General features: G+C 48.1%; 2 protein-coding genes across 2 annotated transcripts; one reads left to right on the forward strand and one right to left on the reverse strand.

Moving 5' to 3' along the window:
- Positions 1 to 24,652: 24,652 nt before the first annotated feature.
- Positions 24,653 to 72,621, reverse strand: LOC138487584 (zinc finger protein 883-like). Its single transcript, XM_069614055.1, has 3 exons — positions 72,439 to 72,621; positions 25,502 to 26,096; positions 24,653 to 25,164 (listed from the first exon to the last, which is right to left on the reverse strand). Exons 1-3 carry the CDS (start codon positions 72,619 to 72,621, stop codon positions 24,653 to 24,655), a joined length of 1,290 nt encoding a protein of 429 aa, XP_069470156.1.
- Positions 72,622 to 118,288: 45,667 nt separating this feature from the next.
- LOC138489502 (zinc finger protein 345-like) lies at positions 118,289 to 243,069 on the forward strand. The gene is made up of 3 exons (XM_069617244.1): positions 118,289 to 119,141; positions 186,308 to 186,728; positions 234,966 to 243,069. The coding sequence occupies exons 1-3, from the start codon at positions 119,118 to 119,120 to the stop codon at positions 236,573 to 236,575; spliced, it is 2,055 nt and encodes a 684-aa protein (XP_069473345.1). The 5' UTR covers positions 118,289 to 119,117; the 3' UTR covers positions 236,576 to 243,069.
- The last annotated feature ends 11,778 nt before the right edge of the window (positions 243,070 to 254,847 follow it).

Raw genomic sequence — 254,847 nt, forward strand, 5'->3', positions numbered from 1 at the left:
CACGTTTCTCAAAACTATTCAAATTGGTGCCATCAAAGTTCCCTGAGACGCTATCATTCCATCGGCCAAAGAACAGTACTCTAAGAGAAGCATAACAGGCAGTTGTCAACGGTAAAGGATGAATATACCAACCTAGCCCCTTAAATGCGGTAAATGTGTGCAGACCCAACAGTTGGACCTATTAAAGATAGCATGCGTAGCGTTCATAATTAGTAACAGAGTATTATTATAATATTGTTGTCTATGCTGGAGATCTCTAGGAGACAAAGTATGCAAATGTACAAAAGGTGTAGAAACAGTGGGTGCATTTTCGGTCGGCAGCAAAGACTCTAAAGGATGAGTTTCTTCAAAGTACCAAAGGCCTAAGACAGTGACTATTATAAAACCAAATATTATCATAAAAACACAGCAATGCATTTTCGGGGCCCAGGCATTCCGTCCATTGTCCCGGCTGGTCACCCGATCATTTACAAGTCCAATACGAGCGGTGGCGGTAGCAGGCATTGTAGTCTTCAGATGGAAACCCCAATGTTCGTTGCTGGCGACCCCCAGTCACGTGACTTCTTAGTCCATCCACAACCACAGCCAACAGAATCCCCTTCCTCAAAATTGGGCAAAAGCAAGCCCTTGATGATCCTTTCCTTCCTTCAATGCACAGCCGAACCGGGCCCTATGTCTATCAGATGCACAGCAGAACCGTGCCGTATGTCTAACAGATGCACAGCAGAACCTTGCCGTATGTCTATTTTCTCGAACGCAGATGGTATCTAGCTGTTCCTGGTACTGATTGATCCGGAAACAATGTGTCGTCACTTCCCGTTGGAAGCAACGTATCAGAGGTAAGTGAAGTTGGAACAGCAATTTCCGGGAACAAAATTTTTGGAGAGTGCGGAGACAAAATGGCAGCTTCCCCAAGCCTCACTGGCTCAGAGAGATTCTCCGACACACTCGCAGTGCTACTCACTGCTTTGGGATCGTTAGTTGCAGTGTTAGCGAGGGGTTCTGTTTCTTCTGTAACGTGTGGCACTGGGTGAGGAAGTTTCTTGACATGCGTTGCGTGGATCCAATGCTTCCGGCCTGCGACGCGCACCGCTGTCTGGGTGACCAGCAGGACCTGGAATGGGCCCATCCACTGAGGTTCAAGGCAGGTGGAGTGCTCGAATGACTTCATGAGCACCCACTCCCCAGGTCGTATGCTGTGACCCGGGCCCTCGTATCGTACAGGTAAAGCCTCTCGTACCTGGTGATAAATTAAATACAGGTTTTTAGTCAACTGACTACAATAATCTGAAAGTAACACATTTTCAACATTCTTTAAAGTTCGACATTTTGGAAGGTTCCAGATATTAGCAGGTCTCCCCATTACCACCTCAAATGGAGAGAGCCCAGTCTTAGTTTGAGGGGTTGTACGCATGGCTAGTAACACAATCAGTAAGGCGTCTGGCCATTTTAGTTCGGTGCCGGCACACGTCTTAGCAAGCTTTTTCTTGATGATACCATTGTGTCTTTCCACTAGTCCGGCGCTCTGAGCATGTCTGGCCGAATGGAATCGTTTGTCAATTTGCAATGCCGCACATATCTGTAGGATTACAGCAGCAATAAAATGTGGACCATTATCGGACCAGATAACTCTCGGCAAACCGAACCGCGGGAAGAATTCCTTTAACATGGTCTTTGCAGTGGTCATGGCTGTAGCATCTTTGACAGGGAAAGCCTCGACCCACTTGCTAAAAGCACAAATGGCCACAAGGCCATATTTCAGATTGTTGCATCGCTCCATTTCAATAAAATCAAAGTGGATTACTTCGAAAGGGACAGAGGGTGGTCCAAAACTTCTCCTTGGAGTCGCTGTCCCTTTCCCCACATTATGTTGTAGGTAAATCATGCAGTTCTGGACGTAATGCTGATCAATTTTCAAAATGTTGTCATTTACCCAAACTTTCTCTAACATTTTCTTTATCTAATGGGCACACACATGCGTAGGACCGTGTGCCATGATGACCATCATCATCACATAGGCGTCAGGAAGTAACCATTTTCCATCAACCATGTCCACACAACACCCGTCATCATCGAGTTTCCCCAAGCCCTCAGCCCACCTCTTGGATTCTTCTAATGTGGCATCGGCTTGGATATCCCGTACAGACCCAATACCCTCATCCATTACATAGGCAACTACAATCTCCCTTGAAACATATATCTCTGTAAAGAGATCAGTGGCAGTTTGTCTAGCTATTTGATCAGCGAAAGCATTCCCTTTCCCAATATTATATACAATCTTTAGATGTGCTGCACATTTTACAATCGCTAACTGAGTAGGTAGCGCAAGCGCTGTGAGTAGGTGTACTATCAGGGAGCCATGTTGAATCTTGGTGCCATGCGAAGTTAAAAACCCTCTTTCTGACCAAAGTCTCCCAAAGTTGTGAGCCACCTCAAAGGCATACTGACTATCAGTATATATATTTACTGTAAGCCCTTTGGAAAGTTCACAAGCTCGGGTCAATGCTATAATCTCTGCAGCCTGCGCAGAGTTATGTGTGATTCTCTTGGTTTCCACAACCGTGCTCAATGTAGTGATTGCATACGCAGCTGTGGATGTACCATCCGGAAGTTTGAAACATGAGCCATCACAAAACAGCTCCCCTTGTGCATTAACCAAAGGAGTATCCTTTAGATCAATTCTACCTTTTGTTTCTTGTTCGGTAGCATACAGACAGTGATGTGACTCTTCGTCACTGCAAACAGTATTTTGCGGGAAAGGTAGGAGTTCAGCCAGATTAAGAACACAACACCTCTTAATTTGAATGTGAGGGGCAAACAAGATCAATTCATATCTCGTCAACAGTGCGGAAGTGAGGTGTTGCGTTTGAGTTTGGTTCAATAGAACATCTACAGAGTGAGGCACCATCAGGGTTAGATCATGGCCTAAAACCATTCCCTCACTCTGTTTAACAGACGCAGCAGCAGCAGCGACAGTGCCCAAACATCTTGGCAAAGCGCATGCTACAGGATCGAGGGCGGAAGAATAGTAACTGCACGGCCTATTCTTCCTCCATGCTCCTGCGTTAATACAGCCAAAGCACATCCATCACATTCATGCACAAACAACACAAAGGCCTTTTCATAGTTTGGTGTGCCCAAAACTGGTGCAGAGCATAATGCAGTCTTAAGCAAGTCAAACGACTGCTGGTGTTCCGAGGTCCATGGCAATGGCAAAGAAATGCCCTTCTTCGTCAAGGCCAACATCGGTTTTATCACTAGTGAGAAGTTTAGGATCCAAAACCTACAGTAAGAAGCCATACCTATCAAGGCTCTAACTTCCTTCTGCGTATTTGGGACAGACATGCCAGAAATGTGTTTTATTCTTTCAGGTGTCAATCTTCTTCCCTCCTTTGACAGGAGGTAGCCTAAATAGGCGACCTCCTGACAACAATATTGAAACTTTTTAAGCGAAGCTTTGTGACCATGCTTAGCTAGATGAATAAGCAACAATACAGTGCCCTCTTTACAAGAGCTCTCAGAATCTACAGCTAAAAGCAAGTCATCAACGTACTGGAGTAGCGTACAAGTAGAGAGTAATACAAAAGTATCAAGCTGTTCTTTCAAAGCCCTACTATAAATGCTAGGACTCTCGGTGTAACCTTGAGGTGCACGGGTGAATGTGAACGAGCGTCCCCCTAAGGTGAACACGAACAAATATCTACTATCCTTGTGTATAGCAATACTGAAGAATGCATTCTTCAGGTCCACAACACTAAAGTAAGTAGCTGTAGCTGGAATCATGGTTAGGATTGTCGTTACATCAGGCACGATTGGAAATTGCGGTGCCACAACTTTACTAATGGCACGTAAATCAATTATGAAACGAAATGGAATTGCATTATCGCCTTTCTTATACACAGGTAAAAATCGGACTATTGCACAAACTACCTGCAATTTCCTCAATCACTCCGCGATGCACAAAATCGGAAACAATGCATTTCAAAGCTCGCCCGCCCTCAACTGAGATCTTATACTGTGGAATGCGTGGCAGCTGAATTCCATGTTTCAAGACTATTTTAACAGGTTCAATCTGTAGAATACCGACATCATTGTCGTCAGTTGCCCATAAACACTCTGGTACATCAATGAATTCTGGCGGCAAAGGTCCAGTCAAGAATTGAGAGACAGAAAATTGCTGTGGTGAAATCGTCAAACGTACTCCATCAGAAGAGCAATGAATTGCCGCATTTAATTCCTTCAACAGATTCAACCCCAACAAATTCTCTCCACAATTTGAAGTCAAAAGAAATGGACAGTGGTCCGTAAAGGGACCCAAAGAGATAGGTACCGGTGAAGAAACCGGACAAACAACTTGTGTGCCAGAAATCCCTACAGAAACATTGGTTTGCCCTGACAGTGGAATGTTTGGAACCCGAGAGTGATCAATGGAACACTTCTGTGCTCCAGTGTCTATCAAAAACTGATGTTTCCTATTTCCCACTACCATTTCAATGTAGGGACCTTTCTGATTAACGGGAATAGGTGTAGGTTCCAAACCCTGCTTCAGGCAATCCTAACGAAACAAAATATCATCAAAAGGAAGCTCCTCAGATAAATATGCAGTGGAAGGATGATCAAATATGTTCCTGGTGTCCACACTCGGAGTCTGATTGTCCTGCGAAAAAGGTTGCTGAGAGTTCTGTGTAAACTGATCTCTACCAGGGCCACCTACGCCCGGGGGACCTGTGGATCGCCTACCCATATTACCAAATGTATTATTTGACCTCTGTCGAAGGGCGGGGCATTGTGCATGCCAATGACCCTCCTGGCAACAATAAGCGCACTGGTTAATGTTCACAGGACCCAAGGGCACATTCCCTGTGGGACATACTGACCTCTAACCTGAGAACTACCCTCTCTGGGGCCTCTAACAATTTGTTGTAACAATACTTTAGTCTTTAAATCACCTTTTCTCTTCTCGACTCTATCTTTTTCATTATTGACACGGTTCTCGTAGTACTGAGCCATATGCAGTACTTCTGATTGCAATTTCGCCTGCCAAGCGCTCTCGGAAGACATAATTTGTGACTGGATGTCAGGCAGCAATCCACGCACAAATTTGTCCACAAATAATCTTTTCCCAGACTCTGTGCCTAAGTCCTGTCCACTGAAATCCGAGAATACCTGGTCGAACCGATTAAAGAACTTGGTAGCACCCTCAGACTTTCCTTGGACACAGGCCGTAAGCTTGTCCCAAATATTCTCTTTTCGGGAATTATGGTTTTTAATTTAGCAACGATTCTATCAGGCAGAGTTAATATCACCTGAGGCGGTCTTTCACCAGCTGGCCTTTCCCCATCAAGTCTAGTTATATTCGTCCATGTATCTCCCAACCCGGGTACATCGTCAATACTTCTAACTTGTTTCCACAAATCTATGGGCAGGAGTACAGGAAATAACAAATCAATATCGCCTAGGGTGAATACTGAGGACTGCAAAACGGACTCTTTCTTTATAGAACCCTGTCGGATTTTTCCTAATATCAGGAATAGATTGTCTAATAGTGTTCACTTCCTGTCGTGAAAACGGGACGTGAACAAACTGCGATACATAATGTGCAGGAATGTTCACAGCGACTATATTATGTGCAGGATCAGCCGCAATCTCAACCTTTGGGACGAATGTCGGAGGAACCTCTCTCATAGGCAACTGAGAAGTAGGCAACTCCGAACGCTTACTAAGCAACAGAGCTATATCGAGCGCTAAAGCAGTCGAAGAAGTGTCAAGTGAAAAAGCCCTCTTATAAATACCCAGTAACTCTGTGGGACAACTGTTTCTCTTTACACATTCATCCTGCAGGTACTCTACCATTACCTGTATCACTTTCCTCTGCATTTCTAACGTATATTGACTATATGTGTCATATATCTCAACTGGAGTTATCGATCTGTCTGAAATCCATCTAATCGCGTCTTTCTTACAAATCCCCATTTCCTCCGATATCGGTTTGTGACACGGAAGGAACCGTTTCTGTACATACATATTTTCCTCTTCATCATCTTCATTCTGTAATTTTTCTAACTCCTTTCTATACCCAAATAACCTCTCGACATGCTCATTTACCTTCTCCACAGTGTCTCTAGAAAGCGCTAGAGTATTTAGATCTCTTAACCCTTGCAGAACATCCGCATTATTTAATCTACCCCACATTATACATAACTGAATCCCTAAACCTTCAATAAAAACATTTTTCTCAGGAAAATTATCCGTATTAAAAAGTGTGGCAAAAACGCTAGCTTGATCATCCTTCTCCATACAATGCTTAGCCCATGCAATCAACTCACGTTTCTTCTCCAAGGTACAGTATTGCGAGTGACAACTTTTGTTCCTGTACCTCGATCCATTACAAGCGGCTCAGGACCACTTGGAAGAGAGAGAGCAGGCAAATTCGATGGAGCTACTATAACCGGTGCGATAAAAAGAGGCAGAGGAGCAGGTGGAGGGACAAATGCTGGAGGAATAGGAACAGCAGGTTGAGCAGGGAGAGCAGGAATAACAGCAGGAAGAGGTACAGCAGCAGGAAGAGGAACATACGGAGGTGGTGCAGAGGCACCAGGCCTTCGTTCATTCAGCAATGTATCAATAAACTCATCAGAAACATGAAGATCTTTAGAAGGATAGATTTTCTGAATACCGAGTGAGAAAGTCCTATCCATATTTCTAACCGACTCAGACTGTTTATCCTGGACATATAACAATGCTTTTTTGGCATTCGTTTTATGACGGCGCGCATGTTTCTCTATACTCTTAAGCTGTAGTAACGCTTCTTTTTTCCAATTCTGCAAAACATCAAATGCTGCAGGTCTAGCCTTTTTCTTTAACAAGACTGACTCCAAATATTTAATACGAGGGATCTCAAAACTACCATTGACTGGCCAGTGAAGTTCGGAGGCATGTCTGGTTTGTCTGTGCCAAATATCATTAAATACTATACTTCCAATGCCATGCTTACAGTACATAGTACACGCCGGCGACCCCTCCTGTGGTGCCAGATGGCCAAATGCCAAAGATTGTCTGTCACTGCGGAATAATGCCCTAAAGCAGGTAGACAATTTCCCAGGCATATCTCAAATTCTTGGTGTTACCTGGTCAATAATTGTGTCTGCAGATACAATGCGCCAAATTCAAATTGTCAGGGTTAAATTAAGAATCGGGTCACGACTCACCTGACCAAACCTAAGGAGGACCGATCGGTACTTCTAAGAATCTTACCTAACTAATCTTACCTCGTGTATGGTGATTTCGGCAAATCTGCCCGCCTCGATAAGTGAACCCTCGTCAAGATGCCGTCTCGGACCGCAAGCTAATCGTCCAGGGATCGGGTCGTGCAGCGGTGCTGAGGTGTCGCGTCTCATTCAGTGGGGCCCCTTATGTCACACCGTCCGATCCCGGTCCGATAGCGTGCGTCAACCTTCAACAAACCGGCATCAATCTTGAGGGTCCCTATTCGGGCGCCAACTGTGAAAACAGAAATAAAATATCGAGGCTGAGTACCCCAAAAGGAAATACACCGAACACGGGTTACAAAGGAACATGCAAAGTACTTTATTTTATACTGAATCCAGTTACAAAAGCAGAGAAAAATCAGATAGCTATCGGCCCTCAGCACTCCAGCGTGGTTCAGTGTGTTCAGTGAGAGACGCTGTACATTAGAATGCATTCGCTTTTTATACACATTGTGGGCACTATGTCCAGCCCCACTTCGGGTTAATATTCTACTTTATACATCACCAATTTAGGGTTCGTGCTGAGTCTCAAATAACCGCATATAACTGGTTTGTCTTTAATACATGTAACAACAAGCGTATGCATTTAGCTGTGTATTCTAAAGTTTTCCATGCAGGCCTTCTTAATCATTAATACAATGTAGTAAAACAGATGTTCTTCGTTCAGTATTTGAATACATTGTCCCAACTTATGCTCGTGGATTGGTTTGATTGCACAAGTAATCCTTCTACACATAGGTCAATGAAGGACAAGGTCTCAGTTCATGACCTCAACAAGTGGCCTGCAGGCAAATTACACATTAGCTATGTACAGAGGTCAAGACGGCCATGTTGTATTCTGCAATGACATTGTCCACCATTTTAGCTCACAGGGTGACTTTTACACGACGAATCCTAAAGTGGCAGCTTGACTAAAAATGGCGGCTTACATAGATTTAAGGTCAGGACCTTGCAACACAGATTTCTTTCGCAAGCGATTTTCGAGCAGCTTGGCGTAGGCCAATATTAATACATTTATTACAATAGGAGACACGATATACTTTTCCATTCCGACAAAGGAACCTCCCCTCCATTGCTGTCCCCTAGGACGAAAAGGCAGAGGTTGTCGCACTGCAGCGCCCAACGACTTCGCTGCAGCTTTGGAGGTCTGCAACCTCTCAAGGCTCTCGTCAGCCTTGCTGCCAAAAAGATATTCCCCGTCAAAGGGCATGTTGAGGAGCTGGGCCTGCACATCAGGAGCAAACCCCGACTTCCGCAACCACGCAAACCTGCGTATCACGGTGCTCGCTGCCATGGACCGGCTGACGCAATCTGCTATGTCCAAACCCGACTGAACGGCCTCACACATGGCATCCTTGCCATCCTGAACCATGGCAAGAAACCCATCCTGTTCGTCCCCTTCGGGAATATGTTCAGCCGCTAAGGAAACACAGTTCCACAGAGTGTGCATGAAACGAGACAAGGCACATACGGAGTTGGCCGCCTGAAGCGCCATACCCCCTGAAGAAAACACTTTCTTCGCCCAGCCGTCAAAACGCTTGTCGTCCCTATCAGGAGGGATAGTAGGATACGACACCTGCTTTGCCGGGGCCGTAGCCGCCTGCACCACCAAACTCTCCGGAGTGGGGTGCCTGGTCAAGTAGCAGGGGTCGCTACTGGCTGGGCGGTATTTTCATGGCAAAGACTTGCCCACTGCCGGGAGACTCTCCAGAGCAGTCCAAGCCACCACCCTCCTCCTCTGTAAAGCCATATGGAATGGCAGTACCGGGTCAGTTGGTGGATCTAGGTCGAGGATATCGGTAAGGTCATCCTGAAGAAACTCCCCTGGGGGAGCAGACCATCCCAAGTACTCAGTGACCCTAGACATAAGGCGCTGGTACGAGGAGTCGGCATGAGTGCCAGGCTCAGGCCTACAAAACTCCACCTCCGGAGAGGTGTCCAGCCCACTGGCATCGTGCAGGGACTGTCGTGGGTCCTCAAATTGGCTATGGCCCGAGAGAATCTCGTCTGGCACCGTATCAGGAACCATGCCATAATCAGAGCCCTCATCCACCTCTGAAATAAACTCAAGATGGTGGTAAGAAGGCACAGAATGTGAAACAAAGCCATGCTTGACCTTGGCCAGAGCCTTTCTAGGGGGTACCACCGAGCCCCGGGGAACCCCCGTCGACACAGCCTCGAAAGGCGTCGAGGGCGGCGAGTGAATCAGCGTCGACGCGGAACGCGGCACCGACAGCATCGATGGCATCGACACAGGCCTCGAGGCCGGAGCCCCGAGCCTGTCCCTCGACAGCCTGGGCGCCAATGGCGTCGACGACTTCTTCGGAGGCAGGGCCTCAAAAGAGTCTGTCGACGACCTCGGCGCCACCGAGCGCGTCGAGGACCGGGACCTGGACCGGGCATGACGAGAACGATTCCCCTTGTCCGAGCGGGACCTCTCCCGCGAATCGTGCCGACTACCCGAGCCCGAAGGCGTGTGAGCGGTGTCTCTCGACCGATCACGACCGACCCCACTCGGAGGCGCGGACGGACCTGTGCCCTGCGATTCGAGAATCACTAACATTTTCTTCCCGAAGGAAGCCCATTCCTCCGGTGTCGCCTGCTTGGTGGGATAAGCGACCCGCCTTCGGGCAGAGTCCTCGGATGAGGACGGGGAAGGCGACCGATGACGGCGCTTCCGGGAGTGCCTCGAAGAGGCAGAGGAGTGGCGGGACCGACTCCGGGATCGAGACCCACTGGACTTCCGACGACGACGCAGAGATTCGCCCCTCGAATCATCCATCGAAAGCCCTGCAGACCTCGACTTCCGTGGCTTGGACACCTTACCTACCGACAACTTCTTCTTGCGCTCCCGCAAGGCTTTGGATGTGAGCGACTGGCAGTCGATACAGTCATCCGTGTCATAGGCCTCCCCGAGGCACCAGAGGCAGGCATTGTGCGAGTCCATCACCGACATCTTGGACCCACAGTCCCCGCACTTCTTAAAGCCTGGACGCGGGGTGGAAGATGAGGTAGACATCCTCACGAAGAATAAACTTCACAAAACGAACAGGTTCGAAGAACTGAGAAAAAACAGAAACTCCAAAGAGTCGAGGCGTGCCGAGATCTCTGAAGCGAACATGTTCGCGGAAAAAACTGAACTGAGGCATCAGGCGTTGTGCGTCCTACTTATAACATCCGGTGACGTCAGCCGTCGGAGGAGGGCCTCGAGGGCGGCGTATCGAGGTCATTGATGCAGGTCACAGACGCCAAAGATTTTCCAAAGCAGCACAGCTGTGGTAATTACATGTCATAGATATGGAATACACCGGAGGACCCAATCGCCTCGAATTCTCGTGTACCAGACCTTGTTTATTCCTAGTGGACTCCTTATCTTACTCCCTGACTTGGTATTGCATTCCTGTATACCGAACCCTCTGCCTGTTAACGGATTGCATTCGTCTAACATTGGACACTGTTACCGTCAGCCCGTGTACCAAACCTTCTGCTTGTTAATGGACTACAATTCCTCTACATCAGACTGGATCCTTACCTCCATACGGACCATTTGTTTTCCGCTCATCATCAATGCAAGCACCCGCTTCCACGTCAATTGCATGTTAGCACGGTGAGTCTCCTAATTCTTCTCTCGTGCTAGCCTGTGTTTGCAAATACCTCCTCTCTTCCTGTATTGAACTCCGCTGCCACTTCCTTTTTCCTCCTGTCTTGGACACGCCTTCTCTTCTTGGACTACTGAAATCTCATCTTCCCAACTGCACAGAGATATGCTCTGCTGATAGTGCACCTACCTGGACTTAGGGCGCTCCTCGTGGCACCTGGGTTTAGAAACCTTACTAACCTTCCTCTTATTTATTTTATCCTATCGTTGTTTTCTCCTCTGGATGTTACCCAACAAGCTACTCTCAATCCAGTAGTGGCAAAACACACTCTTTTCTTCTAGAATACTTTTTCGGTTATCATTTACAGCTAAGAATCTCCTTCTGCATTTGCAGGATAGTCCATGTGCTTGGGTCCATATAGAAGAAGGGGGAGTGTTATTTAGGTACTTTCCCTTGTATTTGTGTTTCATGAATGTCCAGCTTATTACCAGTTATTGACCGGTTGTCCTTTCTTTCAGCTGGGTCCGTGGCAGTGTGTTCTCCCCGCTCTTTTAGGTGATCAGTCTCTTTGTCTGGTACATTACACAGCAAAGAGGCATATCATAGAAAAGAGTTTTATCCCTCATAGAGAGGAGGCTCGGTGGAGGCTCCAACCCAAGCTCTTCAATCAACAAACCAGAGATAATCAGAAGTGGTCTCCTGCCACGGTCATTCACCCGTCCGGTGAGTAACACTAATGGAGGGATAATCTCTTCCATGCAGAAACCCTGCGGTTATTCTACTGCCTCAAATGGAGAGGTGATCTCTTCCATGCAGAAACCCTGCTGTTATTGTATGGGAGGAAGGGTCGAATAGGCCCCCCTCCCTTCCCTTCCAACGCTCGTGCACTCGATGACTGCATCACGATTGCCCTAAACTTGTGGACACGGGTGCCGGTCACCCTTGAGGCGGCACATATGAGGCCAACTACCTACTTCATTTTGTGTGACCACTGACTCCATTTTGTATTTGCTCAAGGCAGGCCTCGCATCATAGCCAGCAGGCCGCAGCTCTTCCCTTGAGCCACGCACAGTGAGCAAGCAACTCCCCCCACCCACTCACCTCTGTGGCCTCTGTGGCCGTCCGGTTCTCATGGGAGACTGGGTGCGTAAATGAAACAAACTTTATACTGTATCTTCTACTTTCCGTCTTGCCTCACTGACCTGCGAATGACCGGGCTCAAAGCCTGGTACTGGGAAAAGCAATTAGTCTCTACAAATCTGCCTCCCAACCTGCAGACCCTGACCATAAAACATATGACCCTCACAGCCCTTAATCTTGCACGGTTGTTGATAGAGACCCACTGGTATGAGCTATCCTGTCTCGCCCCCAGCGCTCATCCTCACTGTGAAGTTGTGAATTCCTTTTCTAAAATGAAGCACACAGGGACTGTGCCATGAAGTACAACAACGTGTTTATTAAATAACACATCTGAATAGATTGTAACATGCACAACATCACTGCCTACATATCAATGGTGTAAGAGCTAAGCCTTATGACTTCCTGTATTAAGGATGCCTTCGTATAATGTAATCGATGCATATGTTATGACGCCAACACTTAAGCCCACTCACTCAATTACTACTTAGCATATTGTGTATTGTGTTCAATGAAAGTACATGATGGTGGATTGTAAACATGATGGAGATGGTATAAACTGTGAAACTGATACGGATCTTGTAGCATGACGGTAACAGTGTATTCAAAAAGATATTGTTTACAGTATAATCATCTGTCATAGAGGTTATAAATGCAATGAAGGCAAACATGTTTCGAAACCCTAGTTTACATGCTTAAGGTATAAGCATATTATTCAAACAGGGCCCAATGGAGCAATCTGCAGGGCCGCCCCTCTCTTCCCTCCACAGAGCCGCGCACCGCCACCATCCCTTCATCTATCAGGATGGTAGTAAAGCTTGAGGCCCACACAAATATTGGTGCCGTAATGAAATGAATGTGACCCCTTGCCCTGTTGTTGAGCCCACACCAGGCACCCTCCACCCATCTTGTCATGGGTAAACCAGACCCATAACCCCCATTTAGAAGAGGTGTAGCTTCGAAGGCCCTTCAGCCTCTCACCCCACTGTCTTTTGAAGTGCCAGGTGTTTGCACCCACTTTCTGTGTGCCACCCTAGCTTACCTTAGATTAATCCCCTTTGTTGGCGATAAACCTCATTTGTGCTAACAAACAATAAACCACTCCATGTAGAGATCTAAAGAAACGTATGATGAACGCATGCATGATATATTGTAACCCATAGAGCTATGAAGTGTCAAGTAATATAACTTTCATGTGTTATAAAGTATGTGTATTGATTAAGTATGTGTGGCCACAAGGGCAAAAAATGTAGGTAGTTTATAGCCACACCGTCTGGACGGCAGTTGACCCTGCACCCTACCCAGATGAGCCAAGCTCACCCACGTGCTCCATGAAGTAACCAGTTCCACTTCAGCCAATCCGGAGGAACCACCCCTACAGAATGGATACTGTATTATACCCCTTGCCCAATCACACTATTTCTGCACCCCCTATAATGTTGATGTCATTACTGATGTAAATCTGTCATATAATGTGAAGTTTTCTGTTGTCGGGCAGAGCGCTCTCGGAGTTTGCAGAGTTCTTTGCTTGCCCCATTTTTTAACTTAGATAAAATCGATTTAACTTCACCCGCACTTGGTCTTGGTCTCATTCCCTCCTGGGGTGTGTCCATCCTTGACTCTCATTGGGGAGTTTATATGCATTTTTGGGGACTGCTCACTTTCATGATATGAGAGAGGATCACTTCCATGCAGAACCTGTCACACTGCGGCCGTGGAAACTCTGGGCAAGATGGAGGCGATATTGAGCCTCTCTACCGGTCCGTTTGACGCTCTAGTCGTCTTGGACCGGCAGGTATAAGAGGAGACCACGCCCCCTGCAACTCGCGTTGCAACTCGCATTCGTCGGTCTTTTGACTTTCGCTTTGATGCAGTGCCTCACTTACGAGTTTTTCCCTTGAATTTGCCTGTGCCTTCCCTGGTTATCCCCTCTCGTTCAGACCCCTTTTTCTCCTGTCCAGCCTCTTTCACGAGTTTCTCTTACCTTCGGTCTGCCTTTCCGCGGCTGTTTGTTCCCGACTAAGGCTCACTTTTCGAGTGCGCCTTCCGGTTTCTGTTCCTTTAATTTCTACCTCGGGGTCTAGTGGGCTCTGTTTACCATCCGCTGTGTTTCTCGGGTCAGTCACATTCTTTTCTGTGTTTCACCCACCTTCTATTCTCTCTCGCTATCTCTCTCTCTCTCTCGCTCTCTCTCTCTCTCGCTCTCTCTCTCTCTCTCTCTCTCGCTCTCTCTCTCTCTCTCTCTCTCGCGCTCTCTCTCTCTCTCTCTTTCTCGCTCTCTCTTTCTCTCGCGCTCTTTCTCCCTGGATTTCTCGGGTACTCTCACCTGCTTGTTATCTTCATCTCTTCTTGTTTTCTCCAGATTCCTATTGTGGCTATCCTTACCTCTTTAGTCTCCTGTATCCTTTTCCATTTGCCTCCTGTTTGGAATAGTTCCTTGCTTCCAGCGAGCTGCCGACCCCCATTCTCTCACAGAGCATCGCTTGGAGCGAACCCTTATCCAGGAGGATCAGGCCTTCGTTTAACTTGCCGTTTCACCTGATACGGGACTACACCAGCCTCTCCAGTCTTCCCATCGGATCGGCCAATCCCATCAACTAACACACAGGGTTTTTTCTGCCATCAGGCTTTTTCCCTGTTTGAGGAACGGACTCCCCTGGGTTCACCTGACTGCCAGATCCATAGGCGGGCAAGGTGGCCTCGGGGGGAGAACGTCCATATCTCTTCGAACGCAAGAAGGGAAGAAGGACTATCAAGTCAAGTGACGAAAGAGAGAGTCCCCAGACGGAAAGAAGAAGGAGACCGAGGCCATCAAACCCCACTGAAGACCCAGGTGAGGAGTCTCAGGGGGAAGGAACTTCAGCATATTCTGACAGATTGCAACGCCCCACAACCGGCATGGCCTCCGTGGAACAATACCAGGAGATGGTGACTGCTATTCAGGGCCTTCAAGCTGAGGTTCAGAATCTCCGAACCGAGAACGCTAACCTACGCCAACAAGTAGCGGCACGAGAAGAAACCCGAGGCGATCTACCTCCCCTGACTTTTTCTTTTGGGAAGTATGATGGCAATCCGAAACTCCTAAAGGAATTCCTGAACGCTTGTATGATTTATTTCACGTTTCGACCAAGGGCATATGAACTGGATAGAGCTAAGGTAGGGTTTCTTGTTTCCAACCTTGCTGGCAACGCATTGGCTTGGGCAACTCCACTGATAGCACTCGCAGATCCTGCCATAGCGGATTACTCTCAGTTCACTCAACTGCTGCGTTCCAGATTTGAGAGACCAGAGGTCCAGTATTCTTCCTATGAAGCCCTTCTAGATCTCCGTCAAGGCAATCAAGATGTACAGACTTATGCCTCTACTTTTACCAAATTGGCCACGGACTCAGGATGGCCAGATTCGGCCCAGCAGACCCTTTTTCGTCGAGGCTTACATGATGAGCTCAAGGATGAGCTAGCCAGGATGGCGCGTCCTACCTCCTTTCAAGAATTGGTTACGTTATCCCTGCAATTAGAGTACAGACTGCAGGAACGGAGATTAGAATGAAGGAGATTCAGACCTCATCCCTCAGGAGGGATTCCCACTGCTAGTTCTTCTAACCGACCCCAACAGGAAGAGCCTATGCAGATAGGGACAACCCGAGGCCCTTTGACCCCCGAGGAACGCAAGAGACGCAGAGACCTGGGTCTCTGCATGTACTGCGGATCTCCGAAACATTTGCTCCGGAATTGTCCAGAGGTACCCCCGAGACGCCCGGGAAACGCGCCTCCCCGGTCTTGAGCAGGGAAAGGAACCGAGCAGAATCGAAGAATCCCTGCAATTCCACCCACCAGGATCCTTCTGCAGATAATAACAGCCTTATGGTGTTTTCTGTGCGCCTTACCTTTGATTCCACTCCATCTGTAGAAGTCTTAGCCATGCTGGATTGTGGTGCGGCCGGGAACTTTATTGATATCCAGTGGGCTCAAGAACAAGGCATACCCCTGCGTCGGAAGGCCTGTAGAAGGGGTAGATGGAGCTCCCCTTTCCTCCGGTCCCATCATTAAGGAGACAGTTCCGGCTAACATGTCCTTGTCTCAGCACCAAGAACAGATCGTCTTTGATGTTATAAGAGCAGCTCATTTTCCAATCATCCTGGGCATACCCTGGCTACGTAAACATAATCCCAGGATTGATTGGTCTGCGAATACCGTCTGTTTTTTGTCACAGTACTGCTCGAAGGAATGTCTACCACAACCCCCTCCTTTGATGAGGAAGGGGATAGCACTCTCGACTTTCACGACAGTGGTCCAAACGATTCCACCGCGTTATCAGGAGTATGCTGAAATCTTCGAAGACAGACTACCTCGTACTCTACCCCCACATCGAGCCGAGGACTGCGGTATCGATCTAAAGCCTGAGGCATCTGTTCCTTTTGGTCGTATGTACCCTATGTCACTTCCGGAAAGAAGAGCATTGAAGGAGTATTTGGATGCCAATCTGCAAAACGGTTTAATACAAGAATCCCATTCTCCGGCAGGGGCCTCAATGTTCTTCATTCCTAAGAAGGGTACTACGGAATTAAGACCGTGTATAGACTACCGTGGGCTGAACAGCCTGACTATCAGGAACAGGTACCCTATGCCCCTCATAAAGGAGGTACTTGAAGCAGTGGAAGGAGCCTCAATCTTTACAAAGCTAGACCTTCGAGGAGCCTATCATTTGTTGAGAATAAGGGAGGGAGATGAGTGGAAAACGGCTTTTAGAACTCCCTTGGGACACTTTGAGTATAGGGTAATGCCCTTCGGACTAGTGAATGCTCCTGCCGTGTTCCAACGTTTTGTAGATAAGATCTTCTCAGATATGCTATATATCTCGGTGGTGGTCTATTTAGACGATATTTTGATCTTCTCTTCCTCCCTCTCTGAACATCGAAGGCACGTCACGCAAGTTCTTCAAAGGTTGAGAGAACATCAACTACTGGTTAAACCCGAGAAATGTGTTTTTGAAGCCTCCTCAGTATCCTATTTAGGGTTCATTCTTTCTAAAGAGGGGGTACAGATGGATTCGGAGAAGGTTAAGGCAGTTCTTCAATGGCCCACTCCAAGGAATCCCAAGGATATACAGAGATTTCTGGGACTATCTAACTTTTACAGAAGATTTATTCCTAGCTTCTCGGATATTGTTCTACCAATCACCCGTTTGCTTAAGAAGGGTCAGAAGTTCGAATGGGATAAGGAGGCGGATCAGGCCTTTCTATTACTTAAGAGGACATTCACCACCGCTCCTATCCTAGTGCAACCAAATCAGTATCTTCCTTTTGTGGTGGAGACGGATGCTTCCGGAGGTGCCATTGGAGCTGCTCTCCTACAATCAGGCAAAGACGGAGCAGAACATCCGGTAGCATATTATTCCAGAACTCTTACACCTAGTGAGAGGAACTACTCTGTGTTGGAACGAGAATTACTGGCGATTCGTCAGGCATGCATTGAATGGAGGCATTTACTTCAGGGGGCTGCCCATCCATTTCTGGTTCGCACTGACCACCGGAATCTTAAGGTTTTGCAACAGATGGAATGCCGCAATTCTCGTCACGCCCGATGGGCGTATTTTTTTTCCCAGTTCGACTTTGAGATAACCTACCTTCCAGGAAAGGAGAATGCCCTAGCGGACGCTCTGTCCCGCAGTCTGGAGCCCAAAGAAGATCAGGGCCTGGGTGAGATGCTCTCTGGTAAGAGAATCCTAGGAATGGTCAACTCCTTCATACAAGAAGTAGAGCGCTCGACCAGTCTCTCTGAAGTCTCTCCCGACCATATGACCCTCATGGAAAGAAGAGGGAAGCTATACTTTCATCGAGGATCACTGTATTTACCATCAGAGAAACTCCAGACGCAAGCCTTATTCTGGTGCCATGACCTTCCTTCGGCAGGACATAAGGGCCATGGGGCAACACTACATCTGATATCCAGATATTTCTGGTGGCCGACTATGGACCAGGACGTCAGAACATATGTGATGGCTTGTCCGGTATGTGCGGCTAATAAACCCATTACTCATCGGCCCATGGGGTTGCTCCAACAAGAACCTCTACCATCACAACCCTGGGAACACATTTCCACTGATTTCATCGTGGATCTCCCTCTCTCTATGGGATCCACAGCAATCATGGTTACGGTGGATACATTGAGCAAGATGGCTCACTTCTCTCCCTTGCCTGGCTTGCCTTCTGCATCCGAAACCGCCAAAGTGTTCCTGAGAGAAATAGTAAGATTGCATGGTCTACCTCGGACCATAGTTTCCGATAGGGGGTCCCAATTTACATCCCGATTCTGGTCAGCTTTATGTAGTGCTTTGGGTATAAAGAGAGCCTTATCCTCTGGTTATCATCCCCAAAGCAACGGACAAACAGAACGCCTAAATTCCACTCTCGAACAATATCTCCGTTGCTTTTGTCATCAGGAACGAGATAAGTGGAAGTCCTTTCTAACTTTAGCAGAATTTACTTACAACAACACCAAACATTCGGCAACTGGCTTCAGCCCCTTCTACTTCACCTACGGATATCATCCGAGGCATATACCTCTCTTTGGGGTTCCTCCAACTTCTGTCCCTTCGGTAGACCAGCGCCTGTTTGATCTTCGATCCATCCAGAAGGAAGCGGCTCAGAAGCTGGAGGCAAGTAGGATTCGATACAAGAAGTATGCTGATAAGAAGAGATCTCCTAACCCCAAATGGGAAGTGGGGACTAAGGTCTGGTTGTCAACCAAATATCTCCCACGTTGGGTTCATCCTGGTAAATTCTCAGCCCGCTTTATAGGCCCATTTCCCATTTTATCTCAAGTAAACCCAGTGGCCTTTCGATCACATCTGCCTACCAGTCTAAAAAGGATACACCCTGTTTTTCATACCTCCCTCCTGAAGGCTTATCATCCAGATCCCATGGGCCGTCGTATACCCTCCTCTATACACCAAGATCCCGAACCGGAAGAATATGAAGTGGAGAGGCTGGTTGATTCACGTTACAAGCATGGAACTATACAATATCTGGTCCAGTGGAAGGGATATTCTGTAGCAGAACGGTCTTGGGAGCCCAGATGTCATATCCACGCCCCACGGCTTCTAAGACAGTTCCATCGCCTACATCCGGGAAAACCCGGGGGAGAGTCGATGAAGAGAGGGCATACTGTCACACCGGGGCCGTGGAAACTCTGGGCAAGATGGAGGCGATATTGAGCCTCTCTACCGGTCCGTTTGACGCTCTAGTCGTCTTGGACCGGCAGGTATAAGAGGAGACCACGCCCCCTGCAACTCGCGTTGCAACTCGCATTCGTCGGTCTTTTGACTTTCGCTTTGCTGCAGTGCCTCACTTACGAGTTTTTCCCTTGAATTTGCCTGTGCCTTCCCTGGTTATCCCCTCTCGTTCAGACCCCTTTTTCTCCTGTCCAGCCTCTTTCACGAGTTTCTCTTACCTTCGGTCTGCCTTTCCGCGGCTGTTTGTTCCCGACTAAGGCTCACTTTTCGAGTGCGCCTTCCGGTTTCTGTTCCTTTAATTTCTACCTCGGGGTCTAGTGGGCTCTGTTTACCATCCGCTGTGTTTCTCGGGTCAGTCACATTCTTTTCTGTGTTTCACCCACCTTCTATTCTCTCTCGCTATGTCTCTCTCTCGCTCTCTCTCTCTCTCGCTCTCTCTCTCTCTCTTGCTCTCTCTCTCTCTCTCGTGCTCTCTCTCTCTCTCTCTTTCTCGCTCTCTCTTTCTCTCGCTTTCTTTCTCCCTGGATTTCTCGGGTACTCTCACCTGCTTGTTATCTTCATCTCTTCTTGTTTTCTCCAGATTCCTATTGTGGCTATCCTTACCTCTTTAGTCTCCTGTATCCTTTTCCATTTGCCTCCTGTTTGGAATAGTTCTTTGCTTCCAGCGAGCTGCCGACCCCCATTCTCTCACAGAGCATCGCTTGGAGCGAACCCTTATCCAGGAGGATCAGGCCTTCGTTTAACTTGCTGTTTCACCTGATACGGGACTACACCAGCCTCTCCAGTCTTCCCATCGGATCGGCCAATCCCATCGACTAACACACAGGGTTTTTTCTGCCATCAGGCTTTTTCCCTGTTTGAGGAACGGACTCCCCTGGGTTCACCTGACTGCCAGATCCATAGGCGGGCAAGGTGGCCTCGGGGGGAGAACGTCTCTATCTCTTCGAACACAAGAAGGGAAGAAGGACTATCAAGTCAAGTGACGAAAGAGAGAGTCCCCAGACGGAAAGAAGAAGGAGACCGAGGCCATCAAACCCCACTGAAGACCCAGGTGAGGAGTCTCAGGGGGAAGGAACTTCAGCATATTCTGACAGAACCCTGCTGTTATTCTACTGCCTCTAATGGAGAGATGGTCTCTTCCATGCAGAAAGCTGCTGTTATTCTACTGCCTCTAATGGAGAGATGGTCTCTTCCATGCAGAACCCTGCTGTTATTCTACTGCCTCTAATGGAGCGATGGTCTCTTCCATGCAGAAAGCTGCTGTTAGTCTACTGCCTCTAATGGAGAGATGGTCTCTTCCATTCAGAACCCTGCTGTTAGTCTACTGCCTCTAATTGAGAGATGGTCTCTCATGCAGACACCTGCTGTTAGTCTACTGCCTCTAATGGAGAGATGGTCTCTTCCATGCAGAACCCTGCTGTTATTCTACTGCCTCTAATGGAGAGATGGTCTCTTCCATGCAGAACCCTGCTGTTATTCTACTGCCTCTAATGGAGCAATGGACTCTTCCATGCAGAACCCTGCTGTTAGTCTATTGCCTCTAATGGAGAGATGGTCTCTTCCATGCAGAACCCTGCTGTTATTCTACTGCCTCTAATGGAGCGATGGTCTCTTCCATGCAGAACCCTGCTGTTAGTCTCCTGCCTCTAATGGAGAGATGGTCTCTTCCATGCAGAAAGCTGCTGTTATTCTACTGCCTCTAATGGAGAGATGGTCTCTTCCATGCAGAACCCTGCTGTTAGTCTACTGCCTCTAATGGAGAGATGGTCTCTTCCATGCAGAACCCTGCTGTTATTCTACTGCCTCTAATGGAGCGATGGTCTCTTCCATGCAGAAAGCTGCTGTTATTCTACTGCCTCTAATGGAGAGATGGTCTCTTCCATGCAGAACCCTGCTGTTATTCTACTGCCTCTAATGGAGCGATGGTCTCTTCCATGCAGATCCCTGCTGTTAGTCTACTGCCTCTAATGGAGAGATGGTCTCTTCCATGCAGAAAGCTGCTGTTATTCTACTGCCTCTAATGGAGCGATGGTCTCTTCTAATGGGGAGATGGTCTCTTCCATGCCGAAACCCTGCTGTTATTCTACTGCCTCTAATGGAGAGATGGTCTCTTCCATGCAGAAACCTGCTGTTATTCTACTGCCTCTAATGGAGAGATGGTCTCTTCCATGCAGAAAGCTGCTGTTATTCTACTGCCTCTAATGGAGAGATGGTCTCTTCCATGCAGAAAGCTGCTGTTATTCTACTGCCTCTAATGGAGCGATGGTCTCTTCCATGCAGAACCCTGCTGTTAGTCTACTGCCTCTAATGGAGAGATGGTCTCTTCCATGCAGAAAGCTGCTGTTATTCTACTGCCTCTAATGGGGAGATGGTCTCTTCCATGCAGAAACCCTGCTGTTATTCTACTGCCTCTAATGGAGAGATGATCTCTTCCATGCAGAAACCTGCTGTTACTCTACTGCCTCTAATGGAGAGATGGTCTCTTCCATGCAGAAACCCTGCTGTTATTTTACTGCCTCTAATGGAAAGATGGTCTCTTCCATGCAGAAACCCTGCTGTTATTTTACTGCCTCTAATGGAGAGATGATCTCTTCCATGCAGAAACCTGCTGTTACTCTACTGCCTCTAATGGAGAGATGGTCTCTTCCATGTAGAAACCTGCTGTTACTCTACTGCCTCTAATGGAGAGATGATCTCTTCCATAAACCATTAATTTGGTTCAATCACATCTGAATTAATTTCACATACAATCTTTTTGAATTCACAGAATAACATTTCAACATTCAACAAACATTTATGAGATCTTTTTTTTAAAAAAAAGTCAGCGTCAGTTTCTTAATTATCAAAATATATTTTTTTGGCCAGATCATTTTATGAATTCAACACTTGGAAAAAAGCCCAAAAGAAAATTGTTCTGCAAATCTATGTTTTCCGGCAATCCAGACCAGTATTGGGCCTCATGACGAGGTTGGAGTTAACCTGCTGGTGCTACCGTCGGGTTGCCACTAACCTCGTAACACTGTTTCTGCCGCCTAATATCCTGGTACCACCAGGATATTACAAGTCCCGGTGGCCCATGATGTCAGGTGATGGGAACTGTAAGTTCTCATTCCTGTGGAGTCCAGTAGGACTCCACGGCAATGGGGACACGGAAGCACCAGCACTGTTGCTAATGGTGCCAGTTCTTCCTTGGAAACCATGCCTGCAGGGGCCGGTGCTCCTGGCAGGTTTCGGCCACTGCAGGCATTCTCGTTTTCTGGCGGTTACGGAAAGGGTGCCAGCATGTTGCTACCGGCACCCTTCTTTCCAGACCGCCAGACTTGTAATGATGCATGACTCCCAACAAGTTTTGAATAACCAAAATATATTTCTTCAAGGCGAAAGTCGTTAATGCTTTCCTATAAAAGCAACACATATGGGGCTCATTACAGTTTCCCCGGTCTGGTAAAATTGCTGGTAATTCCAGCACGTTTACCGGACCGGAGAAACACAAGTTTGCAGGTGAGGGCCACGGATCTACCTCCAGGCCTAACATGCCGGGAGATCAGGACCCTACCAGCAAAGAAATGCTGCAATTATCTCAATGGAGTGCTATGGGCCTCCATTTAATGGGCAGTTCCGGCATTCCTACCGCCCGTAATATCCCGGTAATACTGGGATATCAGGCAGCGGGAATGCTACCATCAAACTCAGAATGAAGGTAGTCTTTACAAATAGTCATATACCCAATACCCCGAACCCGAATCCATGTCACCATGTAACTAACACTGCAGTTCCATTGCAAGACTCCTTCACATCTGTCAACAAATCACATAATTTTTAAATTGTACTGTTTAAAAATTCCAAAGGAAAGTATTTTCTTATTAAAAATCTTCTAATAAAAGGCCACAATCCTACCTAAATTGTCTCCCAATACAAAGTTTTCACTTTCTGAAAAATACGCTTTTGTTGTTTTTATAATGGATCTCTATACTGTCAGGAAGCGAAAGGGGATCAGATATCCTGTTAGATCCAGAGCTCGGTGTCCAGGAACGTCGCCTATTCCTCCACCTAGTCCCACACAAAGTCTTCATTTACCTCATGGAATACGGAAACATTCCCACAGCAATCGTACCCATAATCATTTGGTACGCTGCTATTCTTTCCGACAGCGCTGGCGGTTGCCCTGGAAACGCGGATGCTCTGCGTTTCTAATGTCACATGTTTTCTCACACTGAGCTCAGTTTTCCGGATCACGTGATCAGCGTTCTTTGTATTTATGCCCCGCTTGAATTTGGCACTTCGCTTCTGAATTTGTAACTTCTCTTGACCCTTAGATATTTTGACCCGCCCTGTTTCTTGGAACTCCTGATGTACCCTTCTTGTCTACTTGTTTTCCGGATTCTTAAGACCTCTGATAGTTACTCGACCTGTCCCTGTTTTGCGATTTGGCTCCTGTTTGCTCATGCTGTTGTGACCCTTGGAATCGTCCCCGACTTGCTACTGCTCAAGTGACTTGTCTCTGTCTTACCTTCATCGCTGCTGACCCGGACCTCTTCTTCAATTCGCCTTGGATGTGTGATCACTGCTGATGGAGCTCGGAATATTCTTCCTTCCGCGGACTCACGTACAGCCGTTCTATCCGGCGCCTGGAACTAGAGACGCTTCGTGTTGCTTCTTAGGTGTCATCGGGCCGGCGGTTGGTAGGTGGATCCCGGAACTCTTTTCATCAATGGGATTCCTTTGCAGGCTGACGGTTCTTGTGGCGTCCATCCATCTTTTGGTTAATAGATCTGTCAGGGGGTATTTCTTGACTCCTCTGACAGGTATAATGCCAGAAAGAACTTGTCTACTACACAACGGGTTCAACTGCCAAGACAGAGCTTCACATTTTGGCAAAGAATATTGAGCTCTGTGCTAACATATACAATTTACCATCTGAAACATATACATGAAGTAAGTTCTAAATACTCCCTTATATTCCAAACAAATGTTTGACAAATCAATGCGATCACTGAGAGAAAAGCTGGATCCTTGTGAATCTGCAAATAAATAGCAGAAAAAGACCAATGAACTCATGACAACCGAACGTGACATCAGGAGCACTAGAGTGCTCACAACGTTATTCCTGTTCAATAGGGGTAGCAGCCATCTTGAAAAGGTACAAGAAGGTGTACATGTAAATAATTCATTGCATATAAGCCAGGCTCTCCACAACACTTTATGAAAATAGAATAGAGAACATTCCAGTTCATTCGTATTTGGGGTTAAGGAATCAACATTTTAATCCAGAAACAAAAATGTTTCAGATTACTCCTTCTAAACAAACCCGTCATTTTGATTTGTGAGATTTTATGACGATTTTCTAAAGTGTACCCAGTTATTTAATATTCTTTTTGTGCATATTTCATTTGTGTTCATTTGTGCTTCTTCTCGTTATGAAGTTTCTGATGACTGCGCAGAGCTGAAGAGTGCCTGAAGCTTTTTGTTACACTCTGTACACTGGTATGGTTCTTCTCCAGTGTGGGATCTCTGATGTACCCTCAAATTTGAGACCATACTAAAGTGACTACCACATTCTGTGCACCCATAGGGCTTCTCCCTGGTATGGACCCTTTGATGCTTCTTCAGAGTGGAGATGTCACTGAAGCTTTTTTTGCACTCTGTGCATTCATAGGGCTTCGCTCCAGTATGGATTCTCTGATCACCACGCAGAGCTGAGTGCTTGAAGCTTTTCGTACATTCTGTGCATTGATAGGGTGCCTCCTCTGTATGAATATTCTGATGGCTTCTCAGGCCTGAGGAACGACTGAAAACTTTCTTGCACACTGTGCATTCATAGGGCTTCACCCCAGTATGGATCCTCTGATGGCTGTGCAGGCTGAAGGCGTGGCTGAATTTTCTAGTGCACTCTGTGCATTCGTAAAGCTTCCCCCAGTATGGGTCTTCTGATGGATGCTCAGATGTGACTTCACAGTGAAGCGCTTCTCACACTCTGTGCACTGGTACAAGCCGTCTCCAGTGTGGGACCTCTGGTGCTGCCTCAGAAGGGACACTGAATTAAAGTGATTATCACATTCAGTGCACGTGTAGGGCTTTTTGCCAGTATGGCGCTTGTGATGCTGGGTCAGATGTGACCTCCAAGTGAAGCTCATATCACACTCAGTACACTTGAATGGCCTCTCACCTGTGTGAATCCTTTGATGGATGTAAAGATGAGACTTTAGAGTGAAACATTACCACACTCGGTACACTTGTATGGTCGCTCCCTCGAATGGAACTTACGATGATACAACAGTGTTGAGGTATGCGCAAAGCTTTTGTCACACTCCGTACAATGGTACAGACGCTCCCCAGTATGGATTCTCTGATGGCTGTTCAGATGTGCCTTCAGAGTGAAGCTTATCTCGCACTCCGTACACTGGTGAAATCTCTTGCCATTATGGATCGTCTGATGCTGGCACAGTGATGAGCTCTGAGTGAAGCTTTTCTCACATTGCACACATTGGTAAAGTCGCTCCCCACTATGGATCTTCATGTGGCTGTAAAGATTTGACTTCAGTGTGAAACTTTTATCACACGCTGTACATTGGTATGGTCGTTCCCCAGTATGGATTCTCAGGTGGCTGTTTAGATTTGACTTCACAGTGAAGCTTTTCTCAAATTCCGTACACTGGTAAAGTCGCTCCTCACTATGGCTCTTCTGATGGTGGTACAGTGATGAGCTCCGAGAGAAGCTTTTGTAACACTCCATACACTGATATGGTCTCTCCCGAGTATGGGTCTTCTGATGCTGGGACAGTGATGATCTATGAGTGAAGGTTTTCTCACACGCTTTACACTGGTACGATCGCTCCCCAGTATGGATCTTCTGATGCTGCTATAAACGTGACCTCCAAGTCAAGTATTTGTCACACTCAGTACATGTATAGGGTCTCTCAACTGTGTGGGATCTCTTGTGCATGATGAGATCGGGCCTGTTATTGAAGATCTCCCTACAGGTGCTGCAGGCAAATGCTTTCTCCTTCTTGTGAATTCTCATATGTGCCTGTTAGGCAGAATCCTGTGCAGTTCCCTCAGTTAGTGAGTCCCCACAGTCTAGCCCTTCTGACCGCATCCCCAACATGGAGCACACCCTCAGCTTTTCAGAGGAACAAATAAATGACATTATCCATGGCCCCACCTTATTCAACATGGAGGGGGCCCAAGCTCACCTAGATTCCACAGCCACAGGCGAAGACCTTCTTAATCTAAAATAGAAATGCTTCAGGACAGAGGTCCATGGCCACTTCCTCCGGGAGTATTTGAGAGTTAATATGGTGCCAGTAGGACTATTAATTAGAAACAAACCGGCATTATTCCTGGAGGACAAACTATACATGACAGACTTCAGCAAAATCGCTACCAAGTTGTCACGCCCCGATGTATTTTGAACACACCTCACAAAACACACTCTCCCCTGAAGACTTGCCAGCAAGGATTGGGACAAGGTCAACGACGCAGAGTTTTGCCATCTCAACACTGGTTTCCATTCAATCGATGGCAGTTGCCATGGAGACGCGCTACGAGCATTCTACAGCGTCTCCGTTGCCGGCAACTAAAAGCTCCTCCTCAACGTGCTCGATCACGTGACGGTTGACGGAGTCATGTGATCACCAGTCAGCGTTTAAAAGGGACGCGCTGACTACTTTCGACGCTTCACAGCTGATCCTGTTGGGCGTACTACGGATTTCGAACTAGTTGTGCTACTGGACCTCGGATTGAACTTTGGACTTCGATTTGGCTTTTTCCCTCTCGGTATAGTTGTTTTGGAACTTTGCCTCTACTGGATTTGACCATTGTTCTGTCCCTGGATTGCTATCGGATTATCCCTTGTCATGAACTATGTTCTTGGACCACTCTGATTGATCTACATTCCTGTCTTCCACGTCAGGTGGTGATTTAATCCATCCCGTCATCCTTGCTGGCTGCTTCTGACACATTTCCTTTATTAAGTCCTGACCAACTTCACAGGGTAAGCCTTGTTCCAGAATTATTATAGTCACCTGCAAACTTGGGGTTCTTTGTTTTGACCTAATCACGTGTTTTCCTTACAGCGGTCATCAGGGGCACCTTCCGGCATCTACAGGCATTCCTTGTTGCGACTGACGAAGATCACCACCTGTGGCCTCAAAGATCGCTTGGTGCAGTAACTTTCCTATCTGCCCGAGTGGTACTTGGGGACAGAGGTTCCATCGGCTACACGACCAGCAAGTCTTGACAGACTGTGAAGCCTATTTATTTTTTTTTGGTCGTTCAGACGATGGAACTTACTGCCGGGGACCCTGTGGCTGCTTTAATGCAAGCTGTTGCATCCCTTAGAACCGAAGTAGCGGCTGCTACTACCGCGATACATCATCGTTTAGACAATATCCAAAGTACCCGCAACCCTCTACCGGCAGATGCTGAATTCGGGGATTTGGCAACACCCCCACCAGTTCCCACTATACCTGCTACCCCACCTACTCCTGTGGTGTTACCTACACAGTTTCCATTGGCACCTCCAGAGAAATTTCAGGGTGATCCTAGAAAATATCGCACTTTCATTAATCAGTGCAAACTTCATTTTCTTTGCCGACCACTAGTGTTCCATGATTCCACTACAAAGGCAGCCTTTTTGTTATCCCATTTGACCGGGGTTGCAGCTACCTGGGCTAATCCTTTTCTTGAGAATAACCATCCAGCCCTTTATGATTTTGATCTTTTGGTAAGCGAATTGGCCAAAGTTTTTGACACCAGGTACAAAGCCCAGTCTCGGGATCTGGAGCTCTTGGAATTATCTCAGGGCAGACAAACCTTAATAGAATACATCACACGCTTTAATCAATTATCAGCTGAGACTTCATGGCCCGAAAATAAGAAAGCTGTAGTATTTTACAAAGGTTTGTGTAACACTATGAAGGACGCCCTTTCTGTAATACCTTCCCTTCCTGATGCTTATCCTGAACTAGTAGATTTAGTTCTTCAAGTAGACGCTCGAAAGACTGAACGTCGGGCGGAATCTGGCTTCTCAGGCAAATCCTTACCTTCTCCACCGGATAGTACAAGTGAACCCATGCAAATAGGTGGTCTACGAAGTCCCATCACTCAGACCGAAAGGGAGCGTCGGAGAACCGACAATGCATGCTTCTACTGTGGACTCAGTGGTCATTTTGTCAAAGAATGCCCAAGACGCCCAAAAAACAAATCCTCGGGTTTTCAGAAAGCTCGTCCTTGAATATGGGGGTCAAGACGAGCTTGATTCATAACCCCAGAGTTCCTACTTTTGGCCCAATAAGACCAGTGGTTGTTCAGGCAGTTCTTCAGCCTGATAGGGACTGTTCACACACAGTACATATAGTAATTGATTCAGGGGCCACTGGTTGTTTTATTGATATACCTTTGGCCAAAACATTGAACCTTCCTTTAATAACCAAGGCACATCCCGAACCAGTTCAAACAGTGGACGGTTCCTCTCTCGCTTCTGGTCCAATTAAACAACAAACTGCCCAGATGGACGTAGTAATTCAGGGAAACCATAAAGAACAATTGTCTTTTGATTTGATATCCACACCACAGTTTGGAATAATCCTAGGTCTTCCCTGGTTGAAAAAACATAATCCCCTCATAGACTGGGGTACAGGACAAGTTTCGTTTGAATCGGATATTTGCCAACATTTTTGTCTATCGGAAGGTGAAGCAAACAATCCTGCAAGAGCACTTGGGGCCCTACATTTAGCTCCTGATGAGGAGAACGGTACATTTGAAACAGCTCATACAGTGGGCGCCACATTGTCAGGGGTACCCCCAGAATATCATGACTTTCATTCAGTATTTGATAAAACATCAGCGGAGATACTGCCTCCTCACAGACCGTATGATTGTTCTATTGAACTAATCGATGGGGCATCGCTCCCCAAGGGACGCATATATTCATTATCACCATCTGAAGAAACGTCCCTTAAAGAATATATACATCATGCACTACAGTTAGGACATATCAGGCCTTCCTCATCACCCGTTGCCAGTCCCATTTTCTTTGTTCCTAAAAAAGAAGGCGATCTCCGTCCCTGTATAGACTATAGACGCCTGAATGCAATCACCATTAAGAATCGTTATCCTATTCCACTCATCTCTACCTTGTTGGACAAATTAACCAAGGCCTCCATCTATACCAAGTTGGACCTCAGGGGAGCATATAATTTGGTTCGTATGCGACCAGGAGATGAGTGGAAGACTGCATTCTGTTCTCGCCAAGGACTATATGAATACTTGGTGATGCCTTTTGGCCTTTGTAATGCCCCAGCCATTTTCCAACGACTGGTAAATGATATATTCAGTGATATTCTGGATGTTTATGTCGTAGCGTATTTGGACGACATATTGATATTCTCTCAAACATTAGCTGAACATGTCATTCATGTTAGAGAAGTACTCACAAGACTTAAGAGGAATTCCCTTTACGCTAAACCCGAGAAATGTCTGTTTCATACAGCCGAAGTCGAGTTTCTGGGTTTTCATATTTCACCGGGGGGATTAACAATGAATCAATCCAAAGTTCGAGCCATCACAAATTGGCCAGTACCTGTTAATCTGAAACAACTGCAATCTTTCCTAGGGTTCGCAAACTTTTATCGAAGATTCATTGCGAATTTTTCCTCCATGGTCGCACCATTAACTGCACTGACCAGTCCGTCAGTACCGTTTCTCTGGACTGATGCACATCAAACAGCTTTTGACTCCCTTAAAACCTCGTTCACCACGGCCCCAGTTCTGCAGCACCCAGACCCAGAGCTTCCGTATATAGTAGAAGCAGATGCTTCTTCCTTTGGTTTAGGGGCCGTTCTATCCCAGCCTTGTCCTACTACCGGAGCATTACACCCGGTGGCCTATCATTCCAGGAAGTTCACACCTACTGAGATTCATTATACGGTCACTGAAAAGGAACTATTGGCCATTAGAGACGCATTGTTGGTATGGAGACACCATCTTTTGGGCGCAAGACATCAGACTGTCGTTTACACAGACCATAAAAATTTACAAGATCTAGCATCCCTGAAATGCGTCAATAGTAGGCAAGTTCGTTGGCACCTCTTTTTTTCTGCATACGATTTCATCGTCAAACACAGACCTGGTTTGTCTCATGGTAAAGCTGATGCCTTGTCCCGTTCACCTGGGGGAATACCTCTCCCTTCATATCCTGATACTCTGCTAGGGAAAGGCCATATTGTTTGTACCTGTACTCCATCTCCTCCTATGTTAAAGGTCATACGCCAATGGGTTAGACAACATCCTCAAGTATTGGATGATTGGGATACCGTTATGCAGGATGGATTGCCTTTCGTTCAAGGAAAATTGTTTCTCCCTACCAGTGACTCTCGTAACCAAGCCTTAGAATGGTCACATAATGCTCCAATCAATGGTCATCCAGGTCAGCGACGTACTCTAGACTTGTTGAAACGCTGGTGTTGGTGGCCATCGATGCGACGAGATGTGGAGACATACGTCAACACCTGTTCTATATGTGGACAATGCAAGACCCGGAAAGGTCGTCCATTAGGGTTGTTACATCCTTTGCCCATACCCCCGAAACCATGGCATACTGTATCCATGGACCTAATAACCGATCTACCGCGAGTACGAGGCTATGACACAATTTGGGTGGTTGTTGATTCATATACTAAAATGGCCCGTTTCCTACCATGTAAAGGCATTCCTACTGCTCCCTCATTAGCCCGTATGTTTTTTGAATCAGTTTTTTGTCTGTTCGGGTTACCGAATGTCATTGTATCAGACAGGGGATCCCAATTCACCTCACGCTTCTGGTTGGCCCTTACCAAACTGCTAGGTATAGATGCTCGTTTTTCATCGGCATATCATCCCGAAAGCGATGGGCAAACTGAGAGAGTTAACCAGGTCCTGGAGCAGTTTTTGAGGTGTCTAACTTTGCAATTCCAGAACACCTGGTTAGACTCTCTTCACTTTGCAGAATTTGCCTACAACAACGCCCTGCATTCGGCCACTGGTTTTTCTCCGTTTTTTTCACTCTATGGCCAACATCCTCGTACTTTGCCCTTTCCTGACTTGAATCCTGTCAATGTCCCTGTATCAAGTATCAGTACCCCTGCGGCAAATGATTGTGTCAGAGATATCGCATCCGTTCATGCACAAACCCTTGTCCATCTCCAAGAGGCCCAGGCGTCTATGAGTGCTGCCGCTAACAAAAAAAGAAAAGAGGCCCCGTCATATAAACCAGGCGAACGGGTTTGGTTGTCTACACGGCATCTCCACATACCGGGGTGTCGTAAACTGCTGCCCCGTTTCGTCGGCCCGTATAAAGTTTCTAAAGTTCTGAACCCGGTGGTCTATAGACTAGCCGTCCCCACTTCTTGGAAGTTACACCCCGTTTTTCACACTTCTCTCCTTAAACCTTGTACTGTTGATACACGCATTTCTTCTGCCCCTGGCCCTGTTACTGTGGTTTCTAGGGAGGATTATGAAGTGAGCTCTATTCTGGGATCCCGGATAGTCAGGGGAAAGTTACAGTATTTGGTAGACTGGTTGGGTTACGGTCCTGAGGAGAGGTCCTGGGTCCCGTCCTCTGATGTCCATGCCCCGTTATTGGTGTCTAGGTTCCATCGGGAAAACCCTTCCAGCCCACGGGGTCGTGGGCCTTTGAGGGGGGGCTCTGTCACGCCCCGATGTATTTTGAACACACCTCACAAAACACACTCTCCCCTGAAGACTTGCCAGCAAGGATTGGGACAAGGTCAACGACGCAGAGTTTTGCCATCTCAACACTGGTTTCCATTCAATCGATGGCAGTTGCCATGGAGACGCGCTACGAGCATTCTACAGCGTCTCCGTTGCCGGCAACTAAAAGCTCCTCCTCAACGTGCTCGATCACGTGACGGTTGACGGAGTCATGTGATCACCAGTCAGCGTTTAAAAGGGACGCGCTGACTACTTTCGACGCTTCACAGCTGATCCTGTTGGGCGTACTACGGATTTCGAACTAGTTGTGCTACTGGACCTCGGATTGAACTTTGGACTTCGATTTGGCTTTTTCCCTCTCGGTATAGTTGTTTTGGAACTTTGCCTCTACTGGATTTGACCATTGTTCTGTCCCTGGATTGCTATCGGATTATCCCTTGTCATGAACTATGTTCTTGGACCACTCTGATTGATCTACGTTCCTGTCTTCCACGTCAGGTGGTGATTTAATCCATCCCGTCATCCTTGCTGGCTGCTTCTGACACATTTCCTTTATTAAGTCCTGACCAACTTCACAGGGTAAGCCTTGTTCCAGAATTATTATAGTCACCTGCAAACTTGGGGTTCTTTGTTTTGACCTAATCACGTGTTTTCCTTACAGCGGTCATCAGGGGCACCTTCCGGCATCTACAGGCATTCCTTGTTGCGACTGACGAAGATCACCACCTGTGGCCTCAAAGATCGCTCGGTGCAGTAACTTTCCTATCTGCCCGAGTGGTACTTGGGGACAGAGGTTCCATCGGCTACACGACCAGCAAGTCTTGACACAAGTGCAGCAGAGATCTCATGGCATTGACAATCACCACAGCCAAAAGAATTCACACACAAATTCTCATAGACCTTAAAACAGAAGAAACTAAATTCATTTTGGATGACACCATATCGAATGCCAGAGAAAAACTGAAAGAAATTGAGAAAACATTCAACACCTTTATGGCTTCCACCTTAGAGAAAAAACACAAAAAACTAGCTAAAGACATAAAAAACTTCAAACTGGAAGCAGTATATCCATATCTTGCTGACGATTACAAGGACAAAAAAGAAAAGGAAAGAACAGCAAGACAAGGAGGCCTCAATAGGAGTCGAGGAAAGGGAGTTTCATTTTCAGGAGCTTCCAGCTCTGACTCATCATCAGATGATCAATCCCAGTCTAGAGAAAGGAACCCACACATGGGCCAATTCCAACAACCACCGCAAATGTTGCCTTTTTTAGGGCAAGGGGGCCCCAGAGGAGGCTACCGGGGACCCCCACCACCACAAATGCAAATGCCATTCTTCAGCTACCCTCAGTGGAACCGCCCCAGCAGGGGCAGGAGAGGCAACAGGAGACGTTGAATACCATTCCGATCTTTAATCTGTCAGGCTGCCCCCTCACACAAGATGAAACTGCATTACTAGCCAAAGGCTTATCATTTGTACCTACAAACAACACGGATTGGTTTAAAATTGACGGGGAATTTCAAAACTTCTTCCGTTCCATTCGGAGAAAGATTTACTTCATGGACCAAGACGTCACCCAGACCACAGAAGACACTGGTCTCAGACTTAAATCCAACTTTAATCCCAGAGACAACCAATTACCCTCCTCAATTCTTACCTTTGAAAAGTGCATCACATCAGAAATCAAGAAACTCCAAAAAACACAACACAAGAGAAAAAACCTCACTAAGGGAGAACGCCAAGCCCTTAAAGCACTTGCCAATAATGATAATTTGATTATAAAAGCGGCAGATAAAGGGGGCGGCATAGTGATTCAGAACATGGAGCAATAGCAATATGACAACATAGTGAAGGCACTTCTAGATGATGAAAACAATTACAAAAAACTGCAAAAAGACCCGACCAGCATCATCAAAGTCAAGATACAAGAAATAACCAAATTCGCATTGGAAAGAGAGTGGATCTCGGAGAAAGAAGAGGCCTTCCTCAACACGACAGAGGGAAGAACCCCTGCTTTTTATGCGCTACCGAAGATTCATAAAAACAGCACTACGCCACCAGGGAGACCTATAGTGTCCGGCTGCGGCTCCATTTTGAAGCCCATCTGTCAATTTATAGACTACTTTCTTAAACCACTCTGCCAACAAACAGCCTCCTACCTTAAATATACCATGATGACCATTACAGTCTTTGAAAAACAACCTTTCCATAACATCAGGAACCAACTAGTCACGATGGACATCAAAAGTCTTTATACAGGCATTCTGCAAAACCAAGCAATTGAATGCATTAGGCGTCACCTAACTCTACATATGACACAAAGGAGAGTGCCCATAAACTTCATTGTAGAACTGTTAGAACTAGCACTCACAAACAATTTCTTCAGTTTGAACGAGTCATTCTACCTATAAGTCTGCGGCACCGCCATGGGCGCGGCGTTTGCCCCCAGTATGGCAATAATATACATGGCCGAGTATGAACAAAGCTTCATCCTCAATGACAACAACCCATTTAAGGCAAACATTTTTTCATGGCGTAGATATATAGATGATATCATCTTTATCTAGGAAGGAGAGAACAGCGAACTACAGAACTTCTTCACATGGATTAACGGAAGATCAGAAGACATACAATTCACCATGGAACATAACAACATGAGTATTCATTTCTTGGATCTTAAAATCAGTGCTGACAACAACCAGCTGAAATGTTCTATTTTCAAAAAAGAAACAGACAGAAATACTATCCTCCATTACAATAGCCACCATCCCAAAAACCTACGCAATAATCTGCCCTACGGACAATTCCTCAGAATACGTAGGAACTTTACCAGCACAGAAGAATTTAAGTTTCACGCTAATCTTCTTCAACAGAAACTGGTTACAAGGGGCTACCCGAAAGAAATTGCTCAAAAACACCATGAAGAGGGCCCGCTACACTCCCCGAGAAATGCTGGTAACTCCCAAAACGCATGACCCAGGGACAGAGAATATACTGGCCTGCATCTCGACGTTTGGAGCCAACACCTCGCAATTCAGACACATGATCAAAAAGTACTGGCCCATTGTTCAACTCAGTCTACCCGATGAACCGTTGCCCAGGATGGCCCTGAAAAGGAACAAGAACCTCAAAGATCTATTGACTCACGCCAGGTCCCGACGTAAGCCCACAAGATCCACACTATGGAATATGCGGGAAATCAGAGGGCACCATCCATGTGGTACGTGTCAGGCATGCAACCAGACGAAAAAAATGAAATCCTTTCAAATAGGAGACAAAGAATGGGAGCTCCGCCAATTCACCAATTGTAAAACTACCAACGTGATCTACCTTATTGAATGTACCTGCAAACTCAGATATGTAGGTCAAACATCCAGACCGGTACATAAAAGAATTAGTGAGCACAAATCGAGGATCAGGTGTAAAATAAACACTGCACCCTTGGTATCTCACTTCATGGAACTACAACATCCCCATGACTCATTCAAATGGTGGGTGATTGACCAAGTCAAAGGTACCACCAATATTGCTAATTCGCTGAATTACAAGGAATCCTGGTGGATTTTTAAACTTGACACCTTGACCTCTGGTCTTAAAGAGGCAGCCCCCATGGACTACCAAACCACCACCTGAGGACACCTAGCCGCGCCTCTCTGTCCTTCTATGCTTACCTTGATGCAGCAACTTGTCCACTGCCAGCCGAGGCAGACCACACACATCACCATTCAGCAGGACCTGACCCTCCGTGTCATTTCCCCAGCACACAGTGTGTGTGCCATCTGCCGAAGTCCCATTTAGCAGGCCCCCATAAACAATAGTGGTCATAGGTCTCTCTGCCACCACATTCTCCTCATCCTTGGGCCACAGGCCTTTCTATGTGTCCAATTACAGCCCGGAGCGTACGCGCCGCTGGCTTCCTAAGCCCCTCGGTTGCCACGGATGCCATCCCCCGGCGACCGCATACGCAGGCGCGAGGGAGCAACACCCACTCGCGAAGCTCTGCGCATGCACGAAGCACAATACGCTGATAGCGCACGCATGCGCACATATAGATGCCTCTACAGCAAAATTCCAGTACCTCACAGACTTTTGCCTGATACACAGCGCACGGCGATCTCGGACGAGCCGGCAACAAGCCTTTCCCCACTCAGGTGAGGATTTCTAGGCCCCCACGTAGGGCTGGTAGCTTGACTCTGTTACCATTATTTCCTGCATTTCTTTGATGCCAATTTTTGCTACCCCAGTACCCTGACTGTTGCCCCCCATTTTGCTATACCCTTTTACCACAGGGACTGGCATTCTGATTGAAACAAGGCACCCAGACACTCGAGTGGATGCCAGAGAAAAAATTTTGCACTGACTACATCTACAGAACTCACCCTGAACACTGCACCCCTACCAACCTCTGGAAGCACAGGAGTTCCCACACAGCTTCCGGGGACAGGTCAGTTGCTAGACTGCTAGGGCCCCCAGCCCCTCGCTATTTATTTTTATCAGCACTTCTCTAGTGCCATTTTAAACCTTCCCCCCAAACACTGTGACCCTTACAGAAACACTTGGTACCCTACTCCAAGTGGATCTCTCTTTTTCTCCTTTCCCCTCAGGGAGACCTGCACATATAAGGCCCCAGAAGAAGATTGAGAATCACTATCAATCGAAACGTCAGTGTTCCCCGTGGCACTTTGCATTAAGACCACAGCCAAGGAACACATTGAACTTTCTTTATTTCTTAAACAGACGTCGGACCAGTCTCTCTCGGTCTTGGACCAGCCCTGGCTGGCCATTATTATTTGAACCACTTAAACACAGAAGTGAAAATCATTTATCTATATTACTATATGCAAAGAATCCGATTTCAAATACAATATTCTACAGTATTGTAACCAAGAGTATGTGTTTGATATGAAGTAATATTGTACACACCTCTTACCCATTCTTTATAAACATAAGGAGTTTCTGCACATTATATTTGCAGTTATGTGAAAAGTTGAATCTGAAAAATGTTAACCTCTTCTTTTGTTTATACAACACAGTTCCAGACCAGTTTTTGACTGAATCATGTATTGTTAAAATCTTGGTGTTTTACTATGCTTTCCATGCTTTCCTCTTCACCTAAACATTTGATTCTAATTGAATGCTTGTTTTTACAAAATCTATAAGAAAAAGCCACTTGAGAAATAAAAAAGGCTACTATAAAAACCAAACGCGTTGATGGCCAGTTACTTCACTGGCTTGAAGATATTGGAAGAGTTCTAAAGAGTTCACAATGTCTGAGTAATCACTCTGTCCAATTCCTTTGTTTTCTGTTGCAGCTTAGATCCAAAAGAAGATCGTCTTGTGGCAGCTGAAAGCGATCAGGTAAGAATCTGTGTTATCCAACACTGTCTGGTAAAAGTTGCCAAGGTTAAACTTGCTGCTTTCTCTTTTCATGCAGGTGCGGCGAAAGGGGATTTGGCGTTCTGGTGATTAATACCTCCGGCGGTAAAATCAGGTAAATATATGATGGAAAGAAATTGTCCTTGTTTGCTCCCTTGGCTCACCTTGTCGTTTTTTCCTTGTTCCCCCTTAGGTGCTGGAATGCAGTACCAAGTGATGGAGACAGCGCCGGACCGTGGTGGTGCTGCAAGGAACGGTAGGTATGGAGCGGCGCTGCTGCTGGCGAAGCGACGCGTTTAAAATGAAGTCTTTTTCTGGTTCAAAGATGAGATGAATCTGAAATCAGGTAAGAAATCCAGTAATGTTCTTGTTCTAACCTTTCTTCTTCTTTCTCCTCCTTTCTAGGCGCTCTGGTCTCGAAGCGGGCGTGGCAGGATGCTGGATGCTAACTGCAGGCACGGTGAGCGTCACGCTGCAGGATGCAGAATAACGCAAAGCATGTGCTGCTCTTCGGGTGTGGTTTAAATAGCCTGCAAAGTAGTCCCAGGTAAGTACTCCTCCACAACCACGTATTCCTCCACGACCACGCCTAAGTAACAAAATAGTTCCCTAGGTAAAATAGTCCTTTCCAAGCCTCACAAGGGCTTGGATTCCTTGCAGCATGGTCTGCATCAAGTAAGTTTAAACATATGAACCTGGCACCTATGGCGCCAGGACTGATGTTCCATATGAGGCTGGTGCCGCAGGCGCCAGGACTGTACCCAGATGGCCCCTAACAGGGGTTGCTGGGCTTGCTCCAGATGACATGATGCCTGCTTCCTGGGTTGATGGACTCGGTCTGGATGCCCGGGGGCAGGCATCATGACAGCACTCCCCCCCAAGGCCCCTCCTAGAGTCGTTCCTCCCCTTGGCCCTTGTTTGTCTGGGAAATTCCGGTGGAATCTTCTCACCAACCTAGGTGCATGAACGTGGTCACTAGGTTCCCATGACCTTTCTTGTGGTCCGTAACCTTTCCAGTCGATTAAATAAAAAAGTCTTGACTTAACCATTTTGGAGTCCAGGATACTTTTTACTTCGAATTCGGGTTCCCCGTCTATCAGGACGGGCTCAGGTGGCTTGACTAGTCTTGTCCCAGGTTGTACTGGCTTCAGAAGTGACACATGGCAGACAGGGTGAATTCGCATACTAGCAGGTAATTCCAATTTGACGGCCACTGGGTTGATAATGGCCTTAACAGGGTAAGGTCCCAAATATCTAGGGTTAAAGGTCTGCTTTCCCTTTAGAGGTATGTGTCTTGTGGCCAACCAAACTTGATCCCCAATTTGGTATTGTGGAGCATCACTTCGATGCTGATCAGCATTTTTCTTGTACTTTTCTTTTGTACTTTTCTTTTGCCTGTTTCAAATGTTCAGTTGCTTCCTTGAAGGCTTGTGTAATAGTAGCGTGCAGATGGTTCACTGCGGGCATTTCTAAGTATTGAGGCGAGTCAAGTTCTGAGGTTCGGGGATGTTGCCCGTATATGGTATAAAAGGGGCTTTGTCCAGTTCCAGAATGTACAGAGTTATTGTATGCATATTCGGCAATCCATAGAATGTCCTTCCAATTACTTTCAGTCTGGTGTAACATACAACGCAGGTATTGTTCAAGAGTCTGGTTGGTCCTCTCCGTTTGACCATCGGTCTGGGGGTGGTGACTGGTTGACAACCTCACGTCGATTTGCGCTAATGGACAACATTTCTTCCAAAAATGTGAAATGAATTGACTACCTCGGTCAGAGACCAACACGGAGGGAAATCCATGTATTCGAACGATGTTCTTGAGAAACTCCTTGGCCAGAATTGAAGCAGAAGGTAATCCTTTTAAAGGAATAAAGTGGGCCATCTTGGAAAAAAGATCCACAATAACCAGAATGGTGTTAAATCCATTACATGGAGGTAGGTCTGTAATAAAGTCTAACGATAAGGTGTGCCATGGTGTAGGTGGAATATCCAAAGGTTGTAAAAGGCCAGCTGGCTTTTTCTTCTGACTTTTGTTTTGAGCGCAAATGCCACACGACATTACAAATGCCTTTACGTCTTTTCGCTAGGTAGGCCACCAGAATTGTCTCTTAATTTTAGCTTCAGTTTTCGCGATACCTGGGTGCCCTTCCATCAGGGTGTCATGATAATTGGAGACTAGTTCTTGTAGTTCCTGGAGTGGTAGAAATAGTCGTCCTTGATAATAAGGTAGGTCATTGATGACTGAGTAGTCTGAGCCTTTCTTTACCATCTCCTGCAGGGCTGTTGGATCGAAGAGTTGTTGGATCTTTACCTGAATATCCTCTAGTGTTTGTGAAGTAGTTATGCCAAGTATTCTTTGTTCTGAAATTATAGGCACCGGTTCCGGGTTCGAATATGCTTCTCCCATTCCTATTCGGGATAAGGCATCTGCCTTGCCATTTCTACAGCCTGGTCGATAAGTGATCACAAAATCAAACTCGGCAAAGAACAATGCCCATCGAAGTTGGCGAGACGATTGTGCCTTGGCTGTCTTTAAATACTGCAAGTTCCGGTGATCAGTGATTACAGTAATGGTATGCCTGGCGCCGAGAAGATAGTGCCGCCAAGCCTTGAAGGCAGATTTGATGGCTAATAACTCCTTATCGGTAACCGTATAGTTTAACTCGGGTGCCGAGAACTTTCTGGACCAAAATGCTACTGGGTGAAGTTGACCGGTTTCAGGATCCTTCTGGGACAGAACTGCTCCCATGGCTAGACTGGATGCGTCGGTTTCAACTATATATGGAAGGTCAGGGCGAGGATGCTTTAATACCGGTGCAGACGTGAATTTAGTTTTCAGTTCTTGGAAGGCATTCTCAGCTTCTTCAGTCCACAAGAAGCGTTTGTTTTTTTGCAAAAGTGCTGTGATAGGATGTACAACGTGCGAGAAATCTGGAATTAATCTGCGGTAGAAATTAGCAAACCCGAGCATGCTTTATACTCCTTTAACTGAACTGGGTGATGGCCACTTGAGAATGGCGTCCACCTTTCGAGAGTCCATTCAAACTCCTTTTGGAGTCAAGATAAATCCAAGAAATTCAACTTCTGTAGTATGAAAAACGCATTTTTCCAATTTTGCATATAACTTGTGCTGGCGTAGTTTCTCGAGGACTGCACGAACGTGCTCCACATGGTCTGATTCTGAAGAGGAGTACACTAGGATATCGTCTATGTATACAACAACACAGACATCAATGAGTTCACGAAGGACATCATTCATAAAGTACTGGAAGGCTGCTGGTGCATTGCACAACCCGAAGGGCATCACCTGGTATTCGAAAAATCCGTACTTCGTGCGAAAAGCAGTCTTCCATTCGTCGCCTTTCTTTACACGTACCAGATGATATGCCCCTCGAAGATCTAATTTTGTGTAGATGCAAGCGTCCTTTACTTGGTCCAGTAACTCGGGGATCGGAGGCAATGGGTATCGGTTTTTAACCGTGATCTGATTTAATGCGCGGTAGTCTATGCACGCTCTAAGGTCACCATCCTTTTTTGGCACAAAGAACAAAGCTGAAGATACAGGGGACTTGGATGGACGAATGAAGCCATTGGCAAGGTATTGGTCCAAGTATTGTCGTAGGTGAAGGTTCTCGGGTTCCGTAAGGGCGTAGCTCCTACTGCATGGAGGTTGTGCACCAGGGATGAGATCAATTTGACAGTCGTATGACCGGTGAGGTGGTAAGGTGCTTGCCTGCTCCTTTTGGAAAACATCCTGGAATTCCTGATATTCTTGAGGTAACTGCATGGCTGGAGTAGTGACGGTCGCCAGGTCCTTGTTCAAGGTTTGTTTTAGATAACAGGTATGTGCACAATCCGGGAAGGTTATTCTCTTTTCTCGCCAATCGATGCAAGGATTAAGTGTTTCCAACCGAGGTATCCCCAGTATTATTTGAAACTGCAGGGCTTTGATTAAATCAAACACAATCGTCTCTCGATGCCCCTCCTGACCCAATAGTGTCATCTCAGCGGTGGAATGGGTTACCGGCCCAGAGGCAATTTCAGTTCCATCGACTGTGGTGATGACATCTGAAGTGATCTTTTTGCAGAGAGGTAGATTCATCCTAGAAGCCAATTTGTGGTCCAAATAGTTTCCTATGGCCCCGCTACCAATGTATGCCCTCGCTGCGTGCATACGTGATGGCTGCCTTGGATCCATAATGACCATTGGTATGATGAAATGCGAGGTCTGAGTATCCTTCTTCAAGCTCGGCAAGCGGACCTCTACGCTTGTCGGGCGTGGTCGTTTCCTGAGTCAGGCTCCTTGTGGCTTTTATCAGCCGCTCCTACCATTTTCTTAGGTGGTTTTACAGGGCAATCCCATAGAAAATGTCCCGAAGTTCCACAGTATAGACATAATTGCATTTGCCGCCTCTTTTCCCTTTCCTTTTGCATCAAGGGTCCTTTAACTCCACCGATTTGCATGGGTTCAGAGGCCTCTGTTCCTTTGGGGTTAGCATTGGGTTTAACCAACACCCGGTTCTCGAACTTGGCTCGATCAGCCTTTCGATTTTGATCTAACTGGACCACTAAGTCTATGTATTCAGCACAGTCTTGCGGTGGGTTCACGACTTGAGCCAAAACATCTTTAAGTTCTCCTCGAAGGCCACAATGAAATAATGTAACCCTTTTTTCCTCGGGCCATACAGTTTCCACCACCAGCCTATTAAAGGTTGCGATGTAGGTTAGCAGATCCTGGTTACCCTGTCGTAGGGACAAAAGTTCGTTATCCAGGGCCTGTCCTTGGTAGTGTCGGGCAAATAGTCTTTCCATGCTCATTTGAAAACCCTGAAAATCCCGAAGAATAGGGTCATCCTGATTGACTAATGGGATTGACCAAGTGATGGAGGCAGCGCCGGACCGTGGTGGTGCTGCGAGGAACGGTAAGTATGGAGCGGCGCTGCTGCTGTCGAAGTGACGCGTTTAAAATGAAGTCTTTTTCTGGTTCAAAGATGAGTTGAATCCGAAATCAGGTAAGAAATCCAGTAATGTTCTTGTTCTAACCTTTCTTCTTCTTTCGCCTCCTTTCTAGGCGCTCTGGACTCGAAGTGGGCGTGGCAGGATGCTGGATGCTAACTGCAGGCACGGTGAGCATCACGCTGCAGGATGCAGAATAACGCAAAGCATGTGCTGCTCTTCGGGTGTGGTTTAAATAGCCTCCAAAGTAGTCCCAGGTAAGTATTCCTCCACAACCACGTATTCCTCCACGACCACGCCCAAGTAACAAAATAGTTCCCTAGGTAAAGTAGTCCCTTCCAAGCCTCACTAGGGCTTGGATTCCTTGCAGCATGGTCTGCATCAGGTAAGTTTAAACATATGAGCCTGGCGCCTATGGCGCCAGGACTGATATCCCAGATAGCCCCTAACTGGGGTTGCTGGGCTTGCTCCAGATGACATGATGCCTGCTTCCTGGGTTGATGGACTCGGTCTGGATGCCCGGGGGCAGGCATCATGACAGTGAGGCTTTACACGACACCCCACGCAGACCATTGTAAGGGAGGCCAGGCGGACAGAGTACCTTCAAAGTGGAGAGGATCCTCCAGCGGGGGCAGTTGTTCCTGGCAGTGGGTGCAAGTCTCTGCGTCATCCAGAAGAAGAGGTGATCTCGACATGGAGCAAAGCAGAAGGTCATTGCAATGCCAGGGAAGAAACCAGCCGCGGAGTTCTCCGATTAAAAGGTGCTACCCTTTTATTTGCGGTAGTGGTAAAGCGTGGTTATCCGGTTGCCGGGGTGCTTGGCACGGGCAATTTGACCACAGGACGGTCCAGGAAGGCGAAAAAGGGGCGAACTTGTTAACCCCACCAGATTAAGGGAAGAAGACTCGCCGGGATGGAGATCTCCTCTGTCGTCGGGAAGTGGTGAGTTCGGTTCAGCAGGGCTCCACCGGTGGTGTCGTCGTAGCAGTTCGGCTCAGCTTCTCCCTCATCGGATTCTTAGGTCCTATGGCGACTTTTAAAGTTCCAGTCCCAAAGGCCCTGCTTTTATGCAGAAATCCCCCATTCACTCAGCCTAGCTGTCAGTCACACATGCTAAGTGGTGAGTGGGGCAGCTCACCACTCGGCCAATCAGAGTGTAGTGCGACTTGGGTTGCCGAGGCAACGCAGTCCAGGGTGCCTAAACCCCCTCTACCCCTCCTAAGAAACCCAGACAGAGTGGCATTACTTGGAGGGCTTCTGTGGAGAAGCCTGCCAAAATAGTGGAACAAAGGGCTCACTCTTGGTTAGAGTCACAGAAGCGAACACACACACCATTTTGGAACCGAGTTCTGGCAAAAAATACCAACCGGTAAATTCATATTAAATAAACCGGCGGTATGTTCGAGGCTATGTTAAATATTGGTAGCCTCGAACAATGGGAAAATCCCATAGGAATATATTCGCGGCCGAATATAAAAAGTAGTATCCACTGCCACCAGCCAAAACTCGATCAGGGGGGAGAGACGTGCCCCCTCGAACAACAGACCCCGGGGCAATCGAATTGCCCCTACCAGTACGTCCACAATATGATGGTTTGTACTGGTTCTGTTCACAATTTAGGACTAGTAAAGCCAATGGTGACTTTACATGCCCTGGGAGACAGTAGTCAGTCCCAGGGTATGGAGCCTATGTTTGGGGGTCACTATGACACCCCTGTGTTACTGCACTCAGGGTGCTGTGTAACACACATACCAAAGACACATGAAACCCTATGGAGTAAAAGACCCCATAGCCCATAAACACATACAAAGTCAAAGGTACCTCTCAAATCATGCCTGAGAGTGGGAGTTAAAGAGTCTCACTCTCAGCAGGAGAAAAAATAAACCCCAAAAAATCCAGCAAAGCTGCTGGGGGACTCGCTAGGTTTGGGAAATTAGCCTTTACAGAGAATTCTCTCTAACAGTGCCAAGAGTCGGGAGTGTTTGATAAAGCACTGGTCGCAGTCTGTGCACCTTCCAGGGCTGATTCGCAGGCTCTCAGTTTTGGTAATGACTCCATTTTCTGGGTAAAGAAGCAGAGGTTCTAAATATTATTTTCTTTAATCGCACAGACTCGTACTCAATAGACCTAGCTTAGAGCTGTGACTTCTTGGCCCCGTTACCCAGTAATACACTGGGGAGATCATTTTTTTCTGTCAACCAAATTACTTTTAGCAATAGAAAATACAATCTTGAAAACTGAATAGAGTTCAGGTTTATAATCGAAAATAAGTTCTAATAAAAGAAACCATTTGAGCCTTCCCATATCCACAAATTAAAAATAGACAAACCATACTTGATGGGTGAATTCTGTAACCAAGTGTAGTGTGTCCATCACCTGCTCGGCAGTGCATTGCATTGTGGGATGAACAGAGAAGATTTTAGTACGAGTCCTACTGTCACCACTTGATGCAGAGTTTATCATGGACATTTTACAAGAATAAATATTGTTAAAGAAATGCGGAGCGAGCATTGTTTGGCTGTGGACTCCCAGCTGTCTTTGTCTGCTGGCCTTCTCCATGGGTAGGCCACGTCTCAGGATTACAAGCAGATACTCAGCGGCGTGCCAGCCCCTGCGTCACGCTAAACCAGCTAAAGAAGGCATTCTCATGTAGCAATGGGGAAGACTAGTTGCACTCCTCCCCATATCAGCAAGGTTTGCATCCAACGCTTCAGCTGTAGGTAGCAGTTCTACTTCCTGTACTCTGTTATGAACCTGCGACAGGCCACGTTATCCTGTTTCCATCATTGCTAACATGGCACCACTACCGCCCACTATGAGAGGCCGCGTGATCCTGTTACCATCATTGCTAACACGGCACCACTACCGCCCACTATGAGAGGCCGCGTGATCCTGTTACCATCATTGCTAACACGGCACCACTGCCGCCCACTATGAGAGGCCGCGTGATCCTGTTACCATCATTGCTAACACGGCACCACTACCGCCCACTATGAGAGGCCGCGTGATCCTGTTACCATCATTGCTAACACGGCACCACTACCGCCCACTATGAGAGGCCGCGTGATCCTGTTACCATCATTGCTAACACGGCACCACTGCCGCCCACTATGAGAGGCCGCGTGATCCTGTTACCATCATTGCTAACACGGCACCACTACCGCCCACTATGAGAGGCCGCGTGATCCTGTTACCATCATTGCTAACACGGCACCACTACCGCCCACTATGAGAGGCCGCGTGATCCTGTTACCATCATTGCTAACACGGCACCACTGCCGCCCACTATGAGAGGCCGCGTGATCCTGTTACCTTCATTGCTAACACGGCACCACTGCCGCCCACTATGAGAGGCCGCGTGATCCTGTTACCATCATTGCTAACACGGCACCACTGCCGCCCACTATGAGAGGCCGCGTGATCCTGTTACCATCATTGCTAACACGGCACCACTGCCGCCCACTATGAGAGGCTGCGTGATCCTGTTACCATCATTGCTAACACGGCACCACTGCCGCCCACTATGAGAGGCCGCGTGATCCTGTTACCATCATTGCTAACACGGCACCACTGCCGCCCACTATGAGAGGCCGCGTGATCCTGTTACCATCATTGCTAACACGGCACCACTGCCGCCCACTATGAGAGGCTGCGTGATCCTGTTACCATCATTGCTAACACGGCACCACTACCGCCCACTATTAGAGGCCGCTTGATCCTGTTTCCATCATTGCTAACATGGCACCACTACCGCCCACTATGAGAGGCTGCGTGATCCTGTTACCATCATTGCTAACATGGTACCGCTACCACCAGCTATGAGAGGCCGCTTTATCCTGTTTCGATAATTTCTAACATGGTACCACTAACTCCCGCTATGAAAGCCTGCTTTATCCTGTTTCCATCTTTGCTAACATGGCACCACTACCACCCGCTATGAGATGCTGCTTAATCCTCTTTCCATCATTGCTAACATGGCACCGCTACCACCTGCTATGAGAGGCCACTTGATCCTGTTTCCATCATTGCTAACATGGCACCGCTAGCACCCGCTATGAGAGACTAACATAGTACCACTACCGCCTGCTATGAGAGGCCGCTTGATCCTGTTTCCATCATTGCTAACATGGTACCCCTGCCGCCCGCTATGAGAGGCCGCTTGATCCTGTTTCCATCATTGCTAACATGGTACCTGTTAGGCAGAATCCAGTGCAGTTCCCTTAGGGAGTGCTACACCAGATTAGTACTACAGGTGAGAGCAATAAATCCCCTTTGGTATCAGTCTGTACCACAAAGATTTAGTTGGTAGCTGGGGCTGAGCAGTCAGACTTATCTCAAGAGGGAGATGAGCAGTATTCAGGGTTTACACAATAGGCCTATTAGGCTATGGGACATGGAAACACTGACCAAAGCTTTGTAGTTAAAAAGTAGATATATATATTTATTTTATACACCTCTATGAAAGCACATGCATCATCACAAGTATCAAGTAAGTTAAATTAAGTCAAGGAAAAATATACACACTCCCTATATGAATTGTAGACCAAGTGAACCAGAGTGAAAACTGAGCAAAACGGCACAGTGACAACTACACACAAGGGATCCTCTAACAATTCCTCACAAGGGAGGGAAAGCACAAGTTATTCAGAGATAGGTTCTTATACACCCTAACGATACTTCCCATCAGTTGTGAACCAGTTCAGCAAGACAGTGCATCAGTGTAAGCAAGACTTAAAATGAAAACTGAGCAAAATGGCATTTCACAATGATTATGCAGTGGGAAGAAAGAGTAGTTATAAGAAAGGGGTGCACCACACAGTTCGAATGGAGAATCAATCTCGAGAAGGCAGGTCTACCAAATGTGACCAGAGTCAGTAGGCCTGTGCCAGAGTTAGTGGTACAGGGCAAGGGCCCAGGAGCACAAATGTTCTCGTCGCTGCAGTCAAATCTTTGGTTAACGATGTTGTAAAGGTGGATGCAGAAAGCGAAAGACAATGTTGAGAGAGGGGCGGCCAACCCAACAGGTAGGTAAAGGATTTAAAACACCTCTAGCACTTACGCGAAGAAAGGGTGGCCTGGCGGAACAATGTGCCTTAATATAAAGAAGTGGCTCCTGCAGTGGCGGTTCCTGGTAGTTCCTGCAGTTCGGGTGATCCAGCAGAGGAAGAGAGGCTCTCGTCGTGGAGGAAGGTTCGAGTTACTGCACTACCCAGGGATGAAACCAGCCGCGGTGCTGCCTGACGAATAAAAGGTACGCTCCTTTAAATCGCGGTCCGGGTGGACTGGTGCCTGGCTATCCGGCCTCTGAGTACTGGGTACGGGAGATTCGACCAAGGCAGGTCCGGGAATGCGATTGGCAAACTGGTTGGCCCCACCAGCTCAAGGGAAGAAGGCTCTTGCAGATGAAGATCTTCTCTCGTCGTGTGGAGAAGAGTGGTGAGACGCTGCAGCAGGGCTTCACCGGTGGTTCAATCGTTGGAGATGTCTTTGGCTTCTCTCCTCTTTGGCTTCTTATTTCAAGTGGCGACGTCTTGCTCTTCCAGTCCTCAGGACCCTGCTTTTTATGCAAAAAGATCCCCATTCATACAGCTTAGCTGTCACTCACACAGTGGAGTGGTCATCTTGGCGGGAGACCCTCCAGCCTATCAGGATAGAGTGCGACATGGGTTGCTGAGGCAAGCCTGTCCAGGGGTCCTACTCCCCCTCCCACCCCAGACTCAGTGGCGCCGGAAGGAGGGCTTCTGGGCAGAAGCCCGCCAAACGGACGAACAAAGGATCCCCGAACTGGGTTAGGAGTTTAGAGAAAGACACGAGAAAGAATTCATATTAAAGTTCTGGCAAATAAAACCTACCGGAGCAAAGTTAATATTAAAATGCTTCGGCGTTATGTTAGAGGCTGTCAGAAAAAGTGGTAGCCTCGAACAATGGGGAAAATCCCATAGGAAAATATTTGCGGTCGAATATTTATGGTAGTAACCACTGCCACCAGCCAAAAACTTTTGAGAGAGGTACTGTAGGGTACCCTCTCGAAAATGAACATAGGGGAAAAACTATTAACCCCTTCCAGTACCTCCATAGTAAGATGGGTTGTACTGGTTTAGTTCATAGGATTCCACTAGTAAAGTCAATGGGGACTTTACATGCCCTGGGAGACAGTAGTCAGTCCCAGGGTATGGAGTCTATGTTTGGGAGTCGCTACGACACCCCTGTGTCACTGCATTGAGGGTGCTGTGTAACACATGTGAATAAAGATGGTTCCTGTGGGGTTGAGAAAATCCCATAAGCATTAAACACAAAAATAGCCTAGAACACACATAGCAAAAATGCCTAAGAGTGGGAAAAAGAGTCTCGCTCTTAGCAGGTAAAAAGAAACAAACCCTTCAAATCCAGCAAAGCTGCTGGGGGACTCTATAGGTAAGAGAAATTAGCCATAGAATGAGAATTCTCCCTAACAGTACCACTACCGCCTGCCATGAGAGGCCGCTTGATCCTGTTTCCATCATTGCTAACATGGTACCACTGCCGCCCGCTAAGAGAGGCCGCTTTATCCTCTTTCCATCATTGCTAACAAGGCACCACTACCGCCCACTATGAGAGGCTGCTTTTAGTTACTTTTAAGTCTCCAAGACTTTGAAGAACATTGCCATTGGGATTTAGTAGTTAAACAAACAGGGTGGGGGTCTTACTTCATTCAAATCTAACTTTATTTGAATTTAATCGATCAAACCATAATTGGTCAATTTTATAAATCCGCCTCCCGCACATTTTAGCAGACAAAATTGGCAGCCCCAGCTACTTACCGTAATTAGCATTTTAAATGTCCCAATACAGCATAGGATGGAAAGAACAGCTGGAACTTAGGCCCCTAGTATAATATTTTTGTAGATTGGCTTTTTGTACTCATTGGGCCTCATTACGAGGCTGGCGGTAACCCACCGGTGCCACTGGCGGTTTGCCGCCTACCCTGTAACACCGTTTCCGCCCACTGAGATACAGGTGCTACCGGGACATTACAAGTCATCAGGTGGCAGAAAATGTTGTGCCCCATTCCTGTGGAGCACGAAAGCACCAGCACCGTTGTCAGCAGTGCTTCCATGGCAACGCTGCCTACCAGGGCCGATACGCCCGGCAGGTCAGACCTGCCGGGCGCATCTGCTCCGTCAGGTAGAGTTGTAGTCTGCCGGTGCTGGTACGTTGCTACCAGCACCCTTGTTTGCGGACCGGCAGACTCGTAATGAGGCCCATTTAATCAATTGTTCATCTGCATAGTTTAAAAAAAACATGTGTATAGCTTCAGATTATTAAGTATCAAGACTTTCTATTTTGTTTTTTTGTTGGTATTGTTATCTATTTTGATGTCCTTGTATTGTATCTATTTATAACTATTTAGGCAATGGACTATTAATTTGCTAAGCACCAAGTACTGTATTTACAATATTGACTTTGTAACCACTATTGGTAATGACAAACTGGTTTTCTTTTAACTAATGAGGGTGGCCTCTATTATCTTGAAGCTTTAGAGATTACTAGTAACATATGACTTAAGAGGAAGGCTAAAATCTCACTTCCCGTGGCAACAAAGTCATCTTTAATTTAATTGCGGCCCCAGTCCAAGAGGCAAACATTTTATTGACGACACTGAGACCCATTTTGGTGGAATTGGTAATTCTATTGCATCCGACTTGAGACGGCAAATTGATCCACTTAATTTAGGAAATGGTTCTGCTCTAAATGATTTTCTAGCTCCTCATCTGTGTGAAACCAAAATAATTCTATTAGATTTGCCGCCAAACATAAACAACTGAAGCGTCCCAAGTATATCCTTGTAAAAAAGGCTGGAATAAATCTACGGGTGACCTGGATTTGCCGCAAGGTTTGAACAGCCAAGAGAATTTCATCATGTGGGCGGGCAGAACTTTTAAAGTTCTCACCGATATTATCTCAAGGTCTACAACACTTGAAGAAAAGCCTACTCTCCTACCCTTGAATCTCCCAGATACTGGTAAAGAACAGACCTGACCAATGCCCTTAGTAGCCGCCTCCTCCTCCTCCTCACCTGTATCTGCGTCGTCAGAAGATCCTTCGGAGAATATCGCTCTTCTTTGTCTCCCGGTGGTGTCAGGCTTTTTGTTGTGGACTTTAGGACAAGCCTCTCTGGAGGCCACCTTGCCTACTAGCTATATGCTCGGCAGTGGAACCTCCAGGGAGCTCACCCCACGACCAGGGAAAAGCGTAGCTGAAAAACCCTGGTATTGTTGTTTTAAGTCGCAGGTTCGGAAGTTGGGTGAAGAGACTTCTTGAAGTAGTACGTTGACGGACTACAACTCCAAGAATGCACTGGGTGTTTCCAAATGCTCGCTAAGTGTCCTTCTTGATTGTCTGAGTAGAAAAGCTCAGTGAGTGGTGTTGAGCATGTAAAAGAACAGGTGCTCGGCTGAGGCAGTATTCCAAAATGGGGAATACTGGAAAGAAGGAGTAGACACAGGCGCTCTGGTAGGAACGCACAGCAAACAAAGGCTCTAATAGAAAGGAAGCCGTCTGCGAACCGGCAGAGGAAGTAAGACTGAGGCAAAAGAAACACAGGAAGGCGAACGGAACAGGTGGGCAGACAGCGAGGAAAACATCAAAGAGGGGTATCAGAGAGGGAGAAGTCACTTACTGCAATAGGTGAGAATAGTAACACAGCGTGTAAACCCAAGGAAGTGAAAGGGTTGCAACGCACCGATGCAGCTGACCGACGCATACTTATACACGTCATGCGGTACGTTGCAAACACTAGCACGCTGCATTAGCTTCTGCTGACGGCTTAGCTCCTTTTCCATTTCCACCATAGTTTCCATGGTTGTTGTATCATGACAGAATCCAAGAAAGGGATTTTATTATACGAGTCTTTTAAGAGACATAAGAAGTTTACAATATTGTCAAAGCTAGAAGAAAAAGATGAAGGCGATGGTGGGAGGGGTCTTTCTGGTTCAAATAATGACCTTATTATTGATTTCCCCGCTGCCACGACCCGCCCGTTATAGCATCAACCCGCGCAGACTTCTAGCGAGCACGATATGTGTGAACCATCAATATCCGGCCAATTAGAAGCATTCACTTCAGAAGTTACGGCTTTGAAGATCGAATGAATGCCTTGTTGCCAAAATCTTTAAAATATAAGCTTGATCCAAAATTCTGAACCTACTGCACAAGTGACCAATTTACATCCTGATTATTTGAAAATTCAAATGCCCCTCCCGAAAGATACTACTAGTTGAAGGGCTGAAATCCACATAGTCACAGGAAGTAGGGATTCAATAACTACCCTGGGATTGTCAAGAAACCACCCATTTAGAAACATGGTAACTGCACTAGCAGTTATAGAAAGAGCTACAACACGCCCAATCAATCCATGAAACTACACTATGCCAGATATATAATAGAATTGAATTCTAAAGACACATGCAAGTCTTATGAAAGTTATACCACTCCTCCCACACTCCTCCTCCTATGCTACTGCCACTCCTCTTCTTCCCACACTACTTCTCCCACTGTGACTGCTCCCATACTACTACTCAGCCACCATCCTTGCCCCTGTACCGTCTCACAAGCCCACACACTTTACACTGCAGAACCACTATCACTCCTAAGCCAATGCCTCGCCTGATCCAAAACTCTCTCTTCTCCACAAGCTGCCTCTCCCTCCTTCCTGCTGCTGGTCTATTGATCACTATCCACTTCGTCCTTTGACCTTCCTCAACACATCCACACTTCCTGTCTCCTGTTCCCGTGTTTGTATATCCCACCTTTTGTGAGGGTTGGACAGTTGGCCCGATCCAATGGCCTTTCTTCCCCTCCCGTCCCCACCAGAGTCTCAGGGATTTGATTCCCGATGAATCTTCTTCCTCTGTGCATTCAGGAGGCAGAGAGACTGAGCTTAGATTCTACTGTGAAGCCCAGAAATTGGATGCCTCATGAAGATTTTAGGATAGACTTTTTGGAATGTATCCTTAATCCCTGGGCCTCAAGGAAAGAAACCGCCATCTTGAGATGCTCCATTAGTACCTAAGCATTGTGCGCCACTAGGAATATTTTGTTCAGATAAATGATTATTTATATTCCCCGAACTCTGAGGCATGCCATTACTGGCCTTAACAACCTTGTAAAACACCATGTGACTGAGGGCAGGCCAAACATGAGGGCTGAGAACTGCCACCTGGGGCCCTGTCAGAGAATCTGAAGATACTCCTGGTGGGCGGGTCAATGGGAACCACTAAGGCATCTGGCCATCCATTCTCCTTGAAGGTGGGAAGCCCTTAGCAGACTGATCGTTTCCATGGTGAATGGCGGTACACCGCAAAAACATTCAGTGCCGTCAGATTGATAACCAGGTGGTGTCCCTCATCCGCCTTTGGACCCAGGAATATTCAATGAAGGAACGTGAGCTGGTGGAACCACTTCCCCTTTCTGTATGACCTGCTGAACTTCCTGTTCCCAGCAACTGTTTGTCTGCGTCAACAGGAAAAACATGTTGACAACAGGGCAGGGGGAAGTAAAGCTATGTGGTACCCTGAAACTGTTTGAAGAAGCCAAGCATCTGAGATGAGGATGGGGCAATGGTGGCAGGAATGGGCAAGCTTGCCCCTCAAACCTCCCTGGGGAAAAACATGTAAACCTACATTCAATACCTGACCAGGGATGCGTACTGTTAGGGAGAATTCTCTGTTTAGGCTGAATTTCCTAACCTAGTGAGTCCCCCAGCAGCTTTGCTGGATTTTTGGGGTTTATTCTTTTCTCCTGCCAAGAGTGAGACTCTTTTACCCTCACTCTTGGACATGATTTGAGTGTGTTTCTTTGACTCTAGATGTGCTTAATGGGCTATGAGGTCTTTTACTCCATAGGGCTTCATGTGTTTTTGTGATGTGTGTTACACACCACCCTCAGTGCAGTAACACAGGGGTTTCATAGTGACTCCCCAACATAGACTCCATACCCTGGGACTGACTACTGTCTTCCAGGGCATGTAAAGTCACCATTGACTTTACTAGTCTCAAATTCTGAACAGAACCAGTACCAAACATCATATTGTGGACGTACTGGCCGGGGCAATTCGATTGCCCCGGGGTCTGTTAGTCGAGGGGGCACGTCTCCATCCCCCCTGATCGAGTTTTGGCTGGTGGCAGTGGATACTACTTTTTATATTCAACCACGAATATTTCTCTATGGGATTTTCCTATTGTTCGAGGCTACTAACTTTAATTATTTAATTCCAATAGCCTCGAACATACTGCCGTTTAATTATTTATTATTAATTCTCCGGTTGGTATTTTTTGCCAAAACTTGGTTCTAAAATGGCGTTTGTGTTCTCTTCTGTGACTCCAACCCAAGTCGAGCCCTTTGTTCCACTTTTTGGCGGGCTTCTCCACAGAAGCCCTCCAAAGTGGTGCCACTCTGTCTGGGGTACTTAGGAGGGGTGGAGGGGGATTTAGGCACCCTGGACTGATTTGCCTAGGCAACTCATGTCGCACTCCGTCCTGATTGGCCCAAGTGGTGAGCCGGCCGGCTCACCACTTAGCATGTTTGAATGACAGCTAGGCTGAGTGAATGGGGGTTTTCTGCATAAAAGCAAGGCTTTGGGGACTGGAACTTCAGAAGTCGCCACAGGACCTAAAGAATCCGAGGAGGGAGAAGCCGAGCCGACCTGCAACGACGACACCAACGGTGGAGCCCTGCTGAACCGTCTCACCACTTTTCCCGACGACAGAGGAGATCTCCCGCCGGAGAGTCTTCTTCCTTTGACTGATGGGGACAACCAGTTTCACCTTCTTTTCGCTTCCTGAAGCAGCTCGTGGCCGCCTTGCCTGTGCCAAGCACCCCGGCAACCGGGATACTATGTTTTTCTACTACCGCGAAACCAAGGGTGGTACCTTTAACCGGAAAACTCTGCGACTGGTTTCTTCCCTGGCAGGGGTCCGACCTTCAGCTTTCCTCCACGTCGAGATCTTCTCTTCCTCTGGACGACGCTGCGACTTGCACCCACTGCCAGGAACAACTGCCCCCGCTGGAGGATCCTTTCCATCTAAGGTACTGTGTTCCGCCTGGCTTCCCTTGCTACCGACTGTACGGGGTAGATTTCAAACCTGGGTTAGCCTGGGACAACCTGGCTAAACATTTCTAAGCCGCTCTAAACTCTTTCTGAACTCCCTGCAAGACATTTCTAAGCCTTTAGTAACTGTGCGATCTTGGCCGCATTGGTGTTCTGCTCTCTCTAAGAGTGGGCCTGGCCTATGGACCTTGGCTCCCCAGTAACCTTTTGACTTTTCTGCCTTGCTTAAGAGTTCCTAAGTACTAGTGTGGTGTGTTTTCCTTACTTCTGCCTTTTTCCCTCCCTTTTTCATTAACTTATTAGAGTACCATCTATAGTTAAGCGCTCACCTCTGTCTGGAAATAAGTGGTGTTAACTAAGGCTTGTCTAATAGGGTTTAAGGGAAGTCTATATATGAATAGTAACTGTGTTTGACGTGATTTACAATAATAGTGCTGGAGTGTTTCAAAAAGTGTGTGTTTTAAATAAATAATTATATACCTTGTTACCAAAGCTCTGGTCAGTGTTTGCTTGTGCTATTGTATCTGAGTGCCTATTGTGTATACTTTCCATACTGCCTAACTCTTCTTGAGGGAAGTCTGACTGCTCAGCCACAGCTAATAGGTAAATCTGGGTGGTACAGACTGCTACCAAGTGGGTTTACTGCCAACACCTGTAGTCTTAAATCTTTTGCAGTGGTCCCTAAGGGAACTGCACAGGTTTCTGCCTAACACGTACATCCCTATCCTCTTGCAGGTCTGCTTCTCCACTGGCTTCCTCTGTTTATTTGAATTGTATTGTACTAACTGGAGAGCAGCAGAGCACTACACAGAGTGTGGAAAGCCACCATGTGGGCTTGTAACAGTAGCACAGTACTGTGAGTCGGTATGCACATCCATTGGAATTAGACCTTCGCCAGGTGTTGATCAAAAAGCCATGTTCTGAGGATTTTGCAAAATTGGGGACTTGTGGGGGCATTCCGAGTTGACACCGGGATTGAGTTTCTGAGGGTGGGTCCTCTGTGAGGGAAGACGGCCTCTTGCCCACCTCTAGATGAGAGAACTGAATGGGCACGTCTGGTCGCACACGGGATGTGCCGAGGAAAAGTGGTTAGAGGATTGGCCCCTTCTTCCTACACTAGGAGCAGACACTCTCCTTAAGTTAAGTTAATTGGACTTTATGTAAATCCAAAAAAGCTCAAGAAATTGGTTAACAAACCATTAATGAATCTGTCTGCATGGGGCATCCGTGCTTCTTCGACCCTGCCTCCGAGCCAGACAACTCTGTAAACTTGGGGTCCATGTGCATTAGAAGAGTCTTCATGTGTTCTGCCGACACTCCTGTCAAGTACTGCCATGGCCGGTGCAGAACCATGTGCTACGCCATGCTCTCAGGGACCCGGAACATCCAACGCTTTATCTTGGCATGACCTCAAAGCCTTATCTATACCCTTTTTTGGGTCTTTCCCTTTTCTTGGGTACGAAGACTTCCGCGCAGTGATCTGTCTTAGGGATCTGCACTACTTTGTCTGGCAAGATTGGCCTAGGAAACTCTGAGTGCAACTTATTGCGTGCCTCCTTCCTCGTGGGCTTACTAACCCACTGTCCCTGAAGGTTAACATCCACCGAATACGGATGTTGAATACTTGCTGGATCAAAGAAAGGTTTTCCTAAAATATCCTTAAGCCGCGACTCAGCGGTAGCAAGCACTCTGCCCCATTCTTCTTCTTTCTCGTGGAAGGAGCATCTGATGTGAAGAGGACCTAAGGAGAGTACCCCTTCCTAGAGTGTAATTAGACTACTGAGGGCGGAGAGGGGTGCTAACTGGCATAGTTTCTCACTCCCTGTTTTCCCCGCCTGATTCTTGTTTGCCTCTGCAGCTTCCCCACTCCTCTCCATAATGTGCTTGGCTGGTATACCTTATCCTCCTGGGCACCTTGCTAGGCTAGTGCCTCAGTGTTAGGGAGAATTCTCTGTTTAGGCTGAATTTCCTAACCTAGTGAGTCCCCCAGTAGCTTTGCTGGGTTTTTGGGGTTTATTTTTTTCTCCTGCCAAGAGTAAGACTCTTTTTACCCTCACTCTTGGGCATGATTTGAGTGTCTTTCTTTGACTCTAGATGTGTTTAATGGGCTATGGGGTCTTTTACTCCATAGGGCTTCATGTGTTTTTGTGATATGGGTTACACAGCACCCTCAGTGCAGTAACACAGGGGTGTCATAGTGACCCCCAAACATAGACTCCATACCCTGGGACTGACTACTGTCTCCCAGGGCATGTAAAGTCACCATTGACTTTACTAGTCTCAAATTCTGAACAGAACCAGTACAAACCATCATATTGTGGACGTACTGGCCAGGGCAATTCAATTGCCCCGGGTCTGTTAGTCGAGGGGGCACGCCTCTGTCCCCTCTGATCGAGTTTTGGCTGGTGGCAGTGGATACTACTTTTTATATTCAACCGCGAATATATCTCTATGGGATTTTCCCATTGTTCGAGGCTACTACCTTTAATTATTTAATTCCGATAGCCTCGAACATACCGTCGGTTTATTTATTTAATATGAACTCACCGGTTGGTATTTTTTGCCAGAACTCGATTCTAAAATGGCGTTTGTGTTCTCTTCTGTGACTCCAACCCAAGTCGAGCCCTTTGTTCCACTTTTTGGCGGGCTTCTCCACAGAAGCCCTCCAAAGTGGTGCCACTCTGTCTGGGGTACTTAGGAGGGGTGGAGGGGGATTTAGGCACCCTGGACTGAGTTGCCTAGGCAACTCAAGTTGCACTCCGTCCTGATTGGCCCAAGTGGTGAGCCGGCCGGCTCACCACTTAGCATGTTTGAGTGACAGCTAGGCTGAGTGAATGGGGGTTTTCTGCATAAAAGCAGGGCTTTGGGGACTGGAACTTCAGAAGTCGCCACAGGACCTAAGAATCCGACGAGGGAGAAGCTGAGCCGACCTGCAACGACGACACCACCGGTGGAGCCCTGCTGAACCGTCTCACCACTTTTCCCGACGACAGAGGAGATCTCCCGCAGGAGAGTCTTCTTTCTTTGACTGGTGGGGATAACCAGTTTCACCTTCTTTTCGCCTTCTTGAAGCATCTCGTGGCTGCCTTGCCTGTGCCAAGCACCCCGGCAACCGGAATACCACGTTTTTCTACTACCGCGAAACCAAGGGTAGTACCTTTAACCGGAAAACTCTGTGGCTGGTTTCTTCCCTGGCAGTGCAACGACCTTCAGCTTTCCTCCATGTCGAGATCTTCTCTTCCTCTGGACGACTCTGTGACTTGCACCCGCTGCCAGGAACAACTGCCCCCGCTGGAGTATCCTTTCCACCTAAGGTACTGTGTTCCGCCTGGCTTCCCTTGCAACCGACTGTACGGGGTAGATTTAGCCCCCGGCTTTCGAACCTAGGTTAGCCTGGGACACCCTGGCTAAACTTTTCTAAGCCTAACTAAATCCTTTCCGAACTCCCTGCAAGACTTTCTAAGCCTGTTAGTTGTGTGATCTTGGTTGCATTTGTGCCCTGCTCTCTCTAAGAGTGGGCCTGGCCTATGACTTTGGCTCACCAGTAACTTTTGACTTTCCTGCCTTGCTCAAGTGTTCTGAAATATTAGTGTGGTGTATCTTCCTACATTCTGTCTTTTTCCCTCCCTTTTTCATTAACTTATTGGAGTGCCATTATAGTTAAGTGCTCACCTCTGTCTGGAAATAAGTGGTGTTAACTAAGACTTGTCTGATAAGGAATAAGGGATGTATATATATTAATGGTAACTGTGTTTTGAAGTGATTTACAATAATAGTGCTGGAGTGTTTCAATAAGTGTGTTTTTAAATAAATAATTATATACCTTGATACCAAAGCTCTGGTCAGTGTTTGCTTGTGCTACTGTATTATTGGCCCTATTGTGTATACTCTATATACTGCCTAACTCATCTTGAGGGAAGTCTGACTGCTCAGCCACAGCTACCAAGTAAATCTGTGTGGTACAGACTGCTACCAAGTGGGTTTACTGCTAACACCTGTAGTCTTAAATCGTTTGCAGTGGTCCCAAAGGGAACTGCACAGGTTTCTGCCTAACAGTCAGTGTAAACAGGTCTCTGTCTGAGGAATCTGGCAACTGAAGACAACATTCTTCAGCGGTCTCAGCTGCATCCTGGAAAAGCAACTTTCTGCTCATTACCATGAATGTTCTAAAGGAGTGGTGCATGTTACATCTCTGGTTTCAGGACATCAGGTCAGGTCAGGTCACAGGAAGTTGTATATGCCATGCCATAGGTAGGTGATGTGACTGTTCCATTCTGCTGCCCTCCTTCTGGGCATGGGTTCACTGCCTGGGGTTGTCTTTGAAGCCTATGACCGTGCATATGTTTCATATCAGTAATTCACGCAGCAAAGGGAAAAACAATCTTAATATAGATATCCCACTGACACAAAAGGTTATGATGCAGGCAAATACCCCCAGACGGGGCTACAAACGCTTCCCAGCAAGAGGTACTTTCAGTGATTCACTTTGGTCGCTGATCTCAAGTGAGAATTATAAAGCATCCGTTGGAAAGCATTGCTCATATGAGCATTGCAGTGAGCAGAAATAAAAGCTTAAGGGAACAACAAACCGAGCTAGAAAAGAGACAAGAAATGACGCGACAGGAAACAGCAAGATAAAGAAGCCAGGCTGGGTCCAATCATTAGTACCCCTAACCCAAGTGCACCACCATCTTAGGATACCCAACTGCACCACCATCCGAGGATACCCAACTGCACCACCATCTGGGGATACCCAACTGCACCACCATCCGAGGATACCCAACTGCACCACCATCCAAGGATACCCAACTGCACCACCATCGATACCCAACTGCATCACTATCCGAGGATACCCAACTGCACCACCATCTGGGGATACCCAACTGCACCACCATCCGAGGATACCCAACTGCACCACCATCCGAGGATACCCAACTGCACCACCATTGATACCCAACTGCATCACTATCCAAGGATACCCAACTGCACCACCATCTGGGGATACCCAACTGCACCACCATCCGAGGATACCCAACTGCACCACCATCCGAGGATACCCAACTGCACCACCATCTGGGGATACCCAACTGCACCACCATCTGAGGATACCCAACTGCACCACCATCCGAGGATACCCAACTGCATCACTATCCGAGGATACCCAACTGCACCACCATCTGAGGATACCCAATTGCACCACCATCTGAGGATACCCAACTGCACCACCATCCGAGGATACCCAACTGCACCACCATCTGGGGATACCCAACTGCACCACCATCCGAGGATACCCAACTGCACAACCTAATCACCTGGCATGCACGCTCAAGTCCTGCACCAGACCCCATCCCCTAAGAGCATGCTTCTTGCCACTCCTGTTCACTGACTACCAACCTTGAGGTGGAGTGGCCCTGATCTTCCCTGAGTGGGTCCCTGCTTCCATCATTCCGACTCAATCATACTCCTCTTTTGAATGCCTCGTCTGTAGGGTTGGGGTCTCCCCACTCTCACCCTTGCCACTATCTACAGACCCCCTGGCCCTATTCACCTCTTTCTTTCTGAATGGGCCGACCTTGTCTCAACCCACTCAACCTCTTCTTCCAAACTCCTCCTCCTTGGTGACTTCAACATCTACCTCAACTCTCTTAAATCTTCCATCTCTCAGTTCCGGGTCCTCTGTGAATCCCTCTCCCTCACTATTCTTTCTTCCGGCCCGATTCACTCTGCCAGCCACACTATCGATGCCCTCATCTCCTGCGACATCCCTTACTCTAATATGGTCACCTCACCCTCTCCTGGTCTGACCACTCTCTCCTTTCCTCCCACCTCGGGCCCATTGGCCCTCTTACCGAGCCGCTCCCTGCACTGCCAGCCTCCTTCGCCATCATCCGACCGATGAAGCAACTGTCAGTTGCTGCTTTTTTTGCCTCCACCATCACCCCCACCCCGTGCCCCCAACTCTCCCTCTGACTCTGTCATTGCTAACTGCACCTTGCCATCTTTAACACCCTTGACATCCTTGACCCTGCCATGAGGATCTGCCAATAACTGCCACCAAGACCAACAGCTGGTATGACTCTGATCTAGCATCTCTGAAATGGAAGTGCAGATTTGCTGAACGGAAGTGGCAGACCTTGGGTTTACCCTCTGACAAACTGGCCTGCTGCCTACTCCAAAGGGAATATCGCTTCTCCATCTGCTCCAAGAAGCAGGCCCACATCCAAGCCCGCATCTCTGGAGCCACTAACACAGCCAAACTTATCAAAATCTGCAAGGAACTCGCCAATCCACTTGCAGTCTCCACCTCTCTCCTTCCATCCCAGGCTCTCTGCACAGCCTTGGCCTCCCACTTCACATCCAAAACACAGGACATCCTGTCCTCACTCTCCTCTAGCCCATCTCCTCTCTCACGCCTGCTTCCCTGCCTCCAATGGCCCCCCTAACCCCCTCACTATCCTCATTCCTGCCCATAAGACTGGATAGGGTCTCTAAAGTGGTCCGCTCCATGAAGGCCTTCTCCAAACAGGTGCTCCCCTGCATCTCCAGAACCATCAAGGACACCATCTCCTCTCTCCCGCCGGGTCTTGCAGACTTCTGTAACCACTCCTTCACCATTGGCTCTTTCCCTCTATGTCTCAAGCACTCCCCTGTGCACCCGCTCCTAAAAAAAGTAATCTGCTGATCCCTCCTGTCCAGCTAACTATCACCCTATCTCTACTACCATTTTCCTGGGGGTAGTAGAGATAGGGCGATAGTTAGCCGGGAAGAGTTAGTCCTCCCCCAACTGACCCTCCACACTGATCCGGTTGGTTGCCTACATGACCACCAATCTGGATTCGGGCATCCAGGGACATGGGCACTGCTCTCCTGAAAACCTGTGAAACCATGCTTGCAAATCTTGACTCCAACTCTCCTGCTGTTCTGATTCTCCTCAATCTCTCCTCTGCCTTTGACATGGCCAACCATTCCATCCTCATTAAACGGCTCTGTGACACTCTCAGCATGACAGACCGGGCACTGAATAGGCTGACCTCCTTCCTCACTAACCTTCCTTGCAGCTGCAACTGGGCGCTTTCTCCTCCACCACCACCACCCTCTGTACCTGTGCATCTCCCAGGGCTCTATCCTATCGCCATGGCTCTTCAATATCTATCTCGCCCCTCTTACTCACCTGATCTCCTCCTTCTCTCCTCATTTCCAGTGTTATACCAATGACACACAGCTTTCCTTCAAACTTCCCTCTACTTACCTCTCTTCCTCCTCTCTAATCCCTGACTGTCTGTCCGCCATTCATGCATGGTGTGCAGCGAATGATCTCTGTCTCAATGCCAGTAAGACGGAAGTCCTCCTCATTGGGACACCTGTGCCCTTTTTTCCTCCTACCATCTGGCCACTCTCCTTGGGCTCTCTACCCCCACCATCTTGTGAGGCCAAAAACCTTGGGGTCATCTTCGACTCTGCTCTCTCCTTCACCCCTCACATCATGGACCTTACCAAGAAGTCCCTCTTCCAGCTCCACCTATTCAGAGGAATTCTTACTTTTCACACCTTCCCCCAGACGCTCACTGTCTCCAGAGATCTGATCCTTTCCAGGCTGGACTACTGTAACAGCACCTTTCCCAATCTCCCTCTTTACTCCCTTCACCCCCTCCAGCTAACCCAAAAGAAGGCTGCTAGACTTATCCTTGGCCTCAAGCCCAGAGACCACATCTCTCCAGCCCTAAAATCCCTCCACTGGCTCCCGGTGGTTGCAAGGATATTATTCAAGACCCTCTGCATCATCCACAAGGCCTTCTTGGGTCTGGGAACAGGCTATCTCTAATTTCCCTCCCTAAATACTCTTCTGCTAGAGCCCTACGCCCCTCTAAATCCAACTCTCTGACTGTCAAACGCTTCTCCGGGCAGAGAGTAAGGGCATGTCTTTCTCCTCGGCTGGTGCCTCCCTTTGTAACAGCCTCCATGCACCTCTCAGACTTGAGCCGGACCTCCTTCAGTTCCTGAAAATGCTAAAAACTCTTCGAATGGATTGTATCCTCCCACGTATTCCTCATCTTTGATATTTGATATCCAACTTCAGCTGCTTCGGAAAAAGAATTTCAGCAGAGGGCGCTGTGCATCAATGCAGTCGACTCGATGTCCCTCGAGGGCCTCCATATCGTGGATGATGTCATCGAAGGCATATATAGCACACGCCGCACCCATTGGCTTCAGTTCAGTTTTTCCACATAAGCTATTGCTTCGAGAAATATGGCGTGCTTCATTTGTTACTTCGCGATTTGTCTTCTTCTTCATCAACACCGACTACCCCAAAGACCGGGTTCAAGAAGTGTTGAGATTGTGACTCGACATTGTCATTAACCGAACCACACCGTATATGTCTATGGTGTCTCAGGGTGGAGGATAAGACCTTGGCGTACTCCAAGTGCCAGTCTATGACCGGAAAGGCTCTGAAGGAGCGAAAGGGGAAATTGATGGTAGGTAGAAACCCCAAAAAATCTCCATATCATGTGGGTGATATGCAAGAGGGGGTGTGTTATGTCACATGGGTGATATGCTCGAGGTGGTGGGTTATATCACATGGGTGATATGCTAGAGGTGGTGGGTTATGTCACGTGAGTGATATGCTAGAGGTGGTGGGTTATATGACGTGGGCGATATGCTAGAGGGGGGGTTATGTCATGTGGGTGATATGGTAGAGGTGGTGGGTTATATCACATGGGTGATATGCTAGAGGTGCTGGTTGGTTATATCACGTGGGTGATATGCTAGAGGTGGTGGGTTATATCACATGGGTGATATGCTTGAAGTCGTGGGTGATATGCTAGAGGTGGTGGGTAATGTCACGTGGGTGATATGCTAGAGATTGTGGGTTATATCCTGTGTGTGAGCAGAATTGTTCAGGTCTCGAATGGTGCTTGTGGGAGGAGAGAGGGCTTCTAACCGCAGCAGGAACCTCGATCAAAATGCCCCACATGTAAATGCCCTTTTGTAAGTGATAAAGTTGCCCAAATCTTAAATCTTAAAATCTGCCGCACACAAGACTGGCCGCAGCAGCCAGTCACATAAAATAGAAAGAGAGACTGTCCTTTCCCTTGAGATACTGGCAGAGAGGTGCATGCCCTAGAGGGGAGGCAATCTGAAGAACCCCCAAATGATGCACTTGACCAGGTAGCAGAAATACTGGAGCAATCTCCAAGTACATACACAAATGCACGGAACATTGTACGCAGTTAGCGTCAGAGCGATAAGCATTGGCAATCACGTGCACGTCATTTAGTGGTTCCCAACAGCTGCGCACATTGCAAAAAGGGGGTAGGGGATGGCCAAGATAAATAAAGAATGGTATGCTTGAGGTTTGAGAAACAGGGGAGCAGTTAGTCCACCAAGCCTTCCCCTGCCCTCTGAAGCACTCTCTCATGCACCCTCTTCTCAAGAAACCCACAACCGACCCCTCTTGCCTGGCTAACTATCGTCCGATCTCTATCACGCCTTTCCTGGGCAAACTCCTGGAAAAGCTGCCCATCTCCCAGCTTAATCTTCACACTGATTCTTTTGGTTGTCTCCATGACCATCAGTCTGGCTTCAGAGCTGCCAGAAGCATGGATGAATCCCTTCCTTAATGTCCACGCCCAATTGATTATTAATAGATCGGTTTCTTAAGGCAGGAATTTGAAGGATACGTTGGGGCACTTCTTCGACTACCTAAAAATATGCAGAGTGGGTGTACAGAGGGATAGAGCAGGGCTCACACCCTTTGATATAGCCATCTAATTAAGAAAAAAAGAACGTCTTAAAGATCGGGCAGCACCTATGAAACAAGCCCACCTAACTGAGTCAGTCCGAGCTGCTAACCTTACAGCATTGACCACCAAATAGAAAAATTAGTTCAGCAGCATCACACCTCCCTCCACAGTGCCACGGCAGCATTGCAGCTCCCTCCACAGTGCCACAGTAGCATTGCAGCTCCCTCCACAGTTCCACAGCATCATTGCAGCTCTCTCCACAGTGCCATGGCAGCATCGCAGCTCCCTCCACAGTGCCACGGGAGCATCGTAGCTCCCTCCACAGTGCCACACCAGCATCGCAGCTCCCTCCACAGTGTCACGGCCGCATTGCAGCTCCCTCCACAGTGTCATGGCAGCATCACAGCTCCCTCCACAGTACCACGGCAGCATTGCAGCTCCCTCCACAGTGCCATGGCAGCATTGCAGCTCCCTCCACAGTGCCACGGCAGCATCGCAGCTCCCTCCACAGTGCCACGCCAGCATCGCAGCTCCCTCCACAGTGCCACGGCAGCATTGCAGCTCCCTCCACAGTGCCACAGCAGCATTGCAGCTCCCTCCACAGTTCCACAGCATCATTGCAGCTCCCTCCACAGTGCCATGGCAGCATCGCAGCTCCCTCCACAGTGCCACGGCAGCATCGTAGCTCCATCCACAGTGCCACACCAGCATCGCAGCTCCCTACACAGTGCCACGGCAGCATTGCAGCTCCCTCCACAGTGCCATGGCAGCATTGCAGCTCCCTCCACAGTACCACGGCAGCATTGCAGCTCCCTCCACAGTGCCATGGCAGCATTGCAGCTCCCTCCACAATGCCACGGAAGCATCGCAGCTCCCTCCACAGTGCCATGGCAGCATCGCAGCTCCCTCCACAGTGCCAACCGGAAAAATATGTTTGAACTATTGCACACAAACAACAACAGAATGTTTTGTTCTTTTTTCAGGTCCTACTTAGCAGGTTCCTCGGTTCAGGAATTGAACCCCATCTCTGAAGTAACCTGGCTAACGTAAATGGGGTCCTTTTTTCATGATCCTTCGATAGGCCATTCTGCGATTAACATACAGTGCAGGGATTGGAGAGTGCTGGGATCCTACGAGGCCGAAGACATCGAAATAATAATAAAGAATCTAAAAACTGTGCTTGCATTCGGCCCCGATGTGATACCTAACGTGGTGTTTAAAGTGAACCCGCCAGCTCGGGCGGAAAACCTGGTCTTTTGGTTTTAAAAGATCTTAACATCGGGCGAGATTCCGGATAGTTGGAGGGAGTACATCTTGATTGATGTCTACAAGAGGGGAGACACAGAGGCCCCCTCCAACTACAGACTACTCACCATGCTTGATTCTTGTGCCAAAATATTTGCAACCAAATAAACGCATGGGTTGCAACCACCGGCCGCTTGCACAGATGTCAAACTGGCTTTCGCAGGGCCCACAGCACTATGCCCAACAACTGCGCTGTACAGTTTCTGCTTGCAGACACAATAGCCCGCAATCAAAGGATCTATATGTGCTTTATAGATTACTCTAGAGCTTTCGACACAGTCTCTCGAGTGAAGCTCTGGCACAAATTATCCCAGTTGGGTTTGGATCCGGTCCTTCTGCACTTTGTCAAGGCGCTGCACAGTGACACGCAGGTAGCTTATTACACTATCTCAGGAGGGCGTGCTTTCCAGGAAAATTAAAACCAATGTAGGTTTGAAACAGGGATGTGTGCTTGCACCACTGTTGTACAACCTTTATAGGTCGGACTTGGATACGCACCTGTTAGGAATTAGAACTTTCCCTCTGATAATTGGCAATGAGCCGGTACCCTGGCTAATGTATGCTGACGATACGATCCTTATGGATCGTACACAAATCGGCTTGCAACGTGCCACTAACGCATTGGGCGAATATGCCAGTATGAATGACTTGACCATAAACCCCCTCAAGACTAAGGTGTTGGTTCTGGGTAGCGGGATACAACTCCAGGACTCCTTTGCCCGGGCGTTAAATGGTGTACATTTAGGTGGGGGTGGTTACTACACCTACTTAGGAGTCCCCACCTGTTCTTTCCCGACTCGGGGGTTCTTTGGTGAGGGCATCTCGGGACACATACTTAAGAAGTGGTGCCTGATAAGATGCTTCGTGGCTGGTTCTGGTTGTAATAGTACAGAGGGCCTCATTAAATACACCAGACAAGCATTATCCCCGCTCTGACATACAGTCTCGAATTACTGTCCGAGGCCCATGTGCACTGGCTAGACAGGTTCAAGGAAGAGGCGTGCGGGGCACCTCGGTGACGATAGTTCTGGACCGCAAAGAGAAGATGAAGAACTGTGGCCCAGCAAGGGCGTCGAGTCGTCGGCGTCTCTGTGGTCTTTTAGGTGGCGGGAAACCCACCGGCAGATGCTCCTCTGCGCGTCGACGGTCGGGCCTTCTCCAGCGGGATAAAGCGGGCGACGATGCAGACCAGAGCGTCCGATGATCAAAGAAGTTCTTAGGCAAATGGGAGCACAGCGGCTCCGGTCGGCGACGGCGGTCGTCGACAGTGGCGGACAACAGTCCGGGTGCTTCTCTGTCTCCGGTCGGCAGCCTGTCGTAGGCCTGTCTACCAGGGAGCGTTGGCAAAGAGCAGCTGTGCACGATAGTCCCTCGTAGCTCGGGAAGAGGGTGCCTTACCAGGTCCTCTCTGGGTCAGTCCTTGGAGACACAGCAGCTTTCAGATTGTGAAGGAGAGCAACAGCAATTCTTCTCTTCCATCAGGGCTTCAAGGTCAAGCTTCAGTTACTCCAGTTACTCGGCGTAGTGGACTTCAGTTTCTGAACAATTTCCAGTGGTGAGAGGTCCCCAGATATACTATTCTGTCTCCCATCCACACTGCTAGGTCACACTCAGCAGTCAATCATCCAGAAGGGCATTCATGCAGTCAGTCAGCCAATCAGGCACACAGTGCATTCAGGCCATCCTCCTCCCGCTCAGACACTCACAACAAGGAATGTGGATTGGGACAAGTACCCAGCCATTCAACACTACACACTGCATTCAGGCTAGTTTCAGGCAGGGCTGTCTCAGTCTTTGTCTCTCATACCAGAAACCAGACAACCGCAACAAGAAGTGCATATTGGTCACCCACTCCATTCACCCAGGTCCCACCCACAGGAGGTACCCACAACATACAGTCACTGGGAAGGCTCCAGCTAGTCTGGCCGGGCCTTCACAACAACACCATATATGGCACTTTCACCCAACCGCCAGTCAGGGGGAAGGGACAGAGTCAGGGCTTCCCAGGACTTTGTGAAAACAAGGTAATAGGTAATAGAAAGCAAGAGGCCACAGTGGCCATTTTGTTTTCCATCCGGAATCAACTGATCCCAATGGCAGGGCCGGGGTATCCCAAAATGGAGGATACTCCGCGCACCTGTCAATTTCAGCATGGAGCTGCCACCAGCCCATACCCTGCTCTGCGGGCCACCCACAGGTGCCCAAAAACATACACTAGGGGCACAGGGTTGTACCCCCCACCCATGGGTGCCATAAGGGTATCCCACGGGTCCGTTCACCAAACCAAAAGAGAGAGAGCTGCACCGCCAGGAGTCCCACATGAACTCCTGCACGGAAAACACGACAGAACACACGATAAAAAGCAGTAAAGGACAAGGATACGGAGGCCCTGTCCCTCCGAAGCATTTCCAACATCACAGGGATGCAGTCAGTATGGACTTCTGCTTGGTAGCCAACAAGGCATACCTGTTTGTGGCTGTAGACGAGTTCAGCCGGTACCCTTAGGTCATACCGGTCCAGCACACGGACGTGACATCAGTCATCACTTCCCTTGAGAAAATGTTCACAGTCCACTACATACCCAATCAAATCAAGAGCGACAACAGGCCCTCATTCAAGGGACGAGATTTACGCAACTTTTTGGGACAGTTTGAAAATACAGCATCATCGGGTCACCAAGCAAATGGGGATGCTGAACGCTTCATGGCGTCGCTAAACGGAACAATACGCATCGCAAAGGAACAACAAGTCCTGTCATTGCCACAGATATGCAGACGCCCCACTCCTGGACCCATTTTAGTCCAGCTGCTCTCATGTTCGGGAGTCCCATACCAGTGGGGCTCCCCGATATACTCTAGCTGGACCATCCCAGAAGTAGACCATGAATGTGTGGAGGAGGACCAACCGACCCGGAACAACAGGGAAAGCCCAGCCTGTGGAATGCTCATTGCTACCAGCGGGCGAGGGCGATGACCAGTGATGCTGGGAAGGCATGTCTAAAAATAATGTCACAAGGCCCAACTCACCTGGAAGCGCACCTGTCTGCCATCAGTAAAGTCTATTTGATTGCCTCTTTAGGCTGCCATGTCAATATTTATTTATTTATTTTACATTTATAAAGCGCTCACACAGCCCGCAGGCATCGAGGCGCTGTTATAGGAATTGTTTGTTTTTCTTAGTTACGTATTTATAACGCGATTAAACACCCTGAGGTTTCTAAGCGCGGACCCGGGGATCGAACCTGTTGTTGCTTCGTGTCGTCTTGTTTCCAATAGGTCACAGTCCCTGGCTAATAACTATGTCCATCATTGCTGTGTATATGCAGCTGTTGTGTTCATCCACGAGTTGCTAAATGCACCTCAGACAGAAGAGAGAAATGAAGAGGGGATGCTCAGCAGTTTATGGAGTAGACAAAGGATTGTCTTGATACTTGAACCCACCACATCCTCACACAAAACACTAACACCAAATCAAAACACTTTCACACACCAGAGGCACTGGATCGTACCCATACGGTTACAACACACAAAGCCTCCCGCACAAACTCCCACATGCAAAACAACACACAGATGCCAGTTCCTGCTGGTTCTGAACCTATCCTCTCACCTTATCCTCACTAACCTCCCCACCCCCTCTCTTGCAGAGCCCCGCAAGCGCCTGGACACCTCCCCTGGGTGGTAGCAGTGGGCGGTGTAAATCAACGTAACATAACATAGCTTGCTGCAGTAGAGGAAGCACTCAGCGGTTACAGTGAGCTGGCTTCTCTCCTCCATAATGGGTGGCAGGTTGGTGTCCGGTCACCCATTAGGCTTTCCAGCTTCGGGAAAAATAACTCTGAAGCCATTTTCTGTAAATCCTGGCATATTAGTGCATGTAATACGTGTCACTTTGAATTCCTGCACACTGACTTATAAAAGCTTGGAATGTTTGATTATTCATACCTGACATCAGACATGGCAAGTTTCCCGACCAGATGGGTTAGATATTTTGCTCCAGAAAGAATTTCCCCATAGGATCGCATTGGGGTTTTCATTATTTTTGGTGGGAGCGACTACTGGAGGTTGTCTCCCTCTGCTGGAGACTGATGCGAGTGGCAGGAGACTTGGCATGCCTGTGACATTGAACTACTTGAGATCTCCATAAACTGTCACCATCTAACAAAGGCACGAATCTTATCATGGATAATGTACACAACATTCGCACATCAAACAATCACACTAAATAAGAGCTGAGATTCTGAGAGCAGAGGAGCTCTTTGGCGCTGTTCAGTGTCTTCGGCAGCCATTACTCTGCTGCTCATTAGAGACGCCTTGCCTTGTGAATGACGAAGGATTTCCCGGCCTGGAGTCCTGCGGTAAGAGCAGGTGGGATACTTTCTAACACCTGCAAGGCATTCCTGGGGATTTCTCAGATGCAACAGCTTGGAACCAAAGCTGCCCCTTTCTCTTCACTCTGGGGCCTGCATAGGATTCCTCTTCCAAACCTTAGGATGTGACCGGGGGTATAATGAGATTCCTGTGCCCGCGGCTTGAGAGCGACAGGGGCAGTTGCCACTTTGCTCCCATGAGGCCAGGAAGAATAAAACAAATGCATGATGGTAGTATGGGGGTGTTAAGCGGTTCCCCAAAACAGGCCATTGCGATTGCACCTAAAATATTGCTAAGGATGCCCGCTGCTGCGTGGACCACTCAGAACACAGACCCTATGGATCCTCCGAACATTAAGGTTCCACCGCCCTCTGCATACCCAACGCCTAGCAAGTGTGGGGTACCGCTCTCTGACACTGAGTCTCTGTATCCACTCCTATTCAGGCTTCACACCGTTCAGAACTCTGCTATGTGGGTCACCAGCATTGTAGGAACACTGTGCCATGATGTGTGTGATCTAAACAGCTCATGTAACCCTCCCCCGGCCGTCCCCAGTGCTGGCGTTATGCCGCTGAATCATAGCCCACACTCAGAAGTCTCTATTTGCTACTCCAAAATTGCTCATAGCCTGTCTCATGTTGCCACTTTCACTATCACGATGCCCCTTCAAACACCGGCTCTGAGAAAAATGCACTTGCCTTTGTTAACTGCCAGCAAGACATAGATCGTCCTCATTGGGACCCCTGCTCCCGCTTTCCCACTTTCACTCTGGTCAGCCCCCCTTGGTCCTGCGCCCTCACGCACCAGTGAGGCAAACAATCTGGGGTTCATCTTTGATTCCACTCTCTCCTTCTGCACCTCCAGAGCCACACAGGTCCCAGGCTGCCCCGCCAGTCCTCACACTTGTCCCCAGGCCTCTGCATTCTACTTACCACTACTGCACTTCTGGAATTCATTCCATGAGAGGGGCCACCTCTCTGTACTTAACCAGGGCCCTGCTGGACTGGGCGCACTTGTTCCCTCCTCCTTCCTCCCACTTCCTGTCTGTGTACTTACATTAACTCAGAACGTATTGGGCCTAGTTTGGCTGGCCTAGTATGCTAGTTTTTTGTATGTCCTTTCCTCCCCCCACTTATCACCTGTATGTTCTTCACCTTCACCCCCTTATCACCTAACTCTCTGTCATGCACTTGCACTATCTGAAACGTTGTTGGCCTAGCACGGTTGTTTAAGGATTGTAAGCCCTTCCCCTCTCCCCTTTCCCGCCTCCCCTCTTGTCTTGTATTCGCACCAGTAGTATTGCCGTCAGGCTTAGTTTGCGAGTTTTTTGTGCTAGATCATGCAGAAACTTCAAAGCCTAAGAATGACTCGGTATTCCCTTGTTCCTTTCCCGCCTTGAAGCCCTTTACTTGTGTATAAGCGCTTTACAGATAAGCAATTACAAGTAGAATTACAATTAAACTGCCCCAGAAAAGCGCCTATGTCACATGCCGCCTCTGGTTATGCCCCTGCACAGCCCACTGCCAGCATCCGCAATCTTTCCAATCTTGCACATAGTCCCATTCCAGCTGCTTCCTCTACTGACATTGTGCCCCTGAATGCCAACTTCCACAAAAATGCTTTTCACATTGCCAGATGTGCCAAAACCGATCCCAGCACTACCATGTTGATGCTTGTAATGACTTGGCACTGGATGCCTGCACTGCCTCTGCTATAGTCAAGACTAGCCCTCCAAAAAGCACCCTGATAAATGCCCCAGGGATTGATAATCCTCCCAGTACTACCCTCCAAGCCCTCCAACCTGATCTGCCTAAAAGGGTGCCGCTTGCCCACACAAACCAATCAAAACCTAAGGAACTGCAGCCCACTCCCTCAGAAAAGGATCCCTATCTGCACTGCACCTTACTCATGCCCTCGACATCTCTGACCTCCTCACCACTAGAAACCTCGATGCCTTTGCCATCCTCGAAAACAGACTCCATGATGCTCCGGGCCCAGTCCTTGCCCTGCCTTTCCCACCGGCTACCCGATATACTGAAAAGACAGGCCTAACGCTAGAGGTGGTGGGGTGGCCCTGGGGGCTAAAGACTCCCTCCCTATCAGACAGGTCAACACTTCCCTAGAAGAGAATTAAGACACCCTTCCCTCAAACTGTCCATGTGACCTACATACATCATTACTATCCACATAGTTTACTGCCCTCCTGTTCCTTCGCTAAGCTTCAACGAGAATCTCCTCCACATCTTGGGAGACAACATCAAGAACACCTCTAAAAATCATCCTTCTGGGAGATCTAAATCTGGGCCTCAATGATCTTGAAGACCTTCAGGCCTCTTCTGTGGCTAAATCCCTCGAAATGTTAGGGTTTAAGCACTGCATCAACAACCCCACCCACTCCAAGGGCTGAACACTGGATTTTGTCGCAGACCTTAACTGCCTGATCTTTGTTGGCTCCAACATTGCATGCCCTTGGTCGGACCACCATATTATCTACTTCTCTATCCCACACCCTAAGAAACCCAAGCTCACTGCCCTGCCACTACGTCTGGCGCTTGTCCATAGCTCACGCAAGCTCACAAAAGAAAGCATACTGCCCTTGCTGCACATGCCTAATCTTAAACCTCCATACTCTAATGAACCTATCATCCAAGCAAACCTGTTGTGACTGTTTGTACTTCTGAACTGACTTATCCTCCCGTTCCTCCACACTCTCCTCACCTGAACCTCCTGAGTTGTCTGTATCTAGTAGATTCCGCCGACTTAGGTAGTCTCTTCCCTTTTTTGGTAGCACTTGCCTGTCTCGGAGAGAAGCCACAGTGACAGCTGGCTGAACAGCCATCCCGGGACGCCTCCTCCGGGAGCAGGCCGGAAAATAAGGGAAAACCCACACGGGGGAAAAAAAACCTTAGCCGGGAGGTTGTAGACAGGTGAATGTCCAATGCAGAACTTGCTGGTCTGAAGAAGTGCCGAAATCCGCCGGGAAGATGAAGAGGAACACACTCCGGAGGTAGGGAGGATAACTGCAGTCGAGATTGAGGAAACCCTACTAGGTAGGGTACCGGCAGCTGTGGAGAAAAATGGGACTGCTGAACCACCAGGCCCCGAGAGCACGGCTTAGAGAGAAAGAAGAAGAGAAAAGGGAAAACTGGAGGACCGCTAACAGAGAGGGTAGCGGTAAAAGAGAAAAACAAGAGTCGCTGCCGAAGCAGCAACCGAGAGGGGCGAGGAAAAACCCCGGAAAATAGCCGAGAGAACGGCTGGAGGAGAAGGAAGAGGGAAAAAACCACTGCCAGAGGGGAAGGCAGAGTGAGAGAAGACAGGTAGGTAAAGCGATTTGCTAGGGGAGCGAATAAACCAGCCGGCACCAAGATCCGCAGTCGAGCAGGAGCGGGCAGCGGATAACTGGAGCCAAAAAGTAAACAGAGCGAAAGAACCAGGGGAGCTGGAGCGAGAACCAGCGAGGTTGAAACGCAGCGACTGCCGGGAGGAAGGAGAATTTAACTCCCGGCAGCCCTGCGGCAGGCCAATGGCCTATACCAGAAACAAAGAAGGGACTACAATCCCTATCTGCTGGTTCGCAGTCTCCAACGTGGAAGGAGCCGCCAACCGTGGTGGCGATTGCGGATGACAGTATGCCCTTCTCCCCACCTGGCCGCCCCGGGCTTCCCTGGGTAACGGCGGTGAAATTGGGCTAGCAGTCTTGGTGTGTGAACCTGAGAAGCCCTTTCCCAAGAGTCCTCCGACTCAGGGTAGCCCTTCCAGGACAAAAGGTATTCAAGACGCCCACGATAAAACCTGGAATCGTGGACACGAGATACCTCATACTCCTCCGACTCTGGAGAACTTGTCGGAGTAGACTTGGGAATGGGTCTGTGATGAAGATCAGGATAGTATGGCTTGAGAAGAGAAAAATGAAAAACAGGGTGAATGCGGCGAAGAGTGAACGGAAGCCTGATTCGATTAGCCATTGGATTCACCTTAGAGAGAATGGGAAAAGGCCCCAGAAATCGAGGAGATAATTTAGAAGGCCGTGTCCATCTGGGCAAAAACCGGGTGGATAGCCACACCTGATCACCGGGCTCCCAGGCCGGACAATCTTTGCGGTGTCGATCGGCACAGGATTTTGTCAGTTGACGGCTGGCCTCAAGACTCCGAATAGCGGAAGACTGAGCTTCTTTGATGTTTTCTAAGACTTCTTCCGCTGCCGGAGAGTTGGTGTACTCAGGAACATCTGGAAATACCGAACGGGGTGAACCCCATAAGTACAGAAGAAAGGAGAGAGTCCGGTGGCAGAATGTCTGGTGTTGTTATAAGAGAATTCTGCAGTAGGAAGTAACGAGACACAGTTGTCTTGATGTTGGGTGACATAGCACTGTAAGTATTGCTCCAGAGTAGCGTTGAGGCGTTCTGTCTGACCATTAGATTCCGGGTTAAAACCCGAAGACAGAGCCCTTTCGATGCCCAGCCGGTTGCACAAGACAGTCCAAAATTTTGAGATGTACTGGCTACCCCGATCGGAAATTATCTTATCGGGAAGACCGTGCAACTTGAAAATGTCCCGAGAAAAAACCTCTGCCATATTGGCAGCGGTGGGCAGACCTGGAAGAGGGGAGAAATGCGCCAGCTTAGAAAAGGCATCCACCGTAACCATAATGCAGGTACAAGCTTCAGAGACTGGTAGGTCAACAATGAAATCAGTGGAGATCAATCCCCATGGACGAACAGGGAGTTCGACCTGAGTCAACAGACCCAAAGGTTTCCCCGGGCGATACTTGGCTCTGGCACAAATCGGACAGGCTTTGACATAATCATAGGTCTCCTTCTTCGCGTTAGGCCAAAGAAAAGTTCTAGAGAGGAGCTCAAGAGTGTTATCGGCTCCTCTATGTCCAGCAGAGCGAGAGTCATGACTCCACTTCAGGATCTTAGAGCGTAGAGGACCCGTCGGAATGTACAATCTTCTTTTGTAGAAAAGCCAGCCCCCTTTCAATTGAAAAGGAGAGGTAGGGCTTAAGGACCGTCGAGGCATTTCTTGAACTAGGGCAGTCTTAACTTCTTGAAGGAAAGAACCGATGAAAGCCAGAATTTGATTGCGGTTAAACATGGACTCATTCTTGATGGCAGTGTGCTCTTTAGTGGAATCCTTGCGGGACAAGGCATCCGCCAAACTGTTCTGGGATCCAGGGATATATGTGACTTGGAAATCGAACTGAGCAAAAAGGTGCGCCCATCTAGCCTGCCTGGAATTCGAACACTCCAATTCTTGTAGAACCTTGAGATTCTTGTGATCGGTTCTGATCAGAAATTGATGTCTGGCTCCTAATAGCAGATGTCGCCACTCTTCACAGGCAAGTTTCATGGCCAATAGTTCCTTCTCTAGCACTGAATAGTTGAGCTGACTGGAAGAAAGAGTTTTAGATAAATACGCCACGGGATGTTCTACACCCTGAATGGTCTGGAGAAGAACAGCTCCTACCGCGACCGCCGAAGCATCCGTTTCCAGTTTAAATGGTCGTGTTTGATCTGGATGCTGGAGAATGGGAGCAGAACAAAAAAGGCTTTTAAGAAAACAGAAACTCTTTCCGGCCTCATGCCTCCTTTTTGAGCAGTCGTATAATGGGGTACACCACATCAGAAAAATTCTGAATGAATCGTCGGTAGTAGTTTGCTAGTCCCAAGAATCTTTCTTTTCAGACTGGGTAAGCGAGAACATTCGCCCAAATGGAACCAGAGCATTAGGTTCGAGATCAATTGAGCAGTCTTCTGGCCGATGTGGAGGTAGTCGAGCGTGAGGGTTCTCTTTGAATACCTCAGAGAATTCAGCACAAAAGTTGGGGAGAGTGTGAATTCCCACGTGATCATGTGAGAGAACCTTAACAGACTGTTGATCTTCTCTGGCTTCTGACGGAAGACAGTTGGCAGTACAGTAGGGGGAGCAAAAGCTCAGTTGGTTTTCGGTCCAATTGATGCGAGGGTTGTGCCTGCGAAGCCAAGGAATACCTAGAATAATGGGGAAATGAGCGGCCCTAATGATGTCGAATTGCAGGACCTCCGTGTGCTGGTTGATGACCAAAGAAAGCTGCTCTGTGGTATGAGTGATAAGTCTGGAAGATAAAGGTGTTCCATCGACTCCTTCCACCTTCTGACCTTCCTTCCGGGATATCCATGTTAGACCCATCTTATCTGCCCACAGAGTGTCCACAAAGTTGCCTGCTGCTCCGCAATCCAGCAAGGCCAAGGTTTCCACCGGTATACCCTTGAGGAGCAAGTGGACTGATAAGACCATCAGTCTGGAGTCATCTTGAGATTCTGAGGCCGACACAGAAAGAGTCACGTAGGGACGATGAAGATCTGAATTCCCCCGGACACCGGTCCCTATTGGCGCCGAGGGTAATCGTTTCCCGTCTTCTTCTCTGGCAATTCGGAGCAGTCTTTGAGGACATGTTGGTCAGAACCGCAATAAGCGCACAGACCTTTCTCTCTTCTTCGTCGTCTCTCGGCAGACGACAGAGGTGCTCTTGTGGCGCCGATTTGCATAGGTTCGTCAGCTGGGTTAGAAGAGAAGCGTCCAGAGGAAGAGTGTGAAGGAGGGTCCGCTGGAGTTCCCGATCCTCTTTGTTTCCGGCGTTCTGTCCTTCTCTCTTGGAGACGAAACTCGATGTGTAGAGCAGCAGCGAGAAGATCTGAAAAAGTGGGAGAGCGAGGAGATCTGGCTAACTCATCCTTGATCTCTTCTCTCAGACCCCTCCTGAAAATGGCATACTGTGCCTGTTCGGGCCACCCAGCCTCTGCCGCCAGTGTCTTGAAGGATGAGATGTAAGTCAAAACATCTAGAGTACCTTGCCTTACATCAAGTAAATCTTCGCTTGCGGTAAACGATAATTCAGGACGTTCAAAGGTCTGCTTTAATAGGTTCTGAAACCCAGAGAAGTCCTGCAGAATGGCATTACTACTTGTCACCAATGGTGTGGCCCAGGCCAAGGCATTCCCCGTCATGTTGGAGATAAGAAACCCCGCTCTGGCCTGGTCCGTAGAAAAAGTATGAGGTCTGAAGGTAAAGTAGATGGTACAGGCCTCCAGGAATTCCTTCACTCTTTTAGGTGAACCATCGAATTTTCCTGAAGTAAGAGCCATAGGGGGTAGTTCCGGAGGGTGTGAGGGTTCCCTGGCTGCCACCATCTGTTTAAGGAGGGCGTTCTCGGTCTTAACACCCTGTAATTCCAGCGACATTGCTTGGAAAGCCTTCCATAGCTCCTGGACTTGTTCTTCAGCTGACATCTTGATGACTCTAGGCGTTTCAATCTGTGACTGTTTGTACTTCTGAACTGACTTGTCCTCCCGTCCCTCCACACTCTCCTCACCTGAACCTCCTGAGTTGTCTGTATCTAGTAGATTCCGCCGACTTAGGTAGTCTCTTCCCTTTTTTGGTAGCACTTGCCTGTCTCGGAGAGAAGCCACAGTGACAGCTGGCTGAACAGCCGTCCCGGGACTCCTCCTCCAGGAGCAGGCCGGAAAATAAGGGAAAACCCACACGGGGGAAAAAACCCTTAGCCGGGAGGTTGTAGACAGGTGAATGTCCAATGAAGAACTTGCTGGTCTGAAGAAGTGCCGAAATCCGCCGGGAAGATGAAGAGGAACACACTCCGGAGGTAGGGAGGATAACTGCAGTCGAGATTGAGGAAATCCTACTAGGTAGGGTACCGGCAGCCGTGGAGAGAAATGGGACTGCTGAACCACCAGGCCCCGAGAGCACGGCCTAGAGAGAAAGAAGAAGAGAAAAGGGAAAACTGGAGGACCGCTAACAGAGAGGGTAGCGGTAAAAGAGAAAAACAAGAGTTGCCGCCGAAGCAGCAACCGAGAGGGGCGAGGAAAAACCCTGGGAAATAGCCGAGAGAACGGCTGGAGGAGAAGAAAGAGGAAAAAAACCACTGCCAGAGGGGAAGGCAGAGTGAGAGAAGACAGGTAGGTAAAGCGATTCGCTAGGGGAGCGAATAAACCAGCCGGCACCAAGATCCGCAGTCGAGCAGGAGCGGGCAGCGGATAACTGGAGCCAAAAAGTAAACAGAGCGAAAGAACCATGGGAGCTGGAGCGAGAACCAGCGAGGTTGAAATGCAGCGACTGCCGGGAGGAAGGAGAATTTAACTCCCGGCAGCCTTGCGGCCGGCCAATGGCCTATACCAGAAACAAAGAAGGGACTACAATCCCTATCTGCCGGTTCGCAGTCTCCAACGTGGAAGGAGTCGCCAACCGCGGTGGCGATTGCGGATGACACTTGTACACCTCGACACTAGCCAAGGCAGCAGACACGATTGCCCTGCGAACGTCACATAGAGCCAAACCCGTCAAACACTCGAACTCCTGGTTCAGCCCAGACCTTCTAAAATTCTGCAACCAAAAACGACGTGCCGCATCAACCATACACTGGGCATGCAGCAATCACCCATACATTGGGCATGCAGCAATCACCCATACACTGGGCATGCAGCAATCCACCATACACTGGGCATGCAGCAATCCACCATACACTGGGCATGCAGCAATGCACCATACACTGGGCATGCAGCAATCAACCATACACTGGGCATGCAGCAATCACCCATACACTGGGCATGCAGCAATCCACCATACACTGGGCATGCGGCAATCACCCATAAACTGGGCATGCGGCAATGCACCATACACTGGGCAAGCAGCAATCACCCATACACTGGGCAAGCAGCAATCAACCATACACTGGGCATGCAGCAATGCACCATACACTGGGCATGCAGCAATCACCCATACACTGGGCATGCAGCAATCAACAATACACTGGGCATGCAGCAATCACCCATACACTGGGCATGCAGCAATTCACCATACACTGGGCATGTAGCAATCACCCATACACTGGGCAAGCAGCAATCAACCATACACTGGGCATGCAGCAATGCACCATACACTGGGCATGCAGCAATCACCCATACACTGGGCATGCAGCAATCAACAATACACTGGGCATGCAGCAATCACCCATACACTGGGCATGCAGCAATCACCCATACACTGGGCATGCAGCAATGCACCATACACTGGGCATGCAGCAATCACCCATACACTGGGCATGTAGCAATCACCCATACACTGGGCAAGCAGCAATCAACCATACACTGGGCATGCAGCAATGCACCATACACTGGGCATGCAGCAATCACCCATACACTGGGCATGCAGCAATCAACCATACACTGGGCATGCAGCAATGCACCATACACTGGGCATGCAGCAATCACCCATACACTGGGCATGCAGCAATCAACCATACACTGGGCATGCAGCAATGCACCATACACTGGGCATGCAGCAATCACCCATACACTGGGCATGTAGCAATCACCCATACACTGGGCAAGCAGCAATCAACCATACACTGGGCATGCAGCAATCCACCATACACTGGGCATGCAGCAATCACCCATACACTGGGCATGCAGCAATCAATCATACACTGGGCATTCAGCAATCACCCATACACTGGGCATGCAGCAATCAACCAAACAATGGGCAAGCAGCAATCAATCATACACTGGGCATGCAGCAATCCACCATACACTGGGCATGCAGCAATCACCCATACACTGGGCATGCAGCAATCAACAATACACTGGGCATGCAGCAATTCACCATACACTGGGCATGTAGCAATCACCCATACACTGGGCAAGCAGCAATCAACAATACACTGGGCATGCAGCAATTCACCATACACTGGGCATGTAGCAATCACCCATATACTGGGCAAGCAGCAATCAACCATACACTGGGCATGCAGCAATGCACCATACACTGGGCATGCAGCAATCCACCATACACTGGGCATGCAGCAATCACCCATACACTGGGCATGCAGCAATCAATCATACACTGGGCATTCAGCAATCAACCATACACTGGGCATGCAGCAATCACCCATACACTGGGCAAGCAGCAATCAACCATACACTGGGCATGCAGCAATGCACCATACACTGGGCATGCAGCAATCACCCATACACTGGGCATGCAGCAATCACCCATACACTGGGCATGCAGCAATCAATCATACACTGGGCATTCAGCAATCAACCATACACTGGGCATGCAGCAATCACCCATACACTGGGCATGCAGCAATCCACCATACACTGGGCATGCAGCAATCCACCATACACTGGGCATGCGGCAATCACCCATAAACTGGGCATGCGGCAATGCACCATACACTGGGCATGCAGCAATCAACAATACACTGGGCATGCAGCAATCCACCATACACTGGGCATGCAGCAATCCACCATACACTGGGCAAGCAGCAATCAACCAAACACTGGGAATTCAGCAATCAACCATACACTGGGCATGCAGCAATGCACCATACACTGGGCATGCAGCAATCAATCATACACTGGGCATGCAGCAATCCGCCATACACTGGGCATGCAGCAATCACCCATACACTGGGCATGCAGCAATCCACCATACACTGGGCATGCGGCAATCACCCATACACTGGGCATGCGGCAATGCACCATACACTGGGCATGCAGCAATAAACCATACACTGGGCATGCAGCAATCAACCATACACTGGGCATGCAGCAATAAACCATACACTGGGCATGCAGCAATCACCCATACACTGGGCATGCAGCAATCAATCATACACTGGGCATGCAGCAATCAACCATACACTGGGCATGCAGCAATCACCCATACACTGGGCATGCAGCAATTGGGATTTCGCTCTGGCCATGGTACTAAATCTGCGCTGATGGACTTAAAAAACAGATGGATGATATTAGGGACAAAGGAAAGCCTGCCCTCCTCCTCCTACTGGATTGGTCAGCCGCTTTTGACTTGGTCGAGCATAAAACCCTTTGTCACCGCCTTACTACCTCGGCTAACTTCGCCTCAGAAGCCACTGCCTGGATTGCTTCCTTCCTAGAAGGAATATTCATGAAAGTGTTTGTGGAGAAAGCCAGCACTGCTCCTACCCCTATCCCTTGTGGAGTACCCCAAGGCTTTTGCATAACCCCGCATTATATAAAATTTTCACTAGACCTCTTTTTCACATCCTGCACTCCATCGGCATAGCCTACACCAACTATGCCGATAACACTCACATTCTCCTCCCACTCAGTAGTAATTATGCGAAAGATTCCAGTTCCCTCAATGCTGCATACTCCACTATCCAGGCCTTAATGGCGCCAAACCGCCTCTGTCTAAATGGGGATAAGACAGAAAGCCTTCTGGTAGGGCCTCTTGTGGTACTAACCAATCTCACTGATCAATACTCAGCATTCTAGGTTGACATCTTAGTCTCTGTCTCATCATCAGTGAAGACCCTCGTGCTTTACCTGGACTCGACCCCATCATTGTCCTGCCAGGTGAACACTAGCACCTCCTCTGCAGCCTATGCAACCAAACTACTCAATGCATCCAAACCCTTTCTGTCCACCAATGGTTTCCTCACCATAGCTCGTGCAGTCATTGGTTCGAGGCTTGCCTATTGCAACATCCTCTTCACTGGCACTTCTACTAAAAACATCCAGACGCTGCAAGTTGTACAAAACAATGCGCTCCGAGCAGCCCTTAACACCCCCAAAAGGGAGCATATCTCTGCAGCCAGATCAGTCCATTGGCTGCCCATTAGGGAACACATTATCTGCAAAACTATGTCCATCACCCACAAGTGCCTCACCAAGACTGTACCCTCACCGTATTCCGTACAGCCCCCAAAATAAGGTTATTTGAATATGCTGCCCGTTTATTATCATTTGTGCTAAGCACCTGCTCCAGAAACACTGGCTTATTGTCCTGTTCATTGCAAGTAACTGGTTTTTGTAACAGCGCTTCAATCCCCCTGGGCTGTTTGTGCTCTTTATAAGTGAAATAAATATAATTTAAAAATGCTCTCATTAGAGAGGGGCCAGACATATGGGTAAAAGAAACAAGCATTGGCAATGCCAATAGTTTGGGCATTTGCTGCTGTTTGCATTATGCATTCATAGGCAACGGGGTGCAAGGAGGAGGGTGCAAAGTTTTAAATGAGGGTGTCATGAGGGGTGTGTAGGGGTGCAAGAGAATGAGAAGGGGAATAGAGCAAGGGAGGAAGCCATTGATAGAGGGAGCCATCGATGATGAGCAAGAGAATGAGAAGGGGAATAGAGCAAGGGAGGAAGCCATTGAGAGAGGGCAACATCAATGATGAGCGAGAGAATGAGCAGGGGGATAGAGCTAGGGAGGAAGCCATTGATAGAGGGAGCCATCGATGATGAGCAAGAGAATGAGAAGACGAATAAAGCAAGGGAGGAAGCCATTGAGAGAGGGCAGCATTGATGATGAGCAAGAGAATGAGAAGGGGAATAGAGCAAGGGAGGAAGCTATTGAGAGAGGCCACCATCGATGGTGAGCAAGAGAATGAGAAAGGGGATAGTGCAGGGGAGGAAACCATTGATAGAGGGGCCATCGATGATGAGCAAGAGAATGAGCAGGGGAATAGAGCAAGGGAGGAAGCCATTGATAGAGAGTGCCATCGATGATGAGCAAGAGAAGGAGAAGGGGAATAGAGCAAGGGAGGAGGCCATGGTAGAGGGGCCACCGATAATGACCAATACAATGAGAAGGGGAATAGAGCGAGGGACGAATCCATTGATGGAGGGAGCCATCGATGATGAACAATAGAATGGGAAGGGGAATAGAGCAAGGGAGGAAGCCATTGATAGAGGGAGCCATTAATGATGAGCAAGAGAATGAGCAGGGGATAGAGCAAGGGAGGAAGCCATTGATCGAGGGAGCCATTGATGATGAGCAATAGAATGAGAAGGGGAATAGAGCAAGGGAGGAAGCCAATGATAGAGGGCACCATCGATGATGAGCAAGAGAATGAGAAGGGGATAGAGCAAGGGAGGAAGCCATTGAGAGATGGCACCATCGATGATGCGCACGAGAATGAGAAGGGGAATAGAGCAAGGCAGGAAGCCATTGAGAGAGGACGCCATCGATGATGAGCAGGAGAATGAGAGGGGGAATAGAGCAAGGGAGGAAGCCATTGATAGAGGGCGCCATCGATGATGAGCAAGGGGAAATATGAGCGAGAAAGGGTGAGAGTGAGAGAGTAAGAAAGAAAGCGAGAGTGAGAGGAAGGATGAGAGGGGTAAGGTGGGTGGGGGAATATAGGGTATAGGATAGAGGTCTAAAGAGCTAGATGTGCGTGGGTTGGGGTAGAGAGAGGGGGTATGATGGTTGACGGTAGAGAGAGGGGGGTAGGGGATAAAGAGGGGAAAGGGTGAGTGGCATTAGAGCGAGGAGGTGGGGTAGAGAGTGAGGGTAGTGCGAGTGGGGATAGGGTGGGTGGGGGTGGAGAGTGGCAGTAGGTTGGGGTAGAGAGAAATGGTAGTGTGGTTGGGGTAGAGAGATTGGAGGTAGGATGGGTGGGGTAAGGGATAGAAAGGGGTAGGGTGAGTGGCAGAAGAGCGAGGAGGTGGGTTAGAGAGTGAGGGTAATGAGAGTAGGGATAGGGTGGGAGGTGGTAGAGAGATTGGAGGTAGAATGGGTGGGGTAGAGAGAGTGGGGTAGGGGATTGAGAGGGGGTATGCTGAGTGGCAGTAGAGCGAGGAGGTGGGGTAGAGGCTGAGGGTAGTGAGAGAGGGAGTACAGAGAGTTGGTAGGGTGGTTGGGGTAAAGAGATTGGAGGTAGGATGGGTGGGGTAGAGAGAGTGGGGCACGGGATAGAAAGGGGGTAGGGTTGAAGGTAGTGAGAGTGGGGGCAGGGAGAGTTGGTAGGGTGGTTAAGGTAGAGAGATTGGAGGTAGGATGGTTGGGGTAGCGAGAGTGGGGTAGGGGATAGAGAGGGGGTAGGGTGAGTGGCAGTAGAGTGAGGAGGTGGGGTAGAGGCTGAGGGTAGTGAGAGTGGGGTAGGGTGGGTGGGGGTAGAGAGAGTTGGTACGGTGGTTGGGGTAGAGAGATTGGAGGTAGGATGGGTGGGGTAGGGGATTAAAGTTTGTAGGATGAGTGGCAGTAGAGTGAGGAGTTGGGGTAGAGGCTGAGGGTAGTGAGAGTGGGGTAGGGTGGGTGGGGGTAGAGAGAGTTGGTACGGTGGTTGGGGTAGAGACATTGGAGGTAGGATGGGTGGGGTAGGGGATTAAAGGGGGTAGGGTGAGTGGCAGTAGAGGGAGGAGGTGGGGTAGAGGGTGAGGGTAGTGAGAGAGGGAGTAGAGAGAGTTGGTAGGGTGGTTGGGATAGAGAGATTGGAGGTAGAATGGGTGGGGTAGGGGATTAGAGGGGAAAGGGTGAGTGGCAGTAGAGGGAGGAGGTGGGGTAGAGGGTGAGGGTAGTGAGAGAGGGAGTAGAGAGAGTTGGTAGGGTGGTTTGGATAGAGAGATTGGAGGTAGGATGGGTGGGGTAGGGGATAGAGAGGGGGTAGGGTGAGTGACGGTAGAGCGAGGAGGTGGGGTAGAGAGTGAGGGTAGTGAGAGTGGGGGTAGGGTGGGTGGGGGTAGAGAGTGGTGGTGAGTTGGGGTAGAGAGGGTGGGATAAGGGCATAACCTGGAAAACGTTTTAATAGAACTAAATATAATGTTTGGGCACCATTCTTGCATTGTAGCTCCAAATTTACATTCTAAGAAACTTCTTCATTGAACAGTTTCAGGGAGTTAAAACACACCACTAGAGCAAACAAAACGATGACGGTATAGCTGCCCCTTCAGTGAAAATGTTGTGTACTTTGTATTAATATTCCAAGGTAGGATCACATTTTTAGATCAGTACCCGTGAAAAGGTATGTACTAGTATAATGCATGTTTCATGTGTTTCCGTTGGAGCCAGGATGCGACACGAGTGCTTAGAAAGTGTTGGGGTTGATTTTCCAGGCGGTCCGGGTCAGAAGGTCCAATGCACTGTTCGGCGTCATTTAATATAATAACTCCAACGATATGAGTGATAGTTCTGGGGCTGAGGGGCTAAATGGAGCATATGCCCACTTTCCAGGCATTACACATCTGTATCCTCGGCTAATACAGCTGTGCCTTAACGCTGCAGTGATGAGTAGTAGGAATGCGTCCGTGAACACGCCGGCAATGGTGGAGGAACATCTCATTGCGGGGAATGGGGAGAGAAAAAAGCTGCCTCTTCCATGGAATCATGGCTGGATTGTTGGTCACTAGTGGGGAGTTCTGAGGAGCAAGTTCCCAGCAGCACTGGGTGTTGGTTCCAGATAATGTTTAGAGGTATGCGCACACTGATGTATGAAAATCTTTCTGCCATGGTCAGCAAATAGTTGTGAGCACGAGACCGCCATACACATACATGTCATGCACAAGAAAGGCTCGGTGGCGAGTGTGGCACAGCTAGTGGCATGAAACCATCCAGATGGCGGCTTGCAGTAAGGGCCAGTTGGGGGCTGGTACAGCACAGAGCTTGAGAATTTGGCCATGCACACCAGGCTGGACAGGACGCAACATGCAAGCTTCCATGCCATCATCCTTTATTCATGCTGGGGCCTAGGGGCACCATGCAGGGCGTGCTGCCTTAGTGGGCAAAAGGCCACGTGTTCAGAATGGCTGTGCGCAGAAGCAGATATGCTGCAGTCAGAGCCAGAACCCCCATTATAGTAATGTTCATTTCAAAATAATTCGGCATGAAAAAGTTAATACTGCGGAAGAACGCTAAGTTTTGCAACAGTTCTCGTTTCATATAAATGCATTTCTATGAACTAAATGCACACAGCCAGGTGGTGGTAGCACTTGTGTTGTCCATTCTGAAAGTGCACGCTCTAGTCCAGTCTGGACGTGCGTTGGTGTTGTATTGTTAATGTTGTTAGAATGTTGGAACACTACTGGGTCATGGGGAGAATGATGGGATCGTGTGGGCAGATGTAGAATGTATATTTGCTGTTTAAGGGGTACAGTTCGTGTGGCAATAGTCTCTAGTATTATTGATAGCAGACCGACAACACCACAATGGCGACGAGGATAAATGGAGCAGGAAAGGGTGACTGAAGAAAGCGGAACTCATAAAAGATTTCAACATAAACAGCGGAGAATTGAAAGCTGCTTCGGGAAAGCGGAGCAGGGTAAGACACACACAGGGTAAGACGCATTTGATTAATAATAACATAGACGGCAAGCAGCATCAACACAATCAAGGAAATAAGCAAGGCGTGATTAAACTCATGTACATGACTCCCACGCACACAGTGAAAGAGAGAGAGAGAGTGAGCGCCAGTGAAGGATGACGCAGGCCCATTAGAAAAAGGAAAGCAAAACGTGCCTGTGATGTGCCTCCAGTGACACGGAATCATTGGAAAAGGCACCCAGCGACGTGCCTGTGATGTGCCACCATCTTAGAAATGCACCACAGTGAGTGAGAAACATTGCCATGGTAACCTAATACCGGTAGGCATAGGGAAAGAAACAGCAACACGCTGCAAAATAAATACATCATACGAGCATCATAAGTCTCAATCAAAACAGCAATAGCTTATGATGGCAAACAAATAAAAGACAACGATAACTAAATTACAAATAAAGAAAACAAATAAATAATAGCAGCAAAGGACGAAATATACAGTATACATAAAGAATATACAAGAAAGAAAAGGAAAAAAATGTTGTCGGATAAGGCAAGTGGAGATACAAGTGCCTCCTCACAAGTCACATCTATGAACCCAGTTACATCAACAGGCACAACAAATATTTTAAGAAAACCCACGCCCTTTAACTTAGAACCCCAGGATGACCAAGGGCAAAGATGCCAAGAATGGCTAGATGAATTCGAAGAATTTCTGAGAGCAGTAGTAATAAATTAGACATTTTCACAAACTTAGTGGGAAGAGAAATGAAAAGTGTTATTAAAACAATACCACCAAATGAAAAAGCGACCTAGCCACTATTGATAGCAGCAATAAATACAAGAATTGCTGTACCACCAAATAGAGATTATGAACGCTATATTTTCAATCAATGCACTCAAAGCCCAAGTGAAACCATTGCGCAGTTTGCACTGCATCTACAACGGAAAGCGATGTATTGCGATTTCTCACATTTCAATGACGATGAGGCAATCAGACTAAGAATTATTGAAGGGTGTCTATTATCACAGTTTAGAAAACATTTACTAAAGAAGTCCCTTCCACTGAAAGAAGTGCTTGAGGTCAATGTCCGGCACTACGTCATATGTGTCTACGGTGTGGACACGAAAATCATTTCCAAAACATGTGCAGGGAAAAGATACCCTGGACACCGATACAAAAATAAAATGCTCAAACAATTCCAGCCAGAAGCTATGACAATCAAAGACAATTCAATGCAAGAACTAACATAGAAAGACTAGGTGGCAATGGAAGACCTATTTTGAATCAATCAGAATGTAGACCAGGATTTGTAAGAAGCATGGATGATCAGGAAGGAAATAAAACCAAACAAATGGGAACTGAGCAAATACTCATGCCACGAATAAACAATGGTCAGGAATGCACAAACATAATATGCAATGATCCTTATGAAAATCCTGGTCCTTATAAAAATCCTCCAATTGAGGACGGAAAGAACATGGAGAATAGGTATCTGGACTACGACATATATAATAAAGAATATGTAAGACTGATATATGATGTAGCAGATGGGAAGAGAGCCATAAAAATAACAATAAGTTTAGGAAATCAAGATATACCATTCCTGGTAGACACGGGAGCACCGGTAGATGTAATGAGCAATAAAACATATGAACAAATAGCACATTTATACCGGTTGCAACCAACAAATGCAAACATATTTCAATGGGGAGCTATAAGGCCGTTGACTGTAAAGGGAAAGTTCACATGTGATCTAATACACAAAAATACTTGCATGCCTTTTGAAATGTTTGTCACACATAGCCCTGTAGAAGGAAAGTGTCTCATCAGCTGTAAAACTGCAACTAGCCTAAAGATCATCAATGTGAACTACAACAAAAATGATAAAGGGTATGCCTCCTCAAAAACAGGATGTACAAACTATATCTGAAAACACAATGAGCATAGAAATACTCAAAGAGAAATGTTCCAACTTGTTCAAAGGAGTCGGGAAGTTAAAGGGAGATGCAGTACATCTTCACATTGACTCACAGGTTCAGCCGGTTCCCCAACATCCAAGGAGAACAGGGTTCCATCTCCAGGAAAAAGTGTCCAAAGAATTAAAAAAGTTAATTGACAATGATATAATCGAAAAAGTGGAAAGTGGTCCAACGCCATGGGTTTCGCCGTTGGTGGTGGTTCCAAAAGCTGATGGTTGCATTCGCCTATGCGTGGACATGAGGATCCCTAATGTTGCTATACAAAGAGAGAGGCATCCTGGACCTAGCATTGAAGACATGATCATTCGGTTAAATAGAGCCACAAGATTCACAAAACTTGACTTAAATCAAGGTTATCACCAACTTGAAATTGATCCTGAGTCCAGATACATAACTACATTCACAACTCACAAGGGTTTGTATAGTTATAAGAGGCTCAATTTCGGAATATCTTCGGCAGCGGAAATATTTCAAGAAGCAATCAGGAGGGTAATTGCACCTGTAAATAATGCATTCAATTACAGTGATGACATATTAGTATATGGTATCACTCAAAAACAACATGACGAGGCATTGGAGGAAGTGTGTGTGGCTTTGCAAAATAGTGGACTGACCCTAAATGAATCTAAATGTGAAGTGAATAAACAAAAATTACGTTTTTCTGGACACCTATTCTCTGAAAAGGGAATAAGAGCAGATTCAAACAAAGTGAGCACCATTCTTGATCTAAAACCGCCTAGGTATGTGACTGAATTTAGATCATTCTTGGGAATGACAGGCTACTGTGCTCGTTATGTGCCTGAGTTTGCAACATTAACGGATCCTCTGCGGCAGCTGTTGAAGAAAGAAACAGTATTTTTATGGGATGAAAAATGCAACAACAGCTTTGAGTTAATAAAAAAGGAACTTGTCAATGGTCGACAGTTAGCTTGTTACAACCCTGAATGGGAAACGGAAGTCACAGTGGACGCTAGCCCTGTGGGACTAGGAGCAATTCTTGTGCAAATTGAGCCAGGAAATGAGGATGGAAGGCATGTTATAATGTATGCTAGTCGAGCATTAAACAAAATTGAACAAGCATATTCGCAGGCAGAGAGAGAGAGTTTAGCCGCTGTGTGGGCGTGTGAAAAATGTCATCATTTCATAATTGGAAGATCGTTCATGCTCATCGCTGATCATCAGGCTCTGGTATCGTTATTTGAAAATCCGACAGTTAAAATGCTGCCACGAATTGAAAGATGGGGAATACGCCTGCAGGAATATGACTATGTGATCATACACAAACCTGGAAAAGAGGCAAACCCGGCTTACCTATCTCGACATCCAACAGAAGCAAGTGATGATAAGCTGCAAAGAGAGGCAGAAAATGATGTGTCATATTTGTCGTCTAATGCCTTACCTCCAACCATATCAAGGGTGATATTTGCTGAAAAAAGCGAAACTGATCCAACAATTCAGGTGGCCATACGTCTGAGTGCGACTGGTCAGTGGAAAAAGATGTTGAAAGAACACGAGGTGGAAAGAGGAATAGGTATAAAAGAGTTGCAGAGATTGGCGAGAATCAGTGGAGAATTGGCATCAACAGATGATGGAATGCTCCTTAGGGGAAATAGACTGGTAGCACCTAAAAGTCAAAGGAACACGCTAGGGATGTTGGCACATGAAGGCCATAGAGGAATAACAAATACAAAGAAGATACTGAAAAATCAGGTGTGGTTCCTGTGGATGGATATCATGGTTGAAGATATTATAAAAAAATGTTTTGCATGCCAAGTATCTGCATCAGAGAGCAGTGCTTGTCCGCTTCAAATTGTCCCATTACCAGATGCCCCTTGGAGTTGAATATCCATGTATTTCTACGGGCCTCTGGAAGAAGGGGGATACCTGTTAGTAATATTGGATGAATATTCGCGATTCCCTCTGGTAAAACATGTGTTGTCAACAGCATTTCATCATGTGGTCGGAGTTCTAGATGAGGTGTTCAGTGAGTGGGGAATTCCCAGAACGGTCAAGACGGATAATGGGCCTCTGTTTCAGGGACATCAATTTGAGAGGTTTGCAGCATATTTAGGATTTAAACACCAGAAGATAACTCCTTTGTGGCCACAGGCTAATGGAATGGTTGAGAAGTTTAGGCTTAATTTGAAAAGAACAAGACAAAGAGCTGTAGTGGACAACATGGTGATGACTCAATGAGTGCCACAAATGCTTAGAAGTTACCGCAACTTAATGACTATACACTTGAAGAAGATGAAGAGATAAGGAGAAGGGATGAAGAAAGAAGAAAGAAAGACAAAGAATGGACTTACTACCAAAGGAGAGCAAAAGACAGTATGATTAAAGTAGGAGAACATGTATTAGTACGGCAAAGGATACGCTCTAAATTAGACTAAAGATACAAACTGGTGGTGTGGAAGGTGAAAAGAGTGAAGGGACCCATGATCACTGCTGTTGATGAGGACAATCATGAAGTAACAAGGAATGCATCGTTCTTTAGGAGGATGTTTCAAGAGGGCTATGATGGCAATGCTGAGAACAGAGTAGGATGCAACGTTAATGGTGAAATGATTGACAATGCAATGTGGGATGACATAAACTCAGAAGATACTCAGAAAGATAGAGAAATGAGTGGACATGCGGGTGGTGGTTGTAGTGATGGTGATTTAGGTCCTGGAACTGATGTGTTACATCCTGGGGAGTCAGGGTGTGATGGATCGAGAAAATATGATTCCAAAATGATACAGGTGAGAAGTCGACCACAGCGAGTGGTGCGTAAGCCAGACCGACTAATTGAGAAAATGTAGATAGTAATTCATCGACCTGTGAGTACAAAGCAAACAATGTCAATGTCATATGTTTATAGTCAATGATTTGAAGCATCTCGTGTTATATCTAGTAAGGGGGGTGTTTTGTTAATGTTGTTGAAATGTTGCAACGCTACTAGGTCATGGGGAGAATGATGGAATCTTGTGGGGAGATGTGGAATATAAAGTTGACAGTTGATCTTTGATGATTAAAGGGTACAGTTAGTGTGGCAATAGTCTCTAGTATTATTGATAGAAGACTGACAAAACACTTGGGGTCCTCTTGATGTAGTCTTCTAGCACGAGAAGAGGACGTCCGATTTGTCGTTCATGCACATAAAGGTTTTGGAGATTTTCCAACAAATCCAAGCAACTCTTGAGAGGTCGCAGGCCTGGTCTTGCACATTTATGGTCAGGTATACAATTGAGATTTCAACCATAGTCAGGTGATGCCCCACCCCCAATAATACAAGTCCCGGGCCGGGAAAGTATCTGTCGCACTACCATAATTAATGGGTATAGACAAAAGCGCCATGCCTGAAGGTCCCCTAAAAAAGCAGTAACCCCCACTATAATCATTGAGCACCTGCAATGACCCCCAGCATCTTCATCAACTATAGTCCAATCCCATTTTCTCAAGCATCGACCCCAATAGAAACCCAGCCGGGGGCTGGCAACCAAAAGCAAGGTACATCATTAGTAAAGTCAAGCTGTGTGCCAACTACACATTCCTTCATGAAGTTATAAAAGTGCTAGAAAGCATTCCTTTAATATAAAACGGACCTAAAATCAGAAGCTTTTGTACATACTCAATAATAACACTTTGCACTGCTGTTTTGGGCGCATGCCCGTTTGAAACCAGATCACCCGTTCTAAAGCGAGGAAAAGGACCGGCTCGCACCAAAGTACCGAGTTGTTCCATGACCTATAGTGAAATGCTACTCGGATTTATAACATGAGAATCCTTATGTATATTCTAACTCAAAGAACGCGTTCCATTTGGATACTGCACGTCTCAAACTTAAATTGCGAAAGCCATGAAAACCATCACTAGCGGCCCTTCCGTATACACAATGATTGTAGCATGCATGTTGAAAGAAGAGCACAGTTGGGCAAGCTGGGGAGGGCAAAGTAAGTCAAACGTCCAATGAGGCTTATGGTGTAAACATCCTCTCCTGGGACCACAGCCCACATGCCAGGTGGCATGGTGACTGGGAAGGAAACCACCAGCCCTCCAAAAATGGTAACAAGGATACAGTGAAAGACATTCACATAGTACAGGGCGTATTATGGCATATCATGAAAAGTGTGTGCATAGTGAAAGGACAGGTGCCGCCTGTAAAGGCCGGAGGGGGGGTCTGTACTTCCGCTCTCTATATGCTAGAGGAGAGACACAGAGGACCCCTGCCAAGATTCTCTATTATTGGTAACGTAGTCGAGCCATCAAGGCCTAGCTTCTCAGGAGGTAATGCAAGCTGGTTCTTAAGTACAGTGTAGTCCCCAAGCACCCACAAAGGAATGTCCACACACTGTATCGGTTAAAACACAGTCTTTATATAATTAATATTCAAGGTCATGTACACTATCACGATAACTCACTTTGTACTCAGAAATCAACAATGGCAAATATACACAGTTCTAAAGTGGTACCACTAACGTTATCAGATCTCATTAAAGTGCATACGGTCAGAATGACACACAGATCAAAATAAAGAGGAAACCAGCAGTAGAGCAAGACTGGTCGCTACCGTTAAACACAGTTCTGTGTGGAGATCCCCCCACCTGGGCCACCTGTAGAAGAAAGATACAAGCCCAGTGCATATATTGTTCACACTAGACTTTCCAATAGTTCTGCAACCCCAAAGTACCTGGCGTTGTAGCGTTCCGCATCGGGGAATCGACGGCCCTTCTTGAGTGTCCTCCCTTTCAGGCAGGAGTCATGGGTCTTCGAATGTCTGACGGAGAACAGGTCGACGTACGACGGTGAAGTGGCCGCGTCGTTCCTAGCGGTGCTCGTTGACGGGGAAGCGTGAACGTCCTGCAAGGAAGAGGCGTGCGGGGCACCTCGATGTCAATAGTTCTGGACCGCAAAGAGTTGAAGAACTGTGGCCCAGCAAGGGTGTTGAGTCGTCGGCGTCTCTGTGGTCTTTATGTGGCGGAAAACCCACTGGAAACCCACTGGAAACCCACTGGTGGATGGTCAGGCCTTCTCCAGCAGATACAGCGGCGACGATGTGGACGAGAGCGTCCTTGGATCAATGAAGTTCTTAGGCAAACGGGAGCATGGTTGCTCCAGTTGACGACGGCAGTCGTCGACAGTGGCGGACAACAGTCCGGGCACTTCTCCTTGGAGTTCCCAAGCAATCCCCGTATCGGGACGGGAGCCTGTCGAAGGTCTGTCTTCCAGGGAGCTTAGGCAAAGGTCAGCTGTGCATGATGGTCCCTCGTAGCTCGGGAAGAGGGCGCCTTACCAGGTCCTCTCTGGGTCAGTGCTTTAGATTGTGAAGCTTTCAGATTGTGAAGGAGAGCAACAGTAGTTGTTCTCGTCCAGCAGGGCTTCAAGGTCAAGCTTCAGTTACTCCAGTTACTCGTCGTAGTGGACTTCAGCTTCTGAACACGATTCCTAGTAGTGAGAGGTCACCAGATATATTGTTGATCTCCCATTCATTCCGCTGGATCATACTCAAGCATCCAATCACGACTACGGTCATTCATGCAGGCAGGCAGCCAATCAGGCACATGGTGCATTCAGGCCATTCACTTCTCTCCAGACACTCACAACAAGTTATGTGTATTGGGACAAGTACCGAGCCATTCAACACTCCAAGCTGCATTCATACCGGTTTCGGGCAGGGCTGTCTCAACCATTGTGTCAACCACCAGATACTAGACAGCCACAACATAGAATGCATATTCATCACACACTCCATTCACCCAGGTCCCACCCACAGGCGTACCCACAACATACGGTCGTTGAGAAGGCTACAGCCTGTCCGGTCGGCACTTCCCCACACTACCATATACGGAACTTCCACCCAACAGCCAGTCATGGAGAAGGGACAGAGTCAGGGCTTCCCGGGACTTCGGGAAGATCAGGGTAACAGGTGATGGAGGGCAAGACGCCATGGGGGCCATTTTGTCTCCATCAGGAATCTACCGATTCCTTATGGCACCCAGGGTTGTACCCCTACCCCTGGGTGCCATAAGGGTATCCCACAGGTCTGCTCACCAAACCGAGAGAGAGAGCTGCACTGCCAGGAGTCCCACATGAACTCCTGTGCGGAAAACACGACAGAATACATGATAAAAAGCAATAAAGGACAAGGATACAGAGGCCCTGTCCCTCTGATGCATTCCCAGCATCACACCGCCTCAACACCTCTCCTTCTCACGCAGCATCCCCAGGGGACACAGACTTCCTTTGTTCCATCGAACCCCTCTGCACAGGAGACTGTAACACAGGCAGCCCAAAGATAAACAAACCGCTGTCCAATCCACAATGGGGAAAGTAAGGCAGACGGGCACAACACCGAACATACAGGGCACTTTGCACAAGAAAACAGAGACCGCCTAAACAAGGCAACCAGAAACAAGTTGTGGTCCCGCCAGCTCCTCAATTCCAAATCCGGCCCCAACCCCAGCACCCGCTACAAGTCTTCCCAACCTGGAGGGGGGGGGGTACAGCCTGTGCCCAATGTGTACTCGGATAGGGAGATGGGGTACTAGAAACTACTACAACACAGGCTGAGGCCTTGATAATAGAAACGCAGGGGAGGCCTGGGGTAAGGAGGCGTGACCCAGTTTAAGGTGGCTCAGATTCTTCTTGGGGAGCAGCAGAAGGGAAGAGAGGAGCAACCCCAGAGTGGTGCTGTTCAGATACTGTCGGCCACTGAACACTGTCGGCCACTGAACACTGTCGGCCACAAGCTGGCTGGGCGGGTCCGGGCAGCAGAAGGTCTCCAGCGTGGGGAGGCCATGGCGTGGAGCGGACGAAGCATGGTGGGTAGCAGTGAAGCAAACCGACAAGGCAGTCCGATGAGGCAGTCCCTTCCACAACCTCTCTTCTTTGTCAGCTCCATTCCACAGTTTCCACGTAAGCTGTGAGCTGCGACCAGCGTGACATCCCTTGGTTCACCCTCCTGTACATTAAAACAATATGGATGCCCCCACCCAGTCTCGAGAGGGGAGGCCTGCGTCTGGAAAACAGATCCCTCCGCGGCTCAAGCGAGGAAAGTCACGTGACATGTGACAAAACTCCTGATGGGGAGAAAAGATGTTAAACAAGCTACCATCACAGCCAATCAGGTCATATTCACATCAGGAGACATTACACCACCCACAATCGGGTATAGGGAAAATTTGACAGCCATTTTATAAAACACGTAACTTTAACAAAACCTCTTTATTTGGAAAACCAAATACATTAACATATGGAACATAACCTAAAAGATGCAGTAAATATTTTTAAAAGCATCAATCAAGTCAAACATCTTTAAAATAGCATTAACAGGTGGTGCCGCCAATTTGGAAGTAAAAATGGTTGACAAATCCACCACACAGTAGAAATTGAGCCAAAGAGTGCGAAAGAAGGTGTGGCTGGAAGGAAATGGGTGCAAATGGGAGGAAATTCCTATGCATTTCGCTTAGCAATGGCCGTTAAATGGGTGGGACACATAGTCAAACTACCATGTATCCATCCTCATATGCCAATCTTCATTGAAAAGCATTACAATAAACCTGCATCCAAAGCCCCTATTTCAAGCTCTCATGTTAAAGCTCTTATTTTAATGACAACAGTTTGGCTTTATAGGCAGGGCTTTCAGCGCCACCTAATAGCCACAACACAAATGGAATGGTCCTGCTGTGGAGTTTGTGAGCTAACGAGTAACTTCTTGTACGAGGAAGAGGAACGTTAAGGTAATGCTAAGTTATTTCATAAATAAATACATGTCCCTCAACTCACCCACTTTTGGCGAGTGTCATTTAGAATACACTGACATCACTGTCAGTGGAATAAATAGATTGAGAACTTTCTTATGTAAGAGATCGTTCAGATCATTCTACTCCCGGTGTTCCTATGCTCCGGGGGCCTCCAATAAAGCTCATGTTAAAAGCTTACATTTGCCTGCTAGTTTACTCCAAATGGCGATGAGGATATAACTAAGGCCCCCGGAGCCTGCCCCACGGCCGTGCAAGTACGGAGACCTGCACTTGGCACCCCACAGCCGTCTGCTCCTGTGGTTATACCTGGTTGCGAGCCCTGGGGCTCCCACGTACCATCAACACTGCCCGAATAGTAAAGGACGAGAGAAATTAATTATCGAGGGGAGGGCAGCGTGAGAGCAGCGACGTGTACTGTTTACACAAACCAATAACTTTAAGCAAGATACTAACTTGCGGCAGGGCGCGCGGACACTGCCTCCTCCAAACCCCAACAGCCCCCATACATTACTAGAGTAAAGCTTGGGGCAGCCCGCTCCCACTGGACTATCACCATAGCAATGTTGTCACGGAGCGCACATACAGGCATATCTGATTGTCAAAGGGGCTGTTTACATAAAAACGCATTGTGAATTGTACACGCTGCCCAGTGACACGTCCGCCTCGCTTGCTTTGCCATCAATGCCCAGTTAAATGGGTTGTGCAGAGCTCCATAATAAAAAAGAAAAGAAGAAAAGGTCATTCCTCCCGGAAACGTGGGGGTGAATGCAACATCCTTTACCAGGTGTTAGATGAAATGTGAGAGACACGGATTCAACAGACGATTTATGTCAAAAGATTATAGGTTTACAGCACACCCATTCATGAGCAACAGTAGTGGAGCTGAATTTGTGAGAAGTCTGGGTCTGACAAGTACACCAATCAAAGGGGTGATGTTTATAACACTGTGAGTCCAACCACAAACACTAACCACAGAACTAAACCCCACCATGCAAAACGTCCCACCCCCAGCGAAATTTCTTCCATGTCCCGGAAAACCTGTGTGCCCATGGGAGCAATGGATTGATGGCTTCCAGGTATATTTGAGGGCTATTGGTGGAAATAAATTCAACGACGACATCAAGGAAGCGACCCTATTAAATTGTGCAGGAGCAGAGGTCCTAAGAATATTCAGGGCACTTCCCGAATCCGATGATGCAGGAGGGGATGGCAACCGCAAGTTCGAGAGTGCACTAGCCAAACTTGCCAAACACTTTGGCAATAAGACCAATGTGGTACTGGAGGGATACAGGTTCTTTTACAGGAAACAACTGAAGGGCGAATCAATCGACAGCTACATGGCATCCCTCAGGGCACTCATGTCAACCTGTAATTTCACAGGCGTCGGGACGAATATTTAAGGTACCAACTTGTTCTAAATGTAGCTGATCCATGAATACAACAAAGACTATGGCAGATAAAAAACCCATCACTAGACCAGGCCACAGAGATAGCGAGAAGCATGGAACTGGGCGATCGCTGCATGAAGGAAAGGTTTGATCAGACGGGGAATGTAGAAGTGAAGTCCATTGAGAACAATCCCGAAGAAGACATAGGTAAATCTCTGGTGGTGTTGGTGAGAAGAGTATCAACATATGGTTCAAGATCCAACTCCAGGAGAGGAAAAGTTTCGGAGTATGGCAATCAAAATCCTGGGCGTTGCCAAAAGTGTGGCTAGTACAAACACAACGACACCGATAAAGAATGCCCGGCGGCAGCTGTTGAGTGTTACAGATGTGGCCATGTCGGACACTTTGCTAAAGTCTGTAGAAATGCACACGGAAGATTCAGTAGATCTAGCATGTTTGCCAGACGACCCTTCACCAGGGCACCGGGAGGCACCATAAGACTTGCTGAAGGAGATCAAAGACGTGATGATATGCTGACCATCAATCAAAGCAATCCGCCGATACAAATACTTACTGCCACGTCTCTGCAACAATCTAAAGGTCCGTGGGTCAATATGCAAATAAACGGCATATCCTTGCCCATAATGGTAGACACTGGGTCCCCGTACACCATGGTGAATGTTAAAACCTTCCTTGGAGAATTGTCTGGAGGACATACGGAACACTGTAGTGAGAGCAACAGGATATGGAAAGACACCCATAAACATCATTGGGTGTACATGGGTAAAACTCAAGTTCTGCGACGGAGAGACATATTGCAGACTCTTCATAGCAGAAAGTGGCTCATCTGTGGTAGGGAGGAACAAGCCACCCTCCGAGTAAGAATCCACCCTGGAGAAGAGATCCCCATACTAACTGTATTAAAAGACAACATTGATATTAAAATGGCACTGGCAAAACAATTTCCCAAGGTATTCAGTGGAAAAATTGGACTCTTGGAGGGCTTCCAACACAGAATTGTTTTGAAGAAGGGTACCATTGCCATAGCACACATGGTTTGTGGAGTTCCCATTAGGACAAAGGAAGCACTAAAGAACGAACTTGCGCGCCTATGCGAACAAGACATCATACAGCCCACAGAAAGCTCGGAGTGGTTTGCTCCAATAGTGCTGGTGAAGAAGCCCGATAACTCCATAAGAATGTGCTTCTATTTGAAGGACCTGAACAAGAACATATGGATCGATAGACATCCCCTTCCGAACATATCTGAATTGTTAACAACCATGAAGCCGGCAAAATATTTCAGCACCCTGGATCTATCCTCGGCGTATCATCACATTGCCCTGGAGGAGAACTCAAAAAGCCTTACATCGTTTGTCACTCCTTTGGGAGCATTTATGTTCAGGAGGATGCCGTTTGGACTCGCATCGGCTGCAACAGTGTTTCAGAGGTTGATGTCACACCTATTTGGGGGCCTCGAAGGTGTACACTGCTTCCAAGACGACATCCTTATCTCAGCCATCACAGAGGAAGAACACGACACAAAGCTAATGGGTATCTTACAAGTGATCCAGAAAAGTGGTCTCACCCTAAAGTTGGACAAATATAACATATAATGTGACAAAGTATCATACCTTGGCCATCCCATAGATGCTAAGGGCATCAGTCCCAAGAAGGAGCTAATGAACACCATATTGAGCATTGCTGAGCCGGAAAATAAAGACCAGTTAAGGGGTTTCCTTGGTATGATGGAGTATTATTCTAAGTTCATATACAACTACGTCAACAGAACCAAAAATATGAGGAGCCTCATGAAGAAAGCAGTCAAATGTGTGTGGTCTGAGGAGTGCAAGGATGAACTCGAAGAAATAAAGTCCAACATCAATCGAGCGCCAACCTTGGGAATGTTTGACTGCAAGGCTAAGACAGTCATATCAGTTATATTGCATCAAGGGTGTTAAAAGGAGCGGAATTGAATTATTCCACAATTGAGAGAGAAGCTCTAGAAGTGAAGTGGATCCTACAACATTTCAGGAACTTGATCTGGGGATTGCCCGTCCCCCTCAGAACAGACCACAAACCGTTAGTGCATGTCCTCCAGTCCAAGACACCTCACCTCATATCACCAAGAATAAGACGATGGATTCTCAACATTATGCAATACAACCTCCATGTGTGCTATACTCCGGGTGCACAGAACCAAGTGGCCGACTGCTTTTCCAGATTATCGACCAACCAAGACACTGAGATGGAATGTGTAGATGCGGACATCATAGCTACTGTAAACACAGCCATTCCCAAAGATCAATGGAAAAGGCTAACCGACACTGATCCCGAACAGCAAGAGATTAGGAGAGCCATAGTCGATGACTGGAAGGGATCTGGTCAAGATTTGGCAGACTTCATACCTATCAAGGACGAGATATCCATGGTTGAAGAACACGTTTTTAGAGGCGATTGTCAGGAAGGTCTGTAATCTCCTCTTCCTCCTGAGATGCTCCAGACACCCTTTCCTCCCCTTCCTCCTCACCTTGAAGTCTCCGGCGTTGAGTCAGCTTTGGATTGTCCTTTGTTCGAGTCTTCACCCCTTTTTTTTGAAGATAGGGACGACCAAGGTAGGACGCCACAGTGACACCCTTTAGGTGATCTGTGGCAACCCTCCTTGGGTCGCTGGTCAAAGGGGAAAAAGCCAGTGGCACAAAAAACCCGGAAGATTTGGATCTTCAAGTGCAGAGAGGTAGTGGTATACACACTCTGGAGGCAGCAGCAGAGGGAGAGGAATCCGTGAACACGGTCCAGAAATAGAAGAAGTTCCAACGAGAATCGGGTGTGAGACCAGATAATGGGAAAAGTTCCAGGACAGATAGACAGTAGAGGACTTGGCGAGGCAATCCACAAGACAGGCTATGGTCAGTACACCGGGATATCAACAGGAAGTAGTTCTGATTCAGAATAAACAGATGAGGGCTGGGGGAGGCAATCCACAAGACAGGCAATGGTCGGTACACAGAGATGTAAGCAGAAATGGAACAGAGGAGGCCAAAAAGAAGAGGACCAAAAAAGGTAACCACAATACAGGAAGGAAGCAAGAATCAACAGAATAAGTACAGAGAGAAAAGCACGGGACGGGAGGAAGGAAGGATAAGAGACGGGAACGGAACAGACAAGGGAGGAGGAGTCAAGAAGGCGAGGAGAATACTGGCTAAAGGTACGGAGAGCAAGGACAGGGAAAAAACAGGGCGAAAAAGGAAAATAAGGACTAGGAGAAAAAAGGAAACTCCACGAAAAGCAGCGCTGGAAACAGGACGAAAAACACTGTACGTTGCAACGCACCAGACCCCGGAAGTGAAAGGATTAAATACCGGTGTCAGGAACGTCGCAACGACAGCTAGACCTGCACCGCGCGCTTCCTAAAAAACGTGATGGAACCCGCTATGGCGGGCGCAGCTTCCACCTCTTCCAAAGCCGCCAGGTTCCCTGAGGCGTGACAGTATGCCCCCTCCTAAGGTCCACCGCACCAGGTTTGTTGGGGTGTCTGAAATGAAACCTACGCAACAGGAGGGGAGTATTTAAATGTGATCTGGGTTCCCACGTGTCTTCAGACCTCGGGTATCCTTTCCAGTGGACTAAGTACTCTAAACGTCCCTTATGATATCGAGAGTCATATATTTGGGATACAGCATAGATGTCTTCAGCGGGATCTGGTGGGACCGGAGTGTTATTCCTTCTTCGGGACCACTTATCTTCCATGAAGGCCTTCAATTGAGAGGTGTGAAACACCAGGTGTACACGACGTAATCGTGTAGGCAGCTGTAAGCGAAAGGCTACTGGGTTGACTACTTGTGTTATCCTGTATGGCCCAATAAATCTAGGGGACAGCTTCGATGGGCGTACCCAACGTGGTAAGAATTTAGTGGACAGAAGTACTTTGGAACCGACTCCCCAATCGGGCACCGGTCTCCTGTGTTTATTAGCTTGGGATCTATTTCTCTCTTGAGCCTCTATGAGTCCCAGCCTAGCCTTGTTATGAGCCTCTCGGATAGTCGCTAATGAAGCTACCACAGAGGGCACAGATGACTCAATGTTGGTCAAGGGAAGAAAGGTACGGGGATGATAACCGTACGTACAAAAAAAGGGCTATTACCGAGGGCAGAGTGGCAAGTGTTGTTATAGGAGAATTCGGCCGTCGGGAGTAACTGGACCCAATCATCCTGTTGTTGGTTGACAAAACACCGGAGATACTGCTCTAAGGTTCCATTTAGACGTTCAGTTTGTCCATTTGATTGTGGATGGAACCCAGAGGTCAAGGCCCTTTCAATGCCTAATCTTTTGCATAAGGCAGAACAGAAATGAGAGGTGTACTGGCTACCAAGGTCTGAGATGATCTTAGTAGGCATACCATGTATCTTAAATATGTCTCTCAGGAAAACCTCAGCCATGCGAGATGCAGAAGGTACACCAGGTAGAGGTGAAAAATGCGCCATCTTTGTGAATGAATCGATGACCACCATTATAGAGGTACAACCCTCAGACTCTGGCAACTCTACGATGAAGTCGGTCGATACAGTGGTCCATGGGCCTGTGGGAATGGCACAGGATTCCAACAATCCTAGAGGTTTTTGTGTGGAATACTTGTTACTAAGACAGGTAACACAAGACTGAACGTATTGTCTGGTCTCTTCCTTCATCTTTGGCCAAAAAAATATCTTGATAAGAGTTCTTGAGTATTACGAATACCACGATGACCCGCAATCTTGATATCATGGCACCAGGATAATGCTGTCTTCCTTAACGACGGAGTTGGCAGATACAACTTGTCGTTGACCATATATAACTCATCCTTGATTACATAATCGGTCTTGTCGCTATGTTTTTCTGCTTCAAATCTCCCTCCAGAATTGTCCTTGACCTGTTGCAGGAACGTGGACACCACTCCTATTCTCTGAGATCTTGCAAACATCAATTCTGTAGTAGCTTCTTGTTCAGACAGGTTGTCACTGCATCGGGACAGGGCATCAGCCACTAAGTTTTGGTCACCCGGGATGTAAGTGATATTGAAATCAAATTGGGCGAAAAAATGAGCCCACCTTGCCTGCTTTGTTGTAGAAATCAAGACCCGGACCAGGTTTGGGTTGCTGAAATTATACTTTATTCATGTGATTTTAAACTAATGAAAATATAGTCCATGAACTCCTTGAGAGTTACTCCACTCTTAGGCAGTCTTCCAGGTACAGGATTTAAGCCCTCCTAAGTCTCCTTGTTGTCCGGATAGGCCCACCAGTTGTTCCTTCTCTCCTCGTCCTCTTCGTATGACTAGGAAAATCAACAACAAACGCTGGATTAGTTCCCGGGCTTTTATATGATGTGAGTGTCTTGCTTCCCCCCCAATGGAAAGCTTCCCTGTCAATCAGACTTCTCATTGGCTGGTATTGCCATGTCCCGCCTCCTTTAAAGGCTGCCGTGGTTTCCCAGAGTGGCTGCTTCTGCTGCCTGCCAGAAGAGTCCCGCTCCCAGGCCACTCCATCCCGTGATTCCCTCCCCCCTTTTGAAGTCTCTCCGTCTCGCCATGTGTTTTTGTTTCTGTGGCCGTTCCAGAGCGGCCCGCCCCGCCGAGCAAGCCGTCTCTCCCTTCTCTTCCTTCCTGGTGGGGAGAGACGCTCAGCGGGCCGTGTGGGCCGGCTCTCCATGACTGCCCGTGTTTCCCGCGGGTTCGCCGTCACCAACCCCTCTCCCGGGCTGCAGGCCGCGGCGGCGTTACCCTTGGCGGGTTCAGGTAAGGCTGGGCGGGAGGGGGCCGCTCCTTTCATGTCGCGGCTCGTTGCCGCGATCCTGTAGAGTCCCGGGGAGAACGGGTGGGACGGGGCTGCGTTCCCTGGATCGTGGCCCATTGCCGCGATCCCGCGGAGTCCCGCTACCCCTCCCGGCACCCCCTCCACTCCGGGCCCCTTCTCACATCTCCCCATCACAAACTCTGGCCGATCGGGCAAGGGAGGATTCCGGGACAGATAGTCGGCCACCAGCTGGAAACCCGCAGGTCTGTGTAAGGTAAGGAAATCGAACGGTTGAAGAGACAGGAACCATCTGAGTACCCGCTGGTTGGTGTCTTTATGTCTTGTGAGCCACTGTAAGGGGGCATGGTCGGTATACAACGTAAAGCAGCGACCCAAGAGATAATACCTGAGGGTCTCTACAGCCCATTTGATGGCCAAACACTCCTTCTCAATAGTGGAATAGGCCTCCTCGTGAGGTACGAGCTTCCTGCTCATGAAACAGATGGGTTGAAGTTCGCCCCCTTGTTCCTGTGAAAGAACTGCTCCCAGCCCCTGATTCGACGCGTCCGTCTGAAGAAAAAATTGTCTATGGAAGTCGGGGCACCGAAGTATTGGATTTGAGGTGATCCTCTGCTTTAGGACATCGATGGCTTCCAAAGCAGCGGTGTTCTTGGTCAAATCGGGAGACCCTTTGTTCCTTAAAGCGTCAGTCAGTGGAGCTGCCACCGAGGAGAAATCTGGGATAAATCTACGGTAGTAGCCTATGAAACCCAAAAAGGCACGGATCTGTTTCTTCGTGGATGGAGTAGGTATCTCGTGTATGGCCTGGATTTTCGAGAATTGCGGTCGTATCGTGCCTCCGCCTACCAAGTGTCCCAGATATTTCGTCTCGTGTGCCCCCATCACTGTTTTCTTCGGATTCATGTGTAGGCCTGCCTTAAACAACTCAGACACCACCTGTTCCAAGTGGCGTACATGTTCTGTCCAGGTCGTGCTATACACGACAATGTCGTCTAAGTAAGCTGCAGCATAACTCTCATGGGGACGTAGTATGACATCCATCAGTCTCTGGAAGGTGGCTGGTGCACCGTGTAGCCCGAATGGCAAAACCTTGAATTGGTATAGACCTTGGGGAGTGGTAAAGGCAGTCTTTTCCCGGTCCGTGGATTTCAAGGGAATCTGCCAATAACCCTTAGTTAGGTCAAGCGTGCTTAGGAAGTTGGCGGATCCTAGCCTTTCCAACAGCTCGTCCATTCGTGGCATAGGATATGCTTCATAATTGGAGATCGTATTTAATTGTCGGTAGTCCATACAAAATCTAATAGTACCATCGGGCTTTGGTACCAACACTATCGGGGATGACCATGGGCTGGTTGAGGGTTCAATTATGTCCATACGGAGCATCTCTTCTACTTCGTTTCGGATAACCATCCTTCGTGCTTCTGGAATACGATAGGGTCTTAGTCTAACAATCCGTCCGGGATCGGTTTTGATCTCGTGTTCGATTAAATAGGTCCTCCCTGGTAAGGCCGAGAACGCTTCTCCAAAGGGAGACAGCCTGGTCAAAAGTTCTGACCTCATGGAAGGAGTCAAGATGGTTCCCCATTGCACGTCTTCTAGCTTGCCCTGTTCATGATTCACGTTTTGTTCTGAGGTATCCTCACCAGCATCCATTGTGGCTACCAATACAGGCGCGTTCCATGCTTTTAGCAGGTTTACATGGTATACCTTGTCTGGTGTAGCACGATCGGGTTGGTGAATCCGATACGTCACAGGGCTAAGTACCTCCTTAACTTCATAAGGACCTCTCCATCTGGCCAATAGCTTGTTAGTACTGGTGGGTAGTAGGATTAGTACTTGGTCTCCCATTCGGAAAGTTCTCATCCGACTTCCTTTGTTATAGTTTTTCTCCTGGTTTGTCTGTGCGTGTCCCAGATTCGTCTCGGCCATCGAGCGGAGTGCTGTCAAATGTTCCTTCAACTCTTCGGTGTACTCTGTTAAAGAAATCTCATCCGAAGTCTCCCATTCTTCTTTTACAAGGTCCAAGATGGTTCGGGGTTGTCTTCCGAAAAGGAGCTCGAATGGAGAAAAACCGGTAGACGACTGTGGGGTGTCACGTAATACCATCAAGACCAAGGGCAATATACGGTCCCAGTTCTTCCCATCGGACCCGGTCACTCTCCGTATCATTTTCTTGATCGTTTTGTTGTACCTTTCGACAGACCCATTCGGTTTGGGGATGGTATACCGAGGTGCGTAACTGATGTATCTGCAGTCTTTCGCATACCTGCCGAAGTAAGGTGGACATAAAATTGGTCCCTTGGTCTGTGATAACTTCCGAGGGTAAGCCCACTCTTGCGAAGAAGGGAATGAGCTGGTCGCATAGTTGTCGGGCTGATGTTCCCTTCAAGGGAAAAGCCTCTGGATACCGCGTAGCATAGTCAACAATGAATAGTAGATACTTGTATCCACGGGATGCGGGTTCTATTGGTCCAACGATGTCCATGCCTATCCGCTGGAAAGGAACGTTAATAAGGGGCATTTTCTGCAAAGGGGCTTTTGCTGGTAAGACGCCACTTGTTAGCTGGCAAGTGGGACACGCCTTACAGAACTGGGATACTTCACCGTATATGCCTGGCCAGTAGAACCGTCTCAGTATGTTCTGCTGCGTTTTCAGGGAGGCCATATGTCCGCCGCAGGGGTGGTTGTGTGCCAGTTGCATTATGACCATTCTATGGGGTTTTGGTAATATCAATTGTTCCTTTACAGTCCCATCGTCCGCCTTATATTTTCTGTACAATAGTCCATGACGGAACAGGAAGCCAGGTCCTTTTGTTACGTCTGGATCTTTCTCATTGGCTGCTCTCTCACGGGCTACCCGAAGGGTGGGATCAGTTAGGGTTTCCCCCCTCAGGGAGTCCTCATGATCCTCGGGTTGCCAGTTAATGGGTCGGGTCATGTAACTGGCTTGGCACCACTCTAGCCTATTCCGTCTTTTATGTCCGGGGGGGTTTCTAGAGTCACCTATGTTCGAGGTTCTGTTGCTTTTTGCTCTTTCTTCATCCAGTGCTTTACTAAAGTGGGGTAGGTCAGTTCCCAGGACCACTGGGGTGGGTAGTGTAGGAAGGACGGCAGCCTTTAATTGAGTGGTTTCATGGTTCACCTCTATCTGTACCTCTCTCATCGGGTATGTTTTAATGTCCCCATGTATACACTTTATCGGTACAGAAAGGTTAGGTAAATTAGGGTTATTACTCACGGTGGGAGATATGGCTGTTTGTCGACTTCCGCTATCCAGCAGCGCCCGGGTCGGTCGTCCATCCACTCTTATATCCACGATGTATGGACCAGGGTTACGTACTTCCGGGTGTGGCTTCATGTAGCCAATTTCCATAGGTTCTGTGGTCTTCCTTCTGGGGCAAAACCGGGCAATGTGACCCCATTCACCACACTCAAAGCACTGGGGTTGTCGAACTCCCGGGATTATGGGTGGCTGTCTCTCCTCGTATCCAGTCTTCCTTTCTTCTAGTTTCCTGAAGACCTCCTCCGGTTGCCTCCATCTGGTGTGTCCCACTTTTGGGCCTTTTTGTATCTGATGTTCAAAGTTCGGCGACGTCATCCTTCCTGGTATACTTGTTGAGGGGAAGCGACTGTACCCGGCCTTTTCATAAGCCGATGCAATGTCCACGGCTTCCGCCAATGTAGGCCTGTGGTGTTGCCTAACCCATCTTTGCATTGGGCTCGGCAAGGCTTCTATGAACTGTTCCAGGATTATTTTATCTAGGAGGGGTTGGTTGGCTGGGGTAGGGGATTGTATCCACTTCTCCGTCAGATCTTTAATGCGGTAATATAACTGCCTGGGACTCTCCCCATTTTTTAACTTGGTGTCCCTTAGCTGAAGGCGATAGGCCCCCTCATCCAGGCCTAGACGGTCCAGTACAGCTGCTTTAATTTCCCCATATGGAGTGATACCATTGGGGTTCACAGCCTGATATGCACCCTGCATTACCCCAGATAACAGGGGAGCCACATACTGTCCCCAGCGTTCAGGCGGCCATTGCGCATTTCTTGCAATCCTCTCAAAACTTGTGAAGAAAAAGGCTGGATCCTCTCCCTCCTTATACTTCTGGAGCAGGGTGGACGGTACCATGGGTTGGTTCCTCGTGCTGGTTACTGCATCTGTGAGCCTGATAATGTTCTCATGGTGTTTGTCCTGGGCCGTGGTCTGTAGGGCGCCCTGTAACTGGATGGCTTGCTGGAACGCCTGGTGATCAGCCACTGCCTGTTGTGTTTGCAGCTGTATTAATTGCTGCAACTGCTGTTGGCCATCCGTCAGGGTTTTAATTAGGGTCTCCATCGCGTTGTCGCTGATCCCACCTTCGTCGCCAATGTAGAAATCAAGACCAGGACCAGGTTTGGGTTGCTGAAATTATACTTTATTCATGTGATTTTAAACTAATGAAAATATAGTCCATGAACTCCTTGAGAGTTACTCCACTCTTAGGCAGTCTTCCAGGTACAGGATTTAAGCCCTCCTAAGTCTCCTTGTTGTCCGGATAGGCCCACCAGTTGTTCCTTCTCTCGTCGTCCTCTTCGTATGACTAGGAAAATCAACAACAAACGCTGGATTAGTTCCCGGGCTTTTATATGATGTGAGTGACTTGCTTCCCCCCCAATGGAAAGCTTCCCTGTCAATCAGACTTCTCATTGGCTGGTATTGCCATGTCCCGCCTCCTTTAAAGGCTGCTGTGGTTTCCCAGAGTGGCTGCTTCTGCTGCCTGCCAGAAGAGTCCCGCTCCCAGGCCACTCCATCCCGTGATTCCCTCCCCCCCTTTTGAAGTCTGTCCGTCTCGCCATGTGTTTTTGTTTCTGTGGCCGTTCCAGAGCGGCCCGCCCCGCTGAGCAAACCGTCTCTCCCTTCTCTGCCTTCCTGGTGGGGAGAGACGCTCGGCGGGCCGTGTGGGCCGGCTCTCCATGACTGCCCGTGTTTCCCGCGGGTTCGCCGTCACCAACCCGTCTCCCGGGCTGCAGGCCGCGGTGGCGTTACCCTTGGCGGGTTCAGGTAAGGCTGGGCGGGAGGGGGCCGCTCCTTTCATGTCGCGGCTCGTTGCCGCGATCCTGTAGAGTCCTGGGGAGAACGGGTGGGACGGGGCTGCGTTCTCTGGATCGTGGCCCATTGCCGCGATCCCGCGGAGTCCCGCTACCCCTCCCGGCACCCCCTCCACTCCGGGCCCCTTCTCACACTTGTGTTATAACATTCAAATTGACGCAATACCTGCAAGTTCTTATGATCCGTTCGGAGGGTAAAAGGGTGTTCTCCGCCTTGGAGGAGGTGTCGCCACTCTGTGCAAGCTAATTTCATAGCCAGCAATTCCCTCTCAATCACAGAGTAGTTACGTTGGCTGGGGTTCAGTGTTTTGGAATAATAGGACACTGGATGTTCCTAACCCTCATACTCTTGCAGTAATACTGCACCGATAGCGGCATAAGAAGCGTCAGCTTCCACTATAAAGGGACAGAGCTGGTCAGGTTGCCTTAATATGGGAGCTGAACAGAAGGCTTGTTTGAGTTGTTGGAAACTCTCCTCGGCTTGAGGAGACCATTGGAAAGGGGAGGAAGATTTCTTAAGAAGCGAGGTCATCGGGAGTACCCGTTGTGAGAAGTTTGGTATAAATTTCCGGTAGAAATTTGATAACCCAAGGAATCTCTGGATGTCTTTAACAGATTTAGGAGACGGCCAATCTAGAATAGAATTGACCTTCTGAGGGTCCATAGCAATTCCCTCTAAGGAAAGAATGTATCCTAAATATGATATGGACGTTGCCGAAAACACACACTTTTCCAATTTGACTGAGAGGTGGTTGTCTTTGAGTCTGTGAAAAACCTCCTTGACATGAGTGTTATGCTCAACGTGGGTGTGGGAAAAGACCAATATGTCATCAAGATAAATGATGACAGAGTGTCCCAGGAGATCTGAAAAAAGTCTGTCCATAAAACGTTGGAATATCGATGGAGCATTTACAAGGCCGAAGGGCATCACTTGATACTCTTACAAACCAAAAGGGGTCCTAAAGGCAGTCTTCCACTCATCTCCGGTTTGTATACGAAGCAGATGGTACGCGTTGCGTAAGTCTAGTTTAGTAAACACAGTGGCCGACTGCACGGCATGAATGACTTCAGAGATGAGGGGCATAGGATATCTGTCCTTAATGGTTACTTTGTTTAATCCTCTGTAATCTATACAGGGGCGTAGCTCTTGAGTGTCTTTCTTGGGAATGAAGAATAAAGAGGCACCAGCAGGAGATTTGGATGGTCTGATCAACTCATTGGCTAGATTCTTGTCTAGATAAGTCTCTCAGATACTGCCTTTCTTGCATAGTCAAGGGATACATGCGACAAAATGGGACCAAGGCATCTTGGTGCAAATCAATACAGCAATCTTCGGGTCTGTGAGGAGGGAGCTTCAAAGGGATTTTCTCTGTCACCACTTCAGTGTATCCTCTCAAATAGGATGGTAAACAATGTATGGTCTTAGATTCCACCCCACAGGAAGTTTGAATCGTAGAAAAGGTTGGTTTTGGCAAACAGCTTGCCTTGCAGAAGGTTGAATGAAAACTTAACAGGTTTCTGGACCAGTCAATGGTGGGATTATGCCGGCGTAACCAACCAGTGCCTAGAATCAAAGGGAAGTGAGCAGCTCTGATGATATCAAAGGAAAGGCGTTCTGTATGCTGCATGATACGCATGGTGAGAACTTCAGTCGAATGGGTAATAAGGCCAGAGCTCAAAGGCTCGCCATCTACTCCCTCCACCTTCTGGTCCTCGGTCTTGGCTACCCGAGTCAGTCCTTGGCTCTCTGACCAATGGGTATCAATGAAATTTCCTGCGGCTCCACAATCCAGAAGGGCCTGAGTCTGTATTGAGGTCTGGCAGCTCAAAAGGGTGACTGTCATCACCATAAGTCGAGCATCGTCAGAACACTCCAAAGTGGTGACTGAGAGGGCAACAAAGGGACTAGAACACTTCCCTCGGTAATAAGTCCCTAAATTTACCGAGGGTGCTCGTTTCCCGAGCGTCTGGGAGGCACATCAGGACAATCTCGAAGTAAGTGAGTCGAAGATCCACAGTACATACATAGATTCCCTTCTCACCTCCTCCTGCGTTTTTCAGCCGAGAGAGGGGAGCGGGTGATGCCGATCTGCATAGGCTCTTCTCGAGAGAGACGAGTGGAGGGAGGTGGTGCCGAAGGAGAAGGCACTGGAAGCATCGGAATACCACTCTTTATCTTACGTCGCTCAGCTCTCCGTTCAGACAGCCGGAAATCAATCCGAAGTGTTGCAGTGATCAGGTCAGCAAAGGTTAAGGGACGTTTGATACGTGCAAGTTCGTCTTTCAACTCTTCTCGCAGACCCCTCCGAAAGATGGCATACTGCGCCTGTTCTTGCCAACCTGCTTCCGCTGCGATCTGTTTAAATGAGGTGATATAGGACATTAAGTCAGAATTTCCTTGTCTGATGTCCAACAGATCCTCGGAGGCCAGAATGGTGCTCTCGCTTCGAAGGAAGGTTTGCTTCATCAAGGTCTTGAAAGCTTCATAATCCTGAAGCACCGGATCAGTTCTATTGACTAAAGGGGTGGCCCATGCCAAGGCATTACCTGACATGTGGGTTATCATAAACCCAACCTTGGCATGACCAGAAGTAAAATCCAGTGGACGAAATGAAAAGTGCAAGTGACACGCATCCAAGAACTCCTTTAGTCTCTTGGGTGTCCCATCAAACTTCCCAGAGACTAACGGTAGAGGAGGCAAGTCGGTAGTTGGTGGTTCCCGCTCTGCTATCCTCTGTTGTAGCACTGCATTCGCGCCCTTAAGATTCTGGACTTCCAGGCTCAGGTTTTGGACTGCAGCTACTATCTCCTGAACCTGCTGCGGAGTGGCCATGTCAAATTCGGGGCGTTGCAAACTGTCAGGAAGGTCTGTAATCTCCTCTTCCTCCTGAGATGCTCCAGACTCCCTTTCCTCCCCTTCCTCCTCACCTTGAAGTCTCCGGCGTTGAGTCAGCTTTGGATTGTCCTTTGTTCGAGTCTTCACCCCTTTTATTTGAAGATAGGGACGACCAAGGTATGACGCCACAGTGACACCCTTTGGGTGATCTGTGGCAACCCTCCTCGGTCACTGGTCAATGGGGAAAAGGCCAGTGGCACAAAAAACCCCGGAAGATTTGGATCTTCAAGTGCAGAGAGGTAGTGGTATACACACTCTGGAGGCAGCAGCAGAGGGAGAGGAATCCGGTGAACACGGTCCAGAAATAGAAGAAGTTCCAACGAGAATCGGGTGTGAGACCAGATAATGGGAAATGTTCCAGGACAGATAGACAGTAGAGGACTTGGCGAGGCAATCCACAAGACAGGCTATGGTCAGTACACCGGGATATCAACAGGAATTAGTTCCGATTCAGAATAAACAGATGAGGGCTAGGCGAGGCAATCCACAAGACAGGCAATGGTCGGTACAGGGAGATGTAAGCAGAAAAGGAACAGAGGAGGCCAAAAAGAAGAGGACCAAAAAAGGTAAGCACAATACAGGAAGGAAGCAAGAATCAACAGAATAAGTACAGAGAGAAAAGCACGAGACGGGAGGGAGGAAGGATAAGAGACGGGAACGGAACAGACAAGGGAGGAGGAGTCAAGAAGGCAAGGAGAATACTGGCTAAAGGTACGGAGAGCAAGGACAGGGAAAAAACAGGGCGAAAAAGGAAAAGAAGGACTAGGAGAAAAAAGGAAACTCCACGAAAAGCAGCGCTGGAAACAGGACGAAAAACACTGTACGTTGCAACGCACCAGACCCCGGAAGTGAAAGGATTAAATACCGGTGTCAGGAACATTGCAACGACAGCTAGACCTGCACCGCGCGCTTCCTAAAAAACGTGATGAAACCCGCTATGGCGGGCGCAGCTTCCACCTCTTCCAAAGCCGCCAGGTTCCCTGAGGCGTGACAGCGATAGAGTAATTCCACCTGTACAACTTAGAAAAAGATTACTCGACTTGGCACATGAGGGACACCTAGGAAGGAGCTTGACGAAGAACAGGATAAGAAGCAATTATTGGTGGCCGAACATGTGGAGAGATGCAGAGGAACTTGTCAAGAATTTCTCCGCCTGTGCCACAAGTGACAAATCCAAGATTTTAAGAAAAACACCATTACAACCAATAGAACCCCCCAAAACCGTGTGGTCTAAACTGGCAATAGACATCATGGGCCCATTTGAAAATCTTGAAGCTGTTAAAATATACATCATAGTACTCGTGGACTACATCTCTAAATGGACAGAATGGGAAATGTCAGAGACAAATGTCACAACGAAAAAAATCACAGACTTTTTAACGGACGTGTTCAACAGAGAAGGAGACCCCAAAGAACTAGTCTCCGACAACGGATCCCAATTCATGTCATTAGAATTTCAGAGCTTCCTCAGAGATAGGGCGATTGATCACATCACAACATCGTTGTATCATCCGATTTCAAACGGTCTTGTAGAGAGAATGAATAGGCTGGTGAAGAGCGTGGTTCAATTAGCCACAGCCAACACCCTTCCATGGAGAGAAACACTTAAGGAAGCCCTTTGCGCATATAGGACAACTCCACACACTACAACCAACGTCAAACCATTCACCATGATGCGAGGCAGAGTTGCGTCCAATCGACTTAGGCCCGCATGGATCTTCATGAACACTGGAGAAGCAAAACTGAACATAGATCACGTCCTGAAAACTGAAAGAAAAGCAGGCGAAATACAAGGCATATTATGACTCAAGAAATAGAGTAAAGGAAATGATGATCCACGAAGGGGACTGGGTGTGCGTTAGAGAGCCCAAGAAAACATGCAAAGGTGAATCCAGTTTCAGGGCCCCGCAAAGGGTGGTGAGCTGTCACGGCAAGTCTGTGGTGTTGGAAGACGGGAAGAGATGGTCCGGTGATGATCTTGTGAAAGTAGAAAAAGATTTCAACAGACCAAGTACAAGCAAAGACAAAGACACACCAGTGGAGGATAATCTGGTGACAACAGAAGCACTTCACCGTAGGAATGAAGAATATAACAGGTCCGCGATGCATGTAGCAAAGCCCCAGATGGAGGACTGTCTAAGAGGAATCGAAGGGCCATCTAAAACTTCAACAGTGACTATCTTTACTACTAGTGCCAGTCACAGTATCCTTTTTGAATGTTACTTCCATACTATTGTTAAATTTGCAAGATAGTCCATTTCCTCCTTCTTCCCCTTTTTTTCCCCTTTTTTTTCTCTCGTTCCTGTTCTCCCCTTCATTTCTCTTTCTCTGCCTTATATAAGAAGGGAGATGTTATGTAGAATACACTGACATCACTGTCAGTGGAATAAATAGATTGAGAACGTTCTTATGTAAGAGATTGTTCAGATCATTCTACTCCCGGTGTTCCTGTGCTTCGTGGGCCTCCAATAAAGCTCATGTTAAAAGCTTACATTTGCCTGCTAGTTTACTTCAGCGAGTGTCACCCGCAAAAAGCATCCAGACACTCACCCACCTGCCAGCTCATCTGGTTCACCCGCGCTGGAGCCACAGACTCTGGTACATACCCATACATGCCAACCCATCCGATTTAGGCGGGAGACTCCCGACTTTCAGTGAAAAATATTGCTATGTTTCTTGTTCTCCCGCCTAAAATAATTTTAGCCCCAATGCATTCCCATGGGAAAATGTCGATCTCCCGATTTCTCAGACGAAATCTCCCGCCCAGGTGCGTCAGAATGTTGGCATGCATGCATACCTCACACAGGCTCAGTCTTACTAAATGAGCCAGCGCATTGGGCTGTGGGTACAAAAGAAAGTCAAACGGAAGTGTAGGGAATGCCACAGAGACTCGAGTCTACCGAGTCAGCACTGATAAGCTGCAACTTTCTATGTTGTGTTTATTTAGCCTCATGTGAGACAGTGGGCCTCATTTGGAGTGTTGCGGTAAGGCACCAACGGCGCCATTGTTACCTCGCCGCAACATCCCAAGTATGCTCACGGGTGCCGCTCTGGAACGCCTGGTCAGACCAGGTGTGCAGAGCAGCACCCGCGAGCAGTACCGGATGGCAGCAACGGCCCCGTTATCAAGGGGGCCGTTGTTGCCATCCTTCCCATTGCCATTGAGCCCTATGGGGGCTCTAATGGGAATGGGGACGTACTGGGTCCCGCGAAAGGGATTTACCGGGCCCTCCAAGGTCGGAATGGCCCGGTAAGTCCCCTTTTGCGGGACCCAGGTTTGGGGCATGGCGACCTCCAAACACGTAATGAGGCCCAGTATGTTTTAGTTTATAAATATAATACGAGATTAATTTGTAAAAAAAAGTCGCCCTCTTTACAATCAGCTGTCTCACTTGCCAAGCCCCCTTTACGCCCTGCCATTCACTTCAGTGGGCTCTCACTGCACCCACAAAAAAACGGGTGTTTTCACCCGCCTTGGTGTCAAAAAAGGTTGAGAGCTATGTAAATAAGTAATAAAAGTGCTTTTTGTGACGTACGAGTCACGGTATGTGCATGCGCGAGCCTCGTTCTGGCTACGCGCATGTGCAGTGAATAATAAAGTGCGCCCGTGCCGGCAGTTGCGGCCGGGAGGCGAACCGGCCAACACCGTGTCCCGTGTGTTCCTGCATGTGTGAGTGAGTGCACGAGTGCATGCAGGCCGGCCCGAGGCACGGGCGGCCACACAACATCGTGGCGACGAGGCGGGATGCAAGCGGGGCGTGGAGTGACATGCCGCCGAATGCTTTCATCTTCATAACGCCGTACAGCGGCACGTTACGAACCCGGCGCGAACACAACGGAGGTGTTTTAACGCTTGGTGGACAGCAGTAGCGGCCTGAAAAGGTGCTTGTGCGCTGCTTTTACCTGAAAATCCTCTCTGAACAATATTTTTTGGAAAATCTGCAGTCTCCACCACACAGGAGGACTGCACCTGAACTAGCTGCCATCACACAAGGGGCAGCTCGTACAAAGTACAGGCACAAGGGAAGACCCTCGTCAACTTGGAGGTTGAAGGACTGCGCAGTGATCCAAGGTACGTCCACTAGTCACCTAAGTCAGGTTTGCGGCCTCGAATCCACCACGAGGTGCCTGTGCGACCTGCGAACATGGCAGATAGCAACGGCGAACTAGAAACAGCGAGAGTGGTGGTAAGGAGGCAACAAGGGGCGTTACTACCCATGCAAGAATTTGACACGACGGGCCCCCCTTCCAAACTAGGCCCGAGGTGGCTGTTGTGGATCAAGAAATTAGACATGTACTTTACTGCGACGGGGAAACCAACGACGCAAAGAGAGCCACCCTTTTGTACTCGGCGGGCATGGACGCATTACGCATCTATGAGTCCCTGAATCTACAGGTAACCACCTATGACGCCGTCAAAGCTGCTCTTGAGAACTACTTCATTCCGTTGTCCAACGTGGACTACGAGAGATTCCTGTTTTGCGGCGAAAAGCAGCGGGAAGAGGAGTCACTCGACCAATTCTGCGCTCGCCTGCGTCAAATAGCTACAACTTGTCGGTGGGACAACGAGGAATCCATGATCCGGAATCAGGTCCTCCAAGGCTGTGGCTCAGGCAAGTTCGCAGGCAAGTTTTGAGGGAGCCGGGTTGGACTCTACAACAGATCTTGGACAGCGGCAGGACTTATGAGCTGGCGGAGTCAAGGGCCGCAAAAATGGATGCAGCAGTACGCCTGGGAAAATCGGAAGAGGCATTTGCCGTTGGGAAACAGGTGGCGTCGAAAGCTAAGTGGGGCGAAAGGCGCCAGGACACTGGGTCGGTGCGAGGGGCGTTGTCTGTGTGCCAATACTGTGGATATGACCTACCACACTCTGAAGAATGTCCGGCCAAGTCGAGAACATGCGGCAGATCCAACAGTCCTGGTCATTATGCCCGGATGTGTCGTGCTCCTGCCCCGGTGACTGTACAGAGGGGCCCCGCCAGGGCGTTTGGCGGAAATTCAAGGAGACAAAGGAGCGTTGCCGTGCTAGAGCAGGAAATGCAGAGGCTCAACATGGCCGAGGAAGAAGAAGATGAGGAGGAGGAGGAGGTGTTCTTCATTTCAAGCTTGGCCACGGGGGTGAAAAAGAAGAGGCAACCGAAGTGTGTTGTGGACATTCAAGGGGTGCCGACACAAGTACTGGTGGATACGGGAGCCTTGGTGTGTGTACTGGCGTCCGATCACTACCAGTCCATACCGGGTCCACCGGCGCTGGACGTTTCAACGGCGAAAATATTCACGTTCGGCGAAGATACACCGCTCCCTATCAAGGGCGTTTTCGTGGCACCTGTGTCCAGAGGAGGCAAGACCATCAAAGCCTGTTTTTTTGTCACAGACGTGAGCCCTCACTCTCTACTCAGTTGTGCGGCTTCTGAGGCCCTCGACCTGGTGCATTTTGCGTGGGAAATTTACCAAGTCGACATTGAGCAGTTACTGGGCAAGTTCCCAGGGGTGGGGAAATTGAATGCTCCTCCGGTACGTCTGCACATAGATGACACCATCAGGCCTACAGCGCTCAAGCATCGTAGGATCCCGTTCCACCTCCGGGAAAAGGTTGAAGAGGAGCTTCGTTCGCTTGTGCAGATGGACATTATCGAGAGGGTGGAAGGCCCTGTGCCCTGGGTCTCGCCCATTGTGGTAGCCCCCAAGCCGAAGCAGCCTGGAGCGGTGCGCATATGCGTAGATATGCGCCTCCCCAACGCTGCTATCAAGAGGGAGAGACATATCACACCCACTCTTGACGACATCATAGGGGAACTGCAGGGCGCAAGAGCGTTCTCGAAGTTAGATTTGCGAGCAGGCTACCATCAGCTTGAAATCCACCCAGACTCCAGATTTATTACGAGGTTCACGATGCATGAAGGCCTATACCAGTTTAAGCGTCTGAGCTTCGGCATTTCATCTGCCGCCGAAGTCTTCCAGAACACCATCAGGGGGGCGCTGGCGTGCCTTAAAGGTGTTTTGAACATGAGTGATGACATTCTAGTGTTCGCAGAATCTGAGTCTGAGCACATGAAGAGGTTGGAGTGCACACTAAAGAGGTTGGATGATTTGGGACTCACCTTACATCGCGAAAAATGCAAATTTTTCGAAGACAGAATTGGGTTCTTTGGATTCATCTTTCATGCCAGTGGTGTGTCACCGGATCCGGCAAAGATTAAAGACATTCGTGAGGCCGCTGCGCCCCAATCCCTACCGAGGTGAGGAGTTTCTTGGGGATGGTAAATTACTGCGGGCGATTCATCAGAGGGTTGGCCTCCTTGTCGGAACTCCTCAGGGCATTGACCAGGAACGAAGCCGTGTGGGCATGGGAGAGGAAGGAGCAAGAGGCCTTTCAGCTCCTCAAGAATGCCCTGACGGATAGTGACACCATGGTGTATTTCAACCCATCAGTTGAATCTGAAATTGTTGTAGATGCTAGTCCCGTGGGTGTTGGAGCAGTACTACTACAGCCAGACAAAAGAGGGGACATGCGACCCATCGCTTACGCGAGCAAAGCGCTCCTGACACTGAGAGGCGCTACTCGCAAATTTGAAGAGAGGCTCTAGCTATCCTATGGGGCTGTCGCCACTTTCGGCTTTAAATTCTGGGCAAGCCCGTAGTGGTCGTGACTGATCATAAGCCGTTACTGCCCATCCTGGCAGGAGTGTCGTCCAAGCCGCCTCCCAGAATTGAGCGTTGGATGCTGGCCCTCGTTCTGGCTACGCGCATGTGCAGTGAATAATAAAGTGCGTCCGTGCCGGCAGTTGCGGCCGAGAGGCGAACCGGCCAACACCGTGTCCTGTGTGTTCCTGCATGTGTGTGTGAGTGCACGAGTGCATGCAGGCCGGCCGAGGCACGGGTGGCCACACAACACTTTTGAAACATTACTTTAATCTAGGGATTGTTATTCATGAATGAATGGAGTATGTAAAAAATTGCCCGGAAAATTTGCACAAATTAGTGCATTATACATCAAAACCAATGAAGCAGAGCAAAAAACAGATCGGCCCCTGTGCGCAAGCGCAGTCCGTCGCTCAGCGAAATATCCGGTACGCGGCGCGAGAGAGTGTAAATTCACTGAGCATGCGCAGAAGAGACAGTGTTATACTTTCAACCACCGTGGGGACTCCAGCGCATCTCACGGACTTTTCATACAAGGTGCGTTCTCCGGTGTGGGTGTAAGGACGTTATTAACTATCCGTAAACACGCAATCTTGATATAATTACCGCGGTTGCGCGTAAGAATAGTATTTCTCGCGGGGACCGGTTTTATGTTTTGCGCACTTAAATAGGCAATCGCATGAGGAGTGGTGCCTGTGGTCTGCGCATGCGTACTGGAAGGTGGTGGGGCTCGGTGGCTCTTTTTCAGCGCATGCGCATATGAATAGTAAATCGCGTTAGGCGACATTTCGCGACCTGCGCATGCGCACTGGCCGTGGCACCTCTACCGGGGAGCCCCCGGTGATTAGTGTCTGCCTCGGTGCAGGCGCAGCGGCGCATGACACTTCTGCTGACACGTAGCTCGCGCCCGTCCGGAGGAGCGCACCTTGTTCCTCTCAGCTGCCCTCCTCATCTCTTTGCCGTGGGTTTGCTCAAATCCATGTGAGCGATCCCTGGAGAGAGCCTCAGCCACCCAAATCACAGGGAAGAGGTTCAACATCACCCTGGTGAACACTGTGAAGTAAGGGATCCGGGTAGAATAAACTCAACAAACACCTCCAAGATAACTGGGGAGAAATCCACCCACCATCACGGGATCACTGGGGAGAAATCCACCCAAGATCACTAGAGGCACATCCACCTGGGATCACTGGAGAGAAATCCACCCAAGATCACCAGAGGCAAATCCACCTGGGATCACTGGAGAGAAATCCACCCAAGATCACCAGAGGCAAATCCACCTGGGATCACTGGAGAGAAATCCACCCAAGATCACTAGAGGCAAATCCACCTGGGATCACTGGAGATAACTACACCCAACATCGCTGGCAATAAATTGAATCAATATCACTAGAAAGAAATCCATCTGGGACCACTGGAGGGAAATGCACCCAAAAGCACTGGAGGGAAAGCCACCTGGAATCCCTGCAGAAAAATCCAGCTAAGATCACTGGCAGAATTTATCCCAAATCACTGAAAATCCATCCGGGATAACTGGGTGGTATCTACCCAAGATCAATCAGGAAAAATTCACCCAAGATCACTAGGGGAAGTCCATTCAAGACCACTACTCAAGAGAAATCCATCCAAGTGCACTGTCGATAAACCCGTCCAGTAGTACTGCAGAGAAAGCCAGCCCAGATCACTAGTGAAATCTATCAAACATCACTTGTGAGTAATGCACAGACAAGGTTCAGATGAGGTGAGTTGTCTCCTGCGTTTTCTTGTGGACAGCATCTATGTCATGAGGCTCACCTTCAGCCAGGGGCGTAACCAAACTTACATTTCCGGGGGGTGGGCTGGGGGGCTATCTGGTGATGGGAGGGGCCACTACAGAATACAGAAACTGGGCGTGGCAAACTTGGAGGCTCTGCCCCCTTTGTTCGATCCCAACGGTTGTCTGGCATGAGGCCAACGTATGGTACTTTTAAAGTGTAATATGCCATTAGAGTGACCAGGTGATTGGATTTAAAGACTATGAAACAGGGTGTGTACCTTTACTCTTTTGTAGTAACCACAAAGTTTCAAAAGAAACAGGGCAACCGGAGTGTTTGGCCTGTTCTCTTGGGTTGTTTAAAGAAGACGAGACAATTGTTGCCTAATTTTAGCAATCACGGAATGAATTAACCATTAGGTATATGTTACCATAATCTCAAAACAAAACGTTTATACAATTTGTAAAGAAATGAAATGTACGAGCAATACATACAATATATTTTACTGCTTTGTGAAGTGAGTGGCTAGAATATGTAGGTACAAAAAATACAATAACATAAATCTGTTCTGAATGACTGTTTACATTCGAGAAAGGGACATTCAACATTGTGAGGGTAAATTGAGAACAATTAACATGTGAAAACAAATTAAGAACAGTTAGCATGTGCAAACAACATAATATGAGATAATTAAGTCCAATCTCTATCTCTAGGGGAGTAGTGCTTCAAAGTTTGTCCGCAAGTAGGGAACAAGTTATAGATGCATGTGTAGTTTTACTAGTGATTTGAATGTATCATAAGTTCCCATATTTAGTGTTTGAAAGTTGTTTAATTAAGAGTTATTTCCTTATTAAAAAGTCAATGAATGATGCAGGGTCTTTTGACACAAGATATCCGATCATTAGCCTGGATTTAAAGACAACATATACATTTAGTTCCTTTGACAATTTTAATATCTAAAACCCGGGTATCCGATCAGGCATCACCCTTTAAGCAAAATCGACCACCATGGGACCAGGCATTAGTACAGTGTGCTACAAATGCAACTTCCACATGAGATATAATCTATACATTTCTGTTTATTGCACCATTATATGCCAGTATAAAAACATGTTCACGCTGGCTGTGGCAATATATTTCCATTCTCGCTGCACCAATATATGCCAATATTCCCATATATGAAAATACGCATGTTTGCTTTGGGCTTAATGCCAGTATTGATAGACTCTGCCAATATATGGCACTATGCCCACAAAAGGACATTCATTTGGTGGCTTTGCCATTAGTAATGCCACATCACAATAAGAAAACATGTCCAAAGCAGCTTCACAATATGGGCCAGTCTAGACACGTTATAACACTTTATTACACTTATCATGCTTACTTTACAAGCGCTGCCCAGTAAAAGATGTCAAGCCACAGAAAGAAATGGCTAAACTGCAATGAAATGCCAGTCTAGCCACTTATTAACACATGTCATGCCTACTATATTATAGATGCCCAGAGGGAAAAAAAAGTCATGCCACAGTACTAAATGACTTGACTGGCTGCACCAAAATGCCATTCTAGCCACATAACGCATATCATGCTTTATCATTGATGCCCACAAACATGGCATGTTTAGCAACCCCGCCCCCTACTCTTTACCCACCAACAGCAGCTCCTTGGCCCATCATTACACATAAGCACGCACACACATATATTTACACAACATTCACATAATCATTTAAACATACCATTCACTTGCACCCCCATTCACCATACACTCACTCATTCATACGCGCACCCATTCCCCCGTTCATCATGCACACGCACATTACATGATACATATACACATACATACATACATAATAAGCTTGCATGCAACAATGCTTCCCTTACCTCTCTGCTTAACAAAAAGCTAGGGCCCGCATCAGCCCCCTCCCTTTGGATGTGAAAGAGCACATATGTTGTTATATGTTGGGTCACATATGGGGAGGGGGATAATTTGGGCATTTGATTTTTGTTAGGCAGAGAGGTGAAGGAAGCCTTTCCTGAAAATAGCACCTTTAGGGGTTTGTGCAAATACATTATTCAAAATGAAAACAGTAAAACTTGAATGCCGCCAATTTCAGGGAAGGCTTCCTTCCCTGCCTAACAAAAAGCAAGTGTGGAAGCCCCACCCCTCAATTCACACTTCAGGCGCGACTGGAGCCTGGTTAGCTCAATGGCATTACGCACCTGCCTCCAGCCATCCCAACAGCACTTTGTATTCTGGTAGATATAGTTTCTCTTTTTCTATGCTTTGAAGGCCCATATTTCCCATCAGGTAGATGGCATTTGGGTAAAATACATCATCGTGTGAAGGTGAGTCAAAAAATTGTAACATTTAAAAGTTCGTAAAAAAAAATGACAGTGTAAAAATAAATCAACAGTATTATTATTATTGTAATTATTGAGCGTGGATCTAGCCTTGAGAAGCAACTGAGTGCTTTACAGAGGTATACAACAGTACAGATGCATAACAGAGCGCTTTTCAGAGGTAACAACAGAACTGATACACAGCGGGGAGTGGCCTACAGAGGGGCACAGATGAGGGGTACAGCTGTACTGGGTGGTGGGGATTAGAGGGGCGACATCTAGGGAGTCAGGTGGCACGAGGGGCGATGTGATGGCCTAGGTGTTGAGGCAGAGAGATTCCTTGATGAGGTGGGTCTTGAGTTCTTATCTGAATTGTAGGAGTGTGGGGGTGAGTCTGATGCTGATGGGGAGGAGATTCCATAGTCTTCGGGGACAGGCAGAGAAGGCTTGTTTTCTGGTCCTTTCCTTTTTGCACCGGCGGATTTCAAGTCTGCACATGTCCTAGCTTCTGGTGGTGCGCTGTCCGCCAGAGATGCTAAGTTCATCCTCAAGGTAGCTGGGTGACTTTAGGGTGACTGCCTTATAAATGATGCAGCAAGACTTGAAGGTGATTTGTGCAGCAGTGGAAGCCAGTGAACTTCGATGAGGGTTGAGGATGATGTGGTCGTATCTGCGGAGACCCTTGATGAGGCGTGTGGCGTGCGTAGGAGACTTCTCAGGGGCACAAGGGAGGACAACGGGAGGCCTTCGAGGAGTGCATTGCCCTCATCCAGTTGATGATAGTGGTGGTTACATCGCATTTTTCTGTCATAAAATCACAGGGTATGAACATAAAACAGCCCTGGCCTACCTCTCACAAAATCCTAGTGGTCAGATCATTTCATACATTCATTGCAAGGTTAGGAAAACTAAATTTATCAGAAACATTTAACAGTAGTGGAGATATCACATTTTCCCTTCCATCAGGGTTCGGGAAATTTGACAACAGTGGTCGTGTCACTTTCTCTTACACACCAGAAAATCCTAGCATTGGAGGGAGTCCGGGGGGGAAGGGGTCGCCTGTCTCATCAACCCAGCCCTGAATGTACCCTTGAACACCTGCCTCATTAGAATAGAGGCACTGGAGAGGCGTTTATGAGGTGGGCTGAAGAATAAGGGAGCAATGGGGACATTAGATTCTGAGTCAGGATCCAGTGTGCTTGCCAGCCTCCAGGCGTCTGGAGTCAGCAATTACACCTCCGTTTTCAATTTTTTTCAGCTTTATTTGCTAAATTAAAGCAATACGGGGAGAACTGTTCTAATTTCCAGTTGTTTTCAGATGTTTTTGTTACATAAAGACACATCTGTTTCGAAGCAGTTGGGGTCTGCTCTGAGAGCAAGGGCTCCTCTCCCAGCGGAACTGTCCCAGTTGTTGTCATTGTCAGCAATTCTCATAGGAAGGGCCAGGTTGCCTCGGTCTCAGGGAGCCAACATTACACTTTCCATAAATGTACAGATCTTTCCTCTCTGATGCGACTTGGGCATCAACAGTACTTGGTTCTTTTTTTTAACCTGACCCGCCTCACAAGCCGGGCAGTCTACAAGGGCCCTGAGAGATTTGTTTGCTACTCAATCAGATCCTGTGTAGGACAAACAAGCAAATCAATTTGTCCAATTTTTCTAATTGCATGAAACGAGAAAGTCACATTCCAGGTTCTGACAACACCCACTTGTCAAAAAGATGTTGTTTGTTCCACTGTGGCATGCACACAAGGAACATGGAGTGAATAAGGGCCGCATTCAAAAGGTACACGTTACTTAACTGTAAATCTTGTTCTCCAGCATGGGTCTTACATGGACTCACATGCTGTGAATATTCCCTATCCTCAGGTTGGGAATCCTCAGCAGTTATGAAGCAGTTTAGCTGTAGGCTAAAAAAAACTTCTTGTCGCTTACATAGCCTATTGCTTTCACTTTGGGTCATACTGCCCCAGCCAATGACATAGGTCCTCCTTAGCTTCACTCCTGGAGGCAATCTTCAGATTTGGTTGCGCACATAAAGTGGCAGTATGATCCAAGAAGAGCCAGAGAAGGGAAGGAGGGAAGGTTTGCATGTGAATCCATGTAAGACCCATGCTGGAGAATAAGAGTTACAGGTAAGTAACTTGTACCTTCTCCAGCACGGGGTCTTGCATGGATTCACATGCCATGAGTATGATTACACAGCAGCACACTCAAACTGTCACGAGAGGTTTCAAGGCTGAACAGAAGCAATGCCCTCACCCCTTGACCAGACTCACCTCATGCACACTGGTTGCGAAGCACTGCTTGGCCAACGCGTCACTCCTCCCTAGAATTCCTGTCGACAGAGTAAAACCTTGTGATGGTGTGGGTAGACCTCCACATAGCCGTCCAGCAGATATCCAGCAGGGGATCACCAGAGAGGAATGCAGTAGTCGAAGCGATGGCTCTGGTGGAATGGGCTCTCGGCCGGCCTGGTAATGGTCTGTTGGCGAAATGATGGCAATGCATGATACAGCTGGAGAGACACGTGGAGATAGAAGCCTTTGAGAGGGCCTTCCTGTGCCCCACATGTCCAAAGTTGATGAAAAGTTGAGAAGTCTTTCAAAAATTCTCAGTGCGTGCCACATGGAATTTCACGTCCAGTGAATGCAAGGACCTTTCAGCAGACGTAGAAGGGTTTACAAAGAAAACTGGTAAACCCAAATGTTAGTTTAAGTGAAATACAGATGGGACCTTTGGCATAAAGGAAGAATGAGTTTGTAGAGCTACCTTGGATTGGTGGAAAGACAAATATAGAGGCTTACAGGATGAAGCCTGGATTTCTCCAACACGCCTGGCCGAAGTGATTGCCACTAGGAAGGCAGTCTTCCACGAGAGGAACTTCAAAGATGTCCGATACATAGGCTCAAAAGGTGCACCCATCAGTTTGGACAGGACCACATTCAACTCTCACGCCGGGGCAGGAGCTGTCACCGGGCGAATGTTCTGAAGAGACCCTTGAGGAACTACTTCACAAGCCTGTGAGAGCACAGGGAGAGCTTGCCAGGAGCTCTAGCATACCGGGATATTGCAGCTAAGTGCACCTTGATGGATGCCTTTGCAAGGCCAGCCTTAACAAGCGAGAGCAGGTAAGGCATAAGTTGTGGAGCTGTGACGCGCTGTGAAGAGATCTTCTGTGACTGGCACCACACCATGAAGTGCTTCCAATTGTGTTTGTAGCATGCAAGTGTAGACGGGGGCCTGGGCTTGGCCAGATTCTTCTTGCATTCCAACGGCAGTGAGAAATTCCCAAGGCCGACAGGTTACAGGACGCTGTGTCGTGGTGCAGGATCGCCCCTTCTTCCATGGATAACAGCTTCGGAAGAGGAGGCAGTTCGATGGCCGGCACCACTGATTGGTGAAGAAGGTCTGGGTACCAGATCTGTCTGGGCCACTTTGGTGTAATAAGGATATGCAGCGGGATAGTTTGAGTATGTTGATCACATGTAAGATGGCGGAATTAGTGTGAATGTGTAAAATAATAGGCCTTTCCCACGGCAACGCGAAGGCGCCCCCCAGACTCCTTGTCTGAGTATACCTGCTGGCAAACTACTGGCACTTGGAATTGGCTGCTCTCGCAAACAGGTCCATCTGAGTCTGGCCCCACTACCCGGCGAGCCATGAGGCTTTAGCTTGTTGGAGCTCCCACTCATGGCAGTACCACAGCTCACTGCTGAGAGAGTCCGCAATGGTGTTTTGAACGCCTGCCAGGTGAAACGGGAATAGAAACATCCAGTGAGCAATGGCCCTGTGCCACAGGTTCTGTGCCCCCAGAGAGACGACGGGCAACCTCATCCCACCCTGCTTCTTGATGAAATACATGGTGGTTGTATTGTTGTGAAGACCCTGATCACCTTTCCCAAGAGCTGAGGCTTGAAAGACTTCAGCCCAGAAAACTGCCCGTAGTTCCAGTACGTTGTTATGCAACGACTTCTCTGGGAGCCATAGACCTCTGGCATATAGTTTGCACTTGTGGGTGCCCCACCCTTCTAATGAGGCATCAGTCGTGACCGTCTCCTGATGCATAAGGGTCCTGAAGAGAGCTCCCTGCGAGATGTGAGGGCTAATGGACCACCAGTGTAGGACATGGCGGAAATCTTGATTGAGGACTATCCTGTCATTCCATGAACCAGAGATCTGCTTCCACCTGGCGTCGGGGCACTCTTGAAACAGTTTCATTTGCAGTCTTCAATGAGGCACCAGATGCACAAGGAAATCCCCAACAGGGCTTTTATGGACCGTGTAGCCACGCTGGTCGACAACAGCGGTTGGACTTTCCCTAGGATGTTCCGTATCCTCTCCTTTGATGGGGTCACGATCCTGGGTTGGCAGCATGAAGTATTTTGGATAGTTTATAGAGAATCCCAGAGAGGTTAGTGTGGTCTGACTCTGCTGTATGTTGTGCCACCTGGGTGTGAGAACAGGACCTTAACCAGCCAATCGTCCAACTAGGGTTAGACATACACTCCATTGCAGCGAAGGAATCCTGCCACCTGGGCCAAGTAAGGGCAGCACCTTGAATTGGTAGTGTCTTCTTGGATGACGAACCTCATTTTGGTAATGGCCTGAACCCCACTTTGGCTCAGGCCATTACGGTTCTGCAAGCAGACATGTCGGCTGCCACGGCGGCCATACACCAACGATTGGATGCCATACAGAGCAAACGGCATGCTCTGCCTGCAGACCCGAATTGGTGGACCCTCCACCACCACCCGTTCCACCCAGCATTTCCAATCTGCAGACTCCTGTCTATGTACCTTCCCCGTTTCCCCTGGCAGCCCCTGAGAAGTTCCGTACTTTCATTAACCAGTGCAAACTTCACTTTCAGTGTCGCCCTCAGGCGTTTCCAGATTCCACCACAAAGGCTGCTTTCACCCTTTCACATTTAGGTGGCATTGCTGCCACATGGACCAACCGTTACTAGAGAACAATAGTCTGTTCTATATGACTTCGATTTGTTGGTGGCCAAGATGACCTGTTTGTTTGACACCCGTTACAAACCCGGGACTTAGAACTACTGGATTTGGCCCAAGGTAAATTTGCTTTGGTTGACTACATGACCCGTTTCAATCAGTTATCTGTTGAGACATCCTGGCCGGAAAGCAAGAAAGCTGTGGTCTTTTATCGGGGACTGGACAACCCTATGAAAGACGCACTGGGTGTGGTACACTGCTTACCCGCTCAATACCCTTAACTAGTTGACTTAGCCCTCCAGGGTGACGCCCGGCGAGCATAGCGCAAATCCGAGTCAGGACGGGGTCCTGGGTTGTCCTTGTCTCCTATGCAGATAGCTGGGGTTCGGAGTCCGATCACAGCCACAGAAAGAGAACGACGCAGGACCTCTAATGCCTGCTTCTACTGTGGTTTGAACAGACACTATGTCAAGGAATGTCCAAGACGTCCCCGTCCCAAGCCACAGGGTTTTCAGAAGGCTCGTCCCTGAATCCGGGGTCACGGACGGGCCTACACTAGACCCCCTCTCCACCTCCTTTTGGTCTCACGAATCCTATCATGGTCTATGATCTCCTCCTGTACTCAGATGACAGTAAACATACCGTACAATTGATTATCGATTCAGGGGCCACGGGTAACCATGTGGACATAGCATTAGCAGCGTCCTTGAATCTACCCTTGCAGAACAAAAAACGACCGGAACCAGTGCAGGCAGTGGACAGTTCCTCACTTGTTTCAGGCCCCATCATGCAAGAGACAGCCCCGTTAACACTAATCATCCGTGACTCACATAGGGAAATGGTGTCCTTTGATCTCATCACTACCCCTCAGTTCGGCATGATTTTAGGCATTCTCTGGCTACGTATCCACAACCCTTCGATTGATTGGTGTTGTGGTCAGGTGTTCTTTAGTCCTCCCATTGCCAAGAACACTGTCTCACGTCCTCTGATGTTGTCTCATCCCCGTCTCAAGCTCTGGGTGCCCTGGCACGATTAACCCTAGACGAAGACGAACACCAGTCCATGGATCTAGATCCTCCAGGCCATGTAGTTGGTGCCATTGCTTCTAGCATTCCCTCGGAATACCATGATTACATAGAGGTCTTCGACAAGGGATGCGCAGAACACCTTCTGCCCCATCGTCCTTACGATTGCCCTATTGACCTGGTTCCTGGAGCTACTGTCCCGACCAGATGAATATACTCGTTATCCCCCTCAGAAGACCAGGTCCTGAAGGAGTATATCCAACAAGCCCTCCAGATCGGGCTCAGTAGGCCGTCGCAGTCACCTGTGGCCAGTCCCATCTTTTTTGTGCCGAAGGAGGGCGACCTCCGTCCCTGTGTGGACTATAGGCGGCTTAATCAAGTGACTATCAAGAACCGGTACCCCATTCCGCTCATCAACCCCCTTCTGGACCGATTGACTCATGCCACAGTCTTCACAAAACTCGGGGCGCCTACAATTTGATCCGCGTTTGGAGGGGTGATGAGCGGAAAACCGCGTTCTGCACTCAGCATGGCCTTTATGAATATACATTGATGCCTATGCAACGCTCCCGCAACCTTTCAGAGGTTCATGGACGATGTGTTTCACAATATCCTTGGCGCCTTTGTCGACGTCTACCTAGACGACATACTGATATTCTCTCCTTCTTTACAGGAGCATATAACACATGTCCGGGAGGTCCTTGCTTGACTCAAAGCCCATGCATTTTATGCAAAGCCCGAAAAGTGTCTTTTTCATGCCACAGAAGTGGATTTCTTGGGGTTCCACATATCTTCTGGTGGATTGTCCATGCACTCTTCCAAGGTCAACGCAGTTCTTGACTGGCCTGTCCCCACTACAGTAAAGTCCCTTCAGTCCTTCCTTGGGTTTGCCAATTTTTATTGGCTGTTGATCCCGGGGTTCTCTTCCATTGTCGCTCCTCTGACTGCGCTCACTAGCCCACAGAAACCATTCCTCTGGACTCCCGCACAACAGGAGGGCTTTGTAGCATTAAAAACAGCATTCACCATGGCACCCATACTGCAACACCCTAATGAACAGCAGCCTTTTATTGTAGAGGCAGATGCCTCTTCCTACGCTCTAGTGGCAGTTCTGTCTCATACCTGTCCTGCCACTGGTCTCCTCCACCCGGTGGCTTTCCATTCCCGCAAGTTCACCCCTACGGAATCCCACTATACAGTCACAAAAAAGGAGCTGCTGGCCGTAAGAGATGTGTTTCAAGTGTGGCGACACCACCTCTTCGGGGTTAAACATCAAGTCACGGTTTATACAGATCACCATAATGTACAGGATCTTGCTACTTTCAAGTGCATCAACAGCCGGCAGGTTCATTGGCACCTGTTTTTCTGTGTCCATGACTTCGTCATTCGCCATTGCCCTGGTATTGGCCATGGCAAGGCAGACGCCTTATCACGTATACCTGGGGGTGAGTCTCTCCCGGTTTTCCCTGAAGCACTATTGGGTAGGAAACATGTTATCTGTTTATGTACCGCTCCAGACTGTTTGCTCACTACATCAGACAGTGGGTCTCTCATAACCTGCAACAGGCACAAGATTGGATCACAGTGCTGCATGACGGCTTGTCGTTCATACAAGTCAGGCTCTACCTGCCCACCTAGGACACACACATCCGTGCTCTAGAATGGTCACATGATGCCCCAATTAACAGACACCCTAGTCAGAAACGCACTCTAGCATTGCTTCAGCGTTGGTGTTGGTGGCCCACTATGCGCAAGGATGTGGGCGATTATGTCAATAGTTGTGCCATTTGGCCCAATGTAAGAACCGTAGAGGGAAACCCCTGGGTCCACTCCAACCACTGCCTCTTTCTCTCCGTCCATGGCATACAGTCTCTATGGATTTTGTGACTGACCTAGCCAGGACACAGGGATACGATACGATATGGGTCGTGGTAGAGTCTTTTACTAAGATGGTACGCTTCATTCCTTGCACCAGTGTGCCCTCTGCTCCCACTATGGCAGATCTGTTTTTTCGCTCTATTTTTTGTCCTTTTGGCCTCCCTACTATCCTGGTTTCGGATAGGGGTTCTCAATTCACCTCCCGTTTCTGGCAAGCCCTCACCAAACTCACAGGCATCAATGCAAGGTTCTCATCCTCTTATCACCCTGAATCCGACAGACAGTCGGAACGTGTCAATCAGACACTCGGACAATACCTGCGCTGTATGTCCCTACAGTTCCAACACTCATGGCATCAGTTATTGCACATAGCTGAATTCACGTACAACTCTCCCCACTCTGCCACTGGTTTCTCTCCCTTTTACGTTTTGTACGGTCAGCATCCCCATAGCCTGCCTTTCCCCAACCTCCCCGTCTCTAACACCCCTGCCGCCATTGCATGTCTCAGGGATCTGTCCACCGTCCAGAACCAGGCCCTTAGCCACCACCGTGAGGCACAGTCCCTTATGTGTCGGGCTGCTGACAGGCATCGTGCCCCGGCCCCTTCGTAACCTTGTTGGCGACAAGGTGTGGTTATCCACCAGACATTTGCACATCCCTGGGTGTTGGATGCTGCTCCCTCGTTTTGTGGGTCCCTACAGGGTTACCAGGGTTATAAATCCCATCACTTATCGCCTGTCCTTGCCTGTTACCTGGCATGTCCACCCTGTGTTCCACACCTCTCTTCAGAAACCTTGTCCTTTCACCATTAGGGCTGTACTGCCTCCCTCTGCTGTCTTGCAGGGTTCCCCAGACGAGTACAAGGTCAGTGGTATCCTTGGTTACTGTTTCACTAGGGAGCGCTTGTATTACTTGATAGACTGGGTGCGTTTTGGCCCTGAGGAGAGGTCTTGGGAAACTGCTGCCAACGTCCATGCCCCGCTCTTGACTTCCCGCTTTCACAGGGACAATCTGTCCAGCCCACGGGGTTGTGGGCCCTTGAGGGGGGATTCTGTCATGCATTCAGCCACTCCTTGCAGCCCCTCTGATCCACACACACCTACCCCTGTTCCCCATGTGCCCATCCAGCAGTGGCATGTTGGTGTACAGCGCCATGTTCTCCCTTTGACAGGAGGGTTGCTGACACATCATTACTGGCGTACGTGGCATTTTTGGCCACGTTGGAGGTTGCGGTTCCCATAAAAAAGGAGTGAGGTCTTCGGTGCGCGTGGAACTGGTGAGGTGACGCGACTCTGTTCACGTGACCGGGTCTTGTTTCAGTCACGTGATCATGCTACAGCAAGATAAAAGAAGCCTGACCCCTGTCCTTTAGCGCTTATCAGCTGTTTTACAGTTTGTTACACTCGTCCTCGTTTTGCTGTACTTGAAAATTCTGAATCTACGCACACGTCCCTGGATTGCTCTTGTTTTGTCCTCTGGTTACGATGACTCGGCTTATTCTTGTTTATTCGGTCTTTGAAACTTGACAAACGCTATACAGACTGTCTGCATACTCTTTGGATACAACGACTCGGCTACTACCTCATACAGTTTCTGAACTCGGAATGTTGCACGGATTGCCTCTTCCTGGATTCTGTTTGCAAGGCTGGCACTTCCCTTTATGTTTTGTCTTCTGTTCCTACTGGATACTGCCAGTTCACAGCCCCTTCACCTTTGGACTACTGAACATGCTCCTCCTCATATCCTGCCACAGTTGCTGACTTGCAGCTGCTAGATACGGCTCCCCTAACACCTGGTACCTGGCACCCCGTTGGATTGAACAGTAATTCACTGGTGTTCTGAGGTCTCTCTTCTTCCAAGCCCTTCCTCAGCTGTTCCTTAGGTAGGTGTCCGGCATTTCCTGACTCTGAACCTCTTGTTGCATACTTCTTGTACCTTACACTGGTTTACTGTTTTTTCCCTTGCAGCTACCCGTGGTCCAGTACTCTCGTTCCAGCCACCTGTGTCCCCAATAACCGGTCAGTGAGTGTCTTTACTCCCTCTCTGACTGGTGCTTGGGGACAGAGGTTTTCATAGTCTACGTGGATTGGGTTCCTAACAAAAAGGGAGTGCTGGTGGTAACTCCTTGTCCCTGCAGGAACCTCTCGGAAAGGTGGCAAACACAGGCACACCAGGAGAAGGTAGTGACGGCAACGCAATCCGAGCCGGCATACCATTTGGAGCGCTCCTGTATGTGAAGCAACTGTGTCTTGATCTTTTGATGTACAGAAAAAAGATCTAACATGCAGGTCACAGCGGCTGGGTTGTTAGAGGTCAACAGCGGGTCCAGAAGGATAGACCTAGGGTGCTGACCATATAAATCAAAGAACGGAGAGGTGTCAATAGCAGAATGCAGGGAGTTATTGTAGGTAAATTCTGCCATGGGCAAAACAGACAGCCAAGTGGACTGGTTTTGCAAACATAAGCATTGCGGGTATTGTTCCATCGTGCCATTTGTGCGTTCCGTTTCGCCATCCGTCTGTGGGTGATAGGAACTAGAGAGTCTGTTGTCAATGAAAAAAGCAGAACTAAGCACCCTCCAGAAGTGGGAAGTGAACTGCTATCCCCTGTCTGTGATGATGATGATGGATGGCAGACAAAAAAAACAAAATACCTGCCGCATAAATAAATCTGCAAGAACCGGTGCCGTGGGAATTCCGGCACACAGCACAAACAGAGCCATCTTGGTAAAGTAATCCACTATCACCCAAATGGTATCAAACCCACGATCTTCAGACTGTGAGCCAGCCAATCTTGTAGCTCCGTTTTTAGGGACGGCCTTGCCGTACAGCTGCAAACTACATGGTCTGATAGAACCCTGAGCTGATTTGAGTGAATCAGGGGGGTACCCGAATCGAAACGAGAGAGCGCATCTGCTTTAGCAATGTGACGTGCAGGCCTATACGTGATTTGGAAATCAAACTGTGCAAAGAACGCATGCCACCGAGCTTGACGTGCCGTCGGATATTGCATTGTCTTAAAGGCCTGTAGATTGCGATGATCGGAATACAACGCCACCGGGTGTTTAGCTCCCAGAAGGTGGTGTTGCCATTCCGTAAAAGTATCTTTAAGAGCAAGAAGCTACCTCTCGTTGACGGTATAGTTCTGTTCATACAGTGACAACTTACAGCAAAAGAACGCCACTGGATGTACCTCTTTGGTGTCAGGGCACTCCTGAGAAAGAATAGCCCGACTGCAATGCTGGAGGCGTCTGCTTCCACAAAAAATGGTAAATCGGAATCAGGATGTTGCAGGATGGGTGCAGTAGTGAATGATTTCTTCAGGAAGGCAAAAGCCTCTTGAGCGGCTCCGTTCCAGACAAATGGTACCTTGGAACTGGTCAAAGCAGTGAGAGGAGCCACCACGGATGAAAAAGAACAGATGAAACGCCGATAGAAATTGGCAAAGCCCAAGAATGATTGAAGAGCCTTGGTGGTAGTAGGCGTAGGCCAGTTCAGTATTGCCTTTACCTTGGAGCAGTTCATCCGTACCCCATAGTTGGTGATGTCGTAACCCGAAAACCCAACTTCGTGAGTGTTGAAAACACATTTCTCTGCCTTAACGTACAAGTGAAGTTCGCATAGCCTTTGAAGAACCGTCGAAATATGAATGACATGTTGTTGGTAGGAGTGAGAGTAGATCAGTATATCATCTAGATATATGATTACATACTGATCCAGGATGTCACTAAATATATCCTTCATGAAGAATTGGAAGGTAGCAGGAGAATTACAAAGACCGAATAGCATCACCAGGTATTTTAAAAGACTGTACCATGCTTTAAATACCGTCTTCCATTTGTCACCTTGTCGTATGCGAACCGGATTGTAGGCTCCTCGGAGGTTCAACTTAGTAAAGACTGCAGAGGACCCCAACTGGTCCAAGAGGACTGAGATCAATGGTAATGGGTATTGGTTTTTTACTGTTATGGCATTAGGAGCCCGGTAATCAATACAAGGTCGCAGGTCCCCTTCCTTCTCGGGGACGAAGAATAATGGCAAAGCTGCAGGAGAACGAGACGGACGAATGAAACCCAGTTTCAATGTTTTGTTTGTTGTGTCAAGGAATAGACCCGGCTGGTAGGTATTTTGGCTCCAGGGAGTAGCTTGATGGGGCAATCATACAGCCTGTGTGGAGGAAGCTGTTCCGTCATGCCCTTGTCAAAGACATCCGCAAAGGAAGCATATTCCTCCAGTAGTGAGTTGTCTATGCTTGATATGGAGCCAACAGCAGGAGCCAGGTCTATAAAGGCCAAGCAAGGTGATTTGGTTACCTCTTGGTTCTGAAAACAATGGTTGTTGCAGTAAGGTGAACGAAACTGTATGTGGCGATTCACCCAGTCGATAACAGGATTGTGCAAAGTCAGCCAGGCCAAACCCAGTATCTCCTTATACTGAGGAGTGGCGATGATATTGAATACCACTTCATCAGTGTTTCCTTCATGTGTGACCATGAGTAAAGGAATAGTTTCTCTGTAACCATGCCCGAGGTAAGGGCTGTACCGCTGTTAGGCAGAATCCTGTGCAGTGCCCTTAGGGACCACTACACCTGATTAAGACCACAGGTGGCAATACAAGTTTTACCTTTGGTACAAACCCGTACTACTAAGTTATAGTGGTAGCAGTAGCAGAGCAGCCAGGCTTATCTCAAGAGTATATGAGCAGTAGCAGAGATTACACAAAGGGACCACAATTACTTTGACTCAAGCAAACACTGACTCAAGGTTTCAGGTAAAAAATATAAGTACATTTATTTTTTAAACCATCAGTTATAAACACAACACCTCTATTAAACTTTAAACAAAACCACACGTTAAATATACTACAACTAAACAATTCACTTTGTACAGTAAGTCTCAAGGTAAGTACCCTGTGTTTGAATGAACCAGTGTTATGAACAAAACATGATACCGCGGATACGGTTGCAATCACTTTTTGACAGTTCGGTCTACTAAATAAACGCGTATCCGTGACATGAAATGCTACCGGGGCAAAGACACACTTGGTACCTGAGATACCCAGAGGGAGTTGGAGGTAAAAATCACAGGTAATATTTAGCTTAGGCAGACAGTATCGAGAAACACTCAAACAGGGGTTCAAAAGTCAAAGGGTCGGAGCCAGGTTTAGGGGACACCGGAGACCTGTGCCGAAGATTACACCGTTAGACAGTTGGATATTATCAATGTTCGGAAGCAAAAGTTATAAGAAGGAGGGAAGACAAGGATGAGCCTTGAGGATGTAGGAAAGGGATTCACCCAGTTTCCTCGAGTAGAACACAGTACCTTATTCCAATGATGCAGCTGGTGCCCTGGCAGTTGTTCCTGTTGGTTTCCCGCAGCCGTCGTTCTCTCCACTTCTCTTCGGTTCCTTGTAGTTCCAGAGGCGACTCTGACTTCTAGCCCAAGAGACCTGCCTTTTATGCGCAAAACCCCCATTCACACAACCTGGCTGTCAATCACGCAGCAGGGGGGTTGTCCAGCCGGGACAACCACCTCAGCCAATCATGGCAAAGTGCGACTAGGGTTTCCTAGGATACCCTGTGCAGGGGGTGACTACACCCCTTCCCCACATTCAGTCTACCTAGACACCCAGGCGCCAAGAGGAGAGCTTCTCTGCAGAAGCCCGCCAAAAGGCGGTGAACAAAGAAGGCAAACCTAGTTTGCCACGCAAAGTAAAACACAAGAAGGACTTTAACAAAAAGAAATGGCGAATAAACCCAACCGGAGCCAAAAGAAAGACGATTTGGTCAAGCAGGTTTATGTTCGAGGCTAATATAATAGCCAAGAACAGTACCACGTTTATCTAATATAATCGCGGTAGAAAAGTTAGGGTAGATACCACTGCCACCAGCCAAGTCTAAATGTTAAAAGAGCAAAACAATGCTCAGGGAGGTACAGACAGAAAAAGGGGTACAGATTAGCCCTTTCCAGTACTCCATGTAAAATGGGGTGTACTGGGTCTGTGGTAAAAATGACTATGTAAAGTAAATGGCAACTTTACCTTTGTCTGGGGGACAGTAGTCAGCCCCAACAAAATGGAGTCAGAGGGAAGTCTAAAAGACAACCCTGGGTTACTACCCTAAAGGTGCTGTGTAAGCACTTGGAGTGGTGTGCTCAGTGCCCAAAATCACACAATGAGTAACAACACATAGGCCAAAACACATGTAAGAGTGGAAAAAGGATGTACACTCTTACCAGGTGGAAAAAATAAACTCCAGAAATCCAGCAAAGCTGCTGGGGGACTCACTAGGTGAGGGAAATTAGCCCTAGAAGGAGAATTCTCCCTAACACTCGCCCCCCCCCAGACTAAGGGACAGGAGGATTTAATCCACTCCTGGATGGATCTCATACCTCTAGTCGGTAACAAACATCCTAGAGAGACCATTAGCATTTTGTTGACCTCATTCCTTCTGTGGGATCTGATATTGTCTGACATTCTGTAGTACCTCCTGCTTTTGACAGGCAAACAGTCACCAGTGTGTATGTCATGCTGGCCCCAAGGGGTCAAGCCTGGTGAAAGTGAGAAAGTGAGAACAGGGAGGCAAACTGATTTAACAGTAACTTGCACTCATCCTGCTGGTCAGCTGTGAGACTGGAAGCGAGATTAACTCCTTCCATTTGCTCATCTAAAGGTAAGCCTCTGAGGAGGTCAGGCAGAGGTTCACTCTCCTCCTCCTCCTGAGCTGAAGCTAGAAGAAGAGCTCCTATGTCAGGTCTAGAGACATAAGCCTTCAAATGGTTGGTGTGAAAGACTCTGTGAGCCTCCTTAGGGTTGCCTAAGTCTACCAGATAGTTCACCTCTCCAAGTTTACCCACAACCTTGAAGGGTCCTATCCATTTGTCCTGCAAGGCCCTCTGCCTTGTGTGGACCATAACAACTCAACCATGTTAGCCTTCTGGTCATGCCAATGCTTCACCAGAGCTTGACCAGCCCTCAAGTTATCACTTGCCTCTGCCATCATGTGTGACATTCACCTCTGGAGACCTATCACATAGTCAGTCACTCTGACTGGCGAGGGGGAAGGAGCACTCTCCAACCCCTCCTTAATCGGGGCCAATGGACCTCTGACTGGATGGCCATAGAGAAGTTCGAAGGGACTAAATCCTACTCCCTCCTGAGGGACTTCTCTATAAGCAAAGAGAAGGCATGGCAGTAGAAGGTCCCACTTTCTTCTAAGGGGTTCTTCTAAAGCACCTATCATGCTCTTCATAGTTCTGTTAAACCTCTCTACCAGTCCATTGGTTTGGGGGTGATGGGCAGTTTAGAACTTGTAGGTAACTCCACAGGTTTTCCACATGGTTTGCATGTAGTGGGACATACAATGTGATCCCCTGTCAGATATCACCTTCTTAAGAAAACCTACTCTGGTAAAAATACCAAGTAGGGCCTTAGCCACAGCCGGAGCAGTAACAGTCCTCATAGGTATGGCTTCAGGAAATCGAGTGGCATGGTCCACTACAACCAGCATAAATCTGTTGCCTGAAGATGTGGGAGGGTCAAGAGGACCAACAATGTCAATCCCCACCCTCTCAAAAGGAATTCCCACCACTGGGAGAGGCACTAAGGGTGCCACATTCTTGGACCCACTCTTGCCAGAGGTTTGGCAAGTGTGGCAGCTTCTGCAGAATGTGTCTACTTCTGTACCCATTGTAGGCCAGTAGAAGTGGAGAGATAGCCTTTCTTTGGTCTTCTTAAAACTTAAGTGACCAGCCAAAGGTACCTCATGGGCTAACTGCAGAAACTGGAGTCGGTTCACTAGAGGTACTACAAGTATTTTGTAGTCTCCAGGGGTTGACTCAGTTGGTTCACTGTAGAAGAGGCCATCTTCCCAGTGCAACCTATACTTCCCAGGCTCAGTCCCATTGAGCTGAGAAGTGGCCTGTTGGCGAAGACCTTCAAAGGTAGGACACTCTCTTTGTCCCTTGCTGAAATCTTCCCTGTTGGGTCCACCTTCTGCCAGTAAAGACTGCAGCTCAGGATGGTCAATAGGGTCAAGATCTCCTACCAAGGAAAGATCCTCTTCTAGAACTGATTCCTCAGTATCTAGCTTGACCGATCCGCTCCCTGATTCAGCCTGAGGCTGAATCAGCTGATGTGCTTCATTTTTCCCGCACTCGCAAGAAACAAAATGTCAGGCGCTGCACGGGCCCACAACGAGGCTTGGAAGCAGCCACGTTGCTAGGCAACATCCAGCCCTACTTGAAACCACAACTTCCGCCGGCAGGCGGAAAGCCGGCGGCCCGGCGAGGGCTAGGAAAAGGCCCTGTTTTGCCCCTGTTATGCGCATGGTTGCGCACGGTCGCAGGAGTTCCGGGATCAACAATAAGTTCCATTCCAATGAGAAGACACCATGCCCAAAGAGGACCTTGCTTAAATACTCAACCCAGCGTCCATAGCTAACTGACAATACGCATCTGCATGCCATTACCACTCTATCCCTCCGGCTCGTGCCTGATCGTGTGACACCTCTTGGTCGCTAACAGACCATATTCACTTTGTTGTGCCTTTGGTCGCTACTAGACCATATTGATTGTGTTACACCTCCTGGTCGCTAACGGACCACATTCACTGTGTTGTGCCTTTGGTCGCTACTAGACCATATTGATTGTGTTACACCTCCTGGTCGCTAACAGACCACATTTACTGTGTTGTGCCTTTGGTCGCTACTAGACCATATTGATTGTGTTACACCTCCTGGTCGCTAACAGACCACATTCACTGTGTTGTGCCTTTGGTCGCTACTAGACCATATTGATTGTGTTACACCTCTTGGTCACTAACAGACCACATTCACTGTGTTGTGCCTTTGGTCGCTACTAGACCATATTGATTGTGTTACACCTCCTGGTTGCTAACAGACCACATTTACTGTGTTGTGCCTTTGGTCGCTACTAGACCATATTGATTGTTACACCTCCTGGTCGCTAACAGACCACATTCACTGTGTTGTGCCTTTGGTCGCTACTAGACCATATTGATTGTGTTACACCTCTTGGTCGCTAACAGACCACATTTACTGTGTTGTGCCTTTGGTCGCTACTAGACCATATTGATTGTGTTACACCTCCTGGTCGCTAACAGACCACATTCACTATGTTGTGCCTTTGGTCGCTACTAGACCATATTGATTGTGTTACACCTCTTGGTCGCTAACAGACCACATTCACTGTGTTGTGCCTTTGGTCGCTACTTGACCATTTTGACTATGTTATACCTCTTGGTCGCTAACAGACCACATTCACTGTGTTGTGCCCTGGTCGCTTCTAGACCATATTGATTGTGTCATACCTCTTGGTCGCTAACTGACCACATTCACTGTGCTGTGCCTTTGGTCGGTACTAGACCACCTTGATTGTGTTGCACCTTCTGGCTATTAGCCAGAAACTACCCAAATCCATACTCAAACCATGCCAGCCTGGCTAATACTCATCATGGTCCCCTTCTGCATAATGCCCGACTGCACACCATGTAGCAACAATAGCTAGATCCCTTTCAGTAATGGACTCGCTAAGCTTGGCTGTTCTAGACATCACCCCATTCCCTGCCCAACATCCTTCCTACCTTCCCTACCTTCTTTCCCCCACAGCGCATCCTCAGACCATAGTACTAAAATGAGCGCCACTTTAGGTAACACCCCACTTAACCTTGCTACAGATGACCACTCTGACAACATCCAGAACTTGCACAGTTCGATTGAACACTACCCTACAGCCCACCCTAACCTCATGACCCGCAACAATAGACTAGGTTGTAGACTCCCTACCCTACCTAGCAAAATGGCCACAAATCAATTTACTAAAACCACTAACAAAAATACTACTGCAAACTCTGTGCCACTTAAAGGAGCCTTACTCAATGTTAGATCCCTTGTGGCCCACCCTACAGAAATCGCAGACATCATTTGCTCAGCAGACCTGGATTTCCTCGCCACCACTGAAACCTGGCTCCATACTGCAGCAGGCCCCTCTTTATCTCTCGCAGTTCCAGACAACTACTCCATCCTCAGGGCCGACAGACCAGTTGCCCGTGGAGGAGGTGTAGCTCTCATTTTCAAATCCTCGCTTGACATTAGATCTGTGACCTCCCCTCCTTTAAAATCCTGCGACCATCTATCCATTAAAATTCAAACTTCCCCCAAGAACTCCATCACCCTGGATCTATTATACATACTCTCTGGGCCCATAGGTTCATTCGAGGAAGACATAACCTCCCTCATAGCCGAAAAATCTAAACCTCTATCACAGAATATCATTCTCGGTGACTTTAACTTGGGGTACAATGACCCCCATGACACTCCAGCATCTTCCCATGCCAATGTACTTGATGAACACAACTACACTCAACTTAACACCTTACCCACACATCAAAAAGGCAGAACCCTAGACTGGCTCGCTGCACACAACTGCAACATCATCTGTAGGGACCCACAACCACTGATATGGACCGACCATCTCCTACTTTCATTTGACATCAGTACTAATAACCCCCTCCACAGACAACACCCACCTGCACCAGCATGCCTGACGAGAAACAAATGGAACATCACAGCTGAAGCCCTCATCCCACTGGTTCTACCCACCCTTAACATGATACCTAACACATCAGACCCTAACCTACTAGTAGACACCTACAATAACGCCATGACCAATGCCATTGACCGTGTTGCCCCACTAAAATTACGTAAAAGTAAATCCAAAGCACACCTCAATTCCTGGTATATGCCAGAACTCAAAATACTAAGAAAAAATAAGTCCAAAATGGAAACCCTTTGGAAAAAGAATCCATCAGCGTAACATAAAGTCAATCTTATAAATGCATCCTCCCTCTACAAACAAGAAATTATTCGCACAAAAAAGGAAGCCTACAACACAAGAATAAGTAATGCCAGTTCCAATACAAAAGAACTATTCACTATCCTGAAGGAATTAGAAAACCCCGATCCACCTATGGACTCATCTGTGAAGGACCAATCTTGGTGCACAAGTATCCAAGATGCTCTGGCAAACAAAATTACTGGCCTACAAACAAAAATTGAAAACAAAAGACTTCAACTCTCCAATAGTAGCCCCACCCTTAGACCCCTCATGCCCAGCCCACTTACCACTAACATCCCTCAAACCATCGAACTGTAAAGGGGACAGCTGCCCTGCACAGATCATAAAAGATGCAGCAAGAGACCTCGCCCCCTTCATATCCAAGCTCATAAACGCTTCCTTCTCCACCAATTCGGTACCCAATAACCTGAAACAATCATGGGTCCTCCCGCTACTAAAAAAACAGAATCTGGACCCCTCCATCCCCACAAATTACAGGCCCATCACTACTGTTCCCTTCCTGCTAAAAATTCTTGATAGAGTTGCTTACCTGCAAATTCAGCATTACCTAGAGTCTAACCAATTACTTGGATTACGTCAGTCTGGCTTCCGGCCTCAGCATGGAACAGAAACTGCCCTTGTTGACCTCAAAAGTCAGATTGACGAAATTAAAGATAAGGGCAAGGCCGCCATCCTACTCGTTTTAGATCTCTCAGCTGCCTTCGACTTGGTGGACCATAAAATACTCTGTAACCACCTCTACTCTGCCGCCCACTTTTCCCCCTCTGCTGTCACGTGGATACAGTCCTTCCTAGCCAACAAAACCATGAGGGTCTTCTCTCTGGAGGCAGCAGCAGACCCTATCCCTATTTCCTGTGGGGTCCCACAAGGTTCATGTGTTTCACCCACCCTTTACAATATCTTTACAAAGCCCCTCTTTGATAAACTGGACCGTCTGGGTGTCACCTATACAAACTATGCGGACGACACCCAGAGACTCCTCACTATCTCGGGCAATTACGTTATTGATGTAACCAGGATCAATGAAATCTTCTCCGTCATTCAGGCATGGATGGCCACACATGGCCTCTGCCTCAATGACGAGAAGACCGAACTGCTTATTGTTGGTTCACCAAACAGTCTACAAAAACTAAGTCTAAATTACTCTAACATCATAATCGATGGCAACACCATCCTGGTCGCCAAAAATGTGAAAACTCTCGGATTCTATCTTGATGCCATTGTTAACTTCACTAAACAAATTAACGCAACCGCGTCTGCCACTGCATATACCGGAAAACTTATTAGAGCCTGTCGACCATTTCTCTCCCCTAACAGTTTCCTCATACTAGCCAGAGCCCTTATACAATCCAAACTAGATTATTGTAATAGTCTCTACTTAGGGGCCAACCAAGCGATAATCAATAAGCTCCAAGTCCTTCAAAATAATGCGCTACGAGCAGCGCTAAATATCCCCAGTCGTGAGCACATCTCGGCCACCAGAACCACATGCAGATGGCTCACCATCCAACATAAAATCGACCTAAAAACACTCTGCCTGACGTACAAAGTTCTCAACAATTTAGCACCCCCATACCTGACTAACCGTCAGAGTCCCTTAGGCAAATACTCCTTGTTGACACGTCGTGAAGTAAATAATTCTTCCTATCAATGTGATTCTCAGGGGTACCAGAGGACTGACTGAGAAACTAATTGATCGGAAGATGTTGTAGAGTCGTTGGAATCGCAACTGCTTCACGAGAATGAGGACATCCAGGTTACCTTCAACCACTGCAGAAAAGTACAACTGATTACCAACCAATATGACCTCTCTATGAAAGAATTACAATATTCAAAAGACTAACCTGCAGAGAAACGGGCATTAACCAGATATGTTCCATACAAGGTAATCCTCAAGACTGTTGAGTTCTGGAGACCATAAGAAAAGAAAGGTAATCAGTAAAAGGTAACAAGAGATACAGAGAATGGCAAGGAAAGTAAGGCTTCTTACCAGGGTTCTCTGGACATGGAGGTTTCAGGCGAGTAGTTGTCCTTGTCGTCTCTGAGGAGTCCACTCCAGTTCAATCAGTGTGAAGTCGCCAATCACCTGTCCCGACGGCACGAGGACGCCTATGGTGCCAAGGCAGTCTCTAGTCCAGCACCTCAGCTTATTCCCGCCGACACGAGGACGCCTAAAAGTGCTCAGGAAGTCTCTAGTCCTGCATCCAAACCTGTGCCCGCCGGCACGAGGACGCCTAAGAACAACACAGAGTGAAGTGGACAGGGGTACAAGACTGATAGGGGGGAAAATGAGAAAGCAAGTACAAGTCCCAGAAAAAGGAGAACCAGAAGAAAATATCAAAAGGGAAGAGGTCTCCCAACCTCCGAGGTCCAAACTGCGGCCAAAACAAAATCACTGGGCAAGAATATCCAAGAACGATCCTAGGTCAATATCCAAGAACAATATGAAGGGGCAATCCGAGAGAATATCCAAAAAACGTAATCCAAGGTCAAACACCAAAAAATCCAAACATGAACAAATACAGCTGTCAAAATACGATCAGAAGCAGCGACTGGAGGACGATGGAGAGTTAAGTACCATACTACCGGCAATAAGACGGTCACGTGACCCAGTGCGTGAAGAATCACGTGGGAGACGACGCGCCCACTGCCGTAATCTCCATGGTAACTTCCACACAAAGCGTCGGAAACACGGTTTCCGACGAACGCGTCTGTACCAGGCAGATCGTGGACAAGACAACGCCGCCCCCTGTCTTTCATCAGATAACGACAACCGCTGCTGCCTACGAGAGGACAAGGTAACTGGAGGGGTGCCGCGAAACCGGGACCGTTTTCTGACAGTATCCTCCCCCAAAGAACCCCCATGCTCCCGAGAGGCCAAAAACTGGGAAACCAACAAAGGGGCATGTACATTACTCTCTGGTTCCCATGTACGTTCCTCCGGTTGTAACCTTTCCAATCCACCAAAAAATATCTGGTACCACGAGAAACCTTAGAATCAAGTATAGCGTTAACTTCATATTCCTCTACACCTTGAACAAATACCGGAGACGGTGGGGCAATTAACCTCGTATGGTCGACACAAGGTTTAATCATGGATACATGAAAAACTGGATGTATCTGCCAAGAACACGGCAAGTCCAATCTGACAACCAACGGACTCAAGACATCCTTGATAACATAGGGACCGACAAAACGTGGTAGTAGACACCGCCGCCCCGGAATGCGTAGAATTTTCGTGGAAAGCCAGACCCGCGACCCTGGAACGTAATCGGGTGAAGGTCGGCGGTTATGATCAGCATATTTTTTGGCCTGCTCCTGAGCTTGTACTAGGTGTTCCAAAACACTAGCATGGACCACAGACAGATCCTTGATACAAGATTGCACAGCCGGGCAATCCGCAGGAAGTTTCCAGTCAAGAGGTAGAGTGCGTGGGTGCTGCCCATATAAGGCAAAAAAGGGTGACGTTCCTGTAGATCAATGGCTGGAATTGTTATATGCGAATTCCGCCATGGGAAGAACTGTTAACCAGGATTCTTGATGTTGGAGGATGAGACACCTGAGGTACTGTTCCATAGTAGCGTTAACACGCTCAGTTTGACCATCCGTTTGCGGATGGAAGGCTGTGGAACAACGATAATCCACCCCCAACGAGAACATGAGATGCCTCCAAAAACGTGACGTAAACTGGGACCCCCTGTCAGAAACCACGATCTCAGGTAGCCCAAAAAATCGAAAAACGTGTCGCAAAAACAACTCTGCAAGCTTAGAAGCGGAAGGCAGACCTTGGCAAGGGACAAACATGGACATTTTTGAAAAACTGTCCACAACCACCCACACGGTATCATAGCCATCGATCAAAGGTAACTCTACTACAAAATCCATAGTGATCATCGCCCATGGTTTCACCGGTACTGGCAATGGCTTTAGTAACCCCATAGGTTTCGCAGAATGGGATTTACATTGGGCACAAATAGCGCAGGTTGATATATATTGCGAGACATCTCGCCGCATAGAAGGCCACCAGCACCAACGTTTGAGGAGTTCAAGAGTTTTCTGTGAACCGGGATGAGCTGCAATAGCAGCGTCATGACACAAGGCAATAGCCGCACAGCGAGTGTCATGATCAGGCATATAAACGCGACCCTGGACATAAGGCAGACCATGCACAACATCCATGTTGTATTCTGCCAATTCCGCTGGTTCTTTATCAACCCAGGTTTGGAGCGTCGTCTTCAAAGTGGGCTGTAACACACATCCACACACCACTTGTGTTGGTAACATCAACGACCCATCCTGTAGACGTGAAACAGAACCCCCAAAACTTCTGGATAGGGCGTCGGCTTTGGAATGTAGAACCCCTGGACGATAAGTCAAGGTAAAGTTGTACATAGAAAAATATTCATGCCAGCGGGCATGCCTGGCAGTAGTACAAGTCGGAGATTGCAAGGCCAACAGGTTTCTGTGGTCGGTATATACTTGAACCGGTATTTCAGTACCAAGAAGATGATGTCGCCAGACCGTAAATGCGTCTCTAATTGCCAATAATTCACGTTCGGTGATGGTATAGTTTTGCTCATAAGGTGTTAACTTTCGTGAATGATAGGCGACTGGATGTAGATCGCCAGTATCAGAGCAAGGCTGGGATAGAACTGCTCCTACAGCAACATCAGAGGCATCTGCTTTGACGTAGAAAGGTTGCTTGACGTTAGGATGCAACAAAACAGGTGCAGAGGTAAAAGCTGCTTTCAAAGACTCAAATGCTCGTTGAGCGTTATCGTTCCATAAATAAGGCTTCTTGTTACTAGTCAGTTCGGTGAGAGGTGCGGATATAGAAGAGAACTGCCTGATGAAACGCCGGTAAAAGTTAGAGAAGCCCAAAAACGACTGTAACTCCTTCCTGGTAGAAGGTGTAGGCCAGTCCAGAACAGCTTTGACCTTACTTCTACTCATCTGCACTCCTTTATTGGTGATGTCATATCCAAGGAACTCGACGTGAGTCACATGAAAAACGCACTTTTCTAATTTGACAAAAAGATGATGATCACGCAAGCGTTGTAACACTTCCGAAACGTGCTGCACATGCAATTCCATGGATGGGGAGTAAATGAGTATGTCGTCAAGGTAAACGATAACGAACCTGTCGATCACGTCACGAAGAACATCGTTGATGAAATTCTGAAAAGTGGCCGGGGCATTACAAAGCCCTAATGGCATTACCAGATACTCAAACCAGCCATATCTGGTCTTGAAGGCTGTTTTCCATTCGTCACCACGACGAATCCTCACTAAGTTGTAAGCTCCCCTAAGGTCTAATTTAGTAAAGAACTCTGAAGACCCCAACTGATCTAGTAAGACAGATATCAAGGGAATAGGGTACTGATTTCGTATAGTGCTTGCATTTAGCTCTCGGTAATCAATACAAGGTCTTAATTCACCCTCCTTCTTAGGCACAAAGAACAACGGAGAAGCAAATGGAGAGTGAGAAGGTCGTATAAAACCTAACTCAAGAGCCTTGTCCAAATACTCTTTGAGGACGGCATCCTCCTTTTGGGTAAGAGAATATATTCGTCCCGATGGTACCTTAGCATCTGGTTTGAGATCAATCGGACAATCGTATGGCCGATGCGGTGGCAATATCTCAGCTTTACCCTTATCGAAAACATCCATGTATAATGTGTATTCGACAGGCAGGACAGTGTTAACAACTGCTCCAATAGTGACTACAGAATCCAATAAAGCCCGACTAGGAGCTGCAAATATAGACCCTGCCGTGTTACAAACCTGAAGACACTGCTGGGAGCTAAAGGCAATAGCCCCAGTCTCCCAGTTAATTACCGGATTGTGGAGCTTGAGCCAAGGCAAACCCAAAATCAGTTTATATTGGGGTGCCATAATGACGTCAAACATGATAGTTTCCGAATGCTCGACACCAATGGTTAACTGCAAAGGTATGGTATGTTCAGTAACTAGTCCAGATAGAAGAGTAGAACCATCGACTGCATTCACCACCTCTGGAATTTTCTTAGGCAGAAGAGGTATACCCCACGTCCGAACATATTGAACATCAATATAATTTCCAGTAGCCCCTGAGTCTAAGACCGCTTCAGAACTCCATGTTGCGGCCTGATTATAGCTCAGAGAAATGCCAACATAGAAGGGCATAGATAAACAGGAACCCTGCATAGAACAGCTCGGCGTAGGGGTTCCTTCTACTGCCGGGCTCTGGCGTTTCCCGACTTGCGGGGTTTCTTAGGGCAAGCACGAAGTAAATGGTTAGCAGAACCACAGTAAAAGCACAAATTATTTTGTCTGCGATTCTCTCTTTCATCCGTTGATAGCGGGCCCCTAACTGCACCAATTTGCATGGGTTCATCAACGCCAGTAACAGGAACAGGGGAACCAGCAGGGTTAACCGGGGTTACTCTCCTTTCCCCTTTTCTTTCTGCCCGTCGGGCGTCAATCTGGAGTACTAAATCTAAGAAGTCAGGAAAAGATGTAGGAACCACCGGAACCGTGGCTATAGTATCCTTCAACGAGTCAGATAACCCCTTATAGAACAAGGCTGCCTTCTTTTCTTCTGGCCACCCGGTTTCAGCAGACAACTGATTAAATTTAGCCAAGTAAGATAATAAAGGAGCATCTCCCTGGCGGAGATTTAGCAACTCCAAATCAGTGGCCTGAGTCTTATAACGAGTATCAAATACCCGCGTCATAGCATTAACCAATGCATCACAGTCGAACAATAGCGGGCTGCCCTGTTCCAACAAAGGGTTTGCCCAAACTGCGGCCATGCCTCCAAGATTCGATAACACAAAGGCTGCTTTCGTAGTTGCATCGGGAAACGAGGTAGGCCGACACAAAAAATGTAACCTACATTGGTTAATGAAGGTCCGAAACGTTTTAGGATCTCCGGTAAATCTTTCGGGAGGAGCAAGCGGAAACTGGGCGGACATATAAACAGGCGCAGAATCTGGTCTAGCTGAAGACCCTGCCTGACCTGAAGTACTCGCGGAAGCCAAAGACGGGGAACCTATAGCCACTTCCCTGATCCCAGCCTGCATTTCATCAATGCGTCGGTGGGTGTCAGCATGGGCCGCCGTCATATCAGCACGTAGGTCGGCCACCAATTGCACTAAGACGGCCAACGGGTCATTAGCAGTATCCGTAAGGATGGCTTCTGATTCTGTCAGAGTCCCTTAGGCAAATACTCCTTGTTGACACGTCGTGAAGTAAATAATTCTTCCTATCAATGTGATTCTCAGGGGTACCAGAGGACAGACTGAGAAACTAATTGATCGGAAGATGTTGTAGAGTCGTTGGAATCGCAACTGCTTCACGAGAATGAGGACATCGAGGTTACCTTCAACCACTGCAGAAAAGTACAACTGATTACCAACCAATATGACCTCTCTATGAAAGAATTACAATATTCAAAAGACTAACCTGCAGAGAAATGGGCATTAACCAGATATGTTCCATACAAGGTAATCCTCAAGACTGTTGAGTTCTGGAGACCATAAGAAAAGAAAGGTAATCAGTAAAAGGTAACAAGAGATACAGAGAATGGCAAGGAAAGTAAGGCTTCTTACCAGGGTTCTCTGGACATGGAGGTTTCAGGCGAGTAGTTGTCCTTGTCGTCTCTGAGGAGTCCACTCCAGTTCAATCAGTGTGAAGTCGCCAATCACCTGTCCCGACGGCACGAGGACGCCTATGGTGCCAAGGCAGTCTCTAGTCCAGCACCTCAGCCTATTCCCGCCGACACGAGGAAGCCTAAAAGTGCTCAGGAAGTCTCTAGTCCTGCATCCAAACCTGTGCCCGCCGGCACGAGGACGCCTAAGAACAACACAGAGTGAAGTGGACAGGGGTACAAGAGAGATAGGGGGGAAAATGAGAAAGCAAGTACAAGTCCCAGAAAAAGGAGAACCAGAAGAAAATATCAAAAGGGAAGAGGTCTCCCAACCTCCGAGGTCCAAACTGCGGCCAAAACAAAATCACTGGGCAAGAATATCCAAGAACGATCCTAGGTCAATATCCAAGAACAATATGAAGGGGCAATCCGAGAGAATATCCCAAAAATGTAATCCAAGGTCAAACACCAAAAAATCCAAACATGAACAAATACAGCTGTCAAAATACGATCAGAAGCAGCGACTGGAGGACGATGGAGAGTTAAGTACCATACTACCGGCAATAAGACGGTCACGTGACCCAGTGCGTGAAGAATCACGTGGGAGACGACGCGCTCACTGCCGTAATCTCCATGGTAACTTCCACACAAAGCGTCAGAAACACGGTTTCCGACGAACGCGTCTGTACCAGGCAGATCGTGGACAAGACAACGCCGCCCCCTGTCTTTCATCAGATAACGACAACCGCTGCTGCCTACGAGAGGACAAGGTAACTGGAGGGGTGCCGCGAAACCGGGACCGTTTTCTGACACTAACAAACTCACTATGAAACCCTCCGTTAGAACCACGAGATCCTCCAACACCTTATGCCAAACAGTACCCAGATTTAATTCAAAAAGAGCCGGAGGTTCGAGCTTTACTGTCCTCGCCCCCCAACTCTGGAACACCCTGCCTCTGAGCATCAAATCATCCAATTCCTTTCAGTCATTCAGGAAACTTGTCATTGGGTGGCTTCTGACAAATAGTCAACTTTGAAGCCAGACCTAGCTATATACTGCACTATCTGTCCATGCCTCACCTATGTCAATATTGAGTGCTATCACCACCACTGCCTGTATATAACTGCTATCTAAATCGTTCTAGCATCACTATTTAATACCATGTACTGTGCTCACCTATGTCACTATTGGGTGCTATCACCCCCACTGCCTGTATATAACTGCTATTTTAAATTGTTCTAGCATCACTGTTTTTTACCTTGTTCTGTGCCTTGCAACCTTGTACTAAGCGCCCCTATACTCCTGGGTCCGGAGCGCTATAGAAATAAAATAAACAAACAAACAAACAGTCCATACAGGGTTGAACCTCACACTCAGCCGGTGTGGGAGCCACAGGTGTGACTTTGGACAGTCTCGGAGATGTCCTTCTGGGCACAGGAGTGCTTGCTGGTTTCTTGCGGGCAGACTTAGGTTTCCCTTTTGTCTTTTCTTGCCCTGCAATGGCAGTAAGTCAGTCCTGTGGACTTGGGGTGATAGCTTCCTCTATCATGTCCCCAGGAGAGCCTCTTAAGGTTATCTCCCTTGCAGACCTTGTGAGCTCCTGCTTCCTTCTGCTGGGGGGTCTGGGGTACTAGACACAACTCCAAGAGTTTTAAGGTCATTACCCAACAGGACCCTCCCAGGTACGTTATTTTGCACACTTACAGGTATCCTGACAGTCATGTCATTACACTGGATGAGAGCTGGTAACTGGGGAACCATTTGCACAGGGCCTCCAGCTAACTTGGTTAGGCGTTTGGGTGCCTTAGCAACATCCTCCACCTTGAAAAAACATTCATCAACCACAGTTATGCTGGCTCCAGTGTCTCTGATGGCAGGGGTCTCCTGACCATTCAGAAGAACACTATATTTGTAATACTCTTTAGTATTATCTGGGATTGAGTTGTAGACATCTAAGTTCTGTTGTTCCCAAAGACCCAAGGACACTAAAGAAACACTAGCTGAGATTCTCATGGGCTCATCAGCTAGTAGCTGAAAGTTTCCACTTGCCATAGGTACTTCATTCACCTGGGAGAAGGCTAAGGAGACAGTGTTGATCCCTGAAGGTTTACCCTTACACTTGGGATTTCCTTTCACATGGCCAGGCAATCCACAAACAAAGCATTTCCCAAATGCTCTCTGGAATGGGGGCTTGCTCTGACCTCCATCTTGTGTGGAACCAGGTGGTACACTAGCTTGACTCGGTTTACCTTGTGGCTTACCCTGGTTATGTTTGTGGCCCTCTTTTGGATTGGAATTATTGGAATTCTCCCTGTTGTCTTTCTTGGACTGCTTTCCCTCTTCCTTCTTCTGAGTTGCCCCAGAATCCTTGTGAGTAGCCCTGTTGGCAACCCACGAGTCAGCAGCCTTAGCTAACGTCTTAGGATCTATCTCATTTGAATCAGCCAAGTGCTGTCTAAGCTCAGGAGAGCAGGCCTCAAAAATAGACTCCAACATTACAAGATTCCTCAAACCTTCTTAAGTGTTTACTTTGTAACCCTTAACCCAACCATCTAAGTTTATCAAACAGTCACACACCCAGGTAGCCCAAGGGGTACCATCATGCTTTTTGAGGGTTCTAAACCTCTTAAGATACTGGGAAGGGGTCTTCCAAAACCTAGCTCTTAATGCTAGTTTCACACACTCATAATCCTGCTTATCCTCCTCCCCCAACTCCATTACAGCATCACTTGCAACAGGGGGAAGCCTAGAGAAAAGCCAATGAATCAACTGATTCCTTGAGATACCTTGAATCCCATGCTTGTACTCGAACAGTGCTAACCAATCCAAAACATCAAGTTTAGTCTCATACATACCAATCATTTCCTCTGGCATGCGGGGTATCTTAGGGCTGGAAGACCTAGAAGACTCTGGGAGAGAAGCATTTTCTAGAGACAGTTTCTTCATTTCTAGTTCATGATTCAGCTCCATTTCTTTCAGCCTTGACTCTTGATGTTTCATGGCAGTTTGTGCATCAATACATTTCACTTCTAATTCAAGTCTCATTTTCTCAAGTGCAATAAATTCAGGAATAAGTGTAAGACCTATGGGGGTCCCTGTGGACAGAGGTTGTGCATTCTGAGCAGGCAAAGGAGTTGTAGGGTTTCCTAACAAGGACTCATCTACTTCCTCTAAATTAGCACTCTCAGAATCTGAAACATCAAAATCCACATTGGCTGGAGTGGTAGGCCCTTCTGACCCACTCTCCAGACTTTTCCCCATTAACTTTGCAACCAGTTCAGGTTTCTTTCCTTTACCAGAGAGTTTCTTATCTTTACACATGGTTCTAGGAACCTCAGCAGTATAGAGTAAAAGACTCTCTTCAGTGTAGTTTTCCATACTTGACAGGATTTCTCAGTTAAATAGATCTAGTGGTGTTAGCCTTGTTAGTTGAACCCAAGCAACAGCAGCACTCTAAGTGTAATCACTCTTCTTCCAAATCCTCACAGCTGTACACCAGTGTTAGGCAGAATCCTGTGCAGTGCCCTTAGGGACCACTACACCTGATTAAGACCACAGGTGGCAATACAAGTTGTACCTTTGGTACAAGCCTGTACTACACTGTTAAAGTGGTAGCAGTAGCGGAGCAGCCAGACTTATCTCAATAGCAAATGAGCAGTAGTAGAGATTACACAAAGGGACCACAATTACTTTGACTCAAGCAAACACTGACTCAAGGTTTCAGGTAAAAAATATAAGTACATTTATTTTTTAAACCATCAGTTATAAACACAACACCTCTATTAAACTTTAAACAAAACCACAAGTTAAATATACTACAGCTAACCAATTCACTTTGTACAGTAAGTCTCAAGGTAAGTACCCTGTGTTTGAATGAACCGGTGTTATGAACAAAACGCGATACTGCGGATAGGGTTGCGATCAATTTTTGACAGTTTGGTCTACTAAATAAACGCGTATCTGTGACATGAAATGCTACCGGGGCAAAAACACACTTAGCACCAGAGATACCCAGAGGGAGTTGGAGGTAAAAATCACAGGCAATATTTAGGTTAGGCAGACAGTATCGAGTGACACTCAGAAACAGGAGTTCAAAAGTCAAAGGGTCGGAGCCAGGTTTAGGGGACACCGGAGACCTGTGCCGAAGATCACACCGTTAGACAGTTCACGATTCAGTGTAGCCAAAAAGTACTTGGATATTGTCAATGTTCGGAAGCAAAAGTTATAAGAAGGAGGGAAGACAAGGACGAGTCTTGAGGATGAAGAAAAGGGATTCACCCAGTTTCCTCAAGTAGAACACCATACCTTATTCCCACGATGCAGCTGGTGCCCTGGCAGTTGTTTCTGTTGGTTTCCCGCAGACCCACGATTCCTGGAGCTTCGTTGTGAAGGAGGACGTCTGAAGGGGGTCTGCACCACACAGGGATGAAGCCGGCAGCAGCAACAACGCAAAGGTGTGCTCCTTAAAAGCAGGAGAGGCTCAGCAGGTGGCTATCCGGACCACTACAGCAGCGTGCAGCGATTTCGACCACGGCGGAGATCTCTGGCTGAAGATGAGCTGGTTATCCCCACCAGGCTAAAGGGAAGAAGACTCCGGACTGGATCTTCTCTTAGTCGTCGAAGGGAAGATAGCTCAGGACTGCAGCAGGGCTTCACCGGGACGGGGTAGTTGTAGCAGCTGTCGTTCTCTCCACTTCTCTTCGGTTCCTTGTAGTTCCAGAGGCGACTCTGACTTCTAGCCCAAGAGACCTGGCTTTTATGCGCAAAACCCCCATTCACACAACCTGGCTGTCAATCACGCAGCAGGGGGGTTGTCCAGCCGGGACAACCACCTCAGCCAATCATGGCAAAGTGCGACTTTGGTTTCCTAGGATACCCTGTGCAGGGGGTGACTACACCCCTTCCCCACATTCAGTCTACTTAGACACCCAGGCGCCAAGAGGAGGGCTTCTCTGCAGAAGCCCGCCAAAAGGCGGTGAACAAAGAAGGCAGACCTAGTTTGCTGCGCAAAGTAAAACACAAGAAGGACTTTAACAAAAAGAAATGGCGAGTAAACCCAACTGGAGCCAAAAGAAAGACGATTTGGTCAAGCGGGTTTATGTTCGAGGCTAATATAATAGCCAAGAACAGTACCACGTTTATCTAATATAATCGCAGTAGAAAAGTTAGGGTAGATACCACTGCCACCAGCCAAGTCTAAATGTTAAAAGAGCAAAACAATGCTCAGGGAGGTACAGACAGAAAAGGGGGTACAGATTAGCCCTTTCCAGTACTCCATGTAAGATGGGGTGTACTGGGTCTGTGGTAAAAGTGACTATGTAAAGTAAATGGCAACTTTACCTTTCTCTGGGGGACAGTAGTCAGCCCCAGCGAAATGGAGTCAGAGGGCAGTCTAAAAGACAACCCTGGGTTACTACACTAAAGGTGCTGTATAACCCATACAAGAAAAGGGGCACTTGGAGTGGTGTGCTCCAGTGCCCAAGATCACACAATGAGTAACAACACATAGGCCAGAACACATGTAAGAGTGGAAAAAGATGTACACTCTTACCAGGTGGAAAAAATTAACTCCAGAAATCCAGCAAAGCTGCTGGGGGACTCACTAGTTGAGGGAAATTAGCCCTAGAAGGAGAATTCTCCCTAACAACCCCCTACTGCGTACACGGTTTCAGGGTTCTTATTTGCCATTAGAGGGATCTCCAATGCTTTAGCATAGTTGGTATCCATGTAATTGCTCGGGTTTAGCAGAATAATGCAAGGCAACAGGCACCACAATGGGTGAAAAGGTGGCGGAAACAAGGGAGTCAGGACTTACACTTGTTTGTTTTTTGTGGCGCAAGTAGCCAATAGATGCTCTGAGGAACCGCAATAAATACACAAATGATTTTTTCTGCGATTCTCTCTATCAGCAGTTGACAAATGGCCCCTGATGGCAACGATCTGCATGGGTTCAGATTCCAAGGATGTAGGAACTGGGCTATCGACATGAGCGACGGGCTGAGGAAAAGGCTTCTTTTCGCCCTTCCTTGCAAACCTGCGTGCGCCTATCTGAAGGACCAGATCCACCAGCTCGCCAAATGCTATTGGGATGACTGGAACGGTGGAGAGTGTATCCTTCAGTTCCTCAAATAGACCTTTACAAAACACTGCAGATTTCTTGTCCCTGGGCCAATCAGTCTCGGCTGCCAATTGGTTAAATCTGGCCAAATATGCCAGTAAGGACAGGTTGCCTTGATGTAGATTAAGGAGTTCCAGATTGGTCGCCTGTGTGTTCTTCCTCATATCAAAAACCCTGCTCATGGCCGTAAGGAGGGCGTCGGTCATAAAGAAGATGACTGTTAGTTTCAAGCAACAGATTAGCCCTGGTGGCTGCAGTCCCCCCTAAGTATGAAAGCACAAAAGCAGCCTTGGTTATGGAATCCGGAAAAGAAGCTGGACGACAAAGAAAATGGAGTCTACACTGCTTCACAAAAGTCTGGTATATTTTCGGATCACAATTGAACCTCTCTGGGGGAGCCAGAGGAAACTGTGCAGACATGAGAACAAGTACTGGATCCTCTCGCGGAAGCGGAAATCCAGACCCTGAAGCAGTGGCCCCCGGAAGAGCAGTCCTTTGTATGGGTGCCCGGACGGTGTCATGCAAGACATCAATGCGATGACGCAGTGAATCTTGTGCCGAAATCATGTAATTCCTTAGATGCACGAACAATAGCATTACAGACGCCAAGGTCGCTTGGACCTCCATATACGGCTTCTGGTTCTTTCACGCTTGGTCACCAAAATGCAATTAAAATAAGAGAATGACTCACCAGGAGTGTGATGGGGATCCTGGCCGTACTGATGTGCCCTTCTTCCGTATTCAAAGTCTTTAGAAGTAAAAAGACCTTCCAAATGATCTACCTCACTAGCTGATAACACTAAAAAGCTAGAGGAGTGAATCACCGGAAAGGGCGTGGCTCCCACCAGGATACGGGAGGATCATTCGAAGAGCAGTGATCTGCTTTTAGGGCGATTGGTTTTCAGTCCTTATCTTCTCCTAGGAAGTCAGTAGACCGAGATCAGTATATAGAACCATCAGCCCTTTTCACCACCAACCTCCCTTGTAATCCCTGAGCACCTAGTTTCCTGAGAGTTTCCCTTCCCGTAATTAGGAGGAAGGAAGACCCAGATGATCCAGAAGAAGGTGTCATGCCTGCGCCATGGGCACATCCATTTGCGCTCAATATGGACTATTTGTTTATCATTTATTTACAAGAGACTCTTGGATCAATCTATATTTACTTTGGGAACTTTATTTCCCATTTGCGAGACTTTGGTGCTTTATTATTTTTCCCAACAAACTACGCATACCACAATGCACTTGGCTATAAGCATCGATTCCTGGCTGTTCCTATTGGTCATCAAAGGAACTACACCCCCCAGAAGCCCTAGGGATTTGCTCTGCTTCCACCAGCCCAGGAACAGAAAGGGAGGTGGCCGATTGCCTGCAGGTGTGCTTAGCCAGGTGCAACCAATTAGCCTGCCTCTGTGCTGGGCTAGGCAGTATAAAGGCTGCTGCCTGCAGTGGCTCAGCCTCTTGCATTGAGAGTCCTTCCTCCACCTTTCGCGTCTTTCTACGGATCTTTGTATGCTGTTTACCATCACTCCTGCTTGGATCCTGCCTTGCAGCTTGCTACACCCTGCTGCCTACAGCACTAGCCTTCTGGGCTCCCTGCCTCAGTCCAGCTCCTCTGGGCTTCCTGCCTTGCAGCTTGCTACACCCTGCTGCCTACAGCCCTGGCCTTCTGGGCTCCCTGCCTCAGTCCAGCTCCTCTGGGCTTCCTGCCTTGCAGCTTGCTACACCCTGCTGCCTACAGCCATAGCCTTCCAGGCTCCCTGCCTCACAGCCCTGCTCCTCTGGGCTCTCCACATTGTAGCCAATCACGCTCTGCTGCCTTCCAGCCTCCGCCCTTGCCCTGCCGGGCTCTCTACATTGCAGCTGATCACGCTCTGCTGCTTTCCAGGCTCAGCCCTTGTCCTCTGTGCTCCCTGCTCTGCAGCCTGCCTCACTCTGGCTGCCTTCAGCCTTTGTCCTCTGGGCTCCCTGCTCTGCAGCCTGCCTCACTCCGGCTGCCTACAGCCCTTGTCCTCTGGGCTTTCTACTTTGCAGCTTATCACGCTCCGCTGCCTACTACCTACCTTTTTTCCGCTGGGTTCTCGGCCTAGCAGCCCTCTTCAGTCCTCTGCAACCTTCTACGTTCAGCGTCCCTGCCCCTCAGGGTCCACTCCTTGCTGCCCGGCCCTTCTGGGTACCTTGCCGTGCAGCCTGCTTTACTCTGCTGCCCTAAGCCCTTTTCCTCTGGGCTCTCTACCTTACAGCCCTGCTCCTGTGGGCTTGCTCATTGCTTTCCTGCTCCTCTGAGCTCTCAACCTTGTTCCTTACTGTCCTCTGCTATCCTATCCTGTTACACGACTTTCCCTTCATTTCCTTCTGCTAGTTTGCTATCAACCTCCTTTTCCTGGATTTGTCTGTAAGTATCTTCTCTTGTACTGTTTGTAGACCCTTTTGTACAGAGCTTGTCTGTTGGTTCCCATCAGTCAACCTCTGCCCCTTCCCTTGTCTCGTTTCTACATTACAGACACCCATAGCTGCTGTTCCAAGCAATGAGCAAACAGCGTGGGCCTCTGCTATAGCAAACTGTGCAGAAGGCTAGAGTATTTCCTAAGGTTCGTGGAATACTCTTTTCCTATATCTGCATACACCCCAAGAGGGAATTCATTCTGTACCTTTTTCCTTGCTACTCTTGCCTACTCTTCGTTCTCTTTCCTTTCTGCTGTGTGTGTACTTATCTGTCCACTTTATGTTGGCACAACCACCCAGGTCGCAAACAATCATCCTAGGCGACCTTAACTTAGGTCTTGGTGACTTAAAAGATCCGGTGGCCTCTGACCTGGAGAATGCACTATCTGACCTCGGCCTTACCTTATACATCCATGAGCCTACCCATATTAAAGGTAGAACACTTGACTGGGTAGCTGGCTCCAATTGCAATATCAAAGTCCTTAACAATTCCCCCTGTCTATGGTCCGACCATCACATTATAACTTTCAACATTGAAGCCACACCACGAATCCCGTCACCGTTAGCCCCAGCACTCCCAACTCGAAGCAAAAAAGATATAACCAAGGAGAAACTCCTCCCGTTGTTACTCCCGTCCCTTAACACAGCCACCAACTCCTTCTCTGATCCAACCTCACTAGCACACACCTACAACCAAACAATGCAAACTGCCATTGATTGTATAGCACCTCTCAAACTTAGAAAGGCTAAACCTCAAGCCTATCTCAACTCATGGTTCACACCACAGCTAAAATCGCTCCGCAAAGCCAAACGCTGTGCCGAAAATCGATGGAAAAGCCACCCCTCAGACGAGCATAAAGACAGTTTCCTCCTAGCCTCACTCTCCTACAAAGATGCCATCATCACGGCTAAAAAGGAATCTTTCAACAACCGCATTATACAAGCCGACTCGAACTCCAAGGAACTCTTTAAAATCCTAAGAGAGCTTGAAACTCCAGTCGCCCCCCCTGACACATGCGTGAAAGATAGTAAATGGTGCGCCAACATCCAAGCAGCCTTACTAAATAAAATCTCCACACTACAAGACAAAATCAAAGATAAACAGGACAGCCTGAAGCGCGACAACCACGCTCATTCCCTCACTAAGGCCCCCTTACCAGACCCTACCAATATCACACCATTCGCATTCTCTCCACTTACCGTGGCAGAGGTAGAAAATATAATTCTTAGAATTAAGCCAACTAACTGCCAAGGTGACCCGTGCCCAGCCCATACTATCAAGGACTCAGCGCATGAGTTGGCACCATTCATCACGGCCTTCATCAACTCTTCCTTTCAAACAGGCATTGTCCCGGACAATCTGAAGGACGCTTGGGTTATCCCACTGCTTAAAAAACCTTCCCTAGACCCGAACATTCCCACTAACTTCCGACCTATCACCACCGTACCATTCCTGCTCAAGATCCTAGACCGTGCCGCATACCTTCAGATCCAAAATTACCTGGAAACTAATAACTTGCTAGGTCTACGACAATCTGGCTTCCGCCCCAGACACGGGACAGAGACCGCTTTATTAGACCTTAAAACTCAAATCGAGGTTCTAAAGGATCAAGGCAAATTAGCACTGCTACTACTTCTCGACCTCTCAGCCGCATTCGATCTGGTCAACCATCAGATCCTGTGCGAGCACCTCCATTCAGCGGCCAACTTCTCTTCCTCGGCTGCGGCTTGGATCAAATCCTTCCTGAGCAACAGATCCATGAGAGTCTTTGCCCCAGCCGCAGCCGCGGACCCCTCCCCGATTCACTGCGGCGTTCCTCAGGGATCTTGTGTGTCACCTACACTTTATAACATTTTCACGAAACCACTCTTTGATGTACTTGACTATCTGGGTGTCTCCTATACCAACTATGCGGACGACACCCAGATACTCATCCCCATCACTGGTGATTATCTAGGTGACACCAAAGCCCTTAACGACATCTACTTGGTCATCCAGGCCTGGATGGCCCAACATCAGTTGTGCTTGAATGATGACAAGACGGAGCTCCTAATCTTGGGCACTGCACAACGTCTGAGCAGACTAGAACCGTCCTATCAATCATTCAACATAGATGGTAATATCATTCGTGTCTCAAAAGATACCAAAACGTTAGGTTTCTACCTTGATGCCACACTTTCACTAACCCGACAAACGAATGCTGTCAGATCTGCGTCTGCATACACATGCAAACTCATCGCAGCTTGCAGACCTTTCCTCACTACGTCTAACAGCGTTACGCTAGCGAGAACCCTTATTATGGCTAAAATTGATTACTGCAGTGCTCTTTATCTTGGCACCAGCCAAGAGAACCTGAACAGACTTCAAACGACACAAAACAACGCCATTCGTGCTGCGCTAAACATTCCCCGACACCACCACATCACAGAAACCAGAAGTAAGCTAAATTGGCTACCTGTCAAACAGAGAATTTCACTCAAAACACTTGCCCTTACGCACAAATGCCTTGCCAACAAAGCCCCGATCTACCTTGGTAGTCGACTATCGCGCCACTCTACCTCCCGACCTCTAAGAACAGCCCAATCCCACTGTTTAGCGATCCCGAGATTTAAATTGCAAAAAGCAGGGGGCTCAAGTTTCCCTGTCTTAGCCTCCAAGTTATGGAACTCCCTCCCTGTCTCAATTAGAGCGGAAGACTCTTTCAATACCTTCAAAGCCAACACTAGATCTTGGCTTTTCAACCAGCATTAAGGCCATCTTCGCGCCTCTCCCCGACATACCCTGACCTGCCGTCCACTACTATCATCTATCGGCACTGAAACTACTGTACATATGTATATAAGATCCTCTTGCAAATATATATAATGACTCTTTGCTTGACCTGCATTTTTGGATCCCATGTTTGTAATAATGCTCTGTTATACCTGCATTTCTGTAACCTTGTACTAATTGCGCCCTGATGCCTCCGGGCCTGCGGGTTTGCGCGTTATAAATAAAAATACAATACAATACCCAAACCCTTTCTGGGTGTTCTGTGCCACTCTTAATAGAGTGCCATCCCTGACAGAAGGTCCAGAACAAACAAAAAGGGAAGGGAGGGTTAGTCAGGTGCTAGTACCCGTACGACACGAGGGACGCACTAGAGCCGAGTTGGTGCACAGAATAATCCCCTGGAGAGTGTCTTATGAGTCTTGTGCATGTGACATTTAAAGTACTCCAAAAGGATTATGTCAGGGTAACATTGATAGTTCACCGTAGATTATGAAGAAAACAGGATCCCAGAATTAGAAGCAGCTGCTCCAACTGCAACACTGTGAGTAGGCAGCAGAAACAAGTGGTAGCACGCAAGCTGGAGAGAATCCTAATTGCGAGGAGCGTGCGTGTCGTAGCAGGAGCCCATGATATCTGTGGACGCACAGTCTATAAAGCATAGGAGCCAGAACACTGGAAACCAGAAGTAACGTAATGCTGACTTGAAATAAGAATTCAGTTAGACAAACTGCAGTCAGAAGAGCCGTGAGGTCACACAGCAGTGGGAGTGGAAAAAGGACTCCTTTACACAAGCCGTTGTCGGAAAACCGGGAAATCAATCAGCAGCCGTAATGCAGAGGGAATAGAAATAGACAATTCCTTTAAACGGTCCGGAGTCAAATGCCAGGTATTGGAGTGCAGATAGAATGCCAGAATAAGGCCAGGGAATCCACAGGAAACAAAATGGCGAGCGGAAAGTAGAAACAGTATCCGGAGCTTCAGGGAATCGAACGCTAATCAGAAGCACCACACGCTCGCTGTCACAGCGTTTAAATAACCTCATGAGACGCATACAGATCAGGGGATACGGTCGTCTACTCCATGTGATGGCCCTTAGCAACAACCTTAGGACAGGGTGCGCAGCATCCCAGAAACATCTTCCATCTCCATGGAAACCTAACTGTGAATTTCCAACGGGAAAAAAATGGTCTAGCTGCTGTTCTATAGGCAAACTGCTGCTTGTAACGTACAGCTGCAAGCAGCCACCTTTTCCTGAGCTCACAGAGGAATAAGCAGAGGTAGGAGCAGAGTTAGGCATGACAACCGTAGAGATGGTGACCGTGGTCATCGCCATGTCGGGCCTCCAACATGGAGCACGCAGTAGGCTCAGAATGCAGCTTGTGCCCTCGCATGAAATGGAGATCCGACAGAAGGCGGACTCTCTACCTGCAAGGTTTCCCTGATGCCGACAGGTCACAACAGTAATGGATGAAGAAAAAAGAGATGAATTTTTATCAAAAATAGGCACAAATCTCGAGAAAGTCGAGGAGTGAAACTTGAGGATTCCCAACACCAAAACGTGCGGTAAAAATCTGAAGATGGCCACCAGGGGTGGAGCTAAGGAGGACCTATGTAGTTGGCTTGACAGTATGACCCAAAGTGACAGCAATAGCCTATGCAAGCGACACACCGTTTTTTTTAGCTTAAAGCTATACTGCTTTATGTTACAGAGGATTCCCAGCCTGACAACAGGGAATATTCATAGCATGTGAATACATGTAAGACCCCATGCTGGAGAAATGCTTTTTCCACAGTCGCCAAGCCGGTGAGCTTCTCGGGCTCACACGCTTAGACTCCTTGCCACAATTGAGAAGAATGAAGAATCGCGCCCAAAGACTAAGTTCTACCTTAACAGTATCCACACAGATTCTATCAAGGCCCGGATCCGTGTTTGATTTCTGCTGCTCAGTGGCAACACTACCTTCACCCAAAGTAAAGGACAGCAGCCACACATTGGTCCAAGGTTCCATCATTCTCTCTAGGTTATCACACCTCACCGTAAGCATTCCCTTCCTTTACAGTATACATTCCTAAAATGATGCGGCCTAACATCTTTGTAATACTACCTATTGAATGACCCGTTGCCCTAAAACACTTCCGCATTTATTCTCAACATAGGCTTTATTATTACTTAATTAGCTAGTCTTGAAATTCCACCCTGATACTTGTAGCTGCACCTTATCAGACTTCCTGCATATTGTATCATAATGAAAACTATTTTTTTGCTTTAGAAAATTCTGTGTCAGTCGCTGAAGACTTTGCATGCAACAATCTTCAACCCAGGAACGCCTTTCGTCTACTACCATTCAAAACAATTTGATGTTGATTTGTAGGTCCTTTGAGAATTAGAATCAAATGCATTGAGAACTCATGTACCTTCACAGCTCCATTAGAACTCGCAAAGTTTCTGAAAGACCTTAATTTTGAATGCATGATTATCTCATGATACACGCACTACATGTTGTCTGTTACCAACCAACATTTCCTCTCCATGCCGTGCCCAGCTGCAAGTGGTACTTTCTTTAATAACTCACTCACTCTCGCATTACAGGCCCAAAGCTAGACACACAAACTGGCTCACCACTTAGCACACAAAACCCTGCAAACATGTTTAGAATCTCATAAACATACACACTGCCTCGTGACACATCCACAGTAGTATTTAGGTCAAGGACTGTAGCAACGATACCGGTCTTAGTGTTATGGATGATATGGTAACCTATAGTGAATGATGTGGTGACCTGTAGTGGATGATGTGGTGACCTATAGAGGATGATGTGGTGACCTGTAGTGGATGATGTGGTAACTTATAGAGAGTTATATGGTAACTTATAATGGGTGATACATTGACTTATAGTTGATGTTATGGTGACATGTAGTGGATGATATGGGGACCTGTAGTGAATTATTTGGTGACTTAGAGTAAATGATCTGATAACTTATAGAGAGTGATATGGCACCCCTCCTCTTGGGCTGCTCTCCTTCCAAGTGGAGTACTCACTGTTCTTGTTTTCACCGTACCCTTCTACCCACTTTATTCTCCTGCCGAGGTCTCTTTGTGTCACTGGTACACGTAAGCTTTGTATTCCACTTTACTACTGTTCGGGGTGTATTTCCCGCACATGGGTCCCAGACCCCTTTCACTTGCTCACTCTGCCCTGATGACGATCCCTTCTTCGCATAGTCCCCAATACAGTCTCTCTCCCCTCAATTACAGACAATTAGAGTCTTTGTGGTGAGTTCCTGACCTTTCTCATAAAATTATTACACATTTTGCTCTCATAAGTACTGCACCCACGGGGTGATGTCCGTGATCACTCCTTATCAATCTTGGGACCCATACCCATCTTTCCCAGCCTTCAGACCTCCCAGCAAGTGCCCCGGTGTCTCAACTCACTCTCGTGTGCTCACCGGCTACATTTTCCAGCTTCTGAGTTTCTCAGCACTGCTCTGCGGCTTCAGTGTTCTCTCCAGCAGTCAGCAGCATTTCCTCTGTGCTCTGGTTCCCACAATCAACGGGAAGTCCCTTTCCATCACCCCAGCTTGAATCCACCACATCACGGCTCTCATAGACATGAAATTCTCTGCCCACCGTGTCCTCTTGTACTCCGAGCCTCTACGTCCAGCTTGCTGAGTTCTCGGTATATACCGAGAGGAAGTCACCATTGCTGTTTTTCCTCTTTCTTTTTAAAGGGAGCTAGAACTATCGGATCAGTCAAAAGACTAGCCTGGGTAACTTGGTTCCTCCAAGTGTTCATCACTCGGGGCCTCCTCCTCATCCCAGTACTACCTATCAAGTTTAATGGGATAGGGTTTTGAATGACTTTGCCATGTAAGAGGGGAGTACCCAGCTCTATGTGAGCGTAGCAAATGGAGGATTGGGGAGCATAATTATGGGGGTCACACTGTCGTGGTTAGAGAAAATACTGCATTCTCTCCACGGCATCATCACCGGTCCCTGAAGGGTTTCCCTCCCCATGAGATCCATCTGCTAGCGGGTAGCGACCTCACCACCCTGGTCTCATGGAAAGGGGCTCCCCCCATGGAAGCAGTTACGCTACCCTGGGATTCCTCACACTGCCTATAATATAATTATGAGTTCAAAGGCAAATACATGGATTGAAACACAAATGAGCAAATCCCTTTTTGTTTCAATAACAGATCAGATCAGGTAGAGAAAGTCAAAAGAATATGGTTTCAATTGAAAATGGAGATTAATCAATTGCCACAAAAAAATCTGACCTTGATAAGGCCTTCCACTTATTCTATTTGAAACTCTATACCCCCAAATGCCCCTGCACAACTGAATACCTGCATTCAAGACTTGGATCCTAAGACTGTGATGCGCCCACCTAAGCACCCCATTCCATCCAGCAGAAATCCAAGCTGCCATCTGCTCTCTGCCCAGAAAAACATCCACTGGATCCGATTGTTTCACAGCCATTTCCTATAAGGAATGTTCGTCCGGACTCTCACCTCAACTACTGAATCTATTTCCACTTCTCATTCACAGTTGATCGATATATCCAGCATATTGGCTAAAGCAATATTTGTAGTAATTCCAAAAGGAAACAAGCATCCCGAAACACTGTATGACGGGGTAGCACAACACTAATGACCACGCTGACTCTGGGAGTAAGTCCAAGGGTGTTTATTTGGGACTTTGCAAACAGCTTTGGCCATAGGTTCTCAGATAGTTCTCAAGCCTGATTGGGTTCTTGAGGAATTGGTGCTAGGGCCGTGACTCTCTCTCTCACCTACCGTGGCCGTTACCCTCCCTCCCTAATCCAGGCATCTTTAACAGGTATTAGTATTATTGATCAGTGCCACCTATGATCCTCTCTCTTCCTGGGGCTAAGTATGACTTCCCTAAGACGTGGGCCAACTATCTCCCTTAGGGTCTTCAAGCTTTCCCTGACCTATCCCGCGCAGTCGTTGTAGGGAGTTAGGGATGGTGCTTTCTTGCACTCAGTGTCACTCTTACTACTCTCACGCCCACTCGTACCTGACCTTTGACTCATAGAAGTCTCTACAGATGTTCTCCCCCACAGTACTACTGTCCCTTTGATCTCTCACTCAGTCTTTCTACCTCCACCCTTTGTTCTGACTTCTCCTCTCACTTCTTAACTATATAATGTCTTACTGTCACTACCTCCTGCTACCTCCATAGTTCCCTTCCTCCCACTCTACTTCCTTGCTTCTTGCTATTCTTGTTATTTTCTCTCACTACTCTTTCTGCTAGCTATTCCTATTCCCCCACTCCCTGTCTCACCTACTCCGTTATTAATACTCATTACCGCTCTCTACCACCAACTACTGCTCTACTACCCATTGCACCTCAAGCTTTTCTCGCGCCGTGAAACACTTGTGTCTAGGTGTGTTATAAATGCCATATCATATCCTTCACGCCCTACCCTAGTACTACTTATTACCAGTCCCTCACTCACTACTCCCCTACTTCCACCATGCTACTCTACCTCTACCCCTCACACTCTCCAGTGACACAAATACTCCACATCCGGACACTCTTGCCTCTTCTGGTCTCTCGGACGTCCTCCGCCAACTATTGACCTCGTCCAACTAACCCACACCCAGCCACTCACAATAAATACCTAACTCCCTCGCTGTATTGGTAACTTACTCTGGCGAATCAGGTACCTGTCTCCGGGGGCGTAACTTCGGACGGGCTGGGGGAGGCTTCATAGGGCTAGTAAGCCCCGCCCTCTTCTTGTAGCATTCTTGACATGGAGCCTGTAATGGCTCCCAGGAGACATGCATGCTTTTAGGCCTCGTGGCAGCCTTTTACTAATACAGGCCCCCGGTGCTTTATCGAGGCTCATTTCCCCTGTACAGGCCCCTGTGTGGCGTTTGTTTAATAAAATTAGCCTCCCTGGTGGGTTAGTGGGCTCTGTGATGCTCTGTATTGTGGCAGCCGATATTATTGCTGCTGCCGCACCCCTTCATTCTCCCTTCCTGTGCTGTGTCGCTCAGTGGGCTGGTGGTGTGATATTTGCTACAACCCGCGGCGTACCGTTGTCTGCTGCATTACGGCTCCGGCATCTTCCCTGTAGCGTTGCTCCTGCTGCAACGGCATCATCCCTGGCCCTTTCAGGTAAGGATGGGTTCGCCCTCACTCTGGCACTGTTCTGGGTGCTGGGGTGGGGTTGGCTGTCTCCCCCGCCCTAATCCGCAGGCGGTAAAAGCGCGAATTATCCCCATTGAGCCCAATGGGGAATGGGGCATTCCCGAATGGGCTCAATGGGGAATTACTTTACTGCCGAACTCGTGATCCGGCGCTATTAGCGCCTAGGAGTTCGGCGGTAGGGCTATTACCGCCAGCGGTAATGCCTAACTCGTGATCAGGCCCAGAGTTACAACAGACGGAAGGAGGGCTGAGTAGCCCCAGTTACGAGGAGGGAAAATGTGACCAAGAGCGGCCACAGGAAGGAAGCCAAGAGGGGGCAAGTTACTGCAGCGGGTAGAGTTACAGCAGACGGAAGGATGGCTGGGATTAGAGGCAAGGAGTGGTAGCCCCAGTTACGAGGAGGGAAAATGTGACCAAGAGCGGGCACAGGAAGGAAGCCAAGAGGGGGGGAAGTTACTACAGCGGATAGAGTTACAGCAGACGGAAGGATGGCTGGGATTAGAGGCAAGGAGTGGTAGCCCCAGTTACGAGGAGGGAAAATGTGACCAAGAGCGGGCACAGGAAGGAAGCCAAGCGGGGGCAAATTACTGCAGCGGATAGAGTTACAGCAGACGGAAGGATGGCTGGGATTAGAGGCATGGAGTGGTAGCCCCAGTTATGAGGAGGGAAAATGTGACCAAGAGTGGGCACAGGAAGGAAGGAAAGAGGGGGCAAGTTACTGCAGTGGATAGAGTTACAGCAGACGGAAGGAGGGCCGGGATTAGAGGCATGGAGTGGTAGCCCCAGTTACTAGGAGGGAAAATGTGACCAAGAGCGGGCACAGGAAGGGAGCCAAGAAGGGGCAAGTTACTGCAGCGGATAGAGTTACAGCAGACGGAAGGAGTGCTGGGATTAGAGGCATGGAGGGATAGCCCCAGTTACGAGGAGGGAAAATGTGGCAAGAGCGGGCACAGGAAGGAAGCCAAGAGGGGCAAGTTACTGCAGCAGATAGAGTTAGGGCTGAGGCAGTCCGGTAAAGGGTAGGTTGTATCCCCTATTATGAAGTGTGAAAACAAGACAAGAAGATGCAAAAGAGTGCTGGGTTTCAGGGAATGGAGTGAGGTGTTGGGGGGACACCTATTATGATGTGGGAAACCAAGGTGGAGTGGGCAAAGCAGTGGAGTGCAGACATGGGTAAGGCTGCTTACATGCCAAGTCCATCGTAGAGAAAATGCCCTCGTTGATCATTAAATGGTAACCTAACTTCATCTCTTGGTGGGGAAGAGACGAGACAACAAACATTTTGTTTTTTGCGATTGAAACTATATTCTTGGGTACACTGAGTATGATTTCCAGGTGCTTTCATCACGACAATTGACAAAATACTTGTTAATTCCTGTGGCCCAATAAAAGACCAATGCCAGCCATACATAGAGAAGGTGAACACCATGATGGCTTGTTCCTTGTATGACAAACAGTACATTCATTGGTTAACCAGTACTCCCCGCTTCACCTTTCAAGCAACAATACAAAGGTGACCAATTACACCCCCTACTGTAAAGCAATGTATGATTCAGGATAAAATGTGCTGCACAATCGTTCTGGCTTATACGGTGGAGCCGAGCGGTAGACAGTGATAAAGGAAGGGGGATAGTCATGATTTATTTATTTATTATTTATTATTTGCTTGTTAGGCGCTTATACAGGAAGTAAATACTGTTTCAAAGCACACACAGTGAAACAGGTAGGGGACAAGGGGATGTGAAATTAAACAGTGAATATAACTAAATACATAAATATTAAATTCAGTAGGTCGGGGGAGGACGAACCTACTATGCCTTGTGAGTGTTCAGAACATGCAAGTGCAGAAGGGAGGGGGAATGGGATTGGTGCTGTGGTGCTCATGGGTAAGCAGCAGGTGAAGCACAATGTAGTCTAAGTGTGAATATCCAGGGTGGAGAGGGCAAGTGCTGAGGAAGACAGAAGCTGGGAGCAATTTGGTGAGGGAAGTCAGGGCCCCAAGGATGCATACTGTGTGATTAGCAGTGGAGAGTGGGGGGGGGAGAGGTAAAGAGGAAGGTCTTGAGGATCTTCTGGAATTTAAGAAAGTCCTGCTCAAGATGAAGAGGGAGGGGGTGGCTGTTCCAAAGAAGGGAGCCAGCAGAGGAAAGGGATCGACCACCTGCTCTCCGTTTAGTGAAATGCTTTACACACAAAGAGTTGCTGACAGAGGAGTGCAGGGGTCTGGAGGGGGAATATTTAGTAAGAGAGAGTTGCAGATAAAGTGGTCCTCAGCCCAAGACAGCCTTGTGGTTGATACAGAGGGATTTGAATTTTAATCCATGAAGCAACGGGAACCAGTGAAGACTTAGTAGGCCAGGACGGATGCGGCCCCTGGGTTTAAGGCCAAGGATAAGTCTTGCTGCCCTATTCTGGATTAGCTGGAGAGGTCACAGAGTGGAAGAATGGAGATTCAGGAGGAGGTTGTTGCAATAGTCAAGCCTGGGGAGAACCAGGGCTTGAGTAACATTGAGTTTCTAGGGGAAAGTGAGAAAAGGTAGAATTCCTTTGAGAAGGAAGAGCTGAAAGTGGGACTTCTTGGCAATGTCCTGAGTGTGAGGGAAGAAGTAGAGGGAGGAGTCGAAGATGACTCCAAGGTTTCTGGATTCGGAAGAGGGAGCTGGGGGGAGAACCCATGGAGGAAGGCCATAGTGAAGGGGAGAAGTCAGGGGTAAGGGTCTCAATGGGAAGGACCTCCTGTTTTTCTGGCATTTAGGCAGAGATCATTGAAGGTGCACCAGGCCTCGATGGCAGAAAGGCAATCCAGGATGATGGGGGGTGCGAGACGGTCAGCAGGAAGTTTGAAGAAGAGTTGTGTGTCGTCAGCATAACACTGAACTTTGGTGGGAGAAGGAGGAGATGAGGAGTGCCAGCTGAGAGAGGTAGATATTAAAGAGGCGAGAGGATGGAACCCTGGAGGACGCCACAGGTCGAGAAGGAATTAGAAGAGGACAAGGTGCCTAGGATGACTTGAGAGGAGGGATCAGCAAGGAAAGAGTTATGTTAGGAATAACTCTGTGTCTATCCTGAATATTGGAGTCAGGGGTCTATTTGTCCAGCATCTAGCATAGGAATAATATTTGTGCAGACCAGTATTGTAGAAACCTCTGGCCATTGGCAGCATTTTTGTAGTGTTTTATCATGGGGGGAGTGAAGTTGTAAAGTGCTCCAGTGAGGGTTCAAGTTTGGCAGAGCATTTTGGGCTATTAAGTTTGGAAACAAAATCAGTAGCATCGGCAAGCTTTTAATGTTACGCTAGTTTCCATTTGAGACATTTGTATATCACGTTTTGGTGAGACCACAACCAGCTCATATGAGCGCGTGTTCATTTTAAGGAGCGACACATACTCACTCCATTCCTGGTTCACCATGTCAGCAATGAGCACAATGTGTTTTGGTGCTGCAATAGGGCGGAAATCCTGCATTTGATTTGTACTTGTACACATGGTAATAACTATTTTCAAGGCCTCTCTTTGGGGCATGCTAACTTGTTTCTGGATCATGGCCCGAGAATCTCATAAGAACGGGGCTCCTGAATCACAAGAGCGACCTTTAGCTACTGCTCCACAAACCCCAAACTGCCCCCTCCTCTTTGGTGACAGAGAACCTGTTCTGCTGCATTCCTCTTCAATGCTTCCCTCCTTTACACCTCACACAGCATAGCCAGCAAGCAAGTATCATTTGCAGGCTGCCATATTACTGTTCAGAGCTCGTCATGTGCCTACAGATCCAATAGAAAAGGGAACACACATTACACATTGCAAACTAAGAGCAGGGTGTGAAAGGTGCACCCGCCACTAGCTACTGATATTTGACTCTTGGCGAGTACGAAATGGTATGATGTCTGTATGTATAGAATAGAAGTGGCAAGAGACTTTTTTATGGCTGGTTAGTAGCTTGCAATTTGAATTTCTGCCCTCTGCTAAGAGTATAGGCAGAAACAAGTACACGCCAACCCCCTGCTTACATGAACAGTGTCTGGGTTTGAATATCACAACCAGAGACGGGGAAAGAAGGAAAGGCAAGACAAATGTCTCTCTGGGTCTTCTTAAATTCTTGTCAGCATGTGGGCCCATTAAACTCAAACCGTAGTCATTATGACAAGTTCTTCTTTGGTTCTGCAAATGTCTCTCACTATATAGTTCTTAGGGTTTCCCCAAGGTCTCTCACCATTGTCACTTGCAGACTCTTAGATATAGTCTTGACGCTTCCTCAGCCTCAGTGCATGGATGACTCATGTCACTGGGTTCGACTAATGAGGAAGGTCTGGGTCAAGATCCCAACAAGGCCAAAGCTTCACCCAGGTAACTAGCACCCTCTGGGAGAGTACAGGCTGTTCTCTAGGTTCCTCGCCATCTCCCTTCCTATGGACTGGCCCTGAAACATTGAACTTGTTCGATAAATCGAGTAATTTTGATGGTGCGTATAAAAAAGATTTTATGGTGCAATCCGGAAAAAGTCAATTTGTGTGTATATTAATTCGGAAAAACCTTGACCTGGACTTTATGCTTTTTGTGAGGGGTCAGAAATTCAAGGCGGACAAATTGATAAAGGTTTTTTTCAAGAAACAATTTTATTAACTCAAAAGGGTGTGATAAACGCCTTGCTTTCCCTAACCTAACATGGGATTCCCTGCCTATGCAATTAAGACTAAAAGGAAACGCTCTAATACATAAGGATATATGTCCCTCACACTTATAAATACAACAAAAGTATTTCAGGTGTTCATATTGCTGTTGAAATGCAACAAAATAATAATGGAACCAAATATTTTTGTAACCAGGATTCGATCGCCCCCTGGATCAGGGTACCATTTCCAAATAAACGTTCCAATGAATAAAGTTCACTCCAATAGTCAGATTCTACTTAAAAAAGTAACACACAAAGGTTTCTCCTAAAAGCCAATATCTGCTTCCAATACAGAGTTCCTTCACTTATGGAGGATTTTCACTCAGCGTTGTTCAAAATTCTTCCAATGAATGTTTCAATAGGTTTTCTCTTCTCTTGGGAAAGACAACTACTGCACACTTCTTTATACACAACCATGTTTTCATCAGGATGGGTTTTCCACAGTTCATCAAACAGATTAGTTGCATTGCCACTTTCTTTCCACAACAACCTTTCACCACAAAGTAGTACTTCAATATTTTCTTCCTGGTTCCCTAACCTGCCAGGACTACCACTAACCATCCCTTTCCTGGTGTACTCGCCTGCCAGGATGAATCTCCTTACACTACTACAAGTACTCTGTGGTGTGGTTCTTGTAAAAAAAAATCAATGGTAATTAAAGCCTTTAATATCACTCTTTCCTTACTTGGATAGTGATCGTTATATATTTTCTCATTTTGTTTTCTCTCAGCATGCGTATTAAGCCAAAAATGCTTTCTTTCATTAATTTGATATTCAAAAGGTCTATCTGCAGTTACCGGTTTATGATGGAGCGCCCCGGGGTCAGCTGTGCACGGCCAACTCACTGGTCTCTCATGGCGCCTATGCATTTCCCGCTGCTGCTGCCACTTCTGCTTTCCTCGTCAGACTTGGAGCGCCTGACAGCTGTGGTTGCGGTTCTGTACTTCACTCAGTGCTCGCCAGCCACCGGAGACTGCCACAATGTGCTTCAAGCGCCTCTCTCCCACAGGGAAACCTGCAACTGCAGCGCTTCCTAGTGCACTGCCTCTGCAGTTCAGGCTTCTCCTGCTCACGACTCTCTTGGCACCATCATCCGCCAAAGGCACAACAGTGGTTCCAGTGCCATTGGTCTACCCCTGCTGCATACACGGCCACGGATAACTTCTTCTGCTGCTACTACTGCTACTCTCGCATCTGCACCTCAGGGGGATATAGATAGTCACAATTCTCGCTCAGGTGTATATGATCAGGAACACTAGACGGCATACTGCAAAACTGTGCCTCTGGGCCCCTCTTCCTCCTCTCAGTACCTATGGCATTATGGGACTTGAAGTCCCCAACATTCTCCTTCTTCTTTTTATCACATATTTTGGTTTTACCTTTACTCAACCCATGCTGTCTGCAAAACATATCTCTAAATAAGGATCTTAAAGATATTAATGTTTGCTTCTTATTTTCAAAGTTTAAACCAAAGGAAAGATCACATTTCTCAGAAGTGAGGGTGTTGATGTTCTGATTCTTATACTGGCCATAATGGCTTTCATTAACAACATTTTGGTTACCGTTAGGAAAGGGAGTCTGCCATTAGGTATTCTGGCATCATAGATAGCTCATCCTTCGAAGATGATGAATACCGCGTCTCTGCTAGTGGAACCCTCCTGTTCCCTTTGGGGCATTCTTCTCCCAGGTGATCCACCCGGCTCAGATCACCCCCAAGGTCAGGATTAGGAAGCGGCTGCTTCCACTGGCCACCTGGGAGGAGACTTTAGACAGGGATTCTGTGAGGAATCTGCGGGATTAATCGCATTCACCAATGCGTGACATGTTTCGGCAGTGCCGTTTCAGAGATTAAAGCAGCAGTCTAAAATGAGAAACATGGTCCGACGAAGTGCAAGTGTGCCAAAATACAAACAGTGGCAAGATTAAAGCAGCAATCTAAAATGAGAAACATGGTCCTACGAAGTGCAAGTGTGCCGAAATACAAACAGTGCCGAGATTAAAGCAGCAATCTAAAATGGGAAAACCTGGTCCCACGAAGTGCAAGTGTGCCGAAATACAAACAGTGGCGAGATTAAAGCAGCAATCTAAAATGAGAAACCTGGTCCCACGAAGTGCAAGTGTGGCAAAATAGAAACAGTGGTGAGATTAAAGCAGCAATCTAAAGTGGGAAAACCTGGTCCCACGAAGTGCAAGTGTACCGAAATACAAACAGTGGCGAGATTAAAGCAGCAATCTAAAGTGGCAAAACCTGGTCCCACGAAGTGCAAGTGTGGCAAAATAGAAACAGTGGTGACATTAAAGCAGCAATCTAAAGTGGGAAAACCTGGTCCCACGAAGCGCAAGTGTGCCGAAATACAAACAGTGGCGAGATTAAAGCAGCAATCTAAAATGAGAAACCCCATCCCACGAAGTGCAAGTGTGCCGAAATATAAACAGTGGCGAGATTAAATCAGCAATCTAAAGTGGCAAAACCTGGTCCCACGAAGGGCAAGTGTGCCGAAATACAAACAGTGGCGAGATTAAAGCAGCAATCTAAAATGAGAAACCTGGCCCCACGAAGTGCAAGTGTGCCGAAATACAAACAGTGGCGAGATTAAATCAGCAATCTAAAGTGGCAAAACCTGGTCCCGCGAAGTGCAAGTGTGGCAAAATATAAACAGTGGTGAGATTAAAGCAGCAATCTAAAGTGGGAAAACCTGGTCCCACGAAGCGCAAGTGTGCTGAAATACGAACAGTGGTGAGATTAAAGCAGCAATCTAAAGTGGCAAAACCTGGTCCTACGAAGAGCAAGTGTGCCGAAATACAAACAGTGGTTAGATTAAAGCAGAAATCTAAAGTGGGAAATCCTGGTCCCACGAAGTGCAAGTGTGCCGAAATACAAACAGTGGCGAGATTAAAGCAGCAATCTAAAGTGGCAAAACCTGGTCCCACAAAGTGCAAGTGTGGCAAAATATAAACAGTGGTGAGATTAAAGCAGCAATCTAAAATGAGAAACATGGTCCTACGAAGTGCAATTGTGCCGAAATACAAACAGTGGCGAGATTAAAGCAGCAATCTAAAATGAGAAACCTGGTCCCAGGAAGTGCAAGTGTGCCGAAATACAAACAGTGGTGAGATTAAAGCAGCAATCTAAAAGGAGAAATCTGGTCCAACGAAGTGCAATTGTGCTGAAATACAAACAGTGGCGAGATTAAAGCAGCAATCTAAAGTGGGAAAACCTGGTCCCACGAAGTGTAAATGTGGCAAAGGGTCCCTGGAATGCCCCTCTTGACCCCCATAAGCATGACAGACCGAAGAGCCAGAAATGCAAGATGTCAGTCACTGTTTGGCCAGCCCACAGGAGGGCCAGTGACATCTACATATGCAAACAGATATTCTCTCAGACAACCATGCAAACCTTTTCCAGCTGACATCTTCCTGGATACAGGTGCCTCAACACTGACCACGGAAGCAGGTGCCTCACTGGACCTGATTGACTAATGATAAATATCCAGCTGTGCTGATGTCATTAGAGACACCACGACATAGTAATGTTAGCCACAAAGCAAACTTGCATCCCTGCACGAAGCTACACGGACACACACTTGCACACATGAAGAACATGCTTACACAGTTCTGTAGATAGAGGACAGATACATATAAATACTGTCAGAAGCCTTTCCTTTTCAGTAGCAAACTCAGAATCGCAAGAGATGCAGAGCAAGCGTGCAGCCACTTATTGCAACTAACCATATGGAACTACAGGATCGCATAAGGAACCTAGAAAGACCAAGTACCACTAACCCATAAGGAAAATAATATACTATAGACTTGTAGCAATCAGAGCATAACTATGGTAGAATTACATGAAGCCACAGGCCTCAGAATATGGGACGAAGGAAAACTGATTTTTGCAGCACACTGTCCAGGACTGGTGCTCGCAGCCAAGGTCAGGGATGAGCAGAACATTCCTGGCTCCAGGGACAGGGAGCGTCCTGCAAAATAGCAGAATAAATCCTCACTATTTGCAGACAGAAAAGCTCAATTTTTCACTCTTCACCGACATGATCCAGCCGAGCCGAACAAGAGCCATTTACCCGTGGTGGGAAGAGGAGCGGTTCCCCGTGAAGCAGACACAAACTGATGCATGTGTTGTTTTACAACATTGCGACCTGCAGGCACTCTCTAAGGCAAAGTGGTTATGCCAGTGGCAACAATGGGGATACATAGGGCCTCATTACACGGTAGGCGGTAACCATGGTGCTATTAGCGCCATGGTTGCCGCCGGTATTTTACCGTGTCCGCCTTGGTGGATGGTGGAATTACCGCCCTACTCCAAGGTGAGCGGGGGCGGTAATTCCCCATTCACGAAGGCACTTCCCCATTCCCATTTTTGCCCCCATAGGGCTCAGTGGGAATGGGGAAGGTGCTAAATACGGTACTGCAAATTGCGGTACCGTAATTAGCACCAAGGTCTCTTTGCGGCACCCTACTTTAACGGCTGGTACAACCAGTCGTTAAGGTCGGGTCCCGCAAAGGGAACTCGTAGTAAGGTGGTAAGGGTTTACCGGTACCGGTGCCCTAACCGGTACCGGTAAACCCTTACTGCCTACCGTGTAATGAGGCCCATACTCTTTCTGATCACCTTGAGAAGGTACACAGAGCGCTGAGAACAGAGCTGGGTCCCAGGCCTGGGGAGGCCCGCTCCAGCCAATTAGGGAACACAAATCCAGGGTTGGATGGCAAAGGACAAGGGCCAATGGTAATCCTGTGACCATGCAACAATGTAATAGATATCAGTCTTTTGGAGCTGAGAGCAATCAGACTAGCGCGGAAAGCTTTTATGCCCTCTGTGTGAGGAAATAATGTCCTGATAATGACGGACAATACAGTGGCCATGTACTACCTCAACAAAATGGGAGGTGTAGGGGCACTCCTACTCTGGTTCTGGGTAATTCAAGAAGGAATCCGCCTATCGGCAGAATACCGAGCCGGAGAGGGGAACACGGCGGCGGATGCTCTGAGTAGCCAGAGCACAGTCTCCCACGAGTGGGAACTAGCTCAGGAAGTCCTTCAAGAGATTTCCACTCTTTGGGGAACCCCTCAAGTGGATCTGTTTGCGACCAGTGTTACCCAGAAGTGCAAACTGTACTGCTCCAGGCAATTTCCCCCAAGAAGAGGTCTAGGAGACACGTTTGTGGTGGACAGGGAGTTTCCACTCCTGTGCTGGTTTTCTCCAGTCCCTGTCACTCCTCACATGATCAGGAGGTTGAGAAAGTTCAGGAAACACCTGATCCCAATTTCCCCAGATTGGGCCAGGAGGATGTGGTAACCAGACCTTCTGGACATGTCCATCTGTCCTCCAATGCGTCTTGCACAAAGAGAGGACCTTCTCTCGTGAGAGGAGGATCGGGTTCTCCATCCAGAGCTCAAGACACTCAACATTCCCGCTTGGGTTCTGAGAGGCTGAGATACGAGGATTGGGACCTCCCAGATGACGTAATGGAGATTTTGCTTTCGGTCAGAAGGCCAGCAACAAAGTCTTTGTACCATCGCCGTTGGAACAAATTCTGCAGCTGGTGCAAAGACAAGAATGTAGACCCGTTTCTGTGTAAAACACCAAATGTTTTATCCTTTCTACTATCTTTAGCCAATCTGGGGCTCCAGATTGGTACTATTAAAGGCTATTTGGCAGCACAGTTAATCTTTAAGCACTCGTCAGAGGAATGTTCTACTGGTGACACACTTTCTAAAGGGGCTCACCAATGTGTTCCCCCCATCTCTTTTCCAGGTTCCAACTTGCAACCTTAATCTGTTATTAAAATGTCTTATGTGTGCACGTCTTGAACCTTTTTTTTTTTTTTTTAAATATTTTATTGATTTTATATTTTGAAAAACAAACGCACAACACAATACAACTGTTAATTATTTACAGAAACCACACAAGAAAATACAAGAAAAGAAAAGAGAGAAAAAAGGAAAAAAAAAAAAAAAAAACCCACCCCCCATCAAGCCAGAGCCGGCTTCCTTATATCCTCAGTCGGGGCACTGTCAGGAGAAAGATTGTCCGTTGGCACATCTTCAGAATTCTCAGATTCGTCCGAGCCCTGTTGTGGGTTGGTTATAAAGGCCACCAATTGTCGCCAGGCCAGCAAGGGCCCTATCTCCTCCTCGCCCCCTCTAGTGACTGCTTCAAACCAAACCACGGATTCAGCCTCCGCCCACCTCATAAGGTCCGCCCACCATAGTTCCACTCTCGGCCTGCTAGCCGATTTCCAGTTCATGGCAATCCTGCGTTTGGCCAGAACATATGCCAGGTCCCTCAGCTTGCTCAGGTGCCTAAAGTGACTGGGCCTGGGGAAGATCCCAAGCATACATGACCAGGCAGATCCCACGTCCAACACCACTCCCCCACTTGCGAGCTTCATCTTGACCTCCTCCCAAAATCTATGCACTTCCGGGCAGGCCCAAAACATATGTAGCAACCCAGCTTCCACCTCCCCACACCTGGGGCATTTTTGAGTGATCGAGCCTCCGAACCGTGCGATCCTCTGGGGAGTCAGGTAAGCCCTATGAGTAATGTAGAACTGGAGTTGTTGGAGCCGTGCATTTCGGGACACCTTTTTATGATATCCCAGGACCCTCTTCCACTGACCCTCCGTCATGAGTTCACCCATTTCCTCCTCCCATTCATGCCTCAGTTGGGGCAACTCTTTCCCAACCTTCGTTCTGAGGAGTTCGTATATCCGTGATATTTCATGCCCACCCTCTGAGACATCATACATAGTTTCAAGGGTGGCATCAGGATCATCTGCCAGTGCCGTCTCCGGCCATCTCTTTCTTACTCGTTTTACTAGCCTGGCATAGGTGATGTACTGGCCTCTGTGCACCCCCGTCTCATCCTGCAACTTTTGAAAGTCCAGCGCCTCCCCCTCTCTCCATATGTCCCCAAGCGTGGCCAGGCCCACCAGCTCCCAGTACCTACGAACAGAGTGAAACAGTTGGGTGTCGTTTTCGCACAGGGCCACCAGCGGGACCTGCCAAGATAGTGGTTCTGGCTCCCCCATCAATTTCCATGTTCTGTGCCAGACCTCCCATCCCAACCTCAACAGCCACCCTCTTCCCTTCAGTTTATTCCTTTGTATCCACACCACCTCTCTCAGGAAGTATGGGGCCGCATCCTCACGCAGCAACCTAGATTCCGCCGAATCTTCATCAGACAACCACCTGGCCACGTACAACAGTTGTCCCGCCAAATAATATAGTTCGAAGTTGGGCAAGCCTATACCCCCCTTCTCACACGGGTTCTGGAGCTTCCACAGGGCCACCCTATTCCTGGAGTTACCCCACACGAAGCCCCTACACATACTATGAAGTCGTACAAATAGGCTCTTAGGGATCAAATACGGGACGTTCACGAAAAAATGCAGGAGTCTTGGAAGGACTACCATTTTCAGCAACGCCGCCCTCCCCATCATGGACAGGGGCAATCTGGACCAGAATGTCATGCTGTTCTTGACCCCCTCTATGGCTCTCTCTGTGTTATGCTTGTGTACCGCCTCGGGCCGGTGGTAAATATTTACCCCCAGGTACCTAAACGTGTCGGTCCGCCATGGTATTGGCAACACAGGCAGCCTCTCCAACGGGACGTCCCTGTACCCGCCCAACGGGAACAGGCTAGACTTCCCGGGGTTCACTGATATGCCCGAGAGGACGGCGTAATGATCCAGTACTTCCAGTACGTACTGCAGGTTCTCCTCCGGGTAGCGGAGGTACAGCAGCATATCGTCCGCATAGAGAGATGTTAAGTGGCTGCCGCTGGCAGTATTAATGCCCACCTCTCCGTATTGTTGCCGCAGGCATATCGCCAGTGGTTCCAGCGCAAGTATATATAACATGGGTGACCAAGGGCATCCCTGCCTGGTCCCCCTACTAAGCTGCCAGGCATCCGAGATTGTGGCCCCAGTCTTGACCCTAGCCACCGGGCTGCTATAGAACAACTGGACCCATCTGATATAACCGGCGCCCACGCCGTATCTTTGCAGGGCCGCTTTCAGCCAAGGCCATCTCACTGAATCGAAGGCCTTGACCGCATCCAGCGATACCACCGCCATCTCGCCCGTGTCGTCCTTAGTATGGTCAATGACATGGTGCAGCCTCCTATGGTTATCACTGATATTCCTGCCTGGGACATATCCCGTTTGATCCGGGTGGATCAGCTTGCCAATCACCTTCTTCAACCTGTTGGCCAGCACCGCCGTGAGTATTTTGCTGTCCTGGTTTAGCAAAGACAGAGGTCTATAAGATCCACACTCAACAGCCGCCTTGCCTGGTTTCAGTAATGGGACAATCATGGCCTCGCGAAGGGACAACGGGAGTTCACCCTGTTCGTATGCCTCGTTAAACAAGGCCAGCAGTGGCTGCAGCAGCTCCTGCACGTACGCCTTGTAAAACTCACCAGGCAGGCCATCCGCCCCAGGTGCCTTACACGTGGGGAGGCCCCGGATCACCACCTCCAGCTCATCAGAAGTGATAGGGGCATCCAGTTCCTCCTGCTCCAGGTCGTCTAGGGTGGGGAGACCAATGTCTTCCAGTGTGTTCAGGATGTCCTGGCTCCTGTCCTCCCCAGTGTCCTCATACAAACGTTTGTAGAACTTGAGGAATTCCTCGTTCACCCCATCCTGAGTGTTGCGAAGGCCACCGTCCTCACCACGGATCTCATGGATAACCGCTCGGGGGGGACTCACTCTTGTACAGCCAGGCCAACAGTCTGCCTGGCTTGTCGCCCCCCGCGTGCAGCCTCTCAGTGTATTTCCTATGGTTCAGTCTACATAGTCTGTCCCAAAGAGCGCTGCACGCCACCTGAAGGTCTCTCATCCTTGTCTTGTCTACCTGTGTGGCATTCTCAAGACGAGCCAGGCTCTCCAGTTCCCTTTCGGTGTCCCGAAGCTCCCTCTCGATACCCCCCTGAAGACCCTTGGATTTAGAGATGGCCACACCGCGTACCACTACCTTAAAGGCCTCCCACAGAGTTCCCGTAGAACGCACACTGCCCGTGTTTATCTCGAAATATTCCCCGATGGCAACCCTCAGGTCCTCCCGGAAACCCTCATCCTGCAGTGCTTCCGCCCGGAGTCTCCATGTGGGGACCCGAGGCCTAGGGGGTTGGTGTCGCCACTCTACCACCAGGGGCGAATGGTCCGACAATACTCGAGCTTTGTATTCCGCCTCCACTATTTCGCTCGCTACCTCGGCGGTTCCAAACACATAATCCAATCTCGTGTATGAGTCGTATGGCGCCGCATAATGCGAATACTGCCTCTCCGTGGGGTGGAGTCTCCTCCACACATCCACCAGTCCCAAGTCTCCTAGCAATGTCCCGAGCGCCTTGGCCGCTGGCGACACTTTCCTTTTGGTGTCTACAGACCGGTCAATTTTGGGATCTAAGACACAATTGAAGTCCCCACCCCACACCATCGCGCCCCCTATCAAGGGGCCAAGTTTGCCATAGAGGGATCTAAAGTAGGCTGCAGTATCATGATTGGGGGCATACAGGTTGAGGATGTGTACTTCCCTGTTCTCTAGGAGTCCCGTTATCGCCACCATTCTACCCTCCGGGTCCACTATCGAGTCGAGCACCCGGAACGGCACATGCGGCGCCACCCAGGTGATGACCCCTCTAGCATACGCCGAGTACGTGGCACCCACTACCTTGCCCTTCCACTTCCTTGTGACCACCTCCAATTTCTCCCTAGTGAGGTGGGTCTCTTGTAGTAGGGCTATGTCTATCCGCATCCTCTTCAGGTATAGCATGACTTTGTTTCGCTTGAGGTAACTATTAAGGCCTCGGACGTTCCAGGTAACTATGCGAAGACTATCCGATGCCATCGGTTTGATCTGTATTCAGCCCCGCCCTCCCCACAATACCCCCTTGGTCTAACACTCCGCCGGCTCTTCCGCCCTTGATCCCCATCCCCCCTCCCTGTTTACCAACAACACACCACAGCAAACAACCCCTCCCATCCCAACAAAGGCCCAGCTCCATCCCTGGATCTCAGGCCCACCCGCGTCTGGTCCTATCCCGTTTGCAAGGGATAGGACCCCGCGGGGCGTCGCCGATCTAACAGCGACCTAACTAACTAGATATATTACTATTGGGGACAGAGGAAGCCTCTTGGAGCTCGCAATCAAGTGACCACGGGTAGGCACGCCCTACGGGCCAGCCAGTCAGTACCACATCATACGCATCACATATCGTACCAATGACTATATTCAAGTCCCAATGTCTTGGCCCTGTTGCCCCAGGCAGCCCAGCCACAAGCTACTTATCTTCCGTAGTCTCTGCCTAGATGTCCGATTATTGAGGACTGCCCAGCGCGTCTAGCCAGTCCATCGCCTCAGTTGGTGTTTCAAAAAACAGGGATCTGCTTCTGTAGAAGACTTTCAATTTGGCCGGGTAGAGTAGCATATAGCGATGGCCAGCTTCACGAAGTCTCCTTTTCACCGCTCCGAAGTGCATCCGACTCCGCTGTACTTGTAGCCTGTAGTCTGGGTAGGCCGTAATCTTGGCCGATCCTCTGTCAATCGTTCCCCCTTTTCGAAAGAATTCAAGAATCTTTTCGCGGTCACGGTAGTTCAGAATTTTCGCGATCACCGGTCGCGGGGGGGCCCCGGGAGGCGGCCTCCTGGTTAGGGCCCTATGAGCTCTCTCAACTGCAAACCCCTGGGTCAGTACCCCGCCTGTAATCTCCTGCAAAAGCATGGATTCCACAAATTCCGTCGGGTCAGGCCCTTCGGTTCCTTCAGGTAGGCCCACGATACGGATATTGTTGCGTCTGGCACGTCCCTCCGCCTGCTCCGCTCTGTCCTCCAGGTTACCCACCCGTTGCACAAGGGCGTGTAGCTCCTTTTTATGAGCAGCGCAATCTGCCGTGTTCGTGGCCGTCTCCTTCTCGATGGCCCCCGCTCGTTCCGAGACCGCCCTCACATCCAGCCTAAGCAGATTCACCTCCTCCTGGACGGCACCGATCTTGAGGTTTAAGCCTTCCTGTAGTTCCTTCATGGCGAGGCCCAGCTTGGCCTCCCATGACACTTTTAAGTCCGCAATCGCCGCCAGCACCTCCTGTATCGTGCCAGGTGACTCCGCGGTCGTCACGGGGGTCTCTTTGATCTTGCCTCCTTCCGCCCCTGGGGGGGACTTGGCGTAGGCCTCCATCGTGGGCTGTTTGGCCTTGGGTTTAACACCTCTCGTGGTCATAATGTTGTATAAGTCGGCAGTCACCGAGGGGGAGTCACGCCACCCAACGTCCAAAGCCTGACCCACCACACCATAGGGCATCCAACACGCCCGGAGCACTCCGACCACCAGGCCCACGGTCCTGTCGCTACATCCACATCCGTTCGACACCCCCGCTCGCTGGGCCACCGTGCGTCCTAAGCGGCACTCATATGTTTTAGTCTCCGAGCAGAGGGACGCAAAGGTCCAGCACTCGTGATCGCGACACTGACTTCATGATCCTCGGTGTTCGCAACGTGTCGCCGCCATTTTGTCTTGTCCGCCTGCCCAGGGCTCGTCCCAGTCAATCACAAATATTTCAGTTTCTGAGCCCTCTGGGCGTCCCAAACTTTCACAGGATGCAGTGGTGGCATTCACACACCTGGACATCGATTTCCAACGTCGGCCGGCCCCCGTGGACGTGCCCCTCCATCAGGATCAAAACAGGATCAGCGGAGCTCCTCCAGAGTGCGACCTCTTACATGGCCGTCCAAGCCACGCCCCCCGCACGTCTTGAACCTTTAAGGTTGTTAACCTTTAAAACCATTCTCTTGGTAGCTCGGGCACCAGCCCGTAGAGTGAGCGAGTTGCAGGTACTTTCATCTAAGCCACCCTTTACTATCTTCCAAAAGGATAGGGATGTTCTGAGGGTTAAGCCTTCATTCTTACCCAAGATCATTTCTGACTTTCTCTTAGGACAGAACGTTGTTTTACCTTCTTTCTATCCCACAAATCTTCCTGGTATAAGGAGGAGGAGAGATCTCAGAGCTCTGTGCTTTTATATATCTAGACTGTCAAAGCTCTGTTTTTATGACAAGCTTTTCATTGGCTATACAGGCAACAAGGTGGGTCAGGCTGTTGCAAAACAGACCTTATGCAGGTGGATCATTCTGGTAATTTTGGAATGTTACAGACTTGCAGGCAAGGCTCCTACGGAAGGGTTAAGGGCCCATTTCACCAGGGGCATGGATAACTCTACAGCTCTGCAAAGGGGTGTACCGATTAAAAGTATTTGTGAGGCAGCAACGTGGTCTACAATTCACAGGTTCACAAATCATTACTTCCTGGAATCTTCCCTCGGTCAGGGTGGGAGCTTTGGAAAAGCTGTCCTGCACTCAGTTCATGAAAGCCTTTAAGGAACTGAAATTCTTACACCCTCCATCAAATCCAACACTGCTTTGGGAGTCTATCAAAGATGAGGAATACGTGGGAGGGCACAATCCATTCGAAGAACAAGTTACTTACCAACTGTAACGTTCTTTCGACTGGATGCTCCCCCAACGTATTCCTCGTCGCCCTCTCAACCTACACCACAGTAGAATTTCCCATGCTATTACAGCTTTCGTTCCTTCAAGACTGAGTATGGTCATTCCCGTGGTTATGCAGGTATTTCTTCTGTAAAACAAAACTGAACTGAAGCCAATGGGCGCTGTACGTGCTATATATCATCCTCGAGTCAACGCCATCGACACACAGCACCCTCTGCCGATTTTTCTTTTTTCTTTTTTTTACCTAAAACTGGATATTGAATATCAAAGGTGAGGAATACGTGGGGAAAACATCCAGTCGAAAGAACATTACCAGGGGTAAGTAACTTGTTCTTCTCAGCCACTCCAGTCCTCTGTTGTGATGCTGGCAATGCATCGGAGGGACAGGCCCTCTGTATCCTTGCCCTTTATTGCCTTTCATTGTGTGTTCTGTCATGTTTTCTGTGCAGGAGTTCATGTGGGACTTCTGGCGGTGCAGCTCTCTCTTTTGGTTTGGTGTACAGACCCATGGGATACCCTTATGGCACCCATGGGTGGGGGCACAACTCTGTGCCCCTAGTGTATGTTTTTGGGCACCTGTGTTTGGCCCACAGAGCAGGGTTGGGCTGGTGGCAGCTCCTTGCTGAATTTGACCGGTGCTCTGAGTATCCTCCATTTTGGGATACCCAGGCCCTGCCTTTGGAATCAGTTGATTCCTGATAGGAAACAAGATGGCCCCTGTGGCCTCTTGCTTTCTATTGTTTTCCCAAAGTCCTGGGAAGCCCTGACTCTGTCCCTTCCACCTGACTGGCTGTTGGGTGGAAGTTCCATATATGGTGTTATTGTGAAGTCCAGGCCAGACTGGCTGGAGCCTTCCCAGTGACTGTATGTTGTGGGTACACCCTGTGGGTGGGACCTGAGTGAATGGAGTGTGTAACGAATACGCATTCTGTGTTGTGGATGTCTTGTATCTGGTGTTTGACACAATAACTGAGACAGCCCTGCCCGAAACTGGTATGAATGCATTGTGGAGTGTTGAATGGCAGGGTACATGTCCCAGTACGCATACATTGTTGCGAGTGTCTGGAGAGAAGTGAATGGCCTGAATGCACTATGCACCTGATTGGATGCCTGCCTGCCTGCATGAATGCCCTTCTGACCGATTGGTTGCCTGAGTGTGACCCAGCAGAATGAATTTGAGATCAACTAGTATATCTGGGGGCCTCTCACTGCTAGAATTCATGTTCAGAAGCTGAAGAGTAACTGGAGTAACTGAAGCTTGACCTTGAAGCCATGCTGGAAGAGAAGAATTGCTGTTGTCCTTCTTCATCAATCTGAAAGCTGCTGTGTCTCCAAGGACTGACCCAGAGAGGACCTGGTAAGGCGCCCTCTTCCCGAGCTACGAGAGACCATCGTGCACCAGCTGATCTTTGCCAAAGCTCCCTGGTAGACAGACCTACGAGAGGCTGCCAATCGGAGATGGGGACTGTTGCGGAATCCCAAAGAGGAGCACCCAGACTGTTGTCCGCCGCCGTCGCCGACCGGAACCACTGTGCTCCCATTGCTTAAGAACTTTCAATTTACGAACGCGCTCGTCCACACCGCTGCCCGCATTATCCCGCCGGAGAAGGCCAGGCCAGCGATGCGCTGAGGAGCATCTGCCGGTGGGTTTCCCGCCACCCAAAGACCACAGAGACACCGACGACTCGACGCCCTTGCTGGGCCACAGTTCTTCAAACTCTTTGCAGTCCAGAACGATCGACATCGAGGTGCCCCGCATACCTCTTCCTTGCAGGACATTTACGATTCCCCGTCACTTCACTGCCGTAGTTCACTGTGTTCCTCGCTGGACGTTCGACGACCCGTGGCTCCTGCCTTAAAGGGAGTGCACTCAAGAAGGGCCGTCGATTTCCCGGTGAGGAACTCTACAACACCAGGTACTTTGGGTTTGCTGAACTATTGGAAAGACTCTTGTGAACAATATATGGACTGGGCTTGTGGTATATCTTTATTCTACAGGTTGCTCAGGTGGAGGGGGGTCTCCACACAGAGCTGTGTCTAACGGTAGGGGCCAGTACTCTGCCAATTTTTCTAACCAACTGCTTTCCTCTTATATCGTTTGTTGGTTTCCTTTACGAACTGATTTGTGTGACATTTAACCGTACAGTTGATGCAATTTAAAGAGATCTAATAGTAATTGTGGTACCACGTAGAACTGTATATTTACCATTGTAGATCTACTGAGCACAAAGTGAGTTATCGTGATATTGTACATAACCTTGAATATTAATTATATAAAGACTGTTTTAATTAATACAGTGTGCGGACATTTGTAGTCCCCAAGCCCCCACATTCCTTTGTGGGGGCTTGGGGACTACAATGTACTTAAGAACCAGCCTTCATCACCTCCTGAGAAGCTAGGCCTTGATTGCTCGACCACGATACCAATAATAGAGAATCTTGGCTGGGGTCCTCTGTGCCTCTCCTCTGCTGTATAGAGAGCAGAAGTACAGACCCCACCTCCGGTTTTTACATCTGTGTCCAATCGTCTCTGAATATTCACTGTCTTCTAACACTCATGCTTCGTGCTCTAGCCCCTCAAGCTTTAAAATGCCCATTCTCTACCCTTTATGCACACCCTAACGAGATGTGCCCTTGGCGGGTTTGGTATGCTGTTGATTGGAAGGAGTTTGTTGACGTAAATTTGTCAGTCTGTGCCACCCCACCCGCCCACTCGCTGCCAGGCTGATAAAGCCTGCATAGAGGCCAGTTGCCATCTTGGATGTCTGATCTGAGCATGCCAGCTGCTGGATCAGCATCACTGAGCCTCTGCTTCCGTGTGCAAATGCAGTTGTCAGGCCCCAGGATCATGGGTGCAAGCATTGCCTCTCCCATTTGTTTGGATGAGAGGAGAGTGTTCTGTTCCATTACTCAAACCAAGGTCAGTTTAAATGTTCTTCCACATGACATTTCTTTCTGCACACAGGAGCCTAGGATGCCCGAGTGGTTCTCGTGTCTGGAGCCTCAAGGGGCCTCCTCAACACTTCCTCGGAACCAGGGTTCACTATGGGGTTCAGAAGTAGAGGCTTAAATGGCCTCTGTGGCATGGTGGTTAGCCAGGGGATCTTCCCCACGCCATGTATGGGCCCAGCTTCACGTGGCGTGTGATGGCACATTTTCCTCTTTGTAACCTGATTATCCAGGTCCAGGGAGACCACTTCATCATAGTGCTGTCCTGGCGATGGAGAGTCCCTGTTCAGAGTAAGGAAACTGCCGGGTGCAGTCGGTGCCCAGTAAAATCACAACAACACTGCAGCGGTACCAGGATTACCACACCAACCAGGGCTGTGATGAGAGGCTCATCCCAGTTGCCCTCAGAGCTCTACATCAAATAATCACGCAATGTACTTATTAATCACCCTCTAACATACTGTGCCCTCAAGTGAGGCATGTCCTTAAGACTGACGAAAGGAGGAGCCATTGAAAGAGACTAGGGTTAAATGATTGGTTGATGGGCTGTGACACATGACCACGAGGTTTGTGGGAGAAGTAGTTCAATAAGTCGTGAAAACCTAAATGAAGTGTTGTGTGCGTAATAGGACAGTCTGTGCCTTCAGATAGCATTCTTCCCAGGGGCTTATTCAACAACAGTAGTCCTTCTTCTAGATTGTCACAAGTTTAAAAGAATAAAAATACATTGTAGAACAATGCCTCTTTTTTTCTCTTTTCCTCTGTTTCTTCCTTCTCTTCCGTGGACACGTTGAAGATTACAGAAGGCCTTCAACCATCTGCTAAGAATTTCCAGAGTGACGTGGGCCAGGTGAAGGCCAATAAAGGGCAGTACTGTTCAGTCCAGGATTGGGGCACCTCCATGGAGCAAATGAAGGTTGAAGAAGAGGGTCCATCTTCCAGTGATTGGCTGCACCCCATCATCCAGGTTAAGGTTAAAGAGGAGAAAGAGGAGACTTCCTGGAATTGTGAGAGCTCCGAGGATTGGGTGACAGTTGTGGTTGGGCAGGAACTACCTGCCCAGGATTGTAATGGATCAATGAACCGAGTGAAGACTGAGGACGAGCAAGACGGTTCGGATGGAGAACTTCAGAAGTGTTTGAACTCTGAAGATGAGGAAATATTTGCCAGAGATGCTCAGGACTCTGAAGGAAGGAGGATTGAAAGCTCGGCACCAGGTGAGGAGTAAATGCATTACATTTCTGTATTATGCTTTTATGTGTTGGCTTTTTCTTGAGACAAAGTACAGTAATCATGTAATTTTAGAGGGTAGCACAGTAAGTTGCATGACCGAGAACAGACTGAGAGGCAAACACCTCTTCTCATTTCCTTTGTAAAAGGTGGCTATTCAAAGTAACATGGCATTTATACTGTCTATTGAGCACTCATTGTGCTAGGTGTAACCAATGAGTGCTCATTTTCAGCCATGTGTGGACCAATAAGCACTCAGTAGGAGGTAGGTTTTACCATTTTCTCAGTCCAACCATTGCAGCCTCAAAATCTGCGCTTGTCGCTAGGCAAACGCGAGTGATAATTCTTGATGAGTAAGAAATTCTGGGCTGTGCACATCTAGCGAATTGGGGGGGCAAGTGACTTTGAATGCCTGACTAGCAGCTTGCAACTTGAAATTCCTGACTAATCACTCAGAAAGAAAAGTAGTGACATGTATTAAGAAGTAGAGTTAGAGGGAGGGATATGTTTGACCACTTGAGGAGGCTTTTCCCCCTCGAAGGCCATTGGGCAGCCATTTGCAGTGGAGTGAGAGCACAATGCACTGCCCTACTCTTCAGGTTACCAGCCCCCTATCCCTCGCCCGGCATAAGGAGGGAGGACAAGTCCTCTAGGGCCGGTCCTTCCCATTACAATCCTAAATCTGGAGAAGGTGGGTTAGATCAAGTGACAGCAAGTTTGTAGTTCTACGTATTGAAGGAGTAGTGTACTTCAACCAGAAACACTGAGGAAGTGAGTACACAGAAGTCAATAGCAGGTGTCGTACATTAGGAAAATGCTGTGGAAGAACTTTCCCCACTTTAGGCGTGGAAATCAAATGAAGTTTATTTCGGCAAGACAGCATACCATAAAAACACTACAAATGACATCATAATATCCATAAAACATTAAAATCACCCTTAAAACCTCAGAGCAGAACTGTGAAATCATGAACAGTCACAATTAAATAGGAGTTCTCTTAATGACGAGGCACGCTTTAGGAACGTCACAACGGCCCACCCCACCTGAGCCGAATCTGGCCGTAAGAGATAATACAGTGCAGGCTGATAACATCGAAAGCCCCGGCCCTGCAAAACAGGCTTCAATGTTTGATCTCTGATCAGTGCAAAGATAGGACAACACAGGAAAAAGTGAGCTAGGTCTTCTTGAGACACCCCACAGAAGGCACATGACTGATCCACTCTCCCTTTAGACCAAACCAACGTTACGGCTCTCAGATGTATACAGTTAAAACGGGCCCTTGAGACGGGAAAGCGATGGGACGGGTAATTGGCAAGGCTCAGATATTTTTGATGGTCGAGGGACGTAATTATCAGAAGAGTCCTGTTAGCTGGCTTCATAAGCTCCAAAAACTCTATTCTGGTCAATCGCAGACCTTGAAGCCACGAGAGACAGCAGAGTTGGCCTATGGTTTTGATAATCTACCCCCGCTTCGACAACCTTGTTTTCACATATCTGAGCCATGGGAGTTTTGAGTAAAGGTCTCTAGACACCAAGCAACTCATTCCTTCCTGGGTCAAAAAAGCTTTAGTGTTCCCCCAAATTCTGAGCCAATGGCTGGCCGATACGGATACGGCCAGATCACCAAAAAACCGACAGCCAAACTCTTGATGAACTGTAAAACTGGGGGTAGACCCATGCAGCCCTAAAATACTCTGGAAATAAGTACATGGATCAGGGACAAAATATGATATCATACATATGGTAATCCGAGTGACAGGAAGGACCCAGAGTTGCTGTTAGCAGAATAGAGTGGAGCTGGGGGATGGGGAGAATTGTGGTGACAGATTACGGGACCTACTTTGCTTCTTTTGAAGTGACGCGTGAGTAGTGGATGTTATAGTTTTGAAATAGGGAGGTAAGGAGTTCCTGTGCTGGGGTAGAGGGGGAAGATGTGAAGGTGAGCAGGTGCACAGGGTGTCTGGATCACAGTGGCGCTGAATCAGAGGATGCAGGAAGGGGAGTAGCGGAAGATACTGTCAGATAGATATTAGAGTACAAGCTTGTGTTGTCATTTGTAAACGGGAGTTTGAAATTTCAATAGGACCTGGTTCTGCATAGACCTCCAGCCAGCGTGGAGGTGATGAAGTTGGGGAAGAGCGGGCAAGATTGTAGATGATGCAGGGTGTGAAATTGAGTATCTTGTGTAGAGGGAAAAAATAGTAGATAGGGATGCCCAAGAAAAGTGTTTCATTGGTCCCTTTTCAGCAAGCCTGGGGGAGGATTAGCAAGACAATGCTGCTCGGTCGATAATAAACCTGGGGCGCCACATGGGTGTCATAGTCAACTTTCAGAGGTAGAGCAAGGATGCGTTGCTGATGAGCGTGTAAGCATGCAGTCTTTGTGGAATGGCATAATTCCAATGGACTGGGAACCGAAGGTCTGCTAAAAGACATGAGCTGGCCCATTCTTAGAACAACAATAGGAAGTGAGGCTTCTAAACTGGCAGCAATAGCACTGGCCTTGCTCACCAGACCCCTCAATGTTAATGCAGATAGCGTCAACCCTGCTAGTTTCTATGGCTATGCTCCTATTAGACCATTCCCACTGCAGTGATGCACTTAACGCTCACCTGTTTATTTGATTTGCCCTCAAGCCATCCCTGGAACACTTACTTCACTCTTTGTTTGTAGCAATTGTTACACAGCTCTAATCTGCCGACTTTGCAGGGAGGTTGCCCCATGTCAGGGTGTTTCCATCAAACTAGCCTGCAGTCGTCCCCTTACATGGGCTGCCATACAAGCTGTGTGTGCCACCAGAACATAGGGTGGCAAGAAAAAATAAAGTGCAAGCCACACAAATGATAGTGTGGCAAAGTGCTGTGTGTAACTAACCTGTTCTTGAATCTCCTCCAACCCTCTTTCCTCCCCACTCTCCTCACCTGATTCAAGGTCTTTAAAATTGTAGCTGTCGGTGGGACAGGTAATCCTTTTCCCTCTTGTGCAAGGTATCCCTGCCTCGGGAGGAAGCCACAGTGAATGCTAGTAAACAGCAGTCCTGGGGCCCCTTCCCGTGGTCAGGCCGTGTAGAAGGGAAAAAGCCTTTGCGGGTGGAAAAAACCCTTCTGGCGAGTCGGAGAGCTGAGAGACAGTGCCTGCAGTCCGTGTTGGTCCAGGAGCTTGGAGATGGTCGAATTCCTGGGAGTCGGTGTGCCGGAAGAGGCAGGCTGGAGCTGGTGAGTGAGCGGAATGGGAACCGCTGTACTTTGAAGTGTAGCTGGGGGCCACACCAAGCGAACGCCCAATGCAGAAGACAGGTACTGAGCTGGAAAGTGAGCTGAAAGGACACCGCTGTCCTTAGACGAGAAGCGTGGAGCCGCCCAGAGAGGATGACTGCAGGTGGAGGAGGACAGGGAGGAACAGGAGCCTGCTGCAGCAAAGAGGCTCGGGACGTGGGAAAAGAGGAGGGAGTGCCGAAGTAAGGAGGAGCGGGCAGAAGTAGAGCGAGAAAGGATACGGTCCGCGAGAGGGCCTAACCTGAGAGAAAGAGATGGCCAAAGGTGGCCAAAACAAGAAACATTATCGTCAAAACCCATAGAGAGCGAGAACGCCAAGCAGGGGTTGCAACGCGACGACCACTGGGGGTGTGGAAGCTAAGTACCTCCCAGCGGTCACCATGTTGAGAACCACTAGACCGATAACCTGCGCTGGAGGAGACATGACAGAACTATCCGCTCCATCTCCTGCAGCGCAGCCGCCAATGCATAAGTAGACGGCAAGTGCGTTGGCGGATGAGAGTAACAGTCAAACATCAGACCAAAAGCTCATTTTGGGGCCTTAGCTATGTTTAGGTATGACTATAAAAACCTTAGTCATGCGCAGGGGCTCAACCCGGACTCCGTACAAAGAGAATACGCTGTAAACACAAGGGCGGTCGATGAAGACACGGAAAACACTTGGTGGGGTAAGGACATAACATGGACGGAATACCCACCCGAAGAACAGGTGTAGAGACGAGTAACCCTGGAAAGAACAGTAAAAGCGGGCAAGTTCAAGTGGAAGGCAAAGAAACAACGGCGGAAGTGCTAGCTGATAGAAAAGGCAGAGTCTACATTACAGCCCCAGCCGAAAGGAGAGAGTGGGTCTCAGTGCGGCGAGCCGGAGATAGATGGTAGTTAAATGGCAGGGACACTGTCACAACACTGGGACGCTGGGAAGGGAGAGAACCCCATATGAATTGCCATCAGAATGTCGTCGAGTAAAACGAAAGAACACACGAATACTTGAACATCATGTAGCATTTAAAAATGCTTATTGTAACTTACCCATAACACCTGTCATGTTTTTCCAAAAGGCAGTCCCCTCGAGTCACCCATGCTGATTCCATTGTGGCGGATGGCATTCAGGAAAGAAGGGGGCGGGGCTTGGGTGGGTTTATCAAGCAAACACTGTGTGGTGGGCCCTGATTGGACTAGAGGACTCCAGCCCCTATTTAAGGCAAACAGCAAGAAGGGACTAACGGACACTTCTCCCTTCTGTTGCAGAACAGAGACGGAGGCGAAGAAGAAGCTGCAGCGTTCCATTGGGCTTACGAGGATTAGTCCCAGGTTCCTGCCCTATCCTCTAAGAAGCCCAAAAGCTAAACTAACTTTGGACTACATTAAGGAGAATTAAGATCCTGTCATTTTTTTCATTTAAGTCAATAAAGACTACTTTTTCTTTGAGAAGAACACCAGTCCAGCGTGTTCCATTACATATTTTGATGTCAGAAGTGGGATTGGAGAATGCCATGGAGGCCACCATAAAAGCCGTAACTGATGGACAGCAACAGCTGCAACAACCAATGCAGGTCCAGGCACATCAAGCGCAGACGGTCCGGCAGGCGCTACAGCAGGTCATACAGTTGCAGGTGGCAACCCAAGATGCCCTCAAACAGATCACTGAAACCATGGCAGTAACAAGGGGTACAAGCATAACCCTGACCAATGTCCTACAGAGGTTTCAGCAAGGAGAAGATCCGGGGTACTTCACGAATTTCGAAAGAGTGGCACGAAATTCCCAATGGCCAGTGGAAAAGAGAGGGCACCTCATTGCTCAGTTATTGACGGGTCCCATGCAAGGGGCTTATCAGGCTGCCAATCCAGCAGGAGATGCAACATACGCAGACATTAAGAAAACCATCTTGGAAAGGATGGGTGTCGACGAAGAGGCTTTTAGGGCCAGGCTAAGGGAAACCCGACTATGCAACGGAGAAACACCAAGACAATTATATTATAGAATCCATGATCTAAGTCACAAGTGGCTAAAGCGGGTGCAGGAAATCATGGACAAAATCAAACTTGAACAGTTTGTTGAGGGACTACCAGCGACGATGCAACAATGGGTTTGCCAACACCACGACCTATGTTGGCTGAAGCCATTGGGGGTCATTACGACCCTGGCGTTAAGGGTTTAACGGCACCGTAAAAGGTGTTGGCGCCGTTAAACCCTTAACGCCTGATTACGAGGTCCCTTTGCGGGACCCGACCTTAACGGCTGGTTTTACCAGCCGTTAAAGTAGGGTGCCGCAAAGGGACCTCGGTGCTAATTACGGTACCGCAATTTGCGGTACCGTACTTAGCGCCTTCCCCAGTCCCATTGAGCCCTATGGGGAGAAAATGGGGATGGGCCATGGTGAAATGGGGAAATACCGCCCCGCCAACCTTGGAATGGGGCAGTATTTCCCCCATCGCGCCTTGAAACACTTGTGTATAGGCGCGTTACAAATACCATATCATATCATATATCATATCATTCCACCATGGCGGACTCGTTACAACATTGGCACCAACCATGGTGCTAATAGCACTGGTCGTAGTGGACTATGCCACTAGATACCCTGAGGCTTTTCCTATGAGGGGTTTAAGTTCAAATCGAGCATGTAACCAACTGGTTGCATTTTTTGCCAGGGTAGGATTACCAACAGAGATCATGACCGATCAGGGACATAATTTTGTGTCAGGGGTAATGCACAAAGTGTGCCAACAACTATGCATTAAACAAATACGTACTTCCATTTATCACTGCAGACTGATGGGTTAGTGGAGCGGTATAATAAAACAATCAAAATGATGCTAAAAAGGGTCACAGCACCTACTGATAAAGATTGGGACCGATTGTTGCTTTGGGTGTTGATGGTGTTGAGGGACACCCCACAGTCATCCACAGGGTTTTCTCCTTTTGGGTTATTGTTCGGGCATAGACCCAAGACCATGCTCAACATAGCCAAAACCGAATGGGAAGAACAGGAGGAAGAGACCCACCTCACAGATTACGTAATAGATCTGAGAACTCATCTTACCAAAATGCGAGAACTGGCACGAGAGAACCTCTCAGGAAAAATATTATAACAGGAATGCCAGGGCGAGGACTTTTCAAGTGGGTGACAAAGTAATGGTTATGTTGCCAACCACACAAAATAAGATGTTGGCCCAATATCGAGGACCTTACAAAATCTCAGCCGTTCTAGGCCCCGTGAACTATCTGGTGGAACAACCAGATAGAAAGGAGAAATCCCAGAACTACGATATTAGCCTCTTGAAGGAATGGAGGGAAGCTGAAACAGATGGACAAAGCGTAAATCACTTACAGGTGAAAGGATCAGATTCAGCATACAATGCGGTACAGTGGGGCGCGCAACTCAGCCCTAACGAAAGAAAGGAACTGGAGACACACCTCCAATCAATGGAACACATGTTTTCATTCTACCCTGGAAGGACGACCATGGTGGAACATGAGATCCATACTGATCCGACCCAAACAGTTCGGATTCGACAATATAGACTACCGGAATGAAAAAGAGCGGCCATACAAAAGGAGGTGGAAGAGATGTTACGCCTAGGAGTTATCGAGCCATCAACTAGTCACTGGTCGTCGCCAATCGTACTGGTACCCAAACCAGACGGCTCAACCAGATTCTGTATGGACTACAGAAAATTAAATGTAATCTCGACATATCAAGCCTACCCAAAGCCCCGGATTGATGAACTGTTAGAACGGCTGAGCTCAGCACAATATATCAGTACGATCGATCTAACAAAAGGGTATTGGCAGATTCCCTTAAGACAGGAGGACAAGCTGAAAACTGCTTTTTATACACCAACAGGCCCATACCAATTCACCGTGCTGCCTTTTGGCTTACACGGGGCACCAGCAACTTTTCAGGCCTTGATGAACAAGGTTGTAGCCCCACACGCCCCGTCTAGTTCAGCATATCTGGATGACATTGTTTTCAGCCGATAATGGGAAGATCACTCAAGTCACCTGGAAAAAGTGATGTCTGCTCTTGAAGAAGCCGGACTACACATCAACCCAAAGAAAACCATATTAGCCTCAAGGGAGACGAAATATTTGGGTTACCTGGTGGGCCGAGGAGTCATAAAACCCCAAGTGGACAAAGTGGAGGCGATCATGTGATTGGCCATGCCAAGCAACAGAAAATAGATACAGGCATTTTTAGGATTCATAGGATACTACCGAAGATTCATACCTCTATTTTCCAGCATTGCCATTCCACTGACCGAAGCCCTTAAGTCTTCATATAAAGGGGATATTTTAGAGGACCCCTCTGCCCTGACAGCCTTCCAAACCCTCAAAAACCACATCGCAGCCCTCCCGGTTTTGCAGTGCCTGGACTTTGAGAAACAGTTAGTTGTACAGACGGATGCATCCGGTACAGGTTTAGGTGCGGTGCTGTCACAAGGCACAGACGAAGACCTGTATCCAGTGGCTTTCATTTGTCGAAAACTCCTACCACACAAGCTGTCGTATTCAACATTGGAAAAAGAGTGTCTGGCCATAAAGTGGGCCATTGAAAACCTCCGGTATTATTTACTGGGAAGGACCTTCGCGGTTTTCACAGATCACGCTCCCCTACAATGGTTGGCGGTGCACAAAGACTCCTACCAGAGGGTTTTGTGATGGTTTCTTACGCTACAGGCATTTTGCTTCAAGAACATCCATAAACCAGCTTCCTTTCAGGTTGTTCCTGATTATCTAACAAGAAGTCTGGATCGGCCCGACCGGCACGATTCCTCAGAGGGTGTGTGTAAAAACCTTAGTCATGCAGAGGGGCTCAACCCAGGCTCCGTACAAAGAGAACACGGTGTAAACACGAGGGCGGTCGATGAAGACACAGAAAACACTTGGTGGGGCAGGGATATAACATGGACGGAATACACACCGAAGAACAGGTAGAGACGAGTAACCCTGGAAAGAACAGTAAAAGCGGACGAGTTCAAGTGGAAGGCAAAGAAACACCGGCTGAAGTGCTAGCCAGGGGAGTTGCTAGGTCTGGAAAAGACCTATGGCTAAGTTGATGTCGGAACTGTTGGGACTGGGGGCTAGCTAGTCTTTTGGCTGAAGATCCTGAGATTCTATCCGGGGCTACAACCAAAAGATCAGGGGCTATAGCCCCCTTATCCCCCCCCTAGCAACGCCCCTGGTGCTAGCTGGCAGAAAAGGCAGAGTCCACATTACAGCCCCAGCTGAAAGGAGAGAGTGGGTCTCAGTACGGCGAGCTGGCGATAGTATGGTAGTTAAATGGCCGGGACGCCGTCGCAACACCTGGACGCTGGGAAGGGAGAGAATCCCATATAAATTGCCATCAAAATTTCGTTCCGTAAAATGAAAGAACACACGAATACTTGAACATCATGTAGCGTTTAAAAACGCTTATTGTAACTTACCCATAAAGCCTGTACATGTTATTCCAAAAGGCAGTCCCCTCGAGTCACCCATGCTGATTCCGTTATGGCGGCCGGCATTCAGGAAAGAAGGGGGCGGGGCTTGGGAGGGTTTATCAAGCTTACACTGTGTGGTGGGCCCTGATTGGACTAGGGGACTCCAGCCCCTATTTAAGGCAAACAGCAAGAAGTGACTAACGGACACTTCTCCCTTCTGTTGCAGAACAGAGACGGAGGCGAAGAAGAAGCTGCAGCGTTCCATTGGGCTTACAAGGATTAGTCCCAGGTTCCTGCCCTATCTTCTAATTAAAATTTTGTTCTTTTTTTCATTTAAGTTAATAAAGACTACTTTTTGTTTGAGAACAACACCAGTCCAGTGTGTTCCATAACAATGACATTCCAAAACTTGAGAGAGTGAGTTGCCTAAAATGTCTAACACAATAAACAAAATGAATATACCTTCAAAAGATAAAAGGTCATAAAACATTCTAACTGAGAAAACTCTGAATAATTGATCTGCTTCAGCTACTTACAAGTAAATGGCAGCTAAAGACTACATGCGCGGGTCTTCTGCAAATATACCATTCCTGTGCGCAATGAGTAGAAGAGTTCTGTGGACAGTACCTCATTTATTTATGTATTTATTTGAGCTCACAAAACCCGGAGGCATCTAGGCGCTAGTTACAGGAAGTGCATAGTACATTAGAGAAGTGCAAGAGTACTTGTAATTATTACAGACAGTGTAGGTGAGTGTGTACAGATTGGCCCTGCCTCACCTCATGGTGCGGGGGCAACATCAAATGTACAGGTACAAATAGGTAAGATGTGACGTAATATGGGACTAAGTAAGTGATGAGAAGTTAATAGGCATAATGTCAATGAGGGTGCAGATCACCTCTCCAGCGGTGGAGCCGAGTAGTAAAGCATGGTGCCAAAGTCAATGGCGTAATACCCGCATCCAAAGAACAGTAAGGGCTGTTGAGGGAGCCATCTGTGCCTTCAAGGAGTGAGAAGAAAGGAGAGAGCAGCCTGCTAGGTGCCACAAAATGGGCATGTTGGCGAACAAGTGGTTGGATTAGCATATAAGGGAAGTGAGGAGAAGAGGGAAGCCCCGTGCTGCCGGAAAGCCCGGGACAGACCTAGACAGACGCCTTGATGGGGCTGCTGGCAAAGCCTGCCGGCTTCAGTAACAGGAGGAGGTTCTTCCCACAGCCTCCAATCATGGCAGGCATAGGCTGTCCTGTTGCCCAATGTAAAAGAGTTCAAGACATCCTCCGTATCAGAACACCATAGCTCCAAGTGAAACTCCGGGGGCAGTCCAGGTACAGTCGGGCTTCCCCCTCTCTCTACTCCCATTCACCTTCCAGTTTGCCTTCCAGTTGGCAGCAGTGCCGTGGTGGAACACAATTACTGTAGGGTGGGAGCAAGCTGAGAAAAGTACACAGTGCAGCGGATCAGCAGGCACAGCTGAACCAGCCTGCACTTTGCCCTGCTCCGCTGCAGCACTGGAGCTGGTATCATAAAGTAAAACATGCGCAGGAAGGAGACCACGCCCACTTTCTACCTTGTGGTGCTGGAACAGCTCGCTCTCGCCCCGCTCCACTCTGTTGTTCCGCTGTGGCACCGGGTCTGCTATTATAAAAGAAAACCAGTGCAGGAAAGAAACAACGCCCCAGCTTCTCACTTGTGTTGCCAGAACAGCCTGATCTTTGTCCCGCTCCACTATACTCTGCTGCGGACCCAGTGTTATAAAGCAAAATGGGGTCAGGAAGGAAGCAATGCCCCTGTTTCTCCCTTGTGGTTCGGAACAGCCCGCTATCTGCCCCACTCCACTATGGATCGCTGCGCCTCTGCGGCTGGTGTTATAAAGGAAAACAGTCTCAGGAAGAAATCAACGCCCCACTTTCTCCCTTGTGGTGCCAGATTAGTCCACTCTCTGCCCCACTCCCCTCTGCTCCAATGCTGCACAGGGGCTGGTGTTAGAATTGAAAGCAGGCGCAGGAAGGAAATAACACCCCCCATCACCCTACTCCTTTGTGGTGCCCGAACAGCCTGCTCTCTGCCCGCTTCGCTTCAGTGGTATGAATAATCATTTCCATCAATAAGGTATCTGGGTATCCAATTTAATAACTCAATTTGTGAACAACCGTGGATCCTCCATCTTCAACAACCGATGACACAGTTTGCCCTACAAGGGGCCCAAGATTCTCAAAGACCATGGAAAATTCACCATTGCACCCGTCTTGACATTTTACTTGCAAAAGATTGTTCCCTCGATCATTTTTGGCGCCAAAGCAGGCTGCAAAATCGAAGCTTGTATTTGGCAACAGCTCGAAGGGCGCTTTTGGCGCAGATTATTAAACTTGCCAATATATTTCTATTATTGCGATAAGGCATGAATTAGCATTCAACTCCTTGTCCGGTCCTGTGGAAATCGCTTGCAGCCTTGCGTAAAATGTTATTGTGCCCACCAAACCCGGCCTACCTGATTTTTACTGGTGGGAGCGACCGGTCGCAGTCTGGTCTCCTGCAGCAATGGAACAGTCGGTTATCTAACATCATGTCCGCTGCACACATCAAGATACCTGACTTGTTGAATCGCCCACAAATTGCTAATAAAAAATTGGAAACCTGGTCCTGGATAGTTATAGTGGAACAACGTAACAACCTTCATTCCACACTATATCTGGGTATCGCCAGCAACAAATTGAATACTCCATCAAGATACCTTCTACATTGCTCTTAATGCCATCATCGTCATCAATTTTTAAGACTCAAATTGAACGCCCTGAAGACAAAAGAAAATCAATGGCATCGACAAGACAAAGACGTGGAAGACAATCTCTGCCGATTTAGCAGACAAGAAATTGAATCCTCTGAACATCTACCAATTCGTTGTGCAGGCACTCGCGATCATCGAACCTAGTATCTGGGGATATTTGCGCCATTAAACAATGACATTGATGCTTGGTGGTCTTATGTAGCCTCAGGAAACAATATAAAACGTACCTGTGCAGTGGTCGACTATATGGATTCTATCTTAGCGATTGAACTCAAATGAAATAATCCTGGGCTGTGAGACATTCAAACCGAAGTTTCATATTTGTCATGATCGTAATGACTTGATGACTAATTGGAATCCCCGTCTTCTTAATTCGTTCAATGGGAGGCAGCTTCCAAAACTAAAGTGTTGAATTGAGTGGGAAAGTAGAGGATTGAATGTATGAAACAAAAGTTTAATTCTTAGGTCTTAAACTGAAGTCTTTTTCAATAAAAAAAAAATAAAAAAATAACCATTTCACTTTGGCAACCTGGCAAATGCAGAAAGATCCTTAGGACATCCTTACAGGGACCTTTTCTTTGATAAGCGCAAATTCTTATTAGTGGTGGCATAGACTTGAGTGATGACGAGTTTCAACACCTTTTATTCCCAGTCCAGGAATTTAAAAGGACTGGTTCCAGATGGAACAATCAAGTCACCATTTGTGGTAGTTCAGAACTCCAGTGGCTGGGAGTGACCTTGCTCAGTAGGCCTTGAAGTTTTCAATGACTGGTTCTGGTTATGGCTGAGCTCCTTCCTGTACAATGCAGCTGGGAGTGACTTAAATGAGTAGGCCTCAAGGACTGCTTTGCTCGGGTCTACTGTGCTGCTGGGAGCAAAAAAGATGGAAGTGGCCTAGAGAGCTGCTATGGCTGGGTTCCCAGAGCTCATTCTCTTACAGTGCTGCTGGGAGTGACTTAGCTTCTTAGGTCTTCACAGCTGCAATGGCCAGGTCCCCAGAGCTCCACCCCACACAGTGCTACTGGGAGTGAATTAGCTTCTTAGGTCTTGAGGGCTGCTATGGCCAGGTTCCCAGAGCTCATTCCCTTACAGTGCTGCTGGGAGTGACTTAGCTTCTTAGGTCTTGAGAGCTGCTATGTCTGGGTCCCCAGAGCTCATTCCCTTACAGTGCTGCTGGGAGTGACTTAGCGTCTTAGGTCTTGAGGGCTGCTCTGGCCAGGTCCCCAGAGCTCATTCCCTTACAGTGCTGCTGGGAGTAACTTAGATTCTTAGGTCTTGAGAGCTGCTATGGCCCGGGTCCCCAGAGCTCATTCCCTTACAGTGCTGCTGGGAGTGACTTAGCTTCTTAGGTCTTGAGGGCTGCTATGGCCGGGTTCCCAGAGCTCATTCCCTTACAGTGCTGCTGGGAGTGACTTAGCTTCTTAGGTCTTGAGAGCTGCTATGTCTGGGTCCCCAGAGCTCATTCCCTTACAGTGCTGCTGGGAGTGACTTAGCGTCTTAGGTCTTGAGGGCTGCTCTGGCCAGGTCCCCAGAGCTCATTCCCTTACAGTGCTGCTGGGAGTAACTTAGATTCTTAGGTCTTGAGAGCTGCTATGGCCCGGGTCCCCAGAGCTCATTCCCTTACAGTGCTGCTGGGAGTGACTTAGCTTCTTAGGTCTTGAGAGCTGCTATGGCTGGGTCCCCAGAGCTCATTCCCTTACAGTGCTGCTGGGAGTGATTTAGCTTCTTGGGCCTTGAGAGCTGCTATGGCCAGGTTTCCAGAGCTCATTCCTTACAGTGCTGCTGGGAGTGGCTTAGCTTCTTAGGTCTCAAGGGCTACTATGGCTAGGTCTCCAGAGCTCCACCCTGCACAGTGCTGCTGGGAGTGACTTAGCTTCTTAGGTCTTGAGATCTGCTATGTCTGGCTCCCCAGAGCTAATTCCCTTACAGTGCTGCTGGGAGTGACTTAGCTTCTTAAGTCTTGAGAGCTGCTATGGCTCGGTCCCCAGAGCTCATTCCCTTACAGTGCTGCTGGGAGTGACTTAACTTCTTAGGTCTTGAGAGCTGCTATGGCTGGGTCCCCAGAGCTCCATCCCACACAGTGCTGCTGGGAGTGATATAGCTTCTTAGGTCTTGAGGGCTGCTATGGCCAGGTCTCCAGAGCTCCACCCCACACAGTGCTGCTGGGAGGGACTTAGCTTCTTACGTCTTGAGATCTGCAATTGGCCATGTCCCCAGAGCTCATTCCCTTACAGTGCTGCTGGGAGTGACTTAGCTTCTTAGATCTTGAGAGCTGCAATGGCCAGCTCCCCAGAGCTCATTCCCTTTCGGTGCTGCTGGGAGTGACTTAGCTTCTTAGGTCTTGAGAGCTGCTATGGCTGGGTCCCCAGAGCTCATTCCCTTACAGTGCTGCTGGGAGTGACTTAGCTTCTTTGGTCTTGAGGGCTGCTATGGCCAGGTCTCCAAAGCTCCACCCCGCACAGTGCTGCTGGGAGTGACTTAGCTTCTTAGGTCTTAACGGCTGCAATTGGCCAGGTCCCCAGAGCTCATTCCCTTATAGTGCTGCTGGGAGTGACTTAGCTTTTTATGTCTTGAGGGCTGCAATTGGCCAGGCCCCCAGAGCACATTTCCGTACAGTGCTGCTGGGAGTGACTTAGCTTCTTAGGTCTTGAGAGCTGCTATGGCTGGGTCCCCAGAGCTCATTCCCTTACAGTGCTGCTGGGAGTGACTTAGCTTCTTAGGTCTTGAGGGCTGCTCTGGCCAGGTCCCCAGAGCTCATTCCCTTACAGTGCTGCTGGGAGTGACTTAGCTTCTTAGGTCTTGAGAGCTGCTATGGCCCGGGTCCCCAGAGCTCATTCCCTTACAGTGCTGCTGGGAGTGACTTAGCTTCTTAGGTCTTGAGATCTGCTATGGCTGGGTCCCCAGAGCTCATTCCCTTACAGTGCTGCTGGGAGTGACTTAGTTCCTTAGGCCTTGAGAGCTGCTATGGCCAGGTCCCCAGAGCTCATTCCTTATAGTGCTGCTGGGAGTGACTTAGCTTCTTAGGTCTTGAGGGCTACTATGGCCAGGTCTCCAGAGCTCCGCCCTGCACAGTGCTGCTGGGAGTGACTTAGCTTCTTAGGTCTTGAGAGCTGCTATGGCTAATTCCTTTACAGTGCTGCTGGGAGTGACTTAGCTTCTTAGGTCATGAGAGCTGCTATGGCTCGGCCCCCAGAGCTCATTCCCTTACAGTGCTGCTGGGAGTGACTTAACTTCTTAGGTCTTGAGAGCTGCTATGGCTGGGTCCCCAGAGCTCCATCCCACACAGTGCTGCTGGGAGTGACTTAGGTCCTGAGGGCTGCTATGGCCAGGTCTCCAGAGCTCCATCCCACACAGTGCTGCTGGGAGTGACTTAGCTTCTTAAGTCTTGAGATCTGCAATTGGCCATGTCCCAGAGCTCATTCCCTTAAAGTGCTGCTGGGAGTGACTTGGCTTCTTAGATCTTGAGAGCTGCTCTGGCCAGGTCCCCAGAGCTCATTCCCTTACAGTGCTGCTGGGAGTAACTTAGATTCTTAGGTCTTGAGAGCTGCTATGGCCCGGGTCCCCAGAGCTCATTCCCTTACAGTGCTGCTGGGAGTGACTTAGCTTCTTAGGTCTTGAGGGCTGCTATGGCCGGGTTCCCAGAGCTCATTCCCTTACAGTGCTGCTGGGAGTGACTTAGCTTCTTAGGTCTTGAGAGCTGCTATGTCTGGGTCCCCAGAGCTCATTCCCTTACAGTGCTGCTGGGAGTGACTTAGCGTCTTAGGTCTTGAGGGCTGCTCTGGCCAGGTCCCCAGAGCTCATTCCCTTACAGTGCTGCTGGGAGTAACTTAGATTCTTAGGTCTTGAGAGCTGCTATGGCCCGGGTCCCCAGAGCTCATTCCCTTACAGTGCTGCTGGGAGTGACTTAGCTTCTTAGGTCTTGAGAGCTGCTATGGCTGGGTCCCCAGAGCTCATTCCCTTACAGTGCTGCTGGGAGTGACTTAGCTTCTTGGGCCTTGAGAGCTGCTATGGCCAGGTTTCCAGAGCTCATTCCTTACAGTGCTGCTGGGAGTGGCTTAGCTTCTTAGGTCTCGAGGGCTACTATGGCTAGGTCTCCAGAGCTCCACCCTGCACAGTGCTGCTGGGAGTGACTTAGCTTCTTAGGTCTTGAGATCTGCTATGTCTGGCTCCCCAGAGCTAATTCCCTTACAGTGCTGCTGGGAGTGACTTAACTTCTTAGGTCTTGAGAGCTGCTATGGCTGGGTCCCCAGAGCTCCATCCCACACAGTGCTGCTGGGAGTGATATAGCTTCTTAGGTCTTGAGGGCTGCTATGGCCAGGTCTCCAGAGCTCCACCCCACACAGTGCTGCTGGGAGGGACTTAGCTTCTTACGTCTTGAGATCTGCAATTGGCCATGTCCCCAGAGCTCATTCCCTTACAGTGCTGCTGGGAGTGACTTAGCTTCTTAGATCTTGAGAGCTGCAATGGCCAGCTCCCCAGAGCTCATTCCCTTTCGGTGCTGCTGGGAGTGACTTAGCTTCTTAGGTCTTGAGAGCTGCTATGGCTGGGTCCCCAGAGCTCATTCCCTTACAGTGCTGCTGGGAGTGACTTAGCTTCTTTGGTCTTGAGGGCTGCTATGGCCAGGTCTCCAAAGCTCCACCCCGCACAGTGCTGCTGGGAGTGACTTAGCTTCTTAGGTCTTAACGGCTGCAATTGGCCAGGTCCCCAGAGCTCATTCCCTTATAGTGCTGCTGGGAGTGACTTAGCTTTTTATGTCTTGAGGGCTGCAATTGGCCAGGCCCCCAGAGCACATTTCCGTACAGTGCTGCTGGGAGTGACTTAGCTTCTTAGGTCTTGAGAGCTGCTATGGCTGGGTCCCCAGAGCTCATTCCCTTACAGTGCTGCTGGGAGTGACTTAGCTTCTTAGGTCTTGAGGGCTGCTCTGGCCAGGTCCCCAGAGCTCATTCCCTTACAGTGCTGCTGGGAGTGACTTAGCTTCTTAGGTCTTGAGAGCTGCTATGGCCCGGGTCCCCAGAGCTCATTCCCTTACAGTGCTGCTGGGAGTGACTTAGTTCCTTAGGCGTTGAGAGCTGCTATGGCCAGGTCCCCAGAGCTCATTCCTTATAGTGCTGCTGGGAGTGACTTAGCTTCTTAGGTCTTGAGGGCTACTATGGCCAGGTCTCCAGAGCTCCGCCCTGCACAGTGCTGCTGGGAGTGACTTAGCTTCTTAGGTCTTGAGAGCTGCTATGGCTAATTCCTTTACAGTGCTGCTGGGAGTGACTTAGCTTCTTAGGTCATGAGAGCTGCTATGGCTCGGCCCCCAGAGCTCATTCCCTTACAGTGCTGCTGGGAGTGACTTAACTTCTTAGGTCTTGAGAGCTGCTATGGCTGGGTCCCCAGGGCTCCATCCCACACAGTGCTGCTGGGAGTGACTTAGGTCCTGAGGGCTGCTATGGCCAGGTCTCCAGAGCTCCATCCCACACAGTGCTGCTGGGAGTGACTTAGCTTCTTAAGTCTTGAGATCTGCAATTGGCCATGTCCCAGAGCTCATTCCCTTACAGTGCTGCTGGGAGTGACTTGGCTTCTTAGATCTTGAGAGCTGCTATGGTCAGCTCCTCAGAGCTCATTCCCTTTCAGTGCTGCTGGGAGTGACTTAGCTTCTTAGGTCTTGAGAGCTGCTATGGCTGGGTCCCCAGAGCTCATTCCCTTACAGTGCTGCTGGGAGTGACTTAGCTTCTTTGGTCTTGAGGGCTGATATGGCCAGGTCTCCAAAGCTCCACCCCGCACAGTGCTGCTGGGAGTGACTTAGCTTCTTAGGTCTTAATGACTGCAATTGGCCAGGTCCCCAGAGCTCATTCCCTTGCAGTGCTGCTGGGAGTGACTTAGCTTCTTAGGTCTTGAGAGCTGCTATGGCCAGGTCCCCAGAGGTCATTCCCTTACAGTGCTGCTGGGAGTGACTTGGTTTCTTAGGTCTTGAGAGCCGCTATGGCTGTTTCCCCAGAGCTCATTCCCTTACAGTGCTGCTGGGAGTGACTTAGCTTCTTTGGTCTTGAGAGCTGCTATGGCCAGGTCCCCAGAGGTCATTCCCTTACAGTGCTGCTGGGAGTGACTTAGCTTCTTTGGTCTTGAGGGCTGCTGTGGCTGTTTCCCCAGAGCTCATTCCCTTACAGTGCTGCTGGGAGTGACTTAGCTTCTTTGGTCTTGAGGGCTGCTATGGCCAGGTCTCCAAAGCTCCACCCCGCACAGTGCTGCTGGGAGTGACTTAGCTTTTTAGGTCTTGAGGGCTGCAATTGGCCAGGTCCCAAGAGCTCATTCCCTTGCAGTGCTGCTGGGAGTGACTCAGCTTCTTAGGTCTTGAGAGCTGCTATGGCCAGGTCCCCAGAGGTCATTCCCTTACAGTGCTGCTGGGAGTGACTTAGCTTCTTAGGTCTTAACGGCTGCAATTGGCCAGGTCCCCAGAGCTCATTCCCTTATAGTGCTGCTGGGAGTGACTTAGCTTTTTATGTCTTGAGGGCTGCAATTGGCCAGGCCCCCAGAGCACATTCCCGTACAGTGCTGCTGGGAGTGATTTAGCTTCTTTGGTCTTGAGGGCTGCTATGGCTGTTTCCCCAGAGCTCATTCCCTTGCAGTGCTGCTGGGAGTGACTTAGCTTCTTAGGTCTTGAGAGCTGCTATGGCCAGGTCCCCAGAGGTCATTCCCTTACAGTGCTGCTGGGAGTGACTTGGTTTCTTAGGTCTTGAGAGCCGCTATGGCTGTTTCCCCAGAGCTCATTCCCTTACAGTGCTGCTGGGAGTGACTTAGCTTCTTTGGTCTTGAGGGCTGCTATGGCCAGGTCTCCAAAGCTCCACCCCGCACAGTGCTGCTGGGAGTGACTTCGCTTCTTAGGTCTTAACGACTGCAATTGGCCAGGTCCCCAGAGCTCATTCCCTTGCAGTGCTGCTGGGAGTGACTTAGCTTCTTAGGTCTTGAGAGCTGCTATGGCCAGGTCCCCAGAGGTCATTCCCTTACAGTGCTGCTGGGAGTGACTTAGCTTCTTTGGTCTTTAGGGCTGCTATGGCTGTTTCCCCAGAGCTCATTCCCTTACAGTGCTGCTGGGAGTGATTTAGCTTCTTTGGTCTTGAGGGCTGCTCTGGCCAGGTCTCCAAAGCTCCACCCCGCACAGTGCTGCTGGGAGTGACTTAGCTTTTTAGGTCTTGAGGGCTGCAATTGGCCAGGTCCCAAGAGCTCATTCCCTTGCAGTGCTGCTGGGAGTGACTTAGCTTCTTAGGTCTTGAGAGCTGCTATGGCCAGGTCCCCAGAGGTCATTCCCTTACAGTGCTGCTGGGAGTGACTTAGCTTTTTAGGTCTTGAGGGCTGCAATTGGCCAGGTCCCCAGAGCTCATTCCCTTGCAGTGCTGATGGGAGTGACTTAGCTTCTTAGGTCTTGAGAGCTGCTATGGCCAGGTCCCCAGAGGTCATTCCCTTAGTGTGCTGCTGGGAGTGACTTGGTTTCTTAGGTCTTGAGAGCCGCTATGGCTGTTTCCCCAGAGCTCATTCCCTTACAGTGCTGCTGGGAGTGACTTAGCCTCTTAGGTCTTGAGGGCTGCTATGGCCAGGTCTCCAAAGCTCCACCCCGTACAGTGTTGCTGGGAGTGACTTAGCTTCTTAGGTCTTAACGGCTGCAATTGGCCAGGTCCCCAGAGCTCATTCCCTTATAGTGCTGCTGGGAGTGACTTAGCTTTTTATGTCTTGAGGCCTGCAATTGGCCAGGCCCCCAGAGCACATTCCCGTACAGTGCTGCTGGGAGTGACTTAGCTTCTTTGGTCTTGAGGGCTGCTATGGCTGTTTCCCCAGAGCTCATTCCCTTGCAGTGCTGCTGGGAGTGACTTAGCTTCTTAGGTCTTGAGGGCTGCTCTGGCCAGATCCCCAGAGCTCATTCCCTTACAGTGCTGCTGGGAGTGACTTGGTTTCTTAGGTCTTGAGAGCCGCTATGGCTGTTTCCCCAGAGCTCATTCCCTTACAGTGCTGCTGGGAGTGACTTAGCTTCTTTGGTCTTGAGGGCTGCTATGGCCAGGTCTCCAAAGCTCCACCCCGCACAGTGCTGCTGGGAGTGACTTCGCTTCTTAGGTCTTAACGACTGCAATTGGCCAGGTCCCCAGAGCTCATTCCCTTGCAGTGCTGCTGGGAGTGACTTAGCTTCTTAGGTCTTGAGAGCTGCTATGGCCAGGTCCCCAGAGGTCATTCCCTTACAGTGCTGCTGGGAGTGACTTAGCTTCTTTGGTCTTGAGGGCTGCTATGGCTGTTTCCCCAGAGCTCATTCCCTTACAGTGCTGCTGGGAGTGATTTAGCTTCTTTGGTCTTGAGGGCTGCTCTGGCCAGGTCTCCAAAGCTCCACCCCGCACAGTGCTGCTGGGAGTGACTTAGCTTTTTAGGTCTTGAGAGCTGCTATGGCCAGGTCCTAAGAGGTCATTCCCTTTCAGTGCTGCTGGGAGTGACTTAGCTTTTTAGGTCTTGAGGGCTGCAATTGGCCAGGTCCCAAGAGCTCATTCCCTTGCAGTGCTGCTGGGAGTGACTTAGCTTCTTAGGTCCTGAGGGCTGCTATGGCCAGGTCTCCAGAGCTCCATCCCACACAGTGCTGCTGGGAGTGACTTAGCTTCTTAAGTCTTGAGATCTGCAATTGGCCATGTCCCAGAGCTCATTACCTTACAGTGCTGCTGGGAGTGACTTGGCTTCTTAGATCTTGAGAGCTGCTATGGCCAGCTCCTCAGAGCTCATTCCCTTTCAGTGCTGCTGGGAGTGACTTAGCTTCTTAGGTCTTGAGAGCTGCTATGGCCAGGTCCCCAGAGGTCATTCCCTTACAGTGCTGCTGGGAGTGACTTGGTTTCTTGGGCCTTGAGAGCTGCTATGGCCAGGTCTCCAAAGCTCCACCCCGCACAGTGCTGCTGGGAGTGACTTCGCTTCTTAGGTCTTGAGAGCTGCTATGGCCAGGTCCTAAGAGGTCATTCCCTTACAGTGCTGCTGGGAGTGACTTAGCTTCTTTGGTCTTCAGGGCTGCTATGGCTGTTTCCCCAGAGCTCATTCCCTTACAGTGCTGCTGGGAGTGACTTAGCTTCTTTGTTCTTGAGGGCTGCTATGGCCAGGTCTCCAAAGCTCCACCCCGCACAGTGCTGCTGGGAGTGACTTAGCTTTTTAGGTCTTGAGGGCTGCAATTGGCCAGGTCCCAAGAGCTCATTCCCTTGCAGTGCTGCTGGGAGTGACTTAGCTTCTTAGGTCTTGAGAGCTGCTATGGCCAGGTCCCCAGAGGTCATTCCCTTAGTGTGCTGCTGGGAGTGACTTGGTTTCTTAGGTCTTGAGAGCCGCTATGGCTGTTTCCCCAGAGCTCATTCCCTTACAGTGCTGCTGGGAGTGACTTAGCTTCTTAGGTCTTGAGGGCTGCTATGGCCAGGTCTCCAAAGCTCCACCCCGCACAGTGCTGCTGGGAGTGACTTAGCTTCTTAGGTCTTGAGAGCTACTATGGCTGGGTCCTGAGAGCTCATTCCCTTACAGTGCTGCTGGGAGTGGCTTAGCTTTTTAGGTCTTGAGGGATGCTATGGCCAGGTCCCCAGAGCTCATTCCCTTACAGTGCTGCTGGGAGTGACTTAGCTTCTTAGGTTTTGTGGGCTGCTATGGCCAGGTCCCCAGAGCTCATTCCCCTACAGTGCTGTTGGGAGTGACTTAGCTTCTTAGGTCTTGAGGGCTGCTATGACCAGGTCCCCAGAGCTCATTCCCTTACAGTGCTGCTGTTAGGCAGAATTATATGCAGTACCCTTTGGGAACACCACACACAATTAAGACTACAAGTAACAGTACAATTCCACCTTTGGTACAAGTCTGTACTACACAGTTATAGTGGTAGTGATGGCTGAGCAGCCAGACTTATCTCAAGAGCAAGTGAGCAGTATCAAATAGTTACACAAAGGACAGCAATTACTATGATTCAGGCAAACACTGACTCAAGGTTTTCAAGTAAAAGTATATACATTTATTTCACTCTTCAGTTGTATAACATTACACTATTATAAACAGTCTAAAAATCACACTCTTAATACACCACACAACTCCCAATAAGTTCCAGACAAGTTAAGCTCACAAAATGAAGTGGGAACAAAATGGCACTCCAGCAATTAAAAAAGGGAGGGAAAGACAAAGTTAACTGAAATTGAATCACACCAACAGGTAAGTACTCAGGGCAATCGAACAAGAGGAACTACAATGATAAAATCAGATAGAAAAGGCTTAGGGCCAAAGTCAATAGGTCAAAAGTCTTTTGCTCAAGATAATACATTTCAGGGTAGTTTGCGGTAAAGTTCGTGGCACGGTTTCCGGACGAGGTTGGCTGGTAGAAAAGGTAGTTCAAAGAGAAGAGAAGGACAAGCCCTCGGATTGGAGAAAGATTTCAAACACTTTCACCGCGGCTGAACGAAACGAACAACCGGATTTGCACAGTACCTTACAACAGAGAGGGAGTTGTAGCTGAGGCAGACATTCCTGGTAGTTCCTGCAGGCTCACAGTTCCTGAAGCTACTGTCGGACTGACCAGAAGTAGGAAGACTGAAGGGTCCTGCACTACCCAGGGAAGAAACCAGCAGCAGAGCAAAGCAACAAATAAAAGGTGCGCTCCTTAAAACCCAAGCAGGGTCCGACCTTCCTGGCTATCCAGCCCACTGTAGCTCTGTACAGCGAATTCGACCAGAGGAGGGGTCTTGGCTTGCAGTTTGGGCAAACTGGTTGGTCCCACCAGCTCAAGGGACGAAGTTTCCTGGAGGATCTTCTCTGTCGTCGGATTCTGAAGATTCGGACCTGCAGCAGGGCTTCACCGGGCGTTTCAGTCGTTGTAGGGATCCTCTTCCGTCAGTTTCTCGTTGGTTCTTACGTTCCAGTGGTGACTCTGCTCTTTCAGTCGCAGTGACCTGCTTTTTATGCAGCTTTCCCCCCATTCATACAGCCTGGCTGTCAATCACACAGCAGGGTGGATGTCCTGGCAAGGATAGTCACCCAGCCAATCAAACAGCAGTGCGACTTGGGATACCAAGGGAACCCATGGCAGGGGTCCTAAACCCCTCCCTCACATCCTGCCTACTCAGATTTTCAGGTGCCTAAAGGAGGGCGTCTGTGTGAAAGCCCGCGAAAAGGAGATTAACAAAGGGAGCAAACCCGGTTTGGCGCACAGAGAAAAACACGAGAAAGACAATTACAAAAAGAAATGGTGAATAAACCCAGCCGGAACCGCAATAAAGTATATATGGTCAAGCGGGTTTATGTTTGAGGCTACTATGATAGCCTAAAACAATACCATGGTTATTTAAGATAACCGCGGTATAAAAAATAGGGTAGATACCACTGCCACCAGCCAAGTCTTGATGTAAAGGGAGCGAAACAATGCTCCAAGAGGCACAGACAAAAAGGGATAAGATCTAACCCTTTCCAATACTCAATGTAAGATGGGGTGTAGTGGGTCTGTGGTAAAAGTGACTAAATAAAGTTAATGACAACTTTATCTTTTCTGGGGGACGGTAGTCAGTCCCAGAAAAATGGAGTTGGTGGGAAGTCTAAAAGCCAACCCTGTGTCACTGCACTGAAGATGCTGTGTAACACACATGGAAGAATATGGTGCCATGGAGTAGGTGTGGCTGGAGTGCCCAAGATAACACAAAAAGTAGAAATACACATAGCAAAACACATGTAAGAGTGGGGAAAAAAGGCTCACACTCTTACCAGGTGAAAACAATAAATCCTAGAATTCCAGCAAAGCTGCTGAGGGACTCAGTAGGTAAGGAAAATTAACCATTTATGAGAATTCACCCTTACAGTGCTGCTGGGAGTGAATTAGCTTCTTAGGTCTTGATAGCTGCTATGGCCCTGTCCCCAGAGCTCATTAACGTAAAGTGCTGCTGGGAGTTACTTGGCTTCTTAGGTCTTGAGAGCTGCTATGGCCAGGTCTCCAGAGCTCATTCCCTTACAGTGCTGCTGGGAGTGACTTGGCTTCTTAGGTCTTGAGAGGTGCTATGGCTGGGTCCCCCAGAGCCCATTCCCTGACAGTGCTGCTGGCAGTGATTTAGCTTCTTAGGTCTTGAGAGTGTCAGAGCCAAGCACCTTGTAACCACGAAGGAGCTTTTGAACTCGAGGTGCAGGAAACAAGTTCTTCCCATCAATGTAATACTCCGGTGGGCTTAAGAACAGACTGAGCGTTCAATTGGTTGAAAGATGGTTGGAAGATGAATAGGACACCCCGATGGCTGCAAAGAAAACGCTGGGTTAACATCTATTGTAATCTATTGTAATTGACGGTACAAGTATCATAAATGACAAATGGTAACCCACCTGTCTGTGAACAAAAGTGTGCATAATACATCAGGCATGGAGTAGACAGCAGTGGGAATGGAAACAAGACTAAGGAAACAATACAAGACCAAAGTAAGACAAGGACAATTATGGGATTAGGTAGAAATGATCATTCTAGCAGTCTTTTTTTTACCCGTGTGCAATGTTCCCTCTCATTATTTTTCTCTATGTGCGGAACTGTTTTGCTGTTGTGCGCACATTATTTTCCATGTGCGCAACTGACTAATGAGTTCAGCCACTTTGTGAGCATGCGTATTTAGTGAACTACCGTTGCAGAAGAGCGTTTGGAAAGGAATTTCCTCTTCCCAGCCACTGCAATTATTGACAAATCTTACACTTTTTCCAAACACATAGGCTAAAATAGAATGTCATATGTGATTAAACAGAAAAGTCATCAACCAGTCCAAGACTTCAACATCTTCCACAGTACCTTACAAACATTTAATGCCACTGGAAAATCACTCATGTACTACAAAACACAAATATCTCTTGCCATAAACGGATGTGGCTGTTAAGAAATTCAGACAAAATACAACATTTGCCGATGGATTAGTGGCAATTAAAAGCAATGTGTCAAAAAACATGCTGATAGGAGTTCAAGTGCCACTTTAATGAAGTAATTCAAGAGCCTGGAGAAAATGCGTCTAATAATTTGTGTAAGGATGATAATTGCATCAGAATAACTGCACCTCAGAAGATGATGATTAAATATTCCTGTGCCTCTGCTTACTATCCACATTACGTTGTCCTTTGGGTAGTGATAACACCAGCCTTACAGCTAAGAAACATATACACCATCCATTTTTACTCCCTAAAAATGAAAATGTGCCCAACAAAAACAAGAAACAATGAACATTTTGTTCCCTGAACCCACAAAGCTCTGCTGATATGTTTCTGAATGAGAGGCCAGCAGCAGAGCAGTGGCATAGGAAGGAATCTAATATGAATGCCTGATCTCAACAGGAATTTTAAGGGGAAGAACATCTTTTAATAAGCAGAAAGTATCCCTAGTGTCAAAGTTAATTACTTCTTTACTCCCCGAAAAATCATTTGACTCCAAGTAGGGAGCAAAATCTGATAAGAGCCTTGCTTGTAACCCTGACATAGAAAGTGAAATGACACAAAACATAATATAGTCTATAGTTTTGGTCACCCTTCCACACCAGAGCCTAGACAAATTAAACAAGAGCTTTATTGAGGTTTATTGTGGATCTCTGTGGAATAAAATCACATATATATATGCCTTTTAAGTTGATGGCATCAAATCGCAAGAGATGCAACATATTGAGTCCCTTTGTCTGTAACTATGGATCCCTCTTCTGTAATTATTTGTTATGAGTTAAATAAGATGCAGGGAGTTGCTAGAGACGATACAGAGCACATGGTTATATTGAAAAGCCCTCAGCAGCTGAGCATAGAAAGAAAACGAAGGTGCTGTTGTCTAGAAGGGTACTAGAATTTCCTATATTTTAGCAAACAAGCAACACTTTTTCTTCAGTATACTGCAGAGTCTGACTTGTTTTTTGAAATTTGCTGCTTTGTTCATCACCCGCAAGGAGTGACCTGTGCTATCCAGTGCCCTGATACTCTGGACGAGTAATCCCAGGCAGAGTCCATACCCACTATCCTGTGTAGGCAAAGTAAATGATATTGCAATGTTGCTCTTCACCTATAGGGTAATGTTAGTAGTGCTAAAGTTGGAGATACGGAGCACCACATTTGTCTTCTCAAAATCCTTACAGGGCAAATTCATATTTTAGTCTTATAATGCGTTAACTTGCAAGGGGGCTGATACAAAGCACTTGCGTGATGTATGTACTAAAAAGAGGAAGTATGGGAAAAGGTTACACATTCAGGTAGCCTGCTTACTTACAGTCAGTATCCGATATTTTAGCTGGTAGTTTGATTTTATTGTGTGGGTGACACTTTTGGTAAGGCACAATGAGTAACAGAAATTCTGGCTCGTGAACATTATTCATATTACAACAAACATAAAACAAGTGGATGTAGGTACACATCTGCTAACCTTTCGCAGAGCCAAGAGAGGAGGAGTCAAGGTTGTCCGGTACTATCTTAATGTGTTCTGGGGCAGAGGTTAGGAGTCATAAGGTCAAAGTGTGGTAGAATCAAGCTTAGGAGTCATGGTTGGAGAGAGAACATTATTTGGTTAACGTGTGTAGGCATATCTCGGTTAGATTCTTCTGTTCATGGAGCCAGTTTTTCATATTCGTTTTTTACCTCTTATGTGTGTATTTTGCTGTTAGGGATTGTAGGTGTTTACGGTCACCCTTGCATAGCAGTGTAATGCAAATTAGCAGAATATCAAGACTAGTTGCTTATTGTATGAGAAAGCTAATTTCAATTAATTGCTGTGGCTTGTGCCTCATTAAATATTTTTGAAGAGGTGAGAATTGTCTGTGTGCGCTGCAAAAAATCTTCTGAGCGGCACCCAGAAGGAAGCTGGGCAAGCGCACATGCGCACAGCTTAGCGGGAACACTTCAGCAAGTGTCCTTCAGCAGAGTCTCTTGTTGTAAATAGCATAACAGGAAGGGCGTAGCCTTGATGACATAAACAAGTCCAAGAAAATCCAAGAAATACAAGAATACCACCTACACCGCCGAAACGAGGACACCTAATGTTCCACACGTGCTGCAGGCAGTCTGAAGTACAGAACAAAATATCCCTATTCCCGCCGGCACGAGTACACCTAGGATTGATCTTCTTCCAATGTAAGGCCTTGTAAACAGAAATCCAAAACAATGTCTATGAAGCAAGCAAGCCCGTAGGCAATCCGGGTCATAAATCCGAAGTAAACAAATGCGGTGAAAAAAGAAGATGTAAGCAGAGCCAATTAGACAATCCGGGACGTAGCAATACAGCAAAGGCAAGGGTTAAATGGGCAAAGCAAAGGCAAATCCGTATAGCAGGCAAGGGTCAATATAACGTAGAACCAGAATCACAAGAAACGCTACTGTTGCTGTCCGAGGAAACAATCAGAAGCGCCGGAAAGCGAAAGGGGCGGGCCTAAATTGGCGTGGTAGCAACGCGGGAGTCACGTGGGCGGAAGGCAAAAGGGACACGTGACTGAAGCCGCGTCAGGTGCCAGCGTCGCCACGGCAACCCCCAATGCCTCCGAAACAGTCTTTTGTTCAAACGGATGCCCGCAGGGTTGTTCATACGTTTACTTCCTAATGTATTTCTTGAGAAGCTGTTGGGCAAGTGAGGGCACAAGGTCGGTGGTCGTAATCTAACAGTATCCTTCCCCAAAGGCACCCCCAGACCCAGAGAGGCAAGGAAATGGGACAACAAGGCGGGAGCATGGATGTTGGACTCAGGCTCCCAGGTGCGGTCTTCAGGACCGTAACCCTTCCAATCCACCAAAAACAAACAAACACCTCAAGAGAGTTTGGTGTCCAAGATCGTGTTGACCTCATATTCCTCCACCCCTCGGACAATTAAGGGGGGAGGACAGGCAGACAGTCTGGTCTGCTCAGAACATGGCTTGATCAATGAAATATGAAAAACAGGATGTATCTTCCATGAATGAGGCAAATCCAATTTGACCACAAGAGGACTAAGAACCTCTTTGATGAGATAGGGGCCTACAAAGTGAGGCAACAGGCTTTTGCGTCCTGGCATATGGAGATGCTTGGCAGAAAGCCAGACACGCATACCAGAAGTGTAAAGCGGGGCTGGTCGGCGATGGCGATCAGCGTATTTCTTAGCCTGCCCCTGGGCATGTGTCAAATGTTCCATGACACAATTGTGTAACGAGGATAGACCCTTGAAACAGGACTGAACAGCAGGACAATCCGAGGATGAGTTAATGTCCAACGGTAAGGAGCGAGGATGCTGTCCATACATTGTATTGAAAGGAGAGACCCCAGTGGAGGAGTGAGCAGAGTTGTTGTAGGCGAACTCTGCCATGGACAACACTGAGAACCAGATCTCCTGATGTTGCAAAATAAGACACCTCAAGTACTGTTCCATGGTAGCATTGAGCCGCTCTGTTTGACCATCTGTCTGGGGATAGTATGCAGTAGAATACCTCTCATCGATGCCCATAGATTATGTGAGATGCCTCCAAAAAACGAGAGGTAAACTTTGCACCCCTATCTGATACTATGATATCAGGAAGACCAAAAAAATGGAAAACATTCCGCAGAAACAAATCAGCCAGAACAGGAGCGGACGGAAGACCCCTGACATGGCACGAAGAGCGCCAATTTTGTGAAACTGTCCACCACTACCCAAATGGTGCCAAAACCGCCAACCATAGGCAGTTCCACTACAAAGTCCATGGAGATCATAACCCGGGGTCGTGCGGGTATGGGTGGGGGTTGCAATAGGCCCATTGGTTTGGCTGGGGTGGTCTTACATTGGGCACAGACAGCGCAAGTCACGATGTACTGAACAATATCTTTAGACATGGAGGGCCACCAGCACCAGCGTTTAAGTAATTCCAGGGTTTTTCTAGGGCCAGGGTGAGCCGTCAGCATGGAGTCATGACACCAGGACATGGCAGTTCTACAAGTATGAGAATCCGGCATGTATATTTTACCCTGCACGTATGGCAGAGACTGAACCACATCCATGTTAAGGTCGTCCAGTTCCGGAGGACCCCCTAGGTCCCACTGCTGGATGGCAGTTTTCAATGAGGGTTGTAATGTACAGCCACATACAACCTGGTTGGGCAAGAGGAGGCGACCTTCCTGTAACCGGGGTTCCGGTTCTCCATGTAGCCGAGATAGGGCATCTGCTTTGGAGTGCAACACCCCTGGATGGTAAGACAAGACAAAGTTGTACATAGAAAAAAATTGAGGATGCCACCAACCACCAAAGCTGATTCCAATAGAGCTTGACATGGGTTGCCCTGCATATAGCTTGATGGACCACAATGATCTAGGCAATGCAGTGAGGTAAAGGAGACAGACCCGGTAACCCAATAAACAAGGGGGTTATGGACTCTAAGCCAAGGTAATCCTAAAATGAGTCGAAATCAGAAATAACATCAACCGAAATAACTTTGCTATGGGAACTGTCTGTAACCAAGGTCAGAGGCACAGTGGATTCAGTTACCAGACCTGAAAGAAGCGTGGTACCATCAACCGCATTGACCACTTCAGGTTGTTCCTTAGATACAAGTGGTATGTCCCAGTACCTGACATACTGGTTATCTATATAATTTCCAGTTGCTCCGGAATCCAAAACAGCTTTGGAGGGCTAGGGCTGTCCTTCAGGACATGCAAGGGTGACACTAATCACGAAGGGGACGGAAAAGCTGGAGCCCTGAAAACCAGTGCTCGGCATAGGGGCTCCCTCTATTCCCGGGCCTTGGCGTTTCCCGATTTCACTGGTTTCTTGGGACATGAGCATAAAAAGTGACCAGATGAACCGCAGTAAAAACATAAATTGTTCTTGTTTCGGTTTTCTCTTTCTTCCCTAGACAATGGTCCTCTTACTGCCCCTATTTGCATGGGTTCCCCATTGCCCGAGACAGAACTCGTAAGGTTGACTGGGACAGGACGTAGAGTCCTCTTCTCCCCCTTCCTTTCCGCCTTTCGAGCATCGATCTGGAGAACTAGATCCAAAAAATCAGGAAAAGAGGCAGGTACCACAGGTACCGTAGCAATGGTATCTTTGAGTGAGACTTATAGACCCTTATAGAACAAAGCCGCCTTCTTCTCATCCGGCCAGTTGGTTTCAACTACTAGCTGGTTGAATCTAGCAAGGTATGTCAAAAGGGAGGAATGACCTTGCTGTAGGTTAAGCAGCTCTAGATCGGTGGCTTGAGATTTGTATCTGGTGTCAAAGACTTTTGTGAGTGCTGAAGGCGAGTGTCCCCAGATAGCACGATCCTCCCCCCCCAATGAGAGGCAATAATGGACTCTGCCAGAGGGAATAAGCCTAAGACAAAGTGCGGGTGAGCTTAATGGGAGTTTATATAAGTCAAAATAGGGCATGCAAAGGACTCTGCAAACTCCGAGAGCGCTCTGTCTGACATTAGCAAAGACAGGCGTATATATTTACAAAATACGTCCTAAGAACCTAAAAACTATAGGGGACACATGTTTGTGGGGATTGGGTGGCGACGACTAACTATAGGTGCATCTGTGATGTGCTGCGCCGTGGTTGGCGGACGTCACTGGTTGCCAACGTGGGCCGGGCAGGTCAGCTGGGCTCATCCGGGCGGTGCTGTTGTGCCAGGCGTGGCCAGTGTCATTGACGAACGTCTTTCTTGGCTTTCTGCCCTAAGGCCACGCACACCGCATTCATTCAATATTGCAATATTATCTTCCCCGGTAAATCTTCCAATAGGTTATTCTACAGGTTAATGCAACACAGGAGGAATGCACCTTGAGTGGGGTCCTTTGGTAATACATCAATATATGGTTACCATCATCCTGTTGACCGGGTATCATAGGTCACGAGGTTGGGTCTCAGGGCAAGGGGCGAGCTGTCCAAGTTATCATGTCTCGTTAGATGTCATTATGAATGTGTTCCTACAGTGTTGCTATAATATTGGGTGCCCTAATTTTACAGGGGCCATTAACCTGGGGTGAGCTGGTGGGTCATGGAGCCTAAGAAAGGGCACCTTTTTGCCTGCATTTATGGCCGGGGTTTACTGCTGGGTTATAAATAATTCAGGTGGCTGGCTGCGGCCCTGGAGCTGAGAGGGAACGTGAATGCTTGAAGCGGCTCCAGCCGGATTGGGGGAGGTGAGGCAGAGCAGCACAGGCCTCTGCTTTCCGTCTGGCAGGCTTCAATGGGGAGGAAGGGGGAATGGCCTTGCATATGCCCACAATGGTATTTTCCTTGTGTGTTGCAGATTATGTGGAAGAGGCATAAACATTCATATAATGTACAATACTCATTGAGTCTTTTCAAAGCTTATGTTTTCTACATTGTTAGTGCCTTTACATGACCATTTCAAATGCATTACCTATACCAATTTTGCAGTTGATAACTATATGTTAAGTATTTAATAACCACAACATTTTGTTACATTTTATGCATGCATGGTAAGCAAGGAAGTATTAAGGTTGGTGGAGCACGCAGGAACAACTGGCCAATGAGACTGATGGCAGTGACACATGGTGAGCTTGGACACTCAAATACATTTTGTGCATTTTCCGTGCACAATTTACATGAGCTCCCAATGTGGTTGCACTTGTCTTCCTTTGCACTCTAGCAGCATTAGTTCAGTTATGGCATGGGACCTTGGAGTACATTCTTCTCGGCGGAACTTATAACATAAAAACCCCGGGACATTTTTACCATTTGCACATAGCTACGGGGATGTGGGTACTTCACCCACAATGCCATATAAACACACATTCTGCCATCTTCATGGAGGTTACATGTTTTATCAAAAAGGTCATGGAGGGAAGAGTTTCATCACAGGCAGTTTGCTCATTTAGTATTTGGGGGCTCTACTTTTGTCGGGAGACCATTTTACAGTTCTTTTCCACCCTGGCCCTGCTGGCCGTGTCATACTGAGGACAGTGATACACTGTGGAAGGTGAATGTTAGTGTTTGCGTCTAGCACTAGCTCATGTCCGTCTGTTCGTGGGAACGGGCTCTCAGCGGATCTACCAGGGAGCCACAGCCGCGGGGACAAGTGAGAACTCTCCCAAGGTGGGGGCCGCGCTGCGGCGCAAAGGGCTCATTGCATTTTGATTTCACAAAATGGTTTCCAGGGCCTAGCTTAATACAGCATGTTTGGTCAGTGTTTGCAGCCAGTGGTTCACCCGCCACCTGGCTCTGGTGGCAGGGGGGACCCTTGACGAGCCATGGACTCCACAAGGGGGGGGGCTGCAGGGGAGGTGGGGGTTCCTTGGACCTGTCCTCCCATACAGTGCCTCTATAAGTGCGGCACAATCAAATAACAAATGGCTTCCCTGTTCCAAAAGAGGATTGGCCCAGACTGCAGGCGTACCACCCAAATTAGACAAGACAAACGCAGCTTTGGTAGTCGAGTCGGTGAATGATGTCGGTCTACATAGAAAATGCAGTCTGCATTGATTTATAAACGTTCTGAAGGCTTTGGGATCGCCTAAGAAGCGTTCAGGAGGGGCCAATGGAAACTGTGCTGCCATATATACAGCTACCGTCTCTGGCCTGGCCTGGGCACCGGCTGAACCAGAGCCGGATGCTGCGGCTATCGATGGAGGCTCAGTAACGCCGACCCTCAATCCCACCTGCATGTCATCAATGCGGCGATGAGTGGCGTCATGTGCTGTCTGCTTGTCAGCACGTAAATCAACCACCAATTGAACCAGAGTAGCCAGGGGATTACCAGCTGTGTCCATTTTAAAGGCTTCTGATTCTGTCAGAGCCAAGCTCCTTGTCAGAGCCAAGCGCCTTGTAACCACGAAGGAGCTTTTGAACTCGTAGTGCAGTAAACAAGTTCTTCCCACCAATGTAATACTCCGGTGGGCTTAAGAACAGACTGAGCGTTCAATTGGTTGAAAGATGGTTGGGAGATGAATAGGACACACGGGAACCCCGATGGCTGCAAAGAAAACGCTGGGTTAACATCTATTGTAATTGACGGTACAAGTATCATAAATGACAAATGGTAACCCACCTGTCTGTGAACAAAAGTGTGCATAATACATCAGGCATGGCGTAGACAGCAGTGGGAATGGAAACAAGACTAAGGAAACAATACGAGACCAAAGTAAGACAATGACTATTATGGGATTAGGTAGAAATGATCATTCTAGCAGTCTTTTCTTACCCGTGTGTCCTTGAGCAGAGTCTCTTGTTGTAAATAGCAGAACAGGAATGACGTAGCCTTGATGACATAAACAAGTCCAAGAAAATCCAAGAAATACAAGAATACCACCTACACCGCCGAAACAAGGACGCCTAATGTCCCACACGTGCTGCAGGCAGTCTCAAGTCCAGCACAGGATATATCCCTATTCCCGCCGGCACAAGTACGCCTAAGATTGATCTTCTACTGTAAGGCCTTGTAAACAGAAATCCAAAACAATGTCTGTGAAGCAAGCAAGTCCATAGGCAATCCGGGTCATAAAATCCGAAGTAAACAAATGCGGTGAAAACAAAAGATGTAAGCATGTATCCAAAGCAAACAACTGTTCTTTGGAGTGTTTCTCCACCAGCCCTGAGCCAAAACAAACAACTGGTTCTGGGAATGTGTCTTCACTAGCCTTAAGCCAAAACAAGCAACTTTTCCTCAGAAGGTTTCTTCACCAGCCCGCCCTAAGCCAACACAAACAACTATTCCTGGGAAGATTTCTTCACCAGCCATAAGCCAACGCAAACAACTGTCCCTGGCAAGGATTCTTCACCAGCCCTAAACCGACACAAAAAATGCTCCTGGGAAGGTTTCTACACCAGTCCTAATCCAAAACAAACAACTGTTCCTGGGAAGGTTTCTTCACCAGCCCTAATACAAAGCAAACTGTTCCTGACAATACTTCTTCACCAGCCCTAAGCCAACACAAACAACTGTTCCAGCCCTAAGCCAACACAAACAAATACTCCTGGGAAGGTTTCTTCACTAGCCCTAGGCCAACGTAAACGTTTCCTGGAAAGGTTTCTTCTCCAGACCTAATCCAAAGCAAACAACAAACAACGGTTCCTAGGAAGGGTTCTTTACCAGCACTAAGCCAAAGCAAACAACTCTTCATTGGAAGGTTTCTTCATCAGCCCTAAGCCAACACAAACCACTGTTCCTGCAAAGGTGTCTTCAACAGCTCTAAGCCAAAACAAGCAACTGTTCCTGGGAAGATTTCTTCACTAGCCTAAGCCAGAGCAAACCACTGTTCCTGGGAAGGCTTCTTCACCAGCCCTAAGCCAACACAAACAACTGTTCCTGGGAAGGATTCTTCACCAGCCCTAAGCCAACACAAACAACTGCTCCTGGGAAGGTTTCTTCACCAGCCCTAAGCCAACACAAACAACTGTTCCTGGGAAGGTTTCTTCACCAGCCCTAAGCCTGGGAAGGATTCTTCACCAGGCCCAAGCCACCCAAACAACTGGTCCTGGGAAGTTGTCTTCACCAGGCTTAAACAAATGTTCATGGGAATGTTTCCTAACCAGCCCTAAGCCAACACAAACAACTGTTCCTGGGAAGGTTTCTTCACCAGCCCTAAGCCAACACAAACAACTGCTCCGGGGAAGGTTTCTTCACCAGCCCTAAGCCAACACAAACAACTGCTCCTGGGAAGGTTTCTTCACCAGCCCTAAGCCAAAACAAACAACTGTTCCAGGGAAGGTTTCTTCACCAGCCCTAAGCCAACACAAACAACTGTTCCACAGAAGTTTTCTTCACCAGCCCTAAGCCAACACAAACAACTGTTCCACTGAAGGTTTCTTCACCAGCCCTAAGCCAACACAAACAACTGTTCCAGGGAAGGTTTCTTCACCAGCCCTAAGCCAACACAAACAACTGTTCCAGGGAAGGTTTATTCACCAGCCCTACGCCAACACAAACAACTGCTCCTGGGAAGGTTTCCTCACCAGCCCTAAGCCAACACAAACAACTGCTCCAGGGAAGGTTTCTTCACCAGCCCTAAGCCAACACAAACAACTGTTCCTGGGAAGGTTTCTTCACCAGCCCTAAGCCAACACAAACAACTGCTCCTGGGAAGGTTTCTTCACCAGCCCTAAACCAACACAAACAACTGCTCCTGGGAAGGTTTCTTCACCAGCCCTAAGCCAACACAAACAACTGTTCCTGGGAAGGTTTCTTCACCAGGCCTAAGCCAACACAAACAACTGCTCCGGGTAAGGTTTCTTCACCAGGCCTAAGCCAACACAAACAACTGCTCCTGGGAAGGTTTCTTCACCAGCCCTAAGCCAACACAAACAACTGTTCCTGGGAAGGTTTCTTCACCAGCCCTAAGCCAACACAAACAACTGCTCCGGGGAAGGTTTCTTCACCAGCCCTAAGCCAACACAAACAACTGCTCCTGGGAAGGTTTCTTCGCCAGCCCTAAGCCGACACAAACAACTGCTCCTGGGAAGGGATTCTTCACCCACCCTAAGCCAACACAAACAACTGCTCCTGGGAAGGTTTCTTCACCAGCCCTAAGCCAACACAAACAACTGTTCCTGGGAAGGTTTCTTCACCAGCCCTAAACCAACACAAACAACTGCTCCTGGGAAGGTTTCTTCGCCAGCCCTAAGCCAACACAAACAACTGCTCCTGGGAAGGTTTCTTCGCCAGGCCTAAGCCAACACAAACAACTGCTCCTGGGAAGGTTTCTTCGCCAGCCCTAAGCCAACACAAACAACTGCTCCTGGGAAGGGATTCTTCACCCGCCCTAAGCCAACACAAACAACTGCTCCTGGGAAGGTTTCTTCACCAGCCCTAAGCCAACACAAACAACTGTTCCTGGGAAGGTTTCTTCACCAGCCCTAAGCCAACACAAACAACTGCTCCTGGGAAGGTTTCTTCACCAGCCCTAAGCCAACACAAACAACTGCTCCTGGGAAGGTTTCTTCACCAGCCCTAAGCCAACACAAACAACTGCTCCGGGGAAGGTTTCTTCACCAGCCCTAAGCCAACACAAACAACTGTTCCTGGGAAGGTTTCTTCACCAGGCCTAAGCCAACACAAACAGCTGCTCCTGGGAAGGTTTCTTCACCAGGCCTAAGCCAACACAAACAGCTGCTCCTGGGAAGGTTTCTTCACCAGGCCTAAGCCAACACAAACAGCTGCTCCTGGGAAGGTTTCTTCACCAGCCCTAAGCCAACACAAACAACTGCTCCTGGGAAGGTTTCTTCACCAGCCCTAAGCCAACACAAACAACTGCTCCAGGGAAGGTTTCTTCACCAGCCCTAAGCCAACACAATCAACTGCTCCAGGGAAGGTTTCTTCACCAGGCCTAAGCCAACACAAACAACTGCTCCAGGGAAGGTTTCTTCACCAGCCCTAAGCCAACACAAACAACTGCTCCTGGGAAGGTTTCTTCACCAGCCCTAAGCCAACACAAACAACTGCTCCTGGGAAGGTTTCTTCACCAGCCCTAAGCCAACACAAACAACTGCTCCTGGGAAGGTTTCTTCACCAGCCCTAAGCCAACACAAACAACTGCTCCTGGGAAGGTTTCTTCACCAGCCCTAAGCCAACACAAACAACTGCTCCTGGGAAGGTTTCTTCACCAGCCCTAAGCCAACACAAACAACTGCTCCAGGGAAGGTTTCTTCACCAGCCCTAAGCCAACACAAACAACTGCTCCAGGGAAGGTTTCTTCACCAGGCCTAAGCCAACACAAGCAACTGCTCCAGGGAAGGTTTCTTCACCAGCCCTAAGCCAACACAAACAACTGCTCCTGGGAAGGTTTCTTCACCAGGCCTAGGCCAACACAAACAACTGCTCCAGGGAAGGTTTCTTCACCAGCCCTAAGCCAACACAAACAACTGCTCCTGGGAAGGTTTCTTCACCAGCCCTAAGCCAACACAAACAACTGCTCCTGGGAAGGTTTCTTCACCAGCCCTAAGCCAACACAAACAACTGCTCCTGGGAAGGTTTCTTCACCAGCCCTAAGCCAACACAAACAACTGCTCCGGGTAAGGGTTCTTCACCAGCCCTAAGCCAACACAAACAACTGCTCCTGGGAAGGGTTCTTCACCAGCCCTAAGCCAACACAAACAACTGCTCCTGGGACGGTTTCTTCACCAACCCTAAGCCAACACAGACAACTGCTCCTGGGACGGTTTCTTCACCAGGCCTAAGCCAACACAGACAACTGCTCCTGGGAAGGTTTCTTCACCAGCCCTAAGCCAACACAGACAACTGCTCCTGGGAAGGTTTCTTCACCAGCCCTAAGCCAACACAAACAACTGCTCCTGGGAAGGTTTCTTCACCAGCCCTAAGCCAACACAAACAACTGCTCCTGGGAAGTTTTCTTCACCAGCCCCAAGCCAACACAAACAACTGCTCCTGGGAAGGTTTCTTCACCAGCCCTAAGCCAACACAAACAACTGCTCCTGGGAAGGTTTCTTCACCAGCCCTAAGCCAACACAAACAACTGCTCCTGGGAAGGTTTCTTCACAAGGCCTAAGCCAACACAAACAACTATTCCTGGGAAGGTTTCTTCACCAGCCCTAAGCCAACACAAACAACTGCTCCTGGGAAGGTTTCTTCACCAGGCCTAAGCCAAAACAAACAAATGCTCCTGGGAAGGTTTCTTCACCTGGCCTAAGCCAACACAAACAACTGCTCCGGGGAAGGTTTCTTCACCAGCCTTAAGCCAACACAAACAACTGTTCCTGGGAAGGTTTCTTCACCAGGTCTAAGCCAAAACAAACAACTGCTCCAGGGAAGGTTTCTTCAACAGCCCTAAGCCAACACAAACAACTGCTCCAGGGAAGGTTTCTTCACCAGCCCTAAGCCAACACAAACAACTGCTCCTGGGAAGGTTTCTTCACCAGCCCTAAGCCAACACAAACAACTGCTCCTGGGAAGGTTTCATCACCAGGCCTAAGCCAACACAAACAAATGCTCCTGGGAAGGTTTCTTCACCATGCCTAAGCAAAAATGAACAACTGTTCCTGGGAAGGTTTCTTCACCAGCCCTAAGCCAACACAAACAACTGCTCCTGGGAAAGTGTCTTCACCAGCCCTAAGCCAACATAAACAACTGCTCCTGGGAAGGTTTCTTCACCAGCCCTAAGCCAACACAAACAATTGCTCCTGGGAAGGTTTCCTCACCAGCCCTAAAACAACACAAACAAATACTCCTGGGAAGGTTTCCTCACCAGCCCTAAGCCCAAAAAACAACTGTTCCTGGGAAGACAGACCAAACAACTGTTCCTGGGAAGGGTTCTTCACAAGCCCTAAACCAAAACAAACAAATGCTCCTCAGAAGGTTTCTTCAGAAGTTACAGTGTACCGGTTCCTTTATCCTCTTTGCTTTCACCACATGTCTTAAGACATCTTCCAGCTCTACAGTTTTCTCTTCTGAAGCCTATCCAGAGCCTTGCAAAGTTCACTTGGAGGCTTTTCCTTTATACCTTTGGTTACCCAATTTTCTCCTCCGGTCTCTCCTACATATTGGGTTTCTCAGGATTCAAAACAGGTCCTCCCTGGACCTTTGGGCCCTCGGGGTTCACAATAGGTCCATCCTGGACCTTGGTATTCTGTATTCACAACGGGTTCCCGGGTTCAGAGCAGGTTCCTCCTGGACCTCCAGGTTCCTCCCCACCCTCCCTAAATCAAGGTCCTTTACAGCAAGCTGATATTCCCTATGCCTCCTGTCAAAGGCCTAGGTCCTTCCTTAGGGGTCGCAGGTGGAACATATTTGGTTCATGCTTTCCAATTCCCCAAGGACTTGAGGGGGGCTGTTGTACGCTTCTGTTCTGCCTTACTCCTTGAGGGCATATATGGTTTAGTAGCTCTTCTCCTCTCTTCCCACCCTCCCCAGGTTTGCGCTGCCTTCCACCAGACAGCATTCCTTCCAGTACTCTTCTCTCTAGCAATGTCCCCTTGTTTCGAGGTAGTACCAGCAAGTACATCTGCTTCTCCTGCGTCAATGACACTGAATGAGCTTTCCCAACCCCTTTTATACTCCTGAGGCCATGGAGTATTTTGTCAGGTTGACTCCGATTGATTCTTTCACAGTTTCCCTTGTATTCCTTCCGGGATTGGTTAGTCCTTTAGGGAGTCTAACCTAGCCTCAGTGTCTGCTTATTGAGTTACTGGTGTGCAGCACTATCCTGAAAATCCCTTGATTGAGTTTGGCGGCCCCCGCCAGATGCAGCATGTACTGTGTTATGAGCGGTGTAGTACATGGTTGTTCTGCCAGATCCCGCATGTCCTGTGGTATGAACGGTGGAGTACATGTTAATTCTGCCAGATGCAGCATGTCCTGTGGTATGAACGGTGGAGTACATGTTAATTCTGCCAGATGCAGCATGTCCTGTGGTATGAACAGTGGAGTACATGTTAATTCTGCCAGATGCAGCATGCCCTGTGGTATGAGGGTGGAGTACATGTTCATTCTGCCAGATGCAGCATGTCCTGTGTTATGAGTGGTGGAGTACATGGTTGTTCTGCCAGATCTAGCATGTCCTGTGGTATGAATGGTGGAGTACATGTTCATTCTGCCAGATGCAGCATGCCCTGTGGTATGAGCGGTGGAGTACATGGCCGGTCTGCTAGATGCAGCATGTCCTGTGGTATGAGGGTGGAGTACATGGTCGGTCTGCCAGATGCAGCATGCCCTGTGGTAGGAGCGGTGGAGTACATGGTCGGTCTGCCAGATGCAGCATGTCCTGTGGTATGAGGGTGGAGAACATGGTCGGTCTGCCAGATGCAGCATGCCCTGTGGTATGAGCGGTGGAGTACATGGTCGGTCTGCCAGATGCAGCATGTCCTGTGGTATGAGGGTGGAGTACATGGTGGTTCTGCCATAAGCAACATGTCCTGTGGTATGAGCGTTGGAGTACATGGCAAGTCTGTCAGGTGCAGCATGTCCTGTGGTATGAACGGTGGAGTACATGTTCATTCTGCCAGTTGCAGCATGTTCTGTGGTATGAGCGGTGGAGTACATGTTCATTCTGCCAGATGCAGCATGTCCTGTGGTATGAGAGGTGGAGTACATGGTCGTTCTGCCAGATCTAGCATGTCCTGTGGTATGAACGGTGGAGTACATGTTCATTTTACCAGATACAGCATGTCCTGTGGTATGAGGGTGGAGTACACGGTCGTTCTGCCAGATCTAGCATGTCCTGTGGTATGAACGGTGGAGTACATGTTCATTCTGCCAGATGCAGCATGTTCTGTGGTATGAGCGGTGGAGTACATGTTCATTCTGCCAGATGCAGCATGTCCTGTGTTGAGAGCGGTGGAGTACATGGTCGTTCTCCCAGATCTAGCATGTCCTGTGGTATGAACGGTGGAGTACATGTTCATTCTGCCAGATGCAGCATGTCATGTGGTATGAGCGGTGGAGTACATATTCATTCTGCCAGATGCAGCATGTCCTCTGGTATGAGCGGTTAAGTACATGGTCGTTCTGCCAAATCTAGCATGTCCTGTGGTATGAACCGTGGAGTACATGTTCATTCTGCCAGATGCAGCATGTCCTGTGGTATGAGGGTGGAGCACATGTTAATTCTGCCAGATGCAGCATGTCCTGTGTTAAGAGCGGTGGAGTACATGGTCGTTCTGCCAGATGCAGCATGTCCTGTGTTAAGAGCGGTGGAGTACATGGTCGTTCTGCCAGATCTAGCATGTCCTGTGGTATGAATGGTGGAGTACATGTTCATTCTGCCAGATGCAGCATGTCCTGTGTTAAGAGCGGTGGAGTACATGGTCGGTCTGCCAGATGCAGCATGTCCTGTGGTATGAGGGTGGAGTACATGGTCGGTCTGCCAGATGCAGCATGTCCTGTGGTATGAGGGTGGAGTACATGGTCGGTCTGCCAGATGCAGCATGTCCTGTGGTATGAGCCGTGGAGTACATGTTCATTCTGCCAGATGCAGCATGTCCTGTGGTATGAGCCATGGAGTACATGTTCATTCTGCCAGATGCAGCATGTCCTGTGGTATGACGGTGGAGTACATGTTCATTCTGCCAGATGCAGCATTTCCTGTGTTAAGAGCGGTGGAGTACATGGTCGTTCTGCCAGATGCAGCATGTCCTGTGTTAAGAGCGGTGGAGTACATGGTCGTTCTGCCAGATCTAGCATGTCCTTTGGTATGAATGGTGGAGTACATGTTCATTCTTCCAGATGCAGCATGTCCTGTGTTAAGAGCGGTGGAGTACATGGTCGGGTTGCCAGATGCAGCATGTCCTGTGGTATGAGGGTGGAGTACATGGTCGGTCTGCCAGATGCAGCATGTCCTGTGGTATGAGGGTGGAGTACATGGTCGGTCTGCCAGATGCAGCATGTCCTGTGGTATGAGGGTGGAGTACATGGTCGGTCTGCCAGATGCAGCATGTCCTGTGGTATGAGGATGGAGTACATGGTCGGTCTGCCAGATGCAGCATGTTCTGTGGTATGAAGGTGGAGTACATGGTCGGTCTGCCAGATGCAGCATGTCCTGTGGTATGAGGATGGAGTACATGGTCGGTCTGCCAGATGCAGCATGTCCTGTGGTATGAGGGTGGAGTACATGGTCGGTCTGCCAGATGCAGAATGTCCTGTGGTATGAGGGTGGAGTACATGGTCGGTCTGCCAGATGCAGCATGCCCTGTGGTATGAGCGGTGGAGTACATGGCCGGTCTGCCAGATGCAGCATGTCCTGTGGAATGAGGGTGGAGTACATGGTCGGTCTGCCAGATGCAGCATGCCCTGTGGTATGAGCGGTGGAGTACATGGTCGGTTTGCCAGATGCAGCATGTCCTGTGGTATGAGGATGGAGTACATGGTCGGTCTGCCAGATGCAGCATGCCCTGTGGTATGAGCGGTGGAGTACATGGCCGTTCTGCCAGATGAAGCATGTCCTGTGGTAAGAGCGGTGGAGTACATGGTCGGTCTGCCAAATGCAGCATGTCCTGTGGTAAGAGCGGTGGAGTACATGGTCGGCCTGCCAGATGCAGCATGCCCTGTGGTATGAGCGGTGGAGTACATGGCCGGTCTGCCAGTAGCAGCATGTCCTGTGGTATGAGGGTGGAGTACATGGTGTACATGGTCGGTCTGCCAGATGCAGCATGCCCTGTGGTATGAGCGGTGGAGTACATGGCCGTTCTGCCAGATGAAGCATGTCCTGTGGTAAGAGCGGTGGAGTACATGGTCGGTCTGCCAAATGCAGCATGTCCTGTGGTAAGAGCGGTGGAGTACATGGTCGGTCTGCCAGATGCAGCATGTCCTGTGGTAAGAGCGGTGGAGTACATGGTCGGCCTGCCAGATGCAGCATGCCCTGTGGTATGAGCGGTGGAGTACATGGCCGGTCTGCCAGTAGCAGCATGTCCTGTGGTATGAGGGTGGAGTACATGGTCGGTCTGCCAGATGCAGCATGCCCTGTGGTATGAGCGGTGGAGTACATGGTCGGTCTGCCAGATGCAGCATGTCCTGTGGTATGAGGGTGGAGTACATGGTCGGTCTGCCAGATGCAGCATGCCCTGTGGTATGAGCGGTGGAGTACATGGCCGTTCTGCCAGATTAAGCATGTCCTGTGGTAAGAGCGGTGGAGTACATGGTCGGTCTGCCAGATGCAGCATGTCCTGTGGTAAGAGCGGTGGAGTACATGGTCGGTCTGCCAGATGCAGCATGTCCTGTGGTAAGAGCGGTGGAGTACATGGTCGATCTGCCAGATGCAGCATGTCCTGTGGTATGAGCGGTGGAGTACATGGTCGGCCTGCCAGATGCAGCATGCCCTGTGGTATGAGCGGTGGAGTACATGGCCGGTCTGCCAGTAGCAGCATGTCCTGTGGTATGAGGGTGGAGTACATGGTCGGTCTGCCAGATGCAGCATGCCCTGTGGTATGAGCGGTGGAGTACATGGTCGGTCTGCCAGATGCAGCATGTCCTGTGGTATGAGGGTGGAGTACATGGTCGGTCTGCCAGATGCAGCATGCCCTGTGGTATGAGCGGTGGAGTACATGGCCGTTCTGCCAGATGAAGCATGTCCTGTGGTAAGAGCGGTGGAATACATGGTCGGTCTGCCAGATGCAGCATGTCCTGTGGTATGAGGGTGGAGTACATGGTCGGTCTGCCAGATGCAGCATGTCCTGTGGTAAGAGCGGTGGAGTACATGGTCTGTCTGCCAGATGCAGCATGTCCTGTGGTATGAGGGTGGAGTACATGGTCGGTCTGCCAGATGCAGCATGTCCTGTGGTAAGAGCGGTGGAGTACATGGTCGGTCTGCCAGATGCAGCATGTCCTGTGGTAAGAGCGGTGGAGTACATGATCAGCGATCACAACACTGCTTCTTGTTATATTTCAGTCTGCCAGCCTGCTCCCTTGTAGTGTATTTTTAGAAATTAGACTGCAGAGAGCTGCTCTTAATGCTAATTTACCATGCCTCGGTGGGACAGCAAGCAGACAAGATCTCGACTCATCCACCCTCTTGTTGGTTTATCGGGTAGCAGCGGGAACAACCCTGTCCCCCGAGTCTCGTTCTCCTCCTAAGGGAGTATGGAGAGTTTGTTCAAGTCACCACAGTACCTGCCTGAGCTGGTGACCTTGGAACAGCTTGTTACTCCCTGTATACGTAGGAGTGTGGCGAGTTCAGTGGTTCTCTTGGAAGCGTGTTTCTCACTGCTCACTTGCACAGTGTGCCTTTTGTGTTGTAGTTTGATCCACCTTCCGCTGTAGGAAGTTGTTATCGTTTCAACATCGTAGCCCGTGGGATCAAGGCCATGGGCGTCCGCTCCTGTGTTTGCCCAGGGGGCCAGCCGTAGGAGGACTGCTGCTGCTGGCCAACCTCCCTGCTCCTTTTACACATGGGATCAGACCCACCAGGGTGAAGCCAGCTGGATCAAGGGCACAGGTGTTATGCTCCCGCAAGACCGCACAAGGTCAGGGAGTGCTTGCAGAAGAAGCAACACGCAGTGCTCCAGATAAGATTTGTAAGTGGGAGTATTTTACTCCCTTTTTTTTAAGTTAGGAATAAAATGTTTTTTTGGGGAGTAAAAATGTAAGTTCAATTCCCAATGGGAGTATTTTATGAGCAAGTAAAAATATTTTTTAACTGGAAAACAGAAATGTTTTTGTAATCATTATTTCTTTGCACCTAATTATTCATACACATTAAAAGATACATGTTTACATCTCCTGATCAGGCTATAACAGTAGCTTATTCCTGTGGTACTACGTGAACTATCCATATAGCTGTGTGAGTGAAAGCAAAGGCCCAAGGTCCTGCATGTCATGTTTCCCATTTTTTCTTAGGAGTATTTTTACTCCCTATGTTTATTTTTGGGAGCATTTGCTTATTTTTAGTGAGTAAAAGTAGCCAATCACCCCTTATCTGTAAGGCTGGCAACACGAGAAGCACCTATTCAGGTGAGATGCCAGGATTGAGGGCCAAGGGTTGAGCGGGGCTGGCTGAGGCTTCTGAGCATGTGACTGTACTACTGTTTCACTATCTGCCCCTGAGGCAAGCCAAGCCATTTTCATACTACGCATAACCACATTTGCTTCACCTCCTGCACCACCATTGAAGATTGTGTAATGACCAAATGTAAAATATTGACCGTTAAGCGGCACATGGTGACGAAACCTCCACTTCATGGCGCTGGCATCGGCACTGCTAAGTAAAAAAGCTCATAGACCTATAAGATTCATGGGAGAGGCGTACTCCCTGATTAAGGAAATTCATCAGTTTCTCTGTACTAACTAGAATGCTTGGGGGGATCTAGACAATAAACCAAGGGACACACCACACCTCTCCAGTGGTGGCGTAGTGGATAGCCATAGCCCTGCGCACCTGGCCAGAGACAATTCAGCCGACACTGTTATTGTAGATCCATAAACTGACCCATTACCGACTGAGGACCTGTCCAGCGCTCCGGGTGGACATAATCCCTGTGAAGGACTGGGGGGTCAGGGTGTGGGAATGGAGAAGACTTAGCTACCCCGGCCTTTGAGGCTTTGACTTCAATGAGTCCCACCACCATCCCTATTGATATCCCCCAACAAGATCCGCTATGGACAGAAACGAACCAGCACCTTTGTCTGCGTCATTGTTGGCAAGCACTGGCCAGACCACCCCCAAACTGGATACTGCGGGAGTGGGTGGGAGTTAACCAGGAAAAGTCCAAGAAGAGACCATAAGGATAAGGAGATCCCAACTCAACGGGGACCCAAACCAGATTCTAAAACCCTGGCATCACCCCAGGACCGAACAGTCTGGCTGCACCCATGGAACAAATGGAATTTGAGGATGTGGAAGCTAAACGTTGCCCTGCCCCTGCCTCTGATACTAGTCTCCCCCGAACAAAAAGGATCCAGACCTCGGCTCTGCTGAGGTTTAGGCCCCAAGTGCCCCCACACATGTGGCCCACATACCGGGCATACTGTTGTTTCAGCCACCAAGGGGGCACCCATGGTCTGTGGATTTACATGCAGTCGTATCTTGTCTGAGCTACTAAATCTAAAGAGGCTGCTTTTGGTCCTTATAGAATAGAAGTCCAGGGGAGGGGGGGAGATATGAGGGGGCCACCATCGGGACTGGCAGACATCATGAGGGTCAACCAACCTCCTAGGGAGACATCCCACAACAGCTCTGACATTGTCACAAACATAAAGAGCCCCAATATGACGGCATCAGGACCATTCACGCAAACAGAGAAATCACTGATTTTAATAGTGCCTTGGCTAACCAGGTGCCCAAGGACCCAATCCATTCTGGTTGCCCTGTGCCCACTCCAAGATCATGGAACCAAGCTGCGCAATTGTTCCAGCAGCCCACATCCAAGGTGGGCAGATTATGCATCTAGCACCAACCCAAAGAATGACAAACCAGCTCGTAGGGCGGGCTGGCTATGCAGCACGAAACTATGCCCCCAATGATGCTTGCCCTAAGGTACGTAGATCATAGACCGGGGAGGGTATGATTACCAGTTAGGTGAGGGGGGACCAAAGAGGGGCATAGTATACCTGCATAGGGTCCCGAAACTGGCCCCCAACCAACTGGAAGATGGGAAGACCTAGGGAAGTCTTCATAAACAAATTCACGCACTGCCTCCGCACTGTACATGGTTGCCCATTTGTAACCCGGGAGGCCATTCTAAACTGCACCAGACTTCACTACCAGGGGGAGAGTGCCTGTGATTTTCTCCAAATAGAATTTAGGGTTCAGAGAGTGGCCAATGGTATTCTGCCCATCCGTTGTCCAACACTCAATAGCATGATTGTAATTAGTCCCTACACCCAGTATAACACGGATCACCCCTCTGAAACGAGGCCTCAGTATTCTGTGCTATCCGGCGCTAATGCAACACGACTGGGGAAATCACCTTGGGTAATTGCATTTGGTCAGCAGTACATGGAACTCTAACTGATCTCTAATTGAGCAATGGGCCTGAAGTCAAGGAGTGAGACTCTGGGGCTACTGCAAATGCCATATTATATTATGGAACGATGCTGGTTATTATTTGTTTGTTTGTTTGTTTATTTATTTATTGTGCGCACTGACCCTGAGGTAGCAGGGCGCAAGAGAACAAGGAAATTTACAGCTTGGTCATAGACGTTACAAGTTACAGGTTATAGAGCAGGCAGAGTGGACATTTCTTGACTCTGCCAGGTAGTGCAAATGCAGGTGCAGATCAAAACAGTCAATCAATTGTAAATTGTTTTGCTATTTGTATGTTAATGTTAATGTTAAAGGTATTTGCACCATGCACTGTCATGACCGGAGTAGTACCCAGGCACTCTGGCAGATCTGAAAAGGGAAGAGGGTAGGAAGGTTAGTAGGATTGAGTGGGAGACAGGCAAGAGAGAGGTGATGTGCTGTTGGCAGCCTCAGTTCGGTTTGCACTGTTCGCTGAGCTTAGGTGTGCTTTTCGTGAGGTCATGTGTAGTATATTATGTTGTCGCAGTGTGGTGGAGTGTGTGAGGTTTGTTGTGCATTAGAGGTATGGTTGTGTTTAGTTAGAGTTTGAGATGTGTATGCAGAGGGGTGAGATTGTTTAGTGGGGCTGGTTAGTGGCATCGCTATTTAGAAGTGACGCATGCTAATCTTCACAATCCTGTCTAGATGTGGCGCAATGCTAATCTTTAAAATCCTGTCTAGGTGTGGTGCAAGCTGACATTCACAATTCTCTCTAGATGTGACGCAAGCTGATAATCACAATTCTGACTAGATGGGATGCAAGGTAATACTCACAGTTCTGTCTAGATGTGAGACAAGCTAATCTTCGCAGTTCCGTCTAGATGTGACACAAGCTAAACTTCACAATCCTGTCTAGATGTGGCGCAATGCAAATCTTTAAAATCCTGTCTAGGTATGGTGCAAGCTGACATTCACAATTCTCTCTAGATGTGAAGCAAGCTGACAATCACAATTCTGTCTAGATGGGATGCAAGCTAATCTTCACAGTTCTGTCTAGATCAGAGGCAAGCTAATACAGTTATGTCTAGATGTGACACAGGCTAATCTTCACAGTTCTGTCTGATGTGGTGCAAGCTAATATTCACAATGCTGTCTAGATGTGACGCAAGCTAATCTTAACAATTCTGTCTAGATGTGACAGAAGCTAATCTTCACAATTCTGTCTAGATGTGATGCAGGCTAATATTCACAATTCTGTCTCAATGTGATGCAGGCTAATCTTCTCAATTCTGTCTAGATGTGACTTAAGCTAATATTCACAATTCTGTCTAAATGTCACGCAAGCTAATCTTCACAATTCTGTCTGGATGTAATGCAAGCTAATCTTCACAATTCTGTCTCAATGTGATGCAAGCTAATCTTCACAATTCTGTCTCGATGTGATGCAGGCTAATCTTCCCAATTCTGTCTAGATGTGACTTAAGCTAATCTTCACAATTCTGTCTAGATGTCACTCAAGCTAATCTCCACAATTCTGTCTCGATGTGATGCAAGCTAATCTTCACAATTCTGCCTAGAATTCAAAACCCTTTGCAATGTTCACAAGACTTTCTGGGGCCTGGGTCCAAAATACCTTCAGCTGTCCCTCGGTAAATACCTTCCCTCCGAGCTCTTCGCTCCTCTACCTCTAAATCCCTCAGGATCAGCCGTTTTTCAAAGAAACAAGCTGGGGTAGATCTCTGTCTTCGGCTGGGGCCTCCCTCTGGAACAGCCTCCCTGCCACTCTGAAACTTGAGGAGAACCATCTCTGTTTCCGGAAGCACCTCAAGTCCTTCCTCTTTGCTTCTGCCTTCGCCCCTCCTCTCCCCTGGTGATCTGATCGGTCTCTGCACCGTGCACCTGGCTTACTCTCTGACTTTTGGGCCCAGGTACCTGCTCAACCTCCCACCCACCCGCACTGCCTCCTGGCGATCCCTTGCACTGGGGTCTGTATCTGGTTACATACAAACCCCGCCCCCTTTTTGTCTGCACTTATCAGACACTACCTGCCTGCTGCCTTATACCTAGCACTTGCCACCTACCGGCTGCACTACTACCGTTTGTTGTCTTTTACAATTTAATTATTTATTATTTATCCTTATTCCTCTGCTCAGCACTTTTCACTTCTCCCCCCTCCTATGCACTTTTTCCCTTTACCTCTCCTATGCACTTGCACATTCTCAATGTCACTGGGCCTAGTAGGATCGTTGTTTTTGTACTCCTGTGTTCCCCTCCCTTGCCTTGTCGCGCTCTGAAACACATGTGTACGAGCGCGATACAAATAAAATAACAAATAAAAAGAAATATCAAATCCCTTGAGATAGACCAGTGTCTTAGTGGGAAGTGGGAGTTCTAGCTCACTGCTCCACACTAGGTCTGTTGATTTTCATGGTGTATGACGATTGAAACTAACACTGCAACCTCTGCTTCTTTCAACAGGCAATGGAACCGTTACCAAAACTGATACCCAAAAAATGAAACCAAGAAGATGCTCAGTCTGTGATCAGAGCTTTATCAAGCACTCTCAACTCTTGATACATATGAGGACCCACATGAAGGAGACAGGATCCGCCAGCAATACCGGAGGGGAGTGGCTCAAAGACAGACTCCTTCTCATCACACCCAGGAGTCCCTATAAGTGTGCCGACTGCGGTAAAGGTTTCACTCTTAAATCAACGCTGATCCGGCACCGCATGATCCATACTGTGGAGAAACCCTACCAGTGCACTCAATGTGAGAAGGACTTTAATTCTGTGTCACGTCTGAGGCAACATCAAAGTTCCCACACTGGAGGGCAACCATACCAATGCAGGGAGTGTGGGAAAAGCTTCACAAAGAGATCAAATCTGTACAACCATCAGAAGATACATACTGGTGAGCGACCATACCAGTGTGCACAGTGTGGGAAAAGCTTCACTCAGATTACAAATCTCTACCATCACCAGAAGATCCATTCTAAAGAGCGACCATACCAATGTAAGGAGTGTGAGAAAAGCTTCAGATGCAACTCTGATCTAAACAGGCATCAGAAGACCCATAATGGGGAGAGACCATACCAGTGTATGGAGTGTGAGAAAAGCTTTACTCTGAAGTCACGTCTGTACAGGCATCAGAGAATGCATACTGGCGAGCGACCATTCCAGTGTACTGAGTGTGACAAAAGCTACACTCAGAATGCACATTTGTTCCAGCATCAGAAGAGCCATACTGGGGTGCGCCCGTTCCACTGTACGGAGTGTGAGAAAAGCTTTACCCGAAGGGTGCACCTGTCCCACCATTTGAAAATCCATGCTGGGGAGCGGTCATACCATTGTCCAGAGTGTGACAAAAGCTTCTTTCAGAGGGCACATCTCTACAGCCATCAGAAGATCCACACTGGAGAGAAGCCTTATGAATGCACAGAGTGCAAGAAAAGATTCTTTGTGCTCTCGGCGCTGAGCCGTCATCAGAGGGTCCATACCGGGGAGAGGCCGTATGAATGTACAGAGTGCAAGAAGAGCTTCAGTGCTCACTCCACACTGAGTGTACATCAGATGATTCACGCTGGGGAGAAGCCCTATGAATGCACAGAGTGCAAGAAAAGATTCATTCATCCTTCAGCTCTAAGCCGCCATCAGAGGGTCCATACTGGGGAAAAGCCATACGAATGTACAGAGTGCAAGAAGAGCTTCCGTGCTCACTCCACACTGAGGACCCATCAAATGATTCATACTGGGGAGAAGCCCTATGAATGCACACTCTGCCATAAAAGATTTGTTCATTTCTCTGCACTGCGCAGCCATCAGATGTCCCACACTGGGGAAAAGCCCTATGAATGCTCAGTGTGCAAGAAAAGCTTCCGTACCGCCTCATCAGTGAGGAAACATCAAATGATTCATACTGGGGGGAAGCCCTGTGAAGGCACACAGGATTCATCAGCGATCTCACACCGGGGACAGACCACACCAGTGTCCAGACTGCGTGTGACGCTTCACCCAGAGGTCTCATCTGCACAACCATCAGAAGATCTATTCTGGGAAGAAGTCGAAGGAGTGCATGGCGGGTCGTGAGCCCTTTAACCTGGCATCAGACCTATGAGGAGATCACTGATTCCAGGATTGTGGGTTCTGGGTTTGAAGTGGTTGAAACTGTTCTGCTGTGTTAATCTTATAAATACCTGATTTATGAACTCATAGCTGCCGAGGGTGAGAACTGTCCAATGTCTTTAAACCTGTGGCATTGGAAGCTGTGCACTGGGCACAGGATGGTTGAACGGAACTGGGGTGCCCTGCTTTAGGTTTAGGTCAGTATATAGAATGTCCTGCTTCCTGTAATTAAATGTAAGTAAGTAAGCACCACATTTCAGATCTAAACCCTGTGAGAAAAATGAAAACGAACTATCAGGAAAGAAGCAGAAGTAGTAAAACGAACAAACCTCCAGAAAAGACAAGAAGCAGTAGAACATGGCTGCTGATCATCAGTTAAGGCACGAAGGCCAATGAAAGGGGGCACTGAAGCCCAGAGATGAGGTCCATTGTCATAGTACAAGGATGCAGCTCGAGGACAACATGTTTTATTAACTGTATAGAAAAACTGGAGCATTGTGTCGTACAATGCTAGGGATGACTTCACACCTTGTTTCTGGATGTGAGGTCCTCGCAGCAATCCGATCGTACACAGACATGACAACATCTCTGTAACCAAGAAGGGTACTAATACAGGACTCTAGACACACACTGATTGTCCCAAAATAAGTGTTGCCGTGCAGAAAACCACTGAAGAGGAGAAAAGGCACACACTGATTGGATGTGCCTCTGTGTAGGTGATATGGGCAATGAAACTGTAGATGCACGGAAGGTTCACAATGTCTTTAAGTGTGACCCAGAAAGAGTGTCTCCGTCCTGAGACGAAAGGCTTTGTAGCATAAAAATCACTCATACTTTTGGGTCTGTTCCCTACATCCGAGTAATTGGGTCCATACAGCAATGTCTGATTACCGGCAACTTCTTCCCAAGCAACCAAGTATCAGGCCGCCATCATTATTCTCCTTCCACCACCCAAGATAGCTATCTAGGTAGATTTGGGTTTCCGCTCGTCTTTACTCCGGTTCAGCCATATGGATATCTCCAGCCCCTTGGCACCCTTGCCAGAAACTGCTGCACAAATATGTTTCGTATTCTCTGGTGGACTTGCCATTCCCACTTACTACCTTTTGAGTGCTACCAGCTAACTTTTTGCTCTTCGGGTTCTCCCTGAAAGCAGTCGTGATAAGATTGCCACACGCTCTCGAATCAAGGCAAGCCAGGCAGTGGACAACCCTCGCCTTGCTGCCGTAGTCCATAGGGGTTACTTCTTCTACGGCTGCCACCAGCGTTCCCTAATGACTTTCTTCTTACCTGGCTGAGGTGCCCTAGCTAGCTGAAAGGTCTGTCGCCTCCTCTTGCTCACTCTAAGGGTTCTCTCTATGTTCCCTCCTCCTCTCTGATGGTTCGTCATGCCTCCTTTCTTCTGTACCTTCGACTTTGTATATTTACTAGATGTTTCCCTTCAACCTCTCCTCCCTCCGCTCAAGAGGTGGTTCTCTTGTATCTCCCCTTTGCCTCCCCATAGGCTTCTCTCCTTAATGTCTGCCTTAACTGTTCCTCCTACTTGCCATTCCTACCATTCTACTGTTGACCAATGTCTGCATGTACAAAACGCTGTGATAGTCTTGCGTCTGCGCGTTACAGAAAGGTTATACATAAATACATATTCTCCCATCCTCTTCTCAATAGACATTTCTCTTTAAGACTTTCCCCTCCTGCCCCCAATAGGTGTTTCTCCTTAATATCTCACTCTTCCCAATAGGTGTTTCTCCTTAATATCTCACTCTTCCCAATAGGTGTTTCTCCTTAATATCTCACTCTTCCCAATAGGTGTTGCTCTGCAATCCCTGCTCCTCCCAAAAGGTGTTTCTCTTTAATCTCTCTTCCTCCTCGTCCTAATAGATGTTTCTCTTAAATCTCTCCACCTTCTTCTCCCAATAGGTGTTTCTCTTTGATCTCCCATCTTTCTCCCAGTAGGAGTTTCTCTTAAATCTCTCCACCTCCTTCTCCCAACAGGTGTTTCTCTTTGATGTCTCTTCCTCTTCGTATATGTTTACCTTTGGTAGCCCCCTCATAAAAACAGGTTGTTCTCGTTAAGATTTTCTCACCTTCCCAATAGCTATTCCTCTTGAATCTCTCTACCTTTCATTAGATGCTTCTCTTTAATATCTTCTTCTTCCCTAAATAGGTGGTTCTCTTTAAGATGCTCCCCTAAAGGTATTTCTGTTGAATTTCTCCTCCTCTTTCCAGTAGCTGTTACTCTATATAATATGCCACACCTCCCCATGTGGATATCCTTAATCTTTCCACATCATCTTCTTCACCACTCCACTAATGGTCTCCTCTCTATTTTCGTCTACAGCTGTGGCCCTCGTCCTCTCACCTCCAACGTCTCCTCTCTCTCGCTCCTCTAAGTCTTTCCATCCTTTGTCTTGCTCATCTCACTGCCTGCACTTGCCTTCTTACCGTCTGCCTGTGTCTTCCCTCCTTACTATCCCAGGTGTGCTGGAGAAATGGCAGGCACCTGTGTGGGAAAGAGTTGGGTGCCCTCTAATTGGGATGCGCCTGATTGGAATACTGATACAATGGTGGCCAGATGGACTTGCAGTGCTGGCTGCCTTGAGGCCCCCTCCCGCCCCAGTTCTGCTATCCTTACTGCCAGTCTCTCTCTCCTACTGCGAGGAAGCTTCACGTTGTACTCATATGGTGTCCCCGCCCAGTTGTTTGCTAGCAGCGCTCTATCCCCTAATAGGCGGCAGTGCAGCTCACAGGCATCAGGGCATGAAAGTCAATTACAGGAACCAAGGCATTTCTGCTGTGACTGGTCCCTCACTATATCTGGTGATTTGTGCCCATTGCCCGTGGAAGGCGGCGCTGTGGATACACCAGACACCGTCTCCGGGGGAGGTATCATAGAGTGGGTGGTGGCCCCCGGGCTGCGCATCTCCTGAGGCTCACTCAAGCCATATGGGACAGAATCATGCAGGAGCATACTGTGGAAAGAGTGTTGGAAGTCAGACGTACTACTCGGATCACTCAATTTCTGTGATTATTCATTCCATGCAGAGAAAGACTAATGTAAAATAGGGAGAGATGCAATCAGGCCTGCGTCACTGATGATGAGAAGAGTCATGGCTTACAAAGGGTTACTGGGCTTATCTAGACATATTTAGTGTTAAGGAGGCACTGGAACTCCTAAAAGTGGCCTCCTCAATTTCTGTTGTAGCTGGTTTCGTTTTCTGCCAGCAGAGGTCTGCATAGAATCTCTTGCCAACTGAAAATCTTTGCTAACTTGCTTACATCTGCAAAGTGATCTCAAAGCGGCAATGAGAGACTGCATCGTGCTGATAACAATGGCCATCGCAATTCTAAAACAGAGCCTCTCTTTGATCGAACGTCTACAACTCAGAGCGAGGCTGATGCATTTGAGCAGATAGCAGAGTGTCTTTACCTGCACTCAGAATGTGGGCATAAGAGCATGCGTGGAGAGGCCATGCATGTGCACAGAATGTGAGAAGCGGTGAGCACTGCATAACAAACCACCCAGTGTGATTAATCCATGCCTGTGCACCATGTTACTGTGCTCCATACCTCTGTGCTCCCGAGTTTGCACCTTATGTCTGTGCTGCATGTATCCTTGATCCAGCCTGTATACCCATGCCTGTGCTCCATGCCTTTGTGCTTCTGCCTGTGCACCCCATGCCTGTGCTCCATGCCTTTGTGCTTTTGCCTGTACACCCCATGCCTTTGCACCCCATGCAACATTCCTCTGTGCTCCAGACGGTGCACCTTGTGTCTGAGCTGCATGTATCCATGCTCCTGCCTGGATACCCCATGCCTGTGCTCCATGCCTCTGTGCTCCTGCCTTTGCACCTTATACAACATTCCTCTGTGCTGCATACCTCAGCGCACCCTGTGTCTGTGCTGCATGTATCCATGCTCCTGCCTGTATAACCCAAGCTAGTGCTCCATGCCTTTGTGCTCCTGGCTGTGCACCCCCTGGCTGTGCTCCAGGACTCTGTGCTCCTGCCTCTGCACCCTATGCAACATTCCTCTGTGCACCGGACGGTGCAGCTTGTGTCTGTGCTGCATGTATCCATGCTCCTGCCTGTGCACCCCATGACTGTGCTCCAGGCCTCTGTGCTCCTGCCTTTGCATCCTGTTCAACATTCCTCTGTGCTCCTGCCTGTATACCCCATGCTAGTGCTCCATGCCTTTGTGCTCCTGCCTGCGTACCCCATGCCTGTGCTCCATGCCTCTGTGCTCCTGCCTTTGCACCCTATGCGACATTCCTCTGTGCTCCGGTCTGTGCACCTTGTGTCTGTGCTGCATCCATTCATGCTCCAGTCTTTATACGCTATGCCTGTGCTCCATGCCTCTGTGCTCCTACCTTTGCACCCAGTGCAACATTCCTTTGTGCCCCTGCCTGTATACCCCAGGCCAGTGCTCCATGCATCTGAGCTCCTGCTTGTTCACCCCATCGCTGTGCTCCTGCCTTTGCACCCTGTACGACATTCATCTGTGTGCCTTCTTGTATACCCCATGCCTGTGCTCCATGTTTCTGTGCTCCTGCTTTTGCACCCTATGTGACATTCCTCTGTGCTCCTGCACCCCATGCCAGTGCTCCTGCTTGTGCATCCCATGCATGTGCTCCATGTTTCTGTGCTCCTGCCTTTGCACCCTGTACGACATTCCTCTGTGCTCCTGCACCCCATGCCAGTACTCCATGCATTTGTGTTCCTGTCTGTGCTCTATATCTTGGTGCACCCATGCCACTGCTCCAATCCTTTGTACTATTGACTGAGCACTTCATGTCTGTGCTTCATGTTTCTGGGCTCCTGCCTTTGCACCCTGAGCGGCATACCTCTGCTTCTGCACCCCATGCCAGTGCTCCATGCATCTGTGCTCTTGCTTGTGCACCCCATGCCTGTGCTCCATGTATCTGTGTTCCTGCCTTTGCACCTTGTGCGGCATTCCTCTGCTCCTGCACCCCATGCCAGTACTCCATGCATCTGTGCTCCTGTCTGTGCTCCATATCTTGGTGCACCCATGCCACAGCTCCAATCCTTTGTACTCTTGACTGAGCATTTCATGTCTGTGCTTCATGCCTGTGCACCATATCTCAGTGCACCCATGCCACTGCCCCAATCCTTTGTAGTCTTGACTGAGCACTTCATGTCTGTGCTTCCTGTTTCAGTGCTCCTGCCTTTGCACCCTGTGCGACATTCCCCTGCTCCTGCACCCCATGCCAGTGCTCCATGCATCTGTGCTCCTGCTTGGGCACCCCATGTCTGTGCTCCATGTCTCTGTGCTCCTGCCTGTATGCCCCATGCCAGTACTCCATCCCTTTGTGCTCCTGTCTGTGCTCCATATCCCGGTGCACTCATGCCACCGCCCCAATCCTTTGTACTCTTAACTGAGCACTTCATGTCTGTGCTTCATGTTTCTGCACCTCATATCTGTGCCTCATATTGCTGTGCTGCTGCCTGTGCGCCCATTGTATGCATTGCATATCGTGGTACCCGGGGTATGTGCTCCATGCCTCTGTACTCCAGCCTATACACCCTGTGCCTTTACTCCATGTGTCTGTGTTCCTGTCGTGCACCTTGTATCTGTGTCCCTTGTATTCGTGCTCCTGGGCTTCGTTTCTTTGCACCATGTGCCCATGCGTCTATGTGTGCACCATGTCTCTGTGCATTTGCCTTTGCCTCATTCCTCTGTTCCCCCTGCCTGTGCTCCCGGTGTCTGTGTTGCATACTGCTGTGCTCCCGGTGTCTGTGAACTCTGTGCTCCCTTTCTCCGTGGTACTGCCTGTGCACCACATGACTATGGTCCATGTCTCTCTGCTTCTGCCTATGCATCCTGTGTCTGTGCTGTGTGTTCCAGCCTGTGCATCCTGTGTCTGTGCTCTTTGCCTTTGTCTTCCTGTGTGTGCCCCTGTTTCTCTGCTCCATGCCTCTCTGCTCTTGCCTGCGTAACCAGTGCCTGTGCTCCATCTCTCTTTGCTCCTGTCTGTACGCCCAAGCACTCCCATGTCGTGACTCTGTGAGAGGGTGAAGTTTGGAAGTGTTACACTTCTCCTGGTTTGTGATGTTAGAGTGGATGGAGGACTCCACCTGGGCCTATTAAATGTACAAGACAGCTGATACTCTGAGTCTTTCTTCCCTGATGCTAAGGCATTCATCCTAATGTAGTCACCTGTGAGTCTGCCCAGGCTCCTGATCAGTGTTATTGATCCAGATTAAAAGTTGATTCTAGCTCCTGTCTATAGTGTGGGCTTGATTAATAATCCTATTTTCCTTGTAATTTCAATATTCCAAGTATGTTGTCTGGTGTGTGAATGATGTATAGGTTTCTTTTTTCTCAACTGAATGAACGATTTGAATGTATAATTGTGATTGTGTTGCAAATCATGTCCTTGATTGGGAAATATACAGTTTTCCATCAGAGTATAATTAAATGTAAATCACATACCATTAGAGGGCTTCCTGTGAAAGAATATTGTTGCAGTTCTGCAATTGCTCAATAGCAGAATCCATCAGATGAGTAAAGAGGGTATGATTTATTTTCTGATAAGAATGTACTTCTTGATTCCCAGGGTGCCCTTGGGTTCCCATGCGAGAGGCACTGGATAAAAGCTGAAAGTCCTGGAGCATAAACATCCCGGCCGATCCACAGGGGGCACCTTTGCACTGTCTCAAACGGGACACATCAGCTTAAGCATTTCCATCTTCCCTGTGCCACATACACTCTGAGAAGAGCTGTCACCTCTCCAGTCATGGCAGGAGACCGGTCTAGAGTGGGTTACAAGCAATCTATGCCTCTTCTTCCAAAATATAATTCCTATTCTGCAATTCCCTGAGATGGTGCAACAGAGAGCGGCACTTCCTGCTCTTCTCTGGCCTCTTTTAATGATCTCAAGAAGGCTTCTTTGACAATTTGACGAACGTTCCTTGGGAGGAACTCTTGATTATATGACTCCCTTCTAATCGCCGCAGAAGGTCGGTGAATGCATTTTAGCCATGGACTATTATTGTGCTTGTGGACAGTAGAAGGGCCGTAAGAACTGCTTAATAACCTCAGTTCACGTGGCTGCACCGCGAGCACATCAGCAAGCTATGAGATAGCCTTCTCCATGTGGATGATGTGTATTGAAGTGGGAATACCTAAATGCTGTCCTGAAAAGTGACCCCAAATGCCAGCACTGTGCCTGCCGTGACAAGTCCGGAACGAGAGGCGGACACAAGTTTATGCTCTTTCCAAAATCAGGCATTTAATTAAACCAAAAACGAATTGGAAAAACGCCTCTCTAACCCTAGTCTGCAAAGCAATTCCACTTGCCGAACACCTAAAACTAAGGATCTCTCTGGGTCAAATAGTTAGTAACTTAAAAACCGTCCTTGTGTCCAAACATTCTAAGATGACCTTCACACTAGAAACAAAACAACCAGAAGGTGCAAGGAAGGAAATGTCTTCAAACTGATACCAGACAAAAGGGCTCACAATCAAAATATAAGGATGGTTCCAACAAAGGTAACTTCCAAGGAAACCACCCTCTGGATCCAGAGGGTGCTTCTCTTCCCCTGAAAGTTTAGGTAGGATGGCAAAAGGCGTCTCTCTATCCAACAATTCCTTTCAGGTCTTTGTCTGGGCTCACAAAGCTGTTGTTCAAAGAATGAATTCCACAACAGTCTTTCTCCTACGTCTTCTGATAACCTTTGCGGATCGCCTAGTATATGTCCCTGCCAGGTATCATCTCACAATGTTTGTATTTTTATTAAAGCAATATGCCCCGAGTGGCGGGGGCATTACCTACTCAGGTAATGCCCCATGGCCCATAGCCCTTAACAAAGGCCCCGGGGCATTACCTGAGTCGGTAATGCCCCCGCTGCAAGGGGCATATAGCTATTAGCACCCCGGTCCACAAGAACTGCGTGACCGGGGCACTAAAAGCTTTTTTTTTGTCCCGAAACACTGCAGCCTTTCGGGAGAAAAAAAAAGACAAAGAAAATGGCCACCGGGAAAGGGAAAACTGAGTCTGTTTTCCCTTTCCATGGCTGCCTTTGGGAGTGGATGCGCTGGAAACAGAAGTGTTCCCAACGCGTCTGCTCCTGAAAAAAAAGAAGGTAAGTGGGATTGGGAGGGCGGAAGGGAGGGGAAGGAAAAAAAAGAAAAAGAAAGTACCGCCTCGGCGGGGGACGATGGAAGCCTCCAGCTGCGTGGAGGCTCGGAGCAGGGATGGCCCCGTTCCGAGTCTCCACACGCCTGGAGGCTACCATCGTCCCCCACTGGGGACCCAGGGATAGAAGGTAAGTGGGTTAGGGAGGGCAGGGAGGTGGGAGGAGGAAGGAAAGGGGGAAAAAAAGAAAAGCCTTACCTGAGTCCCCGGCAGAGGACGAAGGCAGCCTCTCAGCCGTGGGGAGGCTCGGAGCGGGGAGGGCCCTGATTCGAGCCTCCTCATTGGCTGAGGGGATGCCACGCCCCCCGGCGAGGACAAGGCGGCTGGAATCCCGGCCGAGAATCAAAGAATTCTTGGCCAGGTAATGCCTCAGCGAGGGCCAATCAGAAGGGCTCTTTCATTCTGAATGTGCCCTCGCCGGGTACTAATTGTCTTTATACAACTTAGAGTGCCTGGTGTTTTTGCCTGCAAGGACTTCTTTTGTGGACTTCTCAGAACCACTGGTACACTCCCCTGCCAGGTATCTCCCCACAATGTCAGAAACATCATATAATTTCAAGTGCCTGGTATACTCCATTGCCAGGACTTTTATTTTGTTTCACTGTCCTTGTGACTATATCACAGTAGCACATATCCTGAGGTGCCTGATATATACTTGCCTGGGGTAACACTTGCTTTCGTTTACCCCCACCTTGGTATGGTATGGTATTGTGTATTTATATAGCACCTATACACAGGCAAGTGTTTCAAAGCGCTCAGGGAAGGTGGGAACATGGGAAAATAAACAGTCACTCAGAGCCCTTGAAATTCTGAGACGATAATAGTATGCACAGGCAGAGTAAGTGCCTAAAATACATTTAACAGTTTGGGAGACAGCAAGTAGGCCTGGCAGCGATTCTGCAGTTTTAACAGTGCAATTAAGGGGTGAAGACAAAGGACAATAGACATACGATCTTCCGGCGTGGTGCGTACCGATCGAACAAGTGCTCAGAGGGTGATAGGGGGGGTCAAGTGCACCCGGTCGGTTGGTTGAGACTGGGGTAAGTGCAGAGAGACAAAAAACCCGGTGGAACCACCCAGTAGTGCCCAATGCTCTCAAAATGCTCTGCAAATGAGCTAATAATTTGTGTCATTTCATTGCATCTATCCTTTTCTCATTGCTTTAATATAGTTCATTTGTGCCCCTCTATGTTTCCGTATGTTCTGCAATATAATTACTTCATATAACAATAACATTCTTAAAAAGGAATTCTTTATTCCACACTTTCAGCCAAAATAGCTGTGTCTTTGGCAGATCAAACTGCTAAGTCACAATGTAGTTACAAGCCAATGTATTTCGTAGTTTATCTCCTTTGTCAGGGCTGTGTTTATACAAAAACCACATAAATTGCAATTTGCGATAATACAATAAATATTGTATACATACCATTGTCCGCCAAAAACGTTCATATTGTGCACAAAGAAAATGAAATAGGATAACACTGTAAGCATACATGTCCCAGTTTCAACAACAAAACTATTCAATGTATCTCTATATCTCAAAAACAATATCTGGATTACATAAAAAAAACATACCTTCAGTTCTAAGTTAATCCTCTGTCAGTCAGTCAGTCAAAAACAATGTACAAGTTCACTTTCCGTTAGTTTCATAGTCCTCTAGCTCTCCATGTGTACATTACTGTGCATGAATTACCTTAGGTGCTCCGGCTTGCCGAGCCGGAATCACTTCCAAAAGCTGCAGGGTTACCTGTAACATGTGTCTCAATGAGATCGCTAACTTTGAAAGCTTCTAAATGTGAGTCTACTAAAGATAAGGAACTCACCTCAGACGGCAGAAGGGAACTCCACGCCCGCCGTAGCTAACTATCCCAAAAGCATTTAAATGGTAACCATGGAGACCTAGAAAGGGGTTGCAACACGGCAGCTTTGCGCCCCACCCTCCCATGGCAACGGAAGGGTGGGACTCGGTCTCAACGATATTGTAAACGTTCCCATTGCAACCTAAATTATCCCTACTTGTGAATTTGCATCTGTAATGGAAACTGGTGTCTGCGGCTACAGGCACATTACGAAAACCATGTCTGTGTAAATGGGAGTGTGATGTTTAAATTACGGTGTTCACAAATTCAATAAGCAGTAACTTTTAAATCCTTGCAAGAAGAATAACCTCAAAGTAGCGAATAGACCTATTGATAAAATTATATCTGTATTCTGGGGAGCGAAATGGTACATAAGGGAAATATCACACTAAATGAGCAAAATCCTTCGAATCCTAACAAGGCGCTCTGTGCTTGTGAGAATACCCCACAAAGCAGCGATATCCTGTTAACCATGTGGTACCATACATCTAATTCTGAGTGTAATGAACCAACTAGTTATTAAATATGCCAACTCACTATATATGATATGATATGATCGTTTATTTATATAGCGCCTATACACAATGTGTTTCAAAGCGCTTCAAGGCAAGGGAGGGAATAAGGGAAAATACAACCATATTCTTACAGGCCATGAACAGTAAGGATGTGAAATTAACTATTGTACTCGGCCTGACGACATTTCAGATAGTGCAAGAGCTAAGACATAGATAAGGAAGGGAGGGGGAGAGTGGGGAGGAAATGGAAACAGACAGGTGACTACTGTACTAGGCCTGACGACATTTCTGGTAGAGCCGGAGAAAAACAAAAGGTGAGGGAGAGGGGTGCAGAAAGGGAGGGGAGGAACAAAACAAGCGACTATCATACTAGGCCTGATGACATTTCAGATAGTGCTGGAGGGATGGTGGGGAGGAAAAAAACAGTAATGGGAGGGTGGAGGAAACAGACGTGGTTGCTATCATATTAGGTCCAGGGACAATTCTGATAGAGTAAGTGCATAGAAGAAAGTAAGGGGAGGAGATAGGAAAAGGGAGAAGGGAAAGGAGGAGAGAAAAGAGAGTAAGCAGTCAAAAAGAGTGGAGAAGCAAGAGTGGAGAGCGAATACAATTGCAGAAGTCAGTAGTAACACATAATGTTGCACGTCAGGATACAAGATGAAGATGGGAACAGCATGATTCAGGGTCACCATGAGTACACGATGCAAAGGAAGTCCAGCATATAACTGTTGTACCTGGGGTGTTAAATTAGCAAGTATTAGGATGTAACCTAAATTTAGGGTTGGGAAGAATGTGTATCTCAGTGTATTTTTATTACGTTACCCCATCCATTACCCAAATGAAAAAGTAGTATCTACATAGGTGTTCATAAATACAGACTGTACATCCCACTGTTACAAAGGCATGGTACAGTACTACTTTCGATCGACCAAACACTCCACCCTCATATTGGAGTTTTTACAATACACAACGTTCACCCTCATGCTCAAATATTTACAAAAAACAGACAAAATGTAGTTCTTCATTCAGTCCCTTAGGTGTCAATGTTCCAAGCCGGTCTATCCAAATGGATTCCCTTCGATCTAGTCTTTTCTGTAGACTCTCATGAAGATCCCATCTGGAAAGCACTTTTAGGATTTGGAAGCGTATTTGTGCCAGATTATGTTTCTTCTCTTGCCAGTGTCTGGCCACATCTGAATGCATATTTTGGTTCCTAATGCATGACCTACGTTCGTTACAGCTTAATTTTGCCATCCTCCTAGATTGTCCAATATAATAAATGCCACACAAGCACTTGATTGCATAGATTATACTCTGTGAGTCACATGTCACATAGTAGTGCAGTTTTATTCTTTCTCCATTGTGGGGATGGTTGATAGTGACACCTTTCTGCACATATCCACAGTTACTGCAATGCAAACACAGGTACGTCCCCTTGCGTTCTGAACCTCCCATATTTTTCATTGGTCTCGTCTTAACCAATCTGTCTCTAAAGTTCTTACTCCGCTGGTAGGCAAATGTGGGGAATTCTTTAAACAGATGCTCAACTCGTTGGTCGCATTCAAGTGATTTCCAATTTTTGTTGATTATATTCTTAATTCTACTGCTCTGGGCAGAATATTTAGAAGCATAAACTAGTGGAGGCCCTGATACTTGTTTCTCTCTTGTGCTAAGTAGATCTTCCCTCTTTTTATTTCCAATACGAGTTCTCTGTTTTACAGCTCCGGCTGATAAATGTATTGCCCATTGCTGTCAATTCTCATGCATAATCTTCATGGTCACTGACAATACGTTTTACACGCAACATCTGGCTGTACGTCAGATTTTTTATCAGACTAGGCTAATGAAAGCTGAGTCGGTGGAGAAGGTTGTTCCTATCGGTCTCTTTGCGATAGATATTGCATTTATATTCAGTGTCTGTTGATGTAATGTTGACATCCAAAAAATGTATTGTTTTCTTAGAGTATTCATGGGTGAATTGTATTCTTTGTCCACTGTATTGAGGTACAATAAGAATTCTTTCAACTCATTCTCTGTGCACTCCATATACCAGAAATATTGTCTATACATCTAATCCACTTTCCCATGTGTTCTTTCCATGCAGGGTGTGTAAGGACATGATCCATCTCAAAATTGTACATGAAAGTGTTTGCGTAGGCTGGTGCCATGGTGGCCCCCATAGAGGTACCTGCCACCTGTAGATAGAATTGTTCTTTTATACCTGAAGTACACATTTTCTGCTATAAACTGCAAAAGTGCCAGAATGAATTATTTTTGTGCAGGAATCTCTCCTCTCAGTAGCTACCATTCTACCTCTTCTATGCCCAGATCCTGAGGTATTGAGGTATAAAGGCTTCTAACGTCACTGTGAATAAAACATAACTCAAGCTGTGTTGAACTTCATTCAGATGTTGCAAGAAATTAGTTGTGTCCTTAATATAGGTACTGTTTTTTTGGACTAATGGTTGTAGAAAATAATCTACATACTTCCCCAAAGGTTGTAATAGACTACTGATAGCCGCCACAATAGGTCTCCCAGGCAGGTTACGAGGGTCCTTGTGTACTTTAGGCAAAGTTTAAAAATTAGGTATTCGTGGATGGTCATTGATAAGGAATCGGTGTAATGGTTAATCCAACCAACCCCTTCAGCTTTTATCAGTAGTACTTCCAGGTTCTTCTTGATGAGGACAGTGGGATCCATATCTAATGTTGTCTGTTACATTAATTATCATAGTCTGTAGCATTAAGTATTACCAGTGCACCTTCATTATCTGCAGATCTGATTGTTATGCTTTTAAGTGTAGAGAGAGCCACTCTCTAGGGTTAATTTCTCAAGTGCATTGAGTGTGGGTGAGGGTGTAAGGCCCTGAGGTAAGTGCGAAAGGGGACTTGGCATCTCAAGCACCTGTAATTGCTTGTTGTTTGGTGCACTTTGTCTCGTCGGCATTCAAATATCCTGCTTTCGAATGGATTATGTCCTCCCACATATTACTCATATTTGATATTTCCTTTCCAGCTTCAGCTGCTTCGGAAAAGAAATTCCTTGACAGAGTTCGCTGTTGCACTGGTTTCGTCGACTCAATGTCCCTCGAGGGCCTCCGTCTGACAGTCAACGTCATCACCAGTATATGTAGCATGTGCGCCACCCGTTGGCGTCAGTTCTGTTTTTCCAATGCAGCTTTTGCTTCGAGAGAAATGCGGCGCGCTTCGGTTCTTCATCGAACTTCAGTTAATCAAATTTAAATTCATTGTCTTCATCGTCAGATCCATCGATGCCTAAGACAGTTTTAAAAAAATGGCAAGATTGTGGGACACAAATGTCGATCACCGACCCCCACCACTTATGTCTGTGGTGCCTATGCATGGAACATCGTGCGACAGAGAGAAATTCCTGTCAGGCAATGACCAGCAAGGCTCTATAAGAGAGCGTAAAGGTAAATTAGCGGTGAGTAGGATCCCTTCTAAGTCCCCTACTAATATTTAAAAAATGCAAAAATCTGACCAGTTGAGAGTTTCTCCTCAACGGAAGAGATCCAAGAAAAGATCTCAATCGAGGAGTCGATTACGTCATTCTTCGTCAAGGAAGGAAAAGAAAAGACGTCACTGTTATGCTCACCTGGTATCGACGAGGGCATCACACGTTACTGGATGGAGGTCTAAGCGCCATCCCGGACCCCTCTCTGCTTGCTTATGTGCCAGACATTGGGTAGCGCCTCAGGTTTTTGTGCATTCAACTCCCCATCCTGTGTCTCTATGCAGGCGTTCCGTGGACCTAGTTGCTTCAACGGTCCGTGTGCCCTTATGTCGGGTCCAGAACGGCTGTGACTTCGACTCTGCTTGCTGTCTTCCAGGTGAGTTATAACGTCTTTTCCATCTTTATTCTGTCTCTTTCTTTCCAGCCGTTTTCTCTGTCTTCTCTGCGTCTTGCTCCACTACGCTGTTCCCTAACAACATCTCTTTTTGTTTTCACAGGGATGGTTGCGATCTCGGAGTTGCCGCGTCGATGGCGAAGACCACAGTGAGGTATTGATGCGCGGAGCGCCGCGTTGCTTATTGGTGTTAATTGCTAACCTGTGTTCTCTTCTCTTTGTACAGGTTGCGGTGATGTTCCGGAGTGATGAGCAATCAAAGCGCTGCTTGCCCAGGTAAGTGCTTTGTTAATGCTGATCTTGTTCCTTCTCCCTTGCAGGTTGTGGTGAAACCTGGAGATGGGCGCCAGGACTGACTCCATGTATGTTTCTGATGGAGTTTTAAGGCCCTTGGGGCCAGTGTGAAGGGCTTTAGCCCCACTGCTGCCGGGGGCTGTTATACTTGAGGGGGTCAGGGGAATGGATCGTGACAGCACTCCCCCCTAAGCACCCTCTCAAGGTATTTCCTCTGTCTGATCCTGGTTTGGTCGGATGGTTCCGATGAAATCGTCTTACCAGGCGTGGCGCATGGACGTGCTCGCTAGGCTCCCATGTCCTGTCCTGAGGGCCGTATCCCTTCCAGTCCCCTAAGTAATATAACTTGGACCTGGTGAGTTTAGAATCTAGGATGTCCTTGACTTCAAATTCGGGTTCTCCGTTAACCAGTATCGGATTTGGTGGTGTTTTGACCCGAGTTCCAAGCTGGACAGGTTTTTAGAGTGACACGTGGAATACGGGATGGATCCGCATATTTGGTGGTAATAGCCTTGATGTTATAGGGCCCTAGAATCTGGGATGAAGTGTTCAGGTTCCTCTTATGCGCACGTGCCGAGACGCCAACCAGACTTCATCTCCGACTTGGTAGTCTGGTGCTTTTCTTCGGTGTCGATCAGAGAATCTTTTCTGTCTTTCTTTGGCTTGGATCAAGTGTTCTGCTGCCTTTTTGAAGGCTTGAGTGATGGTTGTATGTAAAGTTTTCACCACAGGCATTTCCAAGGCCATGGGGGTATCTAATTCGGAAGTACGTGGGTGCCTTCCATATATGGTATAGAATGGACTCTGTCCAGTACTGGTGTGTAGCGAGTTGTTGTAGGCATATTCGCCTATCCACAGCACATTTTACCAGCTTTCTTCCACTTGATGTAACATGCACCGTAGGTATTGCGCTAGTGTCTGATTTGTTTGCTCCGTTTGGCCATCAGTTTGGGGATGGTGACTAGTGGACAGACGAATATCGATTTGGGCAATTGCACAACTCTTCCTCCAGAAGTTAGACACAAACTGACTCCCTCGGTCAGAAATCAGGGCGGAGGGGAAAACCATGTAATAGTACAATTTGCTCTAAAAACACCTTTGCCAGACTGAATGCATTTGGTAGACCCTTGAGTGGAATGAAATGGGCCATTTTAGAGAATAGGTCAACAACCACTAGGATAGTGTTGAACCCTTGACGGGGAGGTGTTAGGGAGAATTCTCTGTTATGGCTAATTTCACAAACCTAGTGAGTCCCCCAGCAGCTTTGCTGGATTTTTGGGGTTTATTTTTTTCTCCTGCTAAGAGTGAGACTCTTTTTTTCTCCCACTCTTAGACATGATAAGAGATATCCTTTGACTTTGTAATGTGTTTTATGGGCTATGGGGTCTTTTACTCCATAGGGTTTCATGTGGTTTTTGGGAAGTGTGTTACACAGCACCCTCAGTGCAGTAACACAGGGGTGTCATAGTGACCCCCAAACATAGACTCCATACCCTGGGACTGACTACTGTCTCCCAGGGCATGTAAAGTCACCATTGACTTTACTAGTCTTAAATTGGGAACAGAACCAGTACAAACCATCATGCTGTGGAAGTACTGGTAGGGGTAATTAGATTGCCCCTGGGTCTGTTTTTCGAGGGGGCACTGTGCAGTCCCCCCTCGTCGAGTTACTGGCTGGTGGCAGTGGTTACCACGCAAAATATTCCACCAGAATATTTCCTATGGGATTTTCCCATTCATTTTAAACGCACCACTTTTTGGTGCAATGTTAAAGATACCGCTGGGTTATTTATTTAATATTTATTCCCCGGTTGGGTCTTTTTGCCAGAACTCGGTTTTAAAATGGCCTTTGTGGTCGCCTCTGTAACTCCAACCCAAGTCGAGCCCTTTGTTCCACTTTTTGGCGGGCTTCTACACAGAAGCCTCCAAAAGTGGTGCCACTCTGGCTGGGTCTACAGGATGTGTGGGAGGGGGGTTTAGGCACCCTGGACTGAGTTGCCTCGGCAACTCAAGTCGCACTCTTGTATGATTGGCCCAGTGGTGAGCCGCCCGGCTCACCACTTAGCATGTTTGAGTGAAAGCTAGGACTGATGAATGGGTTTTTTTTGCATAAAAGCAGGGCTGTGGGGACTGGAACTTGAGAAGTCACCACAGGACCAAAGAATTTGAAGAGGGAGAAGCTGAGCCGACCTGCAAAGACGACACCATCGGTGGAGCCCTGCTGAACCATCTCACCACTTTTCGCGACGACAGAGGAGATCTTCATTCCGAAGAGTCTTCTTCCTTTGACTGGTGGGGATAACCAGTTTGCCTGTCTTTTCGCCTTCCAGGATCATCTCGTGGCCGCCTTGCCTGTGCCAAGCACCCCGGCAACCAGGATACCATGATTTACCACTACCGCAAATAAAAAGGTGGTACCTTTTAACCGGAGAACTCTGCGGCTGGTTTCTTCCCTGGCAGTGAAACGACCTTCAGCTTTCCTCCACGTCGAGATCTTCTTTTCCTCTGGACAACGCCGCGACTTGCACCCGCTGCCAGGAACAACTGCCCCCGCTGGAGCATCCTCTCCATCTTAAAGGTACTGTGCCTGCCTAGCCTCCCTTGCAACAGTCTGTACGGGGTGTCTATTAAATCCTCGACTTACTACCTGGGCTGACCCTAGGCTGGCTAACTGAACTTTTCTGAGCTGAACTAATTCCTTTGTGAACTCCCTGCAAGACTTTTTCAAACCTCTTAAACTGCGTGATCTTGGGCGCATTGGTTCTCTGCTCTCTCTAAGAGGGAGTCTGGCCTCTGAACGTTTTGCTCACAAGTAGACTTTGACTTTCCTGCCTTGCTGGGTGCTTCTAAAGTATTAGTGTTGTGTGCTTTTCTAATTTCTGCCTTTTCCCTCCCTTTTTTGATAACTTATTGGAGTGCCATCTTCAGTTAAGCGTTCACCTCTGTCTGAAAATAAGTGGTGTTAACTAAGACTTGTCTAATAAGGAATAATGGATGTATATATATATTAATAGTGACTGTGTTTTGAACTTGCTTACAATAATAGTGCTGGAGTGTTTCTATAAGTGTGTCTTTAAATAAATAATTATATACTTTGATACCAAAGCTCTGGTCAGTGTTTGCTTGTGCTACTGTATTTTAGTACCTATCTTTTATACTCTATATACTGTCTAACTCTTCTTGAGAGAAGTCTGGCTGCTCAGCCATAGCTACCAGGTACATCTGGGTGGTACAGATTGCTACCAATTGGGTTTACTGCCAACACCTGTAGTCTTAAGCCTTTTGCAGTGGTCCCTAAGGGAACTGCACAGGTTTCTGCCTAACAGGAGGCAGGTCTGTGATGAAATCGAGGGAGAGTGTGTGCCAAGGTGCAAGTGGAATTTCCAGGGGTTGAAGAAGGCACGCAGGTCTTCGTTTCTGGGATTTATTCTGTGAATGGGATTTAAACGGGAAGATAAAACCGTTTCCCAGGTATTGGTCCAGATATGATTTCAAGTGGAGATTTTCAGGTTCGTTGAGTGCATAAATTTGACTACACAGG

Source organism: Ambystoma mexicanum, chromosome 9 (assembly GCF_040938575.1).
Source record: "Ambystoma mexicanum isolate Mex_15411 chromosome 9, UKY_AmexF1_1, whole genome shotgun sequence".
In the NCBI taxonomy this organism is placed as follows: Eukaryota; Metazoa; Chordata; class Amphibia; order Caudata; family Ambystomatidae; genus Ambystoma; species Ambystoma mexicanum.

Excerpts from the sequence above, each read along its gene's own strand:
- LOC138487584 (XM_069614055.1), bottom strand. The coding sequence starts at position 72,621 with ATGGCTGTTCAGCCAGCTGTCACTGTGGCTTCTCTCCGAGACAGGCAA. Across the intron at positions 26,097-72,438 it reads AGTACAAACAGTCACAACAG|CAGCATCAGAAGATCCATAC; the intron begins GTTTGCTTGGAT and ends TCACGTTTATAG. Across the intron at positions 25,165-25,501 it reads CTCAACACTGTTGTATCATC|AAGACCCATACTGGGGGAAG; the intron begins GTAAGTTCCATT and ends AGCATCCATCAG.
- LOC138489502 (XM_069617244.1), top strand. The coding sequence starts at position 119,118 with ATGCACAGACAAGGTTCAGATGAG. Across the intron at positions 119,142-186,307 it reads ACAGACAAGGTTCAGATGAG|ATTACAGAAGGCCTTCAACC; the intron begins GTGAGTTGTCTC and ends GACACGTTGAAG. Across the intron at positions 186,729-234,965 it reads GATTGAAAGCTCGGCACCAG|GCAATGGAACCGTTACCAAA; the intron begins GTGAGGAGTAAA and ends TTCTTTCAACAG.